At 37.7% G+C, this 288,358-nt stretch overlaps 2 protein-coding genes across 4 annotated transcripts; one reads left to right on the forward strand and one right to left on the reverse strand.

Moving 5' to 3' along the window:
- The first annotated feature begins 7,286 nt into the window (after positions 1–7,286).
- On the forward strand, positions 7,287–206,161 carry CAMK4 (calcium/calmodulin dependent protein kinase IV). The gene is made up of 11 exons (XM_090279021.1): positions 7,287–7,694; positions 98,426–98,504; positions 116,737–116,799; positions 118,734–118,816; positions 138,125–138,197; positions 173,356–173,446; positions 175,554–175,628; positions 195,177–195,252; positions 198,388–198,514; positions 204,188–204,340; positions 205,391–206,161. Exons 1-11 carry the CDS (start codon positions 7,534–7,536, stop codon positions 205,829–205,831), a joined length of 1,422 nt encoding a protein of 473 aa, XP_090135147.1. The 5' UTR covers positions 7,287–7,533; the 3' UTR covers positions 205,832–206,161.
- Positions 206,162–222,744: 16,583 nt separating this feature from the next.
- STARD4 (StAR related lipid transfer domain containing 4) lies at positions 222,745–243,586 on the reverse strand. Of its 3 annotated transcripts, XM_090276557.1 has the most exons (7): positions 243,485–243,564; positions 238,160–238,295; positions 236,770–236,887; positions 235,434–235,483; positions 225,113–225,239; positions 223,918–224,032; positions 222,745–223,104 (listed from the first exon to the last, which is right to left on the reverse strand). In XM_090276557.1, exons 3-7 carry the CDS (start codon positions 236,872–236,874, stop codon positions 222,875–222,877), a joined length of 627 nt encoding a protein of 208 aa, XP_090132683.1. In that variant the 5' UTR covers positions 236,875–236,887; positions 238,160–238,295; positions 243,485–243,564; the 3' UTR covers positions 222,745–222,874. The 3 variants fall into 3 exon arrangements, with proteins under 3 accessions (XP_090132683.1, XP_090132682.1, XP_090132681.1); XM_090276556.1 differs by lacking the exon at positions 238,160–238,295 and having other exon boundaries at positions 243,544–243,586; XM_090276555.1 differs by lacking the exon at positions 238,160–238,295 and having other exon boundaries at positions 243,485–243,568.
- Positions 243,587–288,358: the final 44,772 nt, after the last annotated feature.

Below are 288,358 nucleotides of genomic sequence, written 5' to 3' on the forward strand. Positions count from 1 at the left end.
TTTATATTCATTAATTCTTGTCTTTTAACTTCCTTTTGTTCTTTTTGTCAATCTTTTCTGGTTTCTTAAGTTATGCATGTGACAGCATGAGTAATTCAGATATTTGCTGTCTCAGTTTGGTCTGAAACCTGAAGGCTAAAAACAAAATAACAGATGACAGGGACATCTACCTTTCAGAATGAAGGGCTAGTTCATTTATGTGCAACTGGCAAAAGAGATTGCTGACCCAACGCCATACATCCAGGTTAAGGGGATAAAAAGATTGAGGTTGGAGAGCTGGGGAAGAGAAAACACCTTGAAGGGAGTGCTGTATTGTAGCTTGTGACATTTTCCATCCACACATCCCCTCCACACGTAAGGTGTGGGGTGAGTGGATGGGGGAATGTTCCTTGGACTTCAGGAAAAGTAAGAAGGCCTTTTAAGTAAATGGCCCTCTTGCAGAATTTCATAACCCTGCCTTCCCTCTGCTCCCAGTGTTTGATAGGGCAAAGGGACAGTTTTTGGTCTGCATTTTAGAAAATGAAAAGTGCAAAGTATGTGATTAGAGTTGTTGCCTGGAGAAGAGCAAAGAGAGTTGCCTACTTACACTGACACCTGAGCAGAAGCATGTGGTTCCCTGGGCAGATGTGAGTCATAAAAAGGGGAGCCATGTGGCTTGAATAGACCAAAGACAGGCTGGAGGTAATCATTAGATACTGAATCTGAGGGAAAAATCTGAAGTGGCCAGGTATGAGTGGGCACTAATAACCCTTCCAATAAAAGCTGCCAAGAAGGTCATATATTGTGCGTACATTGTGGTACCTACATTTGGATGTTCTTCGTGAAGCAATCTCTACAAAACCCACAAAAATACCTCATGAGGTCAGCCATGAAGATTCAACAGGAGTACTGTCACCACGTGACAACCCCCCCACCCTATCAAGTTAGAGCTTTCTTACCTCCTACCCCTCATCCCATCTCCAACTCTGCCTAACTGTAACCCTGGAGAATCCTATTGTGGCAGCTAAAGGTGGGGATCCAGGGGAGGAGGAGCTGACTAAGCAAGGATGGAAGTCTCCACACACCCTTGCCCTTCTGGAAATGAACCAGAGCCAGGAGGGGAGAAGTGAAACATTAAATAAAATCCCTGCTATTTCACTACAATGGATATTTAGTTATCTAAAGAAAACTATAATTGTTATTAGAAGTGACTGAAGGATTCTTTTTTAAAAAAACTTTGGGAGTAACTGAAAAAGCTATGCTCTTTTCTCAGCATTTTATCCAAGAAAAGAGGAAGAGAGACTATAGAATGAATTTTAAATGTTAGCAAAAGATAAATAAATTTTCATTATGTTTACATTTTACCAATATCTACTAGTTCAGTATATGTGTTATATAATCTTAACTCATTTATTTTCAATCTTTGTTGTTTCTAACATGAAACATTTAAAAGTATGAATATTTCTCTGATTACTACCTTGACTACATTCCATAGATTATTATAATTAGTTTTTCATTTTTTATAAGAGACATATATTATAATTTGTAATTTCAATTTTAATTTTATCTTAAGGATGTTTAAAAATTTCCAAGTGCATGACTTCTTTTGCTATTTTTTGTTGTTCATTTGTAATTTTATTGCAATTTGGTAAAAAAACTTGTCCCCTATGGTTTCTACTGTTGGATGAGGGAGATTTTCTTTGTGGCTTAAACACAGCTTTATATCCAGGGACTTAAATCCTTAAACTTAAAGGAGCAGTTCCCATACCCCCACAATCTCCCTTATGCAATTTTTGTTCTGACTTCCCTGATTTAGAAACCTTAGAATCCAAATTTGTGCCAGTACATGTTTGCTCGGTCCTGCAGCTTCTTTGAAGTATAGGCCCTTTTCTCATATGGAAGGTCCAGCACTTCTCTGATGTGTTACAGTTTGTTGTGACTTGACCCTAGTTATTGGCCTGGAGACCAGGAGGGATGGTGGGGGAACAGAGGCTGAGTGGGATGTGTACTGTTCTACAAAACAGAGGCCTTTGTATCGTCTGAAAACAAAGTAGATTTAACAGCCTTGAACGGAGAGAGGTGGTTCATTTCTACAGGCTCAGATGGTTCAGGGAAATCTGGGGTTTCCAGTTTCTCCAGTGCATCAACCAAGATGGTTTCATCCCAAGACTCTGGGTCCCAAACCTTCCAATAAAGGCCCTGACCTTGGTAGAGCACTTTCTAGGACTGAGAATTTTTTTTTTTTTTGCAACTTTATAATTAAGTCCTGTACCTGATTCACAACTCTTTGTGCTGTCCCACTGCAGGAAGTGCAGGTCTCTTCGAAAAACTGCCAAGGAGGCCATCTAGCTTTCTCACTTTGCCTTAAATTGGTGATTAACTGTCCTTGGCCTTTTACATTCTCTCTCCAAAGCCAGGTTGCACTCAACAAAATCTATAAATCTATCTCATTCCATTATCCTTATAATTATGACTTTCCCCCAACCTTTCAAAGATTTGAGACATTGTACCCATCAGTGCTTTTCCTTCCCATCTTAGTTCACCTCTAGTGAAACTTTAACAATTATGCTGTTCAGTAGCTAGACTCCTAAGATGGCCCCAAGTTCACCGCATCCTACTTGTGTAGGTCACACGTAGTATTTCCTCTCCCCTTGAATCTGGCCTATGCTTATGATCGCTTTGATAAATATAATACTTTGGTATAAGAGATGCTGTTCTCTGACTAGCCCTTAACTGATGCACTTTCTACATTCTCACCTTTGGAACTCTTGTTGGGATGTTCCCTTTTGGATCCCACATGTAGGCACTTGGTTGCCAGTCCAGGTGAGCTCACAGTTGGATCCAGTATCAGCTTCCAACTGTGTGAATGAGCCCAGTTAAGCTCCTAGATGACTGTTAACCTAAGCCTCATTGAAGCTGGAGAACTGCCCAACTGAGCCCACAAAATTATGAGCAATAATGGAATAGTTATTTTAAGCCACAGTGCTTTGGAATTATTTGTTAGGCAACAATATGTAATCAGAATATGGTGCCACAGTATGCTGTGAGCTACCATACTTCATTCACAAACAATAATGGGATCTTCATTGTTTGGCAGCTGGTGAGTGATTTGGCTCCAAAATTCCATCCTTAAAATCTGCTTCCTTGGACCACTTGGCACTAACTATCTGAAATCAGGTCCCCTTAGAAACATACATCAAGATAGAGAATATAGTCATGTGCATGCACAAAGTTTATTGGGAGACAACCAGGAGCATAGGGAGTAAGGAAAGGATTGGGCAAAAGGCAAGGTTGAACTGTGATGCATTTGTTACAGAGGTCTCAGGCAATCCCACAGAGAGCTCGAGATGTGGACTGAGCCTTCAAGTTGTTGGGAGCTGAGGCCAGGAGTCTGGGATGAGTAATTGCGTGCAAACAGCCACCAGGGAGGGGCTCACTTTGAGTGACACATTCTTGACAGTGCACTGCAGCATCCACTCTACAGCCATCTACAACACTTTACAATGTTTCTTTTTTTTCTTTTTCACCCCTTTGCCTTTTATCTTTCAAACTTTCTTTGTCCTGTTTTCTCTCCCCATCTTGCTGTTTGAAAGCTATAAACTTTCTATTCTTATCACTTTTATCCTTATGTTTTGAATGTATGTTAATTGTATAACTTTCTATCAATGCCCATATTTAAGCAGCTCACCTCTTCTTTGCTTGGAAGGAATGGGATTTGTCGTGTATGTTTATGTTTTCTGTCCCTAACCTTTTTCCTCTGCTGCCTCTCACACTTTTAGACTGATATGTTATACAAATCCACATTATTATATTGGGCACTAATAATCTTTCAAACTTTAGTGTTTTCCTTCATTTAGCACTCTTTCTTGTGTTGTCACACTTGATTTTATTACAGTTCATCCTATAGTGATATTTTTGAGAAGATAAATGGATGACCAATTTTCTGAGCCCTTGAATATTTAAAAATGTCTGTTATTTTGCTTCAATTGGAAGGCTAGTTAGCTTGGGCATAGGTTCAAAATCAGCTTCTCTTTTGAATTTTGAAGCGATTGCTCCAGAATTCAGTGTTACTAATGAGAAGTGTGATGAAATTCTGACTATTGTTTGCAGGTAACCTTGTTACTCTGTTCAGAAACTTTAGTGTTCTTAAATAGCATCAAGAGTTATCTCCACGTAGATTGTTTTACCCTCATTTTTTCCCCAGAATTTCAAACCAATGGAATCATTACATATTCTTTTTAGCTCTGACATTTTTCACAGAGCTTAATGATTTTGAGACTCACCCATATTTCTGTGTGTATTAGTAGTTTATTCTTTTTATTGCTGAATAGTAAAGTATAATTTTTTTCTTTTCTAGTTGTTTGTTGTTAAGTTCCAAAGTTATCTTAGCATTTGAGCACAGTTTATATGTAGATATTTGGATTCCTCCACTGTAGTCTCTTCTTTTTGCAATTTCCTCCTCTATTTCCAGCTTCTCTGCCAGCCCTGAATTATGTTTTCTGACACCTCAAGCAACTAAGAGTTAAAGTGCCTCAGAGCCCTCAAAAGAAAAGCCAAATAAATAAATGTACATTTTATTCAGAACAGTTCCCTTCTTTCATGAATTATATCATTTGCAGTTTTCTAATTTTTTGTGATTCTTATGCACATTTAAATAACTGTATTTATACTTAGTCCACCGATTATAATTGTTATATGTAGGCGGGTTAATCATACCAGCTACTCTGTGATACCAGACCGTAACCTTCTCCATTCATGTTTCAGTGAGACACAAAATAGCTCACTAGAAACTGGGTCCCTGAGCCTGTTCAATGATGGGCTTCACTGTAACATGTTGACAAAAATAAGAATGTTTTGTTCAGAGGTACATGTTCTAATAGCTAGTGTCCATAAGTCCTCCTCCTTTTGAGTTTCTTGGTTTTCTCAGTCATGAACCCTCCAATTTCCTGTATGGCTAGGGATGTATAGATAAAACATGACTTTTCAGCATTCAGGGAGCCTACTGGACTTGGAAGTCTTATGGTTTATTACATAGAGTTTCATGAATCCCCCTGTTTTCAATATGATCTCAGCTACACCTTGTGACCTAAGACATTTTTTTGTTGTTGTTGTTGTTCAACATTTCCAAAAATTAAAGCTCCTTTCTTTTCCAAGCATTTGGAAAGTGTGTTATTTGCTGTGAAGGGTAGAAGAAGAAATGTAGGGGCCTAAGAGCTTCTTATAAAAACGTTCAGCCAATGTCTTATTCTCTGCTCCATATTGAAAGGACTGGTACTCTAATTCCTGAGCATTTCTGGAATTCTGTGGTAAGAATTAGATTTTTCTTATTGTCTTTTCCCAGTCTTCTAAGTTAGTTACCATTTGTCTATCTGTTCCTAGAGTCAAAGATTTAGTTGATATTATTTCTCCCTTTCTCTTTTGTTCTTTTTTATGGTCAGTTTAGATGACATTTCATATGGAGCGATGATGACTTGCCGGACTTAATTACTGTCCCACCTGTTTTAAAATAAAATTTATTTCCCTCTTGTATTTTTAAAATAAATATAAACTGCATTTATTAAGCCAAATACTCTTTTGAAACTTCAGTTAATAGCACTTTTACAAAGCATAGGTGTCAAATGACTCAACTAATGTTGAAAGTAAATAACAACTCTACAATTACCCCTGTACCATGAAATGGTGTTTTTCTAACTATTGCTCCTTCAAACAAAGGAGAAAAAACAGCTTACCATATCTTTCAATGTAATATGCTTGCTTTCGACTTGCATTGTAAAAGAATTGCTAATAACAGACAAGTCTCTACATGTAGTGCTGCCACTTCAAGACAAGCCTCAGAGAGTTGTGAAAAAAAATGGCCTGGCCACACTTCATGCCCATCCCTCCACTGGTCAGTGCAAGCCAAGGGAAACTTGCTAAAAACTGGAATTTACTGTAGAATCCTTTATTAGCTTTCTTTGCTTATGAACTTGGTTTTCTAACATGACGATTAGTGAATTCTTCTCTGAAAAGTAACTTGTTATGTGAGCATTTTTAGTCCTTCACCAAATATTTCAGTATTTAACTGAATTTTTATGAATCTATGTATAGTTACTGTTTGTTAGGCCATTTGTAAATTGAGCATGTAATCATCATCATTAAATTACCTCTGTGGAACAGTTTCTGTATTTCTTTTTATTTCCAATCAACTAAGGATTATATTTCTATCACTAATTGGTTAAATTTTTGTTGTTTGTAGTTCACTTGTTATTAAGAATGGGGACACACTGAAAAAAGTTTAAGGCACGTTGAAGGAAAGTCAGGGGGAAAAATAGGACTAAAAGTTAACACCTGTGAAGTAAGATTAAAGGGCCTAGAGTTATTTTAGCCAGAAATGAGATGTGATGTAATAACTGTCTTTAAATATAAGGATTTTATTGAAGAATATAATGACTAACTGCTGTGCATCTCTGCTGAAATCTGAAAAGAAAAAGTTCAAGGGTAGAAATACAAATGATATATATTTAACCAATACTTGGACTAATAACTTGAAGTTTGATGGACAGTCATTAGAATGCTTGGGATGGGACACATCTCTTGGGAAGAGGACAGAGCTTTAAAATGTAGCAACCTTCTCTGACACGAATGATGACGGGTCTTGCCTTAAGGCACGAGGCTGGACCAGTTGGCTTCCACAGGACCCTTCCAGACCTGTGATTCTCTGTCTGGGTCACTTCTCTTGCCAGCCTTCAGAGCCTGGGAGTGAAGAAGACACAGCAAGTACCTGCCTTTCAAAGAGCTTCAACGGTGCCATAAGAGGCAGTGCCAGCAGTGGCACCACAGAATCTATTCCAACAGAAGACTTCACTCAAAGGCGAGTCAGGTCAGCGTGGACACAGGCCACCAATATAAGCTTTGATAGAGGGACGAACAAGAGATGGCTGGTTAGCTGGTGGTGGGTGGGAGGGGCTGGCCACCCAGACACGCTCAGGGAGGGCTGGGTTGCGACAACAGCCAGGTCCCTTTCTCATCATCCTGCTGGGCCACCCGGCACTCCCGGAGCGAGCGTCCCACTGCGCGTGGTCCTTTCCCGGCTCCCTGCTCCTGCAGAAGGGAGCGTGGGATGATGCTCTGGTCCTTGTGCTTCCCCAAGCTCCTGCATCCGGAGCCGCCCTAGCCGGCACCGCCGCAGCCACTGCTGGAGAGGGAGAAAGGCAAAAAGGGAGGGGGGCTGGAAAGGCTCGGCGGAGGGCGGAGGGGAGGTGGGGAGGTAAAGAGAGAAGGGGGAGGGAATCTCTCCCCTTTGCAGTGCCTCCGCCTTCTCTCTCTTCTGGAGCGGGGACTCGGTTCACGCTCCGCACCCTCTCCCAGGTCCTTGTCCCTTACTCCGCCTAGCCGCCCTCCCTCCCGCGCGAGCGTGCAGAAAGGAAGCCGCAGAGGGCTCCCGGCGTCGGCGGTGGGCGTGTGTGTGGGTGAAGGACACCACCTCTCGCTCCGGCGTTTGCAGGCGGCCGCGAGGGCGGCGGGGCTTCTCACTCGGGCGGCAGCAGCGGCGGCTTCCGGAGTCCCGCCGCGAAGATGCTCAAAGTCACGGTGCCCTCGTGCTCGGCCTCGTCCTGCTCTTCAGTCACCGCCAGCGTGGCCCCGGGCGCCGGGAGCCTCGTTCCGGATTACTGGATCGACGGCTCCAACAGGGATGCCCTGAGTGATTTCTTCGAGGTGGAGTCGGAGCTGGGACGGTAAGGCGGGGGGCGGCGGGCTGCGCGCGGGCTCAGGCTTGTGGGGAAGCCCGGGGCGCGCACTGGGGTTGTCTCTTTCTCAGTGACAGCTCCCGGGATTGCGGGAGCCGGCCTCCCTGCCCTTCGATTTCCCCCTGTCTAGTGTCTAGGAGAGAACTAAGCACCCTTAAAGTGGGAGTCGAGTGTTCGCCGGAGCGCTCAGGCCGGTGCAGCTGCGAGCAGCAGCCCTACTCTCCCCCACACTCCCTCCTCCTCGCCGGCTGCCACTTTCCTTGGGTGACAGCTCCCGCTGCACGTGGGCCCTGCTTCCCCAGTTGGTGTTTTTGCTCAGGATTATAGTTTACCAGAGGGTCCTGTTTATCTAATTATTTTTGGGGTGGCGGCAGAGGGTTCCCCTCCAAATCATGACAGAATTATTACATTAGATTCTTCCTTCTCCCTCTCAGCAAGCTCTCCAAAGCAAGTGGCACTAGAAATTAAACTCAAATACTAGCTTCCCTGCAAAGTCTGCTCCGATTGAAGCGGGGGATGAATTATTTAAAGGAGTTAATGGGAGAATAATGAACTACTGTGGTTTTAAAGAAAAAGTAGCACTTGGGGCCCAGGTAGTGGTAATGAGAAGAGTTCTGCTGCTTTTCTTTTATGTGCTGGAGAGATTTATTTAAACATGTATACAAAAGCCACCTCCCTGGGGTTGCAGAAATGTCCATCATTCCTCCTCTGAAGATCCAAACAGGTAGGAGTTCTGCCATGTGAATGATGCCATATGTTCTCATATTTCTATCCAATGAAAATTATTTTTCCCTTCCTTCTCTCTTCTTCATTTTCTGTTATCCATAGCTAAGTAGAGTTCTCAACACTCAGTTTAGATCCAGGCCCTTTATGATAGGGCATCTGAAGATGTAATTTCAACTGTCGACAAGTTGAAACTTCCATACTTAATGCTTCTTTGCAATTTCATTTTTCATTCTCTTTTGTGCTGTAAAGAGTTTAGTTAACAGCTAATTTCTTTCTTTCTTTCTTTCTTTCTTTCTTTCTTTCTTTCTTTCTTTCTTTCTTTCTTTCTTTCTTCCTTCCTTTCTTCCTTCCTTCCTTCCTTCCTTCCTTTCTTTCTTTCTTTCTTTCTTTATGCCATCAGAGACTACAGTGCAGAATTCCGGATGTTGGTACTTAGTGGGAAGGTGTAAGGGTCACCCTAACCCCCAATTTGTCACTACTAGTAATGATTCATGGAATAAATACAGAAGGTGTATAAGAAATGCAGAACTGGATGAAATTTTAGTAGATTATCTGTTTTAAAATGTTCCAAATACTTGAATACTGAATAATATTGCATAAACATCCTGATTTGATTAATTTTCCAATGTTCATCTGAAGATCTGCTGTTGTAGGCATTCACTAGTAAATTGAAAATGAAATGTCTCCTTCTTACTGTAATTGTATAATGAGCTACTAGTGGAGCAGTGTAAACTTCTGATTAAAGAAATAATCTACTTAAAATTATAGAGTTTGTGCTTTAGAAACTGCCACCTAGTAGAGGAAGTGCCTGATGGTTCTACAGGGACTGTCCCACCACCAAATCTGCTTTCTTAGTAACCTTTACCCCAAATGCCTCTAGTTGTCTCTGACTTATCAACAGCATGCTGATCTTTATGAATCAGCTTCGCCATCAGGAAAGTAAAAAAAAATTCACTTAATTTGAGGAATGGGAAGGTAGTTAGAAAAATAAATAAGTAAATTGCCAGGTGTACACATGTATGGGATGGTAGACTTCATAGGGAGACCTAAGGAATTTGAAGTTAATTTTAGAAAAAGCTTGGTGTTATATTGTGCAATACATTTTGGAGAACAGAGTAAATCAATTTTATATTGCTAAAACTCTAACTCTGCTACCTAGTTGTTTGAATACTCTGAAAATCACAATTATTTTTAGGAAAACTAAAGATTCTTAATTTTACTGTTTTTCAACAGTCCTTTGTATTAAGTAAGTTCTCTGTAGATGGCAGTATTGGTGAGGTGCATGCACACTCCATTTGGTTGGGACTTCGAGAAATATTATCACTTCACAGTCAACATTATTTTTTTCAAAAAAATAAATAAACCTAAAATATAAAGTAACTAGTATTACGGATACAATTACTAAGAATCTATAAAGCCAGAGAATGCAACACAATTAGAGGTATTGATGGAGTGACAAAAGTGCTCTTCCTGCACTAGTGATGAAGTTGAAACCTTCAAGTCTTTACACTCTTTACTCTGTCTTGGGCCAAATCTGCCTACTCTAAGGCTGAAACATTTAATTCATTAGTAACACAGTAATCATTAAGATGCTAATAGAACAGTGCTCCAGATGTCAGTGTGGTTAGTTCCAGGGTGTAGACAACTTCCTCTAGGTTAAGTGAATTTGTTATTCATCCTTCTTCTATTACAATTATCTGGTTGTAAGCCAGTAATACATGAATTCAAGATTGAACATGTAACAATTAGGGCCACACACCCTGAAAATGTGTTTGAAAACTTTAGGAAGCTAAATTCCCAAGACTATAACCACTTGAAGCTCCTGGGTGGTGATGGTAGCGAAGGTCTACATTTAGCCACTTAGACCAGGGCAGATATGATAGCTTTTTTTTTTTTTTCCAGGATCGGGGTGAGGGGTGGGGGTGGGGGTGAAGAGGATTATTTCAGAGTATGAGGTCAACTGATTAAATTTTTCAAAACTGATATTTGAAAATACTGCTCCATTTATAAAGTTTGTCAAAAAGTTTACAAAAAAAATTATGATACATCAACAAATTCAATTCTACTTAAAAATATGAGCTGGCCATGATCCTATGCAGGGCTCCATAATCCTAGAGAGCTGTTGGTCCTTTGCCCAGTGATTTGAGAAATAGGCGTTTCCATGACTTTGCCAAGAGAGAAGAGAGCCTCATCTGGTCCAGACGCTGTCCAGTGTTTTGGTACAGGGAGGGCAGAGTTTGGCCTGCCCTGCTCTGTGATGGGGATTTGGCCTTCTGCATCCAAACCCATGTCTTGTTTTCATTTTTTGCCCACCTTTTGTTCCTGTCTGTTGTATGGAATGAAAAAATTTTTTTAATAAAACTAGATATATTCACACACATAAACACAGACACACATTCAAGGAAACTAAATAAAAGATAATGAAGATAAAAGAAGTATTAAATTATTATGGAATCAATTTTTAAAGCAATTTCCATTCCACTTAACTTCAGTTTCCTTAGGCTAGTGACTTTAAACCCCTACCTCCCCCACACCCTGATCTGCAATTAAAAAAAAAATACAGTTATGGCAACCCAATTGAAGCATAATCATATAGGATCCCTTGCTATATATATTACTGCTTCAGAACCAAATAGATTTAGACAGTGAAACATAGGTGTGTATCAAATAGAAACAAGATTCATAAAATGATGTTTATTATTACCAACAATGTACTCTAATATTTCCTATTTTATGCTGTGTGATATTATTCTACATCATTAAAAAAAATCAGTCAAATCCATGTGATTTCAGATCCCACTAGTGGGTTGTGACTCATTTTGAAAGGTGCTGTTTTAGGCCTTAAGTCAGTGTATGCCAGATAAAGTACGAGGCAGCGTCCTTTGGAAAAAGGTCCTGCAGACCAGTTAGTAACATCGAGCAGTCTTCATTTCCACACATCTGTAGAGAAAAGTTCTCCTAGCTTTGCCTCCAAGTTATTATTGGGTTTCTCCTTTCAAACATTTTCAATAAACTCTGGTGCCTCCCCAAGAACTGTTGGGTACACAGTACTCTGAGTGGCCGAGGGACAGGGAGCTGGGCCGGGACCCCCTAGCTCAGCGGTTCTCAACCTGTGGGTTGCGACCCCTTTTGGGGTCGAACAACCCTTTCACAGGGGTCGCCTCGTCGGCAGCCGTCCGTCTCGAGAGACAATGGTGTAGCTTCTTAAGAGTCTATCTGCACCACCGAGAATGGCTGTGCAGTCCAACTCGGGAGTGACACGGTATCTGTCTCCTCCCGTGTTGAATCGACATCTTGCGATGACGCTGGAGTGTCCTCTCCAGTGAAGCTGAAGCTACAGAGCCTGGGCAGGGTGATATGGAGGGTCTGCTGTTGCCCATGCAGCAGACCCCCCCTCTCTTCGCAGCTGAAGGGTCCAAGGGAAAGACGGAGTCAATACAGCTTGGCTTCAGGTGCGCCGCAGGAGTTGCCGGTGTTGACTACAACGTCAAACCGCCTTAGGGACTCCGGCTCCGGATTTTCTGTCGGGGTTTACTCCCTTAGCCTTTCCCCTGAAGAGGTATGCCGCGAGGCAGCGGAGGTTTTTTGGAGTCAGAGTTTTCCTTCTCTGATGTGCCCTGACTGGAAGATCGAACCAGCGACACTTAGCTCGCAGGCCGACGCTCAATCCACTGAGCCAAACCAGCCACATATAATTACATATTGGTTTTGTGATTAATCACTATGCTTTAATTATGTTCAATTTGTAACAATGAAAATGCATCCTGCATATCAGATATTTACATTACGATTCATAACAGTAGCAAAATTGCAGTTATGAAGTAGCAACGAAAATAATTTTATGGTTGGGGGTCACCACAACATGAGGAACTGTATTGAAGGGTCGCGGCATTAGGAAGGTTGAGAACCACTGCCTTAGCTGCAGAGGGGAGGAACTCAGATGCCTGAGCAGCGTCGTGTTCCACCTGGCAACACAAAACTCTGGCCCCAGGTAATGGCCAGCAAATGCTTCCTGTGAGTTAGCATGAAAAGTGTGCATTTTCTAACAGAAGGGCTCCAACCAGTGCTCCCGGCTGGAGAGGAATCAGAGCCTCTCTTTTCCCTTTCCTTTTTCCCTTAGCCAGGACTCCTCATGCCCTTAGTTGCCCCCTCCCCCAACACTGTGTTTTAGGTCCTGACAGCCTGTCCTGGGTATGTGCTGCTGGCTACGGACCTCCTGCCACCCACACTGCACTTGACATCTAAGCACTTAGGTGCATGGTATGTTCTTCTGGTTCTCTCACTGGGAATTAAGCATATAAATGTTTGGTCCTGGCCTTGTTCACTGTGCACCCAATTCTTTTCTCAGGCTGTTGATTCAGGAGCAAGGTGGGATTGCAAGTGGGAGACTAGGTACTGGAGCTGTACTGGCTCTTTGCAGGAACACTGACTGGAAGCTCCCAGAAGGCAGTCTGTGGATTTGGCTCGTTGACTGTTGTGTGCTCCTCCCCTAGCACAGCGCTATACTCAGCAGGTGCTCAACAAATGTTTCAGAGAATGAATGAACAATAACGAAAGGGACCAAGCACAGTAGGCATGCTCCCTTCCTCTCCTTCAACGTGGTCTCTGTTGGTCCTGATGTGATGATCTCAGTCAGTCCTAGGGATCCCAGGAAAAGGGAAATCCTGTGGCCTGTTTATTCTGTCCCTAAAACTTGCAGGGCCGTGACCCTAATCTCATTCAGCAGTTGGTTTCCTTTCTTCACGGAGAGAGCATTGGTAACTGCCACCTCTGTAGCTTGCAGGTGTTGAAAACAATGCTGCCTTTCTGTGGGCAGAGTGCTTTATGTCTCTGAAATGAAAGGGATTTGGTTTCACCTCTGCTATCATTTTGCCACAGTTGTGCCAGAATTAGGAGTTAAATCAATTTGAACTTAAAGGCATGAAATGCCTCTTGGCTGTGTCAACAACTCAAGTTAATACACGTTAATTGCTAAATTTGGAAATACACTCATTGTGAAGAGCCTCAACATCAAGTGAAGACTATGATAGAATTATTACTTGAATAACACATCATTTTTTCATAGTTAAATACTGTTGCAAAGGTAAAAATAACTACTAATTAAAAAAAAAAAAAAAACTCAGATGCCATTTGCTTCTAAACAGTTATTAAGAACTTTACTTGGAAAAAAAAAAAAGAGAGAGAGAGAGAGAAAGAAAGCACTAACCACACAATAGCTTCAAAGAATTTCTTGTAAACAGTTTACCCTCAGAAATATGTGTGGATTATTTGCTTGCAGTAAGACATTTAAGAATAAAGTACTCAGTGATAGCTAAGTAAACTATTTCAACTACTACTTGTTTTTTCATGTTAATGATTTTATTTCCAGGGGGTGGGGGAGGTAGCTTAAAAAGTAGTTCTCTTTTAGACTCCTTTTTGGGAAAGCTAACATATCTAATAATAATTGAATTTTTAATATTTCAAGGTCAGGTTTATTATGTAAAATATTTTTAATCGACTCAATGAACCATATAATTAAGGGCTGACCAATAACTTTACATGAAATCAATTGCATCTAGAGTCAAAGTTTTGCTCAAAGTATATTGATCTTTAAATATTTTTTCCTACTTGAGAATGCAGGATTACCTGAAAATTTCATAACTACAATGGGTAATTAGGAAGTTAGATTTAAATACTGATAGCATAGTATTAGCTCATAAAGGACATGGACTCTTTAATGCAGTCCATTTAAAAAAAAATCTGATCCTAATGGAGGGCAGTGGTTGTGTGTCAAATAGTGAGTGTTTGGGTGAGTGGGTGGGGGTTTCCTCAGAAGTCTTATCAGTTTAATGATCCAATAAGGACCGGAGAAGAGTTGGCCAATGGGCAAAGAACACTTTGTGTAGTGCTTTCTCTTTTCTCTTAGAGAAGGATTTTTTAAGCATGGCACCATAGACATCTGGGCAGCTGCTTCTTTGCTGTGGGGCTGCCCTGTGCATGGTAGGATGCTTAGCGGTGTCTGGTGTCCTTGGCCTCCACCTACGATATCCAGGAGCAGTCCTCCTCCCTCACTCCCAAGCTATGACACCCAAAACTGTCTCTAGACATTGTCAGATGTCTCCCACTCCTCCTCCTTTTCCTGTTGAGAATCACTGTCTCAGAAATATGACGCTGGGCTTTTACATGACTTTCTTTTGGTTATGTAGATGGTTAACAACAGAGAGGTTGATGGATTTAAATTATTTGACTTTATTGAGTATCTGCTATGACCAGATGTTTTTCCCATTTCTATATAATACCACTAAGATTTCTGTTATATGTGCATACCACCTGTACTATAATTTACTTAATATTTTTGTTTAAAATACATTTTTATTTACCTAAATTTAATTACCAAGAATACTGATTTTTATTAAATTGAAAACTAGTATTCATGCCACAAATATTTATAGAAGCAAATTATAAAAATAAATTGCAATAAAAACAAAGCTGTTTGTTTGTTTGTTAAATTTTTGCTGGAAATATTTGCCTGTAAAAGGTTCTAAGCCTGAGGATCATTCTCTCTTTGTCAAAAAGAGATTAACAAAGATTAACAGGGTTAAAACCACAGTAGCACAAATTGAGGTTTTCTTCCTGATGTAATCAGAACCATTGAACATAATTGAAAAGAGAATAATCTCACTTTTTTTCATTCCTTGCTATTTAATTCCATGACTTTGTGCCATCAAAAAGCTCTGTTACAGGTCTGACATTTTGAAGAACTGTGGGCTAAGCAATATGTGTTGATAGTGTGTGTGTATCGTAGGGCGAGGGGCTAGAATATAAATGTATATGATGTATATAACATCATTCGACCTCCAAATGTATAATTTGTGTCAACAATAATTTCAATATGAGATAAATAAATAAATATTAATATGAGATAGAGAGAAAAGAACTACTTTATGACATTGTGATCATTCCAGTTGCGGGGGGGATTGAAGTGTCTTTATGGAAGGGGTGGACCTTGAAATTTGGCAGAATTTTAACAGATAGAATTTTGGTGAAGGGCATACCAGGTGAAAAGCACATTCTAAGAAAAGGCAAAAACTGGCAGAAAAAAATGCAGGTTATACATTTTATTTTTCAAAGTTTACAAAATATGAACATTATCATGGTAAATAATGTTGGGAGAATAAGTTGATGTCAGACTGAAGATAACATGTACAAAAAGAAGATTGTGTCTATATCAACTCAAAGCAAAACAACGAAACATTAGGAGAGCAAAAGGTGATTATATGAAGTATCTGCATCTGGGGCTTAAGTTGTGGGCCTCAGAACTTGCCAGTTACCCATCAACCAGGGGCATGGGTAAGAGACAACTTATCATGTTTGTTAAAAAAAGAGAGAAAGAAAGTAAGAAAGAAAGAAAGAAAGAGAAAAAGAAAGAAAGAAAGCCCTCCTACAGAAAAGGGAAGCGTGGGATTGAGGGGACTGACATCAATTACCCAGACCTGGTAAAGAGTCTGTGAAGTGACAGACAGCATGTCAGACTTTGGGGGCCATATGCTGTCTGTGACAGTCCTGTGAAACAGCCATAGATGACACAGAAGAAAATGCGCATGCTTGTGTTCCAATAAAACTTTATGACAGTGAAATTTGAATTTCATAGAATTTTTAGATCACAAAGTATTATATTTTTCTTTTTTCTATTCTTATTTTGAAAAAAATTGAAACTGTAAAAACTATCTTTAGTTTGCAGGCTATACAAAAACAAGCAACCCTTAACCATAGTTTGCCAAACACTGACCTAGGCTGATCAAGCTAAAATTCTACTCCTCTTCAGTTACATGAGAATTTCAGGCTAAAATGATATCAAGGCTTTATTCAAGGAACTACCTTGCATCTCCCTTATACTTTGAAAGTGTCAACCTGATATTAGTTTTTAAGGTGGGCACAATCTTTAAATGCCTGCTTACTCATCCTTTTTCTGTATCTATTGAAACTTTAACAGTTATAGCTCTTACGTATATAGCATGTTAGCTAGCTCCATTCATCAACATATTTTTTAAAAATAGAGATTTACAAGAAGTGTGTTTAAGCTAATTTTCCATACCATGATCAGCATTCACATCCAAAGACTATTTACTGAAAGGTAATTTATTTTGCATATAATAATTAAGTAGGTTTCAAGTTGATCATTCTCCTATTATATTTGAAGTGACAATTAATTACAAAATAATATGCTAAATAAATGATTGATAAAAGATTTGTCTCCATTGGTGTTTAATTTTTCCTTTACTAATGTATTATCTACATGTTGAGTAATGTTCCTATAAGCCATGCATATATTTTAGATGGATTAGTAACAATCCTTAAATTGGGACTATGTTTAAATAAGCAGTCTTTTGAAAAAAATACCATTATTCTTTTTATTTTAAATATACTTTAGTGCTAAACTGGTCACTTATGTTTTGACTAAAGAAGTCTCCAAGATGGGATGTCCACATACAGGGTGTGTGTAATAGAGTGGGATGCTACAAAAAGTATTAGAGAATCTTTTCTTCTTAATTTTTGCTAACTTTTGCTAATTTTTTCATGTTTGAAAAAGCACAGCACATATTGGTGCAGTAGTACATGTATAGCATTTATAGGTACATAAGTATATAACAGGAGGAGCATGTGCTCAAAACAACGTGTTGGATGATTATCACATGAAAGAGTGGTATTTATAAATAGATACTGAATAAGCTTCTCATATTTAAATAACATTCTATTTCATAAAAATAATTTAAATGCAGATATATAGATCAAAATGCAAACAAAAAAGAAATCATATCGCAAGGTGTGTCTTTGTTCAGAAAGGGGAAGTGGGTACGTATGTGCACTTGTTATGCATTTTAAGACTAGCTGATGAAAGGTTTTGATAAGAACTTACTGTCCTTGTGACTGAAAAAGTCACAAAACAGTAACAGAAAAGAGGAAAGGAATACAGATTGCTCATTAAGCAGAGGGTCAAATAAATTTTATTTTTCTTGTTGTTGAACCCAAATTTCATATTATTTTGCAATAACCTCAATTTTAATGTACCTTATTTACTTGTGGTAACTTTTTCCAACTGCTGTCTTAGCCAGATGAGTGCTTTTGTCTGAAGTGTTAGGTGGGCAGTGCTTGAAGAGTTGTGGGCATTAGTGCCAGGATGGTGAGTTTATCCCTGCTAACGAATGCATTGCCTTTACTTAGTTACTTCTTAAGTCATGCTTCAGGGTGATGTGGTTGAAAAATCAACCAGGTACAACAGTAGTTCTTACAACATAAAACAAGGCTAGACTTGAATAAGCCTCTGACTAGAATGATCTGCTAAAAAGGTAATGGACATGATGTGTTATTAAGTGTTTTCTCTCTTGGTTTGAGGTAGCTTTCCTTGTTGATAGTACACTTTCTGTCATTTACATCATGATTATAGACAGGGCTTGATGAATATTACAATCTGAAGGAAGTGTAAGGGATAACAAATCTGTAATAATGTTCACACATTTACTGTTACCTACTACATACTATTTGAATGATGTCTTCCTATTGTAAGTCCTTATGGACTGTTTAATAGAGATCTTTGCTTGTCTTTTACCCTCTACTATACTTTTTATCTTAACCTGACTGATTTGTTGTACTGCCTTGAAGAGACAGGTAGTTAGAGACTACTTTAATTTAGGAAGTCACAACTGTCCATTTGGGACTCTAACACATGTACAAGGTCATTCTTTAGTTGTGACAACTTGTCAGTCCAAGTAGGTATACTGCTCTCTATTCATTCAAGTGTATCATTCATATATATATGGCTTCCCATTAGGACAAAGTTATTATTAAATGTGACTAAATTCAAAATATATAATTTAATAAATCAGCCTGGTCTAGAGTAACATGAACACTTAAGCTAATAAAAATGTTTAATGAGGTAAACTCTTGAAAGGTTCTCCTGAGTGTAACCTGTAACTAGAAGCAAACTAAAAACAGAAGAAACAGAAATTTTTCTGTTTGTAATGACACATCAGTGAAATAGAGACCTGAGGAAATTATCAGGATAATCCATAGCAAACCTATACAGTTCTTTTATGTCTTAAGATACCGAGGAAATGGAATGTCAGGACTGCGCTGAGGCCCTGGGGAGCAGTTGAGGTTCTGACCCTGTCCAGGAGGGGGCAGCAGAGCACCAGTCCAGGCTTGAGCTGCCATGTAGTGGGGGTAGTAATTCTCAGGTAGCCCCAGCCCAAGGGGAGAGGCGGATGGGGTAGCTAACTACTCAGAACGGTTTCAAGGCAGGGGCAACAAGCAGGCCATTCTGGACAATTGAGTTAGCGGAGGTGAAGGAAGACTAATGAGTAAGGCAGGGACTAAGACAAGAACTGAGAGAGATGATAGAGGACACAGGCAGGAAAACAGGCAGGATAAAATTGCTACTGCATCACTGTGTCCCTTTGGGTGTAACACTGAACTTCCGTCAACCTCATTCGTATGTAAAATGAAGATTATGGTAGTATATCCTCCCCTGGTTCTATGACCATGAGCTGAGATCACTTATGTATGTGAAAACACTTAGCTGGCTCATGCGCTTAATATTCACCAGACTGGGTACAAGGTGGGTGGTAGGGGCTAACGATTTCAAATTGGTTATCTATAGGGAGAAAACTAAATCCAGTTTATATGACCCTTTTATCAGTCTGACCCCAATTTGCCTGCCAGACCTATTGCTCACCACTTCTAATTACCAGCTTGTTCACTAGGACCTTGTTGTAGTGGCTTTATGGTCATATGTGTATTGAAAATATTTCAATAATATAACAAGGTGACCATCACAAGTGCCATTTTTCAGAGGAGGAACTTGAGGGTCAGAATGGTCAAGCAGCTTGTCCAAGCTCAGGAAAGGGGAGCAGAGCTGGGACTCAAGTCCTGGTTTCTCAGGCTCTGGTGCTTCTTTTCTTTCCACTGTCCCTGCTGTGGCCTCAAGGACCCCCCGTAGATCCTCATATCTCTGTGATGCTGTGCAGGACACTCTCTTGGCCTGAAATGCCCTTGTCCTGATTCCTACAGGGCAGTCATCTTACACCCCAGGCAGAAGGTTTCTCCCACCTCCCTGCTCTCATACCATTTCACATTCATTGTCCTACAGGTAAATGCTTTATGTTCTTTGCCACCAGGGCATCGGCTCCTGGGGCAGAGGAATCCCATGTCTTATCCGTCTTTTATACTACTGAGTCTATTCTTCAGCCTCTTGTCTGCCCCCTCCCCCACTGTGAATGCTTAATAAATGTTTGTATACTAGTGAGGGAATGAATAAATATTGGCTGCAGGACAATGAGAAGGATTTAAATCTCTCTTTCTTCAGGGTGTTTTCCCTCTAAGCCCTCTGCTAAACCAACACACTGTGAAATTACCTGTTCAGTACCTGTTGCCCCCTGAAACATAAGCTGTCAGGGGCCAAGCCTCTGTCCCTCTGCTCACTGCCATGTCCCAGCAACTAGAGCAATGTCTGGTATGCAGTGAGCACTCAGTAAGCATTTGTTGTATAAGTGAGTCATTTGTACCAGCAGGGCTTCTGTGGTTCAAAGTCCTTTGGAACCCAAGGCATGTCTGCTCTCTCTTAAAGGGCCCCTGTATCTGAATGATTGGGAGCAATATGATCTTCTGTGATTAAATTGTTTACATCTAAGGTCCCTTCTAGCCACAAGCATCTGTGCATCTGTGTTTCCTTCCAGTTGATGTCTCTGGATGGTTACCTTAGTCCTTTACTGTGTGTTCAGGAGACAGAGCAGTTCTTCGAGTAAGTGGGAGCTCTAAGCTCTGATGACTTTGTAAGTGTGTGGAAAGATCCTTGAATGATTTTTATTCTTATATTGTGCTTCTTAAATGCCTCACCTTTTTTAAAAAAAAAACATATACTCACTGATATGTTTGCTCATTTCTACTTCCTTTAGTGGACCATACATATGGTGGCATATCTAAGACAGGATTTAGCAAGAAGGGTTGCTTCCTAGCTCTCCTTGTTCTTCTCGTTTTGTTTTTGAAAAGGATCATTCTTTTTAAAAAGGTTGACTTGTGACCTGTTTGTGACTATGTAATCGATAAGCAATGTTCTGTTACAAAGTCCTGTAACATATGTTTTGCTTGACACAGGAGGGGGAGGAGCTAAGGAAGAATCCTGGAGGAAGTCAAAACATACATGGTCTTTATTTGGGGATGTTATTTAAAAATAAATCATTGAGATGTCTAAGTCTTTGATCAAAGTTAATCAATTAATCAATCAATCACTCCTTCCTTGACTTAACTTCCAAGTGGGATCATTAAATTTATGTTCATAATTTTTATGCACTGTCAAAATATGTCTCCATCTCTATTTTGACAACAAAGCCTGGGGGGGGGGGTGTAGTGAAAGAAATCTGTAAGTAGGAACCAGAGGGGCAGAGACAGGGCTGAAGGGCAGAAGAAAAGCCATTCTCCACCTAGGTCTACTTCTTGTTTTCTGAATCCACTTATGCCTCAACCTACAAGCACCTCTGTGTCCCATCTTTATTTCTCCCTGTTCTTCTTGTCCTGCCAGAACCAAGATCTCTCCCATTTTCCTTACATCTCCCCTTGTTATGTCCTGAATGCTTGTGCCCCCCCTTCTTATTTTGTAGCCCTACTCCCACCCCCACCCCACCGCCAGTGTGATATTATTTGGAGATGGGCCTTTGGGGTGAACTAGGATTGGATGAGGTAACAAAGGAGTGCTCTTATGATGGGATCCATGCCCTTAGAAGCAGAGACAACAAAAAGCTTGTTTTCTCTTTCTGTCACTTGAGGAGAAGTGATAAGGTAGATAAATGTTTGCAAGCCAGAAAGAGAGCTCTCACTAGAACCCGGCCATGCTGGACCCTGATCTTGAACTTCCATTTTCCAGAACTGTGAGAAAATTAATTTCTGTTGTTTAAGCCACCCAGTCTTTGATATTTTGTTATGGCAGCCCCAGCTAAGATATCCTTTTGCCCTTCTTCCCCACTTTGATATCTGTCTGACATCAGTCATAACCTCGGAGTTTGCTTGCCATGTTTCAAAAGCTAACCTGAGTTAATCTATGCTAATGTGGCAAGCACAGTTTAAAGGAAGTGTTGTGCTTTTCATTTCGCAGATGCCTACTATTGTTCTACCAGATGTTGAGGAACATAGTCCAGGGACCCACTTCCTGGGCAGTACAACCCCTACATTGGCTTTATCCAGGATGGTTGGAGCTGACTCTGAGTTGCTCTTCTCTCTTTCTAATTAATTAACTACAAGAAGGTTCCCTAGCACAGAGCTGCCTTGCTGCACCCCAGGCTGGGACCGTTCTGTGGTCATGCTCCCCTCCCTCCCCTCTGCCTTTTAGGCACGAGCACCTTGGTCTCCACTGCGCATCCAAACCTGTCGGCTTTCCAAGCACCAGTGCCTGCCAGCTCCAGGCACTTTATTTCCTCAGCAGCTGGCACAGGGTTTTTCTATTGCCAACTGGAAGCTGAGATACTAAAAAATAAAACTTGGCCCATCTTGAGTGTCATATGTTTCCATCAGGATTTGGATCTGCCTTCTGGCAAAACTCGCACCTTTACTTGGGCACCTTCTCTGGACTAAGAACCCAGGATTCTTCTGAGTCTCTGGTCATATTTTCACCTGCTTATTTCAAATGCAGTTTCCAGCCATGAAAAACCTGTGATGCTTATGACTAGTTGAGAGCCAGTACTGACACTTTAATTGGTCTTATTGAATTTGTATATTAACCTATTCAGTGTTTGTTTAGCACTAGGTTGCCTTCCATGATAGTTGATGTCAGTTTCACATCTTAAATGGTAGACTCTCAAGAATAAGGCTCATGTCTTTCAGGTTAATGAGTAGCTAACACACAACACTGAGACATGGATGTTTCCTGCATGACTTCACATGAGCATGAGGTGGTCCAAGAAAAGAGATCTTAATATTTGTAAATATTTGACTACTGTTCTTCATATTTCACATTCTAAAAAGAATGTGTTGTATAACCTTAGGTTTTCCATATCTGCAGACAAAAAGACAGTTGGAGTAATTAAAATAACTGCTGTAGATGGGACTTTCTCTATAATTTTTACAGTTTGCTCTGCTTATAAGAAGGGTGTTAAAATTAGAAAATGTTAATCATTTTGTAGCTTTGAGATCTTATTTTATTCAGGATAATACATTCTTCACTCTAAAGTTAAGTAACTAGGCCCAGAATCACTGCAACTTGACTGTGATTCAGAAATAAAGAATAGAATTCTGGAAATCATTTAAAGATGAAAAAAAAAAACCAAACCAAAACCCTTCATATAGTAAGGAGTATTGTAAAGCAGTCTGTAGTCAGTATACACTGATAAAGGAAAACATATGACCTAGAAGAAACTTCTTATATTTAAATTATGTCATTATTAGTCATACCTAAAAAATATATTTTCCTAACCTCATTTTTCTGACTTAAATGGCAAAATAAAATTTTGTTTCAGGTTTTGTTATACATTTCATTAGTAGCTACTATTAATTATCTTAGTCTCTCTTCTGATGAAAGGATTTTTTTTCAGCACTCAAAAAACAAATTAATAAACTTTAAGGAAGCTGTTAATGAGATAGATATGGCTAGGAAAAAAGGGGGAAAGTATAGAGACCAGATGACTTAAGACATGCTTCTTCTGAGTGTCATTGAGGTAAGGGGTATTAATTCAGGAATAGCTTTGTGTTAAGGAGGAGATTGTAAGTGATTGGATATCACGGTCTTTCAAGATGTCTTCTGATTCCAAGATTCTGGAAATGTGTTGGCTGGAGTCTGATGCTGAGAATACCAAGCAGGGTTGCAGGCCACTTATAATGAACCAGTGACTGTCAGGGATATTAATAGAACCTCCAGTGATAACTGTGGTAGTGTAAAACTACCCTCTAACTCTGGTACCTATTAGCTGTCTTTTGTTAATGAATCTTTTAAACTGAAATGAGCTTCACTTTCCTCATCCATTAAATGAAAATGTTATTGCCTTTCCCACAGGATTATGGCAAAGATTTAAGAAAGATAAATTATGTGGCAGTACTAAACAAAAAAGCACATACTGCATTAGATTTTTTATTTGAGTAACAATGATGATTATTTTTATTTTTACTATTAACTCCAGAATTTATTTGGATTCCACCAGCTCTTCCATTAATGTCCTCTTTCTTTTCTGGGATCCAATCCAGGCAACCACACTGCATTAGCTGTCATGTTTTCCCTGCTTTCTTTGATATGTTACAGGTTTTCAGTCTTTTCTTGTTTTTCATGACCTTGACTGTCTTGAGGCATATTGGCCAGATATCCTGTAGAATGGGTTTGTCTGTTGTTTCTCACATGAGTAATGGGGGTTATGAGTTTTTAGAAAGAATACCACAGAGGTGAAGTGCCCTTCTTATCCCATCACATCATCAGAGCTACATAACGCATGCTCACTGGTGATATTAATATTCATCATTTGGTCACAGGAGGGTCTGCCAAGTCTCTCCCTATGCAGTTACTATGACCCTTTCCCCACTCTGTCTAGTTTTTAGAACTGGGTCATTAAGTCTAACCGCTCTTGGGATGGAAGGTGATTAAGCTTTAAGCTCTGCATCTACATACATTATAGTTCTTCTGTAAGCAAGATTTGTGAGGTATTGTTTAATCACTGATAAATTCTTATATGTATATACAATGATTGCAATCATTTTATTTTCCACAATGCTCCTAAAAATATACTGCCACCATAAACCATGCAACGGGGAATGTACTAGACAATGAAAAACTTTGAATCTGGTAGAAGCTGTTGCTGGAATCATGCGCTTAGACAATGGAGCGTGTTATAGATGAGAGGAGAGGTGCAGGTAATGGTTCTCGTCCTGTGCTCAAAGTGGGACGGTGCTGGTTGTACCTCAATCATCAAATTGTAAAAACACTGATTCTATATCATGGTTCACTTATCGCGGCCTCACTGTATGGCGGGATTTTAAAAAATATTATATTTAATTATTTATCACAGATTTTTCACTATATTGAGGGATTTTGTGGTACTGTATACGTATGTTGTTAAAGTTAAGTAGGTTTAAGAGTGTAGAATATGTTTAAGAACACAAGTAGTGTTTATAAAAGTGTGGAAAAGGTTAATAAGGAGTGGGAAAGGTTAATAAGGGTCTGGGAACGGTTTATAAGTGTGTGGGAAGGGTTTGTAAAGCCTTAAAATATATATAAATACTAAAATAAATGTAAGATTTTTACTTCACGGATTTTCACCTTTCGTGGGGGGTCTAGAATGTAATACCCACAATAAGTGAGGGAATACTATATTGTGATTGTGTCTTGTGCCAGTATCTATGTGACTGAAATGTGCATACAACTACACCATTCTTAAGATCCTGACATAGATTTCCTGGAATGTAGCACCTTAGAAATCAACCAGTCCAGTGTGTCATTGAACACCTGAAGGAACCGAAGTACAGAAAGGGCACGTGTCTTTCCCAGCATGACAAAACTCATTAGTAGTAGAAATGGGACTAGAACCATGTTCTTCTGCACTTTGACTCTGTGACACACTTTTTTCCCCTCCCAAGTGCTATTTGCAGAAACCTGGGCTTAAACCAGTTCTGGCTCATCTACTAAAGCTTTCTCAGGTTATTTCAGAATACAAAATTTCTTATCTCCAAGAAACTGCAAAAGATTGTGGTTTTTGAATTGGCACTATGTTCTACCTTGTATGTTGTGCTTCCTTATTTTATTTTTTTGCAGAGGATGCAGTCTTAAAAATTAAAATGCAGCAACAACTATTAAACATTGGATAATACTTTATACTTGACTTCTTTCATATTTTGGACATTGTTCCTTCACCTTGTAAAACACCTTTGACCCTAAATGTCTTAAAATCACATTTAAGAATCCTAGCATGCATGTTAGAGTGCACTCTGTTTTTGTTTGTGAGTAATTTGGGGGCTGAGATTCTCATTGAAGAAACTTGTCATATATGCAAGTGTCCCACCCACTTTAAAAAGGCTACCTCTATTAAAATATAACAGAACAAATTGCCTTTTCTTTGTTCTTGTAACACTAGTAAAATTGAATGCTTGAGCAAATGGATAAGTTCATATATTACTCCAATATTTAGCAGAACTCAGAACCTGGAAAATCACATGGAGATATTTTTATGGCACTGCAAACGTCATCAGACCAAGGCTGTTTTCTTATGGTTGGGAACACTATTGACTCCAAAAGTTATTAATAATAGAATATACAGGGTATTTATTTTTAATTTTATTTTTGAGTATCTTTTATTGATTATGCTATTACAGTTGTCCCAATGTTTCCCCATTGCCCCACTCTGCCCAGTACCTTCTTTCCCTCCAGCAAACCCTTAGTTCATGTCCATGTGTCATGACTGTAAGTTCTTTGGCTTCTCCATTTTCTGTACAATTCTTAACATCCCCCTGTCTGTTTTGTATCCTCCCATTATGCTTCTTAATCCCTGCACCTTTTCCTCATTTCTCCCTTTTCCCCTCCCAGCTTATCATCCTCCAAATGGTTTCCATATCTATGATTCTGTTCCTGTTTTAGTTCTTTGCTTAGTTTGTTTTGTTTTTGAGATTCGTTTGTTGATAGTTGTGTTTGTTGTCATTTTAATGTTCATAGTTTTGATCTTCTTTTCTTAAATAAGTCCCTTTAACATTTCATATAACAAGGGCTTGGTGATGCTGAACTCCTTTAGCTTTACCTTGTCTGGGAAGCACTTTATTTGCCCTTCCATCTAAATGATAGCTTTGCTGGATAGAGTAATCTTGGTTGTAGGTCCTTGCTTTTCATTACTTTGAATACTTCTTGCCAGCCCCTTCTTGCCTGCAGAGATTCTGTTGAGAAGTCAGCTGGTAGTTTTATGGGAACTCCTTTGTAGGTTATTCTTACTTTTAATGAGTGATAACAGCACCTGTTTGCATTAAATAATTATTTGTTTGTTTGTTTGTTTTTACACCAACAATTTTGCTGACTACAGTGATAGGCTGGCAACTTAGGCTTTAAACTCCTTTAACTGATAAAAGAAACTATTTTTATTTATTGTTGATAAAATGGCAGAAGTTTGCATTTTCAATAAAAGGGAAAATTGTAACAATGTCTATTTCTTTTGTTCACATGCTTACATCTAAACCTGTGTTGAAGAATGTATACATTAATGACAGGTCTCTTTTTTACTTTTTTGGTCTCCCTTATCTGATATGAGTCAGCACTGCCATTTATTTATTCCTCTCAAAAACCTCTCTTTTGGCCCCTTCATTCTGGTTTATAATTCCATTAAAAAGTGACAGTTAAGTTCCACTTGCCCTCCATCTCCAAGTTGATTCTCTGATTTCCCTTTTTAATCTCTTAACTCCCTGTGAATCAGTTGATAAAATATTTTTTCTTACCTTCTTTCAAGTGACAAGATGACCATGCTCTGTGTGCCATGAAATGGTGAGTATTTGTGGACAGTTTCCTGATATAAATAAAACTTACCACAAAACTCCACTGGGTGTGCACATCATAATCATGGAGCAAATTAATCCAGCCCACAAGTAAATGGTATCACAATAACTATAATTTGTATAATGTGTGTTCAGCTAAATCATGTTTTTAGTTTCATTCTTTTATATTTACTTATCGAAATTATCAATGTTAACAATTTTTCCTGCCACCATGTAGAGCAGGGACTCCTAACTTTGATCTGTAGACATCTGTGCCTATATTGCAGAACTACATTAAGCTCCTGAATCTAAAAGCTAAATTTTATGTATGTAAGCATTTTTTTGAGAAAAATGATAATAGTTTCATCAAATTTTCAAAGATGTTTAAGGAGCCCTGATATTTGAGGTTTGTCCACACACTCATAGTCTTACATGTGATCAGAACAGTTGAAGAGCATGAAGCTTGCATTAACCTAATCCTTCAGCAGACTTCTTATTCTCCTCTTCTGCCACCCTACCCAGTCCATCTAGCCACAGCAAGGCTTTCTGTATTCTTATGTTCCCTGTTTTTACCTTTTCTTTTCTTTTTCTTAAAAGATTTTATTTATTTATTTTTAGAGAGAGGAATGGGAGGGAGAAAGAGAGGAAGAGAATTGTCAATATATGAGAGATAACATCAATCTGCTGCCTCCTGCACGCCCCCAACTGGGGACATGGCCAGCAACCCAAGCATGTGCCCTCATAGGGACTCAAACTGATGACCTTTCAGTTCATAGGCCAGCATTCAATCCACTGAGCCAAACAAGCCAGGGCCCAGTTTTTACCTTTTCTATGTTCCATTTTATTAGTTAGGATGCTATTATGTGCCAGTGCAATTCAACAAATATACTGAAGCACCAAAAGAAACTCAACTCAGATTGCCTTAAACTATGAAGTGGATTTATTGGCTCAAGTGGCTACAGTCCACAGGTTGTTCTGGTGTTACATGTGGTTTTACTAGGACTATATACATATGACTCTGCATTTCTTTCAACTTTGCCCTCTTAGGTATTTTAACTTTATCCTCATGCCAGCTTCCCTCATGGTCACAAATATACAACAGTTTGAGTCCTGATGTTGGCAACCAACTGTCCTCATTCAGGACAGCAGGGATCTTCATTTTCATTTTATCATTTAATAAGGCAAAACCAATCAGTGTGGCCAGGAGCATGTCTTAGTATTAATTGACTTAGACTCATATTACCATATTACCAGCATTCCTGAACAAGTCATGGAGACAAAGGGAAAGAGATTGCAATGTTTTGTTTATGTCAGTTGGGGTCTACTTTTATGACTTGAGCAATTCCAATTTGTGTGTGGGTGTGGGTTGGGTGCTGGTAGGAAAGATGCTCAACAGCGACGATATTTATTATATCCCCAAATTAAGTGGGGTTTCGGCCTACAGCTCTTGGTATCTCATTATAGTTATGCTGTGGAAGATTGGATTTTACTGCTGTAGAGGGTGGAAATTTAATGTGTTCCCTAAAGAAAATTATGTGAAATGTTAGTTTCTTTGGATGTTTTGTCAGTCAGAGTTCTACCAGAAAAAGAATACACACACACATAAACACACACATATGTAATTCATTTATTTATTCCAAGGAATTGGCTTATGTGATTTGAAGGCTGGCCAGCCTGAAATCCATAGGGCAGGCAAGCTGGCTAAAAACTCTTGGGCAGGGCCTGATTCTTTAGTCTTGAGGCTGAATTTCTCCTTCCTCAAGGAAACCTGAGTTTGGTTCTTAAGACCTCTCAACTGACTGGATGAAACCCACCCACATTATTGAGGATCATTTCCTGTACTTAATATTATATAATTATAGATGTTCACAAGATTTACAAAATATATTCACAGCAAGTCAAGACTTGTGTTTAATTGAATAATGGGCTACTATAACCTAGCCAGATGACACATAAGACTCAGCATCACAGATGTGAAGTGTAAGGCCAAAGAAGGGTTCTGTGGTTAATTAAGTTGAGACTTTCAATTCTTTAATGTGCTCAAGTTTGTTCTGGTTTTTTACTATTTCTCAAGCTTATTTGATCAAGGACATTTTTTTGTTTCTTTCCCTTTGGGATCATACTTTGTGTCTTCACAATGTGGAAATTCAATAATATTGACTGAGAAATATTCCTAGATAAATGAATATCTATTAAGTCTTGGGTTAATGATCTTTATATTCTCTCAGAGCTATCACTTACCCTTTGCAGACTTTAAGTGTTAATAGCTTTTAAATGTTTGCTGCCCTTTGGAGATTTTAATGCTGTGGGAAACCAGCCAGTAAGATGGAGCAGATTCTATGTTCTCTACACTATAAACCTTATCTTATCACTTTTGCTTTTTAAGGTGACAGGCTATAACTTTGTTCCACTTAAGAGATTATTTAAAGCCATAGAAAATAAATAAAATAAAAGAACAGGACAGGTTAAGGCCCTGAAAATGAGTTTGTCTTTGTTTCATTTTACTATTCTTATAATATCTAGCACCTAGCTTTACCCTCAGCAGTGCTCTGTATATGCTGTGCCTGACTCTTAGAAGATAAAAATATTTTCTCTTAGCTCTTCTTAAATCCCTTTTTATTGTGATGACATATTATTAGGTCAAACAGAGATGTGATTTGTTCTTCTGTAACCTATCTGTAATGACATGTGGTTTAGAGTCTAGATGTGGCTTAAAGTCCCTGTTAAAGACTACAACCAGTAATTAAATCCTGTTGTGGGTTGACCCATTTTTCTGGAAGAGAGCTGAGCATGAAAGACAAGTTTGAATAGCATCTGCATGTCCTGAGCATATGAATTGTAATATAATATCCTCTGAGCTGCTTCCTATACAGGGGTCACCCTGACCTGTCTGAATGGATGTTATGGACAAATAAAAATATTTTTGAAAAGCAAATCAAAATGTAACGTCTAATTTAATTAGAAAGGCACTAGTTGAATCTGAAGAGATTATTGTTTTAAAATAACTAGCTTAATTGAATTCAGCCAGATTATTTAATAGCCAATTTGTGTAGGTGGGCATGAAAAACTGGGCATGTTGGTTTCCTATTCCTTTCCTCATTATACAAAAGAAAAAGAAGCTTTAAAGATGCCCAATTGGTCAAGGAATTGGGATAAAACTTAAAGGAAGTTGTAAAACTTAAAAAGTTTCTTCCTCCTAAGGACAGTGATGATCCTGCAATTACTTGCTCTGCTTGAGACAATAGCGTTAAAAATGAAAATGCAGAAATTTTGGAAATAATAAACAGGAGGCAGTCAATAAAAGTTATTTAATCTTATCACTCAGAAATGGTCACTTCATATTATCCTCAGTTCTTTTTTGTATTTGTATATATATATATATATATATATATATATATATATATGTAATTGTTCCCACCTATTTATCTTACCAATTATTTTATTAAGGCTAATGTTTTATAAATTTAAAAATATACTGTTGATTGATTTTTAATGTTTTTATATGATTTATATAAAATATAAAAACCTTTAATGTGTTTTTTCTTGAGTGTACAAAAATCACATATAATAACTGCAGTTAACCTTTAACAGGTGTGTACGGTGTGAACTATGAGCTTGACGTATTGTCCTCAACTCTCATACTAACCCACTAGGTAGACATTATTAACCCGAGGAAGCAGAGGCTTGGGTACAGCAATAACCTGTCTATGTCACACAGGTAGAAAGTGCCACCGCCCAGGCCTGTCTGGTTATCTGTTTAACTCCAAAGACCATACTCTTAAAATTATTATATTGTCTCTTCTGAAATGAATTCCATGACAAATTTACTAGGTCCTAGAGAAAATATCTAAGATATAACGGAATGGAATTTTGAGCAAATTTGCCATGCATACAAATTGGATATGTAGGACTTGACAGAGGCAATTCAGAGTGCTTTCCCATTCCAGAGGGACAATATGACTACGCATTGGGGAGAGAGTGCTTTTGCCCGGTGCTGCCTGACTGAGGCAGGATGTATTGTAATTCCTTAAAAAGGGAAGATTTTCTCCAGAGAGTTTTTCTCAAAATCAGGTTTTTTTTCGGATAATGGCCTCAAAATAGTATTAGCGGACCCGAATTGATGGCTCTGAGGCTAGCTGATAACACATTATATTTTGTCATCCATTATCAGTGCCTGTGGGCTCATTATGGGCTGACTTCGTTTCTAGAATGCTCACATACGGAAGGTTCAGTCAGTGGGGGGCACTTTTGTACCTTTAAGAAACAGAATGTGGGTAGCTGCATTTTATACCTTCCACTCCTGTTAGCTGCACTTCCATAAGGCTTTTGAGTTATGAATAACCTCATTCTGTTTTACTCATTAACAATCTGTTGTATTCTGTACAAAGGCTTTGGACTGAAAGAGTGACATCTACTTCATTCTTCATGGACCAAGCTACTTAATTCCAGAGGAACATGTGTCTTTTTTTTTAAATTATTTTTCACCAGGGTTTTTTAGTCTAGCAGAGGTTTTATCTGTATGGGTTCCAAATTGACCTTGGAAATATACACCAAGACTATATGAGAAGAGAATGACCTAACAAGATGCATTCAATGTGTTTGCCATGCCCTCTACATCACAACGCTGGAAAGAAGGCAGGGCTGGGTAATTGTAGCCTTATCTTCATGTAGCTTCTTTTTAAAATAAAATGTAACTATATGAATTTAGTTAGGGGATTTTATTTCTTTCTATGATCTTTCTGCTGTCTATAATTTTCTTTAAATGTCTCCATTTGCTATTTATTTTCTCCTTTCTGTCTAGTATTTCCCTCCCTTTAAATGGTTCTAATATCAAATGTAAATAAGTAAGAATGTGATATATGGCTGTGATAAAAGGGAAATTCAAATATATACTCACCAATGAAGGTTCTTGGTACCTAAGTATGTTGAGGAAGCTTGTATTTTATCAGTTCATGTTACGTGTTGTAAGTATGTGACTTTATGATATTGAGTTTAGGGTTCATTGACTTGCTCCTTACCAGCTCTTCAGTGTTGATGTCTCCTTGCCACTAATGAACTCAGATTTGAAGGGAGAGGGCCAGCAGTAATTATGAGTCCAAATTCATGCATCTTTGTACATTTTCTTTTTCTTTATGCTTGCATTACTTCTTGAGTCGTGTTAGCATAACAGAAGACATCTGGGCTAGGGCAGAGTTATAGGATGCCAAGTCATAGTTATAATTATGGAATGCCAAAGCACCATCGTATTTATGGCAGCTCTGGGAATTACTCTCCAAGTCTGTTGTCATACACTTTCCAAGAATGGATTTATTTGGAGATGTATTTTAAACCTTGTCAAAGTCATTTGTCTCAGCTTCTTCAGCTGATTTATGTGAAGACTCTGATCGTTGGCTGCTGAAGTGCAATCTGCACATGGAGATATAGGGCTCGTGCTGAAAATAGTATGACATATAAACAGTATGGAAGCCAGGAAAGAGTGAATGCCTTCTTATGTAGTTTTGTTTAGCGTAGAGAAGTGTGGGAGAACACAAATAAGACTGCTTTTTTATTTGGGCCTTCAAGACCAGCATTTTCTTATGTATTTTTTCTGTATCTCTCTATTTAACCAACATCACATTGAAAAACACTTTTGTGGAATTGGTGGTTACTGATGGAGTTAATATAATGAAATCCTATAAGCCTTACTTGTAGGTTTCAATTAGGATGTATACATAACATTTAATTTTAAGAATTTGTAATAACTTTTTTAGCCATTATTAACAACTAATGCAGTAACAATAATGTTGCAATAATAACTTAATTGTAATGTGATGTTGACCAAAGAACTTACTAGAAAAACTTTGACTAAATATTTTTGTGATTCACTACATATTTGTATTTTCTGGAGAAATTCTTTTATCTCTGATTCTACTAATTTTCAAAAATAAGGACTGGATAAGCAATCTGTTCCTAATGTAATGATAGCTATTGATGTAGGATTGCCAGTGTGACAATCACTTAGCATTAGCAAGTGGTGCTACTTGTACTGGTGACAGCTCCACATGATTTAGACATAAGAGATATAGGGCTCAGGCTGTAAATTGCTTAGGCTTTTGTATTAGCTTTCTTGTTTTTGTCAAGCCTGATTTCTTGTCTAAAGAGACTTAGTTCTTTTAGGTCATTTGGCCTCTGCTGATTAAATGACTAGTTTAGAGTAAGAGAGGCGCATGTGCACACACACATTCACATTCACATTGGCAAGGCATTAGTCCCTCCTGTGGTGGCGGATACTGATTTCTGCATGGGTACCTCAGTGTGCCTCTCCTGCCCACCATTCCTGCCTTTCTTTGTTCTCCAAATGCACTTTGGGTTCGGCAGCTACATATGGTGTAGCCTCGGAGCCATGTGCTGAAGCTACTCTTCTAAGCGGACCTCTCAAACCAACAGCAGGTGCAGGCTGCCCACTTGCCCCTGGGTCCTGGGAGGAGAGACAGTTTCAGTTCCGGACGGGGTTGGGCAGTTCTCCCTCAACAGATGGTCAACATTTGGTTTTCTCGGTCCTGTCACCTATGAACTCTAATACTGGTTTAAGTTCTTGTACTTTCTTTTCATTAAAAAGAAACAGAAAAGGGGAACACAATGCCATCTCAAAATAGCCAGCAGCTTTAATGCTGACAAGAGTGAAGCATGGTATTTAAAAAAAAGAAGAGAAACAGAAATGAGCATGACACATTTGTTAAACTGAAATCTATGATCTTCATTTCATTTATTTCATTTTATAGCAGATTAAAAAGATTTAGTTACTGTGAAACTATTGAGTAGATTTTTGATGTGTATTTCTTTTAATTTTTCAAAAATAAGCCTGCCATAAATTTCTGTTTTATTTTCTAATTTGATATTTATATATGCACACTGATATTTCTTCATATCAAACAAGACTTTTGTCATTATCAGCTCCATTTAGCTGCATAATGACAAAGCGATTTATTATTTAAATAACTTCCATATAAATTTCAGCTATTGAAATAAACATTGCTTGTTATGCTATATATAAGTCTTTTTCTTTTGCACTTAGAAAGCATTCCAGAAACCTTAGGGTACTCAGATATAAAACTCTGAAAAAACTATCATAGTTTAAGATCTGAACATTGAATCTGGCTTATTAAAAATGAATAAATATTCTTCCTCTAGATTATTGCTGCATGTGGGGGTACCAGTGACTCAAATTTTGTTCTCAGATGTAGCCAAGGTCTGTTTTGGAAGTTGAGGTCAAGAGCCTCAATTCTGCCTCCTGGGGTATAACTAGCTTTGTTGTTGCTTCATATTAACTCATGCTACAAAGACAGATGCTGAGAGGAACTGTGGTTAGGGTGGGGGGCATGTAAGGCCCAAAAGGACATCACTGCAGGCAGATCCTCCAGGAGACTGGCCAACGTTGCTGCAACATGGCTATTGCAGTGTGGGTTGTCAGATGACCCCAAGTCTCTGCTTAGAATGCTTTCCTAGATTGTGAGCAGGGTTGACAACCTTAATAAAACACAGGAGATAAACCTGTTAACTTTATTTAAATCCTTCCTACTCTGTGATGGTATGAACTGGCATCAATACCAAGATTTGAAGGCAGAGATTATGTTCATGTAAGATGTGAAGAGATTGACATGTTGAGAAAGAAACTGATGAGCCAAGAGGTCAGTTTCTCTCAAGATTCACAGAAATCCATTCACATAAATACATCTTCTCATCCCATCTGTCCTTAAGTGCATCAGTTTTTCACCTAAGATTGCCAGCGTCTACAACGCAAGGGGTTTATCTTTGCTATACCATGGCACTGCATCCAATATTGGGACCAGTGGCTCACAATTCCCATAGTTCTTTTCTGAGGGTTGTTGTGATTCTTGGGGGCTATTTTTATACCCCATGCAATTACTTGTGTTGAACTTGATGGACCCCATCAGGTGCTGGGGGGAAGCAGGAAGCACCTCGTGGCAATGGCATTGCAGTGAGTTCAGTGACTGTAAAATAATCCAACAAAATCCCAATGTTCATGATGCAAACTCTCCAACTGTTACCTAAAATTTAAAGAGTGATTTTAGGTATCTCAAACTGGGGATTATTACTGAAATTTGATTGAAGTACATTTTTGATTGGCTTTATTGAAAGTCTAGTATCAGAATGGAATATTATCTGCACTGCTATTATGGCCTGTATCCTATCAATAACTTCATCTTCCCACCATGTTGCCATTATCCCCACTGGATCTGCTCATTTTGGTGAGCTATACCTAGAAAACTTCTTTCTAAGTACTAAGCAATTACATTTCTCCTTACAAACAGAAAATGTGTGCAACAATCTATAAAATAATCTGAGTGGGTTTTCTTGAACTTGTGCCCAGAAAGTTTATTTTTGTGTTTAGTAGGCTGATTGTCTAATTTTCTGTATATTTCTTGGTAGAGTTTACCAAACTGTTTATCTTTGCTGACAACTTCAGCAAGGTCAGAATTTGAGTAAATTCCTTAAAAAGGCCATTACTTCAAGTTCCCTATGATCTTTATTGCTAACTTTTAGAGTGACAGTTTCTGTAGAATCTTAGTTCAGCCTGGTAATGGAACCAGGATCTGAGTTGTGTGTTTGCAACCCCATAACCCTATAACCTTTGTAGTCTCAGAAGCTCTGCTTTTATGGATTCATTGTATCATTGTCTAATGATAATCTGGAGTCTCTGATGGTGTTCTAATTAAATTCTAATTTCCTGATTAACACAACACTTTTATACTGCTTAAAATACCAATCTCATTCAGTGTATTTTTGAATATATGGGTAATAGGTTGGAATCAGCATCATTGCATAAAATAAATGATTTTAAAGCCAATATTGTAATGATTAAAAACATTTTTTTGACTTCCAGCCAAGATGGAAGCATAGGTATCATGCTTCGCCTCCTTACACGAAGAAGGATCACAACTAACCTCAAAACAAAAAAACAATGAGAGCTGCCAGAAAATAGAACTGTATGGAAATCTGACAAGCAGGGATTTAAAGAGGAAATATTCATCTGGGTGGATAGAAGGGGTGGAGATGGAAAGGCAGGGCAGGGAGATGCAGTGTTGCAGCAGCGAGATGGCAGCAGCTGGTGGAATGGGTGGTTGTATATTCACATGTGGCGGATAAAAGCTGGGAGGGACACCTGGGGAGCTATCCGAGCCCTGGGCCAGACCACACAACCCAGCATTCCAGCACTAGGAAAATAAAGCCTCATAGCTTTTGGCTATGAAAAAAGTTGGGGTTGGGGTGGAAAAAGAAACTTCCCATCTCCCAGAAGAGTTCATTTATGGGGTCCCCACAGTCCAAGAATGCACACAGAATCACCGACTCTGGGAACCACCACAAGGGCAACATCTAAAGGGGCACCTATCACATATGGGAAGTGGATGAAGTGATTGGAAACAGGGCGAGTGCTGAGCAAGCAGCATTGTTCCCTCTCTGAACCTTTCCCCACATACAGTGCCACAAAGCAGTGAAACAGGTTGCTTTGCCCTGGCAAATACCTAAGGCTCTACCCCTTACAATGTAACAGGTACACCAAGAGAGGGAGTCAGTCAAATCAGCTTTAATACACAGTAACAAATGCAAGGACATTGCCAAATTGAGGAGACAAAGAAATATGGCCCAATTGAAAGAACAGATCCAAACTCCAGAAAAATAACTAAGCAAAATGGAGATAACCAACCTATCAGGTGCAGAGTTCAAAACACTGGTGACAAGGAAGAGCATAAGGGAAGAAATGAAGGCTATACTAGGTGAAATAAAGAAAATTCCACAGGGGACCAACAGTGAAGGAGATGAAGCCAGGGCTCAAATCAATAAATTGGAATATAAGGAAGAAATAAACAGTCAACCAGTACAGAATTAAGAAACAAGAATTTTAAAAAAACTAGGAGAGACTAAGAAGACTCTGGGACATCTCCAAAAGTGGCAACATCTGAATCAAAAGGATGACAAAAGGAGAAGAAGAGCAAGAAATTGAAAACTTATTTGAAAAAATAATGAAAGAAAAATCCCCCAATTTGGTGAAGGAAATAGACATACAAGTCCGGGAAGCACAGAGAATTCCAAACAAGTTGGACCCAAAGAGGACCACAACAAGACATGTCATAATCAAAATGGCAAAGGCTAAAGATAAAGAGAGTCCTAAAAGCAGCAAGAGAAAAGCAGAGAGTTACCTTCCAAGGAGTTCTCATAAGACTATCAGCTGATTTCTCAAAAGAAACTTTGCAGGCAAGAAGGACTGGCAAGTATTCAAAATAACGAAAAGCAAGGACCTACAACCAAGATTACTCTAACCAGCAAAGCTATCATTTAGAATGGAAATGCTTCCCAGACAAGATAAAGCTAAAGGAGTTCATCATCACCAAACAAGTATTGTATGAAATGTTAAAGGACTTCTTTAAAAAAAAAAAAAGATCCAAACTATGAACAGTAAAACTATCAACAACTGAATTAAAAAACAAACAAACAAACTAAGCAAGCAATTAGAACAGGAACAAAATCATAGATATGGAGATCTTATGAAGAGTTATCAGATGGGGAGGAGGATGGGGGAGAATGGGGGAAAAGGTACAGGGATTAAGAAGCATAATTTGTAGGTACAAAATAGACAGGGGGATGTTGAGAATAGTACAGTAGTGGGTGTACTACTGGCGGGAAGGCGGGGGGCGCAAAGAGAAAAAATGGGACAACTGTAATAACTTAATAGATAAAATATACTTAAAAACATTTTTTCAAGATATGTATCCTCATCTTTAGAACACACACACCCCATATATAGCTGTGTATATTTTGATATTGACTAATTGATTACAAAGTCTACTTATATGTCTCACAAAAAAGAGCCAGTCTTATATCTACACACTGGCTACTACTCAGCAATAAAAATAACGAATTATTTATGCATGAAACTTCTGGAAGGACCTCAAGGGCCATATGCTAAGTGAAAAAAAGGTAATTTCAAGCGGTTTTATACTGTTCAATTCCATTTATATAACACTTTGAAATGACAAAATTACAGAGGAAGAGAAGAGATTAATGGTTGCCAGGGGGTTGGAATGGAGTTGGGAGGAGATGGGGTTGTTTGTGACTACAAAGGGGAACATGAGTGAAATCTTTGTGGTGATGGAATAATTTTTCATCTTGATCTTGGTGACTAGATGAATCGACACATGATGAAATGGCAAAGAGCCATACAACACACATTGTATCAATGTCAATTTCCTGAGTTTGATTTTGTAGTATAATTAGGTAAAATGTAACTGCTAGGGAAAGCTGGTTGAAGGGAATGCAGGATCTCTCTATAATATTTTTCTGACTTCCTGTGGACCTCTAATTTTTAAAAATATTTTTACAAAAAATGAGCCAGTAGTTACAAGGGTCCCTAAGGAAAGCAAGGCTTTCCTTGCTGTTGTTGGGAATAATTGCAGTAATTGACTCTCAGAGCTGGAAAAGGCTTTATAAAATATTCACACATAAATGTCAGAATAATGTGCCAATCCTAGCCTTTTGGTTGTAAAATTTTGTTAGTGTGGTGGAATTTGTTTACTTTCTGTTTAATGCTTTAAAAAAATCTAAAGATCCATATTAAGGCCTTCAAGCCAGCTAAGAAAAGAAAACATTTCAAGCTATGGCAAAGGGAACCTGGGAAACCCATAAGAAGTAAACCTCGACATATGGTATGAAATTTATGAAACACTGTCAGCTCCATATCTAGGGAAGAAAAGAGAAGGGATTTATACTTTAGTGCTTTTCCTAATTGGTTGTGTCAAGTCATTTTGTACCTTTTCCAATCTTTTCTTCCTTCCCCCAATGAAATAAAAAGAAAAAACAATCATAGAACAAGAAAGGGGCAAAAACTGTGTGTCTTCCTTGCCTCCCTTAGGTATACAGAGTATATACTTCTTGGAGGGTAAGGTAGTTTATATTAATCTGTCTCTCAATGCCACATCTCAGCATTTGCCATAGAGTATTTAACTACTGACACTTAGTTCTTAAATAAATGGGAACTGAATTGCTTTTTATAAATGAGTGTAGTTGAGGGAAAAGTTACAGCAATGATACAAAAACAATGGATTCTTTTAGTATAATTTCCTTTGAAGTATAATGAAAGAAAAAAGGTTTTAATCTAAAGGACTTTCCTTCTGAACTCATGATATCTGTGGGAACAATACTGAAGGAGATAATGGCAAGTTTTCATAATCCATTGTAAATGACAGGGCTCTGCTGATTCTGAAAAATTGGATGTGGGTAGTAAGTGTACAATGCTCTGAATTCTGTTCACCAGGTAGTAACTAACCCACATGTATTGATTGCTCCAAGTAATGAGAAGGTGTTCTAATATTTTTTAAAATGCCATAGTCATATATGTGATATCCTAATTGTTCTGGATTGCATTAAGAAAATGTGATTTGCAAAATGTCCACTGTACAAAACTCAACTGAATCTAAAAAACAAAAACAAAAACAAACTAAGCAAACAACCAGTAGAAGAACAGAATCATAGGTATGGGGATCATTTGGAGGGTTATCAGCAAGGAGGGGGAAGGGGGAGAAAGGTAGAAATGGTGCAGAGATCAAGAAGCGTAATTGGTAGGAACACAATAGAGAGAGGGATGTTAACAGTATAGGAAAGGGTGAAGCCAAAGAATTTACATGCACAACCCATGGACATGAACTAAGGGGGGAAGGATTGCTGGAGGGAAAGAGCCAGGCAGAGTGGGGCAAAGGGAAAAAAATTGGGATAACTGTAACAGCATAATCAATAAAATATACTTTAAAAAACCATTTCCAAAGGACTTCACATTAACAAAGGATTTCCTGTGAAATTTATTTGAGTGAAATTCTTCAGGGTGTGAAAGTGGATTTTTATAGATCATTAACAACTTGACAGATTCTGGGAGTAGAGAACTATAAAGCTGATGTGTTATATACACTTGTACACTGATTATAAAAAATTTTTATGTCATCATAAATAATAGCTGAAAAGACTTCTGAAAGACAAAATAAGTGTATCTCTTTTTCCTTTTGTGGCTAACATTCTTGAAGGAGAAGTCAAAAAAATTACATTCTCCTCATCTTTGTCTTTCATTCTCTTCTATATCCAAGTCATTCGTAATTTTGTCCTACTGGGTCACTAAAACTTAAACAGTGTATTTCTTTATTTGCCAGATTCAACAGAAGTTTTTAGTCCTTACGTTAGTTGACTTCTCTCTGATGTTTGATAGCTTCAATCAAACAAAAATTTGGAAAATTTTCCTTTGATTCCAGTAATACCTTATCTTCTGCTAAAATCCCCCTGATACCTCACTGCCCCCTCTCTGCTTTCTTCATTGGCTTTTATTTCTTGATCTATTCCTGAAGTATGGGTTTCCCCCACGGCTCCAATCTTTGACTCCTTGTCTTTCTCTAGCTAGGTGATCTTATAAGTGCCAACATTTTTGCTATAACAGTATTCTTGTCTCACATGTGTATCTATAGCACATAATTTTCTTCTGAATTGTAGACCTGATTTTCCAATCAGGATATTTTATCTTCTTCAGAAAACCCTGTGTCTCTCCTATATATGTGCTCTTGTGCTACCAAGCCCTCAAGTGTGTAGTTTTAATCTCTTCTTTAGTTCTGTTCACTCCTTATTTCCCAGTTCACTATCTCATATTCCAACCCTAAAGATCCCTCAAATCCAGAAACTTCTCTGCATCTCTACTGCGACTATTTTGTTCATGCCCTTAACCTTTCTCACTTGGATTATTTCAATGGTTCCCTAACATGTATCCTGATCCCTAATTTCTTCCCCTAATATTCTCCCTCTTCATAAAGTCAGAAATATATTTCTAATTAAAACCTAATTATCTCAATCATGATTCTTAAGACATTTTACAGTCTGATCCCTCCTTACATTTCTAGATATATAAATTGGCTGCCATTCCAATACTTGAATTAATTTTTGATACCTTATCTTAAAATCCATTGTTACTCTTCCTAGAATGCCCTTTGTCAGACCTTGTCCACCTAGTGAATTCCTGTTCATTCCCTGTGATAGAGTTTGGTTGTCATATATGGTGAAGGTTTTCCTGATTCTTCCAGTCTACAATTGTTTTTCACAAACAATCAAAATGGTAGTTTTCTTCATGTACTTCACCTCATCATCCTTGGGATTTCAGACTCTGCCTCTAACAGTTCCCTTTCATGTCACCAGAGTGAGGTCTTTTTTGTGCTTTCAACATTGTGAGGTAGTCACTCCTTCTATTTGGTACCCCATTTACCATGCAAAAATTGGGGGTTGCCCTCCATCTCCACTTGTATTACATTTTCTACCAATTTATGCACTGATGACAAGTAGAATTTGCCTCTTTTCCCTTCAGGAATAAGACCCTATTCCGTACTACTCTTCCTTACAGATTCTCCCTCTTAGGACTCCTTGGGACTGAAATATGTGCCAATTTAAGTGACTGGCACTGTTCTTTTCTTAAAAGTATTTATTTCCTTCATAATGTATTTTCTCCCTTTTTCCAGGTATACAGCCTGGAACATTAAAGAGAGGCCCCCATCCATGATAGTTGAACAGTTTAGGAGTCTTAGATCTGCAGACTCATCCTTAGTTTCATTCGTTAACACCTTCCGTAAATTCCCAAGGCCCTCACTCCACCAATATGTCTTCATGGCCTGTGGAGACCCAACTTAACTGTTCTGTTTGCAACTTTAATGTGTAAAAGAAAAATTACACCAAACCAGTAAAACAGGCAAGGAAGACTGTATTCAAGACAATTTCAGTAAAAAATGAGAGACTGTTGTAATCAGAGAGAGAACTTGAACTCAACTCTGCTGAAACAAAAGGCAGGGGGATCTTTAAATGCTGGGATGGGTTTAGTGGGAAAGTTGGTCAGTGTGATCAAGCCATCTGTGTTTGGTAACCAACCCTTATGGAAATTAGGCTCCTACCCCCTCAGAAAGACTAGGAGACAGGGATGCTGTCTTTCTTGATGGTTGCATTTCAAAGAAATAGCTCCATATCCTGTAGAAAGACATTCCTGGATTATATAAAATTTACATATCAAAGGGGCAGAGAAACAATTTATAATTGCAAGTTTTCTAAAGTAAATACTCTAAGAAAAGGGAGGTCAAGGGTGTATAGTCAGGAAGAAACCTGTTTAAAGTTTAGTCAAGCAATATTAAGTCCATCTTGGTCAGATGACTAAACATAAACTAAAAGGTTAATAATGACCCATTGTATTTGCTTTCATGTAGCTTTTCATATTTCATCAGTAACAATAAAATAGGTCATGCAATAGAGCAGGTGTCATTATGAATGAAATTTATGCATACTTTATTCTAATAATATGATATAATTGGGAATAATTTCCCTCTTATGTCCTTTCGAGGGGAAATGAAAGACACTTCAAAGTAAATGCTTTGCAATTACCACTATTTTCTTCCTTCTGACTCACTGTTTATTAGAGGTGAATGCATTTATCACCCAGGCAGATACTTGTGATTTGATTGATTTGTATTATTGCTTTCTTTTTACTATAGAAGTACCCATTAGGGTAAGTCTTTCTGTAACACAGAAAACAAAATTTAGTGCCCTACCTAGGCAGTTTCTAATATAAGGGAATCATACTAAGCCAGAAGGCAGGTAAGTTAAAGAGAAAGGGTAGCAGTGAGTAAGACAACACAAAGACATCGTAGTTCAACGTCATCCTCTTTCTAAAGGGTACACTTTCAAAGGTGAATCTTGATTATATTGGGCAATTTTTCTTTTTTTACTTGATGGAAGTGGTGTTTGACTTAGTTTCCCCAAGTCTATTACATGAAATAGATTTCATAAATACAGGCAGGGAGCCCAAGGCAGTACTGATTTTTAATTATGCTATTTTCATATAATTTTTATTGTGACCTGACCTTTTAGATAAAGTTGCATGAAATGGGGATGAAAAGAAAAGTTAGGAGTTGGGTTAGTGTACTGAATGAGTGATCAGTAGGCTCTTCAGGGACAATCAGTAACTCGTGTTCTGTAGGAAATACAGTACCATTATTTACTCCTCTTCATTTGTTCATGACTTCATTTCTTTCCTGCCACATGGCTCCCACACTAGTCTGCTTCTCCAAACCCCATGAGCATTGCCTTCTCCATTTCTATCTCCACCCTAATCCAAGTCAGCTCACTACATCTTAGCTGAGCTACTGCAGTAGTATCTTGATCAATACTCAAATTTTTATTGCCCCTCTGCAATCTATTTTTATTCAGTGTAAGCTTTAAAAAATGTGAACTGGACAAAATTGTTCTGCTTAATACATGTAAAATTCTCCCGTTGCTTCTCAGTGTACTGAAAACAAATTCCCAACTCCTAACCATGGTTCTCAAAACCCAACAGACTCTGGACTCTGCCTATTTCATTCACCCAACCTTTTACCACATTTTAATACTTAAAATTACCTATAACTTTCTTGTTTGTTTTGTTTCTCTCATTCACTGCTATGAGAATGTAAGTCCCGTGAAAACAAGGATCTTGCCTGTCATTTAAACTGCTGTAACCTAAGCACCCAAAATGCCCCTGAAACACTGATATGCTTAGTAAATATTTGAGTGAATAAATTAATACATTTACTAAGTAAATATTTATTAATGTCCTACTGTCTTCCAGGTCCAATGCAACATTCCCTTGGATATTAAAAATAAATATTGCATATTTCCATGCCTCATGCAGCTGACTGGCTGGCTATTATGTATCTGGGTACCCAGTTACCAAACTATGTTTTAGGGTTTACATTTAACTTTCGGGAATTAAGATGAATTGATAATATTCATGAGTAGTCAGATACTTTCTCTAAGTATACTCTATGTCCACTGCCCAGGAAATTCTAAAAATTTAGCTTCTCTTATTATATACACATTGTTTATTTACTTTAATAGGCTTTATCCAGCAGATATCAGACTTAAGGCTTTTTACTACTTATTATGAGGTATACACATGAAGATATGATCTTTACCTTGTCTTCCAAGAATATGAAATTCAGTAGGAAGAGATAAACTCCTTATTCCAAAAAAACATAAACCAAAGCTATATCTTGTAAATTCCATAAGAAGGCAGAACAAATGATAGAAGGTTCTAGAAAAGGGAGTTGTCACACAGGGAGGAGATGAACAGGAAATGCTTTAGTCATAGAGTAGCTTCCTGTTGGATTTTAATAACCATTAAAGTTTCGATAGATGGAGGAAATGCCACTAATAGAGGAAACAGGAAATGGCAACAGTAGAAGAGGAGTTTTCAGCTGAGCATGAGCATCAGCATCAGCGTGAAGTTGTGGACTGGACCTCTCCATGGAAGGCTTTGAAGTGTCTTTGATAGGTGATGGGAGATTTGTCAGCAGAACTGACAGTAGCACAGCAGTGCTTTGTGGGAGTAAATTAGACATTTCTTGGCAGAACGAATTGGAGTGAAGACAAGCAGAGTCAGGAAGACCAATCAATTATCAATCTTCTGTGATACGATCATCCAGAGATGACAAAATAAGGGTTTGATAGAAGGATAGTAGTTTTTCTGAAGAAATAGATTCAACACACACATGCACACAGATGGAGAGAGGGATAAAGGGGGAGAGAGAGAGAGAGAGAGAGAGAGAGAGAGAGAGAGAGAGAGAGAGAGACCTAATCATGCCCATACAGAAACTTTTCCTTTACTACATTTATCCTGAAGTGGAGTTACTCTGTTCTTCAAACCCAAGCTTTTTCACCTTATTACTCATGAACTACCTCTGACTGTGTGTGTTACATTTTTTGGAATAAACTTTTGGGTGTATTTTACTATTCTCAGATATTTAAAGCATGTTTAAGATCTCTAGAGTCCTCAAAATATTCCACATTTCTGGCATAACTGAAACATCCAGACTAGAGTTTGGCCAACATTGTTCTTTATTTTTATACATTATCATCTTGCTATGTGTTAGGGTTTTCTCAACAGATAATCATAGTTCACTTAATTTTCTCTGTAAGTCTTTCATACCCGCGCACACTCACAAACGTGCGCACGCGCACACTCACAAACACGCGCGCGCGCACACTCACACACGTACTCCAGACTGAATCATACTTGCTTCAGAGATGCCTCACCATACAAACCACATGTCTAGCCCTAGGAAATTTTGTTCACATATCTCATTGTTATATTTTGGCTGAGCCCTGTGCCACAGCTCCAGGTAATGGTGCCAAAGTGCTAAATCCCCTGCATTAGTGTCAGTCCTCACCTTATTTGAATTCTTAGAATATTTGATGCTGCTGACCATTCTATTGTTGAAACATTGTTTTCTATTGGTTTCCTTGATATACTATCCTCTGTTTTCTCCTTTCTCTTAGTAGTCTACTTTTTTACTACTGGAATATTCTCTATGTGGCCATTAAATATTGATATTTCCCAAAGGCTAGGTCCTCTTCTCTTCTAATTCTGCATGCTCTCCCAGCTGTTATCTTCATTCCCACATCACTGGCCAGTAGGCTTCTCTTCCAGTTGGCTCCTGAATTCTTTTCACATGATCCTGCTAGTCTCTGATAACTCTCTTGTTATATAATTTGTTAAAATATTTTAGGCTCTTCTTATACATTTCCTCCCATAGACCTGGGATCAGCAATTTCTGCAAGAAGTCCTAGTTTCATATAATGGGAAATGGTATTTTAGGACCATAATTTCGGGACTAGACATGCTTGTTGTGATAGGATTTGTCATTTTTTCTAGGATTTTTTATTATATATATAAATACTGATACTTATAATTCAAATTCAGGACTACATGGTTCTTATATTATCTCTTGTATATTATATCTGTGTTGCTTTCTTGCACATTGAGAATCTTGGTTCTGAAGGACATGGGGGATGATAGAATTAGAATATCCAACATTGCAAACCCAACAGCCTCAGAATAACAATTCTAACACTATCACCACCAGAATGATTTATATAGTGCTTTTGATTTAGGAAATGTCAGTGAGAATACTATTGATTAATGTGTTGCATGCATGTTCAAATCAATTTAGAAAGCCACAGACCTCTGTATTATTTATTTGTGTCTAGCAGATGGTACTGATTAGTAGGAATACCTTTTCCTCATTATTTCATTCTCTATACTTGAGATTGTCAGTGGTTTCCAAGAGAAGCCTAGTAGGAATCCCACACTCCACCAGCAGGTTAGTATAATTAGGCCCAGTGTATTTCACTGTGAGGAGGTGCCTGGTGGAGGAGTCTAGAAGTAGGCCCCCTAGCCCTCATTATTTTTACTTTTATTACAGTAAAAATAACTTCCAGACTCATGAAAATATTAAATTTATTTGTATCAGCAATACTTGTATATGCTTTACTTCCAATGACTAGATAGTACTGATTTCTTTTTTGCTATTTTATTTTTTAAGATTTTATTTATTTATTTTTAGAGAGAGGGGAAGGGAGGGAGAGAGATAGGTAGAGAAATATTGATTGGTTGCCTCTTGTAATTGCCCCACCTGGGGACTGAACACACAGCCCAGGCATGTGCCTGACCGGGAATCAAACCCACAACCTTTCACTTTGAGGGATGATGCCCAACCTACTGAGCTACATCAGTCAGGGCTCTACTAAGACATTTTAATGACTAATCCCTTGAAAGCTACTTTGGGAGTATCTTGATTAATTTTCAAAGAACGATGGATGTGTATTTGTGAGCTAGGATAATAAAAAAGTTTAGTGGATTCATTTTGGAGTAATACATATTAAGTATTCATCCTTTTGGAAGAAAAACAAAGGTGAAACAGAGTTCAGTGGGACTAGTGAGAAGGCCAGAGTTTTCACTCTGGCAGTGCCCCTTGAGTCTCCAGTCCACAAATAATCCACACGGAGTATTTTTTAAGATTTTATTTTTTAGATCAGCTTTAGGTTCAAAGCAAGATTGAGAGGACAATACAGATTTCCCATATATGCCCACTCATTTTTACTGTATATAAACTGTTATTTTGTACAGAGAAGTCTTAACATTTGCAAGAAATTAATGGGGAAAATATAATGTCTTTTGAAGTTCTGTGCAGCAGGTTTTGGGGCAGCTAAACTCAAATATAACCCTGAAGAGATTTGATAGTGGAAATTACATACAATTACAATTTGATTTAATAGCTGAGAAGGCTGATGAGTGATATGTGGCATGTCAAGAATAATTTCTGCTTCTGTTTATAACAAGGCTTTTCTTTCTAACTACTTCTAAACCTGAAAGGTATTAAAAATAAAGAAATTACATGTAGAGCAGGGGAAAAAGGAGTTAAGAAAACATGAGTATTCATTTAAAAGGCGATTAGAAGCTAAATACCTACCACTTGAATTACATCAGTTTAAGAAAGGATGTAAACTAAAAATAATGAAAAGCAGCAAAGAAACATATCTAAAATCAGGGAACATTTATATGGTGATGTAGGGTATATGACTAGAAGGAATAAAATGAGTATAAGGTATGGGAAATTTAGTTTAAAAGTATTTTAATACCAATAATGATAACTTGAATAATATTTTTTAGGTTTGTATACATTGAAATTGTAAATGTGCACTCTGCATGCATATATGCCAAGAAAACGGGGGTACCTATACAAGTCCTATAGGTGTGCTGATCTGCATTGAGCAGTGGGGTTTGTGAAGAGTTTGACTGGGGAGGATTGAGAAGGCAAACCTTGAACTTGGCAGTTCCGTTGTATCACATTATCTTCTGATTTAAGTAACCTATTTTGGATAGCTTATTAGCCTCTCAGTGAATATTTAATTTCAACCTTTTATAGCTCTTCCTCTTCCCTATTCCTCTCCACAGTGGCATCTGGTTGTGCGGCGGATGGGGATTACATGATCTTAGTGGGACAAATGGGGGTCCCACAACCAATCCACATCCTCTGGACCTTCCTGGGTCCTTGCTGTGCAGTGGCTGGTTTGCTTTGCTTTTGAAACTGATGGTTGCTGAAGTCTGACTGGCTGCAACTTGCAATTTGAGTACCGTGGAAGCACTTAGAGCTGATGTCCCTGCTCCCAGCTATTTGTGTTTGCTCACCAAGTCCCTGCATGCTGTCCTTGTTTTGTCCCACCTCCAGTCCTATTAGCACCTCTATATATTCTGCCCAGAGCATCTCTGGATTCCCCATATGGAAGGCTTGGAGCTCTAACTCAGCTCACCCATTGCACCATTTTCTTATATTTGTGCCTCTGCTGCATGTTGTCCAATGCTGGGCGTGGGCGTGTGAACCGCTTCCTCAGACAACATGCATGGAACTGCGCCACCAACCAGACTTCCCAGTGTGTTAGAGCTCCCCATCCCTGCCTGGATGTTTGCATAGTGCCCTGCCTCTCCCCGGAATGGGAAAGTGAAGGACCAGTGCATCTGACCTTTCAGTTCTGCCTGTTCTCTCCTCTGCGTCCACACTCCACCTGGCCACCCCTTTCCTTCCCCAATCTCACAGTGGCTTCCTGTGCATACTACTTTCTATCCCAGGGAAGAATTTGGACAGGACATAAACACCACATTTTAAACTGTAGGATCTTAGGCATATTAATAAACTTCTCTGTGTTTCTATTTCTTCACTATTAAGATAAAGATTATAATAGCGTCTCCCATACATGAGGATTCAAAGGCACAATGAAGATCACTCATGTGATGAGGGGCTGGCACATGGTGCCTTCAAAGTACATTAGCCAGTGTGTAGTTGTTGAAGCAGAATGGGCCAGTCACCTGCATTCACATCAGGGTTTATTTGCCCCCCTACCACATTGCTTCAGTAGTGCAAACATCTATGGGTGGACTGGCCAGAGGGAGGAGATGGGAGCGAGGTGCTGGAAGTTAGATGGTCGTGAGGTCACAGCAAGCAGTAGGTGGGCGGATCTCTCAGCAATTAATATAATGATCATAGTATTTCAGTGACAGCGTTTATTGCTCAGTGTCTATTTTTTTATATATGAATCCTTATTTTTACCATATGAGTACATTCCTACTAAGCAGAATCATCCTAATTTTTGACAAGATTACATCTTAGATTTATATTGGGCTTATACTTTGTCCTTGCTTCATTTTTCCCCCTCTCTTATTTCGTTTTCAAGTTTTCTTACCAGGACACTGGCTCTCTAAATGTGCTATAAACAAAATAGACATCATCATCTAAGTATCACTGGGGTTTCCTTACTGCTAATTTAATGGAACATCTCCTCTTATCCCAACTTCTTCAACAGTTTTGTTAAGTATCATGGGAAGACTTTTATGAGCATCTTCCAATCCACAAACCCATGAGAGGGTATGTATCTTTCTTGCCCTGTGGTACTAGACCCAATCATCTTGTGTGGCCCATAGACAGCCCTGGCTGTGTGTGTGTGTTGTTGTTGTCATTGTTCTTGTTGAATAAAAAGCTTAAAAGATGGATAATTTTCCATAAAGGCCAGATATCCGGAGACGTGTGATGAGAATTTTTGTTCCAACTTATGATTTCTGGGTTGCTTTGGCTTACTTCTGCCAAAGAGTTCACTAATCAAATTCTTCACTGAGTCTTTTAAAAATATTTTATGGACCAATGTTGCTTTTCTTCTTCCATTCCATCTATGTTACTATAGGGAAGAGAACCAACATAACATATAAATGCCAATGATGATGTTTAAGCATTTTATATTATTATATTATATTATATTACATTATCACTTAATGTGATTTCTACAAAAAAATTGTGATCCCCACAATAACCCAAGAGGTAGATTTTTTAATCTCCCCAATTTGTAGGTGAGAAAACTAAAGTGCAAAGAGGTTAAATAAATTTCCAAAGGACATACAGCTATTAAGTGGCAGGAACCTAGACTTGAACTGAGATTTGAACGATATATTCTGGGACCATAATTTTGAGAGACTACAGCTTTCATAAATTCACATAAAACTTACACTTGACTTAACATATTCCTATTATGTGCTATGCCAGTGATTGCAAATTAGACATTAGGTAATACTATATATTTGACTTTTTGTAATTAAGATAATTAATTACTTGGAAGTGTTGTAAACAAAATTACTCAAGTGTTTCAACAAAGCTGCAAAATGTCTGAGTGCCAGGTTGAAGAAATTAAAATAAATTCTTCTAATGGAACAGGTGGCTTTGTTAGAAAGGCATCACAGGTATTCCTACAGAGTCTATAGAAAACTATTAAAGAAGCCATGGTTTTTAAAAGGTTTTAAATCACTTTTCTGTACAATTCTTGTCCCTATACACAGTGTTTATGAAATACTTGGCAATAAAAAAATTAATTTGCTAGTGCCACCTATACTCACTCATAATATTATGTACATGACCCTTCCTCACTCTGATACACTAAGGTGTGACAGGGGGTACCAGTTAATCACCAATTTAAGCATCAGTATCCACCTAAAGGATTGCCTTTGCCATAAGGTACAAAGTGCTATGTCTATTTCTTACAGAGTTGTCCAGAAAAAGGCAGTCTTAAGTGTTGTATCAATCCTTTTTTTTTTTCTTGACTTATAAGCCAACTTGAGAAGAAAGTCCAGAACACTGTTGAGTAATAGAAGAGATAGAAATGTCCTTCTCTTATTCCTGGATTTAGTTTTCACCATAAATATGATGATTACTCTTGTGTACTTATAGCTTCCATATTGAATCAAGAATTTTGCTTAGTTTGCCATGAGTTTTGTTTTTGTTTTAATCAGATTTGGGCTTGGGGATTTCATTTTTTGAGGTCCTCCTGTGGCTTTTATTCCCTCCTTTTGTCTATACTGTAGTGAGTTGCATTGATATGCTGTTTTTACTATATTTAGTATAATTTGAAAGATGATTGCGCTCCTGGAATAAAGAATCTACTTGTTTGTGATGGAATTGATTTTGCTGTTATTTTTGTTTAGCATTTTTACTACATGTTTGTAAATAAGGTTGACTTTTGTTTTCATATCACCCTGTCTGGCTTTGGTATAGGAGTTATTTTAGCATTATAAATGATAAAAATAGCTTTTTTTATTTTCCATACTATAGAACAATTTCTATAAACTGGGGAATTATCACCTCCTTAAAAGAGTATAGAAATTTACTCATTAAACTATTTTAATAGCTAACTTGGGGAAGGGTAGATATTTTCCATCTCTTCTATTGCTTTTACTCTTTAATTTCCTGATTTACTTGTGATGATTTTGATACCGTGTAGGGCAAAGGTAGGTTTACAGTTGTTTATATGGAAAATAATGCAATAAGTAATAAATAATGATATAAGAATAAATTCTGTGTTTTCTGTACTCACAACTGCAAACCCACTTTTGCCCCATCCTGTATGTTTCCTAAAGAGATAATTTGCCTAAAATTTAAAATTTATTGTGTTAAGCTTCTCAGTAATCTATAATTTTTTATAAATCTCTTACTATTTTTAATGTTTCATTTTTTTATTCCTTGTTTCTCTTTTCCACATTAAAAAAAAAAATGGATTTGCCAAACCGTCTGGATTAAATGTAAGTAGTCCTATTTTTAAGTATTGGCAACTGATTTGATTTTAAAAAATACTGAATTGGCCAGGTAAAAGACTGGCAGTGGTCACACTTGGACTGATAATGATAGAAAATTACATCTCCTCTTTTATACTTCTAGTAGAGCATCTTCACTTTTTACAAACATTTAAACTCATATTTCCCTTCAATGACTTACTATCCAGTAGCTGTATTCTTCCCTGAACGAGACCAGAATCCGAGAGAACTTTCATTTCCTTCTCCATTTCTTTTCTTCTCATATCGATGGTATGTGGGATTTAAATTCCAAATTGTTACTGCAATTTTTAAAATTTACAATTTATACTTATTTGCACTCAACCATACATTTGACTGTTTCCTTTGCTCACCACTTCTTATGTGTTTAGTTTTCTTTTTATATTTATTTTTTATTTTACTTTAGTACCTCCTGTAGTTATTCCTTCAGATAGCATCTGGGAGTGATAAACTTTGATTATCACATACCTGAAAGTGTCTTTATTTTTCATTCATATATGAATGTTAACTTAGGTGTATAGAATTTTAAGTTCAAACTACTGTATCTCATAGCTTTCTAATAGAAAATAAAATTTTTAAAGATTTTATTTATTTACTTTAGAGAGAGGGGAAGGTAGGGAGAAAGAGAGGGAGAGAAATATCAATGTGTGAGAGAAACAGTGATTGATTGCCTCTTGCCCATAACTTTTACGATATAGTTTTACTTCTTCCTGTACCAAATATTATTGAGAATTCTGTTTAAACCTAATGTTAATCTCTTTTCCTTGAATGTTTATACTGGAAGCTTCGTATTTTTTCTTTATTCTTAATCAGACTGATTGTGGTCTGTATCTGCTTACCCTCCTCTGAAGTCTCTCATCCCTACAACTGTGAGAGTTAATGTCTTTATTTAGGTCTGAGAAATGTTCTGCTATACTTTATTGAAGGCTTTCCTCCAGTCAGCTGTATCTGTTCTCTGCTTCAGGAACTATTATGTTTAAAGATTTATATCTACCTAATAGCTTTCTGTGTTTTTCTTTCAAGCTTTCTTTTTTTTCCCCTTTTTTTTGTCAGTGCATTTTGTTATAGTTACTTTGCTCAGTTTTTCAGCTCACCTCCTCACTTCTTTTTAAATGGAGTTGTAATTTACATATTTTAAAATGCACAGAGCCCAAGTGGTTAACACTCTAATTAAAATATGAGCAGTTCCATGATTTCAGAAAGTCCTTTCGGAACCCTTTCAGGAGATTCCCACCCTCTACCAGAGAGGATCACTATTTTGATAGCGTTATCACCATAAGATAATTTTGTCCATTTTGAACTTAATGTAAATGAAATTATATAGCATATGTTCTTTTGTGTCTGGATTCTTGCACTCAATGTGTCTGAAGTTATTTTCCTGATAATGTCTGTCTCAATAGTCTGTTTCTTTCTGAGAAGTGTGTCATTATATGAATATATTGTGATTTCTTTAACTTTTTTTGTTGTTGTTCTTTTACAGTTGTCCCAAATTTTCCCCCATTACTCTCCTCTGCCCACCCACCCCACTTCCAGAGTCAATCCCCACCCTGTTGTCCAGGTCAATGGGTCATTTATACATGTTCCTTGACTAGACCCTTTCCCTTCTTCTCTACCTTACCATCCTCTCCCCTACCCTCTGGCCACTGTCAGTCTGTTCCTTGTTTCCATGCCTCTGGATTTATTTTACTCATTTGTTCATTTTGTTCATTAGGTTCCTGTATTGGATGAGATCATATGGTATTTTTCTTTCACCACCTGGCTTATTGCACTTTGCATAATGCTCTCTAATTCCATCTATGCTGTTGTGAAAGGTAGGAGTTCCTTCTTTCCTTCTGCTGTGTAGTACTCCATGTATAAATCTACCACAGTTTTTTGATTCACTCATCTACAGATGGGCACTTAGGTTGTTTCCAGCACTTGGCTATTGTAAATAATGCTGCTATAAACATCGAGGTGCGTAGGTTCTTTTGAATTGATGTTTCAGGGTTCTTCAGGTATAATTCTAGCAGTGGAATTGCTGGGTCAAAAAGCAGTTCCATTTTTAGTTTTTCGAGGAGATTCTATACTGTTTTCCACAGTGGCTGCACCAGTCTGCATTCCCACCAACAGTGCACTAGGGTTCTTTTTTCTCCACATCCTTGCCAGCACTTGTTGTTTATTGATTTGCAGCATCACTAACCATCAGAGAGGTGCAACTTATATTACGATTTCTTTATCCAGACTCTTGTTTGTGGACATTTGGATTATTATGAAAGAAGTTAACTATGAACATTCTTGCATACATGTATTATGGACATATGCCATTTCTTTCTCTTGAAACTAATTTATTCTTGGTTATATCTTCTTTTCTTAGCTTATCTATTCAACTTTTAATTTTTAAAATATATCCTTATTTTTTTATTTTTAATATCTCTTGTTGACTTTGTGTGTGGTATAGTATACTTCAAAATCACATTGAAGGTGACTCGTTGTATTAACTGTGTTCCTCCTTTTTGTTTTGTTTCTCTTCTCTGTGTTGAGTTACTTCTGTGTGTTCTATTGGGGCCTCTCTTTTATATGGTAATTTCATATCATTTTCAACTTTGTTTGTGAGTGTTTGACCTGTTTATAGCAACCACTGCTTTCCTATTTGTGCTTGTGAGAAAGTGACAGGAAGTACCTAGGGATGAGGCGTCCTCATTTCTGGGCTGCTGGAGGCCAGCTCTGGGGCCTCTGCCTGGCCATGCCCGCTCATGTCACCCTGCAGTCAGATAGCCGTGGTTCCTCCTCTTGGGCATAGGTGAGGCTTGAGGATTATGGAGAGTCAGGTTTGGTTATGCGGAGGTGCATGACCAGTGAGGTAGCCAACCCTTAGCCCCTGGGCCACCTCTACTATATTTGGCAGTGAACCTTCTACTGGCCCAAACTTGTACCTGTCTTAGAGCTTTAGAACTATCTTCCATCTTTTTTTCCCCCCCAATCTGAATTCTGTCACTTCAACATTTCTTGTTCACTTAGTTTATTCCTTTTTTCCTAGCAGCTTTGTGAGTTTTTTTGTTTTCCAGATAAGTGTCTGTCATTTATGTGGATTCAGAGTAGAATTGGAGGCTTTGATAAGTTATTCTGCTATCTTGATCCCACCCCTTCCTTAATGCATTAGAAATAATAGTAATTTCTCTGTCACAAATGTTGTTACACATTAGAGATGTTAAGACTGAATAGTCCTTACTGAAATCTCTAAAAAATATGATTCTTGGCTATCTTTCTCTTATTATTTTCTTCTCCTTCCCAATCATAAGAGTTTGGCTCCTTTTAACCTTCCAATGCTATAAGCAATTTGATCTTAAAACTAAGCGTGTATACTTCTGTTTCTTTGCCATAAACAATCTCTGTCAGATTGAAATTAGCTGTTTAAATGAAAATCTCCACTTGACTGAATTTTCATTTCCCAGGAGTTGTGTTCACATAGCCCAAAATATACTATTGGAAAGTTATCTCTGATCTACTTAATTTTCATTAAGATTTTAACACATCGATGATAAACTTGTAAACTAAATTTATAAGTACAACACATGAAGTTCTGTGAGTAATGAGGTGTTTAAATCCTAGAGATATTGTCTGTGGTTGTGGAGGCCACAGGCTTTCTACCACTTAGACTGAAATCTAGTAGAAGCTGGAATAAATTCTTGGCTTATTCTTGTAGCAGCTGGTTGAAAAATATCCATTGAGTTAAATAGCGGCAGGTGGGTATGCTATGTCATAAAGCATTAGGAGTACAATACATCACAAAGACTCCCTGCAACTGATTTTCTGAGATTAAATGTAACAAATGTTTCACTCAGCCAGTTGCTTGCTGGATTTTCAACACACTTGAAACCATTTTATTTTTATTTTCCCTTTATCTCCTTCTCAAAGTTTCCCATAATAAGGCTAACAGTGACTTCACTTTTGGTACAGTATCATAAATTTCAGCAGCTCCAGAAGAATCAGCATTGACTTGAAATCAATATACTTTTTGGACATTTAAGTAAAATCACAAATGAATTTTTAAACCCTGGTCATGAAACTGAGTCACCTTTTTCCTCTCTAAATTTGTTTATACAACTTTTTGTGTCTCTCAACTCTAGCTTTTATACTGCATGTACCATTTTATATACTTTGTAATGTTACTACTTTTATTGATGTTTATAGGACCAAATTATCATTAACTGCTACTTAGTGGTGAGAATTTAGAATGTATTATAATAATAAGTATATATATATATATATATATATATATATATATATATATGTGTGTGTGTGTGTGTGTGTGTGTGTGTGTGTGTGTGTATAAAACTATGAACCTGGAAAAAATTTAAATTCAGTACTTCCAAAGGTAATATTTGATCATTATAAATAATAATAACTGAATAATTTTAGGATGTGGTATAACTCAAAGAAAGAGGAAAAGCTAACTAGTGGTGAACCTCTGTGTCTTAGAGTTTAAAGAATCAACTTACTCTGTTGCTTTGTTTTTCAGTGGCTGTCTGCTTTATTTCTCTTGACTGAAATGGTAATGTCCGTGAGGGCAGGAGTTTTACTTTTGCTTTCCTTTTATATATATATGGTAATTATAGTGCTTAGCACTGTGTTGACTAAAGAGGATGCTTGGGAGTTTTAGAGTCACTTGCATATCCCTGGACGCTCAGAGCGGCAACCTTTGTGTGGGAGAGGATAGTGACTGAAACCCTTTCCTCATTGCATTTCACAAATTTATGGAAAGAGTTTCAGTATGAAATTTGGAGAACTGAATTTATTTTTTTTTGTTTTGTTTTGTTTGTTTTTTCACAGGGAAATGGAAGCAGTTCAGAAAAATTTGGGAAAGGCCATTCCCAATTAATAAAACCTTTACCTCAATGAAATGTTTAAAATGCTTTTGTAATATTCAGATACATATATGAAGGTCTGACCCTGGCTGGTTTGGCTCAGTGGATTGAGCGTCGGCCTGCGAGCTAAGTGTCGCTGGTTCGATCTTCCAGTCAGGGCACATCAGAGAAGGAAAACTCTGACTCCAAAAAACCTCCGCTGCCTTGCGGCATACCTCTTCAGGGGAAAGGCTAAGGGAGTAAACCCCGACAGAAAATCCGGAGCCGGAGTCCCTAAGGCGGTTTGACGTTGTAGTCAACACCGGCAACTCCTGCGGCGCACCTGAAGCCAAGCTGTATTGACTCCGTCTTTCCCTTGGACCCTTCAGCTGCGAAGAGAGGGGGGGTCTGCTGCATGGGCAACAGCAGACCCTCCATATCACCCTGCCCAGGCTCTGTAGCTTCAGCTTCACTGGAGAGGACACTCCAGCGTCATCGCAAGATGTCGATTCAACACGGGAGGAGACAGATACCGTGTCACTCCTGAGTCGGACTGCACAGCCATTCTCGGCGGTGCAGATAGACTCTTAAGAAGCTACACCATCGTCTCTCGAGACGGACGGCTGCCGACGACGATATGAAGGTCTGTCCAGAAAGTATCCATCCATGTAATATGAAAAATAGACACATTTGTTGAAAAAGATACAATATACAAGAAACATTGTACACAGGACAATGAAGCCTCAATCCCCTTCAAAGTAGGCACCTTGTGACCTCACACAGTTCTCCCAGTCACTATCAGCTACCCTGTCATGTTGCCTGAATCTCATCAATAGTCTGAAATCTCTTCCCTTTCATTTCAAAGGTGATTTTAGTTTTGGAAAAAGCCAGAAGGTGTACGGTGCCAAATCTGGGCTGTAGGGGGAATGAGTCACCTGGGTGACTTGATGTTTCACCAAAAAACTCTGCACAAGAAATGATGCGTAAGTGGGCATGTTGTTGTGATGAAGCTGCCCATCACCCACTGCGCATAGCTGTGGCCTCTGAATCATCTGAATAGTTTCCACGAAGAAATGTTCAAGATTAATGCAAAATTTGATGCAGATTCTTTGCTCTATTCACTCAGTCATTTTGAATGTGACAGCCACACAGTACACACGCTCACTCAATGGCGTCTACCACCCCCACTGACTAGTACAGTGAAGTCATCATTGTTCACACATGCGCATTCCAGTCCACTCTCCTTGGCTGCCAGGTTACATCAATGGCACGCAAACCATTCTCATTATATTAACAATGACTGGACTTTCTCCAGACAGATCTTGTACATATTAAATGTTAAATTATATTATAATATTATAAACAGAGATCCTGTTATGTCTATATAAATGAATAGCTAAGAAAACTAGTATACAAATATTTATTGTTTGTGCACTTATAATGGTTTATTTTCTTAGCAAGGCTTACCATGCATCTTAAACTGGGTCTCTGCCTCCTGCAAAAAAAACCACTCAGTTCTTTCCTTTCCAAAAAAAAGAGAGGAAGTGAAAAAAGGATAGTTTCAAAGTGATTACAGGAAATTTAAAAATTATATATATCAGATATTTTCTCATAGGAAAGAAATGACCTTAGAAAGTTCCAGAAAGGATTGTCAAATGCTTTAAGACACTAACTCAATGGCAGTAAGATATCTCAATACAGCCTCTGGGGACAGCCCTCAGAGAATATTATAGTGAATGGTGCCCTCTGGAGTACAACCTTAGTTTAGTGTGAATGGCACCCCTTGGAGATTTGCAATACAGGGGCCTGCTCAGAGTGATGAACTTGTGTCATTTACTTGAAATGAGTTTAGTCTGCACCCTAAATTCCCTTTGTCTGAAGCAAATTTGGTTGTAGGCTTGAAATCATTATGTTTATTGACCAGAGAAGTCAGGTAGAATAATGGATACTACTGGGAAAAAGTTGCAAGGCCAGGCTAAGATTCAGAGGGACCTGGGTTCTTGGCCCAGTGACTGCAGTTCAGTATGACACACCCTGACTGAACCACTTGGAAGCATGAGCTCTGTCACCATAGCAACACTGGGGACCACTTCTGCATCTTTGCTGTCTCTGCCAATCAGCTCCAGCCCAGGGCCATCAACTCTATTTACAATAAAGCCAGATGCTATGTATTGAAGGACACAAACACCAAATATAGATGAGTGAGAGGGAGGGAGGGAGTAAAATTCCCTCTGAAGGTGATTTTTTTCTTCGTCTGATAGAAATAATTAATAGTTATAGTATACAACTTTTTTACTTTGCATGAACGTTCAATTCCGAAAATCCTGACTCCCATTGATTGATTATTAACTACTTATCTTTAAGAGCTCCTGAAGAACTTTATTTTTTATCTTGTAAGAGTAGCACTCATTATTATTGTATTTTTGTTTGTAGTGCATATGTATCTGTTGTCTAATAGATTGTGAGTGTTCTAAGGATGAAAGTTATGTGGTGTTATCCTTGGGTCCTTTGTACCTACCACTATGTCTGGTACTTAATTAGGAACTCAGTAAATGCTATTTAAATTGTTGAACATAATTAGGAATGGCTAAGTTTACTGAACAATAGAGCCACTCCTGACTAAATTTAATTGGCACATGAATTGGAGGTGGTCATGCAGAAGAAGGGAAAGTTATAGAGCAAGTATTGGGAGAAGTACTGAGGGTCAGACAGTATTGAAAGAACATTGTCAGTTTTATCTGTGCAGCTTGTAAACAAAAACATTAAAAGGCAATTTTCATAAAGAACACAAGAATGTCTCTTAAAATCTGTGCTTTTGTATATCTGATTGTGGTTTACTAATGGAATGAGAATACTTCCCAGATATCACAGTAAGAGGGTCCATTTTAAAACAATAAGCTTTTAAGTGATTCTGCTGCTCATTTATCAGGTAATGGTGATAACCTCTTAGTCTTAAAACTAGACAAGGATTATTGTATCTTAAAAGGCAGGATAGAATTCAATAGTTCAATTCTTTTACTGTTTTTTTGAGACCCAAAATAAGTGCCAGTTAGTTGCATAACCTAGTTATTGACCAGGCTCCAAGGCACCTACCAAAGGTCCCGTCTTTAACACCCATGCTTCTTTCCCTTTATCATGTTGTCTTATTATCTTTAAAATGTATGCAAATGATCAAGAACTTAGCAAAGAAAATGAGCATTCCAAAATTCTGAACACAATTATTTCTATAGGAAAGCCAAATATTCTGTTAAAAATCCAAGCTAACTGACCTAGATCTTCAAACTCAAGGTTTGCTGAGACACGTGCAGCCATGTAAATTTCTGAGATGTGGGTTATTTAAACAGATGGTAAATGTGACACAGTGAGCTCTACATGCAAATTGGCAGAGACTAAAACCAGAAAGGAAGCAAGCTAAAGAGGAAACATTATCTCACTGTGGACCTCTGAGCATTTTAATTAAAACACAGAACAAAATTCAGAGTGCTTGGATCTACTTGTACAGAATAGCAATGGAGTATCAGTATTGGCTGTATGGTTGCTATGATACCAATAGTTGGGAGGGCTGGGGAATTGTTGAAATCTTCTTCAGAATTTACTAAGTTTCTGGATGTGATTTGGCCCTGCCTTTTATATGCATTAAAATAAGATCTAGGAGGAGAAAGTCAAGTGGGGGCAGTGTCTCTGCTGTGGTGTTAATGTTGGCAAGTAAGGTTGTAGAGACGTCTGTTGCTGTTGTTGTTCATCTATAACAGCATTTTACAGCCAAGGTGCTAGTTTGGCAAGTGTCAAGATACAATTAAGGCAGAGGCATCAGTGGCTTTCAGACCCACATATCTGGAAATCCAAAAATCCCTGAGGGTGACGTGGGGGACAGTTCTGTGGTCTTTTCTGGGACTCCAGTCCTGCCAATAATTTTGCAGACTCCTAATTTTCTGTATTAGCTTTTTAGTTTAAAAGAGCCAGAATTTTTTTTTTCCTGCAACCCCAACCTAACTGATACAGTATGTATATAACAAAATAAAGGCCTTTCCAGCTGTATTCCCCTCCCCCAAATCCCTGCTACCTTTTATACGCCTTGTTTCCACTGCTGACTTGTAAAGTACACATTCTTACCTCATTCATCTTTCTCAAGAAGAAAGCAGAGAATAACATTTCAGGAGAAAGGGGTTAAGCTTATTCATTAAATAACTCAGAAAAGTCATTTTGGAAAATGAGAAGATTATCAAGAGAGATAAAGATAAAGTACGTCTACTGAGAAGTCAGATTCACAAGGGTTTAAAGTCATGTTTACAAGCTACATGCATTAAGATGGAAGATGAAAGAATGGCTGCTTCTCACAAAGAGCTGTTATCTAAAATTGACAAGAAACTTCCTGGAATTAGGGCATTGAAGTCTCGGTGTATTGTATGTTTTCTCCATTGCACTTTTTTCTCCAAAGAGAGTCAAAGGACAAGGCAAATACAGGACCATTTGGTTCATACCACTAGATGGCTCGATAGACAGATGTATAATCAGGTTCATGCTTGATTATTTTACCTGGCATTTAAAATACAGGTGTGTTCTTCTACCATTATTTGTTTTGTTTTTTGAAATCACTTTTTACTTTTCAATTACAGTTGACATACAATATTATATTAGTTTCAGGTGTACATCCCAGTGATTAGACATTATATAGCTTAATAAGTGATCATTTGGATAAATCTCATACCCATCTGACACTGTACATAGCTATTACAATATTATTGACTACATTCCCTATGCTGTACTTCACATCCCCATGATTATTCTGTAACAACCAATTTGCACTTCTTAATCCCTGACGTTTTTTACCCAGCCCTCCAACCTACTCCCATCTTGCAACCATCAAAATGTTCTCTGTATTTATGAGTCTGTTTTTGTTTTGCTTGTTCTTTTATGATTGGTTTTTAGATTCAATTGTTGATAGATATGTATTTAATGTCATTTTATTGCTTATATTTTAATCTATTTTCCCCTTCTTCTTACGACTTTAACATTTCATGTAATCTTGGTTTGGTGGTGATGAACTCCTTTAGCTTTTTCTTGTCAGGGAGTCTCTTTATACATCCTTTGATTCTAAATGATAGCTTTGCTGGGTAGAGTAATATTGGTTGTAGGTCCTTGGTTTTTCTCACTGAAAATTTCTTGCCAATTCCTTCTGGCCTGCGAAGTTTTTATTGAGAACTCAGCTGACAGTCTTATGGGAGCTCCCTTATGGATAGCTGCTTTTTTCTTGCTGCTTTTAAAATTTTCTCTTTGTGTGTATCTTGATGTGGGCCTCTTTGAGTTCATCTTGTTTGGGACTCTACACTTCCTTGACTTGTGTGTCTTTTTCCTTCACCAGATTAGGGAACTATTCAGTCATTATTTCTTCAAATAGAGTCCCAATCCCTCGCTCTTTAATCCTTCCGGCACCCCTGTGATGTCAATGTTGGCATGCTTGAAGTTGTCCCAGAGGCTCTTTACACTGTCCTCATTTTCAATTCTTTTCCTCTTTTTGCTGTTCTGATTGCATGTTTTTTGTTTTCCTATATTCCAAATCACTAATTTAATTCTTAACCTCCTGTACTCTGTTGATTCCCTGTAAATTACTCTTCATTTTAGTTCATGTGTCCTTCATTTCTGACTAGTTATTTTTTATGGTTTCCATGTCTTTTGTTATGCTTTTGAAGTTCTAAGTTTATCTACTCTTCCCTAAGTTCAACGAGCACCCTTATACCCAGTATTTTGAACTCAACCTTTAGTAGATTGCTTGTCTCAATTTTACTTAGTTCTTTTTCTGGAGTTTTGTTCTGTTTTTTCATTTGGGACATGTTTCTTTGTCTCCTCGTTTTGGCAGGCTCAATATGTTTGTCTCTATGTATTAGGTAGAGCTATTACATCTCCTGAGCCTGGTAGAGTGGTCTAATATAATGTAATGTAGGGCCCAGGGGCACAGCCTCCCTGTGCACTTGAGCTGGGCACTCCAGGTATACCCCACTGTGTGGGCTATGTGCACCATCCTATTGTTGTTGAACTTTAATTGCTGTTGGCACATCATTGGAAGATATTTACCCCATTAGACTGATTGCAACCACCATAAAGGATCAACTATGCATGGGCCTACCCCACAGAGTAAAACTTACTTTAGCGGGGCTCTAGAACCTGGTAAGTCCACCCTTTTTTGTCACTTGTAGAGATGGTTGGGTGGTGCTTGGACTTGGTTTGAAGCTGTCATCTGAGTGTGCACACTCTGGGGCCTCTTGTGAGGTGCAGACCAAGGTAACCTAGGTTTAAGGTGGTTCTGAATGATGGTTGTTCTGTAGTTTAGTTGTAATTTTGATGTGGTTGTGGGAGGATGTGAGAAACATATTTACCTACACCACTATCTTGACTGGAAGCTCACTAGCATTTTTTTAAAAATAGGGGAAATCAGCTTGCTCTTTGTATTCAGGGCCATGCTTCTCCAAAAACACTCACATAGGCCTTTGCTAACAGTACAACTTGCTTTTCCCTTTCCCTCAATCTCCAAACCTTCAATCTTTCTCATGTGTTGCTTGTATCATGGTGAGCTGCAACCATATTGCTTATCACATTTATCACATGACAATGTTACCATTTCACAGAAGTCAATGATAATATTTTTGAATTTTTTTGGAATAGTATGAGAAAAATAGGTGGTAGTTATTCTTTGACTGTTAGGCAAAATTCACCTGTGAAGCCATCCAGTCCAGGACTTTCCATTTCATTAATTGTAATCAGTGTCTACATTTTCTGCTTTTTCCTGATTGAGTCTGGAAGATGATATGTTTCTAGGAATTTATCCATTTCATTCCAATGGTCAATGTATTGGCATATAGTTATTTGCAATGTTTTCTTACAATTCTTTGTATTATTTGTTCAATTAGTTGTTACTTCCTCCATGCTGGGTCTTCTGTTTCCTTTCCCTGTCCTGTCACTCACAGGTCTTTTTGGGGCCTGTGCTGTGGTCTGTGGTCTTCATGTTTCCTGCCTCTGGCCCATGTGCAGTGCCCACTGTCTGCACCTGAAGCACATTGCTCATGCTCTTCATCTGTCTCAGTTGTACCTGTGCTCTCAAAGCACATCTCAAATATCATTTTAAATGTCAAATTACAGAGTGAGCTTTAAAAAATATAAATCAGATCATGCCATTCTTGTACCTAAAAGCCTTAATGGTTATGATAGCACTTTCAACCCACCCAAAGGCCCTTTTATCTACCCACCCACCCACTCTGCCCTGCACCCCTGACATTCTGGCTGTCCCTGCTCTGGGGGCACTTGCTCTCCCTTTGGGGGAGGCTTACCCAGTTCTCCATGGAGCTAGCTGTGTCTCAGCTACCAAGTCTGACTTTAAATATGACAAGATCTTGAGGAACCCTTCCCTGACCCTGCTGGAAAGTCACTGCAGGGGTCCCAACCTGGTACTGTGGGATATTATGTGGCAACAGGTCACAGAGGTCAGACAGGTCACAATGATAAGACAGGTCATTGAGTTAACCTGGCAACCATCTCAAGTCAGCCAGGTGGGCCATGGTAACCAGTTGAGGCTGGATGAAGGGACCACAGGCCAAGGTTTTCAGGGGCCCTGGGAAGCTGGGAGTGGCTTTGGCAGGGACAGGGAAGGGAACTCTTCCATAAGGAGTGGGATCTGCCACCACCCCAGGAGCGGGGGATGGGGCCTCCAAAGCCTCTGGGAAGGAGTGCAGCCTGATGAACCCACCTCAGGTTTCTGACCCACAGCATCTGCAATCCCACACTTTGTGATGCAGGCCACTCCATTGGAGGTCAGTTGTTAGAGCAGTAATAGAAAAGCAATATAGTCCTTATCACTCCCTAGTCACATCACCTAAATCTGTTTCCTTCGTGAATCTTAGTATCTTCTGAAATAAAGTGTTGCTCTTGTTCACCTGTCTCCCAGCCCCTCTCAGCACCTGAAAGGTAACCTGTAAAGGCCTTGCTCCTGAGACTCAGGTCTCGTGAGTGCCACAGAGGAGCAGATAGCACCCACAGGTTGAGTGAGTTCAGGAGTGAAGGGCTCTTTTCTGATTTCATAAAATTTTATTTTTGTCATAAAACTGATTCATTAATATATAATCTTATTTTTTTCCAAATCTTTGTCTCAATTTTTGGTTCAGAAATGCAGTAATTGCTTTGTGAGCTGCCTCATGGAGGGAGAGGGTCCTAACTGCAGACCAGGTTCACACTAGGATCTGCCTCCCATCCCATTTTCCCGGTAGGCCAGCCCTTGAGTTCTGGTGGCCAGTTGACCCACAGTGATCCTGACACCTCATCACATGCTCACCTGCCTGGTGTTGCTTCCAATGGGGACAAGGGACTCTCATCCCAGGGCTATGGTGGCTCTGGTGATCTTAGTTCCTGGAGTTCACGTTCATTTCTTACTTGGAGACAAGGAATTGCAGCTGTTGGAAGTAGGGGAAGCTTGGATACTCTTGGTTGTGGCTGCAGGCCTGTGGGGGCAGGGGCATGCATTGTGGGGCAGCCCTTTCTGCAGCTCCCCCCACCCCCCTGTGTGGTTGCCCCTTCCTGGGAGGCAGGTCTCATGCCTGTTCCCTTTGAGGTTCCTGGGGACAGTTTCAGGGAGAGAGGGATGTCAGGTGTCTGGACGGTCTCACCGGGATTAAGAAAGAAGATGCTTTGTAATGACAAGAGGCAGACATGGCTTCCCAAAGAGGAGCTCTGCTTCTTCCTGGGAAATGCTTCCCAACAGGAAACACCAGCAGATCCGAAAGCACTTCTGCAGAGGGATGAGATTTGCCTTCCAAGGATGAAATTATGAAAACCAAGAATCAGCGTGCCCTCTGTTGAGAAAACGCAAATAAAACTGCTCTGCAGAATGTGTCTATATTATGAGTTCTGCACCATGTGAGTGTGTACAGGAAGCAGGAATGATGGGCACAGTGGCAGATGTCAGGCCCAAAAGTGTCCGTTTGGCTCACTGACGTTTCAGCTGCTGCTGCGAAGACACACAAAGAACAGCAGCTGTCGGTGGCCTCTGTGATGTTTGCAGGCGAGTCTCTCCCCTGACTATGGAAGAAAGACTGCGACTCCAGGGCCTGAAGGCTGTTGGCCCAGAAATGATGGGAGAGGATGCCCTGCCTGGGTGTTTGTTTCTTTTGGGTGGCTGGACCTGGCCGAGTGGAAGTCACCTGCCCTCAGCTGTCCCCATGTCACCAAGCAGCTCTTGGCGACTGCCATACTGAGCGCAGACCAGAGCAGTGCCCAGGGCCACCTTCAGACCCCGTCATCATCAACAAGTAAATATTTGTTTCAAATAAATCACTTCCCAGACAACAGCCCTGGGATTGGGCCCTCAATTTCTCCTTCAGGCTGATAACAGTAGACATTGATTTCCTGTCCAAAGCTAGGCACTCCAGCAAATTAACAGTCATATCTCTAGGAAAATAACATTGTAATCTCACTCAACCCCATCTCCAGCATGAATCAAGCATTTTATTTTTCTGGTTTTCTCGATACCCGGAGCAGCTTTTCATTTCCTTCCTCTCGGCCTGTCTCTGCTGCACCATGCCCATAATTCAGGGTGACTGTTACAAGCCCTGTGTGTGATCTGCACAGCCTTCTTCCCCTTTGAACTGCACACCCCCCTGTCTGACCTGTACCGCCTCCCTCGCTGACCCACACAACCTCCCTTTTATATGCACAACTTCTTTATTGAGAAGAGACGGCAGTAGCAATGTGGATAGGTGGACATTGACCCATTTTTACAGTTGAAGGGTTTCAATAAATTTATGTAATCTGGCCCAGCTGGGGTCTTTAGATGGCAGAGAAAGAGGTAGGAGAGAACCTCATTCTTTTTGTCCAGATCCTTTGACACCAGGACACATAACTGTCCCTTCCCCTCTCCCTCCTTCTGCCATACCCTAAAACTCACGCCACATTCAGCTGGAGTCTTGCCTATCTTGTGCCAAGGGACAGTGCTGGCCCTCCTTGTCCCAGGCCCTCTGTGGTCTTTTCTGAGAGGGTGGCATGAAGGAATAGATTTGTCATCCATCCACACGGCCTCAGTCCCAATGGTCCCTAATCTACAGAAAATAGGGCCCTCATGGAGGAGGGAGAGGAGTCATGTTTAAGGGACAAGTCCAGAGCATGGGTGCAGGTTGAGAGGCAGAAGGGAGAAGGTGGGGGGCGGGCCATGATGGTCATGGGCTCTGAAATTCCTGTTTGGGGTAGTGGGGGCTCCCACAGACAGATGGGAGTCTATCATCTTTTTATGGGGTCTCCCCATCCATCTTCTTTGAACTTTGCTTTTCTCCCACTCTTTCTCCCTACACCCCATCCTCATTTATAGGTGTCTTATCTAGCATTACAGACAATAGTAATTTTGGGGGGCCTATCTCAATCTCCTTATGTTGAAAATTTTTAGTTAGTAATTTTCTCTCTTATCCTTCCAGGCAATTGTAGAAATAAACTTCTTGAACATAGCTCTCTGTCAGCAGGGGAAGGAAGAAGAAAGGGAGGGAAGATATGGTTCTTCTTACTGGTACTAAAAATACTCTGGGTTGATAGCTATCAAAGATGATACTAAATAGTATTGAGTAATCAGTACCACATAGGGCCCGATTGTCCAGTTAGGATGGATGCACATAACAGGGCTGGATCAGAGTGATGGCCTCCTGCTGTGCCAAGTGCACCTCTTTGTTTACTGGACCAGGAGTAGGCAAGGTGTGGCTCCAGGCAGCAGATACTAGATAGACCAGTATTTCATTGATAGATATAGACATATTTATGAACATTGGCTGATTATCAGGTCTGTGCTTGGTGGTTCCATAATAGCTCCAAATTCATCCTTCCCCCACATCTGTAATCACTTCTAAGTCAAGGCAAATGACCCTTCTTTACTGGTGAAAGAAGAATGACAGATTTTATTAGGTGTTTTAAAATTTCATTATGTTGGCTTTGACATGCAGTTTTATAGTTTTATTGGCCATATAAACATTTTTCCTTTATGTTTTTGTTACATTGCTCTTATGCTATAATGACCTTCCTTGTATAGCTGTCAGCTAAATATTAAGCTATATTTTCTCTGAGTTTATTAAAGATGATATAATTTTCTAATTGAACTCTTTGCTACCTGTTTTTGATGTCATGTGCAGCTTTCATCTGCTCTTTATCCAAAGATCCAGTCTTCACATCATACATTAAAAAATGTGTAATTTTCCCTTTGGTTGGTATTATATTATTTAATCATGTTTTAGGTTTTTATATATATTATAGGATTATAAGAATTTAAGAGTTATCTATTGATATTTTATTCCATTTATTGGTCTTAATTACCATAGATTCACATGCATTACTATCTAGGAGCACAATAAATTCTCCCTAGAATTGTACAACATGGCAGACTTGTCTAGAAGAGATTAACTGTTTAATTTACTTGCACCTGTGCTCCTGGGAAAGAGTCAAAGAATTTGTCCACCCTTTGTGTTCCATAATGGTTTGCAGCAAAGAAGCAATTTTCCCTTATACCTTTGATAAGACTTAAGAATGCCTCCTTATTAATCTATAACAAGGCCACATGCAGACCTCCAATTCCCATTCATAAATGATTAACTGAAATGTTTTGTCCCACTGATCAATGGGAACAAATGCTTGTTAATCAAAGTTTAAGATTCTTTTCTTCCTCCAAGCCATTGAACCTTGACCCATCCCCAGCCTGAGCCAGCACACAACCCCCTTCTTAACAGCCCCTCCAGAGAACAGGCTGGTCTCAGGGTAAAAAATGCTCTAATTTCACTCTCTTACTTCACACCGGGCCCCTGACTGATTTGGCTCAGTTAAGTGTCGCTGGTTCGATCTTCCAGTCAGGGCACATCAGAGAAGGAAAACTCTGACTCCAAAGAACCTCCGCTGCCTTGTGGCATACCTCTTCAGGGGAAAGGCTAAGGGAGTAAACCCCGACAGAAAATCCGGAGCCGGAGTCCCTAAGGCGGTTTGACGTTGTAGTCAACACTGGCAACTCCTGCGGCGCACCTGAAGCCAAGCTGTATTGACTCCGTCTTTCCCTTGGACCCTTCAGCTGCGAAGAGAGGGGGGGGTCTGCTGCATGGGCAACAGCAGACCCTCCATATCACCCTGCCCAGGCTCTGTAGCTTCAGCTTCACTGGAGAGGACACTCCAGCATCATCGCAAGATGTCGATTCAACACAGGAGGAGACAGATACCATGTCACTCCCGAGTCGGACTGCACAACCATTTTCGGCGGTGCAGATAGACTCTTAAGAAGCTACACCACCGTCTCTCGAGACGGACGGCTGCCGACAACGACTTCACACCAGGTTCTTACTAGGCTTACTTTTTCCTTCTATAAAGGAGAAGCTTGCAGATCTTATGATGAGAGTTCTTGCATGGCAATAGACCTTTTCCCTCCTTGCACTAGTCATTTCAATAAATCTTACTCAGCCTAGACTTGTTTTTTATTTGACTAGACCCACTCATTACCTTTTATTACCAATTTTTTCTTACCTATTTTTATATATCCATAAGAAAAAATTATTTTACTGAATCCAACCCATACTCAGTTTAGGTTTGTAAAAAATTTTATTGAGGCATAATTTATATACTGTAACTGTATAGGTTTAAAGGACAATTTGATGAGATGTGACATTTCTATAACCTTGTGAAACTTCTATTGCCATCAATGCATGGGACATTTCTATCGCCCCTAAATGTTTCCTTGAGCCAATTTGCATTCAACCTTTTTTCTGCCCTTAGCCCTATGCAAACACTGGCCTGTTTTTTTTTTCACTATAGATTGGGTTGCATTTTCTAGAATTGTATTTATGTGGAAACATACAGTGTGTCTGGCTTTCCTCACTCAGCATAATGATTTTTAGATTCAATCACATCCTTGCATGTGTTAGTAGCTCATTCCTCTTTTGCTGTTGTTTCGTATTATTCCATTAGTATGAATATACCACATTTTGCATATCCACTGCTTTATTGATGAACATTCATGCTTTTGCCTTAGTTTTTGGATATTGCATATAAAGCTACTATGAACATTCAAATACAAATCTTTATGTGAACATATGTTTTTATTTCTTTTATGGAGGAAAACAAGGGCTAGGTCCAAAGGTAGGCATACATTTAACTTTTAAGAAGCTGCCATAGTAGTTCTTCCATTTTAGATTATTACAAGTAGTAAATAAGTCCTATTTAAGTTTGCACTAACATTGTATATTACACAGGGTGGGGCAAAAGTAGGTTTATAGTTATTTGTATGGAATATAATACAATAATTAATAAATAATAATAAAAGAATAAATTTTGTGTTTTGTGTATTCACAACTGCAAACCTACTTTTGCCATACCCTGTATATAAGATAGTGTTAGTACTTACTGTGGAACTTCTTTTAAAGTAGGATTTGGTTAGTTTCAAGCTGTGTAATTTAGAGGGGGAGTTAGTGACACAGTGACACTTTTTGGTGCTCTTGAAACTATGCATGAAGGCTCACCTTCACCATCTTTGTCCAAATACAGATAAGATTTGACCAATAGCACATCAAAATCCATATGACAGAAAGTCATGTTGATTATGGCTTTAACACTTCTGTAATCATGGATCTTCAAATCTACTTATTAGTAAATAGTATATAATAATCCAACTTTATAACAGTGAAACCTGTTAGTGATTTTAAAGTATTGCTGTACTTCAATGCAATTACAACAGTGAAAATTGCTTTATATTCTTCTGGTGAATATAAAGTATTGCTCATATGCCCCATAATACACAATTTACATTTTAAAAATTTGCTTTATTATTATCCAATAAATTTAATACTGCCTTTAATTCAGAAAAGTAACAAATGTCACATCATTTTTTTCAGAATATGTTTGTGTTTTAAGAAATTTCTCTTATCAATACTATAATTATATACTCTAATATAATTTTGTTTCATTTCTGTTCATAAATATTGAAAAACATTAAGATTATCAAATAAGTATCTTGATAATATGTTTAAATTACTCTTTCTATACTTATAATAAACAATACAAAAATGAGGAAAGTTGGCATTTCCTCATATGTGAGTTATTATTGTTTTTACAATGACCCCAAAACAAGTACATACCACTGAGGTTTCTCAATCTTGACATTTTGATGAAGTGATAATATCAATTTAGATGATAAAGTGTCATTTCTGAAATAGGTGGATCTGATATCAAAAAGGTGTTTGAACTTCTGGTCAAGATGGAGGCCTAGACTGACACACTCTGTCTCCCTCCACAACTAAGAATAAATACAACTACCGCAAAACCAGAAATAGCCAAAAGTTCCAGAAAATAAATGGAAGTCCAACGTATGAAGTTATAAAGAAGTGGTGCTTGTCCGGATGGGTAGGAGGAATGAAGCCAGGGTGGAGAGGTCAAGCTGTGCTGGCAATGGCAGCAGCAGCAGTGGTGGCGGCAGCAGCGACGGTGGCAGGATGGCAGTAAGCACAGACACCCATATTTAAGGGGAGGCGAGAAGCTCCTGGGGAGCACCTCTGGCTGCAGACTAGACCTGTCAGCTTGCAATTCTAGCACCAAGAAAGGCAGACCCCCATTGCCTTGGACTGTGAGGCCTGAAGGAGTGGGGATGGAGGAAGAGGCTCCCAGTCTCTCAGTGGAGAGTGAACGGCAGGAATCCATCTTGGACCCCCACCCCCACAGAATACGCCACAGTTATGATGAGTGCACAGGGCTCTGCCCCCTGTAGCGTAGGAGGTGTGACAGCCCCACCCAGGAAACAAAGGTGAACACAACACTGTCAGGATGGCACAGATCATGATAGAGATCCCAGTGATGAAGCTGACCAGACAGCAAATATCTAATCTAATGAAGCAGCAGATAGGAAATCTTTCTGAGGCTCAGTTCAGAGCTTTGTTTATAAGAATGCTTATAGACCTAACAGAAGATCTTAAACAAGATGAGGAAGGAATGAAGGTTAGTTCTGCTGAAATGAACAAAAACACATATGAAACTAGTGGTGAGGGAAAGAAAACCAGGGATCAAATCAACAAATCGGAACATAGGGAAGGAACAAACAGTCAATCAGTGCAGAAAGAGGAAACAGGAAGTGAGGAAAATGAGGAGAGGCTCAGAAACTTATCGGACAGCTATAAGCGGGCCCACATCCGAGTCATAGGGCTGCCAGAAGGTAAAGAAGAGGAACTAGGAATTGAAAAATTATGTGAAAAAATAATGAAGCAGAAATTCCCTAACTTGGGGAAGGAAATTGACTTACAGGTCCAGAAGCACAGAGAGTTCCAAAAAAAGTGGACCTAGGGAGAACCACACTAAGACATTATGATCAAAATCTCAAAAATTAAGGATAAAGAGAGAATCTTAAAAGCAGCAGGTGAGAAGAAGAGAATTACATACAAAGGGGTCCCAATAAGACTATCAGCTGATTTCTCAAAAGAAACTCTGCAGGCAAGAAGGGACTGGCAAGAAATATTCAAAGTAATGAAAAGCAAAAACTTACAACCACGATTAGTCTAACCAGCAAAGCTGTCATTCAGAATAGAAGGGCAGAGAAAGTGCTTCCAGGACAAAGTAAAACTGAAGGAGTTCATCAGATCCAAACCACTGTTATATGAAATGTTAAAGGGACTTGTTTATGAGAAAGAGGATCAAAACTATGAACATTATAATGAAAACTGTATCACAACAACCAACAACAGAAGCTAGGGAACTGAAACAAAGGCAAACTAAGTAGTCAGTGAGAATGGAAAAAGAATTATAGGTATGGGGAACACATTGGGGGGAGGTCAGCAGGGAAGGCGAAGGGGGGAAAGGAGGAAGATGATGCAGGAATTAAGAAGCATAGTAGGAGGGAGTGGAGTAGACAGGAAGAGGTTGAGAAGAACTATATGCACACCAATGGGCATGGACTAAGTGGTGGGTGGCACAACTGGAGGGAGGGGGTCACTTGGTAGAGGGGAACAAAGGGAAAAGAAGTTGGGACAACAGTAACAGCATAATCAATAAAATATATTTAAATTAATTAACTTTAAATAAATGAGTCAAGTTTTGCAAAAAAAGAAAAAAAAAGGTGTTTGTATCAAAGGTAAGAGGATACAATGGTGGAATGATATAACAAAATGGATAACATATATGGCCCCACACAGCAATTTTTTTTAAAGATTTTGTTTATTTATTTTTAGAGAGAAGGGAAAGAAGGGAGAAAGAGAGGGAGAGAAACATCAATGTGTGATGGCCTGTCACATGCCCCCAACTGGGGACCTGGCCCACAACCCAAGCATGTGCACTGATGGGGAATCAAACCCATGATCCTTTGGTTTGAAGGCCAATGCTCAATCCACTGGGCTACACCAGCCTGGACTGACAATTTCTGTTTAAAACACTTTGTTTCCTGATAAATGTTTTATCTTGTTTATTGCTGGGTCAGCTGGGAAATTCTTCCATACTCTATTTGAAATGAATATGCATTTGGGTAACATTTCAGCCAGAGTTCTTTAAGAAGAAAACTGTTAATTGAAAGGTTTCATTTCTTCCTTAAAATTGGTAGTCAAAGGGAAAGGTCACTGTTTGCACATATGATTAGAAACTTTTGCTAGCATTAGCTTTTCAATTGATTAGGAAGAGATATAGTGAGCTACTTTAACTTTATGTACTATTTGCCTCATGCAATTTAATGACTATTGATTTGTTCAGATTAATTTGAAATATTAACATTATAGGTGCTGAACAGAATACGAACTCTCATGTATTGAAGAGTTTGTGTCTATCTAACTAAGTTATTCTTCAGCTGGGATTCTGAAATTAGATACAGTAAGGAAAAAATAAAGAAATTAAAATTCATTAAGCTCTATGTATGTGCCTGGCATTATGCTAGGACCTTTCTCATTAAAGATCTAATTTAATCCTCATGACAGCCTCAGTTGTTGAGGATTATGATCTCTATTTTTGACATATAAAGAAACTTTAACCTTATTTTTATCTTTTTTCCTGTAATTCTCAAACTTACTAATCCTTTCCCCTGCAAGGTACACAGGAGGTCCTAAATAAATATTAACTTGGAAAAAACTAATTTTCTGTTTGGCGATTTTTTTTTTTTCCAGTCTGCAGACAGTGGCAGCTTCTCCTGCTAAATAATTTGGATCACCACCTAAGTGATTGCAAAGGGCTGCAATACCACAGCCAGAATCCTTTTTCTCTGCATAAGCTATACGTGCTTTACTGCTTTCTTCAGGGAGCAGATCCATGGTCTGGGATTAAAGTTAAAGAGAGCTCAAAAGAGCTTACCATTTTGCTTGGCTTATTAGGCAATAATTAGATGTTATTTCTAATTAATGTAGGAAGCAGAATAGACCACTACGTTTTAGCCATTAAAGATTGCATTTTAGGCCAACTCAAATTATTTCATGATCCCAAGCAAACATTACCAATAATAACGAGGAAATTTTCATTCTCCCAAGGGACTTCCAAACATTTCTAATCACATGAACATCCCAGTATGTGGCATAACACTCTGATCCTTTTCCCAACCGTCCCTTGGCCATTCCTACTTCATATGGAGATGTCACTAGTTTCCCTGGGGAAGGTAAAGCATCCACTCAGATCCTTTTCTGTGACCAGCCTTTTTCAGTTTCAGGTCGAGAGTCTTTGTGATTGCTACTGTCCTACTTAACTGTTCTCAACCATTTAATACCACCCCATAAACATTTTCACAGGAGGCCCAAACCAGCCTTTCCCTTCACTTTTTCTTTGAATATGAGGACACCAATTTGTCTTTTACTTTTAACTCTGAGTCTCTGCTAGAGGTTGAGTGATTGACCTCCAGCTCTCAGGGCTAGACCCTTAGCTCTACATGGATGCTGAGGTAGGAGCATGAAGATGCACAGAGCAGGCTCTTCTGCCATCATAGACAGCATCATGTTCAGCTTAAGAACTTGATTGTTGGTTTAAATTACTTGTTTTAAAAAATAGCTTCCTTAGATTACATTCTGGTTATATCATTACAAGACAAAAGGGTTCAGAGCCTGTAGTGTCTTGATCCTTTACTGGCATTGATAAATCATGGGAAAAAGGAATCTATAATAATTAATATTACATTTTCAGGATAGGAATAGTAACAGTCTAATCTGTTTCATAGCTATTTAAATGTTCTTCAGAAGGCTTAGTGAGAACAAAAAATGGAGACATGTTTTCTCCACAGTAAAAACTGAGTTGTTGTGATTGCATCCTGACATGTTTTGTGACTTAAGAATCAAGAACATACAGGAATATATTTTGAAACTTATAGCTGATTTAAGTTTGTGTCCTCTGCTTTTGACTCAAACACAAAATGTAAGAAAATTGCAGATGAGACATAAAAATAAATAAATAAATAAAACACTTACCACAGGACAGGAAATTCTGCCAAAATGACACAAGAGCTCAGAAGAGAGGGAACCTCAGGCTTCCCTCTTCATAAACTCTGATATCAGCAAAAAGAAATAAAAAGTGCTTGTTAGTGCATTTGATAAGATAATATGCTAGGGGAGTTTCTATCCAGAAACTAGGGAGGCTTGTGAAACTGGGGACAGGCTGACACAGGGACTTGGATGAAAAATGTAAGTTACATTGCAGTGATTTGAAGCAGTTTTGGTTAGTTTCAAGTCATCCATTTGTGCTTAGATAGATCTATTTAATGGACCCCCCCTTTTTTTACGTATATATTTTTTATTATATTGTCACAATAGTTCCATTTTTTCCCCTTTGCTCCCCCCCCGCCCAGCACTCCCCTCCCCCAGCAGTCCCACCCCTCCCCAGTCCATGCCCATGGGTCACGCATACAAGCTCTCCAGTTTCTCCATTTCCTATATTATTTTTTAATTAATTAATTAATTTTATAACAATAAAAAATAACAATACCCCCTTCTCAGACTTGAGACCCTTTATAATCTTTTAGAGGACAATGGGTGATGGTCTCATGCTCTTCTAGATGCTTCAAGCTGGGTGTGGTCATTGTCGTACCTACCCTTGGGTCCAGAATTCCCTAATAAGAGTGGGGGTGTGGAGGAGAGGGTGGCCTTCCCACATGGGGAAGGTTCTTGGGAGTCTTCCAGGTCAGTTGGCTGTCCCCAGACCATGGCGTGATTGGTTTAACAGGTTGGCATCCTTGTATTCTAGGGGCAAGAGATTTGGCAACAGGGTTAAAAGGCATCATTCAATCCATAACCACTAGATGACAAAAGGCAGGTATTAATTTTTCAATGTCCCCCTTTAGGGAAAAAAGAAAGGCTTCTTTGGAGGGAGGTGTGCCAGACATGTAATACCTGTCCAGAACCCTTTTGTTTAATGGACTCTTTTTAATGGGGTATGTTATTGCTACCTTCCCAAAGTTCACAATTGGTGTAAAATCATGGTAAAGTCTGTTATTTTAATAAAGAATTTGGATATTCATAGGAAAATAATCAATACTCACTTGTTTCAGCCTTGGTCTTTAGGAAGTGTTTTGTAATATTTGCTAAATAAATGAAAAAAATTATGTGCATCAACCAATAAGTTTATAACACAAACTTATATATATTTTAAGTGTTTTGGAGTCTACAAAGCATTTGAACTTCTGTGATCCTTACAAGGGCCCTGAGAGGATAAGGTAGATAAGGCAGGTGTGATTTGTTTACTTCTATAGATGAGCAATTTGAGGGTCAAGGAAGTCAAATTATTTTCCTCTGGTCAGGAGTGGCAAGTGACCTGTTGTCACACAGGTTCCTGTCCTCTGAACAGCTCAGTACTTGATTAAGGCTTTGTCATTTTGAAATCAGTAATAATTTTTTGCACAAAATGCTAGATATTATCTGAATGCAAAATTACATTAATTTACAAAATTATAAGTAAATCCAGAATTCTAAAATCAGTGGAGTAATATGTAAAAAAGCATAAAAAGGACTGAAGGTATATCTTATAGTAGAGTACATGAAGACAGGTTGCTAAGAAAGAAGAGCAGATTTGTAATTAGATGCAAAGAAAACTGAAGCACTTGATTCAAGTTATGCAAGTTACTTAATCCTTTCAAACCCCAGCTTTTCATTATGACAAGATGATAATTATGAATAGTAATGGTTGGTTTATATTACTCAATTTAGTAATTGCATTAGGAGGAAGTATGTTATTTATTTCTGATGTAAAATGACTGAATAAGTAATAGCCATAAAAAAAGCAATCACGCTTTCCATATTTGGATTTAAAGTTGACAAAGTATATGGCTAGCTGAATTCACAATTCCTATCACCCATATTGCAGGGCAGCATCCCTGTGCTAGGCTTAAAAAGTTGTCAGATAGTAAGACCCCAAATATGGTTCCTGCTTTCAAGGATGAGTGAGTAATATGGTTCCTGCTTTCAGGGATGAGTGAGTAAGACTCATTGGATACTGTGTATGGATCATAAGACTCTTGAAGGGTTGATTGCCTTACCATAACCATGAATTGCAGTTATTTTAGTCCCATCTGAACGTGGATTAACAAAGGGGAACACATTATTATGTTTGGTGGGGAGGACCAACAAACTGGAAATACAACTTCTGCTATTAGTCAGAAACAATTTAATTTAGATATCACTGTCCACAAGAACAGCGTCACTTCTAATGATATGATTGACCCTTAAATTGTAATAAAATGTCACTAATGGAGCAAATAATCTGGCATTAATTAAAGAAACACATGATATCATTTAAAAGAGGTGACTGTGACCTAATGGAAACAATACAAATATCTGAAAATAATTATGAATAATAAAGGTAATACTTGAAATTCTAAATGGATTAGAAATGAGATGAATTTATCAGTTTTATCATGACACATACTGTGATAAAGATAGGAGACAATAACTAAGTATAAGTGGCTGCATTTTAACTTTTCCCTTGTGTCACAATATTTCCCCTTTCTTCTTCCCCTCCTTCCTTCCTTCCTTTCCTCTTTCTCCATCCATTTTCTCCTTCCATTTTTTTCATACAAGATTTAGGCATTGTTATGATAGAAATAATAAAAAATAGACAGTTATTCATTAAATTCCTTTAAATTCTCCAAGTCAATATTGCAAGTCTATTATATGAAAGGCACTGGCTGGTCACAGGTTTTCATCAAGTTCACATTAAAAAGACACATACTGGGATGGCCAAAAAAGTTATTATTATTTTTTTTTTCGTAAAATGGCTCCAGTAGTGCTTAGTGGTCTTTAACTTCTTTTGATACAATTTTGTTAAGAGAGTATTGTGACAGCTGTCATATTAACGTGCATTAAAAAACACCAAAATTGATGAAGTTTGGTGTAGCCATTTTTAATATACAACATTTTTGGAATATTATGCTTTATTATTTCAAGAAAGGTCGTCGTCGGCAGCCGTCTGTCTTGAGAGACGATGGTGTAGCTTCTTAAGAGTCTATCTGCACCGCCGAGAATGGCTGTGCAGTCCAACTCGGGAGTGACACGGTATCTGTCTCCTCCCGTGTTGAATCGACATCTTGTGATGACGCTGGAGTGTCCTCTCCAGTGAAGCTGAAGCTACAGAGCCTGGGCAGGGTGATATGGAGGGTCTGCTGTTGCCCATGCAGCAGACCCCCCCTCTCTTCGCAGCTGAAGGGTCCAAGGGAAAGACGGAGTCAATACAGCTTGGCTTCAGGTAAAAATGCAACTAAAACACAAACAATGGTTTGTGCAGTGTATGGATAAGGTGCTGTAACTGATGGGATGTGTCAAAAGTGGCTTGCTAAGTTTGGTGCTAGAGATTTCTCACTGGATGATGCTTTGTAGTCAGTCAGATAGACCAGTTCAAGTTGATAGTGATCAAATGGAGACATTAATTGAGAACAACCAAGGTTATACACATAAGAGAGAGCCAACATACTCAAAATATCCAAATCAATAGATGCTGGTGAAAATGATAAATGTGCCTTAGTTTTAAGAAAATAACCATATCGACTTTTTGGCCAACCCAATACATGTAATAAACTAATATAAAGCAGTGTGTGGTAAGTTCTGTAATGGTGGGAATGTAAAAGATGTAGTGATTAATTATTGAATTGAAAAAGTATTAAGGTATCATAATTTTTCCAGATAGACAGACACAAAAGACTATGTATCTTAATGAGAAATCCTAAAACATGGAACAGAGATTTAGGTTCCATCTCAACTCTGCCTCTTAAGAACCATGTCTTTTTCTTTTCCTTCTTTTCTTTTCTTTTTTTAAAGTATATTTTATTGATTATGTTGTTACAGTTGTCCTCTCTTCCCAGTACTCCACTTCCCTCCAGCAATCCCACCTCCCTTAGTGCATGTCCATGGGTCATGCATATAAGTTCTTTGGCTTCACCCTTTCTTATATTATTCTTAACTTCCCCTTGTCTATTTTGTACCAACAAATTATGCTTCTTAGTCCCTGCACCCTTTTCCCATTTCTCCCCCTTCCTCCTCACAGCTGATAATTCTGCAAATGATCCCCACACCTATGATTCTGTTCCTGTTCTAGTTGTTTGCTTAGTTTTTTTTTATTTTTTTATTTTGCTGGATAGAGTAGTCTTGTTGTAGGTCCTTACTTTTCATCACCTTGAATACTTCTTGCCAGTCCCTTCTTGCCTGCAAAGTCTCTTTTGAAAAATCAGCTGATAGTCTTATAGGCACCCCTTTGTAGGTAACTCTCCCCTTTCCTCTTGCTGCTTTTAAGATTCTCTCTTTATCTTTCACCTTTGTCACTTTAATGATGATGTGTCTTGGTGTGGTCCACTTTGGGTCTAGCTTGTTTGGGACTCTTCGTGCTTCCTGGGCTTGTATGTCTACTTCCTTCACCAATTTTGGGAAGTTTTCCTTCATTATTTTTTCACATAAGCTTTCAATTTCTTTCTCTTCTTCTCCTCCTTCTGGTACCCCTATGATACAGATGTTGACACATTTAAAGTTGTCCCAGAGGTTTCTAAGCCCCTCCTTATTTTTTAAAAATTCTTGTTTCCTCATTTTGTACTGGTTGACTGTTTTTTTCTTTCTTATATTCCAAATCATTGATTTGAACCCTGGTTTCCTTCTCTTCACCATTGGTTTTGTGTGGATTTTCCTTCATTTCATTCAGCATAGACTTCACTTCTTCCCTTTTGCATTTGCCATACTTAAGCATATCTGTCAAGTCTCTGAGGATCTTTATCACCACTGTTTTGAATTCTTCATCTGTTAGGTTGGCTATCTCCTCATTTGTTAGGTTGGCTATATCCTCATCACTTAGTTCTCCCACTAGAACCTTGATCTCTTCCCTCTTTTGGGCCATACTTCTCTGTCTCCTCATCTTGACATCTCCTGTGTTTGTCCGCCTCTGTGTCTTAGGTAGAGCTGTCATACCTGTTACATTGTAAGGGGCAGAACCTTAGATATTTGTCAGTACAGGGCAACCTGCTTCACCAAATTTTGGCACTGTGTGTGTGGGATGAGTCTGAGAGGGAACAATGCCACTTGCTCAGCACTTGCCCCTTTTCCAGGCACTTCTCCCACTTCTGTATGGGCCTGGTGCCTCTCTAGCTGTTGCCCTGGCTGTTGTTCCCCGAGTGGGAAGGGGGGTGTTTGCAGACGTTCTAGGACCATGGGGGCTCTTTAAACAAGTGGACTCTGCTGAAATACTGCTGTTTTTTCCTCCACCCCAACCTCTACTGGTTTACATAGTCAGAAGCAATGAGGTTTGATTTTTCCTGATGCTGGGACCATGAGCTGTGGGGTCTGGTCTGGTTCTGGGAATTCCCCCCAGGTGCCCCTCCCAACTTTTTAAAATGTTTGACAGCACTTTCTGCCAGCCTGCTACTGCCACTGCTGCTGCCACCACCAACCGTGTCCTCTCCGTCCAAGCTCCACCCCATCTCTGCCCCTCCTACCTGTCTGGATGAGTATTTCTTCTTTATATCTTTGTTTGTTGGACTTCAATGCAGCTCGATTTTCTGGAACTTCTGGTTGTCCCTAGTTTTGAGGTAATTGTATTCCTTCTTAGTTGTGGAGGGAGATGCAGCATGTCTGTCTAGGCCTCCATCTTGACAGGAAGTCTCTTCTTTTTTTAAACTTAGCAATATGATGGCATGTAAAATATCACCAATTTATTATTAATTAGATTAAAAGTATATAAAAGCATTTAAAACTTTTTTATGCAAACATACACAAAAGTAGAGAGAATAGTATAAGTCCCCATGATCACCTCTCTCTAACAATTACCAGCTCATGGACAATGTTGTTTCATTTATTCCTATTCTTCCATCAGATTATTTGTATTAAATATTTCAAATAAAGTGAGTGGGTCAAAAAACTGTGGTACAGTTACACAATGGAGTACTATGCAGCAGAAAGAAAGAAGGAACTCCTACCATTTGTGTCAACATGGATGGAACTGGAGAGAAATAAGTGAAATAAGCTAGGCAACAAAAGACAAATACTGTTTGATATCACCTAACACAGGACACTAATGAACAACAGAAACAAATGAGCAAAACTGAACCAGAGGCATGTAAACAAGGAGCAGATTGACAATGACCTGGGGGGGGGGTGGTGAAGGAGGGGGAGAAGGGGAGTAAGAAGGGGGAGGGTCTAGTCAAGGAACTAGTATAAATAACTCATGGGGATTGACTATGGGAGAAGGGGTGGGCAGGGTATGGGGGAGCAATGGGGGGAAAAGTGGTACAACTGTAATAGAAAAACAATAAATAAAAATTTTAAAAATGTTACCTATAAGTAGGTTAGATGTATTTTAAATATTTTTGTCAATAAGTAGTTAAATGTCTACCTCTAAATGAAGACAATTTATATTGGAAATTGTTGTATTTTTTTAATATATTTTTTACTTATTGTATTTTTTCCATTGCCATAAAGCCTTATTATACCTCCATCCCCCACCATCCTACAATAACCACATTGTTGTCCATGTCCATAAACCTTTTACCTTTTTGCTTAATCTTTTTACCCACTAAATTACCCTGCCTCCTTGGGTGTCATTCTATGAGTCTGTCTCTATTTTGCTTGTTAGTTCAGCTTGTTCATTAGATTCAACATATAAGTGATATCATATGGTATTTGTTTTTCTCTGACTGGCTTATTTCACTTAGAATAATATTCTTAGGTCCATCCATGCTGTTGCAAAGAGCAAATTTTTTCATTTTATACAGCTGAGTAGTATTACCTTGTGGAAATGTCCCATAGTTGTGTTATCAACTCACCTGTTGATGGACACTTGGGCTTCTTCCATATCTTAGCAATTGTAAATAATGCTGCAATGAACATAGGGGTGCTTATGTTCTTTCAAATTAGTGTCTTAGATTTCTTCGGATAGATTCCCAGAAGTGGGATAGCTGGTTCAAAAGGCAGATAAATTTTTAATTTTTGGAGGTATCTCCATACTGCTTTTTATAGTGACTGCACCAGTCTGCATTCCCACCAACAGTGCACTAGGGTTCCCCTTTCTCCACGTCCTTGCCAGCACCTTTGTTTATTGATTTATTGATGATATCCATTCTGATAGGTGTGACATGATATCTCATTGTGGTTTTAATTTTCATTTCTCTGATGATTAGTGACATTGAGCATATTTTCATATGTCTATTGGCCATCTGTATATCCTCTTTGGAGAAGTATCTATTCAGGTCCTTTGCCCATTTTTAAATTGGATTGTTTTGGGTTTTTTGATGTTGAGTTTTGTGAGGTCATTATAAATTTTGGATATTAGTCTCTTAACAGATATATTGGTGAATATGTTCTCCCATTCAGTGTGTTGTCTTTTTATTTTGTCGATGGTTTCCTTTGCTGTGCAAAAACTTTTTGGTTCAATGTAGTCCAATTTGTTTATTTGTTTTCTTTTGCTTCCATTTCCTTATGAGATATATCATTAAAAATATTGCTACAGGCAATGTATGAGATTTTACTACCTACGTTTTCTTATAGGATTTTTATGGTTTCAGATCTAACATTTAAGTCTTTGATCCATTTTGAATTTTTCTTGTGTGTGGTGTAAGAAGACAGTCTAGTTTCATTTTTTGGCACATAGCTGTCCAATTCTTCCAACACCGTTAATTGAATAAACTATCTTTAGCTCATTATATGAGCTTGCTTCCTCTGTCAAATATAAATTGGCTATAAAAGTGTGGGTTTATTTCTAGGCTCTCTGTTCCATTTTATTGATCTATGTGTCTGTTTTTATGCCAATACCATGCTGTTTTGATTACTATGACTTTATAGTAAAGTTAAGTTTGATATTAGGTAGCATGATTCCTCTGACTTTGTTTTTCCTTCTCAGGTTCACTGTTGCTATGTGGGTCCTTTTGTGGTTTCTCATAAATTTTTAAAATATTTTTCTAGTTCTGTGAAATATGTTATTAGTACCTTGATAGGAATTGCATTGAACCTATAGCTTGCTTTTGGTATCATGGACATTTTAATGATGTTAATTCTTTCTATCCATGAACATAGTATGTGCTTCCAATTATTTGTATCTTCTTCAATTTCTTTCTATAGTGGCTTATAATTTTCCATGTACAGGTCTTTTATATCCTTGGTTAGATTTATTCCTAGGTACTTATTCTTTTGAGGCAATTATAAATGGAATTGATTTCTTAATTTCCGTTGCTATTAGTTTATTATTGGGATATAAAAATGCAACTGATTTCTGGATATTAATTTTGTATACTGCTACTTTGCTGAATCCATTTATCAATTCTAGTAGTTTCTTGGTGGAATCTTTGGGATTCTCTATGTATAGTATCATGTTATCAGCAAATAAAGATAGATTTACTTCTTCCTTTCCAATCTAGATGTCTTTTATTTCTTCTTCTTGTCCTATCATTGTGGCTAGGACTTCCAGTACTACATTAAATAAGAGAGATGAAAGCAGACATCCTTGTCTTGTTCCTGATCTTAAGGGGAAAGCTTGTAGATTTTACCTGTTGAGTATGATGCTGGCAGTGGATTTTACATATATCACCTTTATTATGTTTAGGTATGTTTCTTCTATTCCCACTTTTCTGGTAATTTTTATTATAAATGGGTGCTATATTTTATCAAATGCCTTTTCTGCATCTATTGATGTAATCATGTGGTTTTAATCCTTCCTTTTGTTTATGTAGTGTGTCACATTTATTGAATGTTATACAAACCTTGTGTTCCTGGGATAAGTCCCACTTGATCATGGTGTATGATCTTTTATTAAAATTTCTTTTTTAATTGTTGTTCTATTACAGTTGTCCCATTTTCCCCCTATTGCTCTCCCATACCCTGCCTATCCCTGACCCTCTCCCATAGTCAATCTCCACTGCTATGTTTGATTTGCTAACATCTTGTTGAGAATTTTAGCATCTATATTCATCAGGGATATTGGCCTATAATTTTCTGTTTGTGTAGTGTCTTTATTTGGAATTACGATACTGTTGACTTCATTAAATGAGCTTGGGAACCTTCTCTCCTCTTGAATTTTTTGTAATATTTTGAGGAGAAGTATTGGTTCTTCTCAGAATGTTTGGTAAAATTCACCTGTGAAGCTATCTGGCCAGGGCTTTTGTTTTTTGGGAATTTTTAAAATACTTCTTCAGTCTCACTCAATGTAATCTGTCTATTCAGATTCTCTGATTCTTACTGACTTAAGAGTAGCTTTTTCTTGTCTGGGAAGGTCCTTATTCTTTGCAGTGCATTATTTATTTCATATATTGCATTCTTTATTTCTGACTGGCTCTTTTTCATGGTGTTTGTCTTTTTTTTTTATGCTATTGAGTATCCTTATAATTATTATTCTAAACTCTCTATCTGATAAATTGCTTTCCTCTATTTCATCTAGTTTTTCTTTCTTTCTTTTGAGATCTGTTTCTTTGTGTTCCCATTTTGGCTGCTTCATATTTTCCACCTTATTTGTTCAACTAATGAGTCCTTAAACCAATCAGTTGTTAAACTAATCAAGCTGTAATCAGCAGCCAGACTTAAATCCACAGTGTATGGAAGAGTATATCCTGTGGGTAGGGCTATTGGTTCCCCTTAGGCTGATGCCATTAGAGAGGAGTGCTCTGCCTGAGAAAGAGGGCTTCTGTAGTATGGGGAATGACTTGGCAGAGGGATCCTAGTGGCTATTTTTTCAGTTGTCTCCCCAGAGCCACTAATCCCAGACTATCTTCAAGAATCTCTAGACCACTCTGCCCTCCTACTGACAGAGCCCACAGTAAGTGGCTGAAAATAAAATTTTGTGCATTGGCCCTTTAAGATGTTCTCTGTGTCTCCAGCCATCTCTCAATGGCAGACAAATCCCTCTGCTTTTCTAAGCCAGATGTTATTTGGGTTCCTTTCCCAGTTCTGGTGCTATGGGCTGGGGAGCCCAGCTTGGGGTTTAGACCCAACACTTCTCCGGGGGAACTCCATGGCCTCTAAAATATCCATCTGGATCTTCAGCTGCCACCCATGGAAGCCCAGCCAGCCCTCTCATGCCTCCTTCACACTCCCTACCAGTCACATTGTGGTGAAGTAATTTTTTTTCCTCATGTCTTTGGTTATAAGGCTTCTCTTCAGCTAGTGTTCAATTGGTTACTTAGGGTAATATTTCTTTAATTTAGTTGTGATTCCAGATTGGTCCTTCTACTTACTCCTCTGCCATCTCGTCTGCTTAAAGTCAGACCCATATCTTTTGAACAAGACTTTACCTTCCCAAACTGTAGATTCTTTATCAATGATGAATCATAATTTCCCCACTTGCCTCTTTGCTGGACTGTTGTAATTATCCCCTCAGATTATTCAGTTCAATACATAAAATATTTCTTGAACTCCACCAACATATGCCAGGCTCTGTGCTAGGCACCAGTGGACATCAATCAATAAAATCTTAATTCAAGGAGTTTGCAGTCTATTCTTATTCTTACAGAGGGCAGACCTGAATTGTAAATGAGTGAAAAAACATATTAAGAACCATAGGGACTGATGGGTTTCCTGACACATTGTATAAAATACATCTAATCTTGATGGGACAGCCTTTGCCATAGCTTTAGCTGGTGGTGGTTATCCAGGAGTGCTAGTTCCATGTTTCTAGGTTTAGTTTTCTTAAAATGTGAAATGTCTCTGCTTTTAATGTTGACATCTAATTATAAAAATTGTCTAAAAAATTTGTAGGCAAAATGTGTTTGTGAAGGGTGAAATCAACTTACAAGCTGCCATCATCTCAATGGCATTAGCTCTGGTCTAAACAGGCAAGTGTGCAAATAAACCATGAGTCAGACATTAAGTGCAGAGGTGAACCAAGCTAGTTTCAAATGGCTCCAGAATGGAATAAAAATGATGTGGTATGTGTGCCATGGGAGGTTTCCAATAAGAGGTGATGTTCATGCTGAATTGAAGAATGACTAAAATCTTGTTAACCAGAAAATTGGAGGATGTAATTCAAGCAAAAAACACTGGATGTTCAAAAACTGAGTACATTTGGTTGTGCTAGGTACAAGAGGGACGGCAAGAAGAGGTGAGACCAGAAAAGAAGGGCAAGATAGTAATGATCTTATATGACATGCCAAAGAACCTGATCCTTCTCACTGTAGTGAGGCTAGTGACCACAGAGGAGATACATGCCAGGTTTCTATTCAAAAAATATTGTTCTACTAGTAGAATACAGGAGGACTAAAGGGGTTGAGATTAGGCCTGGAGCCTATTTAAGAGGCTATAGCAGTGGGAATAGAAATTACAAAGAGATTGAAATTGATGTGTAATTGAGAAAGCATTCTATTAATGTGTGGTACTATTTATAGAAGATATTACCATTTTTAATTGATATTAAAATGCAAAATCTTGCACATCTTAATATATCTGCAATTAGGATACATCCTTCAGTCCATGGGGTGTTATTGTTAAATGATGGCAGGTTTCCTTTTTTTCAGTAAACATAGCATAATGATGCCTCTTCAGATTGTTGGTGTCTTAGATAGAGTGAAAGGGAATAATGATCATAGACTTTTAACCATTAAATTGATTTTGAAAGCAAAGAAGTGGAATAAGTTCTACAAATGATAATTCCACCTACAACTCTGGAAGGAAGCCTTTAGATATTTGTCTACCTTGGTTACCAGCTATCCCCACTTCCTAAGTATTCATTACATCAAGGAAGGCAACTGAGTATGCCCAGGAACTGGGAGGTGGTGTAAATGTGTTAAGCTGGCAGGGGAACCACAGGCTCTCTCTAAAACACAGTTGCTTCTCAGGTTGTCCCAACTGCTGCTGAACACATATGAAAAATTAGCTTTGCCAGATCTAAGAGAAGCTGGAAATCTGAATTTTTTTGAAATTTTGCAATATTTAAATGTTGGCAAGACATTCCACATTTTAAATAACCCCATTCAAGCCAAACAAAACATCTGTGTTTCAATAAGCTACAAGCTTTGCCTCTCTGCTAAGCCTCTTGTTAAAGGAATGATCATACTGATTTCTGTTCCTTTTGATTTTGTTACATTAAATGCTAAATGTCACTGAATGCCAGTGACAAGACTAAGTCACATCTGGGAGAGATGAAATCTCTTCCTTGTCTGTATCAACCATCTGGTACAGCTCTCATCCCCATGAATTCTTTAGAAGCAACTGTGGGGGTAATCTCAAGGCCTGTGATATACAATGGGTTAGTTATTTTGTCTTAAAATATGTCTGTTTGATCATATTTTCAACAGGAAAAATTATTGGTCACAATGTTTTGACATAATAAAATTATATCTCATGCCTCAAAATTTCTTTCTTTTAAAGAAACAATAGCAAAAGCTGTTGATGTTTAAAAAGCTGCCTAGAATGCCAAAGGGAAATTTCTTAATTCAGCTCTTACAGATTTATCATTTACTAATCTCCTGCAATCATCAACTTTGTCAACATTTTTATGTACTATTGATAAATACATAAAGAATAACCATGTTGTTTTTCTCTTTTGCACATTAATGTCTGATTCAGATTCAGTAAGATGATAGAAATTAAGACTCTAAGGGAGGAGTTCTGCTCTGGTAATAATGAAGTATCATGTACTGTACTTGACATTCTTCCGCAAATGACTTGGACATACTGCATGAGACAGTTGTCTTCAGTCATTGAACAATGGGCAGTATAGGCTGTGATCCCTGAGAGAAGGGAAACACAAGGTGAGTGCCACTTTCACCTTGGCTTTCTAACTGAGACAAGTATGGGATTTTATGAGGCTAAGCTGGAGTAGCTGGGTAGTCCTGTGAGCTAACAAATATATCAGAGGGAAGATAGGCAGGAACTGTTAGAAGACACTAGATCTCTTGTCATGAGTGGAGAGACTTCACTGAGTATCTCAGCTATTTGGTTGAAAGCTCAAAGAGGTCACACCTTAGTAGTAAAGATCATACCCTAGGGAAGAACCATGACATAGGACCAAGAACAAAATCCAAATAGATCTGCTTAAAACAACAAATAAAACCAAACTGGACAGGATCAAAAATATCTATCACTAGTTTAACTGCCTGCCACTAAAAGTCAACTCTCTTTAAAAAAAGAAGATAATATAATCCGGACTCCCTAGGGTGTATCATTTTAAAATGCTGATCACGCAATTAAAAAATAAAAAAGTACTAGACAGACATTCAAAGCAGCAGGTTATTGGACCCATAATCAAAGAAAAAGCAAAAAACAGTTAATAAAACAGACTTGGAGATAGCCCAGATGTTGAAATCAGCAGATGAAGAGTGTGCAACAAATATGGTAAATTCATTCAAGAACATGAAGCAAAATATGGGCATAATGTGTGAACATATGGGGTATCTCAGCACAGAAATAGGAACTAAAAAAAAGAGCCTAATGGAAATTTTAGAACTGAAAAATATATTAAATGAAATTAAAAATTCATAAGCTTAAGACTGGCTTGGAGGCTGAAGATGAAAAGATCAGTGAACTTTAAGACAAATCAATACAAACCATCTAACTTGAAGAATAGAAAGAACACAACTTATAAAAAGAAACAAAACCTCAAAAATTTGTGGGAAAATACCAAGAAGGCTATGTGTGTCCGAGAGGTAGAAGAGAGAAAGAATTAGACAAAAAACGTTTTACAAAATAATAGACAAACATTTTTGAAATTTAGTAAAGAGTATTGCAGACCAAAGAAGCTCATTGAGCAGCAATCATAAATGAAAAGAGAACATAAGTATATAGTCAAAAGTCAAAAACAGAAGATAAAACATCTTTAAAGCAACTAGAGAAGCTATTGGTATATACAGAATATAGTTATATAAATGATGGCTAATACCTCATCAGAAAGAAAATAGAGGCCAATATACAGTGGAAAATACCTTTAAAGTTGGGGGGAAAACTATCAGCCATAATTCTATATCTAGTGAAAATATGCCTCAAAAGTAAGAGTAAAATAAAGACATTTCAAAATAAATGCTACAATCCCAAGTAGGAGAACATGATATTGACATAGGGTGCTTGCCCTCCTCCACTACAGAATTTAACAAGTAAAAGAGCCAGAGAAGGGGAGGGTAGTTATGAACAGACTCTTCTAAACCCAAGCTTATTAAAACCTTGGACTTGAGCACTTCTTAAAATCTAGGGTTCAATACCATTCCTCAACATGACATTTTTGAGATTTACTTTAAGACTGTAATATTTAACTCACCTGGAAAACCTCCAGGTCTAATATCAGCTTTTTAAATTCTGAAAGTTAGCCATTCTTCAAGTTGTAGACTGAAAATGCCAAATCAATACTTAAGTCATTTCAGCAGTTTTTTTCTCCTGTTCTTTGTTAGTTTAAGGTTCCAATTTCTTTTGTCTTTGATGACCAAAAACATTTTGAAACACCCAGGTATTGAAGAGCATTGAGCAGTGGCAGGCAGGCAGAGATGGAGAACGACACAATGACAGACTTATTGGAATGGGGCAAAATGTGTGCTGACATTAAATTCTTAGAGACTTTGACTTTTCCAGACTCCTTTTCCTAAATGTAACTCCATGTTCACTCCCAAGAAGAATCAATTTTGAGATTATAGCCAGTCTTCTTTAATAATTCATCTATCATTTAAAAAATCAATGAAAAAGAATAGGCTTGTTAAATAATGGCAAGTCAATCATGTAGAAGCAATAAATGATCTGTAGAAATGCACACATTATGTTTTCAACAGATGATTGACAGTTTTTATAAATCACAGCTTTGCTTTTAAACCTTTTCATAATGAGCATTAGGAGGCTCTTTCCTACAAGCACATGCACACATTGAAAATAGAAAAAAATTAAAAATCAAATGCAAAAACAAACAGAACAAGTAATAAATACATTAAAATATTTTAAATGATTCATTTTCAATATAACCATACTCTTTAATCAAGCACCTTCAACATTAGAAAAAGATAACAAGATTCTTTGGTTCCATTTCAAGACTCCTCCCATTTAAAAGGAAAAAAATGAAACTCTTCAGTAACTTATACTGCCTGATACTCTTAGCAATGACAGTTTTACACAGCTATGAAGCATATCATTACAGAAACACAGAGGGAGCAAAGAAATAATAGCCAACAGTACTTCCAGACTTCTATCTTTTAAGAGATTATATTTAAAATAATTTTTATTATGTTTACTGGGGTGACATTGATTAATAGGATCATGTAGGTTGTAAGAGTACATTTCTGTGACAGTAGATCTGTATACTGCACTGTGTGACCACCACCTGAAGTCAAACATCTTCCATCACCATATATTTGGCCCCCTCACCTCCCACCACCCCCTACCCTCTTCCCTATGGCAACCACCACATTGTTGTCTGTGTCCATAAACTTCAGATTTTTATCTCACATATGAGAGAAATCATATTGTTCTTGGCTTTTTCTGACTGACTTATTTCACTTAGCATATTTTCAAGGTCCACTCGTGTTGTCACAAATGACAGTATTTTGTCTTTTTTTATGACTGAGTAAGAGATTCTGTATAAAATTCTCTTGCATTTCCAAGGAGCAAGTTGTAGATTAAATGACAAGGGAATCCAAGCTCTATTGCTTCAATCCAAACAATTACAAATGTCCCACTAGGTTGTCCTCCCCACCCCCCAGAAAACCAGTCTCTAATTTATAATCTCCCTTAATGAAAGAATGCCCACAATGCTCAATTGTTTTAGCATCATGCAATCCTAATTTCCTAAAACATTTATGTGAATTCAGACTTCTGACTTCTTCCGTTTTGAATTAGAATTGATCTCTACCTGGCCCTTTAAATGCATTCAGGTATCTATCTCTCACTGGTGGAAAGACAAATCAACATGCTTGAATTTCTTTTGGAGGAAAAAAAAAAATTGAACCAATCTCTCTTTCCTTAAAACAAGAAAAGAGAATAAAGGGGAGAATAAAGAAGTGAAAGTATTAAAAAAAAAGAAAAGAAAAAAAAAACCTGTTATAAAAGAGATGAAAAATTTGATAGTTCCTTAAATGTTGGGTGTGAAGAACATATAAACTGTAGGGTAAAAAGCCTCCCACCTTTTTTTTTAACTAAGTAGCCCTAAATGGGTTGCAAAGGACTCTATACTTGAAATGTCTCTAGGTAAATGTATATAAATGGAGTTTTTTCCACTCATTTGTAAGTTTGGCCAGGGACCAACATCAAGTGCTTCTTAATAGTTTAACAGGGGCTATCATGTGTGTGCATGTAATATACATATAAAATAGCCTATACATCATATTACAGTTATCATGTACACATGATTTTTCAAACACATACAGGCTTCACTGCTTTTTCTTCTTTCTCTGATATGAACCATGATAGTCTACACGTATAGCTTTTTGCTTTTAACTTGTTTTAAATAAGCAACCATATTAGACAAGGCTAGATCTAAAAAGTGATTTTTCCAAGATTTCTGTTACAGAAAACCAATGTGAAAGTAGAAGTCAGGCTCTGACTCTCAAGGAGTATTGATTTTCTTACTCATCAAATCATAGCAGAAAAAAGTTCTAATTTCTATATTCCTTGGCCTTTTTGTTAAATAATATATCATAAATGAATAGACATGAGCAGTGAAGCATTATTTTCTACTTGAATAACTCTATGAATATAATATCCTGTAATCTATAATCTCCTTTCTTCCTTGGGTTCTCAGGAAATTTTATGTTGATTCTCTCTTTATATAATCTATTTTTGAAATAAAAATACAGTACTGTAACAAAATGTTCTTTCTATATTAAAAATTAATTGTTGAGCCCTGGCTGCTGTGGCTCAGTGGATTGAGCATCGGCCTGTGAGTCAAGTGTCGCTGGTTCTATTCCCAGTCAGGGCACTTTACTAGGTCGCACGTCAGGTCCCCAGTTGGGGGCATGAGTAAGAGGCAACCACACAGTGATGCTTCTCTCCCTCTCTTTCTCCTTTCCCCTCTCTCTAAAAATAAATAAATAAACAAATAAATAAATTATAAAAATAAATTTTAAAAAATACAAAAAAATTAATTGTTAACATGCACAATAAATTTTATTTTTATATAAACATACTAAAATATGATTCTTAAGTTATATTAACACATTATGACAATCATTTAAGTTCAGCAAAGAATATAGATTATATTTTTGAAAACTTACTGAAATATTATTTTTATATATACTTATTTGGGTTATATTTTTTAAATCAATCTTTTCGTCCTTTAAAATATTACTTCTAAAATTTTATCTATGTGAGGTGATAGATAAGTTAACTAACATTATTATTATTGTGGTAATCATTTTGCAATATACACATATGAAGTCATTATGTTGTATACCTTAAACTTACATGATGTTCTATGTTAATTACATCTCAATAATTCTGGAAATAATTAAAAGGTCTATTAATATTAATAAGCCCATTACTTAGCAAAATAAAATTAGACTTTCTTAATAGATTTTTTATATACAAAAAATAAAAAGTTAATTCTAACATACTTGTGTCCTGGGGTTGATCAGTCAAGAGTGCATTTTGTTAAAAAAATTTTTTTTAACTTTTGCTAAGATGATGATTTATACATTGAAATTATTGATACATCAATGTGATGAGAAAATGATAAAGAATGGATGCAATTTAATATATTTTCCTTTACATAAATAATTGAATAATATTAAATTTTCAATTGATATAAAAATTAAAATTAGATAGTTTTTCACAGTGTTTCATATTTCTCTTCTTGTTTTCCTTTTTAAAAAATTCCAACAGTTTCCATAAAATAAAAATAGAATGAATTGAATGTAATATGCTACATTAGCAAATATAATTTTTAATCTTGCCTTTGAACACTATGGTTTTCTTGGAAAGTTGTTTTTTTACCATATTTTTATTAAGTTATAAATACAGTAAAATTTTTCTATTTTATTGTATAGTTCTACCTGTTTAAAGATGTGTAAAAATAACCACAATCAAGATATAGAACAATTTCATCATACTAAAAAATTTTATCATAATCATTTATAGTCAAACCTTTCCCTATCTCTGATCCCCCAGCAATGACTGATCTGTTTTCTCTGCCTATACTTTTGTACTTGCAAGAATATTATATAAATAGAGTCATACAGTTTATAGCCTTTTGAACCTAGCTCCTTCCACTGAGGATATTATATTAAAGAATCACTCAGATTGTTATGTGTACCCTAGTTCATTTCTTCTTATTTCTGGGTAGTTTTTCACTATATTGATGTGTCACAGATTGTCAATCTATTTCTCATTTGAGGGATATTGGAGTTCTTTGAAGTTTTTGGTAATTACTGAGAAGCTGATATAAAGATTCATGTTCACGTTTGTGAGTGAACATAGCTTTCATCTCAGTAAATACCTGGGAGTGAGATGGAGGGATCATACAGTATCCTCAATTTTGTAGAAACTACCAAGCTGTGTTCCAAAGTGGCTCTATCATTTTACATTCCCACCAGCCATGCATGAGAGTTTCATTGCTTTGCATCCTTGCCTGCCCATGGTATTGTCTCTCTCCTTTTAGATAAGGTACCAAATAAGTGTGTAGTTGTAGCTCACTATGTTTTTTTTCTCTCTCTCTTTTTAAATTGTATTCTTTCTATTACCATTTATCCCCCTTTTATCTCCCCTGCAATCACCACACTATTGTCCAGGTGCATGAGTCATATTTCCTTTTTGCTTGCTCCCTCCATCCCCTTACCCACTCCCCCATAGCTGTCATCCTGCTCTCTCTGAGTCTGTCCGTATTTTTCCTATAAGTTCAATTTGTTCATTAGATTCCACATATGAGTGAAATCATAAGGTATTTGTCTCTCTAACTAACTTACTTCACTTAGCATAATGTTCTCCAGATCTATCTATACTGTCGCAAAGGGTAAAATGTTCTTCCATTGCGTAAATGTCCCATAGTTGTTTTACTCATACTGATGGATACTTGGGCTTCTTCCATATCTTGTTGACTGTAAACAATATAGCAATAAACAGGGGTGCTTATGTTCTTTCAAATTAATATTTTGAATTTCTTCAGATATATTTGCAGAAGTGGAATTGCTGAGCAAAAAGCAGATCCATTTTTAATTTTTTAAAGGTTTTAATTTTCATTTACCCCATGACTAATGATATGGAGCATCTTTCCTTGTGCTTATTTTCCATTCATGTATTTTCTTTGGTGAAGTATATGTTTAAATCTTTCACCCATTAAAAATTTTATTTTTCTTTTACTTATTTATTTTTAAGAATTTTTAAGATTTTATTTATTTATTTTTAGAGAGAGGGGAAGGGTGAGAGTAAGAGAGAGAGAGAAACATCGATATGTGGTTGCCTCTCACACACCCCCAACTGGGGACCTGGCCTGCAACCCAGACAAGTGCCCTGACTGGGAATCAAACCAGTGACCCTTTGGTTTGCATACTGGTGCTCAATCCTCTTAGCAACACCATCCAGGGCTTTTGCCCATTTTTTAAATGCATTATTTGTTTCTTTGTTATTGGCTTCAAGGTTTTTTTATAATTCTAAATACAAGTCCTTTATGAGGTATGTGATTTGAATACATTTTCTTCTTGTCTGTGACTTTCAAAAGAATATTCTTAATTTAAATGAAATTCAATTTATTTGTTCTTTTATTCACTGTGCTTTTGGTTTTGTATATAGGAAATCACTGCCTAAATGAAGGTTACAAAATTTCCTCCTATGTTTTTAAAAAATGTTTTAGAGTTCTAGGTTTTCCATTTGTATTTATCATCTATTTTATGTAATTTTTTGCATAGTGTGAAGTGTATTTAAAGATTTTAGGGTTGCTTTTTGTTTTTCTTATGCATAGATATTTAGTTGTTCCAGCACAATTTACAGTTAAAAGGACTATCCTTTCTCCACTGAGTTGCCTTTTTACCTTGTCAGAAACCAGTTGGCCATATATGTGTAAGATGATTTCTGGATTTCTTTTTGTTTTTGTCATTCATTTGTTTCAATGTTTATTTTTTTCTTCAGTCCCACTCTCTTGATTACTGTAGCTTTATAGCAAATATGGAAATCAAGTATGTGATTCCTATAACTTTGAATAGAATGTATATTCTGCTGTTTTTATGTGGACTTTTCTCAAATTCTCAATTAGGTTAATTTAATAGAAAGTGCTGTTCATGTGTTCTATATTCTTAGTGAAAATTTTTCCACTTTTTAAAATAAACTGTCAACAGGGTGTCTTCAAGTCTCCAACTATATTTGTGGATTTGTCCATTTCTCCTTTCGAGTCCATCAGTTTTTGCTTCATGTATTTTGAAGTGCTATTGTTATATGCACACACAATTATATTTGTTATGTCATTTTGGGGAATTGACCCCTTCATAATTAAGTAATGTCTCTCTTTATCCTTGTTCTGAAGTTTAGGTAATATTAATATAGCTATTCCTGTTTTCTTTTGATTAGTGTTTGCATAGTATCTTTTTCCTAGCATTTCATTTTTAATCTATTATGCCTTTATATATAAAATGGGTTCCAGTATATAGTTTGTTTTTGATTTTTCAATCCAATCTAATCATCTTTATTTTTAATTGATAAGCTTATAGTTTTTTTTTCAGATTTAATGTGTTTTATTGATTAAAATATTACATTTGTGCCAATTTCCCTTCCCTCTGCTCCCCTCCACCCGGTGGCCCCCCTCCCTCCAGTTGTCCCCCCCTTTTAGATTATGTCCATTACTTGTGCATACAGTTCCTCCCAACCTCTCTCCGTCTATTCCATTCCCTCCTACCATGATCCCCAATTCCTATATCATCTCCCTCCCTCTCCCCACTCCCCCTCCCTGTTGACCTCCCCCCAATATGCTTCCCGTACCCACAGTTCCTTTTCCACTCTCGTTGCCTGTTTAGTTTGCCTTTGTTTCATCTCCCTAGCTTCTGTTTTTTAAACCAGTCCCTTTAACATCTCATATAACAGTGGTTTGGATCTAATGAACTCTTTCAGTTTTATTTTGTCCTGGAAACACTTTCTCTGTCCTTCTATTCTGAATGACAATTTCGCTGGATAGAGTATTTGTGGTTGTAGGTTTTGGATTTTCATTACTTTGAATATTTCTTGCCAGTCCCTTCTTGCCTGTAGGGTCTCCCTTGAGAAGTCAGCTGATAGTCTAATTGGGACCCCTTTGTACATAATTCTTTTCTTCTCTCTTGCTGCTTTTAAGATTCTCTCTTTATCTTTAATTTTTGACATTTTGATTATAATGTGTCTTGGAGTGGTTCTCCCTGGGTCCAGTCTCTTGGGAACTCTCCTTGCTTCCTGGACCTGCAAGTCTATTCCCTTCCCCAAGTCTGGGAAGTTCTCCTTTATTATATTTTCACTCAATTTTTCAAGTTCTAGTTCATCTTCCTCACTCTCTGGCAAACCAATGATTCTTATGTTGGGCCTTTTATAGCTGTCCCAGAGGTTTCTGATCCTCTGATTGTTGCTTCCCGTTTCCTCTCTCTGCATTGGTTGACTGCTTGTTCCTTCTCCATATTCCAGTTTGTTGAAATGAACTCTGGATTTTTTTTCCTCACCATCTGTCTCGTATGCGGTTTTGTTCCTTTCGTTATGAATGTTTTTCGCTTCTTTCTTATCTTTTTCCTGCTCTTTTGTGAATTCTGTAAGCCACCTGATAACAATGGCCCAGAACTGAGCCTCTGACAGGTTTCTTATCTGTTCATCTGTCAGGTTCTCTATCTGCTGCCTGGTGAGTTGTGTCACCGGGATTTCTATAGTTGTCTGCCTCATTTTGACAGATGCGTTTTGTTTTCTTGGGCCAGCTGTAGGGAGCAGTGCCTGTGTACGCGTCACAAGTCAGCGACCGGCGCCTGTCTGCGACCTATTTCGCAGCCCTGTGGTGCTTTCTTTGGGGGCGGGGGTCCAAGATGGATTCACACAGTTATTCAGCTAGGAGACCGGGATCCGTCCTCCCGCCCCCCTGGGCCTCACTGTTCAAGGCGATGCGGTGGCTGCTTTCCCCAGCGCTGGGGTCGCGCACTGCCAGGGGCTTTACTGCCGCAGGGATTTTTCGCTGCCGCTGTCCCAGGTGCGACCGCAAACAGCACTGCCCTCTTTAACTCTTACCTGCCCAAATGGCACTGCTGGTTTATAACTTCATATGTTGGGCTTCCGTGTAGTTTTATTTTCTGGAATTTCTAGTTATCCTTTGTTTTGAAGTAGTTGTATTCCTCTCTAGTTGTAGAGGGAGACCTAGCGTGTCCGTCTAAGCCTCCATCTTGGCCGGAAGTCCTACTTAGTGTATTTATTAATATGATTGGATGAAAATCCAACATATATTGTTACATGTTTTATTTTTAATCTCTTAATTTGTTTTTCTCTCATTGCATTTCATTTTTTATTTTTTATTTTAACTACATTCCTGATTTATTATTAATTAAAAAATAATTTCATTTATTGCTCTAGGTCAAAGAATATACATCTTTAACCAATCGGCCTACTTTTAAATACTATCATACTACTTAACACATAGTATAAGGGCTAACTAGTGTTTTCCCTATCCCCCCCCATTCTTTATTCTACAGTTATCATATATTTTACCATTACATATTCTACAAACACAATGCATTGTTATTATTTTGGCTTTAGATAGTTGTCTTTTAGAGCAATTAAAAATTAATAAAGATGAATTATGTATTTACCTCCATTTATTCCATTTCTAGAATACTTTATTTCTTTATGTATATTTTACATCCTACCAAAGTTTTTAAAAATATTTTGAAATTTTAAAATCTATTAGCATTTATAACATCAGTGGCTGACTCCTCCTGGCTGTGTTAAAGATGTGTTGTGCGTAGGTATCAGGGAATATGTTCAGCTTATATTATTCTTTTGTGCTTAAAATTTCAAAACCATGGACTGAATATATCATAAGAAGTCCTTTGGCTTAATCTTCAAAGTCTCAGATTTATTTCAACTGATCTTATTTTAAGATTTATCTCAAGTTCTTCTTCTGAAGTTGAGACTTAAGCCTGTTGGTCTGTGAGTCTCTCTTTGTGTCTTGTTATCTTGCCTTGTGTGTGAAGAGGGAGGATCAGGACCACACTGTCCTGCTTTTTAATATTCTCCTTTTAGTAACTTTGTACATGCATGAAGCTAAGCATTGAGTCACTTTTTACCATTCTCCTTTACAGGTTAAAAACCCTTCTGTGCTTCAAACTTTTTATAGAGAAATAGATATACTTTTCACCCATGTATCTTTAGCCATTTTTATCGTATTTTCTCCTGAACATTTTACATAATTCTTTTTGTTAAGACATGTGAAATAAGTGCTAGCAGCATTCACCAAGATGAAGGACTCAGAATCTCTATGGGGCCAACATTGGCTCTGAGAGAATGCCAGGACATCAAATGGGGTAAATTCTCAAGGGTTCCCAGCTCCCTTGCCAAGTAGTGGAAGCTTTCTTGACCCTTAGAGCTGAGTGATAAACTTAAACCCTCTCACTGAAGTGATTGTGCCTTATTTTACTCCAAACACATGCTTTTAGGAAAGCTCAGGGATTCTGAAGTTAGGTGGATGTGCTCCACAGGCTAGGCTCACCTGAGGGCCTGGATTATTCCAGAGGCAGTGACAGCCACAGCCGTAAGTATGTTGTCACTTGCATCAGAATGGGGCAAAGGAAGAGAGCCGCAGACTGAGAAACCTGGGATTTTTCTGAGCAAACTATATTCACTTGCCAGTTATGAGGATACTTATTCTTAAAGTCTCCCCTTTATTTCATGTCCAGAGCATAACATTTTCTTTTTGTCTTTTTCCCCCTCAAGGGGTGCTACATCCATTGTGTACAGATGCAAACAGAAGGGGACTCAGAAGCCTTATGCTCTCAAAGTGTTAAAGAAAACAGTAAGTTTTTAAATTATATATAATTGCATCTCTAAGGGATCTATTACCTGGAGAGACCAGAAGCCCTGATTCAAAGGACGAAGGAGGCAGAGAGCCACTATGTGCAATAAACTCATTTGAATCTTGATGATGAGAGTACAACCAGATGGGTTCTTTGTTGTCTGGTGGAAACTGTGTGACTCTGAAAGCAACTGGATTGGATGTGGTCATGGGTAGGAGAAGTGTGGAAAGGAGAAACATTTAGAGCTGGCAGGTGAACCCTGCTTTGTATATTAGTTATTATTTTAGACATATGTACATGCCTTGATTTCCAAATGCTGGATTTACTTCAGTAAAGTACAACTGGACAAATGCTAATGTTTCTGGGACTGACCTGGCTCATCCAGGAAGTTTATATTTGACCAATAAGGAACAATTTTGTTTTGGGTTGCTTCTTTTTGCTCTATACTTGTAGGAGAGCTGAGGAGGCAAAGGTGACTTAGGCTCATCTCCAATGAGTAAGAAATGCAGCAGGTGAAAGCACAAAATACAAATGCCAGTGGGATGTAATACTTTCTGTGCCCCACAGGGCATTTGTCATTATAATACCCTAACTTGCATTTTCTATCCTTAGGCAGTTTCTCATTATAAAGCCACAAAAACACAACATATTCTATTATTGCCCATTCTTCCTCTCTCAAATTGTATGTGAACAAATATGTGAAATAGATATACTTCTGGAAACCCAGTTATAAAGTATGATGAGACATTTCATAAATTTTAAAGTCAAATATTACCTCCTTCAGGCCAATTGACTTTTTGTTCTTCTAAAGGTAGCTTAATATCACCAGCTCTTTATGCATTATCTGGCGCAGGGAAATTTTAGAAACTCCTTTAATAAAGAAGAGAATAACAGCACAGGGTTTTCAATCAAGTAGAAATAGAAAGACATTGGGAAACAATGTTAGAATTTAAAGCCATAGGAAACAATGACAGTTTAATTGAAATAGGTAATAATTTAAATGGCAATTGCTACTAATCAACCCTGTAATCTGGATTTCCTGTTCGATGTAGGCAATGATTTAAGTTGAGAATATAGAGGAATCTTTTGATTAGTAAGGTTTGGAATTTTCTCTTAAAGCAATTTCTTATATTCATAAAATTTATTTGCATTGAGGATTATTAAAAACTTTATGAAATAGAATTTTCTGCTAAATACCTCCTTTTTTATGGAAGTAAACTGATATACTTTAGCAAGAATCACATGAGACATTTTTAGGCTTGGTTGTATCCTTTCCTGCTAGCTAAAATGTTGTCAGTAAAATTTGTGAAGGGTTGTTTTTTTCTTCCTATTTGAAGGAAATTTAAAAGGGAGTAGATATATGCAAGTATAGGAAAATAAACACTCTGAATGCTCAGAGTCCTGAAAGATGAAGAGCTGTCTTAGCAAGTGCTGATTAAAGTCAAAAATCTTTGGATGAGTTGGAGTAAGAGATAGGTGAAGATATTTGGTGGGTTCATGACTCATACTCATTGGAAAATAAAGCTTTGGTTTGCCCTCACTGTATTCTCTTCTCCCTCTGTTGTGGAAACATCTTTCTGAGAAGACAGGCAGGAAGAGAATGGGGATGGGAACCGAGAGTCAGATGCAGCTGCAGAGTGGTGCTATTAAGGCAGATGTTGTCAAACACAGTTACTACTGTGCCAAATGGAATGAGAGAAAATCCCCTGGAGAAACCTCAGCTTTGAACATGAATTACATAGAATCCTCAGCATTGGCTCCTAGAATAAACCATGCTTAGAGATGTGTAAATGAAAGAAGTAGCAGGCAAAACCTCAAAGAGCAATTGCCCCCAGGTTTAATTCCATATAGGTCCTGGAGACAGAAACTTCCTTCTCTAAGTGAAATGAATGAAGCTGAACAATCTATTTATAGAAGGAAAGCGATGCTAGGAAAACGAAGTATCTTCCCAGTGAATTCAGTCAAGGATCTGCTCTTGAGGAGAAAAGGAGGTTCCAGAAAACTTGAATTATTTGGGTAATCTATTTATATTGAGCCATATAAAATTACCTTTATTAAATCATTTTTTTCCTAAAAAAATGACACATTTTGTGGCTCATTGTAATAGATAAATATTGTTCAATTTAAAAACTTTGTGATCATTATACTATTTCACAGGATAGTTCGTTAGGTCCTCATTTTATGACTAAATCTAAACATAAGAGGTTTGAAAGATGGTTTATCTGTCTATCTACCTATCAATCACCCATCTGTGAGAGTTTCCTAGAGCTGCTATAATAAACTACCACAGACTGGCTTAAAACAACAGAAATTTATTCTTCTATAGTTCCAAAGGCTATAAGTCTGAAATGAAGGTGTCAGGATGGGTGATTTCTTGCAAGGGCTCTGAGGGAGGATCTGTTCCATGCCACCCCACTTGCTTCCGGTGACAGCCAGTAATTGCTTGGTGTCCCTTGTTGATGCATCACTCCACTTGCTACCTCCCTTGTTACATGGCCATCTTCCCCCTGCATGTCTGCTTGTCATCTTTTCTCTGTGCATGTCTGTGTCCAAATTTCCTTCTTCTTATAAGAACACTAGTCCTATTAGTTTAAGGGCCTAACCTACTCCAGTATGATCTTGTCTTAAATTGACTATATATATTTACAACAATCCAATTTCAAAATAAGATCACATTCTGAAGTACTGTGGATTAGAACCTCAATAAATCTTTCCTGGAAGGACATAATTCCACCCATAATACTATCTATAACAATTCAAATAAAGGTTTCCTGTCTCTTTTATATTTAATTATTTGATAACAATAATCCCATTTCCCAGGATTTATTTAAATACTTATTCAGCACAGTTAACCCAAATTTTATTTTATGGTAGTGTTAAGTATTCTTCTCGTAGTTTAGTATTTTAGGAACAATTCAGTTTACATTGGCAATAAGAGACTTATTTCCCCATAAAGCACCCTGATCATCATTGAGAATCCATTAGGAACTCCTATGTCTGAGTAATAGAGAAATACTCTAATTTGTCTGTTTACCATAGGGAGATAGACTAAAGCCCTAGCATTTATGGTAAAATCCATATTCCACTGTTGGTCAGGTACAGAGCAGAGTTAACACTAATAATGAACATGAATTGTCATGTTCTGACAATTGGGTATTTTAGCTAATAAAATATCCCTGTGGGAAATTAACATGTAATTGTAATACAAGTATTTTTATTACTATATATTTTATAAATGGATATAATACCATATACTTTTTTTTTAAGATTTTATTTATTTGTTTTTAGAGAGGGTGGAAGGGAGGGAGAGAGAGAGGGAGAGAAACATTGATGTGAGAAAACACTGATCGGCTGCCTCTCATATGCATCCCAACCAGGGACCAAACCTGCAACCCAAGCATGTGCCCTGACCAGGAATCAAACCAGTGACCTTTTGCTTTGTGGGACAATGCCCAACTAACTGAGCCACACTGGTCAGGGCAATACCATATTCTTTACTTATAAAACTATAATTCAGATAATTAGAATACATTAAAAACATATCAATCAAAAGAGAGAAGAGTATATGTGTATGTGTGTGTGTGTTTGCATGCAACAAAGAAAGAGACAGAGTACAGGGTGAGGGGGGAGAAAGAAAAAGAACAAAAATAGGAAAAAAACCAACAATTAATTGACTTTAGGACAGTATACTAGTGTCCATGATGGTATGTTAACATTTCAGTATATATGAAAATTCTCATAACACAAAGTTGGGGGAAAGACATAAGCATTGAGATTAGAGGCAGATTCAATGGTGGGCACACCGGGCGCGCGCCCTGGGCCCGGACTTATGAAGTGTCCTGCAAAACCCCAACTTTACACTTTTTTCTAATGACACCAAGTTTGGTTTCATTACTATGCTGCATAAAATATGGTTAACATGTATTTTTATTTTCCCTGCCTCTGTCTTTTTTTTTAAGGGTCCCAATATTTTCTTCTGCTCCCAGGGCCTCAACTGGCCTTATCGCCTCTGATTGAGAATCTATTCCTTATAACTTAACATTACTTTTGGCCATTTAGAAAGAATTTCAAGATCATGCAGTTTCTAAATGTTATAAGTATTGGTGATTCTCTATTATAGATATATTTTAGTGCCAGAAAATAGAAAATGACAGTGAAACCAACTTTTTACTGTACTGAAAAAAAAAACTGAATGTTTCCAGAAACAATATCCATTTGTCTGACTGCATCGTTAATGAAGATGAGGCTTTGGGTAGTAAGAGTAAACAAGAGAGAAATTGAATTGAAGGGCTATTTTAGTTTTTATTTATAAATTTTTTCCACTTTGTATTAGTGAGTCTTTTTTTTTACTTTATTTTTTTATTTTTTTATTCTATTAACAGTTGTCTTAACTTTTTTCCCTTTTGCCCCCCTCCACCGAGCCTAGCCCTCTCTCCCACAGTCAAATCCCTTTCCATTGTTCATGTCTGTGAGCCATTCATACATGTTATTTGACTAATACCTTCTCCTTCCTTCCACCATTTCCCCCCTTCCTCCTATAGCTAGCTATCAGTCTGTTCCACATATTAGTGATTCTTGTACTGAAGAAGTCAAATCACTAAGAGTTGCCTGCATATACTCTCCTCTTGGGAAAAGGTGGTCTATTTTGTAGCTTTTTATTCTGAAACTGTTACACAGGCAGTCCCATTTATCCCTAAATACCTCATTACTTTGTACATAAGCACTAATTGGTTTGCCGGCATAGTGAAGCTTTTGCTATGAACTTTGAAAAACAGGGATCAAGTGTGAAGGAAAGAAGGCTATTTTTTTCCTTTATGCATGAGCTCTTTGTCATCTCCATTTGATGTGATATTTAAAAGAAATTGAATTAGAGTAGAAACATTTACTAAGCTTCTTCCTCAGCTTAATGACTTTGGCCCACTAAAGGATTCTAACAGACACAGATAGTAGGACAAGCAGTGATTTACAAGATGAAACCTTTTTACTGATGTTACATGACTGAATAGGCTGATCTTAAAACTGCACAAAAGGGAAAAAAAGTATCAAAATTTGAACAGATTAAGCAGATGGAAGTTTCAACCTGGACTGAATTTCACTGAGTTAAAATGGAATCACAACTTTTGAAGACTGACATGGTGATAATGGATTCCCTATTTCAGGAACAATTGATGTAATTTACCTTCTTCCTTAGGAGTTCATACCTCAGGGTGTATTTAAGTAATCACACACTTTGGTTCTATCAATAAAACTCTTTTTCAAGAATTGATTAAGATATAAGAAAGTTATGCTCCTCAATAACTTATAATGTCCTGGAATTTTGGAGACAAATATTTGAATTCTAAAATTCAGATGAAATTTCTAGCTATATGGCTCAAGTCTTGGAAAAGGTTGCATACAGCTTACTGCAAAATCCCTGACCTTTCATGAAATAAATACTCAACATTGAGTCTAAGAATTCATCTCAGTGTATAAATTAAGAGCCAATCTCAGTATGTAAATTGAACATGTATTGGTAGTCTGACTTTCCTACGAATAGCTGCGCAGTTGTAGGGTGAGACCATGGGCTCTGGAGCCAGACACATTGAATTCTGGATCACTTCTGCCAGTTATTGCCTGTGTGAGTTTATAACAAATTATGTGCATCTATCAATCTCACTTACTTCATCTGTATAGTGGGTTTAAGAACATCTAGCTCAGGCAGTTCTAGCAAATATAAAATTGAGGTAATATATGTAAACTATTTCTCATCACCCAGGAAGCATGTAATAAATGATGAATATTATTCTTATTACTAATTGTAATGGTCCACACAGCTATTTTATATAATGTTTTATATTATATTATAATAATAATATAATATTTATATTAAAATATTTAAATTACAAATATTTTATATTATAATATTTTATATTATAATAGAGAAATTCTAATGCTCTCATTAGCTTGATTTAAAACTGCAGCTAGCAGCACCAGACATATTGTGGATTTCTGAATGAGTAAAATTAATTATATTGTTTTTGGAGTACCTTTATAATTTCTGCTAAAAATGGGATATATTTAACCATTGCATCAATAAATATAATGTGGGACTATAAATATTTATGATCACATGACTTGCTACTTAAATCTTGGATGCTTGTAATTCCTAGATTTGGAACATTTTCAACTGTATGGCTCTTTTGGTGCTCACCATTGGAGTAGGGTGGCTAGATCACAGTGTGAAAGCTGCTCCAGGCCTGAATTTTGTTGTATTTCATATATTGTAATATAAATTTACCTATAAATTTCTGGAAATATTTTTGAATTATTGAATGAGCAATCACCTAGTAAATGCCCATAATTTTTATGACATTTTTCACAGGTGCTAGTTTGACCTTTTATGCTCTTCTCAATTAGTTAAAGAACCACACACATTATGACTTGCTAATCATTCTATGAGTTAGTTTTTAACTTCTAGTCATTTTCCTTATACTCTTACGAGTTAACATATGAGTATATATAACTATGATGTTGCAGGAGAATTTTAAAAATTGCTCTAGATTAAATTACAGAATGTACACAAGCTTCTTCCCAAATTCTTGGAAGGTGAATCTCCAGGACATTTCTATTTGATGAGATTTTCAGGTTCCTCAATTCTAAAATAGAAATAATACTAGTTATACAACTAAGTAAACTGAGGATTACCTCCTTTTTTTCCTTTTTATCTAACCTGTGAGAATATAGAAAACTAACCATGGACCGTTCATTTTCCAGTTGCTATGATGTATGTAACAGAGATGGCTGTGTCAATTTGGGTTAAAGATCTGCCTCTATAGAACATTGTTGTAGCCACTTTTGACCATTAATGAGTATGCTCTAGAAGTGTAGGCAAGGTCACCTTTGGTGAGTGACTAAGAAGAGGATGATAAATCACTAGCCGAAATAGACTTTTTGGGTCCAATTGAGGTCTCAGAGCACATTAAGGAAAGTAGTTTGCAGATAACAAGCCACATCAAGTGAAGCAAAACTTCTCCAAGCATTCTGTCAGTTGGAACCTATTGATTTTCATAGGGACTATTAAGCCAGGTTTCCTAGAATAGGAACAGGGATATATCTATTTAGTTTGTGACAATTATATGTCTACAAGAGAAAAAACGGTGTAGAATGTTAACATCTTGGCCCAATTGGTATGCTTCACCATTCAGAGAGCTGCTTGGAAGTCTGAACATTCTTGTAGAGAATCAGTTGTTGCTGTTTGATCTGTTTTCTTTTTTGACAGAAATACTACTCAAATCTGACATAGTTCAGCTTGCTTATCTATCATGTCATTATATTAAATTCTCATAAGTATTTTGTTATATTTTTTAAATAAACACCATAATTCAGAGGCAAGCTGAAGCAAGAGGTGGAGGTAGGGAAGGATAGAGAGAGAAAATGGGAGAGAGAATGAATGAGAATACAGGCATATGCCTGTGTTTTGTTGCCCAAAACAAAACACACTTTGCAGTTGCACCATCCACAGAAGTTATACATTTAACCCTCTAGTGCGTTTATAAGTAGTGGGTGATTGGAGCTAAAGTGATCTTTGTCTTTTATATAGAATCCATGGATCAGTAAAAGGAGATTTATAACTAGCCAAAAACAAAGGAAATCTTAGAAGGATAGCTTATGTCACCGTACCCTAGTAAAAGAAAAAGACTAGAAATTTCTCAGAGAGCTGAGTGAGAATGGCCTTGAACTAAAGGAGAAGTGCTGGGCAGCCCAAAGGCTGAGAGCAGCCCAAGGTCAGAAGATCAGAGCTGGGGACTGGTACCCAGTGGACCACAACCAGAAGAGCTGAGAGAGCCAGAGGCACACAGCCTGTCAGCCTCACAGCAAACTTAGGACTCATATTTTAACAAGAAGGACAAAAGCTGTAGTCTTAGTGTTAACAGGGAAAACATTCTTAATCAATCTTTATTTTTACATTTCTTTATGATATGAAGTTGAATGGTGAATCCATCCATCTGAAGTAAGAACAGAGAAGAGAAACAAGGCTTTGAAAAGGTCTAGTCATGAAACTCCAAAAGAGAGAAAGCAAATGACTATCTGGAGAAGATATTAATTAAAAGAGATCCAAATAATTTTCAATTTTGAATTAGGTTTCAACTCTTTTTTTAAGTAAACACTTGAATTACCATATTCCACTTCAGTAGTTTCAAAAGTAAAGGAGCATAATGCTAATAAGAATGGAACCAGACCCAAGGGTAGGTAAGACAATGACTATGTCCAGCTTGAAGCAGCTAGAGGAGCATGAGACCTTTGCCCATTGACCTTTATAAGATGATAAAGGGTCTTAAGTCTGAAAGGGAGGATTGTTACAGGGCAGGGGTCCCCACCCCCAAAAAATAAATAAAGTAAAAAGAATTCAAAATGTAAAAGAAAAAAAATGGAACCCATATTTAATTATCAAATACTATGTGGTAGCCTCTGTTGCATATTAATGCAAAGTGCCCTGTGGGAGTGTATTCCTGATAAGAGTTATACAGAAGTGACATGTCCAAAGTACACAATAGTATATAGAACTTGAACCCAGGGCTTTTTTATCTTAGAAAAAAACATGTAAGAAGCCAAAGCTTCTAAAGGTGTCCAGGTTTTCCCCTATTCAAAGCTACCCTTAGTAAGAGACTCAACCCTAGATATAATTGATGAGGCTTAAGATGCTAATGTTTCAGGAGCATTTTTTGTATTTGTTAATTTACAAATTACAAAGTCATAAACTTCTTGAATATCTAATTACTCAGTTTTGTAACCAATAGATAACCACTTAGTTTTAAGACCAAAGAGGTATCTCAGTGTCTCTGAGCGTATACATTGTTCTGCCCCTCACTTCAGATGGTTTAGGAATTGTGCAACTAATTGCTGTTCAGTGAAAGAAATAAAAAATTCTTCTTTTGAATCGGTGTTTTGGGATTCTTAGGATATAGTCCCAGAAATAGAATTGCTGACACAAAAAGAAGTTCTTTTTTAATTTTTTGAGGAAAATCCATAGTGTTTTCTACAGTGGCTGCACCAGTCTGCATTCCTATGTTCATAGCAACGTTATTTACAATAGCCAAGGGCTGGAAACAGCCTAAGCGCCCATCAGTAAATAAATGGATAAAAACGCTGTGATACATTTACACAATGGAATATTCTGCAGCATTAAAATGAAGGAACCCTTACCTTTTATGGCAGCATGGATGGACCTGGATACTATTATGCTAAGTGAAATAACCCAGTCAGTAAAAGATAAATACAGTATGATCTTAACTATATGTGGAATTTAATGAACAAAATAAACTAATGAGTAAAATAAAATCAGAGGCATAGAAACAAGGAACAGATTGACAGCTGTAAGAGGAAAAGGGGGAAATGGGGACTGGTTGAAAGAAGGTGAAGGGATTAGTCAAAGAACATATACACATGACCCATGGATGTGGACAATGGTGTGAAGATTGACTGTGGGAGTGGGGATGTTGGGTGGAGGGGAGCAAAAGGGGAAAAATTGGGACAACTGTAATAGCATGAACAAAATATTTTTTAAAAAGAAAAAATATATAAAATTAAAAATAAATTTTCTTGTTTTCATTCCTTCTTGATTATTTAGAAAACATTTTGAAAATACTGTCTTAACTATGTAAAAATTACTAAAGGCACTGAAAAGAAATGGTGCTATTTGTCACAGTTTTATTTAACCTGAATGTCTGCAGGACATGGCTGATACCCAGGTCTGTAGAAGCTCAGGTATGACCTGGGTGGTCAACAGCAATTAATAAATGTAAGAAATGGTCTTATAACTTCCCTGAAGCATAACCCAGTCTTCAAAAAAGGTGGAGGAAGGTGTTTAAATTTAAATGCCAACAGGCATCAACTCCCTCTTTGATTACTACAAAGCAAGAAGATTACATTGGATAGAGTTTAAAATTTTGATGCAGTTGTCTTCTACTTTTGGAAAAAAATAAAAATAAAATCAAGTTTCATGTTTATTAGACATTGTTTTTCTCTAGAGCTAGAATGATCTCATGAATCCCAATACTTCTAGATTTAGTTTATTTTAATCGCAATAGGTTTTTTGGGAAGAATTAGAAAATTTCAAATAGACCAGAAAATGTTACCTTACTTTTACAAATTATATCAGAATAGGCACTAACGTGACTGAACATCTACCATGTGCAGGGAGATTTCTCATATATTCTGATTTAATCCTAACAACAATAATACTGTGGGGTAGCAATCATTATTTCCATTTTATGCATGATGAAATTGAAATAATTCTCAGAAAAAAATAAGTGACTTGATACAGGATGCTAAATGACAGAGCCAGGACTCAAACTGAATTTTTGAAAATAATGTACAATCAAGGGTGTTTATTACAGAATAATTTATATTAGTAACAAATTGTAAAAAATCATGAGTGTCTCACCAGAGGATAGCCACCAATGATACCAGGCCACAAGGAAGCTGTTTTACATTCTGTTTATGAACAATAAGTATCCTTAAGATTTTAGGGTATCTTTAGTGAACATTGTAAGAAACAAAATTCTGTTTCAGTATTAAAAATATGTTAATAAATATGCCCAATTTAAAAAACTGAAAGCAAATAAAACACAATGCCACTGATAAGTGTGTTATAATGGTGGATATAGTCCTCACTCTCACTTTTTATATTTTATATTTTTAAGAAAGGTGTGACTATGATACTTTTATAAAAATATTACTTTTCTTCCAAAGTATATTTTATAAAAAGTGTTTATTTTCCTCAAGCTTTGGCAACATGAGCATGACAAAAGAATTTAAGAGACTTCTTTTATATTCATTTTTTATCACAGGATATCAAAAAAATTTTTTTTTTCAAGAATCACCTCATTGGGGAATATAGAGTAGGGACCCAGCATAGCTTTTCTCTTGAATTGTCCCCCTAGCAATGAATTCACGATTGCAACCTTGGAATCCTCTGCTGACTAAGGGTCTCACAGCACCTTCTTTGGGAATGCATAGTACACTCCGGTTCTCACTGATATCATTGTTTAATGTTCATCATTTCATTCTCATTTTATCTCTTCTGCAGTTGTGTTTGATATAAAACTTGATTATACAAGTTAAAGGCAAGGTGTGGTCTCTTAAGCAAAATAGGACTCTTTTGGCCACTGTGAAAGCTCTACAGTGTATGATGGGGAGTGGAGCAGACATGTAATCAGCACCTGCTGCAGTGGAGCTTTTATTAATTACATTTCTTGGAACATTCTTCATTTATCTTAGGAGGATGCAATATTAAATAAGTGGTGCAGTAACACTTTGTGGCACAGTTTAGAAATCAGAAGCCATGATCTGTGCAGGCTCTAAAAGATCTGGGTATTTAGCTCGTCCTGTGAGACAGGCATTCTCCACTCCCCTGGCATGGATAACATGACAAAAAATGTCACATAGATCTGAATGACAGAAGGAAAACTGACCAACCAAATTCTAGTCTCATCTAACCAAAGCTGTTAAACCAGGGATTTTTTTCTTTGAACTACCAACCTTTTGTATTCAAACATTAGCTCCAACTCTCATTCATTCATTCATTCATTCAGCAGATTACTGTTTACCAGGTGTTGGTATATAATGCTGGGGATACTGCTGTGCACAAAAATGGACAAAACCCTAGCCATCATAGAGTTTATGTTCTGGTGGAGAAATCAAATAATCAACAAGTGATTAAATGATAACATAGATGTTTCTAAATGATTCATGGTGTGTGTCTGTGTATATGTGTAGGTAGCTGCTTTTGATGGTGTGACCAGGGAAGGCCTCTAGTTACTCTCTGAGTGAAGTGAGGTCTAGTGGAAGAGAAGGTAGCAAGGTAGCAAAGGCCTTGGAGCCAGGTCTGGGGGTTGAATCACCTGTCAGATCAAAAGGGTGAAGCCAAACCACCATGAGGTTTATGGCCCATGGTAAAGAGTTTGTGTTTATTCTAAGTACAGTGGGATGACAGCAATAGAATTCAAGTTGGAGAGTGACATGATCTGATTCACAGTTTAAAGATATCACCCTGACTGCTGTATGCAGACAGAACGATTAGAAAGGGTAAGAATCAAAACAGGAAGATTAGTTCAGAAGCCTGTAAAGTAGTGGAAACATCAGACCAGAATGATGACATAGAATAATCCATTTTGTTTTAAGAAGGGAGTGATCAAATATCATGTTAAATGTTGCTGACAGGATATGATGCAATCAGAAAAATAGCTAGTAGTTTGGTTCCAGGTGGCTCTTCCAAGGAGGCCGCTAGTTTCTTCTGTAAGAGCCATTTTGGATGAATCCTTGCATGAGGCCAGACTGGATCACATGGACAAATAATGGGCAGGAAAGGAAGTAGAGAAAGAACATGGAGGTAACTCTAGAAAGATTTTCTAGGAAGAGAAGCAGAGATTTGCTTTAGAAACAGGAAGAGGAGTGAGGGACTAAGGAATGAGATCTTTTTTAAGTATAAGAGATTTTAAATCAGGGTGAAAAATTTTTTTAAATAATTGTTGTTAAATTATTTTTACAGTTGTCTCAGTTTTCCCCCCTTTGCCCTCCTCTGCCCATTCTTAATCCCAGGGAGAGATACAGAGATGAAAGAACAGGTGTGTAAAGATATAAAGTCTTTTCTACTTTATATAGCACACTCTCCTCCCTTGTTCTCTCCTTCTGTTAAGCCAAACCTGTTTCTAGTGAGTCTGGCATTAGCCAACTCTTTTGCATAAACTTTGTCCAGCATGTTATCCCTTCCAGGAATATTTTAAGCCTGTTTTGTTCACTGTAAAATACAAGACTGTTCCTTGTGACAGAATTTCAGCCATCTGCCAGCAGGTAGGCTTATATTTTCAAATCTAAGGACAAAGGAGCAGAGTCCTTACCCCATTCAGTGTGGTTCTTCATGACCCAGCTTCTGGTCATGAGAAGCCTCTGTCCTCATCTACTACTTTCCTCCTTTGTCACTTTGCTCTGGCTAAACTGGCTTTCTTGCTTTCACTCAACTGTGTCAAACCCTCCTCATAGTTGACAACATTTGCTTCTCTGTCAGGAGCACTCTACCCTCAGATCCAAGTGGCTGTGTCTCGTTCCTTCACCAGCAAGACCTTTCTGACTCTCCATCTCAAATAGCACCCTCACCATCCTGTCTTCCTTACCATGAGTTTTTTTTTCCTTCTTCTTCTTCTTTAGTACTTATCAACTCTGGACCTTTATTTATTTGTTCATTTTCTGTCTTCACTAGAACATAAGCTTCTTGGAGCATACATTTTTAAGGAAATTTATCTATTTTGTTCACTGTTGTATCCTCATGCCCAGAATAGCATCTTTAAATAATGGATACTTAAAAAGTCTGTGAAATAAACAGATGAAGCTAATTTGATACAAATTGTATATAGATTGGTAGATTGGGTGGTGAAAAGATTATGTTCTCTTTGAATTGTTTATACCTTCTCAGTGACTTAGAAGCATGTCTGTGATAGGAGAGTGAAAGAAAAAGATAATATTGGAGGTTTGGGGGAGAAAGTGAAAAATGTTCTATTACAGAGAGAGCTGGAGATCTGTGGTCATAAATAAAAAATGGGACCAATCAATATGATTGTGTATTTTCTTCCAACCACTTCAGTTCAGACACAGGCATAGAATAAGAGAAGAGTGGAATTAACCACATTAAGGGTTATTTTCCCCCTGACAAATAGAACAGAAAGGAAAGAGCAAAGAAATTGGGGGAATGTGGAGATCATTGCTTATATTAATAAGCCATGGAATTTAAGCTAAGTAAGAGCTAAAAATATAGGAGGTAGAAAGCAGAGAGTGTGATGTTGGAAATCAATGTTTTGAAGTGGTACAATTAATGATAATGATAAAGCCTGGGATGTGACCATGGGAATGGGTGACTAAGGAGGAGTGGAAGAAGAGATTGTTGGAATTGAGGAAATGGTTAAAAAAAGAACCCTGAAAGACAGGGGTATAGAATGGATCTTCTACAGGGAAGTTAAAGTTGTTAAAATGATAGGATCAGTGGCTGAGATAAGTTCCTAAATATGCTAAAATTTTTAGTACTGAGTGAGTGATAGGAGATGAGAAGATGACTATAAGAAGTTGAAGGATGTATTGGTTGATGGTTCAAAGCAGCCATAATTTTGGAGAGACAAGGGAGGAGAAATGGTTTGAACCCAGCAATGAAGAGCTAGGACACTTCCCTCCAGGCCCTGTGGCATGTTGCCCACTGAGAGAGACTAAGACAAGTTACCACTCTGAGAAGTCTGTGAAAAACATAGTGGTGAGATGCTCACCTTTCTGTTAGTTCGAGTAGACATGAGAATAATCAAACTTGGCTAAAATTCTGTCGTCATTGGAGACACTGGCCTCATGTAGAAAATGCTAAATATTTTTTATGTGTCCCTCTTTTGATATTTGCATGTTATAACAGATTTTTGCATGTTGGAAGTTTTTAACTTTCAAATCCTTGTAGGCTAAAACAATCATTCTTCAATTTAACAAAGACCCAGTTGTCAAGTCTTTTCACCAAGCATGTTAGTGACACGTACTTGTTGATATACCAGAAAACAGGATGCTAAATTAAGCAGAAGCTCTACAGAAGAAAATGCTTGTGAAAATTTAAAGACATTTGTCTATTTATTTATCCATTAATGATTTATATATTTTGCATTTTTCTGAAAAATATTTGAGAAGCACAATTCTATACTTTGCAGCATGCTCTCTGGTCATTATGAAAACTAAAAACGAACCTAAGAAGCTAGAGAAAGAACAGAGGAACAAATCAAGACTTACAGTCTCAAAGCCTGCAGAGAAAATGAGATGAGGCCAAGCATTTTCATGGAAATACTGATGTATCTGACTGAATCACAGAAACAGAACAGTCATCTCTACTCATACAGGTCACCCCAACTTGCCAGGAGTATTTGAAGTTCCAGAGTCAGATCTAGGCCGCAGCTAAGAGAGCCAAGTGGCTCAAGTCTGACAGAAAGTTGCTGTTAGAGCCCCTCTTCGTTTTCTCCAGCTCATTCACCACCTGTCTCCAACCATTGTTCTCACAGTGGAGAAACGGGTTTTTCTTTTCTTTCCTGAAGTTCTCATTACTTTCTTCTCTACATATTTTTCAATCTTTCTTCCTTTCTTTTTCTCAACCTTCTCAGCCTCAACACAAAAATATGCATGTTTTTTAATTTTGGAAATTGTAGCTACTTGGGATTCTGAGAATCCCTTTTAAAGTCTAAAGGTTTGAGAACCAATACTCCAGAAAATTTAACAGCACATACACTTTTTTACAGGCATGAGAAACCAGCAAGTCCATGGAGACAACCTTGAGGTTAGATATGTACATCTGGATGAGAGTATCTTTCTTTTCTTCCCCTTTAAAAATATGAGAATGAAGAATATAGGTGTGGAGCTTCCAGTGGCCATGTTTTGTGGCATTTGGAGAGGTGGGGGGAGTGGGAAAGAGAGAGAGACACAGAGAGACAGAGAAAACACGACAGGGTTTGAATTAGAACCCCTAGATTTAGCTATGTTTGAAGATAGATTCACTATGACTTTCCCAGTTATATGTACCAAAAAACTACCTTTTTAGCTTTAGCAAATTTGAGCTGGGTGTTATTTATGACTAAAACTGTTTTGATTAATATGTGGTTTGAATTGTGCTATAGTTTAGTGTCTGGGACAGACTGGTGAATCAGTTTCCCGAGTTCTTGAGTCATAGAGCATTGTGTGTATCTTTCTTTATTCCTTCACTGTGAAAGTCCCAGAGCCTATCGATTCAACGTACAGTCACTTGGTTACTTCTTACTAACTTGTTTTATTTGTTCACAGTGAATCTCTCTTGTGTAACTTCTTCACACCGGTTTTTAGGTATTAAATGTACAGATCATATCTTTATTCACTCTTCTTAGTCCAAATTTATAATTGTTGCTGCATTTTTATGTGGGATATTTATGAATATTCTCAGAGGTATGCTGAACTGCACAGACTGGCACTTATGCCCAGTAGAAAATACTTTGCTTTACATTGTGAATTAATTTTAATAATTTAAATTTTCTTTGGCAAAAATATGTTAAAACACCCTGAACCTTCTAATCGACCATAGGAATTATCAAAACTTTTATTATAATTTAAGAAGCCTTAGTATGACCATAGGGCTATTTAGTGTTTTATTATGTACAGGGATGAAACAAGAGACTCTTGAAAAATCTCTTATTGGAGTGAGGATTCTTTAATAATTTCTTATACAGTATTCTTTCACTTATCGCAGGTATTATGTTCTAGACCACCCCACGAAGTAGAAACCTTACATTTATTCTATACTCTTAAACCTATGTAACTTTAACAACATACATATATAGTACCGCAAAATCCTGCAATATAGCAAAAATCCGCTATAAATAATTAAATATAATATTTTTAAAAATTCTGCGATACAGTGAGGCCACGATAAGTGAACCGCGATATAGAGAGGGACTACTAGTAAATATTTTTTTCTTCTCATAGACACTAAAGGCATTTATAAAAGATGATCACTCTCTTTAGGTAAGGCACTCTAGGCTCTGGCAAAATTGTATTTGCTATAAAAAATATATAATTCTTCCTGGCATGGCTCAGTGGGTTGGGCATCATCCTACAAACCAAAAGGTCACTGGTTCAATTCCCAGTTGGGGCACATTGCCTGGGTTGCAGGCCGGGTCCCTGGTTGGGGGCAACTGATTGATATTTCCCTCACACATCGATGTTTCTCTCCCACTCTTTCTCCTTGCTTCCCCTCTCTCTAAAAGTAAATAAATAAAATCTTTTATACCCCCCCCACACATATGTTGCAACCAAGCAAAAGAACATATAAAGTTTATAAAATTCCCTTGAATGGTCTTTCTTTATTTTCAAAGAATATATCCTTGTTGGTTAATGTTTTTATTAGAGAATAAAAGTTAAATGAATGAATGTCCATCATTATCTTGAAAGTATGTTTGGTTATTACCTTGAATCATGATTGGAATTTTTCTCAGGCCTGCCTTTGGTTCCTTAGGGGATATAACTTAAATGTTAGAATTCATTCTACATTTGAAGCCATCTGTCTTGGCTAAGCCCATGGAGCTTGGCTGTGAATTGCACATAGACCCTTACATGTTCATTTCTATAGCCATGTGAGCTCTGCCAGTAAAAGGGCTCTGGACAGCTTAGATGGCAGAGACCACAGTAAGAGTTCAGGTATCATCTATACATTGCTTTGGTGGATTTTCTTTCTAGTATATGACTTTTAGGATCTAAAACTTTAATTCACTATGATTAAAAGAATTAATCATTGGCCTAGAAAAGGGAAGCTCTCCTAATTTTTGAAAATCCTAAAGAAATGGCTACTATTTTAAACATAGAGATCAAGTGGCAAACCAGCTAGGGTTCCTAATGGCAAGCAACAGAAAATTAACTCTGGATAACTTAGGTAGGAAAGGAAATTTAGTGGTTCATATAATTAAAAAGTTCAAAGGTCAAACTAGCTTATGCATGACTGAATCCAGTGGATTATATTATGTCACCAGTACGCATTCTTCACATCTCAGAATTTTTTTTTTTTCTGTTTTGGCTTTGTTTTCAGTTAGGTGGTTTCCTTATGGTATCAAAATTGGTTACTGGTGGTGGCATATGCTATCCTTTTTCTGATCTCACAATTTCAGAGAAAAAGGAAATACCTATTTCTTGACTATTTGAGCAAAATATCTACGGAGGACCCTCACTGGGATGACTTGGGTCTGGTGGATATCCCTGACCCAATCGCTATGGCCAAGGAACAGAGTCCTCTGATTGATTAGGCTGGGTTATGTGCCCAGGCCTGTGTGAGAAAGGCAGGTGAAATGACTGACAACTCCAATGGGTTGGGGATAGGGATTCATAAAAGAAAGGAAGAGAAGGAGGAGGAATAAGTTGAGATGAACTTGTGCCTTAGTGGTGATAACAATGACTTTTGATAAGAAAAGGGCCATGTAAGTAGTCTGACAAGTTGGGACCTGTATTTGTAATTAGTTTGACTTTGTGCATGAAGCAGAGCGGAAAGACGTGGGGAAAAACAAGGGGGGTGGGGGAATGAAGAAGACACAAGGAACAAGCTTACAAGAGCCTCTGCCAATTACCTGATTCATGCAGGTGGTTATTGCTGTTTCTTATTCTTTGAGATAATGAAGATGTTTCTAAGGTGGGAATTCTTTCAGTTTTTCTCTTTCATTTGCCTTTTAGGTGGACAAAAAAATCGTAAGAACCGAGATAGGAGTTCTTCTTCGCCTCTCACATCCAAACATTGTAAGTGGTTTTTAACTACTACTTCAAATAATCTCCAAAGTTATAGAATGGGCTTTTGTTTGTTTGTTTTTCTTTTTGTTTTTTTACTGTCCATGCTGATAATGAGAGAGGGGTTCTTCTACCACCAGGAAGCAGCCACAGTCACCAGGCTCCTGTCCTCACCTGGTCACATTTTTCAATTCTTCAGCTGAATAAATCTTCAATATAGTACCTTTTGAAAGAGTTTTAAAAGTGGACAGATCAGCAATATATACCTTCTTTATTTTCATGCATAAAGGGATAGCTAAAATTCAGATCGCTTTGTTTCACTCTACTAAAACACTGGCTTTTTCCTTCTGCTGGAAAAGCCTCTGAAGAAAATGCATTGCTTTCCAAAGTCATTTCAGTCTCCTCTGAGAGAGTATCTGCTTCAGAAACAATGTGAAGTTTCAAATAAATGATGTCCTTCAATGGGGAAAATAAAATGTCTTCAGAAGCTCTGCTCTAGGCTATGTCCAGACAAAGGCACTGAGGGGGGAAGGTCTGGCGCAAGCTTTCTGGAGCCAGTGAAGTGAAAAGAATGGGCTATCACTTGATCTTATGAATTGAGCCAACTACTTAAAGAACACATTTTACTCATTTCTCTGAGAGAGTTGTGTCCAGGAGGGTGACCTGCAATGATTAGGCTCAAGGCAGAGTGCTTAAACTTTGGAGTTAGCAATGCATTTAGCTATAAATAACAGAATACTTGAATGTAGAGGTCTCAACAAATATTTTTCTTAGTTTGTTAGAAATCAGAAGGCAGGCAGACACTAGCATTGGTTCAGCTCCATGGTGACATCATCCAGAACCCAGTTGCAAGCTGGTTCTGCCTTTCTTGATGTTCACTGTCACCCTCATGCCTTTCCCTCGTGGTCCTAAGTGGCTGCTCCACACCCACCACAAACTTCAGGCCTATATTCAAGATAGAAAGAAGCAGAAAGACCCCATAAGCAGAGTCTGATGAGTAAAAGTTTTTTCAGAATTTCCAGATGCAGCAGAATTCTCTTCAGATTTTATTGCTCAGAGCTGGTCACAAGAGCAAGCTGAACTTCACAGAGACTGGGAAAATGGGAAACAGGGTTGTCATGAGTGGCTCACACCAATTATGATCCATAATTTGAGGCTAGTCACCTTTGTTCCCAAAAATATTCAGAATTCAGCTTGCAATGAAGTAGGGGCAGATGGCTTGGGGTAAGCAATGAATAAAATCTGCCACATACAATCATAACCTTTGCATTGTCCATCATTTTTCTTTCAAAGAGAAGTCAATGTAGAATTTTCCTCAAATGTAGATCAGTCCTGTAACTAGATTCTCAGAAGTATTGAGGAAATTATCCAAAATTGGATGGCTTATCTGAATGGGATGAAAACTCTATTATGTCAATCAAGTCATTGCCACTATTTGCTTTTCTGAGGATCCCTTCAACCACCAGTAACCTCTCAGCAGCTGAGGGACATATTTTCCATAAAGACATACTTTAACCTGGTCCTGTTTCATCTCAGATCCCAATTCCAAGTTCCTCCCGGGAGAAAGAGGCATTTACATTTTCATCAACCATAATGCTTTTAAATGGTTTAGGAACTTTTGTTTGTTTGCTTTTGTTTTTAAATTCTGCAGCAATTCAGAAATCAGAATATTTTGATAAAAATTAGAAAATGTTTCTAAGGCAGGTACCTTTCAAATATCAGAAGGAAAAAAATATAAAAACTCAACAGAACCCTTGAAGAAATGAGGTAACTGACAAAAATAGCCAGAGTGACAAGTGAGTCCCTGATACTTGCAGAAGGACCCTTTGTTGACAATGATCCACCATACTGTGATTGCAGAGTTTTGGTTTTGCCATAGCTTTAGTTATTTCTTAGAAAGGTGAAAGTAAGGAATTTTTGATTTTTCTTTTAATATCTTTCTCCAGATAAAACTTAAAGAGATATTTGAAACCCCTACAGAAATCAGTCTGGTCCTAGAACTCGTCACAGGAGGAGAGCTGTTTGACAGGTAAGTTGGTCCTTGAAATCCAACCACAGAAAGTCTTTGCTTCCAGTCACCAAAAAACAATCAAAGGGAAATTTCTCCTGAAATTTTTCATAATGACACATCATACCTGTTAATACATTCTACTAAAATAAATCTTAAGTGGAGTGTAGAATGGAAGGAGACTGATAGCTGATAAGATGTGAGTGGACAAAAAGTTGGGATGCTTAGTGAGCAAAAAGGGAAACACTACATCTATTTACTTTTGCAAAAATTATTTCCCCGATTAAAAAAAAAGAATTCCTAAAGTTGTACTAAGTCTAAACAGTAAGATTTATAAAAATATTTTGTTAGAAAGCATTGGATGAAAATTATAGAAAGTTAAATATGTTGCAATAGTAATCCCTGTTAAGATCCAAACACACTTAAAAATCAATGCTCTTCAAATGGTTATTTTGAAGCCTACTTTATCTCTGAGACTGTGTAAACAGCTCCAAGTTGCAGAGAAAAGCATGTTCGGCTCTATTCAGTAATAACCAATTTGAGTTGTCTGTTCATGTGTTCATCACTGGAGGTAGAGGATTGAGGATGGCGTGAGTGTGCCTAGGAAACTTGAGTGTAATATTGGAAAACTGCATAAGAGATACAAGTTTTAAGTCTCCATAGTTTTCTCACCTTCCTTGTCTTCTCAGGAGAATTCCCTGTTTACCCTGATGATCCTTTGGGACCCCTTTGCTGTGTTCATTGGGGTAATTAAAAAAAATAATAAAATTGTAAGAAGTCAAAGGACTAGATAAGCATATATTAGAAACAGTAAGCAGCTATGCACAGATGTAAAGGTCTCGTTAGTTTAAAAAAAATAGGTTAAGAAAGATGTGGACTGCAGACAGAATAGAGATTGAGGGAACTGCTGATATATCCTAACTTCCTGGAGCACAGTAAATTCTCAGTAAATATTTGCTGACTGACTGAATGAATGAATGAATGAATGAATGAGCAACCACTAAGATGAGTAGACTCAGACAAGGAAGACATATAAGGGTGATAGTTTTAGAATGTGTTGGGAAAGGAGCACGTCTCCCCTTCATTCCCACCCCAACTCCACCCAGTTAAATTCGCTACCTCTTCAAGAGCTTCAAAAAGTATTTATATTGGTTTTCAAAGGTTCTGTTTTTAATGTTACCCAGTGCAGATTTGGAGCTTCAGGTAAGAAGGAGCAAAATGGTAGAGCTTGATTGGAGCTACATATGTATCTTCAACAGTATATTCATTCACTGCAAATAAATGAATCAACTGAGGGAAGTGGGCATCAGTTTTTTAAAGTATACACACACTTCTTGTGGCAATCAGCTGATAATATACTCAAGGTTCCAGATGATAACGTAAGGGACAAATAACTAACCTAGAGTGATTTGCTTAACTTCTCTGAACCTCAGAACAAATTTAAAGCTCTATGATGCTAAGGAAACTGAGACACTCTTATCTACTTTATCTCTGATCTGAGACAGTCTGATCACTCTGATTATATAAGGATAGTCTTGTTCTAAAACCGTCATGTTCCCATGCTTAATGAAGACCCTTCTGGACTAGTTTATTTGAATGTTGCCAAAATTTGCCAATAGTGGCTCCTTTTCAACACCTCTTAGCTGATTCTTTCATGAACATATTCCTTCTTTAGGTACATTTAGAGCCAATTTTGTAGTTAGATCCTGCTGGCTTTGTAGCCATGAAGTCTCTCAAAGGAGAACTTATGTATTTCTCTGCTAACTACAGTCTATCAGAGCAAAATCTCATGTTTTTCCATTGTAAGTAATTGTAGGACCAGGATGTCACACTGAAGCTATTATCTACCAATAGCACTTGCTATGTAACTATCTACCTCTATTTGTTCAAAGTATTTTAGGATTAGGCCTCTCTTTCCTTTCCTTTTTCCCAATCTTTCCTTCATGAAAGAATTTTGGGTTTCTCATATTGCAGCTAGTTGATTTTGATGGGATAGTTAATCCAGGTTTAGGCAAAAATGAAAAACTAAATGCTGTTGATAAATTTCATCTACAGAGAAAATGGATGAGATATTTGGAATTAACAGAATATATCTAAAGAATGGCAGGCAGCCAGTAAAGCACTCAACCACTCTGTAAACTTAGTGATTTTAGACAAGAGACTGTTTTTCCCTGTGAATGTTGTCATCTGTGTATCTGTTGCCATAACTGAGATGAACTGGGCTTCTCCATTAAATTACTTAATTCTACAGTTATCTTTAAAATTATATCAAGCTGAAAATATATCCTGCATTATTATTCACGTATTGCTTCCTTTCTTGAGAGTTAAAATAATAATATACTTTCTTTTCCTTGTACTTAGGGCAAAAACCAAGTTTATTTAATTGTGATGATGAAAACTCATCCCTGGTCTAATGATGGCCTTAATGGTATTTAATGAATGAACTAATGGAGCAATTGATGAAAAGATAATCATGTTAGCACATTATAGTCAAAATGGTTGTATTTTATTAACATAAAAGATCTATTTTGTGGTGCTTTTAAAGAACTAAACATAGGAAAAATCCAAGTGGGATCTGCCATTTCATGTAGAATATAAATAGTAAATTGTTTAGGATAATTGATTATAAGTTTTGGAATAAAATTAATGATTTTTTTGTGTGTGTGTACAAGAAAATCCCCTCTACAAAAAAACCTCCTCTAGAAAAAAACCTCTACAAAGTTACGATGTCATATGAAAAAGAAAGCTCCAGCCCTGACCAAAGTGGCTCAGTTGGTTTGGCATTATTCCACAAAACAGAAGGTCGCTGGTTTGATTCCCGGTCAGGGCACACGCCTGGGTTGCAGGTTCCATCCCCAGTTGGGGTGTATAGGAGAGTGACTGGTTGATTTTACTCTTTCACATTGATGTCTCTCTCCTTCTCTTTCTCCCTCCCTTCCCCTCTCTCTAAAAATAAATAAGTAGCCCTGGCTGGTGTGGCTCAGTGAATTGAACACCGGACTATGAACTGAAAGGTCGCATTTTGATTCCCTGTCAGGGCACATGCCTGGATTTCAGGCCAGGTTCCCAGATGGGGGCGTGCGAGAGGCAACAGATTGATGATTCTCTCACATCGATGTTTCTCTCGCTCTTTCTCCCTCCCTTCCCACTCTCTAAAAATAAACAAACAAATAAATAAATAAATAAATAAAATCTTTAAAAGAAAGCTCCAGAGGTTTTTCTCTTCATCATGCTCTAGTCACAACTCTTAGATATTTATTGGACTTTTTAAGTGAACAAGGTGTGAGGTTGTTTGCTTTTTAAGAGTATGTTTTTGAGTTTTGTTTTGTTTTTAGAAAATGGTTGTTTTTTAAGGCAACTAATTTAGTAGCAACCTTATGATTTCCAATTAAAATTTTCAAACAGATACTATTGTCCCTGATTTTTGTCTAACTCCAGTATCAATTGTGGATTTTAAAATTGCCTCGTTTTTTCAATTTTCTCCTTATGTTTTTGCTTCCCTGATTATGCTGTTCAAAAGCCAAACATTATGTATAAAAGGTCTTAAAATTTATGGCTTTAGATGTTGTTACCTTCCAAAAGAGCAGAATTATTTTTGTTGTTCAAGCAGGGAGTTAAGGTGAGAAACATATCACTTTCATTCAATCATGTATTGGGCTGATTCAAAGCTGGGCTTTCCAAAGGCAGATCTATTTCTTGTCAATCTTATTCACAGGGTTTTTTGCTCTTTAAGGGTCCCAATTTAAGCCAGGGGATTTTGCCAGCACCCTACCCCCTTCCTTGATAGACCCTAAATGCCAACTTCTGTTCTCTCCACCCTATGAGGTGCCAGAAGCTTTGTTCAGCTACAGCCTGTCAGCTGCTGATTTAGAATCAGCAAATGTCTTTAAAGGGAAAGAAGAGGCATCAGACGTTAGCTTTGCTTAGTTTTTCTTCTCTCCTGGATCTTGGCTCCTGACAACTTGACTTCCTTGGTAACTCCGATATCTTCAAATATATTTTTAAGAATTATTGTACGTAGCTTGTTTTTACAGTTCTTTCCAGAAAATTGTCTCCCCCACCATTGCTGAGAGCAAAAATTCAATTGCCAATGTAAAAACTTATTAGAGTTTAATTGAACCAAACAAAGAACACACCTAAAAGTGAGATCTCAGCAGACTGAGAAAAATGCTTCTCAGAATGAGTTTGCAGTATATGTATTTGGAATTAAGGAGGGGATGTAAGGTAGATTACAAAATGGGAGAAAGCAAGGCAGGAAATCTCTGTGACTGGATTACAGCATAGTTAACAAGGTTTTGTGTTCTCTTGAGGGTGGTTATGCTTCCAAGGGGTCTGAAAAGGGGGCATTTCAAAGGTATGTTAATTTAGGTGCACAAAGACAATGTGTAGGAATTATTTAAGGTGAATATAAACATTATATAGCCCTGGGGTGTAAATGACCACCATAACCTGCCCAGTTAGAAATTTATGATCAGATCACTCTGTAAAGTTACTTCCATTAAGATTTATTAGAGAACACCTTTTTCATCCACAAATACATAGAGTTTTTAAAGTCCTTTTACAAACAATAGTGGATTTTCCTCTTTTACGTCAGCCCTTTGGGGCAAGAGGGGTGGAAAGTATTGTCCCCACTATACAGATGTGGAAACTGAGATTGAGTAAAGGTGAGTGATCTTTCCAAATTAGGCAACCAGACCGTCTTCTGGTCTCTTTCTCCTCATATGGCCTTACAATCTTTCTTATTAAATCCATTTTTTCCCTTTCAAATAATTTCCAAGAAAATGAACTATTATTTATTTATTTATTTATTTATTTATTTATTTATTTATTTATGGAGAATTCATGAGATAGTAGTTGGTCCTTTGCAAAGCTATATATGTATTTAATTGACTTAATCACCCTTCAATTTTCTTGAGGTATTATTTCCATATTGTTCAAGAGCATAAGCTGAAGGAATTGGTAAATTATAAAGTGAGGTTTGAAACTCATGTTATATGACTACAAACTGTTTTTTATTTCCCCAAATTGAAAGTATTTTTTAAAAATGACAACTCATCAATATGCAAGAAAAGTAGTGGTTATGTCTGGGGACTCTGCATTTAGCCTGTTAATTACCTGACAAAGTCCTAGTATATCAATCCTAATAGTTACCTATACTCCAACAATTCTGGGTTGAAATGAATAAATTTTGAGGACATTGTCATTAGAAAAAGATTTCAGAAACAGAATTTAGGGTAGGTTTTTCTTTTTTCTTTTTTTTGCCCCAGTCTTCCTAGAGTTATACCATGGTTGATATTCTGGATAACAAAACTCAGAACATATCTGAATTTGTGAAGACTGTTGTGTCAAAAATCAGTCATTGATGTAATTGTCTAAAGTGAGAATTTATAAAATATGATTTCTAAAAAGGATAATTAGTCACTATAATGAGAGCCATTTTTACATGCCTGCTGGGATACTGGCTGTGGCAAGGCATTGTGCTAAGCATGAATTTATTTAATCCTTACAACACATATAAAGGGCAGGCCTTGATACATACACGTTTTATACACCAGATAACTATGGATCAGAGGTCCAGTAACTACTATTAGGTCACTAAGTTTATATTGTATCTAACAACAACAAAAATAATTAAATGAGATTGGACTTAAGTTTGTCAGATTCCAAAGCATATGATTTTCCTGCCATCTCATGCTGCTGCTATGTAAGCAAATGCCAATACTTTTAATGTAACATTTTGTCCGCTTGGGCAATGTTCGCTTAACTTAAACATTAATTTTATATGGTTGTTTTTTTCAACGTGGATATTTTTAAAAAACATCTCTTTATGCAGTTTATTTGGCTATTTGTGAATAAAACATATACTTAGATTTGGACTAGAATTATAGTCTAGTTTTTCTAGAAGCTTGACTATAAAGAGAAAGATAAAAGTGAGGTGGAAAGGGACACAGCATGAATGGAGGCTTATTTATTATTTTAAGGTGACACATTGAGAACACATTAACTTGTTGATGAGAAGGAGCCCACCAGATGGAGAAGCAAGAGATATCTGTGTGAGAGGTACTTACATTTGGAGCAAAATTCCAGAAGACACACAGGAGATAAGATCTATAGTCAGATGAAAGGATTTGCTTAAGAGAAAAAGTTTCTCTCTTCCTCAGTCGCAGAGTCATGATGCAGAAGAATCAAAGGCCCTAGTAGTCATAAAATTTTGGAAAAATAATAAAGAACAAAGTTAGAGGACTCACTATCATGGTTGAGGAATATTCTTCCCTACGTGCAAACTAATAATTCATCCTATAACACTTCCATGGATGTTTGGATAATATAGGAGACTACTGAGTCAGAGACACCGGCCTTTCCTATGACATGGGCATCAGCAAATTTGTGTCATTTCCCCTTGTCTTTCAAATTTCACTGGGGCAGCACAGTAGCTTCTGATGGATACCTGGGAATGAAGTGGGGTGCGTTCCAGGAGAGGAAATAACCGAAGTGGCCATAAACTGGCAAATGAACAAACAAAATGTACCGTGGAATATCATTCACCAATGAGAAGAAATGTTCCTTTGATATACACTACAACATGGATAAACCTCAAAAACATTATGCTATGTGAAAAAAACAGACAGGAAAGACTATACATATCATATGATTCTATGTACATATAAGGAATTTCTGGTAGGTGCAAAGCTCTAGAGACAGAAAGCAAAGCAATGGTTTTCTAGGGATGAAAATGGGAGTATGTTGAAGTAGGAAAGAGTGTGAGTGGTTTGAATAGTTCATTCAAGCTTCTATTTTCCCAATGTTGTTGTGGAAGAGAAATTTATTTTCTAATGATGACTGGGAGAGAATGGAATAGGGTATTTGAAGAAATAAGTGGTGACGTTTGAAGGTGGGACTGTGAGAAGAGAAAAAGGCAAGTATAAGGTCTTCTGAGGAGCATTAAGATTTGCTGAGGCTGGAGGCTGTGTTTTGGTGCCTGGTCTGCAGAATTTTACACCATTGACTAAACCGCTCCATATCTCCTGTGCAGTTTTTGACAGCATCTCTTTTTTCCTCGGCTTGTATCCTCCTTCTTGGTTTTCTTCTTGATCTTTTTCCTCCATTCCTCTTCCTCTTCTAGCCTTTAAACATACATAGACAGAAGCAAGAAAAACTAAAGCTAGTTAGGAGTCTATTGAAATGAGAAAGAGAATGTGAAGGATCAAAAGGACAGGTGCAATGGGAAAGAGGAGAGGAAATGGATTGGAGAGCTGCTTAAAGAAGGAATTATGGTCAATGTGCAAGGAGAAGGGAGTGAAAGAGGGAAAAATCAATGCCAACTAGCTTAGTTGGTAAATCAGTTCAGAGAGGTCGGGAGGGGAAGCAAGACTGAACATTGAAAGGACCTTGAGTTCATCTGATGATATATTGATTTAGACATGCCTATGATACTTGTAGGTGAAAATGTCTAGCAGATTCTTGAAAATGCTGTTTTCACCTCTGCTGCAATAACAGTTACCAGTGTGGCTGAAGTCACAGGAGAGTGTCCAATTTACCTAAGGGGAATGCAGGAAAACTTTAGGAAAGGATGAATATCACAGACAAAATTGTGAAGAAGCCAGAAACATAAGAACATAATCAATATGATTCCTTTTAAAATAAGGTTAAAAATAAAAGACAAAACTAAACTTGTGGTATTTAAAAATGTAAAATCTAGGGTAAAAATATAAGGAAAACCAAGAAAATATTATTATAGAAAGTAGATTACATGAGAGGGAAGTGAAGGGGAAGTTATTTAGAAGAGGCCAAGGAGACTTCTGGCATTCTGGTAATATTTCATATCTTGGGCTGGGTGGCAGTTACACAGATATTAGCTTTGTGATTAACTGCAAATCTGTGTTTTCTGCACATTTCTGTTTTGACATAATTTAGCGTGGGAAAAAGATGTGAATAAGTGAGACCACAGGTCAGACATGGTAGCCAAAGAACTCTACATGCCCAGGTTCATAAGCATTTTGGAATAGAACTGTTTCTTTAAAGCACAGGTTTGATCAGGCCAGCCCAGAAAGCTACTCACTGCTTTTGGTTCAACTCAGTTCTTTTACACTTGACAGACAAAGCCACTTACAGTCTGGCCTCACCATACAATTTTAGCCTCACCACTTATTTTAGTCCTGTCTTACCACCATGTTAACCAGAATACATTGATTTCACCCTCAAAGAGCTTGTGGTCTGCAAGAGGGGAAGTAGAAATGCAATATGGACCCTAATATTATTTTGTAATACTACCACCACCTCCCTAAAAATATATTAGAGACAACCACAGGATTAAAAAAATAAATAAATGATGAAAAGGGACTAAAACAAATTATATAGATAAGAATCATTTCACGAAAGACATATCATAAGACACTTTGTATTTGCTAGAAGTCTGCCACGAATTTGGCTATGTACTTGGGGCATAAACACAGTACATGGGGCACACAATATGGGACTCTTCTAAGTCAGAAATAGCTTCAGGAAGAAACAGAATCTTTTGAGCTAAATCTTAAGTGACAAATCAAGAATTAGCAGGTAAAGGGTAGAGGGAGGGACAAAATGATGTCCAAAAGCTATGAGCATCTTGCGCTCCATTTTAGAAGCTGTTCGAGACAGGAAGCAAGCAATTGCTAGGTATTTGTCAAATAAGTGATTAAATAAATACTGTCTCTTGGGTGATTAATGTAACATCTCTGGGCCAGGATTTTAATTTAGAGTAGGTGAAAATTGAACTAGGAATCCCTAGTCCACACTCCCTGCTCTACAGTTTGGCCCAGCCTCCCCTTTCTCCTGCACTGTCAGCTCCCTGGCCAGCACCCATATCGATTCATAATTTCCTCAGTTTCTCCCTAGCTTTCCAATTTGACAGGTGGCAGAAGTGATTTTGAAGCTTTTTTTTTTAAGTGTATGAATTTCATACTCTTTGGTTAAGTTCTTAGAAAAAGTATCAATACAAAGCAAGAGAACACCAATGAATGAAATGAAAAAAAGCAGTGAGTGAAGCTTATAAAGGAGTGGTAGAGTTAAACAGAAACAAAGGAGTTCATTTTAGTGTAACTTTTTGTATACAGCATAATGAAGTATTAGCAGTCATTAAGACTTGATTCCTGAAACTCATATTATTTGGGGATTTTACCTTATGCTATTTAATCATTTAGTATATGTTTTCATAAGACTAATTTCTCACATAAACCTACAGCCATCTAATAACAATAGTATCTCCACTTGAGAAAAAGCTGCCGTGGTGGGGAGAGCAGTAGGCTCCTCACGTACATGCCAGGAAGCCTGAGGGCCTCGGGCTGTGATCTGATTAGAGCTCTTCAGCTGCATTGCCTGTGCTAACTGCCCGTCTGGAGGATAGGCTCAATTCAATTTGCAGCAATTAAGGTGACAGAAGCAAATGCACAAAAGTCATATTTTAAAGCAGATCCATAGAGAGAAATAGGCATTGCTTGTGTTTCCTCATCCTACAATTTTCCATTGATGAGAAGGAAAACAGCCCCAGCTGTGGGGAAGAGGAACATATGGGCCAACACAGCAAGCAGTGGGAGGAAAAGGCACAGTGTGAAGGAGAAGGCCTATTGGACCACAGAGGCACAGCCTGGGAGCCCAGGGAAATCCACCTTGTTGCACTGCCATCCCAGATCTCCAGATGTTGGCTAGATGGGTTAGCAACTGAGGGACCTGTAGGAACTGGGATCCCAGGGCAGCCTTTTGGGTCAGTGTCGTGATTAAAATCCTAGGAGTGATTTTGTTTTTAGGACTGAGTCTTCTAGCCCAGCCCATGTAGAACTGAGGGCAATTGTGTGCCATAGCAACAAACTACATGGTCCTGGGCCTTTGAAAGGGATCTTAAGATGCTGGTAGCATTGTAACTGCCTTCTTATTATTTTACAAAGCATGAAAAGGAAATTAGTTTCTTAAATCTGAAAAGAAATATAGCAATAAGTATGTTTAAAAAAACAAAACAAAATACAAATACCAACCAAAATTATCCTCTTATTTTTGCAGCTCTAAAAACACTATCATGATTAAACTTTCATTGCTTCTAAAAATTGAAGATTTAAACCCTTGAGTGTATATGCATGGTTCAATTTCATCAGCAATTTCTTTTGAAATTTTAGCTAAATTTTAGGTAGGAATTTGTGTTGCTTCATGGAACAAATACTACTCTAGTTTGATGAATTGAACCACTTTGATTTTGTTCAAAGTAAGTTTCTAAAAAGATTAATATTATTACAATGATATCTAGAAACTAGGTTATTGAGTTTCTTCCTAAGACCAGCAGTAACCCTTCCATTTATTGCATTTTGCCTTGGGAAGCATCTGTATAGCTGTTCTCCCACTGGACCCTTGGCCAATGTATGAGGGGGGACCCAAAGAAACCCGGAATTATCTTCTGGAGGGCAGGCTCCTGGTGGTACAGGCTTCCTCCGCTAGTTGAGTGTCCTAGAAACCCATCTGTATTAGTCAATGTACCAGCTGGCATTGTTGTGAGAGGTGGCATTTGGCCTCAGTGAATTTTTTATGAAGATCCTTTCAATGTATTTGCCCTCTTCATGATGGGTGATTTATAACACACCTGTCCACATTGTGCTGAGTGTTCATTTTTTACCAAAAATGGCATGACCCCCATGCCCACCCTCCCTATTTAGCTGATCTCACTTGGAGTCGCTTTTTTTTGTTTATTTCCCTGGATGAAAAAAATAATCCCCAAAGGGACATGGGAGAGGTGCAAAAAAAAAAAAAAAAAAAAAAATGGCAGAAGCACTAAACGATATAAAAATCAATGAGTTTAAAAATTGTTTCTGAGCAATGAAGAAAACACCCCAATATGTGTATTGCATCAAATGAAATGTACTTTAAAGGTGATTGAAGTTTAAAAGTTTAAGAATAAATACACAATTTTTATAAATAAATTCCATGTTTTGGGGGGACCGCTCTCATACTTGTGATGAGCATCACTTCCCTGTTCAATGCTTTTATTGCCTAGGATAAGGAACACAGGAAAAGGAGTTGTCCAAATGTCTGCAGTCTGAAATTTTTCTGGCATCATTTACTTGGAAACTAGTATTGATTTCACAAATATTTATTGACTCTCTACTATAAGCAAGGCTTAGAGCTATCCTCTGTGAGTGATCAAAGCTATAGTCGAGTGAGAAGCTAAGGATTTTGCCACCATATCCAGCAAAAAGCATTGACTCAACACATCTGCTGTAGTCATGCTACCTAAATGGAGAGAGAGAGATTGCTGAACTTCATTTTCCTTTGTTTGGTCACTATGTCTTCACTTATAATCTTAGATGTAAGTTATAAACTTACATTTGCAACTTGAGAAGTTCACTGCTATTGATCTTTCTAGTCAGTCACAGATGGCCTGGGTGGTAGCTCAACTTATAAAATATTTAAAATCAAGTGTCTGAGTTCCAGAAACCTAACTCTGTGACACTCACTGATGAACAAATCAACTAGGAACAAAACTTTTAGAAGAAGGGGCCTAGAAGAGAAACAATGGAATTCTGATTGTAGGGCTATGCTATGGTGTGCAGAGTTCACAGGAGATGAGACAGGGAAGGCACCTGCATTTTGCAATCCTACCCCTCATGTCTACTCTAGAGACATTTCTGCCAACAGAATTAATAACCCCCTTGGCTTTATAAATCTTAATATAACATGTGTTACATATATGATGATGTTTTTGTTACTAACTTCATTATCTGTGGTCTCATCTGGACAAGATCCAAATCTTATTTGTTATTTATCTAACAAGTATTGGCTCACATTAGACAGTTAGAAATACTGATTGAATATCATACCCCATCATCACACTCTAATTTGCACTATAATCTTGGTCCTTTATTTTTCCTTCTTTCTGTTTTAAATCCTCACTCAAGGATATGTGTATTGATTTTAGAGACAGAGGAAGGAAGGAGGAAGGAGAGGGAGAGAGGTAAACATCAATGTGAGAAACATAGATGTGAGAGAGAAATAGTGATCAATTGCTTCCCATATGTACCCAGACCAGAGATCAAACCCTCAACCTAGGTATGTGCCCTGACTGGGAATGGAACCCGCAACTTTTTGGTGTATGGGACAATGCTACCACCAACTCAGCCACCTGACCAGGGCCATCTTGGTCATTTTTCTTAGAATAGTCTTCCTCCTCTCCAATACAATGCTCCTCCCCTACACCTTTCCTACCCCCTAGCTCCTGCCCTGCCCACAGGTAACAAACTTTTCTATACTCTTCAGGTTGGAGCTGAAATATAGTTACCTCTGGAATCCTTTTACCACCCTGAATCGCCTCCAGAATAGATTACCTGCCCTTTCTAGGAGCTCTCAGGCCATTCCCTAATACCTCTGCCACAGCCTGTAGCACACTGTGTTTGATTATTGTCTGTGTACTTATACCAAGAGAAACCCCATGTGTGCAAAGGTCATGTCTGGCTCACTACTGAGTGCCCAGAACACCACAATCATTCCATTATATTTTTTGAATAAATGAATGGATGGATATACCTGTTAGAATGTATTCTCTTCATTAATTAGATGAAATATTTTGCTAATGTAACATATATTACGGAAAATAAGTGACACTTTCATTAACTATTCCTCTTACACCTACTACTCTTCCCTCCATCCTCCCTGAAAATAGCTTCCAAGAAAATTCAATTCTCCATCCAGGCAGTCCCTAGATAGTCATACTAGGACCTGTTCTGGACACGGGTGTTTAACCCTAAATTATACCCAAATGGATATGTATAAACATCATATTTAGGCCAAAGCTTGAAACTGCAAAAGAAACCAAAATATAGAAGGAAATTCTAGTGGGTGAAGCACTGCCTCTCCAAGGGGTGGGAATGCTCATAGGAACTCAAGTGTATTCGGCAGACAGGGAGGGTTTCCCATTAGGGAAGCCACACATGTTTGTACACATTGGCTCTGGACAACCCCAAGGAGTACTATTTGCATAGACTAGTCCATGAGTAGCAGCCCCTGGAAGGATATCACAAAGGAGCCATGGTAAATCTCTAGCCTTGGTAGGTGACTGCAGGGAAAATCCACTGTTTTTTGCAGGTCAAAAGATAATTGATTTTATCCTCTTCTGTAAAGAATGGAAGGGGGAAATAAAATTATGTTTATTATAGTGCCCCTCCTTTAACAGCACTAGAGATAGGCAATTGCTGAAGCTTATAGGTGCAGTGTGCAGAGGAGACATAATTCTATTTGTGTGGTTTAGTGGCTCTCCCACAAAATCCACATTTAGACCAAAGTGCAGTGGGTGGTGTGATGGTAGGCAAAATCTTCAACTTACTCTGACATAGAAGTTCTTTCCCCCTTTTCATGAACTTTATTTTATTTTTATACTTATTTTTTAAATGTTTGAAAAGTATCGTTCAAGAAATTATTTCCATTAAATTTTTAGTAAGTAGACTATATAACTTAATCACGAATTCAAGAAAATAATTGTGCTATTGTAAGGAAATATATGAAAATGTATTTTCAAAAATGAATTAATAATTCCCTGAATATTATAATCTATTTTTATGTGGGGCTTCCTGGACTCACAGTCCCCCAATCACAGATGAAGAAATTGACCCAGAGACAAATGACCTGGGGAGGAAGGAAGAGGACCCCTCAGAGGAGAATGCTGCTGATTCCTTTCTCAGTAGATCTTTTATTGAGTTAGCTACTTACAGAAATGCTTGGCTTGTGAAAGCAACTCTTTACCCAACCATAAAGAAGATTATCAAAGAGGGACATAGATCAATCGTCATCGTCGGCAGCCGTCTGTCTCAAGAGACGATGGTGTAGCTTCTTAAGAGTCTATCTGCTATCTGCACTGCCGAGAATGGCTGTGCAGTCCGACTCGGGAGTGACACGGTATCTGTCTCCTCCCGTGTTGAATCGACATCTTGCGATGACGCTGGAGTGTCCTCTCCAGTGAAGCTGAAGCTACAGAGCCTGGGCAGGGTGATATGGAGGGTCTGCTGTTGCCCATGCAGCAGACCCCCCCTCTCTTCGCAGCTGAAGGGTCCAAGGGAAAGACGGAGTCAATACAGCTTGGCTTCAGGTGCGCCGCAGGAGTTGCTGGTGTTGACTACAGCGTCAAACCGCCTTAGGGACTCCAGCTCTGGATTTTCTGTCGGGGTTTACTCCCTTAGCCTTTCCCCTGAAGAGGTATGCCGTAAGGCAGCGGAGGTTTTTTGGAGTCAGAGTTTTCCTTCTCTGATGTACCCTGACTGGAAGATCGAACCAGCGACACTTAGCTCGCAGGCCGACGCTCAATCCACTGAGCCAAACCAGCCAGGGCCAACATAGATCAACACATTGTAACAATTGGTTAGACTTTCTGGCATCAGAGCACATGGCAAAAGATTGGATTATACTCCTTGAGTTAAACATTCTGTTGATAGTTAAACATCCTACTATTAGAGATCTAAAGCTGGATAAAGCAGGACAGACCTCAAAAAATACATTGCATTCTTATTTCTTCCCCCTAGCACATGACCAGTGGTGTGATATTTGGAGCATGCCACCAGCTGCTTCCCATTTTTGGTCAAGTCTTACAGGCTCCTTTTCAGGCCTGGCTTGTGCAGCGGTTACAATTTCCTATACCGCACAAAACAATATCCTACATTTCTTAATTTTATTTGACTCTGTTGCATAACAGGTATCCAAGAAATAAAAAAGGGGGGCGGGAGAATACTCCATCTTTCATCTTTTAAAAAGATGAGTTTTGGACTTCCAGCCAAGACTAGGCCTAGACAGACATGCTACATCTCCCTCCACAACTAAGAAGGAATACAACTACCTCAAAACTAAAGACAACCAGAGTTCCAGAAAATCGAGCTGCGTGGAAGTCCAACAAACAAAGATAAAAAGAAGAAATACTCATCTAGACAGGTAGGAGGGGCAGAGCTGGGGTGGAGAGGATGCGGTGTGATGGCAACAGCAGTGGCAACAGCAGCAGGCCAGTGGAAAGTGCAGTCTCATGTTTTAAAAAGCTGAGAGAGACACCTGGAGAGCACTCCCAGCACCAGACCAGACCGTGCACCTCATGGTCCCGGTTCTGGGGAAAATCAAGCTTCATTGCTTCTGACTGTGCAAACCAGTGGGAGTTGGGGTGGAGGAAGAAACTGCCTGTCTCTCATTAGAGTCTGCTTGTTTGAAGGGCCCCCACAGTCCTAGAACATCCGCAGACAACATTCCCCTTCCACTCTGGCGATGATGGCTAGGGCAACATCTAGAGAGATGCCAGTCCCATACAGAAGTGGGAGAAGTGCCTGGAAAAGGAGTGAGTACTGAGCAAGTGGCAATGTTCCCCCTCAGACCCCTCCCCCACATACAGCACCACAATGTGGTGAAATGGGTCACCTGTACTGATGAATACCTAAGGCTCCACCCCTTACAACATGACAGGAGTGACAGCTCTACCTAAGACACAGAGGCAAACAAATACAAGAGCCTGTCAAGATGAGGAGACAGAAAAATATGGCTCAAAGGGGAGGACGTATTTAGGTTCCATTGGGAGAACTAAGCGATGAGAAGGTAGCCAATCTAACAAATGAGGAGATAGTCAACCTAAGAGACACAGAGTTCAAAACACTGGTGATAAAGATGCTCACAGGCTTGACAGGTATCCTTAAGTATGGCACACACATAAGGGAAGAAGAGAAGGCTATGCTAAATGAAACAAAGGAAAATCCACACAAAACTAGTGGTGAAGGGAAGGAAACCAGGATTCAAATCAATGATTTGGAACATAAGGAAGAAAAAAACAGTCAACCAGTACAGAATGAGGAAGCAAGAATTGAAAAAAATGAGGAGAGGCTTTGGAATCTCTGTGACAACTTTAAATGTGCCAATATACAAACCACAGAGGTGCCAGAAGGAGAAGAAGAAGAGCAAGAAATTGAAACCTTATGTGAGAAAACAATGAAGGAAAATTCCCCAAATTTGGTGAAGGAAATAGACATACAAGTCCAGGAGGCACAGAGAGTCCAAACAAGCTAGGCCCAAAAAGGACCACAATAAGACACATCATAATTAAAATGCCAAAGATTCAAAATAAAGAGAGAATCTTAAAAGCAGCAAGAGAAAAGCAGAGAGTTACCTACAAAGGGATGCCTATAAGACTATCAGCTGATTTCTCGAAAGACACTTTGCAGGCAGGAAGGGACTGGCAAGAAGTATTCAATGTGATGAAAAGCAAGGACTTATACAGCCAAGATTCCTCTATCCAGCAAGGCTATCATTTGGAATGGAAGGGCAGAAAAAGTGTTTCCCAGACAAGGTAAAGCTTAAGGAGCTCATCCTCACCAAACTCTTATTATATAAAATGTCAAAGGGACTTATTTAATAAAAATAAGATCAAAATTATGAACATTAAAATAACAACAAACTCGCAACTATCAACAACTGTATCTCAAAAATAAAAACAGAATCCAACTAGGTAAACCAGAATAGGAGCAGAATCATAGGTATGGGGATCATTTGGAGGGTTATCAGCTGGGAGGGGGAAGGGAGAGAAGTGGGGATATGGTGCAGGAATTAAGAAGCATAATTGGTTGGTACAATATATACAGGGGTAGGTTAAGAATAATATAGGAAAGGGTGAAGCCAAAGAACTTATATGCACGACCCATGGACATGAACTAAGGAGGTTTAGTTTGCTGGAGGCAAGGGGAGTACTGGGCAGAGGGGAGCAAAGGGGGGAAAATTGGGACAACTGTAACAATATAATCAATAGAATATACTTTTAAAAATGAGTTTGTGTTTTTTTGATAGTGTTCTAAATAATTAAATGGAGAAAATAAAATAATGGATTTTTTCATCAATATAGTTTTTCTGAATCTTGATAGTTATGATCATTGAGGTATCTTATTTCTGTTATTTCTGTTCTGTTCTGCATTCCTCACCCTTTATTTCCTATTGTGAAAACATTTAACAGATTTTCAATTCAACTTTTAACAGAAGCTACTTTGAGAACTTAAAACTTCTTGCTCAAATATTTTTTTTCAAAAAGGGAAGATATCTCCTGAAAAATAATTACTCTATTTGAGGAACTAACAGTTTAAGAAAAATTTCAAAGCAAAATTATGAAAGTTGTTGAACTTTTTTCTCTTTTACATTTTGAGTTGGCCTTTTTCACACATCTTTACCACGAACTTTTTATTATCTGAAAACACCTTATGCAAGTTGGTAACCTACAGTGCTATCTAAAACGTCTTTTCTCTTGAAATTCTGGTAAGATAGAAACAGCAAAAAGTAGTTTGTTTGTTTTTTTAAATTCTTCCCTTATATTCCCTTAAGAATAGACAGAGAAACTAAGACCAAAAAACCAAAAACTTACAGGCAGTATAACAAAACTAAGTGTCAAGGTATCCCCATGAAGCCTAAAATATAAGTGAATGAGGACAATCTAATGACAATTCCAAGAGCCACATGCTTGTTAACCTCTATGAAAGAGGAAGCAAAGGGAAGCAAGAGGGTGTGCAATAGACCTAAGAATCAAGAACACTCATCTCTAAAATCTCCAAATTATTAGGAGGCAAGATGGGCTAATACAAGAAAAAGAAATCATGAGGGTTTTTGCCATCCAAATTTCTGAGAAGTGCAAAGGCCAGTATAGTCTGAAGCAACTAATGCATTCAAGGCCCCGTGAACTCCTGAAATTAATACCTGAAGCCCCTTAGGGGAAAAGCCCCATATGTAGGAGAAACTGCTAGGAGTAGACTCCAATAATCAAAGTAGAAATGATAGAAGCAAGGGAATGAAGTTCCAGATAGGGGAAATCTCAGAAAGTAGGAGGTCATATTTTTAATACTTCATGAAACAAACAAACAAAACAAAAGTTCAAGGGCTATGAAACTAGAAAAGATAACCTGGCCCATCACTCTGTCAGAAGGATGAAGGTACAAACCTCTTGTTATAAAAAGTAAAATAAGTCGTGGAAATGTAATATACAGCATAGAGATAATAGTCAATATTGTCAAAATGACTTTGTACAATGACAAATGGTTATTAGACTTCATGTGGTGATCAATCGTAAGAAATATAAATGTCAAATCACTATGTTGTATACCTAAAACTAATATAATATTGTATGTCAATTATATTGTAATAAAAAAAAGAAAACCAATTTGGTTTAAAAATAAGCAGTAACAGAGAGATGTATCAGTTAAGTCCAACCTAAAATGATTATAGAGCACAGAAAATAAGAAACAGAATAACATTCCTTTAGGCAGTGAAAGCGTGCCAGGAGGATGTGCCCACAAATTGAAAAAACTATAACTTAATATTGCAAAATAAACTAAAATAAAGAAAATCACAGAAGAGAAGTATAAATCAAAAGTTGAAAACCCTTATATGTGTATAACTGCCTAACACAAATAAGAAACTAAAGCAATGGAAGAAAATAAATACAAAGCATTCTAATTTAGGAAAAAAATCCTGAAATTAAAAAAGAAAAAGACTTTAACTTAAAAGAAAAATTTCTTGTTCTCATCCATGCAAAAAGAGCAAGCCATTTACTTGGAAAAGAAAATCAGATGGAGGAGAGAGGGAGCAAAGGAAAAGGCAGGGAGGGAGAGTCCTTATCTGGATACTGATTCAAACGAAAAAACAAACAACAAATTTTAACGTGTCCAAGACAATTGGAAATTTGAAACACTACATTTTTAATAATATTAAAAATTATTATAATTTATAGGTATGATAATGACACTGTAGTTATGATTTTTAAAAGACCCTTTATTATTTAGCTATCTTAGATATTTATGAAAGAAGTTATATATTTGCTTCAAAATAATAAAGAACGGAAGTAATTAATTGGATAGATACAATAACATTGGTAATGAATTAATAACTTTTGAGGCTGTGTGGCAATTACATGGGATGGTTTATGGCATATTGTCTACTTGGTATATGCTTAAAATGATTTATAATACAAAGTTTGAGAAAAAAAATTTTAGTCCTAAGATAGAATAAACAGTTCAAGCCTAGGCAAAATAAATAATTTTATTAATTTAATTTATTTTTATTTTTTATGAGTAATTGAAGTTTATTCATTTTCACTTTTTTATATAATGTTAATAGAAAATAAAAGTTTTTAACTTTCCTAAATAAACCCAAAGATTTCTAGTGTGTCAGTTTATGGAAATCTTTTTTCTGGTGTTGTGCTAACCTGCTGCATCCTCTTTAACATTTATTTAATTAACTTCTTTGAGCATCTACTCAATTGAATGCAGGTGTCTGAAAAGCATTTCATGTTTTGTTTTGTGTTGTTTTGTTTTGTTTTGTTAGGATTGTAGAAAAGGGATATTACAGTGAACGAGATGCTGCAGATGCTGTTAAACAAATCCTGGAGGCCGTTGCTGTAAGTACGAAGTGACAGCTGTAGTGTAACTCCTGGTAGTTTCTTAATTCCTTCCTTTTATAGAATCTCATTTAAGAAGTATATATTAGTGACAAGTGATAAACTTTTACAGCAAAACTATAAAATATTTGCAAGAATGTATGTTCAATAAATTTATGTTTTTCTATTGCTTACTCATACTCTTAAAGATATAGTCCCTTCTATGTAATGCCAGAAGTTTGTTAAAATATTTTCATTCTATTATTATGAAATCAGATCAGACCTTGGTGCCTACAGTTCTCTCTCTCTCCCTCTCTCTTTCTTTCTCTCTCTCTCTCTCTTTTGAGTTTGTTCCTTTATTACTTCTATTGTTTGTTAGGAAAGTGTAGTAAGGTTGAATGTGATAAATATAGACCTTGAAGCATAGAGATTATTGATTTTTCTTTCAAGACAAAAAATGAGTGAGTTATAAGGAAAAATTCCAATGATTTAATTTTTTAAAGGAAGAAATATAATTAATATTTTAAAGTCAAATAAAGTTTTGTAAGTTAATGATGAAAACATGTACACACATTTATAAAAATATGCAATTTTGATAAGCTTGTTTGGATTGAATTAATAAGGAAATATTTGCCTAAAATAAAACAGACTCCACTGGTTAAAAAAAAAAAAAATCCCAGATATTAACTGGTGTCTAATACATACTGAGACACTTTGGTGACTCATTTATTGAATATAAAGCCAGAATAAATGATTCTCTGAACAGAGTTGCGGCTCAAGGGGAGATATATATCAGGGTCATTTAGAGACAAATCTATATAAAACATACCCCAAATTAAGATTTGTTCTATTTTTCAGAGTCAATTATATAACTAAAACCATTATTCAGTATCTTGAGAAATCAACCACAGTTGATATAAGCATATGTGCTATGAATTTTACCCACAGCGAAACTGGGAAGGAGGGAGGAGGGAAGGCACGGAGGAAGGACAAAGACCCTGTTGTCTTATCTAACTTATGTACCAAGTACAAAAAGGCAACAACAGCCTTCACAATCTTTGCATAGGGCTTCTAGAAATAGGAAATCTCTGGTTTAAAACAATCTATCGTAAAGCTGTCAACACCAAGTTCAATTACCTTCATAGCCCAGTCTTCCCAAGTTATGTTTTCCTATAAAAATGTTTTGATCTTTTGTTGTGGTGGGGAATAAAAAGTTTGGAGGTGGATAAAAGCTGGAGAGGATGCCATAGAATTTCACTCTAAATTCTCAGTGCAACTCCTGATTATATGAGTATTGAATATCAAATTCATGTTCTCGCCATACTCAAAGGAACCACTTCATTTCATTTTTTGTTTTTTATCAATCACTGTATATTTACCATCTTTGGAGTCCTAAGCTTGCCAACCAAAGAGTGATTTTTAACTCTTCCATTACCTTCTCTCCTCACATTCACCTTGTAGCTTTGGTTGACTCTTCCTTCAAATGTCCATGACCCTAATCCTGCTCTGTGTCATGCTATGACTGTTGCTGGCATGCCTTTTAGAAAACAAACAAACAAAAACACTTCCACTTGCTTCCAATTCCTATCTTTAATTCAATAAGTCTTCAATCCTCTTTTGCAATCATTCTTTTATTTCGTCACTTTTGAATTTAATATTGGCAGTCCTATGTCTTCATTAAATACCCATTTTAAAACTTTATTTTTCATTACTATATACCATAGATTATCTATTCAAGTAAACTTGCTGGCAGTGACCCACTATCACAAGCAGGCAGCTGGTACAGCAGTTAAGAGTACTTTGGGAATCAAACAGAGCTGGGTTCAGTTTCTAGATATGTGAGTTTGGGCCCATCACCAAACACCTGTGTGCCTCACTTCCCTCATGTAAAATAGGCATAACAACCAACTTAAAAGGATTGTGGTAAAGACTGATGAGATAGGTCTGGAAGCCATAGCAATGTTCAAAAGAGAGGGAAAAGAAGATAAGCAACTTTAGACTCAGTATATTCATTTAAAGGTGTATTAAGATGTTGTTAATCTATATATACATACCTCCTCCCCAGCTAAATAACTAAAACTAAAACAAATGACAATAAGTGCTCACTAAATATTTACTGAATAAATGAATAAAAACATATCAAAATTGTCAAAAGTAGGCACTATTCTAAATATATTTTTTCTCTCTAGAGTATAGTACATTTACTGAAACATCCTTACTATAATTTGTCAACTCATCTCACATGAAGCAAAGCTATATAACTTGCTTCCATTCATTAGATTCTTTTCTGGTCCCTTACTATCACTATATTTTTTTCCTGTCATTCTAAACTCACTTTTTTCAGTATGTTCTTTCTGGTTGCTTCCATCCATTTAGGTCAGCCCTTGGTTCTTTTGGCTTATCAGAGTGGGCGTGTTTCAATTTAGGATACCTTGGGTATCTGAGTGGGAGTACTCTGTTCTCATTCAATGAGTGAGAAATGGATGCTTTGAATATCAGAATTCTCCTCCTATTGTAGTTATACCAATTAAGGAAGAAAAGGTCCCCCAACTAGGCTGTTCCAGAGGGGTGCCCTGTATAGAACAGACAGACTGAAGTGCTTAGAACCTAGAACTAAAGTGTCTGCAAAGATGGATTGAGTAGTCTACTGTTACTTACAACTTTAAAACAAAAGAAATTATTATTTTACCTATTCACAAAGCTCTAGTTTAAGAAGTAGGTTGCCATATTCAATTAAAACATTCTTTGAAAGAAGTTTCATAAAAAATCAAATTTTCTGATTGCTGCAGCTAAGGATTAAAAAATTAAAGTCATTTCTCTAAGTGTTTCACAGGTATAAAGCAAGCAATTTAAAACTTGTGAGAGTGGCTGACATTTATAAAATAGCTTATTGTCAAATGTATAGCTATAGATAGCTGTAAAAAATAGGACAGTTGGGAACTCAAAGTAATCAGTGCTACATCTCACAGTTCCTCTGGATCACACACTTATGAGACAATATCTAGACTTGTTTTTGACAGCACAGTAGCAGAAATCTTGAAGATTGAAATGGTCTTGGGAAGTGGTTACAGATATAATTATACCCCTGAGGTAACAACTCTTGCAATCCTTCTCTTCCTCCTCATTTATCCCAATTCTTACTACAAATATTTCACAGAATTTTTCTGATTGTAATCTTGTTCCTTCTGCTTTTTAGCTTTAAATAACATTTTTGGAGGCTTTTAAAGTGAATTTTGAAGATGTTTCCCCTTTTGAACTTGAACTCATTCAGTTAATCTTTGAGGAAAGGTCCTTAAGCCATCTTGAGTGTTCTGTCTTCTTGAAATGAATCCCAGGTAGTCCCCAGTTAAAAGGTCTGGGTCAATCTAGACATTCTGGAAGGGTCATCGTGTCTTCATTTGTCATAAAGCACAATGTCAAACCATAAAGCCCTCCCTTTGAATCTACTTATAAAGATAACCAAAGGATATTTCAACTCTGCTGACATGTCATTGTTACCATCAGCTTCATTTCTTTCCTGTCACCACTGCTACCCTACTGTTTCTCTATATCCAAAAAAAAAAAAAAAAAAAAAATTCACTCTCCCCTCTTTTTTCCAACCTTGGTATCACTGTTTCTCTTTTTCTAGCTAAAGTTCCCTTGGATAAGCCTTCAAAACCATGACTTTGGAGCCTGGAGAAATGTATACACATGCAATATATACTGAATTTAATAAAACCCAAGGAAATGGTTGAAAACTGTTATATGTGTCAGCTATCCCAGCACAGAGATTTTGAGTTAAATTGTTTTAAAGGTTGTAATGATATGGGTGAAGGGTTACAATAAAAAAGCATCTAACTCTTTAAAATTATGGAAACCAGTATGGTATTAGAACAGTGAAGAAAAACGGTAAATGAACATGACTATAAGGATGCAGAAGATGAAATAGTACTGGCTCCTTTTGGTAAAATTTTAAAAATCTATAACACCCCCCCCCCCACACACACACAAAAGAACAGATTTAACCTATTGGAGAATCAATTGATAAAGAATTGATGACTAGATATTGAAGACCTGAAAAAGCAAAAGTGGAGCACTAAAGGAAAGTATTGTGGAGGTAGGAACTTCAGGAAGAAGCCTCCCTTCGGCCTGGGGAAACAGAAAAGAGGTTGAGATAATGAAAACCTGTAAGTTTAAAGGAAGTGCTCTACAGGCTCACAGTTTGGCTGGTGCTGGTATCTCAGTCTGAGCTCAAAGGAATTGCCCAGAAAGCTGGCTCCCACACCTTTGAGAATGCTGTCCTAGCCAGCTAGAGCTGAGGTCGCTGAGGAGGGGCCCTGGGTTGGTTCTATGAGCACGGGATAACTAAAATCTGGCATCAGTGCCTGCTCCTGGATCACCCGCTACTGCAGCATGAAAAAGTGCGTCTAAGGTGCGCAGAGAGAACAAGCACAGAGGCAGACTCAGAATGCAAGCAGGACGAAGCACCCCTTTGTGTTCTCCCAGCTTCCCACTCTCACCCCAGTCCCCTGTGGTGGCAGAGCCAAATAGGAAGCCAGCACGAAGTGTGGCTTGCAATTCAAGACCCAGCTTCACAACATGGATTATAGAAGGGTGGGTTTAAAGTTTAGAGACATTAGCTTAATAAATGGTACAGGAATTTATTTGAAACCAAAAATCTCAAAGTTTCTGGTTTTATTTATAAAGTTTTCTAAAATGTTCATAGTGTTTACTAATGTGCATGAAATGGTTCTAGAGGTCAATGAAATCAAAACAAGTGCAGTAGCACTCAAATAAATTACTATGTATATATAGTACCAAGTACTATTCTTGATAACTTTTATAGATTTAGTATGTATATGTACACATATATATGTGTATGTGTGTATATATGTGTGTGTATATATATACACACACACACTATTCAACTTTACATTATTTGACACATTTAAGTCATTTTCCACCTGACCTCTCATTCCTTATTGGCAGAACCAACCTATCTTTATCAGGATGGAAAATACCAGAACTTCTTTCCCTAGCCTCCCTTGCAGCTGAGCAAGGACATATGACCTGATCCTCACCCGTGAGTTTTAATGAGCAGGCTGCTTGTGAGTTCTGGGAAAAGATTCCTCCCCTTAATAAAAGAAGACCCAAGGGAGGAAAGGCCATTTCCGTTTTTCACTGGCATAGTTGAGTTTGCATATGATTGTGGGAGGTGCTTTTGCTGTCTTCTAATTATGAAGAGAAACATAACTGTGTTGAAGAAAGCATAGACAAAAATAGACATGGTTGGAATTATTCTCCTGCTTGATATCTCATGGAAGATAATACATTTCTCAATATTTCTGCCACTTTAAATTGTAAGTCCTGTTACTTGAAGCAATAAGATACTGACATATTCTTGAATAAATTTGAGTATATGCTAATAATGAATCTGTGGTCAGAGCATGTTGTGTAATTTCCTATTCATCGAATCATAACATTAAGGTCATGCTTCTGGATAAAAGATTCTGGTACCACAAATTTCTAAAAATTGAATTTTACTGGCTATGAAATGCACACCCACACACTGATAAATTAGATTTAAATATGATTTGAAAGCACAATGATGTTGAAGGTTATTAACAATAAGCTTGCTTCTGGCACTTGTTCGTTGTTTTTGTGAATATTGTTCTTGCTTAGGTCCACGTATTGTCAAAAAAAGATTGTGAGAGTTCAGTTAAGTAAGAAGAGGCTAGAACAGAAAATGTGGGATTCGTGCTGTTTGTTTTAGGTTTTTTTCAGTTACTGAGGTATTTGCATTTCTCTCTGGGAAGATTCTGTCTCTTGTTACTCACATTTGAACATGGATCTCTGGAAGATGGATATTAGCACAAGGCTCAAAGCGCTGAAACACTATAATTTTACCAGTAAAAAGTGGAAGTGGTTATCAATTCTTATTAAGAATCAGGAGCTCACAGTTATTAGGGAAGAGGTAACAAACAGTTCTATTAATGTCCTAATATTTTTATTTTTCAAGAGAAAAAGTAGATTAGTGGCTTAGTCAAAACAGATATTTTATCAGAAAAAAGTTTGGAAAAAATAAAATCTACATTCTGAAAATTATAACAATGTTACAAAACTGGAAATTAAAAATAATTCCTGAGAAAGGGTTATCTTTCTCATTAAGTGTTCCTGTAGATCATTATTGGCAATAATAATTATATCAAAAGCTTATCAAATTCTAAGTGGTGTTCTCTCATTTGAATTCCAGAAGAATTACAATAAATTCTTGTGGATATATCTAGGAATTTTTCAATTACTATACAAAAAATATCATGCCAATTATTATATTCAAAATTCCTTGGTTGCTTAAGGTTTTGTAACCCTTCAGTTTAGCCATTAACTGATTCTCTAGTATGTGCCAGAATCTGAATAACAGTGGTCCCTCTCTATATCATGGTTCACTTATCACAGCCTCACTGTATCATGGGATTTTTAAAAATATTATATTTAATTAGTTATCACGGATTTTTCATTCATCGCAGGATTTTGCAGTACTGTATATGTATGTTGTTAAAGTTACATAAGTTTAAGAGTATAGAATATGTTTAAGAACATAAGTAGTGATTATAAAAGTGTGGAGAAGGTTAATAAGGGAGTGGGAATGGTTAATAAGTGTGTGGGAAGGGTTTATAAAGCCTTAAAAATATATAAATACTAAAATAAATGTAAGGTTCCTACTTCACGGATTTTCACCTATCGCTGGGGGGTGGTCGGGGGGGTCTAGAACATAATACCCATGATAAGTGAGGGAATACTGTACAGAGATCAAGAAGCATACCAGATTACCAGATTATAGGGCAAACAGACACATATAAACACATGGTTTAAAGATTACATATGTGAACCAGTTGGTACATTTTGGTTCAAAGGCATTAGAAAGGGTGAAAGAGATTCAGTATGTCAGCAAAATCTTGCCAGAAGAAGTTATACTGAGTTGGATTTTAAAATAAAAATTATTTAATAGACAGACAAAAGTGAAAGAAAGGGAACCCCAGGAATACTCTTTTCTCCCACAAATTTTTAGGGAACATAATAAACTAACAGTATAAAGGCATTACTATCTATAGAAAGCAATACATCAGCTTTGGTGAGAACTGGGGATTGAGAAAGAGGCAGGAACCTGTCCTGAGGGCGCTTACATGACCGGTGAAAGAGGTTCATGTGATTCTGAAGATGTGGAGACACTGAGCGACTTCTGCTGCAGAACCATTATCCTGATGGCAGCATGAAGTCCAAAAGCAGTGAGGCCAGTGGAGAGGCCCGCAGGACTGGCAGGCATGGAGACATGCTCAGTGCCCTTCACAATCAGCCTCATTCAGGCACCATTCACACCCACCAGGATCATGAACTTAACATGCCTGACACATCTGGGAGAGGGTAGAGCAATGGGAACTCTGAACAGCCACTTGAACAACACCCTGCTATTATCCTGGAAGGTGAGGATGGACACATCTATTAACAAAGAAACCTGGGCAGGCATCCAGCATCGCAACCAGAGAGCAGGGGCTGGACATGACCCCAAGGACAGATTGGGGCAGAAGGTCCAGGAAGAAAGTGAAGTAGAAGGACCTGGGGGACGTCATTCCCCACTCACTTCCAAGGCCACCCATACTGACCCCAGGGCTCCTCTGTTGACCCTGACCTTAGGAACTATTACCCATCTGAGTGACCAGAGGTCACCCTGAGGCCCCCTGCAGCCTCCATCCTGAGTGGGACCTTAAAAGGGGGAGGTAGGGCAGACACCCAGGCCTTATTCAAAGTGAGAGGCCTATTCTAAAGAGAAAGTCTGTGGGGCAACATGGTCCTGTATTTAGGGAGCTCTAGTTGGAGAGGTAAGGGGTAAGGCAGAGCTCTGTGCTGGGGCTGAGAACCAGCAACCTCTAGCCAGGCCTTCCTTTTCAGAAAGGCCAACAAGCAACCTCACCTGCATTCTCCAGCATGGAGGTCCTAGCTGCCTCCATTTCCCAGCCTCCCTTGCAGCTAGACACAGTCATGTGACTAAGTTCTAGATCACAAAACATAAGTAGAAGTGCCCTGTGGGACTTCCAGGGAGTCTCTGGGATGTCCTTTGTGCTCTGCTAGTAACATAGAGGTGATGGCTGAACTCAAGCATCGACTGTGGGGCCATGAGACTGCTGGTCAACCCTCGGGGCCATCAGAGAGATGGAGGGACCTGGCTTCCATGGCTGTGGGTCAGCACCATCTCTAGATCACCAGACCTTTTACCTGGTTAGTGTGAAAGAGAAAGAAATAATCTTATTTTTCAAAAAAACAAAACAAAACAAAACAAAACATATATGAAAATGTCCAGTCAAAAGATGGAAAACATCTGAAAAGATATGGTTTGTGATTCTATGAATGAAAAATGCAAACCAACTAAGCCCAGACTTCCCCTGGATCTTCACTGTCAGTATTCATGACTGTTATATATACCAAGATGTAGATTATGAAAAATAATCTAGAGCAGGGAACATGCAGATAAGGTATTTACAGGACTGATAAGAATTCATCCAACTTTCTCATATTTATTAACACGATCTAAGACATTCTCTGCTCCTCGCCTCTCTGTCCACTTGCTCTCTGGGGTTTTAGTCCCTTCTCTTCCATTCAATCTCACGGTTCCTCAAATGTCGTCTTTTTCATCATTTTTTTCTCATACATTTTTTTTTCTTTCTATGCTCTCTTTTTCTCTCTCCTCTAGCTGAGAACTAATGCTGAATAAAACAACAACTGAAAAAATGTAAAATATTTTAAAAGACCAACCAAAGACTCCAGACCAGGATGGCTGTGTTCACTACTTACAGCATACATTGTAGGGTCTGAGGAGAGCTATAGAAAAAAATGTGGGACACAATCCCTACCAGCAGGGATTTAACAAGAAATAGAGGGCGGAAGGAAACACCTTGTCATTGTTTTTACTTTAGCAACAACCCACGGAAGTGTCATGGACATGAGGTTACTGAGTACATGTGACCTGATTCTTGTTTGATGTCCTTGGATTATGGTCTTCAGGAGTTTATCCACAGCTATTGTGTCAGGTTTCAGTTGATTGGGGAGTGAGATTCACAGAATCGTTGACTTGGAGCAGAAGAACTGGAAAACCTCAAGTAAGGGTTGGAAATACTGTCTAGTTAATGGAAGCAACATGAAGGAGAAGCACAAAAAAGGAAACAAAGTGTATCCATGGAGAAGTGCTCACAGGGTCCTTATAAGCGCAGGAAAGGCGTGCATTGTTTCTGTTTCTATAGATGAGCTACTAAGATTAATGTGAATAAAGAAGAAGAAAGATGGGGGTTTAATCTATAAGAAAATACAGTTTTAAATATTGCAACAAGTTTTAATTATGTTTAAAAAAATGCTTATCCCAAGCAGGTGTTTTAGGCCATGAAAGGAAGGATATGACCATATTATCAGAATACCTTTTTAAAATTTTAAGTGAATCATATTCTAATTGGTAATTTGGCCTTGTTTCCTAGTTTCCATTTCTCTGACACCATATTGCATGCAGTGTATATATATATACTGTCCCTCTAACATCAAATGCTCTGAAAAGCTAAAATTCAGAAAAAGCTGAGCAAATAATTTTACCACCTACAATGGGCTCTCCAGTTTCATACTGATACAGTTTTTGTGTGACAGCCTCTACCTATATGGCACAAGGGAAGGACTCCCAGCTGGAAAGATTCCTTTGACAATGACCCTCTTTTAAGAAAGAACGATTGTGTGTGAATTAGGAAAGTAATGTGATTATAAGATGAACAGTGATCCTTTCTTTGTACATGTGCTTCTCTCCAAAGATGATAAAGTGACTAAGGTTAGACTCTAGTTAACTATTTCTGTGTTGTTCATTCATTGATTATTTATTGGAGGATGGGGGTAAGACCAAAACATTCATTTCCTTGCTTTTTGGTAATAGTTGTCTGCTGAAAAGCTGACATATTTCCTGTTTTGAGAGAATGAAATCCTATTTTGTATTATTTGGAGCAACATGAACCTACTACTTATGATATCTTTAGCCCATTAAGAAAAGAATTTTTATTTTGGGACTGGATAATTAAGACATAGTGTTGAAAAAAATGACCAATTCTTTCAATAGTCTTGTCAAATATATATATTTCTCATTTCTGGATCAGAAGTAGAGCTTTCAGGCAATATTCTAATAATATTCTGTTAATTTCACTCCTCAAACATGGAATTTTTATTTTATTATTATTAAATAGTTCGGAAACAAATTCTGCAAAAAGTTTTACAAAATATTTTGCCTGTTTAATAAATGAGAAATATATACCATAATGAAGATGCCAAACTAATAAATAGGCATAGGCTCAGTCATAGCCTACTTACATTGTACCAGTCATGAAAACAGAAGGCAAACTCATTTTTCTTGTTCTAGTCACTGTTTTCAGTCCCACCTCAAGCTCCTGAATAAAGACTGCTCACAAAAGTCCAGTTTGGTCATTTTGACTAAGACAGTGTTTCTCAGTGAGGTCAATGGGAATGCTTGTTTCATTTGGGCAGGGTGGTTCTTTATAGGCACATAGCATCCCTGACTGGCAGGGCTGCTTTGACAGAATGACATGGACTGGTGGCTTAAACAATACACATTTATTTATTACAGTTCTAGAAGCTGGAAGGCCCAGATCAGGTGCCAGATTCTCACGAAGGGCTCTGTTTCTAGTTCACAGACTGCTGCTTTCTTGTTTCCTCACATGTGAGAGGTGGGGGTGGCAGTCACCTCTGACCCCTTTCTCTTCTTATATGGGACTAATCCCATCATGTGGGTGTCACCCTCATCGCCTCATATAAATCCATCCACGTCCAAAGACTTCACCTCCAAATAAATCACATTGAGGATTAGGACTTCAGCATATGAATTTTAGAGGGAAAAAAACATTCAGTCCTTAGCACTAACCCCAATGTACTTGATGTCAGCAGGAGGCCCTGATATTGTGACTACAAACAAACCACGACCAACAACAAAACAAACAAAAAACACTTTCACACAATTTCCAATGCATTTTAGTGGACTCTTCATCTTAATCTGTCTGTTTCTTCTCTCTCACACTCTCAACCTCTCTTCCTTACTCCTTTTTCTGTCCCCACCAATCTTTACCTTGTAAATTTCAAAGAACGATCACCATCCAAGGATCTAAAGTAATGTAAACACCATTGCAATGTATGCAGTGCTAGACATCCTAACAATTCTTGTTAACTGTTTTGCCTACTTTAAAGGAAGATTTCAGGAACCACTAGAGGTTTCAAAATGCTCTCTTGACCTAAGACAAGACTACCCTTTCTCATTCCAATGTCCTATTATTTACTTTATAATTCTGACTCTTGTAAGTATAATTGAAGGCACCTCTGTGCAATATCCTATTTATTTTTAGCCCATGAAAGAAGTATGGCATAATTCTAATGCATTTTACATGATATATATTTAATGTCAATGTTTCGTGATTTCTGACCTCCCTGTTTTCTCCATGCTATTTATTTTGCTTAAGGTTTACAGAGCCTGCTCTGATCATTTTTTAAGAAAATACCTTTCTAAAAATCATAAATCCATAAAACTTTGCTGGAATATCAGCAAAACTTGTACTATGTCTGCCCTTCAGAATGGTTCCCCATACATATCGGGCATTTCATAAATATTTGTTGGATGACTTGGCTGACTGGAGATGGTTCATTGCTGATTCACCTATTCATTCATGCATTCATTCGCCAAGCAAACGACAAATATTTACTGATTACATATTTAGTCCCTACCACTGTAGAGTTGCTAGAAAACACGTGACACTTGTATGCCAAGAGTTTATATTTATGTTCTTTAGCACACCACTTGATAACTGCAAAATACTGAGTATATCAGTTTTTCACTTCTGAATAACAAATTACCACAAAGTTAGCAACTTTAAAAGAACTCGTCTCACAGGTCTGGAGGTCTGAAGTTCAGTGAGCTCTACTGGGTTCTCTGTTTTACAACTGCACAAGGTGGAAACCAAGGTGCTGGTCAGCTGGGCTGCTAACTGGAGGTTCTGGAGAAGAATGTACTTCATAGCTCATTCAGGTTGTTGGACAAATTCATCTGCATGTGGTTGTATGACTAAGGTCCCTGTCTCCTGACTGATTCTTGGCCAGGGGCTGCTTTCAGCTCCTGAAGGCTGTCTGCATCCCCTGGCTCATGCCTTCCTCCATGTCAAAGTCAGCTTTCTGATTCCTGACTTCTTTTTCTGCTGCCAGTCAAAGAAAATGCTCTGCTTTCCAAGGGCACATGTTATTTGATTAAGTCTACCTGAATAATCTCCTTTTTGTCATTTTATACAGTCATAGGAATGTTACCTCATCATATTTATAGATACCATCCACACCAAAAGGGGAAGGCACTTAATATAAGGACAACTTTTATAGAGGAGTTACTCACAGGGCTCTGCTTAGTATACATTGGATGTGATGCATTTGTTTCCTAACATAATGTATTTAATCTAATCAATTCAAAGCACCCAGATACAAGGATAAACTTGAATGTCATTTGCTTTCAGGTTTTTCAGAGATTCATTCACTGACAAGAGTTTTGGCTTGTTTGCTTGTTTTTTAAAGTGTAGCAGTTATTCTGTGTTCTCATACTCTTTCTTTCCTATTATTTTCTCTTTTTCAATATATTGCAATATCAATTCTGTAACTTTAGAACATTAACCACAGTATTTTTAAACATTTTCAAAACTTCTCTGGCTAGTGTGGCTAATTTGGTTGGAGCATTGTCCCATAAACCAAGAGGTTGCAGGTTTGATTCCCAGTCAGGGCACATGACTGGGTTGCATGTTCGGGCCCCAGTTGGGGAGCATACTAGGGGCAACTGATTGATGTTTCTCTCTTGCATTGATGTTTCATCCTCTCTCTCTCTCCTTCCCTTCCCTTCTCCCTAAAATCAATGAATATGTCCTTAGGTGAGGATTAAATAAACAAACAAACAAATAAATAAATATTTTCAAAACTATTTGCCATATGTTAGATATGAAGCTCAAACACAGGTCATGAGCAAAAAGAAAGAATGATGCCTGGGCTGAGGCTATGTGTGGCATCTTGGCACATAAATATATAAATATGCAATACACTTACAAACATTTGTTTTTCCATGTTGCTTTCTGGCTTATTTTTTTCCCCTTAACAATATGCCTTGGTAATCTTTCCATTCATGTATTTAGTTTTTATTGCTGCTTAAAAGCTTTAAAAAGCACCCATTTATCATCCCACAGTTCTATAGGTCAAAAGCCAGGCATGGTGTGACTAACTGGATTCTCACAATTTCAAAATAAGGTGTCAGTAGGACTGCATTTCTTTCTGGAGGCTTTGGAGAAGAATCTGCTTTCAAACTCATGCAGTTTGTAGGCAGAATTCCAGTCCTTTTGGTTGCCTTGATGCTTTGGCCTACTCTATCTACAAACCTACATTGGTACATCAAATCCTTTTCATACTACGAGTCTCTTTGACTGACTCATTTGCCTTCCTCTTTGGCTTTTAAAGGCTCCTACATTTATATTGGGCCCATCTGTATAATCCAGAATAATCTCTATATTTTAAGGTCAAAGTGATTAGTAACTCTAACTACATCTGCAAGTCCCTTTGGCCATGTTATGTAGCATTTTCACAGTCAGCAGGATTGTACAAACAATGAAACCAAAGTTGTTAAAATTCCCAGTCCAGGCTTAACAATATTGCCAGGCATATTTCTTATTGGCTGTTGGGATTCTGGCTATTTTCCATTTCAGTCTGTGCAAAAATCCATTAATTTAAGCAGTCTTTTAGATTTTGATAATTTTCCTCACTACTTCTTTAAATCAAAGCAGGTGAAACATCTGGTTTATTTTGGTTTCTATGACTCCCTTGCCCATTTCTTAGAGAACTTCTGAAACCTAATCTCAGGTTCCACCTGCTCTTTCATTTTCCTGTAATAAATTCTGAAGCTAACTACATATGTTTGTTTTCATTTTTATATTTTCTATTCTTGAGAGATATAATTTCAGAATTTCAACCAATCTACTTTCTTCCCTTTACTTCCATAGCATTTTCTACCACTGGTGTGTTATAGTTAGTTGAACCCAGGCTTGTCTCCTGAAGTAGGCATGTTATCTCTAGACTAGGAATAATGACTTATTTATCTAAATCTGTCATTCTTTTCATCTGCTCTCTACTTCCTTGCACACACTCCATATACCTTTCTGTATTCATAACACCTAACAGGTACAATATATTTTCATTTACTTGTATCCGATTATTTACAAATTTTGTTTAGGATCCCAATATTTTAAAGGCTGAGAATATTTTAGAACTGGCATCTAAAAGACAATGGGATTTCAACTACATTAATAATTCAAGAAACTGTTAAATCACATTACTTTTAAATATCACATTACCTTAAAAAATGATAATGCTAATCCAACTCTGCAGGAGAGCACTTTTCAAGGAACACATGATTTTAAAATCTAAATAAATATGCAGGACATATTTATCTATGTTTGGGAAAAGATATCTAATTCCATAGAACTTCACATGATGATAGATATATGGAAAAAATCCACACTGAAAAATGGGATTTCTCACATATATACTTTGCATTCTAATCTGTTTCCACTTCTCAAAATTTAACCTTGAATCATTTAACTTCTATGAATAATATATTGAATATGTCATAGGTTCTGACCTTCTGTATGATTTATCCTTTGAGATGTGCCCTTGAATGTTGGAACTGATCCAAAACCACAGTAGCTAACTTTTAAATTATCTTCTTAACTTTTGCCTTTGAAATCATTGTTATAGAAATTGAGCCACACTGAAGGCTTATTGGCTTTGGATCCTGCAGAATTCTAGAAATGCCATCTTATTTTAAGTTCATAACACTGAAGAGCCTCATTACACACTGATTCACAATATTCTTTCCTTCTGCTTATTTATATAATGGGCCATTTAATAAAGGGGCTAAGTGCTTATGCTCTATTTTGCTAGAAAAATGAAGATACTGTCTTAAAAGGAACATACAATTTACATGTGATTAAAACCTAATAATTATCTCAATAATTATAAGAACACCAGCCATCACTACTGTGTGTTATTAAGCATTTACTGTGGCTCAAGCTTTAGCTAAAAGCTTTATGTGCATTATTTCACTTAATCTTCACACCTGTAAGGCTATGGATGTCATTACATTTGTTTCACAAATGAGGAAACTGAGACTCAGAAAGGTGAGGTAACTTTTTCAAGATCACACAGCGAGTCCATGGCAGAATCAGGATTAGAATGCAAAATAAAAAATAACTGCAGAGTTTATGCTCTTAATCCCTCTGCCATCTGCCTTCCCCCACTGTACCCTGCTGTAGACTATGTTGGGCTCAAAGCCATAGACAAAGGTGCACAGACCTAAGCACCAACTACAGGAAATCTGAGATCCAACACTGAAACCAGACAAATGAGATGCATCCATTTTAAAGATCACATGTAGCAGGCACAAAGTCACAGTATTTTTTAAAGACACAGGTGCATTGCAGCAAGTGTACCTTTTTGTTTCCCTCTGCTTTTCTACTCCTGGGCTCAGTTCTTGAAAACTACTTATGTGACAACAGAAGAGAATCACTTCACAGGCTAGATTTTAAAGTTCTTCTCATATAAATTAAGAATGTGTGCAGATGCATATTCCATTCCTTTTAGGATGAGAGTAGGTGGGAATAATAAAATTTCCATGATGTGTATCCCTTCCAGGTGCAATCAGCTCTGCAGCTTTGTCAATATCCAGAGTGATGGCAGCATTAAACATTGAACATGCCTAATATTATACAATAGTAAGAAACTGGGTAGAAGACTTACTCAATTCTGTGTAGCCAAATTCAACTTCCATTCAATTATTGTGTTTCTTCACAAGCAGTTGCCCTCTTATGCCAGTTTTAGGGCATCAAAAATATAGTGGAGCATTCAAAGGTTGATTATTCAGACTGATCTTCCCTGGCATGCATAGCACCAGAGTCTTCTGAGGACCAGGCCAACTCAATAAGCCGCTTCCTATGCTTTCATAATGCAAGTACCTACCAGCTCCTCCTTCAACATTTTGTAGAATAGATCTTTTCTTTTTTCCCTCAAAGTTAAGTCCAGCATCCTATAGAGAGAGGTAGAAAGTTCAGTGTGGAAGAATTCATGACTTTATTCATTCATCCAACGTTCTTTAAATATCAGAAATGGTGATAAATACAGGCTAATAGGAATGAACATGCTTTGTTATGACAGCATAACCATGAAAGGAATAACTGATAAACTGGACTTCATTAAAGTTTAAAACTTCTGCTTCATGAAAGACAATGTCAAGATAATTTTAATACAAGCCATAGACTGGGGAAAATATTTGCAAAAGACACATCTGATAAAGGCCTGTCATCTAAAATATACAAAGTCTCTTACAACTTAACATTAAGAAAACATACATCCAGACTTAAAAATGGACCAAAGATCTTAATAGATAGCTCACCAGAGAAGATGTACACATGGAAAATAAGCACATGAAAGGATGCTCCACATCATAGGTCACTGGGGAAAGGCAATTTAAAATAGCAATAAGGTATCACTACACAGCTATTAGAAGGGCCAAAATCCAGAACACCGCTTGTTAGGATGTAAAGCAACAAGGGCTCTCATGTATCGCAAAATGATTCAGCTACTTTAGAAGACAGTTTGGCAGTTTCTTACAAAACTAAATATACTCTTAACCATAAGATCCAGCAGGAGTTAACAACTTATGTTCACACAAAACCCTGCAAATAGCAGCTTTAAGTATTATTGCCAAAACTTGGAACTAATCAAGATGTCCTTCAACAGGTGAATGGATAAATAAACTGTGGTACATACAGACAGTGGAATATTGTTAACCACTAAAAAGAAATGAGCCATCAAGCCATGAAAAGACACGGAGGAACCCTAAATGCATTTTTCTAAGTGAAAGAAACCAATCTGGAAAGGTTATATACTGTATCATTCCAACTATATGATATTCTGGAAAAGGCAGAAGTATAGATAGAATAAAAGATCAGTGAATGCCAGAGGTTGGGGTGGGGCAGGAGGAATGAATAAATGCAGCACAGATTTTTAGGGCAGTGAAAATACTCTATATGATACCATAATGGTGGATACATGTCATTTACACATTGTCCCAAACCCATAGGATGTACAACGCCTAGAGTGAACTGTAATGTAAACTATGGACTTTGGGTGTTTATGATGTGTTGATATAGGTTTATCAATCATAATAAATGTACCATTCTGGTGGGGGATGTTGATAACGGGGTAGACTATGCATATGAGAGGGGGAAAGGAGTCTTTGGGAACTCTGTACCCTCCCATCAATTTTCCTGTGAACCTAAACGAAGCTTAAAAATAATAAAATTTTTTTTAAATATACTGTGAATTTTTTTTAAATCTATAATATTTTCTGTTCTGGCTTTATATAGTATATATAATTAATCTTATCATATAATTTACAATATTTAATATTTAGTATTAATATGTAAGGACAGATTGAAGCCAGATATCTACCCTACAATGTCCTTGTTTGCAGATGAGATTTTCTCATTTTAGGGACACAAGAGGGCATTAGTTAAGGGGTACAATGTAATTTTCAACATGTCAAAATGTTTTATGACAGTAACATCTGTGCCTTTGAGAATGATGCAATAGTTAATGAAAACCCCTACCTTATTTGATTTGGCTTACATTTGTCATTTTAGGGTGGTAATCCTACTCTCTCTTTATTGATAATGTTCTGGCCAGCAGTGAGAGAATACAGACATTCTACAGGCTGTGGGGTTATATGTTCCTGATTAAAAAGAAGGAGATTGTTCAGTTAATTATTACTGATTATATGCTGTGTTATAAATACACTTTTTCTAACTATGGCATTTTTACATGAATATTAACAAAAGAGATCTTTGGGGGTAAAAAGTGTAACTGTTAAATGACCTATTAAAATCATCCCTAGTCATGCCAGGCAGAAGTATTCTTTCTGAATCCCAGGAAGCAGGGTACTACAGCTCAAGGGAATTGGGCAGAAGCTCTGTTCCTTTCCTTTAATGGAAAAAGAGGCAGAATTAACAGGTGACTCTGGCACTTTCTCTTATATTATATTTCCTTTTTCTCAAAAGAGGCATCTCCAATATCAGTTTTTCTCCTATGTGGAAGAAGCCTGATAATATAGAGTTTCTGTTCAGAATGTTTTAAGCATGATTGCAGGATTTTCTTTCACTCTTAACATCAAACCTTGGAAAATAAATTGCTGAGCAACCAGTAATTAAAACCTGAGTTTGCTCAGATATTGTGAATAACTGTCTCTGATTACCATAAACTTTACCATTCTTCTTCAGTCTAGTGGTTAAGAGCACACACTCCGTTCTGAACTATGTGGATTCAAATCCTATCACTGCTACTAAATGTATGAACTTGAGCACATTATTTAACTTGGTTGTTCTTTTTTTGTAAAATAAAAATAATAGAATTATATGTATTGCTATAATATTGAGTCTATAGAATTAATATACATATAGGATAAAAGAGGATTAATATATTTGGTAAATCACTTAGACCAGTGCCTGTCACATAGTGAATGCTATAGAAAATTATTAAATATAAATACTTAAGCCAGTTTGATTCCCAGTCAGAACACATGCCTAGGTTGCAGGCCAAGTCCCCGGTTGGGGGCGTGTGAGAGGCAACCACACATTGATATTTCTCCCCCTCTCTTTCTCCCTTCCTTCTCCTCTCTCTAAAAACAAATAGGTAAAAATTTTTAAAAATATTTAAATATGAGTTTTGGCCACTTCACTCTTATGTTATCAGCCTGTCCTTTAGAGATATTTGGGTTTGGGGTTCCTACTCTAAATAATCTCTTAAAGTCTGGAGTAGTTCTAGGATCTCTAGTAATCTTTCAGAGAGGGCTTGAAAAGTTTTTGGCTATAGAGTATTTCATTATCTGTGTTTATTATAATACTCTAATATAGATCCTTGGTATTTTTAATACTCTAATATAGACAATTGGTATTCTTTAAACTATATATAAGTTGAGGCCATTTAAGGCTTAGAAGTTACTTTAACATATCAAAGCCTTCCAAGTTTTAATAAAATTGTATTTTATTTTCCTTAAATGAAACTCCATAGAACATAATAGATCACTTGATCATTTTTATCTGTAAGGACCAATAAATTTTATGGTTGTCATAGAGCAGTGATTTTCAACCTTTTTCATGTCATGGTACACAAGCTATTAAAATTATTCAGCACATCAAAAAATATAATTTTTACTGATCTGAGAAAAAAATAAGTGTAATTTTGATTGATTTACAAAAAAAAAAAAAAGAAGTAATTATCTACCCTTTTTGTTCCAAAGTGACTTTTTAAAAAATTAGGTGCCTTTCTATACTTGCATATAAGGATTTCTGGTACCAAGAATTATGCAGTCAGATGTAACCTTATTATGCGATATGACCAACAGGATGCAAGTCTGTTATATAACCTATGCAATTATGGTTCAGGACAGGGCATTCACACCAAGGGGATATTATTGTGATGGCTGTTGTCATTTTTAAAATTTGACAATCTAAGAAAAGAGTGGTCAATGCCGCTGCCTAAGAAGTCAGGTATTGCATGTTTTAAAGTTTCTTGTGGTGCACTGGTTGAAGATCACTGTCATAATAGTATAGAGAATTTCTAAATTTCACTCAAGTATTTTAATTACTAAATGAACTATTGCTACTGTATCTGAACATGAGTAATCTTCAATATAATTCCTCTTATAAATTCTTTAAACAGGTTGCTTTAGTGATACGTTTGTGTGATACCTATACCTTTTATATATTTAAAATTTTTAAATTTGTTTTCATTTTGCCTCAATAAATCTTAAAAGATTTACTTCATAAATTATGTAAATGTTATGTAACTAGTAGACTATAATCAATGAGTACTTCATCTTTACTCAGGAGGAAATATGGCCTTTAAATCTACTTTATAGATTTAAGAATTATCAAGAGGATTATCTCCAAGCCAGATACTATTAGCCAACTTACTTAAATTATTTTTATCCTTTATATCTCTACTTTGGACTCATTTCACATCTGGCACTACTCTCAAGCACTCCCATGGGTCCACAAAAAAGAAAGAAATTGTTTCTAAGCATGGAGCAAGCTGAAATTGTTTTTTTCTTTACTGTAGGAAACTTCAGAAACTTACAAGTAAATATAGTTGAAATTTTGATCAATATTGAATTAAGTGCAGAGTTTGATCAACATTGAACTAAGTTTAGGGTTTCTCTAATTGTCATTCTCTCCGTCTTTAGCAACCTAAATTGCATTTACTGGCACACCAGCAGCAGTAATAGGTTCGGAATGGTCTGAAATACTGAGGACAATTCCAATTTTAGGCATCAAGTAAAATATTATTTAGAAAACATTTAAAATATCTGGAGTAATATTTTCAGTGTTTCTAATTAAGATGGAATAAAAGAAAACTAATTTATACTTTTCCTTGAAACCAACAAAAACCAGACAAGAAATATCGAACATGGTTTATAGACACTGGACATCAGGCAGCCGAGGATGGTGATCCCTGACAAATGGACTGCAAACAAAATGAGCTCTAGAATTGCTTGACGAGAGTGTCAAGGCTGCATTATAGGAAGGGAAAAACCAAGAGGAAACCAGCAGTCTACCTGAGATGAAGACAGAATAGAAAGTCAGAGAGGCCAAGAAGGCCAGAGTTCATGGAGGAGTGTAGCAGAGAGGAAGAGCTGCGCTGAGCAAAATCTCTGGAAATTACAAATACCTTACCCCTCCTGCAGCTCCTGCCCATGGTCTTTAGCTGACTGCTAAACAGAAATGCATGTGATGGAGGGAAACATGTATGCAAGGCCTGGCAAAGAACCATCAATTAGAGGTAACAGTGTTTGCAGCTCACATAGAGATAAGTTTGTGTTTCCAGTAGACAAAGTGGACAAATTAGTAAAGTTTAAAAGCAAACCTCAAAAGGATCAAACTATTTTCAAGGAGTATAAGTTAACTGCATCCAGAATAAAGTTAAAGATGATCACAGATACATCTGTATTTGTACTCCATATGTTCAAGAGAGAAAAGATTAAAAAATTAAAATCAAATATCTAGAGATGAAAACTGCAGTATCTAAGATAAAAAATATACTGAGTAGAATTAACAGCAGATTAGATATTTCAGAATTTTTTTTAAAAAGTGAACTTGAAGACATGGCATCAAGAAACAAAAACTGTCCAAAGTGGCACACAGAGCAAAAAAGACTAAAAACAAAATGAAGAGAACATCAATAAGCTATGGATGTAAAAATATATATTTATACTTATATATTATATATATGTATAATTGGAGTCATTGAAAAATGATAGGAAGTAGTATTATATTTGAAGAAATAATATGCACAATTTTCCACATTTGATGAAACCTATAAAGCCACACAGTCAAGAATCTTAACAAATCTCAAGCACAGGGAACATGAAGAAAATGATACCAAGACATGTAATATTCAATCTCAACTGAAGATAAATAAAATAACATAAAAACAGGCAGAGGAAAAATACACTGTATCAGAAGAACAAAGGTAAGGATGATATTAATTTTTCATAAAAAATAATGTAAGTAAGAGACAGTGGGATAATATCATCAAAGTATTGTAAAAAGAAAAAAAAATGGAGCAAGCTGATATTCTAAACTCAGTGAAAATGGCTTTCAAAAATGAAGGCAAAATAAAGACTGTTAGTCATACACAACCTAATAGAATTTGTCACTAGCATACCTACAACATGAAAATAAATTTGACTTTGTACTGCAGAATGGAACTGATCAATTTATATTGTATTTTACTTCTGAGCCCATAGTCCAAGGGTAGCTATTGATATTACCTTAAACAAAGAGCAGGATGAGTTGAGTTCACTAAGTTTCTTGAACACAAAGCCACACAAGGTTATGAATTTGGATGGATATAGGACATGTGTTCTAATATAAAGATCTTGGAGCTGGTTCCTGTCCAAGCTCAGGTAGTTTCACCATTTTATTTACTTAGCTATCTTGACTCCCTAATGTCTGGAGTCTTTGCTGGTGGCTTAATGACTGGAGGCAGGAGTCCTTTAGAGGTGTCTTCACTCACATGTCTGGCAGTTGATGATTACTGTTACATTGGCCTTCAGCAGAGGCTGTCAACTGGAACAAGTATACTTAGCTCTTCTGTGTTGCCCAATTTGCTGACAAAATCATGACCTTAGAATAGTCAAACATTTTTCATGGCAGCTAAGGGATATAAAAATGAGTCCTAGCAAACAAGGTAGAAGCTACATTGACCAAAGATATAACCTCAAAAGTCACACTGTCACTTCCATTGCATTCTATTACTTACAACAAGTGACAGACCAGATTCAAAGGGAGAAGAATTAGAATCACTCTCTAGATGGGGAGTGGCAAGATTCTCTGGAAGAGCATTTGGAATGAGTAATATTGTTGCAAGAATCATTAGAAAATACAGTTTGGCACATGAAAGAGTCAAGTAGTAATGTGTATGGCATGACAGGGGAATAGTAGGTAAAGCTATGTGGCTAGTACATGGGAAGAATTGTCCCAGGATGATGTGTAGCCAGAAATTGGGGACAAATTTTGAAGGACTTTTAATTTTTATACTGAGGAGATTAGACTTTAATTGCTAGGCAATGAGGAGTCCTTAAAAATGAATTGTTTTTGTTTTTAAACTAGAGGATTGATATGAGTTAATCTGTGTTTTAGGAAGATTACCTTGGTGTTAGAATGTATGAGAATGGTTAGGAGACTATTGGTAATTGTGCCCATAAGATGTTGTGAAGGAGTGTACTAAGCCGTTACCATGTAAATGAAAAGAGTAGATATGATATTCATTTTGGAGGTGGAATTATGACTGGCCAAGCCTAGTGAGAGAAAGGAAGGCATCAAAATTAACTCTAAAATAATGAGAATGCCTAACAGGCTCCAGAACATGGCTGCTTTGCCTAATATGGATTTCTCCAGCCTTGGTATGCTCTACAGATCAAGGCTTACCACAAATCTCACAGCCAGGCAATCCTAGCCATGCCTGTTATTCTGTTCATGGGAGATAGTCATCTTTTGCTTTTCTCATATATTCTGTTGACAATTCTAAAGGCATCTTAGAGTTCAAAAGTAAAGACAAAAGTAGTGGCAGGTCTCCAAAGCAGATACAACCCAAAAGTAGAATGTTCACTATAAAGTTCTTACTTAAATTGATGTATATTTGTTCTAAATGCTATGAGGAGTAAGGAAGAGCTAATTCATGCAGTTTAACTTTTCTTCCCAATAGGAGAACTGTAGTTAGAACACTGCTTTCTCTTTTTTAATGACTGGTTCTTCTTGGCCCCGTTAGATTTTTTAAAGGTTTCAAACTTCCTTCTACTAACTCTTGGGATGTTATCAATTAACCACATCCAGCCCATCAAACACAGCACAGGGGTAATTAAACTAAGTTACTATGCAGTAGTTCATTACACAATGACACAGTTTTTGTTAGGACCATAGAGAGAGTTTAATTACATGTCTAGACACTCCTGAATTCAGAACATCAGTATTATCTTTGTTTAAAAAAGACTTTGAGCTTTGGGTGATTGCATATTTTTGAAAGACCAAATGATATGTTTAGATTGGGTTTTTTTTAATTGCACATTTTATTTTAATATATATTTGATTTAAGAACCATTTATACAACTGTGAATAAAAATGTTTTACAAGAAAAATGTACAGATTTTGCCTGTAATATTTTATATACTTTTCACTTGTATCCAAAAACTTTCTTTCTCTAATACATCCCAATTATCTACTCTTTTTTTTTTTTTTACAATGTGTATTTATTTATTTATTTATTTATTTATTTAAATTTCTGAATGAGTTTATTGATTTTTCTCCTTGGTATACTTTTTTTTAATGTGTTTTATTGATTATAATGTTACATTTGTCCCAATTTCCCTTCCCTCTTCTCCCCTCCACCTGGTGGCCCCCCTCCCTCCAGTTGTTCCCCCCTTTTAGACCATGTCCATTAGTTGTGCATATAGTTCTTCTCAACCTCTCTCTGTCTATTCTATTCCCTCCTACCATAATCCTTAATTCCTATATCATCTCCCTCCCTCTCCCTTTCCCCCTCCCTGCTGACCTTCCCCCAATATGCTCCCCATACCTATAGTTCTTTTTCCACTCTCGTTGCCTGTTTAGTTTGCCTTTGTTTCAATTCCCTAGCTTCTGTTGTTGTTTCTTGTGATGCAGTTTTCATTTTAGATTTCATAGGTTTGATCCTCCTTTTTCTAAACCAGTCCCTTTAACATCTCATATAACAGTGGTTTGGGTCTAATGAACTCTTTCAGTTTTGTTTTGTCCTGGAAACACTTTCTCTGCCCTTCTATTCTGAATGACAGTTTTGCTGGATAGAGTATTCGTGGTTGTAGGTTTTTGCTTTTCATTACTTTGAATATTTCTTGCCAGTCCCTTCTTGCCTGCAGGGTCTCCCTTGAGAAGTCAGCTATAAAAGGCCCAACATAAGAATCATTGGTTTGCCAGAGGGTGAAGAAGATGAACTAGAAATTGAAAAATTAAGTGAAAATATAATAAAGCAGAACTTCCCAAACTTGGGGAAGGAAATAGACTTACAGGTCCAGGAAGCACAGAGAGTTCCAAAAAAAACTGGACCCAGGGAGAACCACTCCAAGACACACTATAATCAAAATGTCAAAAGTTAAAGATAAAGAGAGAATCTTAAAAGCAGCAAGAGAGAAGAAAAGAATAATGTACAAAGGGGTCCCAATTATCTACTCTTAACTTATTAAAGTATAAAACATGAAGTGTAGTCTGAAGCATAGTCTGAAGTGACTCATCTCTCATAGTATTTCTTCCAGCTTCTTCGTCCCCATCTCTTTGGCTGAGGATGGAATGCTTCCTACATTTATTCTCAATTCTGCCCAATCAGCTTCTCCACACAGAACAGAGTTCAGCCTCTCAGTAGACTGCAGACTGCTGAACCAGAGCATGCAGATTCAGAAGCTCCCTTTGACTTTCTTGTGCTCCAACTTGATTTCTTCTTTTTCATTATAAAAATGTTTGCTGCTTTTTTCACTATAACTGCAGATCATTTTTGGACCTTATTTTAACTACACATTATCTCCTATATATAACCTCCATTTGATGGGTCAACATTTTTAAAAAATTTTTAAATAATCTTTATTGTATACTTTTCCCATATTCTCCCCTTGCTCCAGCAATCACCACACTGTTGTCCATGTCCATGAGTATTTTTCCTTTTTCCTCAATCCCTCCACCCCTAACCTCCCGCACCACTACCTGTCATTCTTCTCTCTATCTGTAAGTCTGTTCCATTTTCCTTGTTAGTTCAGTTTGTTCATTATATGCCACATATGAATGAAATCATATGGCACTTGTCTTTCTCTGACTGGCTTATTTCACGTAGCATAATGTTTTCCAGGTCCATCCATACTGTGGCAAAGGGTAAAATTTTCTTCTTTTTTACAACCAATTAGTAGTCCATTGTATAAATGTACCATAGCATTTTATCCACTCATCTACTGATGGATACTTGGGCTGCTTCCATATATTGGCGATTGCAAATAAGGCAGCAACGAACATAGGGGTGCTTATGTCCTTTCAAATTAGTGTCATGAGTTCTTTCAGATATATTTCCTGAAGTGAGATCACTGGGTCAAAAGGCATTTTTTAATTTCTTTTTTTATTGTTGTTCTATTGCAGTTGTCCCAGTTTTCCCCTGTTGCTCTCCACTGCCCCACCCTCACTCTCACAGTCAATCCCCACCCCATTGTCCATGTCTACAGGTCATTTATATTAATTCTTTGACTAGACCCTTCCCCTTCTTTCCCCCATTTTCCTCTTCCCCACTCCACTATGGTCACTGTCAGACGGTTCCTTGTTTCCATGCCTCTGGTTCCATTTTGCTCATTTGTTTTGTTCATTAGGTTCCTGTTACAGGTGAGATCATATGGTATTTGTCTTTCACTGCCTGGCTTATTTCACTAAGCATAATTAATACTCTCCAATTCCATCCATGCTGTCACAAAAGGTAGGAGTTCCTTCTTTCTTTCTGCTGCATAGTATTCCATTGTGTAAATGTACCAGTTTTTGATCCACTCATCTACTGATGGGTGCTTATTTAGGCTGTTTCCAGCACTTGGCTATTGTGAATAGCGCTGCTATGAACATGGGGGTGTATGGGCCCTTCTGAATTGGTGTTTCAGGATTCTTCGGGTATAATCCCAGCAGTGGAATTACTGGATCAACAGGCAGGTCCATTTTTAGATTTTTGAGGGAACTCCACACTGCTTTCCACAGTGGCTGCACCAGTCTGCATTCCCATCAACAGTGTAAAAGGGTTTCCCTTTCTCCACATCCTCGCCAGCACTTGTTGATTTATTGATGATAGCCATTCTACCCTGGTGGGCAGTGATATCTCATTGTGGTTTTAATTTGCATTTCTCTGATGATTAGTGATGTTGAGCATCTTTTCATATGTCTATTGGTCATCTGTATGTCCTCTTTGGATAAGTGTCTATTCTGGTCCTTTGCCCAATTTTTAATTGGACTGTTTGTCCTCTTGGTGTTGAGTTTTGTAAGTATAAGTTTTGGATATTAATGCCTTATCAGATATATCAGCAAATATATTCACCCATTCTGTGGGTTGTCTCTTATTATTGTTGATGGTTTCCTTTGCTGTGCAAAAAAGTTTGATGTAGTCCCGTTTGTTTATTTTTTCTTTTGTTTCCCTTGCCTGGGGAGATATATCTGATAAAAACTGCTATGAGCAATGTCTGAAATTTTTCTCCCTACTTTTTCTTCTAGGATTTTTATGGTTTGGGGTCTAATATTTAAGTCTTTGATCCATTTTGAATTATTCTTGTGTGTGGTGTAAGAAGGTGGTCTAGTCTCATTTTTCTGCATGTATCAGTCCAATTTTCTCAGCACCATTTATTGAATAAACTATATTTAGACTATTATAAGTGCTTGCTTCATCTGTCAAATATTAATTGTCTATAAAGATGTGGGTTTGTTTCTGGGCTCTACATTCTGATCATTTATCTATGTGTCTGTTTTTATGCTAGTACCGTGCTGTTTTGATTACTATGGTCTTATTGCATATAACTGGTTCCATATAAATTTTTGAAATATTTGTTCCAGTTCTGTGAAATATGTCATTGGAATCTTGATAGGAATTACATTGAATCTATAGATTGCTTAGGGTAGTATGGACATTTTAATGATTTTAATTCTTCCTATCCAAGAACATGGTATGGGCTTCCACTTATTTGTATCTTCTTCACTTTCTTTCTTCACTGTCTTATAATTTTCCCAGTACAAGTCTTTTACATCCTTGGTTAGGTTTATTCCTAAGTATTTTTTTCTTTTTGAAGCAATTGTGAATTGGATTTTCTTATTTTCCCTTTGTTAGTTCATTACTGACGTATAAAAATGCAACTGATTTCTGGATATTAATTTCGTTACCTGCTTCTTTGCTGAATTCATTAAATCAGTTCTAGTCGTTTCTTGATGGAATCTTTGGGATTCTCTATGTACAGTATCATGTCATCTGAAAATAAAGACAGTTTTACCACTTCTTTTCCAGTTTGGATGCCTTTTATTTCTTCTTCTTTTGTCTCATTGCTGTGGCTAGGATTTTCACTACTATGTTGAATAAGAAAGGTGAGAGTGGACATCTCTGTCTTGTTCCTTGTTTTAAGGGGAAGCTTTTGGGTTTTGCCCATTGATTTTGATGCTGGCTGTGGGCTTGTTATATATGGCCTTTATTATATTTTCTCTGTACTCCCATGTTGCTGAGAGTTTTTATCATAAATGGGTGCTGGATTTTATCAAATGCTTTTTCTGCAACTATTATGATCATGTGGTTCTATCCTTCATTTTGTTTATGTAGTGAATCACATTTATTGATTTGCGAATGTTGTACCAACCTTGCATTCCTGGAGTAAATCCTACTTGATCATGGTGTACAATATTTTTGATGCATTGCTGTACTGTTTGCTAATATTTTATTGAAGATTTTAGTATCTATGTTCATCAGAGATATTGGCATATAATTTTCTTTCTTGGTAGTGTCTTTACCTGGTTTTGGAATTAGGATAATGCTCGCCTTGTAAAGTGAGTTTGGGAGCCTTCACTCCTCTTGAATTTTATGTAATAGTTTGGGAAGGATAGGTGCTAGTTCTTCCCAGAATATTTGGTAAAATTCGCCTCTGAGGCTATCAGGTTCAGGGCTTTTGTTTGTTGGGAGGTTTTGATTATTGCTTCAGTTTCACTAGATATAATCTGTCTCTTCAGATTCTTTCATTGTTCCTGATTTAGTTTGGAAGATTGTATGTTTCTAGGAATGTATCCATTTTGTCCAGGTTGTCCAGTTTGTTGTATATAGTTGTTCAAAATATTTTCTTACAATCCTTTTTATTTCTTTCCTATCAGGTTTTATTTCTCCTCTTTCATTTCCGATTTTATTTATTTGGGTCCTCGCTCCTTTTTTCTCGATGAGTCTGGTTAATGGTTTATCAATATTGTTTTTTCTTTTTCCAAAGAACCAGCTCGTGGATTCATTTATCTTTTGTATCATTTTTTAAGATTCTATTTCATTTACTTCTGATCTTAATTATTTCCTTTCTTCTACTCACTTTGGGCTTTGTTTTTTGTTCTTTTTCATGTTCCTTTAAGTTTAAAGTTAGATTGTTTGAATATTTTGTTGTTGCTTTGTTTTTTGAAATAGGCCTGTAGGCTATGATTTTCCCTCTTTAGATTGCTTTCCCAGTGTTCTATAGATTTGAGATTGCTGTGTCTCATTTTCATTTGTTTCAAGGTATCTTTTTATCTCTTTCTTGATCTCATTGTTGGCTCATTCATTGTTTTATAACATGTCATTTAGCTTCCATGTCTTAGCATGATTTTCAGTGTTCTTGTGATCTAGTTTCATAGCATTGTGGTCAGAGAAGATGCTTCATGTGATTTCAGTCTTCTTAAATTTATTGAGACCTGTTTTGAGTCCTAACCTGTGGCCTGTCCTTGAAAACATTTCATGTGCACTTAAAAAGTATGTATATTCTGCTGCTTTGGGGTGAAATGCTCTGATGATATCAATTACTGTATTTTTTGCTCCATAAGATGCACTTTTTTTCCCCAAAAGTTGGGGGGAAAATGTTTGTGCATCTTATGGAGCAAATATTGCATCACAGACCATGATGTGTATTACCTGACCTGTGAGCAGTGGTGACAGCTGTCAGAAGAGGAAGCAGTGGGCCCACATGAAAACCCTGGGTACCCTTAAATGTCCCACTTTACTGCTCAATCTCAGGGCATCTAGTCAGTATGAAGAGAGCGAAGAAAGTGATATCCGTGATTGTGAGCAACTGAGCTTCATAAATTCTGACACTAGCAATGATGAGTTCTTGGGGTTCCCAGAAAACTAGAAGAGTACTTGAACCTTGAAATCTCTCCTCTTTTGTTAATGACAGTGATGATGGTTCTTAATACTGCTATTGACTGCTGTTCACTTTACATGGTTGAAATATTATTCTGTTATATTTTATTAAATATTTTAGCACATTATTTTGTTCAGAATTTTTTTTCCTTCTTTTCCTCCTCTAAACCTAGGTGCGTCTTATGGTCAGATGAGTCTTATAGTGCTGAAAATATGATAAATCCATTTGATCTAGTGTGTCGTTTACAGCTATTGTCTCATTGGTCATTTTGTTCCTGGAAGGTCTATCCATTGAAGTCAATTGGGTGTTAAAATCTCTGACTATGACTGTATTTCTGTGAATCTCTCTCTTTACATTCATCAAGATTTGCTTTACATATTTAGGTGCTCCTGTGTTGGATGCACAAATGTTTACTAGGGCTATATCCTCTTGTTGGATTGCTCCCTTTATCATTATATAGTTCCTTCTTTGCCTCTTATTATAGCCTTTGTTTTAAAGTATTTTGTCAGAATAAGTACTGCTATGCCAGCTTTTTTTTCATTATCATTTGCATGAAATATCTTTTTCCATCCCTTTACTTTTAGTCTGTGTGTATCTTTTGATCTGAGATGGAGCTCTTGAAGGCGGCATATATATGGGCCTTGTTTTCTTATCCATTTGGCTACCCTGTGTCTTTTTGTTGGAACATTTAAGCCATTTATATTTAAGATGGTTATTTATAGATACATATCTGGTACCATTTTGTTGACAATTTTCCTCTCTTTCCTTCTTCTTAAAGCAAGGCCTTTAATATTTGTTGTAGTACTTGTTTGATGTTAACAAACTCCTTTAGCTTTTTCTTGTCTGGGAAGCTCCTTATTTCTCCTTAGATTTTAAGTGATAGCCTTGCTGGGTAAAGTAGCCATAGTTGTAGGTCCTTGCTTTTTATCACCTTGACTATTTCACACCACTCCCTTCTGACCTGAAATGTTTCTGTTGAGAAATCAGATGACAGTCTAATTGATGGTCCCTAGTAGGTAACTATCTGCTTTTCTCTTGTGATTTTTAGGATTCTCTCCTTGTCTTTAAGCCTTGTCATTTTAATTATAATGTGTCTCAGTGTAGACTTCTTTGGGTCCAACTCGTTTGGGACCCACTGAGCTTCCAGGTCTTGTGTGTCATTTTCCGTCACCAGATTAGTGACATTTTTGGCCATTATTTCTTCAAATAGATTCTCAATCCCTTGCTCACTCTCTTCTCCTCCTGGTGTCACCATGGTGCAGATGTTGTTATGCTTCATGTTGTACAAAATGTTTCTAAACTCTCATTTTTTTTAAAGTCCTTTTCTTTTTGCTGCTCTGCCTAGGTGTTTTTTCCTACCTTGTTTTCCAAATCACTGATTCAATCCTCTGCTTCTTCTAATTTACTGTGCATTTCTTCCAGTGTATTATTTATTTCAGATACTTCATTTTTTATTTCTGACTGGCCCTTTTTCCATGGTTTCTGTTATTTTTTTTTTTCATGCTATTGAGTATCCTTATAATTATTACTCTAAACTAACTATCTGATAAATTGCTTGCCTCCATTTCATCTAGTTCTTCTTCTGGGGAAGTTTCTTGTTCTTTCCTTTGGGATATGTTTCTATGTCTTCCCATTTTGGCTGCTTTTTGTATTTTCCATCTCATTTGTTAGATTAATAAGCCATTAAACTGATCAGTTTTAAACTAATCAAGCTATAATCAGAAGCCAGGCTTAAACTCCACAGGGTGAGGCAGAGTAAATCCTGTGGGCAGGGCTATTGGTTGCCCTTAGGCTGATGCCATTCAGAGAAGAGTGCTGTGCCTGAAAAAGATGGCTTCTGCAGTTTGGGGAATGACTCAGCATTTGCTTAATAATGGCTATTGAAAGCAATGATAAGTTGAATGAATGTTTTATGTGTTGAGTTGCATCTAAGGAAAATAGTACAGGTAAATGGCATTTTCCACCCATGCTATATAGACCATTCTTGGAAACATGTACTTAATAGAATTTTCTGACATGCACATATATAGATAGGAAAATGAATTTCCAAATTGTTAGAACTATCCATATTCTCCCATTCTGATTTAGTATACCAGGAGACTCATACCAAAATCAGAAATAAGAATTGGAGTCTCTGTTCTTTGTGGCCTCTCCCCCAAAAACTACACTAGTATGACATCCCAGGTTTCCCCACCAAGAGGTATTCATAATTATTCTCTCTGTTAGAATCCTGCTCACTGCCCCCATGATATTGTTAATCTAATAAACATTTTTCCACAAAGCTTTACTTTAGCCAGACACTTCTAGGCCCCACCCTGAACCTAAAGGAGCAGTACACACCTGTGAACCTTCCCACAGGGCCAGTGGCAGGCCCAGTCACCTTCAAGCTCACCACTAGAGTAACCAAGGCACCTTCACTTACTAACAGAGGCCTTTTGGCTTACCCACTGTTCACTGATGTGTTATGATAGCTGGCCAAATCACTGCTCAGCTCCATGTTATTACACTGGCAAGTACAATTTACAGATGTTTCAGACAGAAAACTAACACATGAATTTTCAACTGTCATTACCCAAATGCCCTGAGGCATATGCTGCATTGGGTATTCAGATCAACTTCAAAGGCTGTGAAGAAATTAGTTCAGCTATAACTATCAACTTAATGCAACTACAGAAGAACCAAAACTGATTATGTAATTTTTCAAAATGCCATTTTGAAGATGAAACTCGTTTGCCTTATCTTTAGTTAAAATGTTCTTATTGGGTTTGGCTTTTCTCAAAATGATGCTATAAATCTAATTCATGTAACTGATACTGAGAGAGCATCTAATTCATCTAACTGATACTCAGTGAAGTGACTAAGTATTATTAAACAATAAGTATAGTATGCTTCATAAGTACATGGATGCTGAACCTTATTACAGCTAAATGTACCAAAGTCATGTTGCTTTGGAATTTAGTGCTACAATATAAGCACAAAACTTTTCATTTCTATTACAAATTAATAATTTCAAACAAATAAAAATGCAGATTACACCAATAGGAATTTCTGTTTCTCAGTAGGAAAATTGAGTTATTTCTTGATCATTCAAAAGTATTTATTGAGTGCATACTTAATGCCAGATACTAGGGATCTTGGAAACAAGATAAAAATTTCTTTGTCCTTATAGAGCTTTCAGTCTAGTGAGAGACATCCTGAACATAAAGCTTGCAAAGACAGAGACATGCTGTGAAGAAAAATAAGAGAAATCAATGAGATCATGTAAGAGTGGGCACATATGGTAGTTTGGAAGGACAGGTACAGCCTCCCTGAGAAACTGGCATTATAGTTGTGTCCTGAGATAAGGAGGGCTGGTCAAGTGAAAAGGGGTAAAAAAAAAAACATTCCTATAAGAGAGGGCAGCTGGACAAGGATGCTGACATGGGAAAGAAATTAGCGCTTTTGAAGAACTGAAAGGAAGTCAGTATAGGTAGAGCAGAGCAATAAAGGGGAACATGGCAGGCAGAATATGAGGCTGTGGGGTGAGGGGCAAATGGCCAAGGCCTTGAAAGCTCAAATAAGGTAATGAGAGAGCACTGAAGGTTTTCCCAAGGAAGAGAACTGTCCTGGTCCCCTGTACCGCACTGTGGGCACACTGGAAATTAAAGGTGTAGTTAAGGGACTGTTGTGGTGATCCAGCTGAGGTTTTGTGAATGACATAGCAAGAGGCAGGGCAGTTCAGGAGACATTTTGGAATCAGTATCAACAGCACTGTGTTGTGAATTGGATGGAGGAAGCAGGGAGGAGGAGAGAACCAATTTGTGACTTGAACGCTTGAATTGACTGAGACACTACATTTTGAGATGGGAGAAACTCGGCTGGGAGGAGGCCAAGGGTTCAGTGTTAGACACATAGAATTGAAGGTACCTGTGAGACAGCTGTCTGGAAATGAGACATAAGCAGGTGGATCAATTGTTCTAGAGCTTGAGGAACAGGTTTGAACTAGAACATGTTTTAGGATACTAATTGGAATAGCCTTTACTTTCTTAAACTGCTGGAAGTATAATTACATATTTTTAGTTAATTTGAAACCAAACATAGTTACCAACTAATGTATTTATTGATATTCAGAGTACATCATTTGTAGCAGATGGATAGTATTCAGGATAAGCAAATATGACGTGCCTGCCAGTTATATAAAATTTATTTTTTAATAAGTCACCCAAGTAATAACATATAATTTTTATAGTTAAATTTTATATAAGAAAATAACTTAATTACTTACAATCCCACCACTCAATTGTTTTGTACTTTGAGGGAGCTATAAAAAGTAGCTGAAGGGAAAGGAGTAGACAAACAGTCAAGGAGAGTTTACAGTAAAGGAGAAGGTTAGCAGCAGAACCACAATAAGGATTCAATTTAAGAAGCAGAGTCAGAAAAACATAGTATTCATGTACTTAATTTTTTATTGAGTATCTACTGAGTGCCAGGGACTGCTTTCAATTCCAATGGAAGAATCAGAGACTGCAGAGTGTTTTATCTGGCCTACATGGGGTTTAAAATTTCATTGCCAACATTTAAAATTTGGAATATGTTTCATAAAAAATGTGAACTTCTATCTTGCCTTAAAAAATCAGAGGTGCTAGGGCAACACGGGTCCCAAATTCCTGCCTGAAAACAACTGGCTGACCCTGAGTCACCTCTGCTTCTTCAGGGGTCATGTTCTCTCCAGGAACAGATGCAGTTCCTAGGACTCCCCAATGGCTCCTTCTTAATTTACACTCTTCCAACTTCCCTCATTCTTCTATGGTACCTTCCTGCCCCTGGAGAGTTTGTGATCCCTGCTCAGGATTAAAAACAAATGCTACATTGCTGCTGTCACTCATGCCAAAAGCAAAGGAAAGCAGGCAGTGATGTGACTAAATCTGCACTTAAAAAAAAAAAAATGACTCTCATGGCAATGTGGAGCATGGGCTGGAGGGGAGCGAGCAATTAAGCTAGTCATCAGAGTAATTAAGAGGGAGTACATGTATGTGGCCTGGCTGAAGGCAAGAGCAGTAGGGAGGGGTGGGGGTTGGGCAAGGGGTGGATACCTGAGGCCCTGAGGAGAGACCTGCACATGGTCATGGGCTAGATGTGTTCTCTATTAACAATTATTTGCATCTCAATGTCTGCTTAAACAATAATCTAATATCTTTGCCATGGTTGTGAATTATAAGATGACACATGCAATCATGCTTTTCAGATAATAAACTAGACAAATTTCAAAACACAACACCTTGATTTTATTATAATAATAATTCACCAATTTGAGCTGATATGCATAAAGAGAACTGCAGCTAATATTCTCTGAGAGGCAGATATTTTATTTCTAGCAATTGGTTCTATATAATTTAAATTGCATTTCCCTTTCAGGGAACCATAGGTAAACTATTCTAGAATGATGTATAGTTTAAAACATGTTTTTCTTTATGGAATTTATTTTTAAATTATAATATGTGTATGTTGTTGAATCACCTAACTTAATCAAGATTATTATAATTCTGAAAATAGTAAATATAAGTGTTGAAACCATGAATATGATTACATGAATGTTACCTCATTATATTCCCTGTTTAGTACTTACATGAAAATGGGATTGTCCACCGTGATCTCAAGCCAGAGAATCTTCTCTATGCAACTCCAGCCCCAGATGCACCACTCAAAATCGGTGAGGACATATCTTATGACCCCTTTTCCCAGAGCAGAAGAAATGTACCCCATAGAATTTTAAAATATGACTCCATCCAATTTCCTCTCCATTTAATTTCCTCGAATATTTGCTCTCTGCAAAGGAATAATGCACAGTTTGGAAGTCTGTACACTTTCCTGGGATATTAATCTGGAATTAGTGCCTAAAGTTAGTGCCATATTGCTGGACACACAAAAGAATAACAACTCTTGAAAAAAGCAGACACTTCAAGAGGTGACCTTATTTTGTAGATATGTTTGTATAAAAGAAAATCACAGATAACATTAACGCTTCTTTTTGGATTATTAACTTTTATTCCACAAACTAGATGGAGCTTAATTTTAGGTAATCAAGAACTTTGACACAAAATATTTAGTACCTATCGGTGAATTTATCTTTGAGTCACTTGTTCATATGAACAGAGATAAACTGAGATCTGTATTTCCTGAAGTGTGTTCCACAGAATGCTGGTTCCTCGGAAAAGTGAATAAGGGTGAATAATTTCCTTTTGGGGAAGGTGGAAGTAGTTTGTGGAGGTGCAAAGGATGGCCAAGTAAGTTAGAAATGCCAACATAAACAAGATTTGTATTTCTTTAGTATTTCCCCCAAACCTTAAAAATGCTAATGTGCTCACTGACATCTAATATAGTGGACTGTGAGGCTTTTCCCAAAAACCTTGTTTTCTTTCCTCAATAAGTATTTTGAAGAACTAAAAAGATGAACTTTGGGAAATTTTGATCTACCCAAAGAGATTTTTCAACCAGCATTTTAGAAAAATAATTTAAAAAAGAGTATATTAAACATCACTTCCCATTTGCCTTCCAAAGCAAATCTTTATTTGCCAAAAAAAAAAAAAAAAAAAGAATAAAAATAACATTTATTTTAGATAGATTCTCCTTAGTCGAATCTGTACTGCCCGGCCTGTACAGGGTTTAAATTTTTTTAAATTAAATCCTCTGAAGGACATTGGTCTCCTGGTGCTATCCTTTATAGTGCAAATCTGATGAGTTCACTGCATTCATAAGTGTTAACACCTTTGAAAATTAAGTTATACATATCATGGAAGAGCTCGAAAAACATAATGTGCTCTATGAATGCAAGAACCTAAGAAAAAGCGCCGCAGTCCTGCTGGGCAGCCAGCATGTTCTCATAATCACTCCTCAAAGGCAGCGGGCAGCAGGGAGGCTCCCATTTTCTCTGACATCGCTTTCAAAGATTTTATCCTTCAAGATATTTCTTTAAATGGATAGATAGATACTAACTTAGGCAGGAGAGCCTTTCTTTCTGAAGGACTTCCCGCTGTTTTCTCTGATAAGGATCGACACCTCTGTGGAAAAGTGGGTTTAACTTTGAAGTCTAAAATGGCATCCATTCTGCACCTGCCTCTCTTGAAGAATGGCCTTAAAAGGTTTCCTGGTGTTTCCTGAGTGGGACAGATGTAGCCCAGCAAGTAGATCATAATGATAGCAACTTTTGACAATGTTTTATCTAACTAATATTCTGAGGAATAAATAAAAAAAGATTTTTTCAAAATAAAAAGCCATATTCTTCATAGGAAATTCTTACTTGTCAAATATACCAATGAATGACATTATTTTGAAGTAGAATAAACCTTTTGATGTTTCTGTTAATTTCTTTGACATTTATGAAAGTCTAATTTTTTATTTTAATTTATTTCAATAGATTAAAAGTTCTGAATTATATCATTAATTCTATATTGTCCTTTATAGTTAGTTTCATAAATCTCCGAATTAATATTTAACAAAATAATATCTATTCTAACTGTTACTTCAAGAAGAAATAGCTTATTGCCAAAAGCTGGAAATTATAGAGAAAAATATAAAATGTAATTGGGCATCATGTTTTTCTCCAGTTTAAAGCAAGACTTAAATTATTATTATTATTATTATTATTTTTTTTTTTTTAGTTTTCTCTCCCTAGTGACAGGTCCCCTCTACATCCACCCATCATTAAATACAAAAGCAAACAAATAAATAAGTTAGTTTTATTTTGAATAAGAGAAGTATTCTGTCATCTTATAACAGCTGAGAAAAAAACTTGCTTAATTTTTTTCTTGTGTTGTTAGCTGATTTTGGACTCTCCAAAATTGTGGAACATCAAGTGCTCATGAAGACAGTGTGTGGAACCCCAGGGTATTGCGGTATGCTCTTTAGTACTGATATTGTACTTTTGTTGTTATCTGAAATCTATTTTTATTTAAAGTTCTGAATCTTTACACTCCTAATACCTCTATTTCAAATGCTTACAATTTGATGTGAGTCTCCACAACGAAACACATATAAATGATACTCAGACCGCCTCTTGCTCTTCATGAGGGGTTCTCTGATGTTGGTTTTAGGGTACCCCTGTTAGAACAGCAGGGGTGGAGGAGGCCCAGGACCAGGTGCTCTGTATCTGCCTTTTAGACAGTAGCTTTTCTTGGACCCACTCAAGAGTAGAAAGACCATCACCAAGGAAAGATCTTTATTTGTATTTGGAATTTAAGCCATGAGCTCTTCACCACTTTCCTTATTTACCTGGGAGAGTTTGTGAGGAGAGCGCGTGTCATTGATTCAGATGGTATATATGACAATGGAGAGAATGGGGTAGTCAACAGTTCTCCTCAATGACACTGGCCTAACCTCATTAACGTAAGGGCTTCAGGTGGGGTTTCCAGAGTTCCCCAGTCTCTGAAGATGGACAGAGCAACAGTCCTCACATCTTCTCACCCAGACTCCTAGGGTGGTCTGCCGGCACCCCATGTACAGCAGACAATTGAGAGACAGAATAATAGCTGTTAACCCATGCCAGTAAGAAACTCAGCCTTTTTTTTCTTGATGGCTAAATTAATCTGGCAACAACCTAAAGCTTGCAAAAACTATCAAAAATTTATAAAAATTTTGTGACTAATGAATATGTCACAAATCAATTAAAATCTTAACCCAGGAAAGAAATAAGAGTACAAATTATTAGTCACAGGATTATCCATAATTTTCTTTTAGGATCATATCTTTTTGCACAGATCTTCCTTCTCTCATCTCCTCAGCAAAATCACCTGCAGTGCTTGGCACCAGAGAGACACTTTTTCAGCTCCCAGCCCCATCTGAGGGGCTCACAGTCTATAAGGGAACAGACATGTAAACCAAAAAAGTAAAGCACCTTAAGAAATACCATGTTATGTGCATGGAAAAGCCCCTATGGAAACATAGGAAAAGGGTAGTGTTTGGAGTTATCTGTCTCATTCTTCTATGTCATCAGAAATAGACACATAAAAGCTACATAGCTAACTCATTTTAACAACTTCTGACTTCATAGAAATCAGATTGGAGAAGTGCAGTATGACAGCCACCAAAACAAATGTGTAATTAAGTCCACAAAATTTAAATGCTGGAAGAAACTTTTATGTTTATTTACTAACATTCTCATTTTACCAAGGTCCAATGAGTATGATTTACCCAAGATTCCACGTCTAGTAGTTAGTGGATTAGAGATGAGAATCCATGTATCTAAGGGCCTATGCACAGAATTGTAAGATATCTACTTTTTTTTTACAAAACAATATAGATAAATCAATATAGTTTTCCTTTAGAGAAATGTTTATCAGTTATTTCTCTTAGTTTAAAATATTTTCTATTTAATTTTTTTAATTTCAGAAGTATTACTAGGTTATTTACCAAGCAAAAGGGGGTTCTTTCACATGATGCCTTGGTGTTAAACCCAACAATTAGTGTTGAGGAAAACAGGTCTTTATTTACAATATTCCAACCTGGGGTGAGGGGCTGTTAGCACTCCTGCTCAGAGCCCTGTTCTCCCACAGGACCCAGCACTTCCCTCGCTCCCCAAAAGGCTATAAGACAAAAACATGCCCAGATGTTCCCTGTTCCTTCTCTATCAGCTCTCTCCTTCAGGACCTGTCATCAGCCTCCTTCTAATAGTTCAGGAAAGAATGTGCCATGTTGCACTGGATCATGGTGGTGTCTAGAAGAGTTCAGAAAGTCCAGGTCTACAAAGCAGAGTTCTTGGCATCTTGGGGTCTGCTGAAGTTGGCACAGTTAAAGCAGGAGCAGGCCGGCTTTCTTACTAACCCAGTCCACATGGCCCCCTTTCATTCTTTTGGGCAGCATGGCTCTGCCCCTTTCCCTTTCAAAACCACAGGGTTCTCCCTCTCTTTACAAATCACATGTGGTTTCCTTTCCCTTTCAACACCACATGATTTTCCCCTTCCATCTCCTTGCAAACCACACAGAGTACCCCTTTAATGGCTGCTGCTTTTATTTTTAAATGCCTGATTGTTGCCTGTGATGCAGTGGGCAGGGTGACCAATTGTGACCACCCATAAAAACTTGTACAGGCCTCATATGTTCTTTCCTTACCATTCTATGGTTAAAACCTCTACTATTTCCTTGGTGCCTTGGAAGGACCAAAGCCATTTGCATAACTAAGATACTAGCTACCAGCCATAGATATGCAAAGGCATCTCTCAGGAGAAATGGTTGTGCTCCACTGAGTTCCATCCCCCACTCCCCAAACCATGGGCTTCAGGGAATTTTGGAGACCCCACTCTACAACAGTAAGACATAAAAATCCAAATATCTATAATCAAGATTAGTAGCCTCATACATTCTTCATGTTCCATGTTCACATAAAATTTTTACAATCTTGTTATTAACTAGTTTCCCTGGTAAACCTAAAATATTATTCCCTTCCTTATCAATTATTCATAAATTTGATACACAGAATTAAATGTACTTATATTTCTAGTAGATCTTTCTATTGTGCCAAATATTCTTGTCTGGATCTTAAGCTCTTTGAGGACGAGAGCTGTTTATCATAAGGAGTAAATTCAGAAAAATCAAAGTAACTATGGCTTAAACAAGATAAAAGTTGATTTTTCTCATGTTAGAAATCTAGAGATAGGCAGTCCTGGTGAGTTCCACAGCTATGGCTCAGCAGGTATGATGGTTCTTAGTTCCAGGGACCTAGGCTTTTATCTGTCTTGCTCTACCATTTCTTAGTATGCTCCCTTATGGTCCAAAATGGCTGCCTGAAATCAGTCATTACATCTGCATTCTACATAACATGAAGGAAAAAATACTAAAAATGAGTGTACCTTTTTAGGATTAAATAGATTTACTGGAGCCCCACATGTCACTTCCACTTATATCTTGTTGACCAGTAGTTAGTTACAGCCTTCACATTGCCACAGGAGCTCCTGTGGCAATGTGTCCTATGACTGGACATGTTGCTACCCCAAGTGAATTCAAGGTTCTGTTACTAAAGGTGAGTATTGTTTTAGAGAACAGTTTATCTCTACCACAAACTTAGGAGTAAGATTCCCATTCCTAGAGGGGAAAAATGTGAAAACCATTGCACTATACCATGTTTCATATAGGAACATTTTTGCTTTGTTTTTATATCTTTTATTACCTGTAACAATATTAGCAGACAACCTTCTCTTCTCATGGTGCCATATTCACTTTCCCTTCCTCTAATCCTTGTGCCTTTATCTGTCCTCCTCCTGTATTTTTTTTATGCCTCAAGATCTCTAAGACTATTGGGGAAAAAAGAACTCTGAATTGAGTACCATGTGCCCAGTTGGGTTGCCCATTTATGGTCACTAATTCCTGACCACTTAATAGGATCATTGAAAGAGAACTGAGAAAAGAATGATAAAACAAATTAAGGATTTCACACAAGAAAGCTGATAAGTAATTTAGCAATTGTTATCTAATACCAAACTATTCTAAGGAGACAGGTAGGTTGGAGTGGTTCCCAGATAACTGAACAGCCCTGACTTGGGTTGCTTAGGAGATTACATTAGTGGTCTCTCCTCTGTGACTAAGAGAGATCAGCAGTCTTTCAAGGGCTTTAATAATAGTGACAAGAGCAGTTCTTTTTTTTTTTTTTTTTTTTTTGCAGCATTAAAGAATGGTCATTCTATAAATGCATGATTCCTTCATTGATAAGATGAACATTGGCTGTCTAACAGACTCCATTTTAGACACTGAGATTACAGGAGTAAATACAGTATGGTCTTGCCCCTCGAGTATTTCATGGGCTATAAAAGAAATACCTGTACACAACAAATCAAAGTTTCTTGTGGTACGCTTTTTATTTATCTGAGCCAAAGGCTCAAGGGTACTGGGGTGGGTAGACCAATTAATTCTGCTTCAAGAGGTCTTCACAGAGGAGGAGCATTTAAGCTGGACACTGAAGGATGAGTGGGAATTTAACAAGTGAAGAGTTGTCCACAAGGCATTCTTTGTCAGCAGGCACAGGAAAGGTCATAGAGGAGTGGTAGCATCTGGCAAGTTCAGGGACTGGTTGTTACTTCATCACACTACATGACTGGAACATAGACTCCTTGGTACAGAAGATATAAATGGATTTGGAAAGGTAGAATGGAACATATTTTCAAAGAATTTGTACATCAGTCTAAACAATTCAACTTGCTTTGTAGATAATAGTGATCTACCAAAGATTCTTAATCAGAGCCATCATATTTTTAAGTCAAACCTGTATTTTATAAATACCCTGACAATGACATTATGACAGAGGGATTTGAGGAGAAAAGAGGTCAAAAGAAGACAAATTTGAAAGCTATTGTAAATACTCTTCCTTGTCACTCAAAAACAGCTTCTAAGAATATAATGTATTTGATCTACTCATAAATCAATCATTTATTTTTTAGATATAAAGTGATTATGAAAGTACTATATCATATGCTCATCCTTGCCATAAGCAAGCCTATCTTATAGATAATGCCACTTTATAATGAAGGCTTATTTTCCATTTACTATTTTTTCCTCTGCAAATATCCTTATGACCCTAGGGGATGTGTAATGAGAAAAGAGGGAATTGAGTCATTGAATATTATCAAAACAATCCTTCTACTCTGCTATATAGGTAGATGCTCACCAGGAATGGGTCACTTGCTATATTATAAGAAAAGGAGGAGAAAGAAGCAAGAAAACTGGGTAAAAGGGGAGAATTGAAAAGGAAAATAAAAGTGCTTTGTGGACTCTGAAGTACTAAACATATGCATGGAATCACTTTATAGGTTCAGGCAGGCTTGGAAGTCAAAAACAAGTGAGTTCAATGTGATCTTTAATTACCAGAGCATGGTAAAAATTATATATAAATAGACACATTTATTCATATATTCTCTTGACTCAAAAGGAAATACACTAAACTATTCCCTCATACTGGGAATAAGTGAGGGGGCAGGATTTTAAAAATATACCCGTGTATAATAACACAGAAAAATTGGAAATGCTTAGTTAGGGAAAAACAAAAGTCACATTAATATCAGGGCAAAGGAAGTGAATTACCTAGAACAGAGGAAAGATTCAGAGTTCTGAATTCTTTTTAATTTAATATAATAATGACTATTTCTGTTTATCTGTCTTACACTGTATGGACAAGGCTAAAGTCCACTGTGAGGTTCACCCTCAGTTCTAGCCCTTTCTCCCCTCACCATATATAAGTACTATTATCAGTTTGGTGTGTGTCCTTCTAAGATACTTACATGGGGAGGAAACTGTCCATTTATATAATGAGTTGAGCAAGAGATCCAAGTACAAGACTGGTGAGAACCACTGTCACCTACACAAGACATGACTTTATACATGGACTTTATGTTTAACTTGAAGTGTCTGAAGCCCATATTATTGACAGAGAGGGAAGGCGTGAGCTTGTTTCCTTGCTTATAAGAGAGATTGTATCCTAGGTCAATTATCTTTATGTAAACTAGAAAATGGGTGTTTATGTCATTTGTCAAGAAATAAAGAAAGAAAAAGCTACCCATTCTGTATCATTCATTAAACCCTTTGCCCCAGGCTTTTAATACCAGAGGGTTCTCCTATAAGTAAACCTCAAAATAAAATAACAGCTTCTATATGTTTAAGCAAATATTATTTCCTGGGAAATTTGCACACTTGAAATGAAACTCCAAACCAGAAAATTAAAATTTGTGACTCAGCTAAATGAAATCAATGACTAGTTTTCTGAAATTGTCCATGTAGAATTCAGCATTATTCTCAACTTCCAGTCAAGGTGGTAGTGTAGGCAGACATGGCTCACCTCCTCCCACACCACATCAAAATTACAACTAAAATATAGAACAATCATGACTCAGAATTGTCATAAATTGAGTTGAATGAACTTCTGACAACTATGGAATTAAAGAAACAACATTCAACCGTACTGGTAGGAGGGGCAGAGATGTGGAATGGGCTGGTTCCGCATCCACATGTGGTGAATAAAAATCCGAGAGGGATATCTCGGGAGTGAAAAGTACCCAGACAGCCCCACACACACACACACACACACCAGCCTAGGGTTCCAGTGCCAGGAAGATAAGTCCTCACAACTTCTGATTGCAAAAAACAGTGGGGATTGAGTTGGTAGAAGAAACTTGTGGAGCCCCAAGCAGTTCCTCTTCAAGAACCCACACATGGACTCACCTACTCAGACTCACCCCTCTGAGTTCCAGCACCAGGGTAGCGGCTTGGAAGGCACCAGTGGCACATAGGGAGGAACTGAAGTGTCTGGCATCAAGGCAAGCAGAGGCCAATGTCCCTTTTCTCAACCCTCCCCCCCACCGAGCCACAAAACCAGCAAGTTGGTGCTGTATCTGAGACTCCATCAACCTAGCTAACACTGTCTGACCTACTCTGAAGATCCTGTAAGATTCCACCCCACCCAACTTATGGGACTACAGGAGCTGCTTTTCCATATGAATGGCTGGTGTTGGCTCATGTTTCACAACTTTCTAAATTCTATCAAACAAGCAACAGCAGGCATCAGTGAGCCACAGGCCTGGCACTAGCAGCAGCCAGCCTAAGCTCACAGCTTGGATTTGCTTGGGAATCTCCAAGCCCAGCACAAGTAGCAGCCATCTCTGATTGCTTTATAGCTCAGGCAGAGTGGCCCCAGGCAAAACACAGGTGGGGGCTGACCTTCACCTGCATCATTTGGAAAACCCCAGAGCCTGCACACCCCATGGGTAGCTACAGACCATATCAGAGCACCACCACACTGCCCCTGCACAGCTGATCCTCCATGGAGGGCAGAGGGTGGTGATCAGTGATCATAGCCATTTTTAAAACTGACTGGCTCAGGTAAATTTCTCTCATTGACCTGCCAACAACACTTAGGGCTCAACTACAAGAGCCAAATGAAGGGTGCACCTCAAGTACCCAGCTTGGGTGATAGGAGAAGCAGTGCCACTGGGCCCTACAGGACACCTATTACTTAGGTGACACTACCAAGATCCAAAGTCAAAGCAGTTCTACCTAGTACATAGAAACAAACACAGGGGGATTGCCAAAATGAGGAGACAAAGAAATATGGCTCAAATGAAAGAACAGATCAAAACTCCAGAAAAAGAGCTAGGCAAAATGGATATAAGCAATCTATCAGATACAGAGTTCAAAACACTGATTATAAGGATGCTCGAAGAGCTTAGGGAGGACCTCAGCAGCATGAAAAGATCCAGTCAGAAATGAAGGATACACTAATTTTAAAAAAGAACAATTTACAGAAAACAACAGTAGAGTAGATGAAGCCAAGAATCAAATCAATGATATGGAACATAAGGAAGCAAAAAATAACCAATCAGAACAGCAAGAAGAAAAAATAATCCAAAAAATGAGGGATAGTGTAAGTAGCCTCTGGGACAACTTCAAGAGATCCAATATTCACATCATAGGGGTGCCATAAGGAGAAGAGCAATAGCAAGAAATTGAAAATCTATTTGAAAAAATAGTGAAAGAAAACTTTCCTAATTTGGTGAAGGAAATATACATGGAAGTTCAGGAAGCACAGAGAGTCTCAAACAAGATGAATGCAAAGAGGCCCACTCCAAGACACATCATAATTCAAGTGCCAAAGGTTAAAGAGAAAGAGAGAATTTTAAAAGCAGCAAGAGGAAGACAATTTATTACCTACCCCTGTAAAGTCTCAAAAGAAATTGTGCTGGCTAGACAGGATTGGCAAGAAATATTAAGTCATGAAAAGCAAGGACCTACAGCCAAATTGCTCTACCCAGTAAAGTTACCATTTAGAATCAAAGAACAGATAAAGAGCACCCAAAACAAGAAAAAACTAAAGGAGTTCACCATCACCAAACCATTATTATATGAAACATTAAATGGACTTATTTAAGAAAAAAAAGATCAAAATTATGAACAATAAAGTGGCAATAAATACCTATCTCTCAACAATTGAATCTAAAAACAACCTAAGCAAACAGGAAGCAAAGAGACAGAATCACAGATGCAGAGAGTGTTTTAATGGTTGCCAGATGGAAGTGGGGTGTGGAGGAATGAGTGAAGAGGTGAGGGGATTAAGAAGTACAAATAGGAAGTCCCAGAATAGCCATGGGGATGTAAAGTACAGTACAGGAAATGGAGTAGCCAAAGAATTTATGGGCATGACCCATGGACACAAACAATGATGGGGGGACTGTGTGAGGGAGTGGAGGGTGCTGGGTGGAGGTGGGCAAAGGGGAAAAAATCAGGACAGCTGTAAAAGCATAATCCATAAAATATAATTTTAAAAATGAAAAAAATTCTCTATGTCTTATTGGAAAAAGGAATTGATTTTTTTTTAAATCCATTGGGCTGTGAGTCCTAATAAATGTGCTACAATGTAACCATGCAATATTACTACCGAAATGTCTTAACTGCCTTAGATATGTAAGGCTTAAAGTCAGTGGGTATTCAAATCTACCCATCCCAATTACAGAAAAGAAGTATAGTTGACCCTTGAACAACTTGGGGGTTAAGGGTGCCTACCCTCCATAATTAAAAATCTGTGTATAGCCCTGGCTGGTATGGCTTAGTGAATTGAGTGCCAATCTGTGAACCAAAGGGTTGCTGGTTTGATTTCCAGTCAGGGCATGTGCCTTGATTGCTGGCCAGGTCTCCTGTTGGGGGCGCATGAGAGTCAACCACACATTGATGTTTCTCTCTCTCTGTTTCTCCCACCCTTCTCCTCTCTAAAAATGAATAAATAAAATATTTTTTAAAAATCTGTGTATAACTTTTGACTCCCCCAAAACTTAACTATCAATAATCTACTGTTGATAGGAAGCCTTACCAATCATATAAACAGTTAATTAACCCATGTTTTATGGTTGTATTATGTACTATATTTTTACAATAAAGTAAACTAGAGATGAGAAAGAGTTATTAAGAAAAAATATATTTACAGTGCTATATGTATTTATTTTGTAAGAAATCTGCATAAGTGGGCCTGTGTAGTTCACATCAATGTTGTTCAAGGGCCTACTGTACAAGCTGTTAGAGTAGAAAAGAAACTAATATGGTGATGGGTTAGATTTAAAAATATTTTTAATACCAACTATTTAATTCATTCATAAGTTTAATTAATTAAACTGTGTGTGTTTAATTTCATATTTATATTTGTCTATTTATTCAAATTCTATTTTCAGGATCCAGAGCTGTTAAGAATTTATTATCGCTTGGCATTTGCCAGTCTCATTATTACAGTGATAATTCTATGTTGTTGCCACAGTGCAATGTTTTAAAGAAATAACCTATTATTTTCACTACACCAAAAATTAAAGACCATTTTCAACAACCTACAGCCAGGCAGAAGAGATTTCTGCCACAAGAACACACACTAATATGAAAAATGTAGAAAAATTTAAATGAAATAAAAGAAGTAAATACAAAATATAAGCCTTCAGAATAGTTTCATAAAAGATATGTTTTGTTCCTTTTTAGAGAACTAAATAGCTAAGGTAAAGTAAAAGTTATCAAATTACATTGGTAATCAAATCGCATAAGGAATGATATTATCTGAGAATTAACTAAACACCCCCAATAATGACTTTCTTTTTTCTATGAACTTTTTAAAAACTAGAAGAATTAAATAATAGTAAAATATCAACCGCGCTTTCTGTAACATTCCACTTAACAGGAGGTGTGTGTGTATGTGTGTGTCTATATATACACACACACATACACTGGGTTCCTGTGGGAATTGTTGACAATAGGAAAGAAGCAGGGAAGGTGAAAGGAAGAAAGAGAATGCGAAGCAGTTGGGTAAAGGGTGCCCAGATCCAGCTCCTGTTCCTGACCACAGCCCTTCTTTGTTTCTGAGGTAGGCTGTGTCCCCAAGCCATCATATGACTGTCCCAGAGGCCTGCTTGCAGTGCCTGATCCAAATGAATAAGTGCCAAGTAAAAGAAAAAAGTGGCGCTGGGGACAGATGGAGGATGGTGAGGAAAGGCCATAGCTCATTTGTTCTTGACCTTGCAGAGGACAGACTCTGCAGGTTGAATATGGGCTTATTTTAAGTTGTCTTGGGGGTTTTAAATCTAGAGGAAAATGAATGATCTGGGATCTTTGCATCAGTCTGGTACTGACCTAAACACTGTGTATTCTGTGAAAATTCAATTATATAGATGTTTGATCCTTTTTAACTTAATAAGTGTTTATTGAACTCCTGTTATTCACCAAGCAGTGTTCTAGATACTAGAGCTATAGCAGTGAAAAAAACAAAAACAAAGAAAGCAAGATTCTTCTAAGAGTACATTTTAGTGGAAGAAGACAAATAATAAACAAAATGCATGTGTAAATTAGATGGAAAGAGGTGATAATTTCAATGGAAGAATACAGAGTTGAGAAAGAACAGAAAGTGCTAGGAGCCTCAGTTGCAATTTAAACAGAGTGATCAGGGAAGGCTTCATTCAAGAGGGAACACAAGAACAAAAACTTGAATGAGCTGAGAGAGCAAGCCATGTGGATATCTAGGGAAAGAACATTCCAGGTAGAGGGGTCAGAGTACACCAACCCTGAAGCAGGAACATGTCTGGTGTCTTTAAGGTCCAGCAAGGAGGCTGGTTGATTTGAGTGCAGTGACAAGGCAGGAAACAGTAGTTAGGAGAGGGGATCAGAGATGACTGACTGGAAGGATATTAACATTTACTGAGATGGGGAAGACTTTTGGAGCAATAGGTTAGGATTCTGAGATACCTGTTAGATATCAGAGGAGAAGTGACAAGTGTGCAGACAGGTGTATATGTTTAAAGGCAGAAGCAAGGATGTGACTTTTTATATAAATGTGGGCAATATAATCAGTATAGGTGCTATTTAAAGTCATGAGACTACCCAGGCAAAAAAGGAAATGACCAGATTGATCCCTGGACAATACCATTAGGAGGCCAGAGAGAGGAAAAGAAACCACATTTATTATTTTTAGATATCCAATAGTAGAGGAAGCTCCAGGGACAGAATTAGGAATTGTGAATGAATATTGTGAGGCACAGACTTGAGGCTTAATATACAAACAATATTTTAACATCTGAAGCTGTCAGCAGTAGAAGAGGCTGCCTCCCTGGGTTGGAAGATGGCCACAAAAGTGGATTGACTCCTCTCTCAGGATTCAGGGCCACCAACAAGGGAAGAGAAGGAGAGTCCTGCTAATTTTTGTATCACTTGGCAGGTGTATGGTATGTTGTTTTTAAATATTACTACAAAATCTGTCTAAATATTCTATATATATAAACTAAGTTGAGGATTATGGCAACCACTTATTTAAATCAAAGCTTACCAAATACAATTTGGCCTGAGATGGCTGATAAAATTGAGTCTAAAGAGATTCTCACCAATATCATATCCTCACTTCTCCTGTTCTCTTTAGTTTGGAGACAGTCCTTTAAGGACCTGGTAATCCTTAACTTCTGGCTCTCCATGCCATAAATCCTATTCTGTGCTCACTTCTTTGTAACTATAAGTGACTACTTTAAGTGCAGAACCAGCCGTGCCAAAGAATTCACAGTGCTGGGAGGTTTGGCTCCGTTATTACATATGTGCGGGTGGAAGGATGTGAGGGGAAGAGGGCAAAAGGAAGCCGTGATTGATAGCCAGTGGGTAGAAGCCTTGCTTAAAATATATTATTTGGGCCCTGAACACCCCGCAAAATGTTCCATTTTAGAATGATGCTCCAAGAAACATATGCATAAAATAAAGTACAAAGTTTCAAAAGAATTATCACTGATAGTTACCAGTAAGATTCTTAGCCTTTTTAGAGAAAAGCAGTGTTTGTCATACTTAATACATGAGGCAGAGTTTGAATTTCAAACTAAGCCCCTTACTTTAATTCTTATCTCCATATATAAATGAGATTCTTTTTTCTATAAAGAATTCTATCTTTAAACCTTTTTTAAAATTTATTTATTTATTTGTTTGTTTGTTTGTTTGTTTTTAGAGAGAGGGGAAAGGAGAAAGAGAGGGAGAGAAACATCACTGTGTGGTTGCCTCTCATTTGTGCCCCCAACTGGGGACCTGACGTGCAACCTAGTCATGTGCCCTGACTGGGAATCGAACCAGCGACACTTGGCTCATAGGCTATAAATGAGATTCTTAATATTAGGATGGGTTGGGTTTATTTGTTTATTAAGTTTATTTGTTTATAATCCACCTCACCCCACAAAAATGGAAAGGCAACTTTTCAACAGTTAATACTCCTTTGCTGTCCTGAGATATCTTTCTTCACCCATTGATAAGCTTTGTAGAAAAAAAAAACACCCACACAGTTCATGTGGCACAGAAGACTTTTTAATAGGTTAAGTAAAAAATATTAAGTGAGAGGTGGATCAACTGATATTTACAGTGTAGAAGACCAAGAGAGACCAGGAAAATGGAAAGGATGAGTTAGAACATAAAGCATTATCATCTGTGTTTTAAAACACCCTTAAAACTTTTTTCTTCTTCCACACTAACAAGTCATAGATAACCAAAGTGACAGAGGCCACAATGCCTCCTCTGTCCTTCCCACCCTTTCAAGCATGGCGTAGAATTGATAGAATTCTGAGTCATTGCCTAAGCGAACAGACCAGGCAGCTCCTAGCCAGAGGCAACCCCCTCTGGAAACATCTCAACTGTATCCCAATCTGATCCACAACTTTGTTGTAATACTTTGCATACTGCACTGGCCATTGCCTCTCTTCTCTGCTGTCATAGCAAAAATTGCACTTGACAAAGTTGAAAAGGTTATGCCCTGTACTTGCCCAATGTATGCCAACACTGTAACATAATGTGCCCAGCTGTGGGCCCTCTGCTGCCTGCAGGAGGCTGCCTTGGTGCATTCTTCCCCTCAGAGTTCCTAGGCCAAGTTAGGAACAGAAAAGGAGCAGAGAATCACAAGCACTGCTTTTCTGCTTCTGCCAGATAAATCCCTCTCCCTGCTCTTTCAGACTACTCAGCCCCCAGAGGCCAAGTTTATTTTTTTAAATATTTTATTGTTTATGCCATTACAGTTATCCCAGTTTCTCCCCTTCTCCCCCACTGCACCCCCATAGCCAATGCTCCCTCATGCCATTGTCCATGTCCATGGGTTCTTCATATATGTTCTTTGACTAATCCCTTCACCTTATTTCAATCAGTCCCCTCCTCCTCCTTCCCCTCTTACAGCTGTCCAGCTGTTCCATGTTTCTATGCCCCAGAGGCCAAGTTTAGAGAGACTTCCTGATGCTGTGCTGAAGATGCGAGTGGATTTTTGTGGCCTCGAGAAATTCCGAATTCAAGACAAGCCTCTACAGTGAAACAAGTTCCACAGAGTTTTTTTCCTGTCTGTAGGAATAAAGACAGGTTTAAGCTTTAAGATGAGAATAGATTTGTTTCCCCATGTTTTGGATCTCTAAAATGAAAACACAGGAGAAAACTTAAAAACAAATGATGACCCTGACCTGCTGGAACCTGCAGCCTGACCTTGATCTTTCTGTCAGACGCTCGTCACACCTGAGTCTCACTGCACACATGGGTCAGGGGCCAGCCACACCACCTTCTCCCAGTTCTATGAGTGGCACTTGCTCCTTCCTGCCACAGGCTCTCTTCATACGTGCTTTGTCCACCTGGAACTTCTTCTCTCTCTTTCCCCAAACACTGCCCTCTCCCTCCTTGCCTAGTTAACTTCCCTAGGTCCTTTATATATCTCAGATTTAACCACTTTCTCATTCTGACCAGGTGAACCCTCTATCAGAGACACTCCCTACAAGCACTTCCAGTCACCACTTTGCATTTCTTCACATGCTTTTCTTGATCGACATCTACCTCCCCGACCAAACTGTAAGCTCTGGGATGGCAGAGATTTGTTCTCTTTAACTCCCCATTATCCTTCCCCCATCACCACCTAACACACTGCCTGTCCTACAGCAGGTGCCTAATAAGTCACTATATTTATTTAACAAGTAAATTAATGAACTTGTTGATTTCATTCACCTTAGTCTCTCTTGGATATGTCTTTCACAAAACAGTTAACAGTGGTTTGAAAAGTTCTCTGACAAAGAATACCATTCTGTAGTTTTAACTCAGTAGGTAGGAAGGGATCATAAAGTTTATCTGGGGCATTGACAAAATGAAGGTATAATCAGGGACCAAAGTCATTCTTTATTTTTCTGCTAGGGCTTCAGGAAAAGAGGGAAAACCTAGCACTGATCATCTTTCTGTGTCATAGGCCATGCCTGATTCTTTTTTTTAAGACTATTTCCAGAAATGGTTACAGTGGTTTTATTTAATAAATCAACATTCACTCCTATCTCTAGATGGACCCTCAATCTCTAAATATTTTTTTTGTACCATGGTCTTATAAAAATATGAGCATTGTAAGGTCTAACTGGTAGATTGCTAAATAAACATTATAATTAAAGTTAGAATTTTTATATAATTTTTATATTCAGTTAAAATTGATTTTTAAAAAGGTATGCTTAGTATCTTAGTAATCTCAAAGCCATCTACCAAAATTATTCTGAATTGGAGACTGGAGCATGTTTTATCCTAGGAGCTCTGTAGTATTTAGCATTCAATGAGCAATAGCATGAAAGATAAGGTAATTTTAGGAAGTGGCAAAAAATTTGGATCCACTTGGAAGATAGCCAGGAAGATCAGTAACCTATTATTGACCATTTCAGAAAAGATGACTCTAGGTCATTTTAAATTCATTCTAAAAGACTGTATTACACTTCAAAATGATTTTCTCCCTCCTCCATTTTGTTTGTTTGTTTTGGGAATGAGGTGAGCAGTGATATGAAGGATGGCCAGATGTGCTTATAACATTAAAAGGTGGACTAGTTCTTCTGGTCAAGATGGAGGCGTAGACAGACACGCTGTATCTCCCTCCACAACTAAAAAGGAATACAACTACCTCAAAACTAGAAACAACCAGAAGTTCCAGAAAATCAAACTGCATAGAAGTCCAGCAAACAAAGATATAAAGAAGAAATACTCATCCAGACAGGTAGGAGGGGCAGAGATGAGGTGGAGAGGATGAGGTGTGGTGGTGGCAGCAGCGGTGGCAGTGGCAGGTCAGCAGAAATCACAGTCACATGTTTTAAAAAGTAGGAGGGACACCTGGCGAGTGTTCCCTGCTCCTCACCAGACCTCGCAGCTCACGGTCCCAGCACCAGAGAAAATCAAGCCTCATTGCTTCTGACTGTGCAGACCACTGGGGATTGGGGTGGAGGAAGAAATTGCCAGTCTCAGCAGTCTGCTTGTTTAAAGGGCCCCTGCAATCCTAGAACATCCGCAGACTCACCCACTCTGGGAACAATGGCCAGGGCAGCAGCTAAAGAGGCACCAGTCTGGTGCAGAAAAGGGGCGAGTGTTGGGCAGGTGGCATTGTTTCCTATCAGACCCCTTCCCCACATATAGCACCATAACGTGGTGAAACAGGTAGCCCTGTACTGAAGAATCCCTAAGGCTCCGCCCCTTTCAATGTAACAGGTGCAAAAACTCTACCTAAGACACAGAGGCAAACAAATGCAGGAGCCTGTCAGAATGAGGAAACAGAGAAGTATGGCCCAAAAGGGGAAATGGATCAAGGTTCCAGTGGAAGAACTAAGTGACAAGGAGATAGCCAACCTCACAGATGAGGAAATAGACAACCTAACAGATGAAGAATTCAAAACACTGGTGATAAAGATGCTCACAGACTTGACAGATATGCTTGAGTATGGCAAATGCATGAGAAGAAGTGAAGGCTATGCTAAGTGAAACGAAGGAAAAGTCACACAAAACCAATGGTGAAGGGAAGGAAACCGGGGTTCAAATCAATGATTTGGAACATAAGGAAGAAAAAAACAGTCAACCACTGCAGAATAAGGAAGCAAGAATTGAAAAAATGAGAAAACTTCCCAAATTTTGTGAAGAAGATAGACATACAGGTCCGGGAAACACAGAGGGTCCCGGGCGAGCTGGACCCAGGGAGGACCACACCAGGATGCATCATGACTGAGATACCAAAGGTGAAAGATAAAGACAGAGTCCTGGGGACAGCAAGAGAGAGGCAGAGAGTCGCCTACAGAGGGGTGCCTATAGGACTATCAGCTGATTTCTCAGAGGACACTTTGCAGTCAGGAAGGGACTGGCAAGCAATATTCAACATGATGAAAAGCAACCTACAACCAAGATTATTCTATCCAGCAAAGCTATCATTTGGAATGGAAGGGCAGGTGAAGTGCTTCCTAGACAAGGTGAAACTAAAGGAGTTTGTCATCACCAAGCCGTTATTATATGAAATGTCAAAGGGACTTACTTAAGAAAAAGAAGATCAAAACTATGAACATTAAAATGACAACAAACTCACAACTATCAACAACTGAATCTAAAAAATAAAAACAAAATCCCACTAAGCAAACCAGAATAGGAACAGAATCATAGGTATAGGGATCATTTGGAGGCTTATCAGCTGGGAGGGGAGAGGGGGAGAAATGGGTAAATGGTGCATGGACCAAGAATCATAATCAGTTGGTACAAAATAGACAGGGAGGAGTTAAGAATAATATAGGAGACGGTGAAGCCAAAGAACTTACATGCACAACCCATGGACATGAACTAAGGTGGTCGGATTGCTGGAGGGAAGGGGGGCACTGGGAAGACCGGAGCAAAGGGGAAAAAACTTGGAACTACTATAACAACATAATCAATAAAATTTACTTAAAAAAAAAAAAAAAAGCGGACTAGTTGATCTCTTTTCTTGAATGAAATTGGAATTAGTCAACCATTTCTCACTGAGAAAATCACAAATTTGTAGAATCACCTGCAAGAACATTTGAAACTTAAGAGACTTAAAGTCCTAGTGTGCCAAAGCCTAAAATTTATTCTAGAAAAGCTTTTGACTTTTGGAAAAGGTTCAGATAAATTACAAGAGTATGTTCTTCTGGCTCTGAAGTCAAGTTCCCATCAACTAGTAGTTGAAAGTATTAAAAGGTAGTATGAATGGTATCTAATTGTGTCTAGATGTTTTAAGTTTGTTTCACCCAAATTTTATATTATGATTACTGAATATTATAAATTCCCTTTTAAAAATATTATTAAGGCAAATGTATTATGATCAAAAAAATTCTACATTTCTTTTGTCTCAGTTAGCCTCATGGTGGAAAGTTTAACTTTTCAAAACACAGTTGACTCACGTTGCAACATAATACCTCACAAGGAAAAAAATTGCTTCTGGAAAGTAAGGTCACACCCAGTGCTGTAACAGGAGATCAGGTATTACCAGGTCAAATAAGAAAACCAGATGCCCTTTAAAGTGGATTCAAAAAGAATTTTGTCTCATGGTATTCATTTTACTTGGGGCTGTTGGCCTGGGAGCTATGAAGAATGGCCAAAGAAACCACCTGGCCTTTGTGACTTCATGTGCTGACCCTTGACAGCACAGGACCGGAGGGTTGATCTCACTAGAGCCAACAGGAAAGGTGCCCACGGAGCAGCATACACAGAAGACGCTCTGGCAGGGGGGATGGCAGTGCAGCAGGTTCTGTGGGTACAGTGCTTGCCTCTACTCTTGCTCAAACTGAGCTCTCCCTTTACCAGTATCACAGTAGCTTGCAGGTGAAAACTCAAAGTAAACTTGGAAATAGCCAGCCCAATTCACTTAGATTTTACAGGTAAAAACCAAGACCCAGAAAATGAAAAAGACTCTCCCCAACATATGTCAGTATTTATGTTTAAGTGGCAGTGTGGGACTTGGTGGCTCTTCACTGCTGTGAAGACCTGAGCAGGGAAGCTACTTAATGTGCATGATGCATTTCAGCTCCCTGACTGGAACAGCTCTTGGAGACAAAGACAGGCAGCAGGAGCCCTTGCGAGAGTGGCAGTCTAATATGAGTGTCTTATGCACTATGCTGAGCAGAGCATGTGTGCGTGGGAGTTCAGTGTTGAGGCTGTTGGGGCCCAAAGGCACCATCTGTGGGACACAGATTGCTCTGGGAAATGAAAGCCAACCTGACAGAGTGAATGGTGTTGGCATTAAGCATGCATTTTTCTTAATTATGTTAATTAAATCTTATAAGGGAATTTTTCTAGGAAAAATTTGCTGATGGATGAGAAGAACTACTTGGCCCCAGATATGATTCCTTAAAGGGTGTATTTTGCTGGATTGCTGCTTAGAGTGCAATAATGCACTCTCCCATTCCACTTCACAGGCTCTTCATCTCATATTTTATGTAGCACAATTCCTACAGGAGTGAGAATATCCTGATTGGGAAAGAATGAGGAGAAGGGGTGGGGTGGAAATATGTCAGAGGAAAAATCCACTATGTACAGTGGATTTTCCTCTAAGTTAAATCCAGAGTCCCATGAGGACAGCTTCCTTCTGAAGCTCACTGTGATGATATGACATTTCCAGCCTACACGGACAGGGATGCAGGTCACTTGCTCTCCTGCCCCCAGCTGGAAGGAAGGGTGTGGTGCCCCTGTTTCCAAGGTCTCCCTCAAGGAGCCCTCAGCATTAATCAATCAGCTCCTTCAGGGACCCCACTGACACCAACAGCACTTCTGTTCAAAATAGAAAAGGACCATTCTGGGCCATAGTCTTGAGCCCCATTTCTGCATAGATGCTAGAGCTCTCTCATCTTTTCTTCCTTTGTTTGTAAGGTAAACCACCAACACCTGCAATCCTCAGGGCAAATGATTGGAGTCAGTTAACTCTCCATTTTCACAGCCCCAAGGTAAAACAAACATAAAAGAATACTTCACAATTCTATGCTGCAGGGCTGGTCTGTGGTTAAGAAGCCTTCCTCTTTCACAATGTGGGCAGGGCTAATAGGAGCATCCTCATTATACACAGACAAGTCCTCCTTTCTCAGCTCATAATCCCAAACTCACTGGGGACAGCTGCTCTCTGGGCACCTATGTGTACTTCTCAATACCATACAGGGGCATATGTCAGGGCCCCTCTGGCTACTGTTCTAACCTTTCAGCATTAGTGACTTTCCAGTCCTTCCAACCATCTGCCCTGGTACACATGCTCATGGACAGCTCATGCTCCAAGCAGATCTTGTTCCCACGGGAGCATAATTGTGCCTGTATTCCCTTACTCTGCTAAGCTTTCATTTCTTTCTTTTCTATGTACAAAGCTTCCTTTGAAGTAAGGGGTTTTTTTGTAGCAGAGATAGAGCTCCCTCTCTCTTATTTGAGCAGTATCATGATGTTCTGATGCAGAATATTCAAGTTAATAGTTTTACTTTTATGCATTCCAAATACAGAGAGACTGTAATCTCTCCCATTAAAATAGACATAAGAATCTGGAGCCTCGTTCTTTGGTTTGCGGAGAGAAGATTGGTTATAAAGGTGTTCTAAAGTTGATGTTGATAAATTCATTTCTTCCCCATTGCTTGTTATTAAAATGTAAATGTTGAGTTTAGACTCCAGTGTAACAATTTTTACTCTTCCTGCAGCACCTGAGATTCTTCGAGGCTGTGCCTATGGGCCTGAAGTGGACATGTGGTCTGTAGGAATAATCACCTACATCTTGTAAGTGAAGAAAAGCAATCTTTATGCAACTGTTTGGCTTTGCTCTGATATTTTTTAGGTAATCATAGTCTTCATAAAAAGTAAGAGTACTTTTTTATTTTTTGTGATTTGTCTATGATATACTAAATATAGATAGTGATAGAATTTTATGAAAATAAGCATTGCTTTCCATTTCGTAACTTGGGGGGTGGGAAGTGTGGCACAGAACTTCTGTCCAGGATGCTTCTGTGTCTCATTCTGTGATGCAATGCATCACAGATTTGGGGAACAATTCATATCTGGTGATAATAGTAAATGTAAGACTCATATTCACCTATTAAAAATGATCTTATTTTACTTATTTGTACCTCATCAAAATAATTAGGGTATTAGTCCTTTTTAAAAGGCAAATAGCTATTTAATCATTTAAGGAATCCCAAACTGGTACAGTTCTTATAAGAAATATTTTAAATGCATTTTGGTTATCAATTTCATTTCCTATCTCAAGGACCTCAAGTTTAATACCCTAAACTCAGAAAAACATTTTCTCTGATTGAAAAAAAATATGGCCTAAATCTCTCACCCTCTGGTATTCCCAATTCCATTCATGAGCTCCTGACTACCAATAAGCAAAGAATGATGGAATTGCAGATGAATACAAGGAAATAAGCAAGAATGATGTAAGAGTGTCTGGGGAGGAAGATGGCTGGAACAACTGAAAAAGCAAGATATCAATGAGTTCCAGAATTTAAACAAGTAGATTTTGTTGCCATTTAGAGGATACTGCAAGACTAATTGTTGGAACCTGTAATATTCAAATCTGTAAAGAGATTTCAGAGGGTAAAAGAAAGTGTAATAGTCAGTTCAGGCTGCCATAACAAAATACTACAGACTGGGTAGCTTGAAACACCAAAATTTATTTCTCATGGTTCTTGAGGCTGCATGTCCTAGGTTCGGTTGCCAGTAGGTTGAGTTTTGGTGAGAGTTTTCTTCCTGACTTGTAGAGAACCACCTTCTACTGTGTCCTCATGTTGCAGAGGTAGGAAGCTAGCTCTGTGGTGCCTCCTTTTAACAGGGTACTACTTTTATTTTGAGGTTCCACCCTCATGACCTCCTTTAACCCTAAATCCCTACCAAAACCTCATCTCCAAATCCCATCATGCTGGGGGGTTAAGGCTTTAACATATGAATTGGGAAGGGGACACAATTCAGTCCATGGAAGACAGAGGGCTTTGTTTTTTTAACTTAATAGTGATTCTAGAAATTGCAGTGTTTAGGTAATATGGCTAGGCATGGGATAACTGGGGTAGGACCCCCACCAAGTTAGTAAAGTCTGAGTACATAATTTGGTCACTAGCCAAGACAGATAGTTCAACAAGCAGCCATAAAATAGCCATCTGCTATTATGTAATGTCAAAAGATATTTTCAGTGATCAGTTCCTTGTGTTTTCTGAATGTATTAAAGCTTCAGAATATTTGGAAAGGTAGAAAACCATATTTTCCTCTTATGAAAGCACAAACTGTTAGGTAATTTTTGTGTGACACACTAAGTGCTTAATTGATTAAAATGGATTCCTAAGGCCACATCATAGAATTCCTTCAGTTTATATTGGAGATCACTTTCACACCGGTGAAAGTATGTAGGTGACACATCATACTTAGTGATGTTAAGTGAAAAACTGAACTACACAAATAATGATTCAGATTTGCCCCTAAAATGTAAACATGCCCACCTAATTACAATTTCATGTTGAAAAGTTATGGGAGGGGGTTAAAGCATTAAGCATATATAGGAACTCAGAAAGATAGAGGTAGGAAATTAGGTTACATTCACCCAGTAAAACTGAAATATGGAATGAATAAAACTCCAAGATATGGTCACTGACATGGGAAAATGAAATGAAAAATATGTGATCATTTGAGACACATTGTATTATAGCACTGAAAATTATTTAAAAGTCTATCAAGGTCTTTCCCCCTAGTTTACTTAAGGTCATTAATTAATAGGTGGTGGCTGAAAGTAAGCAGTAGAAACCCCCAGAATGAAAGTAAGAAGGCTACATATAACTAATACTCCTTAATAGTTCTGGTCTGTTCTAACCTCTGTCAGCCTGGGGACCTTTAGGGCTACATTAGGATGCCCTTAAACATTTCCTGCTCTGCACCAACCTGGCCAGCTTGAAGAAAGAATTTGGGAAAATGTTTTTTATTTTATTCACACATCCACACACACACCCATTCTTTGTCAAGTGCAACACTTGCCCTGGCAGGGACTTTGTTAAAAAATAGTTTCCTTGAGGTTCCTAGTGATTTCAGAACCTCGACCCATCTAGAAACAGTGAAGGTTTGGTGGTCCTAGAGCAGGAAGTCACTCTTCTCTCTCTTTAGGATGCCAGAGATGGTCATCCGTTTTCTTTTTTTCCCACCTTTCCTATTTATTTTTATGCCGACCCTGTTGTGGAATGTGAAGGGAAACATAGTGAAATGTCTGTATGATACACAAAAATGAGGGTCACATAGAAGGTGAAGGAAACTATAGGCTGCTCCATCTCTGTTGGTTGCATCTATCTGTTCATTGTATGATGTTTTAAAGGCCATTTTGGCAGTAGTTTTAGCTCCTTTTTTTGTTCACTCTGAAATCCAAATTGGAATAAAATGGAAATCTAATACTTTACTCATTTATATATAAGAATTCAATGAATAGAGCTTAATAAAAAAATGACTGAAAAACATTTCCTTTCCACCTTTTAATCTCTTTATTCTTTAAACCCTAAATCTTCTACTTTGTAATAAATTAGAACTCTAATCAATCTGTCTTCTCAATCCCTGGTGAAAAATTCATCAAAAGTCATTAACATAATGCCTATAATAATGTTAACTATTATTGTTTTTGTGATATAATTTTTAATGTTATTATAACAGTTTTTAGAAATCCTAAAATGGTTTTGTACCTATTCTTACTTCCTGAAGACATGATTGACTGTGTTCACACACTCAAAAATGAATTGTAATAAGGCAATTTCATACTTGTGCTGAATAGAGTTGCATTCATAATAAGAAGCTGTGAGAAAGGACAGTCTTGAATTTCTGCAAAAAATTGGTGAAATATACTTAGGCTTTTAAAGACATTTTATTCCCTATTTTTTGTTCCTCTAGACTTTGTGGATTTGAACCATTCTATGATGAAAGAGGTGATCAGTTCATGTTCAGGAGAATTCTGAATTGTGAATATTACTTTATCTCCCCCTGGTGGGATGAAGTATCTCTAAATGCCAAGGACTTGGTAAGTATGACAAAAACAAAATGAAACAAAATGAAATAAAATCCCTCATGTTCTTTTAGCAATTAATGGGCAGTGTCATTTTTAAAATTTGTCCCCCTTAATATCTTATTTCTTTATAATTTTATTTTTATAGAACAGTGAAAATTAATACATTAACTGAATTATCACAAATTAAAAATTACTGCAATATTAATTAATACCTTTTTTCCATCTAGTCATTGTAGAGCCTTGCTTATGAAGACAGATTGTCCTGGGTGAATCCAAACATAATTTACACAGAATAATTCTGTTTTAACATGGCTTGCCATTACCTAGATTTGGCTGTATTTCAAATAAAACATTTTTCTTGAAATGATTAAACTTATTAAAATATCTTGATATTAAAATGAGTTCCATCATGCACCATTGGCATTATAAACAAGTTACACTGTATTAACAGTGCATCTTGTTTGTTTTTTATTTTTGTTCATTTATTTTACTTGGCTTGTCACTTAGGCTAATATTGAAGTTTGTTTGCATTCAGGAAATGAATGGGGATGTGGCCCACCTGTTCTAAAATAAAGAGGATACCAGCATGGGATTAAAATATTCACCATCAATATGCAGAAATTACTAAAAGCTAACTTTTGAATCACAGAGATTAGATCTTCAAGGGAGTTTAGGAGTCATCTAAGATGAGTGTGCTGAAGTCCAGAAAAGTGAAATGACTATCCAATGTCACACTTCCCAGCAGAAAGTCATTGCTGGGAATCAATGATCCAGGTTTCCAGACCTTTCAGCCATAGCTTTTTTCCCTCCAAACATTTCCTCCTGACCATCCATGTTCTTCCATGAGACAGATACCCTGTAGGCCATGACTTCACTGTGGCTGGAAAGTGAGGAAGTATGCGTGACCTGTAGATGTGTCATCCCAATGTTGCCCTCAAGTCAGGCCCCACACTCCTTCTGGACTCCATCCGCTTCTCTCCACCGCCACCACCACTGTCCTATCCAAGCTCCAGCCTCTCCCACTGGACCACTGCCACAACCTCCTGTCTGGTCCTCCTTCTCTACACCTGGTCCAGAGGGATGGTCTTACAAATAAATCACATCATGTCGCTCTCCTGCTTTAAGGCTCTTAGGATAAAATCCAAGGTCTATTACAGGATCTACACAACACTGCCGGGTCTGGAGCCTGTCACCCTCTCCCATACCACTCATTTCACATCAGTCTCTTTTGGTGTTTTTGCACTTCAGTGCACCAGATTACCAGTCCCTCACCAGTGTAGCTCCAGTATGGGTCATTGTTCCTTCTTCTGCTTTGTAATGGTCTTTCCTCCATTTTTCCTCCCTCTTCCTCTTCACCATCACACACACACACACACACACACATACACACACCCATCTCTTGCAGGGGTAACTCTTATCTTCAAGCCTTAGCTGCCATTTGACATCCTCTGGGAGGCTTAGTCTGCCCTCCTTTAGCAATCCCTCCTCCTACAATTGATTCATTCCTTGGCCCCTGGACTTCCTCTTTCATGATAGTTATCACTTGTATTTACAATATAATTAAGGAAGGTTCAAAAGCCTTCCTTAATTATATTGTAAACTCTGGAAGAGGACAATGCATGTGTGTCCAGATCTTAGTGCCATTTGGGCATATAGTACAGACTCAGTGTTTATTGAATGAATGAAACAATGAGTCACAAAATAGACCATGGATTTTTAAGATCTGACACACCTGAATTCTAGTGCCCCCTTTCTCATAACCTAAAGGTGTAACCTTAGGCTTGTTATCTAACTTCTCTGTGCTTTAGTGTTCTTATCTGGGATGATGCTGGATTGCTGGGAGACTTAAGGGATATAATACATGTTAACTAAGGACTACTAACTTACTCAATAATGGTTCCTTTATTTGGCCCTCCTTCCATTTCTTTTTATTCTTAATAAAAATTAAATAAGAAGGTTAACAGTGATGTTTCTTCATTTAGTTAAATCCTGTTAGTCAATAAATTTATAAAACTTCAGTACTAAAGGAACCCTTGAGCCCACAAATGCATATTTATTAACAGAACCCACATCTGTTGTGTTATTGGTGAGGTGACAGTACCAATGAGTAGGGAAGTCAGGGTGTAAGGGGGGTGGGTAGGACACCTGTAATGCTTTGGGGTTTGAATCCTGACAAAGTCACTGGATCTCTGTGACCTCCAGCAAGTTTCTTAACAATTTAGTACTTTAGCATCTTCAAATGTAAAGATTAATGCTGCATATGCAAAATTTCAATACCTACTGGCTTTCAATAAAGCCTTTGTATTTTCATGAGGAGTAGGATGGTAATGATGAAGAAACATAAAAGAATGATTGGAAAATGGGAGTGGAATATCTAATTGTAAAAGATGTGCTTAAAGATTAGGCATCATTGACATAAAAGTACTAGTTCCTGTGTTCAACAGATGATAGCTATGACTACTATCATATTTTTATTTACTGCTGTGTATTCATTTTCTTATTCATCTGTACCTCCCCCCATCTCCTCTCAGAGTTTAAGCCTAAGCAGTCTCATGTGTCTGCCCTCTACAAATTCAGTGTCCATACCTCAAACACACATTTCTTTGCATATTTTACAGAAAATAAGTAAAAGGAGAATTAGATATCTATTGTTTTTTTAAAGTATATTTTATTGATTATGTTGTTGCAGTAATTGCAATTTTTTCCCCTTTGCTCCCCTCTGCCCAGTACTCCCCTTCCCTCCAGCAATCCCACCCCCCTTAGTTTATGTCCATGAGTTGTGCATATAAGTTCTTTGGCTTCACCCTTTCCTATATTATCCTTAACATCCCCCTGTCTATTTTGTACCAACTGATTATGCTTCTTAGTCCCTGCACCATTTCCCCATTTCTCCCCTCCTCCCTCCCAGCTGATAAGCCTCCAAATGATCCCTATACCTATGATTCTGTTCCTATTCTGGTTTGCTTAGGTGGATTTTGTTCTTATTTTTTAGATTAGGTTGTTGATACTTGTGAGTTTGTTGTCATTTTAGTGTTCATAGTTTTGATCTTCTTTTTCTTAAGTAAGTCCCTTTGACATTTCATATAATAACGGCTTGGTGATGATGAACTCCTTTAGTTTCACCTTGTCTGGGAAGCACTTCATCTGCCCTTCCATTCCAAATGATAGCTTTGCTGGATAGAGTAATCTTGGTTGTAGGTTGCTTTTCATCACATTGAATATGGCTTGCCAGTCCCTTCCTGCCTGCAAAGTGTCTTCTGAGAAATCAGCTGATAGTCCAATAGGCACCTCCCTGTAGGCAACCCTCTGCCTCTCTCTTGCTGTCCCCAGGACTCTGTCTTTATCTTTTACCTTTGGCATCTCAATCATGATGCATCCTGGTGTGGTCCCCTCTGGGTCCAGCTCACCCAGGACCCTCTGTGTTTCCCGGACCTTTATGTCCATCTCCTTTGCAAAATTTGGGACATTTTCCTCATTTTTTTTCAACTATTGCTTCCTCATTCTGCACTGGTTGACTATTTTTTTTTTTCATCCTTATGTTCCATATAATTGGTTTGAACCCCAGTTTCCTTCCCTTCACCATTGGTTTTGTGTGGATTTTTCTTCGTTTCACTTAGCATAGCCTCACTTCTTTTCTTATGAGTTTGCCATACTCAAGCATATCTGTCAAGCCTGTGAGCATCTTTATCATCAGTGTTTTGAATTCTGCATCTGTTAGGTCGTCTATCTCCTCATCTGTTAGGTTGGCTATCTCCTCGTTGCTTAGTTCTCCCACTGGAACCTGAATCCATTTCCCCTTTTGGGCCATGCTTCTCTGTCTCCTCATTCTGACAGGCTCCTGTGTTTGTTTGCCTCCACATCCCAGGTAGAGCTGTCACTCCTGTTACATTGTAAGGGGTGGAGCCTTAGGAATTCATCAGTACAGGGCAACCTGTTTTACCATGTTATGGCTCTGTATGTGGGGGAGGGGTTCGAGAGGGAACAATGCCGCCTGCCTAGCACTCGCCCCTTTTCCAGGCACTGCGCTCATTTCTGCACTGGACTGGCGCCCCTCTAGCTGCTGCCCTGGCCGTCATTCCCAGAGTGGGTGGGTCTGTGGACATTCTAGGGTCATTGAGGCCTTTTAAACAGGTGAACTCTGCTGAGACCAGCAGTTTCTGCTTCCACCCCAACCCCCACTGGTCTGCACAGTCAGAAGCAGTGAGGCTTGATTTTCCCTGGTGCTGGGACCGTGGGCTGCGAGGTCTGGTGAGGAGCTGGGAACACTCCCCAGGTGTCCGTCCTATTTTTTAAAACGTGTGACCGCACCTTCTGCCAGCCTGCCGCTGCTGCCACCACCACACCACGTCCTCTCCACTCTGGCTCCACCCCTCCTACCTGTCTGGATGAATATTTCTTCTTTATATCTTTGTTTGCTAGACTTCCATGTAGTTTGATTTTCTGGAACTTCTGGTTGATTCTAGCTTTGAGGTAGTTGTATTCCTTCTTAGTTGTGGAGGGAAATGCAGCGTGTCTGTCTAGGCCTCCATCTTGGCCAGAAGTGCCAGATATTTATTCTTTGACATGCTGCCTGATTTTGTTAGTCTGTAGTTAGTTCTTCTTAGGTTATTAGAGTAGAAAAGACTTTAGACTGTAAATCATTTACACACGAGCAGACAAAAGGCCAGAGCAGTACACTGCCTAGTGTAGATACCCCAGAGCACTGAGGAAGGACAGACCTGAGTTTGAATACAGGCTCAACCAATCACAAGTTGTCTGATCTTAGACAAGCCACTAAACCTTTCTGAGCTTCCTTCCATCCCTTCTTTATGAATTGAGAAGGTTATGGAAAGGATTATATGCATTTTAAAATGTTTTACAGGTATATAAGAATGGATTTACAAAGAAAATGAGATCATGTAACAAAAGGGCCCAGGGGACTGTCCATAGACACTCAATTCATATATGGGTCTTTGCCTAGGTTCACAAAAGTAGTTAGAGGCATTAAGTAGGGCTTAAACATGCCTCCTGACTTCAAACAGTCATTCCAGATCACCCCTTCTGAGTCCAGGGCCAGGAATTATTTGGCTTGTAGATCTTCCTGGCAATTTATTGTCTGCTCATCTTCACAGCAAGGGTAAACCTCCCAGAACAGGCTGCCTTTGGTTGAATTCAGTCCTTTAAACAAATCATGCCTCTAAGCCACTGATACCTTTACTTTGATTCTAAATAGGCTTTTTTACCCAATCATAAAGGATATGATACTATCCACCACCACCCTTTTTTTTCCATTTACTCCCCACTGAAAAGAATGCTGGATGAGTGAATTATTTCATCTCCATTGATATGCATTTGAAGTTCTGAATTCTAAGTGATGTGAATTGCAGCCTAGAATTGTTCACATGCTGGTTCTCCTTCAAAGTGTTTTCAGCCCACAGGCCAGCCAGCACCTGTTTCTTTGACCTGAGTTGGAAAGTCCTCTGACAGTCTGGGCTCTCAGGTGGCACACACCACTGCCTTCTTTGCCTCCCTCAGCTACTGCTGCCTGAAGCCATTTTTACCCACAGTGGCCTCTGAGAGGTTTTAAAAAATTTAAAATATATTCAGTGGTACTACTAGGGAAACAGAATAAGACCTAGAAGTTTACAAGCTGAGGGGCAAGCCCAAGTCACCATAAAAATCTCCCTATGGCTCTTATCACTTCAGGTCAGGAAATTAATTGTTTTGGATCCTAAGAAACGGCTGACTACCTTCCAAGCTCTCCAGCACCCATGGGTCACGGGTAAAGCAGCCAATTTTGTACACATGGATACGGCTCAAAAGAAACTCCAGGAATTCAATGCTCGACGCAAACTTAAGGTAAGACGGCATTTGTTTTGTTTTGTTTTGTTTTAGAAGATCTCTCTCCTATCTTCAACTATCAAAGATAATTCCACCATTCCTCATCTAATCCAATTATTTGTCTCCTGTAGTAACAGGCAGAATACTGCTTTGAAATCCCAACCATGCTGGTATAAAGCCACTTCCAGTCTTACGTTATCCTCTCAAAGGAATTCGTTGTTAATAAAAGGAGAAATGTGTTACATGTTGACATTTACTCACCAAATACATTATCACTGCTTCTCATATACTTAAGGCTGAACTGCTTAAGCAGCATTGTTCAGGAAACTATTCAGCAAGTTTTCTTCTTTCTGAATATGTGAACATTGGGATACAATCTTTCAAAACTGTATTTTGTAATATATTTATATATTACCATACTTGGTAAAAATTAAAATAATTCAAATGATATAGAAAATTATCCATAAGAATATCTCTTTTGATAAAATATATATAGAATAGAGATTAGGTGCTTTCCTCTTACATAATGGTGTTTAGAACTAGCTATATATACAGTGATATCAGAGAATAGTGGGGGGTCAAAAAGCGATATTTCACTCAGCCATCACTTACAAGCTGATACTAAATAAACCTGAAGGGTCTATGATTAAATTAATTTAAAATACCCTGTATTAAATAATCTTGACTTAACCCAGGATTACTCAAATAAATCTGAGTGTGGAACTTTCTTATCTCTATAATACCTATTAGACATCTATGGAAATAGTGTTTCATGAAACAAATATTTTGGGAAACACAGTCTAAAATTTTCTGGTAATCCATGGACAAATGCATTTACTCAAACTTTCAATTGTCCAGATGATTCAATACACAGATTGGTTTGAGGTTAAAGAGGTTTTTCTGTTTATTCTCAAAATGAGTTTTCATACAACAATCCTGGTACAGTAACACTTTGAAAGATCAAACACTAACATATACAGCAAACCCCCTGAATGCAAAGTTGAGACTGAGCTCCGATTTGAGATTCTAAGTGGAGGTGACACCTGACACTTTTCTGTTTTCCATTAGGCAGCAGTGAAGGCTGTGGTGGCCTCCTCCCGGTTGGGAAGCGCCAGCAGCAGCCATGGCAGCATCCAGGAGAGCCAGAAGGCCAGCCGAGAGCCATCTCCAATCCAAGATGGCAGCGAAGATGTTAAAGCTGGTCCAGGAGGAAAGAAAGTTCAAGGAGATGGGGCCCAAGTGGCAGCTGAGAAGGCAGAAGCTGAGCTGATGAAGGTGCAGGCCCTGGAGGAAGTTGAAGATGCTGCTATAAATGCTGCAGAGGCCACCAAGATGGTGCCCGAGGCACTAGGGGATGGGAGAAAGCTGGCTGGCCCACGAGCAGAGGAAGGCCCAGCAGAGGAGAAGCTGAAGACTGGGGAGGATGCTGCAGCCCCCAAAGAAGGGCAAGAAAACCCTGCTCTGGGATTTGAGGCTCAGCACAATGAAGTGATCCTACCAGAGTACTAGGTTGGCTTCCTTCTAATCTGGAAGCCAAATCCTCGTACTTGATGCATTTTGTCCTTCAGCAAGAAAGGTGTGGAAGCATGATATGCACTATAGTGATTCTGTTTTTTAAGGTACAAAAAAATGCATATATATCAGTTGGTAATCCTAACTTCAATGCATGTGACTGCTTTATGAAAAAATAGTGTCTTCTATGGTAAGTAATGGATATCTAATACTGATGAGTTATATTTGAAATCGCAAGAAAACACAACATAACATTTTAAAACATGAATTTTCAGGGACCAATAGCACAAATTTGAAGTAAATGTTAACTTTTGGTTTTTTTTTTTTTTTTTTTTGCTTTGGAAGCCTAATCATCTATACCCTTTGGATTTCTTCACAAGACAGTCAGTCATCTGTTTGGACCGCTCCTCAGCTAGTACTAGGTAGTGCTCTAACATGTGTCCCTATGACATTCACATTTTACTTATCATGTGTTCAAATTGTTTACAAGGAGATGGTTATACATTAAATATATGTACATATACATATTTGGTATGTGCAAAAAAAAAAAAAAAAAAGGCAATTGAAACATATTTTAAGGACCATGAAATCATATGCTCCAAAGCTTGTGTGGAGAATGCTTTTCTATTTTGTCCTTATTTATATAAACTATATTACTAATAAGATATCCTTCTGATGGACAACATTTAGGGAGGAATAAAGAATTTTAGGGAAGAAAAGGGGATAAGACCAGAATAAGGCCAGGACCTAAAAGAACAAGGATCGACTCCTTGTCATTTTTCATATAAAATTGAATTTATTAGTGAGTTTGTACAACTTTAAGGATAGGAGCTTTTTTTATGGGTGAAGTCTGTAATTACCGAGTTTCAAATATTTAGAAATTCTATGCCACATGCTGGTGCCAAAATGTCTGAATAGAGTGGAAATAGTGTTGCATTAAAAAATCATTCATTATTGTCTTTACTAGAATAAGGAAACATTTTTGTTTATAAAGTATTTTTTCACTTCAATTGATTATTATTTAGATATTTCTGAAAAGCTAGTATATACTTTTCTCACACTTGGAATGGAATGCCCGCATTTCACAATGTGGTTTAGAAAGTCTTCATGTCAATTTAGAACAGGGCAACTTTTTATTTCCCTTAAAAACAACAACAAGAGAAGCAAAGAAAAAACACTGATTTCAAGTCTGACTTGAGAAGCTGTAACATTAGACTTAATATTTTACTACAATTTTTATCCATATATATTTCTTTGATTTTCATAGGAACACTTTTCCCTTATAGAAATCACATTAAAATTCCAAGTACCTCAGACTTATTTCTAGTTTGAAATGAACAGTTTTATGAAATCATTATACATCACATTTTAATACATTTCCTTAATTTCAAAAAAGACTTACAAAGTACAAGATGATAGACAAGAAAAATGACTGTCATCTAATAATCCTCATCCAAAAAAGAGATCTTTAATTCTTTTGGCTCTTCCTTAAAACTAGTAAATTGGAAAATGAAGTGAAAACTCTGGTTTCTAGGGGCAATTGGACCTGGGTAGGCTTTCTGCTTTCCAAGGACAAATCTTCATTTACTGCTATTTTTCTGAGAAGAAAACAAGGTAGGATTTCTCATCTTTCATAGTTCAGGGGGAGCCTGACAGATCACTGACATGGAGAATAGAGCCCTTAATTAAGTCACATCTTCTGGGCTCAGAGGAAAATTATTTTTTATTTTATTTTATTTTACTTTATTAACTAGTAGAGAGTACTTATTCTCTTCTATGTTTCTGTCCTTTCTCTGTTCTCTCTCAAAATTTCCATTTTAGCTATTATAAAGGGCTCACTATTTTTAACCATTAAGAATGCCTTTTTAACTAAACATTAAGATTTCCATTTTAAAAGATCAGTTGGTCTATTTTTTCCAACGAGACTTAACAGGTATATACAGTACATGTCCTATACATTATGCACAGGAAGAAGAGAAGAAAAGAGCTCTTATTAGAGAGTGGTAATTAGTCAGAAACATCAGAACATATGGTCCCTCCCAACCTAATGCCCATGTTGTTCCAAGGGCAGGTCTAACATTCCGACACTTAGGGCTGACTTTGGTGGTTGGCCCTGGGGACGACAGGAATAGAGCTGTAAATGCCAGGGCCACTGTGTGTGTAAGAGTTTTACCCATTTCAATGAGTACACATACCTATTCCTTGGTGAGTACTTGAGAGTGTGAGGTTAATTTCCTTTGTTTTTTAATCTATAAATTGCACTCTTTAAGAAGATCAATGGGAGTTTTAAATTTTGACTTGTGTGTTAAAGATTAAGTCCTGATAATGCCTAAATAGTGGCTAATTTTGACATTTCAGTGGAAAACAAGTCTAACTTTCATAAAAATTGGTCATTTCAGCCAAGAGATTCAAAGATTTCATAGAAATATAATCTAGGGATAATTGGATGAATGTTTTGAAAGAATAGCCAGCATTTGTATATTATTTGTTGAAATGGGATATATTATGTTTCTCAAAGATTACTTAGATAAAAAAAAAAAAAAAAAAAACAGGTAAAGCTTAAATTTGACATACTACTTCATAACAGTACCCCTAATTGACAACAGTCAAGTTATATTTAAAGCAAAAGAATTAAGGGAATTTCAGCAAACAGTAACTTGGGATTTGCATTTTAGAACTGACAGTTATAATATTACATTATTAATTTTTGTTTTCAGATAAGTTCAGGTGCACAGTATAACCTAGACTATTTTACCATGACGAAGAACAATCTTCAACTCTCTTCTTTAAGAAGACTAATTGGAATCCCAATGATTTTTCTCAAACTATAAGAGCTCATTCATTCCATGAATACATAAATAAGGTGGATGTTAGAATAATATGGTTGTAAAATTTATCATCTAGAACAAGTGCTATCTAATATAAAATATGATGCAAGCCACATACGTAATTTTAAATTTTCTCTTAGCCACATTAAAAAGTAGATAAAATTAACTATATTTTAAGCTATTGTATCCAAACTATTATTCCAACATATCATTATACAAAATACTTTAAATTTTTATTTTTATACTGTTTTCAAAATCAGGGGTATATGTTACACCTTTAGTAAATCAAGTGCTCAATAGCCACATGTAGCTAGTGGCTACCATATTGGACCAGCACTGTTCTAGTATATTTTTTAAGTGGTGACACCTGCATTTCTATGCTTAGATTACAGCTGCCTCGGTATTCCACATGGATGCGCTGGTTGGAGGCCAAAAGGAAAATATTTCAGACTAAAATAAGTAAAAACTCTGCTGGCCACTTCTGCTTATTCGTGTGCTTCAGAGGAGTGTTTTTCAACATGAATTTTAGAGAAAAATACTTTTGTGGGCATTACTAAATTGTCTGTTGGCCACAGTCCCTCGAATCCTTTTGGGCCCTGGAATCTTGACTACAGGCTCGTCTCTCCTTCCTACTGCCATGAAGCCAGTAGTATTCCTGTGGTCCCATATTTACTGTGGGTGAACCATGGGTCCCCATTCAGGAAGGAATGCACACAGAATTTTAGCAAGATTTTGTAGGCCTGGACTAGGCTGGCAGCTTTTTTGTGTTGCAGGCAATAGTTCTTTTTATAGATCTACTAAGACATACAAAGTTGCATGAGGATAATTACACAATAAGAATAAACCCCCAAATGTGAATATGACCATCAGATGGCATTTTTAAGGTTTTCTTAGAAGGCTTTAATCAACACTGCCATTACAAATGGATTCAAAAGACTTTTGGATATTTCTTACACACTGCTGTTTTAGAATAATTCTCAAGGTTCTGTAGCCATTTTTAGTGGCTGACTTAAAAGGAAAGAACGGTTTGCCTTTTACTGTGACCTCAATTACATAGCATTTTAAACATATTTACAATGTCTAGCAATCCTTATTTCCAGTTTCACATGCAAGGTGGGTTGCCTACACACCAAAGATTTAGAGAGAGACATTTTGTTTCATAATTCAGTTTATATTCACAGAAGCATCTGGTTGCCTTTCAAATTGGAAAAAAGGAAAAATAAATGCCAGAAAAGGCAAAGAACAAAATCAGTAAACTATTTATTCTGTTTTAAGATTGCTCGTGCAAAAATATGCAAAAACAAAAAAGTCAACAAAGTGAATCAACACTAGGTTTTTCTTGATGAAGGTTAACTCCATATAATTGATATAAATATACTAAGCAGAGTCAATTACATAATTACAATGCTATTATGTAATTTACTTGCCATTACAGAGTATTCAGTACATGACTTTAGAAGGTGAAAAGTTTACAGACATTTACCTACATAATAGAATTTGTAATATCCTTGTAATTACTGCCTATTAGGTCATATTCTAATTTTCTTAGTGCTCATCACTGATATGTTTCTGATTGGGGTTATGGCTAACATCTATCTGCACACTTACTCGTTACATATTGCTTAATGGTTAGACTCAGTGTGTGTCTTCAGTGTTTTTTAAAAAACATTTATGCACACATAATCTCAATACTGGTAAAATATGCATAACCACATGATAAGCAGAAATGTACCCAATAATTTTCTATAATTTTTTTCAAAGTCCTCTTCTTCCCCTGAAACAACTTGGGAATTTTCTGATTCCTTGACAAATACAACAGGGGAAAAATAAAAAAACCACAGGAGAGATATCAGCTATCAAACCACAGTAAACAAATACAGCATTTTCTCCTTCTATATTCTGATAAAGCAAGGACGAGTTTTTGTCATTACTGCCCCTTTCAGATATCAACTGAGATCAGATAATCTCAGCTCACAAAGTCCAATCATTTATATACTTATCTTGGAGAACAATAACAAACTTGACTAATTTATGCCTTCCTTGTTTAAAATTCTAATTTTTCTAAATGCTTGTAATATACTTGAGAGGGCTGGATTGCTTGATTTTAACTTCCTTCAACTCTCAGCTTTTTCTCTGTCACCTGGCCCAGAGGTCCACTTAGGGCAAGATGCAAGTCTTCCCATGGCAGCAGACCATCACTCTAGAGGAGACTCCAGGCTTCTGACCTGGTTGAGCACAAATGAGCCAAATGGAAGGAAACCTCTTGCCATGTTCTGATTGAAAGCATGCTGTTGAATACTGGTATATTGCCATTATTCAGTAATGGAAAATGGAATTCCACTCATCATTTCTTCTTCCCAATATCTTTGTTTGCTACCACTTATACCAGATCTTTGTTTTGCTCCATCTCTCTGGCCGATCATCAAGCTGCCCTTGAGAACTGAGATCCTCTCTAAACCCTGAAAAGAGCATCTCGCACTGGCTACAGAAATGTGGGGTCCTTGGTAGCCCAGAATTTAGTTTGAAACTAAACAGCAATGATAAGACTATAAAATCACACCATTCTTTTTAGCACATTTGGACAAAATTTTAATGTGAACATCTTAACCTGGAAAACCCATGGATATGGAATACTTATATCCATGGAATCTTTGCTGTGGTTCATTGTAGTAAAGATTACAGGTATTTCATTTCAATCAGATTAAATAATAATCTTTATTGTTCATTGAAAAGATAATTTCAAGCTACTCAAGTGCAATGGGAGCATGTTAGAATTTTTGAAAGCTGTTGTTTCCCCTAAGTACTCTCACTGACAATCAGTTGTGGATGATAAAAATTTACTAGGTTTCTTCTTTCTTTGTCTTTTTCTTGATACGTGTATAGCAGTTAATCTGGTCTGTAGACAATACAAGTATGACTATAAGTTGAAAACTGTCGTCTCGTAACTGTCCCCTTTAACCTTTCCTATTAGCCTATCATGCAGTTAATATGCAGTAGCATTGGGTAAAGATAGTATATCATGAGTTACAATTTCATCTACATTTATATTGTCAAGGTTATTATTTATGTCAGAAGTTCCTAAACTGTTTCTATTCACACAATGTCTCAGTAATATTTTTATTTCCCTCTAACGCCACAAGAATTACCTAACATGTCCATTTATTAAGTAGTTATGTCCAAACAACGTAATAATAGGACTCCATGTCTGACAGATGTTGCTTATTTCTCTTGAAATTTTAAAATTTCTTGTGAGTTCACCAAGTGGGAACAGTAGACAGGGGTTTAAGTGATACCTTATGCCCAATGAACTCACACTATCAGGGAAAAGTGATGATTTAGTAAAGGAGTCAGGGCGTTGTTTATACTCTTTCTTATTTGAATGCCAATCATCCTTTTATCTATGGCTTTTGTGATATACATATAAAACATATGCATTTTCAAAAAGTAATTTTCACATAATTACCCGAGGAAGTAAATTTAAATCTCCAAACATCAGTTTTCAGGAGTTAGGCAAACTATGCTTCACAGACCAAATCCACCAGAGACCTGTTTGGTGTTTTTTTTAAATAAAGTTTTATTAACACATGACCATTCTTACTTATTTATACATTGTCTGTGTATTGAAGCTTTCATGATTCTAGTATGGAATAGTTTCAACAGTGACCATATGGCCCAGAAAAGCCTAAAATGTTTATCTGGCCCTTTATATAAAAAATTAATGAAAAAGAAACCCCTGCTTTTTTATGGCACCCCATGCCTTTTGGTCATATCCAGGAATATAGAATCCCATGCTCCAGATTTCTTCTCCTTAGCTTAAGGTTCTTATTTCCACTTGTTTCTTAGGAAGTTAGGGGAGTTTAATTTCTCTTGCAGATGGTCTCACCACAATAACTGTGCTGGAAGTAAAACTTAACAGAACTAAAAATTCAAAATTGCATCATTCCTGAAAAAAGGAACTAAGACTATGGACTGACTTGGGTGAGAGAGGAATTGAAAAGATTTCTAGCAATTTGATCCTTATATTTAAAACCATGTAAATGCTGTCTTACAGTGGTATTTGTTCACATTTAAGTCAACCTGGAGCTGTTACTTAGTAAGCTAAGAAATAAGAGAGCCTTTCGTTCTGAATCCTTTAGAATATTTTCAAATAATTTATATGAATTGGATTTTCATTTAATCATTTTTAGGAAATTATGTGCCATGTTATGTGACATTCTGTGACAACGACTTGCTCATCAACAGCTCAGGGAGCAGGCAAACAGCTAAGTCTTTTGTGTAAAAAAGCTACTTTCCAATCTCCATGTTTTTCTGAGTGTTATATATTTCCTTTTTTGAAAAGAGGGGCCTTGAACAAATGCTTTCCTTTACTGTTCTTACACGTTTAAAAATCCAAGAAGGGCCTTTCTCTTAGTCTATTTTTTGTCAGAGAAAGTATCTGCCTTAAGGGAAGCAGGGAACTAAGATATTGAGAGATATAGGCATGCATGACCTTTGTGTTTGACTTTGAACATCTGCAGCCAAAGGTTACAAATGAGATATTGAGTAGAAAAACCTATTATCAGCTTATTATTAGGAATACCTAAAATTATATCATGACTCTAATGAGATAATATTCTGTCTTCTCTAACCTGTTGCAGCAATTAATAATATGATGTAACCACTGGGACACACTGTAGAACTCAGGAACAAAGAGATGAAGCTCCTCTTGGTTGATGTGTGTAGGAGAGAGACCATTGGAATGGAAGAGGGAAAAGATAAAATGTGGATTAGGATTCCACATTCCTACTTGCTCGTTCTTCTTAATTGCTCAGTTTGAAGGCAGTTGTTAAGTTATTTAACATTTCTACATTATCTCAACATCCGGGTCACTTACCTCCCCTCAAAATGAGTGTCTATAGCTCATTTTCTCCTCAAACCATTTTAAACAGTGGAGTTTAGGGGATATTAGGCTTACATCAGAAGCACACTTTAAGAAAATGATTTGCTAATTTTGAAGGTTCCAGGAGTAGCCCACCCCAGGAGCCCATTTTCTCAGTAAACTTGCACTGAGAAACAGTTCTGTACAGTGAGGAAGTCAGAGAGGAATTCAGCTGCACTAGAAGGGGGCTTTGTAGTTGGCGACAAGTGTACTTATGTAGCCCGTGCTACATTTAGGTAGGCAGTACCCTCTCTAGGGATGGAAAGAAGAAAAAGCTCCCTTCTGCCTGGAATGATCAAAGAAAGCTTCATGGGAACACAGGCTGGATTTGAAGAATGGGGAGGGTCTTTGGAGGTAGGGAGGAAGAAGAGGACAAGTCTGGATGAGAAATCTTGAGTGAAGAAATGCAAGGCAAAATGGTGAAGGAACTACTTGGGTCTGAAAGACTGAAATCTAAGGGAAATACTGCTAAGTCTGCACAAGTCTCAGATCTTGTGCAAAGCTGAATTAGACCTCCTCTCTCCTTTCTTATTCTGGATAGACATATGTGCATTTCCTCTGAGTACCTAGCCTGCTGTGATCTCCTACATTCTTTACTATGGGATAATTTGGTGCATCCCTAAGCAGAATAAGAATCACTCAAGCACTGGCTGGTGTGGTTCAGAGGATTGAGTGCCGGCCTATGAATTGAAAGGTCATGGGTTTGATTCCCAGTCAGGGTATATGCCTGGGTTGCAGGCCAGGTCACCGGTTGCCTCTTACACATTGCTGTTTCTTTCCCTTTCTCCCTCCCTCCCCTCTCTCTAAAAGTAAATAAATAAAATCTTTAAATAAGAAAATATCAATCAAGACATCAAATAAATTTTTGCAAGGCACCAGAAGCAGACTACATTGACTTAGTTAGGTCTCCACTGACAAAGCAGAGTAATGACAGTGATTATCTAAGTAAGTTTTGCAAAACCCCAATATCTGAATACCTCTCAGTGACTCTAGAAATCACCTAATGACTTGCTAAAGCTTTGGCAAAGAACGCCCACATCAAGGTTACTTCTGCCGTAGTTATTTTAACCCTTCAAAAATGATCTGGTCTGCAAAGGCAATCCTTGCAGGAGCTGATATAGCATTATACCTGCAAGTTTACATGTCAGAAGACAACCTGTACAAAAAAAATCTAAGTCTCAGATGATGAAATTTAAAATGTTCACAACCACTTTCCTCAAACATCAAGTTGATCTTGTCAAGTCTTTTCTTCTTCATCCCTCTCTTGCCTTTCTACATACCCTTCTATAAATCCCTTTCTATGTCATTCATTGCAGGCAGTATTTCACATCCATCTTCAAAACTATTATTTTTTAAAATATTTACCAATTAGGATCAGGTTCCAGCACGTATACGTTTTGTTGTGCCACCTTGCTTGTTTTGGATCACATCTGTGACTGTGACTGGCTGCATTGCTCCTCAAGGCAAATGAAAGAAGGAACAAAGTTGACTGCCATCTGAGTGACAGATGAGAAGCTAAGACATAGAGCCTGGGAGGGTTCAGAAAATACAGCTTAGCAGGCATTGAGAAAGGAGCACTTTCTAGTAGGGTTTTTCAGGCTTATATGGCATTATCTGGTATGTCTTTTTGTACAGGAGAAATTTGTATTCCTGGATTGTCTCAGTAGTTCAGTGATGGCCTATGAACCAAAAGGCCATTGGTTCGATTCCCAGTCAGGGCACATGCCTGGGTTACAGGCCAGGTCCCCAATTTGGGGCATGCAAGAGGCAACCAATCCATCGACATCTCTCTCACACATTGATGTTTCTCACCCTCTCTATCTCCCTCACTTCCCCTCTCTCTAAAAGTAAATAAAATCTTTTTAAAAATTTAAAAAATAAAGGCAAAGACAAAAAAATTTACTGGACCAAAGGGACATAAGCATCTCAATAGCAGCATGGAGGATTAGATGAATGGGTTCCATTTTATACAGGACACCTACATCTCCAGTAGTTTAGATTGCAAGTCATTAGCCAAAAACAAGTGCATGTAGGGTTTGGAAGACAAAAAAAAAAGTATAAATATATGCATTTACACAGCCAAAATTAGAGGTTACCTTCCCAACTTCTGGTTGAAAGTATGGAAAAAGGAGCTGTAAACATTGCATTTTTAAAACTTGTCAAAATGGTGCTATTGACTCCTTAATACAAAGATACACTGAAAATTTTTTAGGTAAACATGTAAGTCTGACCTGGCCATAAATGTAAATACAGAAAATGTTTGTAGAGAACTCATCAAAATCATGCCCATTTGCTTTTCATTGAGCTACTATAGTCCCCACTGATGGGGGCTGCAGGAGTCCCAGCTTCCTCCACAGGGGACACAACAGACTCATTGTTCTCTCAGCTGCCCAAAGCATGGGGCAGACAGCATCGGAGCCACAGACACCATCAGAGCCACAGACAGCAGCGGCTTCTTCTTGGACTCAGGTTGAATAACCCAACTGAATGACTAAACAGGTTCATTTTTTGGTGTTTCCCAGGAAAGTAAAGGAAGAAGATGCAACATGAGGCAAAATGGATGTTGGTTAACTGTTGCAACTGACCTTAGTGAGGGCCTTAGTGTTACTTTGTGTAAGTCGCCCAGATATGTCAAAAGAACACACCAAAAGAAGCAGATACCTAGCTGCTGGGAATCTGTAAAGTGATCTGCATGTTCGGTATGATAATAAATTATCTAAGAGCCCACTGAAACTGCATTCTGTGCCTTGAAATGTTACCACAATTCATGAGTGACACAATGGACATTTTCCTTACATCCAAAATATGGAGTGGAATCATTCCTTGAGTGTTTTCCCATTCTGTTGGATAAAACTATACTTTAAGTTTCATAGCATTTTTAAACACTATACAGTGATGTCATAAATGTCATAACACCATTAAAGTTAAAAGAAGAACTTAGTAGCAATCATTTAACCCAACATGGTCGCTTTGTTAAAGAGAACTGACACCAAAAAGATCACAGTGAGTGGCTAAGAAGAGAATATATCTGGGTGGGCTATCTCCTAGCCCAGGGCTCTCACCACTGGAAAGTCAATTCACTGGGTCCAAGGTAAATGCAACAATTCACATAAAAACATTTTCCATTGTAAATATTTGAAAATACAGAAAATTATCACATCTTCCAAAGACAAGCATTGTCTTTTCCTAGCATTCGTTTACTTTTTCTTCTAGACTTGTAATTATATTATAACGTTTTTATATCAGCCTCGCACTAAAGCACAAGCATTTTTGCATCATCTTCCCACTTATGGCAGTTGTGTAATAACAGTCTCAATGGTCTTTTTCTCAGTAACACTACATAAAGCTCTTTGTGTGTTTGGGGAAATCAATCCTGAAGAAATAATACTACCGTGGAATTAGTTCAATCCTAAGGAAATAATACTACCGTGGAATTAGTTTAATTTCGACCAGATGATATTCAGTGGTCGCTTCATGATGGTGCTTTCAAATTGCCAGGACCTGAGAACGAGGGACTAAGCTGCACATTCACGCTGAAGAAGCTGACTGTTAGCCGCATGAGTTGTAAAGATCTGAAAGTTTCTTAAGCTTGACCACTCAAGCAATTAGCAAACATTTGTGTAAAATATTCGAGGAGAAGGGGATACTGTTACAGCAGAGCTTAACCTCAGAACTGCAGCTTGCTACTACCATTAGATCCCAAAACCTCACTTTGTTGAATAGATACACTTAGCCTAATAAGTGACTTCTCAACTGAGAGAAGTGCTTGAGAAAAACAAGCCCATTTTGACTATGTGAAACATTTTATTTCAACCTAGGTTTGCACAGTCTCTGGACTATTCCCTTTAATAAAAAATCACCTCTCACTTAAGGGATGTCATTAAAGCTCCTGAAAAAAAAAAGAGGGTTACCATCAAAATAATGAGTAAAAAGTCTATTTTAGTACTTGTACATTATGCTTCCTTCATTATTTTTATGAGAATACTACACCCCACTAAACCACCTGTATGGTTAATAACACAAGTAGTGTGGTTCTATCCTCTTTCTCCTGGGATAAGCTTGTAGCTCACACTTTCCATCAATTTTCTGTCATCTCTGGCTGTAGGAGCCTTCATCAATAGTGGACCCTTTGCTCCAGAGTAAGAGAAACATGGTGTAACATAAACATAGGTCATTCATGTTGGATACCGTGTGACACCACCCATTAATTAACCTACAGAGGAAGCTCCATCACATCACTACCTCAATTAAGGATGGCTATGTAAATGTTTTCTGTAGAAGTGAATGACTACACTGCTATTTTTATTTCTGTTTTGGGAGTCTATCACTCTCCTACTGACATCTGAAGGAATCTCACACACACTTCCCTGAGCTGATCTACTGAGAGATGGTATGGTTGGCTATCCAAAGGATCATTACCAACCCTCTCTCCAAAAGGCTGGAAATCCTTCAGCTTGCCTTTCCAGCTATCATTATAGCTAGGAATAGTCACATGACTCAGACTACTGGGAAGAAAAGCTATCAGAGGCTTCTGGGAAAGCTTTTGCTTTTCTGATAAAAGAGACAAATGAGTGTGTCATGCCTTCCCCTCCTTGTTGACTTGACTGCACATATAATTTCCATGGCTACAGGGAAGGATGAGAACTGTACAATCACTGGCTCCGAATTCTTGAGCTGATAAATACTAACAATTATCTTCACCCATATTTTTTCTGAGAAAAATACCCATTTGTTTAAACCATTTAATAGTCATGTTTGCTATTGCATATTTCCCTCAGTATCCATAATTGTTTTCTTGTAACAGACTACGCATTTCTTTGTTGTCACTTTCAGCTTTTTTCAACTCCAAACGAGATTATCACCATAATTCCTAATCAAGTTCACACGATTATTTAAACATGTACAATAAATATTACAGTACATGTGTCCATATGTTACTGTAATAAAGGCTGAATATATTCATCACCATCCTGGCTATAAAATAGCAAATCAAGATTCAGAGGTACTGTAGCTAATATTACATGAAATATTGGCAGGAGGTTAGCATGTGCATTATTAATCTTTATTTTCCAGTTTATATGCATAGTTTTGGAAGAGTTCAGGAAGTTAAATTGTATACTTTAAGTTCAGATATATGAAATTATTTGTCATTACTTAAGGTTAATGCAACTTATACAGACATTATCAATGATAAATTACAAGAATCTAGAATTTTATTCTGACATATTTCATAGCAATTAAAAAATATACATACATTTTATTTATATTAACACATGCTCTTAGTTTAATAAAGGTTCTAGTTTTACAGACAGGCTCACAAAAGAACTAGAAATATCTTAAAAATAAAATCTATATATAGTTTAGCTTTTACTGAATTGCAAGAGATGAATTTTTATTTAATTATACATGTAAAAATCTTTGGAAACAACAAAATAATGAAGAAATTTTAATGTCAATTTCCTGTGCTCTGGGATTAATCTAATGTTCCTGCTATGCTCAGATCCCACCATCCCCTACCTCTAGAAGTTAAATAAGGAAGGCATGGGAGATACATCAGACAAGTAATTATACACCACAAATTCTACTGGAAATCTGGTAAATTCTCTATCCTCTCTGGGCTCTGTTAATTTACCCACAGGGTTGGGCTTGCTACAGCAACCACTAAATTAAAAAACACTGGATTTTAATGACATATTTGAAGGATGCTAGTGTGTTCTTGAGTAGACAGGTAAAACTTTTATGCATATCAATAGGAATTACTCATAGTTAAAAGCTTTATTTACTGGAAGGTAATTTTATACATAGAAATCTACAATTTCAAATATATCCAACCTCAATAACAGTGAAATGCAGATTTTTAACATTCATAATCTCTTCAATACTCTAGAAATGTCTATTACACATAACTGCAGAAGACTAAATTCTCATAATTATTTTTGCTGATAATTGTGTCAAACTTCAAGAGTTAATTAAGAATTATCAATAGAATTAATATTTCATGCAAAAGTATCACTTAGGATAAATTACTTTTTCCTGTATAAAATTAAAATTTCCTTAAAAAAATAGGTACCATGTACTAAAAACAGTACTATGCCGAGTATTCCTGCATACACATTTTTAATACAAACTAGCTATCAGCCAGAGAAAATAATTAACCACATAACAACAAGGCAGATTACACCCTTTCATTAATGGCCTGTGAAACATTACCTTTAAAGGAAGTTTGGGGGGGGGGTTATAATTTTTAGTTTATGGACAACTACTAACTATTTCTAATGTTCAGAAGTCCCCATTTAGAGAGCTCTGAAGGTTCAGAAATCAGGGAAAAAAGGTATTTAAGAGTAATTCCATGAAATTCTCTACTACATATTATAGAGTAAGAAATTGATATACATACTTTAGAATGGCACTATTCAGTGCAGGACACTGGCCTCATATGGATAATGGACACTTCAAATGTGGCTCGTCCGAATTAGTAAAATACACACCAGATTTCAAAGAATTAGTACAGAAGAAGAATGTAAGGTACCTTAATGATTTTAAATAGTGATTAATGTTGAAATGATAATATTTTAGATCTACTGAGTTAAATGAACTTTGTTATTAAAATTAATTCCAGCTATTTCTTTTTATTTTTTTAATGTTGCTGCTAGAAAATTTTACATGACATATGGCTTCACATTATTTTTCTATTTGACAGCACTGCTCTAGAAACAGCAGACCCGTTAATCCCAAACCACACCATTAAATTTTTGTATCATTACAGTACTTGAGATAATACATTTTAATATATTAACACAGGTTCATGAGCTTAGATTCAAGTACACCTCTACTCTTAAAAATAAAACCCAACAAAACCTATTCTAATCTTTTTCCTCATCCCCTGTATACTGGCAACTATGTTAACCTTTAGTTAGGTATGAGTCTGCAAACAGGCAAAGGGATCTTTTGGGGAGATGAAAATGTTCTAAAACTGCATTGTGGTGATGGGTGCACAACTATAAAGGCATTCAAAAATCACTGGATTATGTACCGACAACTGTTAAGTTGTGTAGCATGTAATGTACACCGTTGTGAAGCTGCTCATTATACAGCTAGAGCGCAGCAGAGCTAAAGTGCGATCTAGAAGCTCGCATATAAATTTCAGGTAATTCAAATATAATTTTCCAATCCATATGACTCAATATTGCAATGAAAATTTTTCCATGAGTATTCTTTCACCTGCAAAAGGTCCACAGTACACAGTGGATTAATTAATAATCACTAATTGGAGGTACAGATTGAAAAGGACAAAAAGAACATTAGAGTAACCGAGAGTGGACAGTTCCTTTGTGTGCAGGGGCACCCAGATCAGGCAGTAATAGCCCTCATTGTGGCAAATCCCTTTACCCAATCTGGGCACCTTATAACTGATCACCTGTTTGTATTTCACCATCTTAGATAGAATACTGGAATATAAGAAACTTCCTACTCTACATCAATGAAACCCAATGGAAAAAAAAATACATGAAGTCAAAATTAACATTCAATAATTTCCATGGGAAACTGAAAACTAAACTGCTGAGTTTTCTTTTCCTATTACAAGGAGAAAAAAGTGGGAGAGAAATCCAGCAACTCAAAGTTACAGTCAACTGAGAAAAAAATGTTGATTAATAAATTTCAAGTTAAGAAAAAAGGAACATTTATGCATTGTTTCTATCAGACCTTGAAACAAATTATTTTCAATATAAAAACTGTGAGATTATTCACCATGGATATTATAGTGCAGCAACCTTTTGTTGATGTTGTTTTTTTAACATCACTGCTAATAGCAAAAAAATTAAAATGAAGACAAAAACCAGCTCTACTTTCTGCACTTTATCAAAATGGGTCTGAGGAAAATGATGTATGCTCTCTTTACACTCAGGAAAACACAGCAATGTAAAACACAGATCAAATGTACAAGCACTTGAACCACTATATGCTCAGGTACTTTTTGTGGCCTATCTGGCTTATATTTCCAGATTTCACTTTACCCCATATTAACCAAAAAGAAAAAAGAGATGAAACAGTAATAATAACACAGAAAGAACTCACATTAAACAACAAAATAGATTTCAAGATGTGTGCATGTACACAAACATAAATACACATAAAAATGTTCATGGACATATTGAGATGCCTCAAGTTCTCATTTTAGAAGTAAACTAGGTGAATAGTTCAAAAGCCAGAGTCATTAGGAATGCTAAAGTCATTTAGGAATGTCCATTTAAGGAATCCATAGAATCATGGGACCTATTACGGTTCACTCTAGTTATGAAATGACTCATCTTGGCATTTTGATAAACCTCTGAATGCATTGTTATAGTTCCAGACAAAAGTTATATCACAATTGTGAATGTTTATGAAGTAGTTAGTTAGTAATACTTTATGAGCTGAGTGATACTTTTAAAACAGAAACACATACAAAACATTAATTGAATTTGACCTTCTAGAGCGATGATTCCCTATTGCTAAATGCAGGATACCACCAGCCACTTCACACAATCCACACTACTGCCCAATTGATGTGGTATGCCCAGCACATATTTGGCATTTTTTTGTACTATTTTATTCATGCACAAATGTTTTAAGGATCCCAAAATAAATTCACATATACAACTATATTTTTAAAGATATCTACAAAATAATGCTATCTAGATATCAAAATTGAATTGCATTTGATTTGAACCTATAGTTACTATACCATTTATCCTTTTCTCATTTCTTATCTTTTTGATACTTAAAGTAGTGCAAGTCAATTGACAATGAAGTTCATTTTTATAAAATATAAAGAAGAGTTTTTTCTTCAGTCCAAAATATTGGCAAACTCATAGAGCATACCAAAAGTAAAACACTAATATTTAACTTTCAAAAAAAATTAAAACTTTTACAAAATGTTCATAAAGTTCTAAAATAGATTATTTTAACCTAACAGCACAAAGTTGTGCTTTCTCTAATTTCCAAGCAGCCAAAAAGTTCATACTGAGGCACTATTCAATTTAAGAGTTTGGATCAAAGAACTCTTATCTACTTCTTAGTGGATTTCTGTCATATTCTCCACTCCTAGACACACTGCTATGCCAAACAATGTGCAAATAATTATTAAGAAAACTAAAAGGCCCTCTTTTTGATAGTTATTTACTTTAACCCAAAAAGATCTCAAAATTTCCTACAGGCTATAAAGAAGAAAGGAAAGAGTGATGATTTACACAGGCCATGGAACTGAGAGAAAAAGTTGATTCAGGGGACTACGGTAATAAAAGATTAAACATATTATGCCTTTCGTAAGGCTTTCCGTAAATCACCATAGAAGTTGATTAAAGTGCTTGCCATGGCTGTATCTACTGCAGACTGAGGAATCATCCCACGCAGATCCGTCTGAATGTAGCCTGTCAAAAGACTCTGGTTTGCATTGTCTTTCAGTGGAACACAAAACCAACCACAGGGATGGTTATATCCACGAATAAATTCTGGTCTCCTCTCACTCCAGTCAAGACTTATCCCTATAAGGCAATTTTAAAATAATACTATTAATAATCATGACTGACATAAGTCTAAAACTTTCATTAAAAATATTATTAGATTTCTTGTTTACATTTTTTCTTGTTATCCCTGTAGATGAAAATTCAGCCCCAAGAGTAACCATGGAAGAATGAAAAAAATAATTACCAGGTAGAGTTCTGACAGAAAGCTACATAAGTAATGGGGAAAGTTCTAATCCCCTCAGAATGAATGACATCATGTCCTCTTGGTAACTACTTGGAAACTAAGAATCTTGGATGTAGCATCCACGCCTCAATGTGCCAATAATCAAACCTCTGGTACCACCACTATACCCCAAGGCACTACCATGTCCAACTTTGGTACTAGCTAATTAAGAATAAACAAACAGATGTTTAACTACAACTGCCTTAGAGAGCAGGAGCCTTCTAATAGCAGTATATTTATTTTTGAGAAGAAGAATATTGCATAACTCAAGGAAGGAAAAATATTCTAACACATACTAAGTCTATTTTTTCTATCTGTATGACTCAGAACCTGTTTTTCATCTACTGGATCCCTTTCTGAGAGGCAGTCGTGTGACCTGCATTTGCTAGTTGTGGCCTGGAAGATACTACATAACTGGAAATAAAAACTTAGAGAGATATTAGAACCATTCTTGAAATAGTTATTTTAATCCCTAGGGTTCAGCATTTTCAAGAAAAGCCTAGTGATTATAAATAATTATGAAAATATCTTATATAGAAACATCTAGCCTAGAAAACTCAAATATTTAAAACAAATTGGAAGAAAGTATAAGGTTTTGAGATCATTACCACAGGATAAAAGCCCCCCTTGATAGTCCACAGTGTAGGAGAAATCAACAAACTCTCTTGGGGAAATGATATTCCAAAGCTGACCAGCAGTAGTATAACGCATCACACAGCAATTCTGAAAGAGAAAAGGTAACAGAACACATACATAGACTCATGTACCATAAGTTCATCTTGAGTAAAAAACTAATGCTCACTTAAAATGTATTTTAACTAGTAGCAATAATTCTTAAAGTGTTTCTAACAGGTTTATATTCTATTCTAAATCTCACTACTGCTGTATGCACATGAAGAAGATATATAATCATAACGTAAAGGTAAGCTACCCCACATCCAAATCTCTAATTCAATATAGTCTCTTTGTATCCTGTATGATACTCAACAATAAGTGGGTATTATAGACTCTAGATGTTTAATATAAAATCCACAAATACTTTGACTAAAACACCACATGGTTCAATAAATAAATTCAAACATGGTGTCCTGACCAGTGTGGCTCAGTCTGTTGGGTGTTGTCTCGCAAAGCGAAAGGTCACCTGTTTGATTTCTGGCCAGGGCACATGGCTGGGTTGCAGGTTTGGTCCTGTCCCTGTCAGGGCGCATAAAAGAGGCAACTGATCTAGGTTTCTCTCCCTCTCTTTCTCCCTCCCTTCCCCTCTCTCTAAATAAATTTAAAGTAAAGAAACCCAAACATGACAAGAGCTTAATTAATAAAAGTAGAAAAAGAAAGCAAGCCACTTTGGTTACAAAATTCTTTCATGCCTAAGGTGGTATTTTAATATTTGGCGTTTGATTTTTGACTTAATATAGACAAAAAACTTACAAACAACTTACCAGGAAACCTAAATATACCAGTGGTATTTTCAGAATTTTATATTTCAGAATGTCAAGTTTTATAAATAAAGATGCTGATGATTTTCTTAAGCAGCAAGAGTAGAGCTACTATGGAAAATAAACTCAGTTCTGACAAACATTCATTAGGTAATATGAGAAAACTCAAGTTTTTTAAAAAGCAGCAAGGATTCCCCTGTGAAATCTTTGTCATGACTACTTATTTTTAGAGCAATGAATGCAAATGTGTACACAGATTCACATCCACATTCTCTCTCCTTCTCTCTCTCTCTCTCTCTCTCTCACACACACACACACACACACACACACACACACACAATCTGAAGTAATGTTTCTATACAAATACCTCTTCAAAGTGCTCCAAAATGTCCAATGAAGTCATTAAGCTGTCCCAATCCAAGCGACAGGGACCTGGGCGTATATGGTCCATTACACCATTGACAACATCATCTATAATACCTTGAGCTTTGAAACTGAAGAAAAAAAAAATTAAAGTCAAATACTATTAAAATGAAAAATTTCAGCATGTCCTTGTAGTTCAAAACTAATTTTAAAAAGAGTAAGAGTTAATGAAGATTTATTCAAGGAAGTAAATCCCAACAAGTTTTCTAATAAATTAAGTTATATCAATTATTTTATCAGAATGCACTTTCTGTCCTCAAATCTAATAAGAGACCTGAAGACTACATTATATGCTATCATGAACATAGTAAAGTACCATCAGGTTCTGCCCAAAACAGTCTGCAGAACACTGTTATACTTCCATTTATTTAGTATGCAATTCATTTCTCAGTTATGCCCTAACATGTTATTACACATATTTTTACCATGACTTTTAAAAAACATTAGGAACAAAAAAACAGATCACCTTGGAATAGAACATCTAGGACTGACTCATGAATAATACTGAAACTTGACATATTTGAAAGGTGGTATTATATGTGTCTATCGGTGGGGAAAGGATATATTATTCCATAAATGGTATTTGGGATTCAGTAATTATGATAATGAAGAAAATAAAAACTAAACCCTACTTCACACCATTCAAAACAATTAATTCCAGTAAAGACCAAACTTCGAAACTTTGATAAAAATATAGAAGTGACCATCTTTGTGACCTCAGGATAGAGAAGGATTTTTTAAACACATAAAGTACACAAAAACACAAATAATAAAGATAGTTAAAATTTAAAACTTGCATACCACAATTGACAAAATAAATAAATTCTTTACAAACTCATCACAGATTGGAAGAAAATATGTGCAACACATATAAACAGATGTATGATTATTATAAAGGATATGTAATTAATTCATATAAACCATTAAAAAAAACGGGGGGACAGACAATCCAAAGAAAAGATGGGCAAAGGACATATTAAGATTGACCTGGGGAGATCCAAGATGGCGGAGGAGTAAGTGGAAGCTACACTAACCTCCTCCCAGGACCAGTCTGGATTTACAACTTAATTTTGGAGAAATCATCTGGAATAACCAACCGAACACCAGCTGGGGAGAAGTCTTATAACCACGGAGAGACAGAAAAGGCCGCTACATCACAACGTGACCAGTAGGGAGTGCGGAGACGCGGAAGGGCTGGCTGGGCTCACACGGGTGGCAGCTGAAGGGACTGAGAAACAGCTCAGCAGCCGGGTGTTCCCCCTGAGAAGGGCAGGGTCTAAACCCCCAGTGGGGCTTCCCATCCTACAGCAACAGAATGGAAAGTAAAATTGTATCCAGCTGTGAAAAGCGAAAAGCCACAGGGTTTCTTGCTAGCCGGAGAGAAACAGCTAGAGAAAAAGAGCTCTTAAGCGGATCACATACAAAAGTATTTTGGCCCCCACTTACCCTGGGCTCAAGCAGAGGGAAGGCAGAAAGGACTAGAGATGCTCGGGGAGAGTTTGGTGTGGTGGCTTTGAGGGGAGAACTGGGGAAGCGGCCGGCTGGGTCCCAGTGCTGACTCATCCCCACACTGCAGGCAGACCATTCCCCTCTGGGTGGCATCAGCCTGAGGGGAAGCAAAAGCCCTGCCTACAGGAATTAAGCTGCCACACCCATGGTCCTTAAACTTGACAGCTAATCACAGATTGAATAGATTAACAACTAAAGGAGACAGACAAAGGCAGTAGATCCCTGGAAGTCTCCAAGAGGCTGCCTAGGGTCAGACTGGTACAGGATCTGACGCCACCAGGGGCAGATCCAGGAAGTGCAGATCATTCTAAGAAGCAGCAACAAACAAGAAGAGTCACAAAAATGGGGAGAGAGAGAAACAACCCCCCAATGAAAGGAAAGGTTGAATCCCCAGAAAGAGTGCTAAATGAAATGGGGTGGGGGTGGGGGCAAACTATCAGATATGGAATTCAAAACATAAATTATGGAGAAGCTCAATGAACTCAGCGGAAACTACAAAGAACTCCAGGGAAACTACAGGGAACTCCAGAAAAACTACAAGAAACTTACTGAGAATTAAACCAGCATGAAAAAAGACATAAAGGCTATCAATAAGAGCCAGTAGGAAATGAAGAATATAAACTCTGAATTGAAGAACAAAGGAGAAGAAATTAAAACCAGGCTAGAGGAAGCAGAAGATCGGATCAGCGAGCTGGAGGACAACATACACAAAAACTCCCAGACAGTGCAACAAAATGAAAAAAGACTGAACAAGACTGAAGAGGTTCTAAGACAGCTGCAGGACAACATGAAACATAATAATATCCATAGCACAGGAATTCCAGAAGGAGAAGAAGAAGAGCAAGGGATAAAAAACCTCTTTGAAAACCTAATAAAAGAAAACTTCCCTAAAATGAGGAGAGAAGGAGTCACGCAAGTCCAGGAAGCACAGAGGGTCCCAATGAAGATGAGCCCCAACAGGCCCACCTCAAGACACATCATAATTAAAATGGCAACATTTAAAGACAAAGAGAGGATCCTAAAAGCAGCAAGAGAGAAAAAACTAATAACATACAAGGGAGCTCCAATAAGGCTATCATCAGATTTCTCAGCAGAAACACTACAAGCCAGAAGGGAATGGCAAAAAATATTCCAAGCAATGAAAAACAAAGGCCTACAACCTAGAATACTATACCCAGAAAAGCTCTCATTCAAAATGGAGGGTGAAATAAGGAGCTTCCAAGACAAAAGAAGGCTAAAAGAATACATCTCCACCAAACTAGCATTGCAAGAGATGCTAAAGGGTCTCTTTTAAGAAGATGAAGAAACAGAGAGAAACAGAGAAGAACACAAGTACAAAGGGGGAAAATGACAATGAATAAGTACCTATCAGTAATAACCTTAAATGTAAGTGGATTAAATGCTCCACTCAAAAGACATAGGGTAGCTGAATGGATTAGAAAGCATGACTCACATATATGCTGTCTACAAGAGACCCACCTCAGAACAAAAGATCTACACAGACTGAAAGTGAAGGGATGGAAAAAAGTATTTTAAGCAAATGGACATGAAAAAAAAGCTGAGGTAGCAATACTTATATCAGACAAAACAGATTTCACAGCAAGGCCATAAACAGAGACAAAGAAGGCCATTTCATAATACTTAAGGGAAAAATCCATCAAGAAGATATAACCATTGTAAACATATATGCACCCAACTTAGGAGCACCCAAATATGTAAGGTAAATTTTGAAAGACTCCAGGAAAGATATAGACAGCAACACACTCATAGTAGGGGACTTTAACACCCCATTGTGAACAATGGACAGATCTTCAAAGCGAAGAAACACCAAAGATATTGAGGCATTGAACGACACTCTAGATAAAATGGACTTAGTCAATATATATAGAACTTTTCACCCCAAAGAAGCAAAATATATATTCTTCTCAAGTGCAAATGAAACATTTTCAAAGATAGACCACATGGTAGGACACAAAACAAGCCTCAACAAATTCAAGAGGACTGAAATTATATCAAGCATCTTCTCAGATCACAATGGCTTAAAACTGGAAATCAACCTCAAGGAAAAAACTCAAAAACATTCAAACTCATGGAGAATGATGAATAACATGCTATTAAATAATGAATGGGTTAACAATGACAAAAAGGAAGAAATCAAGAAGTCTCTGGAAACTAATGATAATGAACAGACAACAACTCAAAACCTATGGGATACAGCAAAAGCAGTCCTGAGAGGAAAGTTCATAGCGATACAGGCCTGCCTAAAAAGGATAGAAGAATCTCTAATAAAAAATCTAACCCTACAGCTACAACAACTAGAGGAACAACAATAAGCAAAGCCCAGAGCGAGTACAAGGAAGGAAATCATCAAGATCAGAGAAGAATTAATTCAAAAGATCAACAAAAGTAGGAGCTGATTCTTTGAAAAGATAAACAAAATTGACAAGCCTTTAACCAGGCTCATCAAGAAAAAAAGAGAGAGGACACAAATAAATAAAACCAGAAACAAAAGAGGAGAAATCACAACTGATACCACAGAAATACAAAGAATTGTAAGAAATTATTATGAACAACTGTATGGAAAGAAATTTGACAACCTAGAGGAAATGGACAAATTCCTGGAAACATATAGTCTTCCAAAACTGAATCAAGAAGAAGCAGAAAGCCTGAATACACCAATAACAACTAGTGAAATTGAAGCAGTAATCAAAAAACTCCCAGCACACAAAAGCCCTGGACCAGATGCCTTCACAGGTGAATTCTACCAAACATTTAGGAAAGAACTAACTCCTATTCTCCTCAGACTATTCCAAAAAACCCAAGAAGAGGGAAGACTCCCAAACTCATCCTATGAAGTCAGTATTACCCTAATTCCAAAACCAGGTCAAGACACAACAAAGAAAGAAAACTACAGGCCAATATCGCTGATGAACATAGATGCTAAAATCCTCAACAAAATATTAGCAAACAAAATCCAGCAACACATTAGAAAGATCATACACCACGATCAAGTGGGATTCATTTCAGGGATACAAGGATGGTTTAATATTTGCAAATCAATAAACGTAATACAATACATAAACAAAATGAAAGACAAAAATCACATAATCATATCAATAGATGCAGAAAAAGCATTTGATAAAATACAACACCCATTTATGATGAAAACTCTCAGCAAAATGGGAATAGAGGGAGCATACCTCAACATAATAAAAAAGAAGAATATCTGAAGCGGGAGAGCTTGTATGTATGACCCATGGACATGAATTTGGGCGGGGATTGCTGGCGGCGGGGTGGGTGCTGGGCGGAGGGGAGCAAGGGGGAAAAAATTGGAACTATTGTAACAATATAATCAATGAAATATACTTAAAAATTTTTTTTAAAAGATTGACCTGAAATATCAATAAATTTAGAAAAGATACTCAATCTCACTCATAATCAACTAAATACTAACAAGATACGATCTCATATCCCTCAGACTGGTATAAATTATAAACTTAACAAGTATTGAATGTAAGGGAATGAGAACTCTCAAATTGCTACCACCACTTTAGAAAGCAAATTGGCCATTTCTAGTAAAGTTGAATGGTCTATACTACTAAGATCCAGGTGCGTACCCAAAGAAAATCACACATGTAAAGGATACATGTACCAAGAAGCTTTCTAGACCACTGTACTTTATAGGGAGAAATTGACAACAACCTAAAAAGTTATCAGCAGGCATTTGCAAACAGATAAGTACATTGTGGTATATTCATATAGATGTGAAAGAATAGATCTAAATGGCTAAATCCTGAAAACATATTCAATGGAAAAAATTAAGAGCAGGTTACTAAAGGAAACACACACACATGGTCAAAGTATGAAACAGGAATAATACAAACAACTTGAAGATAGCAATTACCTCTGGGGAGGAAAGAAAAGAGAAGAAATGAAAGAGTGACTGGCTTTAACTCTATCAGCAACATTTGGCCGGGGGGTGGGGGGGGCAGGCAGCATCTTTGTTGTTTGTTTACTTTAAAGCATCTAAAGTTGTTTTACCATTTTATAAATATTTCAAGTTCTAACTTATATTATCTCCCCTGTTCTAAATCTGCTCTTTCTTCCAGTGTTCTCTAACTTGGGGTGCAGGATGGGGGATGGGGGCGACACAAATTAATTCAGTCACCTAAATTAGAAATCTGGAGTTCAACTTTGACTTTTTTTCTCTTAACCTTATTCCAATAGTCAGAATTAACAAGATCATTTCCTAAATACAAAGTGCTTAGAACAATATCTGGTTCTCAACATTGTCATCATGGTCATTAAATCTCTCATGCTCATTTGCCCTTTTCAACTCCCATGCTTTGTCTTTAGCTTGTGCACTCTCTGTCCAACTCCACACTGCATCAGTCTCGCGCTCTTTAAGAATCTTTAAGAATCTGAAAAAAGCCACAAATGTCTTCCCAGGAATGTACACATTGACACATGTGGTATACAATCTTAGGGGAACTTTAAGAAGCTAGCCATGGACTCCCAGGGTAAAACCTCTTCTCTGAACTCTCTATGCTCATTTCACAATGTTATTTCACAATATTATTAGAGTAAATTTAAAATCCTTTGAGAACCTGGGAGGTGGGTGTGGGGGTTGAGCAGAGGGTAAGTGCCATACTGAATTCTTTAGTTTAGCATTCGAAACTCAGGCAGACAATGTTCTCCCTACCCTCATAGTTTATGTTCCAGCTATGTGGACACCACTTCTACCTCCCCAAACAAACTTCTCGAAGTGTTTCCTGTCTGTTTATATATAGTAGATGTAATTCCCTCTACCTGGAATATGAATCCATCCTCTATTCTCTAAGAAATACCTATTCTTCCTTTTAGACTCAGCTCAGATATTAGCTCCTGTATGAAGTCCTTCCAAATCACCAAGCATAATGCTCCCTTAGCACTCCGTACACTTTTCAACCCCCAATGGGAATTACTGATCTAAAGGATTAACTTTCCACCCTTGCTTACAATGATTAATCCAACTCCAGTTTCCCTGTCCTCATCATAAATATTGTATAACTCATCTTTCTGGAAACTCTATCTCTGATATTACACTTCAGAATATTCTGTACATAGGAAGTAGTGCCAGACCCGTTTTATTTTAAAAAGGGCTGAGTCCCAAGGATGTGAACATTTCGCAAGGTAATTGTAGAGGAACGTTCACAAGGTTCACAATTACACAAGGTAATTGTCCCCACTGACTTTAAAAAGTAATTTTTTTTTTCTGTTTAAAGGGGACAATTCATGTTCAACTAAATGTAAATGCCAAAAAATGGAAATAAAAATAACTCATAAACTCACTATCTAGAGCAGTGGTTCTCAACCTTCCTAATGCCATGACCCTTTAATACAGTTCCTCATGTTGTGGTGACCCCCAACCATAACTAAAGCATAGTGATTAATCACAAAAACAATATGTAATTATATATGTGTTTTCCGATGGTCTTAGGTGACCCATGTGAAAGGGTCGTTCGACCCCCAAAGGGGTCATGACCCACAGGTTGAGAACTGGTGATCTAGAGGTATATATTTGGTATTAAATAAACACCAAAAAAAAAAAAAAAAAAAAAAAAAAAAAATATATATATATATATATATATATATATATATAATCAACTCACATTTGTGCTATACACCATTAAATACTCCCTTTATTCATTTTAAATTATATGGTAATTATTTTCTTATGTTTTTAAATAATGTTTGTTTTTTGGTCTTTCTTTTGTTAATCTCTTTTATTATAGGAGTAAAATATTCAGAAAGGTAAAGGGAAAATTATTCTTCTTCCTCTGTAACATCTATATAAATATAAATATATTAAAATATTAGACTAGACCATGGAAGAATTTTTTACAACCTCAAGATAGCTTAGGTTGACAACAAACTCATAACTATCAACAACTGAATCTAAAAAGTAAAAATAAAATCCAACTAAGCAAACCAGAATAGGAACAGAATCATAGGTCTGAGGATCATTTGGAGGGTTATCAGCTGGGGGGGGAGGGGGAGAAATGGGGATATGGTGCAGGGATTAAGAAGCATAATCAGTTGGTACAAAATAGACAGGGGGAAGTTAAGAATAATATAGGAAAGGGTGAAGCCAAAGAACTTATATGCACGACCCATGGACATGAACTAAGGGGGTGGGATTGCTGGAGGGAAAGGGGGAACCGGGCAGAGGGGATCAAAGGGGAAAGAAATTGGAACTACTGCAACAACATAATCAATAAAATATACTTTTAAAAAAAGGTAGATTAGGTCTATCTCACAAAGTTAGAAATGTACAAAGTCTAAAAACTTCAATTTCTTTTAAGAGCAATTTGGCAATTTTCATCTAAATTCCAAATATATATACCTCTGACCCTAGGAGCTTATCTTCCAGATATGCTTGCATACAGGAAATAACACATTGTACAAGGGATATTTCTGAGCATACAAGGGTTATTTACAAGGCATTGTCTGTAATAGCCAAAGATTGTAAGCCACCTAAATGTTTATCAAAAGGTAACTGATTTAATCAACTGTGGTAAATTCATGCAATGAAATACTCTTTAGCTGTAAAAAAAGAATGGAGTTCTTAATGAATCAATATGGAAAAATCATGCAGAAAAATACAAACACACACACCACACTTGTGTATAAAGCAGGCTATAATGTATGTTTAAAAAAAAGCAAAACAGTGAAGGTGAATAAAATGTGTCTATATGACTTACTTATGCCTAAAAAATATCCAGAAGGATAAACAAGAAAAAATAATAGTAGTTATTTGTTAGGAAGGATGGAAATTGAATGAAGAGGGGTAAGGTATGAGGGAATCTTATGTTTTATAGCTTTTTGTATATCTTGATGTTTGAACACTTGTGAATGCATTGCCTACTCAAAAAACAAATAAAATCTGCTGTGGGAGAGGGTGGGAAAGAGAATACCCAGATTATGCATGGAGTGTGGTTTCCTAGCAACCAAACCACACCCAGTCTTCCCTCCCCTCCTTCCAGAGCCTATTGGGTGATGCACTGAGAGGTGGGCATGAGATAGAGGAGGAGAGAAGTAGAATTGCCTGACCTCACATCCATGGTGTTCAGCTTTTGACATAGATGTCAAATGAAACTAGACATATACCACTGTGTTTGTATGTGTGCAAATGTTTTTCTGCTAAATGTAAACATTTGGCAACCTTTGTTTCATCATTTCATGTTTAAAATGATGTACATCAGCAGGCTAAAGGAAACTAGTGGCCTGGCCTCTTTTCACCCTGAGAAAGTTTGCTTGTCGAGCTTTTGTCCCATTTCCTGTTTTCTCTTCTTAAACTTCCCCCTGGGTATTCACACTAACCAAATTTCACTGGGCCATAAACATGAGATGGGGTGCTCTGGGATGATTCACCCTGAGCACTGCACTCTCCCAAGGCGGCCCCAGTCCCTCTGGTTCCATCTTAGGGAAGTAAATAGAGGCCAGATGGGCTATTTCAAGGTATACATGCTCCTTCTTAGTGATTCAATACTCAAAAGGTATTTAGTGACGCAGGGTAGGTTTCTTAACATAACAGGACTCTTACCCATAGGGTTTCTCAGGGCAAAGCCTCCATTTTGGTTTCAATTTTGGTCATTATTGAAAGGCAAGAGATGGGAATTTGTTGGCAAGAAAAAGAAATAGGGTGTTTAAAAACAAACAAACAAAAAACAGAGCATGAGGAGAGAATAACAAAGTCAGAATTGCCCTGGGATAATTCACTTTCACTGGCAATGTAAAATATGATTTAGAGTGTTACATAGCACAAAGATTATCCAGGAACTGACAGGAAATATTTAGTGTTCCAAAGGTGGGTGCTCCAGGGCTAATATGTGTTTCTATGAAGAACTGTTGGAGAAAGACTCATTCTGCTTTCCTTGGGTGAAGTCACTGGTCATGCATGTATCTTTGAAAGCCTGGAATAGAACTTCTCCTTTAAAGCCACTTGATTTGAGAAGAAGGAGCCACATCCAGGTACTGATTGGTTTGGGGAGGAGGACTCAGGCTAATGAAGAGGTGTCTAGCATGTCCTTTATTCTCAGGTGTCATGATCATCTATGTTGAAAATCCTAAGAGGATGATTTTCCTATACTTGATTTGCCTCAGAGGAATAGATTAATGAAAGGGCACACATAGTTAGGAGCTAGAATTGGAAATCCCATTGAGGCAGGCTGGTAAGCCAGGACAAGTGGAATAAGTTAAATAATGTTTGAAAATGTGTTTTTTAAAGACTGTAAAATATCACGTATGTTCCATAATTTAATCATTCTCCAACTGTTGATTATTCAAGTTGTTTATAATTTTTAATATTATAAGCAATGCTGTGATAGAAGAGATAAGTACTTAACTATTATCTTTCTGATGATTTCTTCAAGATAAACTCTTAGCATCAAGTATGCTACAGCACTGAGTAAATATAAAGGAATATTAGAAGGATCTTATAACTATGCTAAGAAATTAAGATCTTATCAGTCATTTGATATCATTATTTATGACCCTCTCACCACTAACTCAGTCCTCAAGGGATATGGAAATTGAATAGGCTTTGACTTCATAAAGGTGATATGCTTCTCAGAAAGTTTAAATCTCAAAAGCAAAGGCCCAATTTTATTGGCAATGATCATCCAGAGATCATTAATGTATGTGTATGTGGATGTGTGTATAAAACATTTAGCAATGTCTTAAGAGCTACAATAAAACTACTAGAATTTACTTACAGATATCCATTAAATTCTTCTGAAGGTTTTCTCCAAATTGTGACATCTCTCTAGAAGAATAAAAACAGTATACAGTGATAATTACATAATTGGAACCCTGGATATAAAACTGACAATTTCATAAGTTTAGAGTTTTATTCTTTGGATTAAAACTTAAGTAAATATTCAGAGATGCATAAAAGTTATTTATACTATCAAATGATCCACATTTGTTAATTGTTTTTTTTTTTTTTTTTTTTTTTTTTAAAGAATAATCCCTGGCTGCTGTGGCTCAGTGGATTGAGCATCAGCCTGCGAACCAAGTGTCGCTGGTTCGATTCCCAGTCAGGGCACATTATTAGGTTACACGTCAGGTCCCCAGTTGGGGGCGCGAGTGAGAGGCAACCACACAGTGATGTTTCCCTCCCTCTCTTTCTCCTTTCCCCTCTCTCTGAAAATAAAATAAACAAATAAATGCATTATTTAAAAAAAAAAGAATAATATAGGAAAGAGTGAAGTCATAGAACTTCTATGCATGACCCATGGGCATAGGGGTGGGATTGCTGAGGGAGGAGGGGTGCTGGGCAGAGGGGAACAAAGGGGAAAAAAGGAACTACTGTAACAATATAATCAATAAAATATACTTTTAAAAAAGATCAACATTTGAATTTCTTCTGTGTCCTAAAGTTCTTCATATTTTAATGAAATTACAACCTCCAGAAAAGATTTTTCAGTAGCTCCCTGTGACCCAAACACTAAAGATTCAGTGATGGCACTATTGCATTTGCCATTATTATTTGCCTTATTCCTATCTTACCTGCTGACACATTTAGACTAAGACATTAGAAATGTTAAATATTTCATTCTGAGCTTGTTCATATCTTTTTAAACATTAAAGCACTTAACCAGAAGTCTTGGGTTCTGGGGTTGGCTCTGTCAAAACTCAGCCATGTGATAGATTGGGCAAGTCATACCGGCAAAAAAAAAAAAAAAAAAAAACTTACTGGAGACCCTCACAGGCTTCTTGAAATATCTGAAACTATTCCAAACTACCAATCACCATACTTCCTTAAATTGACAATGATTCATTTTATTTGTTGACTTAAGACGCTATTCTTTAGCCTCTTGTTGCCATGAGTCTATTCTCATGTCCAATATCTAAAAAACTAATGAAAACATGCAGGATTACTTTTTCTTACTTTATAACATGCTAAAGCACATACTTTATTAGCAAAATTATCTATCCTACACATCCATCTGAAGTATAGTCCATATTTTTCAATACTATTCTGAAAGTCATTAACCAATTCATGAGACTGAAGATATACCCCAAATATAGGTAATTAAATTAATTTACCGTTTTCTTGGCAACTCGCCATCTATCATCTTCAATGCTATGGTACTGGATGAGAGTGTTTTTAAGTTTAGTTGCAAAAGCAGCAGCATCAGGCAGGCCTTCCATTGGCTTCTTCCCCCTGTTACAGAGACTAAGATTAGCACCAGCGAACACCACAGTTTGATGCAGTGGGGCAGTGGGTTTCAAATGTAGCTTCATAACAGAATCGCCTGGGGAACTACAAAAGCTACCTATACTTGGACCCCACCCCAAATCAACTAATCAGAATCTCTGAGAGTAGGAACTGAGCATAGGTTTTTTTCCCTAAATGCTCCCAAGGTGAGTAACAAATAGGAATGAGAAACATATATTTTCAGTTATTAAAATCACCCATATAAAAAATAAAATATAATCTTATTTTCCCATTCTAATAAAATCTAATAAAAAGAAAATAAATTACAAAATTCCAGGTCACTTAAAGAAAAAAAAATGCTTTCTAAAATACAAAAATAACACACAAGTCATAAGCTCTTTAAAAATTCAATAGACTTGAGCCACTGAAAATTTTTATTTTATATCCAACAGATTTAGGACTTATTCTAGCAAACAAATGACAACCAGAATTGGAAACCTCTTCTTATATCCTTTAAAGTTAGGGCTACAGAACTTCAGGCAATTTCAAATTTTTCAAGAGCTCCACTGTTTTCAATATTTTATTGCATTTGATGAAGTGTTACAGGATTCAGTTAGGTAACTGTATAAGGAAAAAGGTCCTATGAAGAATTTTAGAACCGCCAATACAGCAAAAATAAATGGTTCATAATTTTAAGGGAATAAGTTTAACTACATGAAGAAAAGTGCTATATCATTAATAATTCCAAACAAGGTACTATTCAACATTATTTTTAAAGGGAAATGATTTCTAACCTTCAAAGATAACAAACTTAATATAAGAGATTCTTTAATGTGATGACTTTAAAACACTGCTGCAAGTTGTTTGACACACTTCCCATCAAGAGGTAGAGTCTGACTCTTCACGACTTCCCGGGCAAGGTTAGAAAAGTCCATGCAGCTTCTGCAGCTTTCTTTTGGAGTGATTGCTTTGGGAGCTTCTGATCAACATGCACGCATGAAAAAAATCTGGCTATCCTGAAGCTACATGTGGAAAGACCCCAGGGAAAGAGGTAGAAAGAGGGAGGGAGATGTCACTCCAAGGTCCCAGATCCAGAACTCTACTCACGGCTTCATGCCTAATGGGCATCTCTTGCTTCTCTCAATTTGCCTCAGTCTTCCCATCTTAACAATTTGCTATTAAAAGGGTAATTGAGCCAGTTGCTCAAAGTCCAAAACCTCAAAATCACCCTTAACAGGAATTAAGAGATCCCTAAATACCACCTCTCATGCCATTTACCTGCAATGTTTTTGTGCTAGCAGTTTTTCTTCTATTCTTCAAACAGGCCAAGCTTGTCACCAACTTTGGGCCTTTGTGCTTGTTATTTCTCTTGCCTGGATCACTAGATCCAAATCTGAGCACAACTAGTAACAACCTGTAATGATAATTTTTCAGTTTGGACCTCCTGGACCTTATTACAGTCTTCTATTAAGTCACTATTACAGCCTTCTTCTATTTTCTTCATCATGCTTCTCACTATCTGAAATTAAATTGTTCACGTATTGGTATACTGTATTCTACTGTTTGACCATCATACCTCCAGAAATAGAACAAGGACCATTGTTTGCCTTATTCACCAGTCTATCCCCATCAACTAGAACATTACCTGAAACACATTAGGCCCTAATCTTTGTTGAGGTGTATTTGCTTTAAAACAAGAATTATTTGGTCTTAACTTTATCTCTTTTGGTGCCATGGTCCTCTCTAGTAAAAGCCTAAAGGAGAAAAGGCTTTGGGGGTAAGCTGACCATTTCTAGACCCATCAAGCTACTAAAAAGACCAAGAAAAGATTTAAGTGAAATATCAACCCTCTATGAAAATAAGGCTTCAATTCTCAAGTAGAGATGCATACATCAACACCACCTTTGTTTTGTTTTGCAGTAGTTGTTGCTGTTGACAAAGACTTCCTCCTTATTCTCCTCTGAGTCTTCTTTTTGACTAGGCCTAGCTCTTGGGCTTGTCCTTAGACACCTTAGCTCAGTTATAGCAAAATTTTTCTAAATAAGTTTAGCAAAAATCCTTCACCCTTAAAAATTCCTAATCTCATCTTTAATCTTACCACCCCCTGGCCTGCCTTCAGCAGGAATCCTATCAGTTTGACTTAGCCAGAATCCCCCTTATCCCTAATATGTTTCCCTTTTAGTAATTTTCCATCCAGTGACACCTACCCTGCTCCTTGGCTATAAATTTCAACTTGTCCTTGTTGTATTCAGAAGGAGGCCCAGTTCTATACTGTGGATTCTGTTCCTCGTTGCAATAGTTCTTGAATAAGATTTGCTTTTACCACTTTAATTTCTGTCTGTGTCAAATTTTCTTTAACGCTGTTTTTATGTGTTAGATTTCAGGGCCCACTGCTAAATAGTGAGATTCAGTTTGTCTGTTGTGAAATCTAGGTCCTTTAAAAAGCCTCACTGATCATCCTGTCATCCAGCCAAGCTGAAAACCATTGATTGAAAAACTAAAGGTGACAGAAATAAATTAATGCTGTAGTCAATATTTAAATAGCACAACACAGAACATACAAGCCATTAAAAAAGATAAACACTAAAATGATACAGAACTGTAGGGAAGGAAAAAACTTTTCTTCTACTCTCTTAAGGTTATGTCTCTAGAATGTGTGAATTAAACTGACAAAAGGTAGATTAATGGAAGAAAAGGTACACCAGTCTTATTTGATGTTAACATTTTAATTTTTGCCTGCGCAGAGGCCTTCATAAAAAAAGAAGTAGAGACGCAAAGGAATACTTAGACCCAGGGGCTTATACAGTCTTTTAATAAAGGGTGATAAATTGTGACGTGACAAGACCGAGAAAAAGGGGTTGAGCTTCTAGGGGTGCTAAATTATGGGTATTAAATATATGGAAGAAAATGGAAGATAGGGTTATTTTAGTAAAGTAAGTTTGTACAGACCATCTCAATGCCAACTTTCTGACTCCAGTGATAAGAGTTGTCCTTCTTCCTGGTATAGAAGGAACAGAGGAGACCTTCACAAAGGAAAGTTTATATCTTAATTTTAGGCAGATCATGGGAAGAAAAAGAGCTCTTTTTTCTTTTGCTGCTGCTAATTGCCTTCAGCTCAAAATAATCCTTATTCCAAGTAGCATATTTTGGAGTGGCATATCCCTTCAGGAACATGGGGAAGTATATATAGAAAATTCAATAATAGAAAATGTAGGATCTATGTAAGTGGTGCAAAATGTATAATAAGTACAGATCCTACCCACAGACTAAAAGTGAATGTGCTCATTCAAAAAGTCTGTCAATCAAGAATATATCCCATTTCCACTCAAGAGACTGTGAACTTGATAGCCAGTACAATGACCTTATTCAAGAATATGTTATAAACAAACAAATTCTTAGAGAAGACTTGCAAAAGAAATTTCATTTATCTATTATGGGGATCATATAATGAAACAATATTCTTTAAACCTAAAGGTTAGCTACCAGGTTCGTGTGGTTGGCAGATAACAGAACTTTTTCAAAAATATTTGATAGAAATCAAAGATGAAATATAAAGCTACTATTATCATAAACATTATCTCTGTGCAAATCCAGCACACAAAATGTAAGCAATAAAACGTACCTATAAAGATGAGAATGTGAATCTTTACAGTGCTTATCTTAGTAATCATTCACTCCTACTGATCAGTATAAAGTTCAAACTCCTTTATAAGGCTTATGGGCTCTTTTATGAATGGGCCAAGCTTCACTGCCTAATTTCTACTCTTCTTTCCTGGACTCCCCTAAAGATTATGTTAGCTCCTCCTCCAACGTTTTCTCACAGCCACTCAGTAATGTAATTATTCACTTGTCATCTCCCATTTAACTGCAAATCTTTTGGAATAGGATATGTGACTTGTTCAATGTTATGTCTACCATGCAGTAAGAACCCAGTAAATATTTAAAATAGAAAAAAAAAAGGGGGTGGACAGTTAAGTTACTTGTCTCACTTATGGAAGACCTCAAGATAGCTATAGCAGGCCCATTTATGCTAATCATCTTGGAACTTCTGAGACTAAAACTTCCATTACCATAATGAAACACAACAATTTCTCAGAGGTCTACTATTTTATTTTCCAAGTATCTAGTATATACCAGGTCCTAGAATTATAGAAATGGATATAATCCAGTTTTTGCTCTCACAGTTGACATAGTCAACCCCCTTCAAGTAAACTTTTAACTGCAACAACAAAAATTAAAACTCCCGCCAATTAGTTGAGTCACTTTAAAGGTGATAGAGTAGGAGGTAGGAAAGGAAGAGTGCAAAGTATAAACTTGTAAAGCTCTCTTTTAGCCAATAAAGTATTTAACCAGGCAGATGATTCATGCATGAATTTCTGCTCGAGATTAAATCCAAAGGAGAAAAGTGGTTACTGTCTATACTATCTGTGTGTGGGCAGGCATGTCAGAGGACCTCTAGAAATATATTCCAGAACCAAGAAGGGGCAGCACTGGGGTTATCAAGGCCTTGGCACTCTGCAAATAAAACAGCATATTCATGTTAATGGAAAGGAAAGCATACCATATGCCCTATTGTAATCTCGATCTGTGGAGAATGTAAGGAAAATATTTTAAATACCACTCTCTGAAGTCCCTCTTACTAATTCTCTTATTCCCTTTATTGACCTTATATCAGGAAATTCTCCAGATCTACCACTTACATTTCAGAGAGAACAGGTACCACTTAACCTTATCAGAATCTAACAGATTATATCTCTTGACAGTTTTATTACACAGTGCTGAGTAATGTCCCCCTCCATTCTTTCCTTACTTTAATCTTTTTGTTCATGTTTTCTATGTCCATGTTTTAGAAGTGATTACTAGTGCAGAGAGTGAGTGCGATCATAGAGTGGACAGCCTTCCCCAGTTAAAATTTTTCTATAAGCACCATAGTCCTTGATAAATACATCTCCAATTTTTATCAAATATATATCACAGTGATATGATCCTAGGTTGTTATTTTAAATATGTTATTTTAAATAATAAACATCTCAACTTCTAATAAAAAGTGAATGCCATAAAAATCTGTACTTAAGGAGTATAATTAAGTCAGAATTCACTTGTTAAAGCAGCTCACATCAGAATCAACCTTTCATTAACCAATACGAGTTTCATTTATGTGAAGAGCTTCAATTTAACATGCCCTAGATTTACCCCCCAAAAACTGTGCAAACCAAGGCCTTGTATAATTATATTTTCTACCTAACAAAAATTTCAGAATATGCATTATTTCCAATCAATCTTGAATTGACAATTTAGCTTTTCCTACTCAGTAAAGTATGGTAGTTCCTCGTTTTGACAATGGCTGTAGCAAGTATGCAATAGGAAGCCTACTTCTTCAATGTGACTAATGTTCCTCTGTTTTAGTGCTGACTTTGGCTTATTTTAGTACAAGCTTTACACTGAGACTTTTTACAACACATAAGGTAATATTAAATTCTAAGGATATCACAACTGTAAGTTTATGTTCCATTTAATGTTCATTCTTGTAATGCTCTAATTCTTTATTGAAAATAATAAGCTAATTTCTTTTTTTGGTCATTTACTAAGTTATCAGTCTTCTGGCCACTTTAAATTGTATTATTTCATTTAATCCTCATAAAAGTCCTTAAGAGCTGATCTATAATTATCCCTATTTTACATAAATGGAAATTAGGTCACTGGTCAAAGATCATACAGCTAGTAAATGATGGGCCAAAATTTCAACCCAAGGCTTCTGTCTTCAGAGGCTAAAGGTCTATTTTACAAAACACTGAAAGCCAGTCACTGGCTAGAAGAAACCTTTTATTAAAAATCTGATACACTGAATTTGTCATATTTTGTTCTGGCTTTTGAACCCAAAATAGCTCAAGTAATCTTTCTTAATGGTAAATTAAGGATAATAGTAACACTAATTTACTGAGGAACTACATGAGTTTACACACTTAGCATGGAACTTGTAAGATACAGGGAGGGGCAAAAGTCGGTTTACAGTTGCTCATATGGAAAATAATACACTAATTAATAAATAATAGTACAAAAATAAACTGTGTCTCGGTACTCACAACTGTAAATCTATCTTTGCCCCACCCTGTTTACTAAGCACTGGAAAAGCTGTCTCATCATCAATATCTTAGTAAATGCTTAATGTGAAAGGATGAACCCTATGCTGTCTGTGCATTTACTAAAAACAAGGAAGCATGATGCCCTTAACAGAACGCGACCTCGTGTAAAAGCAAGGTTATTACCGCTCCGTCCCCATTTAACAAATTTAGAAACTGAGTCCTAATCAGTGTCCAAATCCTTAAGCTGGTGAGCAGTGTAGAGCGACAAGGTGCAAGCCCTAGGTTACTTCCGGATCTCCCCCTTCCTCCCTGGGCCTCAGTTTTCTCTCACCCGTGAGGTCCACACCCGCCCGGACCCCGCGGCGCGCAATCCACGCCCTTCACGGCCGCCTCCCTCACCCCACTCCCCGCAACAGCTCTGGGAAAACGCACCGGGTTGGGCGCCCCGGACGCCCGCCTGTCGCCCTCCCTCCAAGCCGCCTCACTTACGCCGCCACCCCGTGCATCTACCCAAGGCTACCTGAGAAGAAGCGAGGAGTGGTACAGGGCACAGGAGCGTCCGGGCGGGACAAGACTCACCGCTCTCTGCAACTCTGACGCGTTAAAGCTCTGTAAGCATCTCCGCCCGTCGAGGCAGCGGAAGGCGGCAGCCAATGGGCGTCAAACCAATGAAGGTCTCAGCCAATTGGAAGGCACCAAGTTCTTCAGGGGAAGGCGGGCCGAACCCCCAGGCACGCCCCCCCCCCCTCCCCGGACTCTAACTCGGTGCCCCGGAGCGCTAGTAGCAGAAGTTGGACCGAGCAACGTGTGTTTGCTTCGATTGGCTGGCTCGGCAGCGAGCGGAGTGCTGATTGGTCTCCAGGAAATGGAATGATTCCGCGTGGGTGTGAGCTGGCGGGAGCTAGCCAGGCTTCCCCGAGGGTGTGGAGTTTAGGCTGTGGGTTTGCCTTGGGCGCGGTGTCCCATGGCCAGTTCCAGCTGTGAGAAACGCAAACGCAAGGAGGAAATGAATGGTGACAGTAAGGCATTCCTCTGGTCGGAACTCTCCGCAGCTATCAAGGTCCAGTACCACACACCTGCACTATTCGCCCCGAACCAAAAGTGAAATAAGAAAAGGCACCAGTGCCGAGGATGACGCGACCATCTGCCTCCCACTTCTGGCTTAGAGTTGAGAGCGCTATATGAAAACGTATATAAACAAAGTCACTACCACAGTGTGACTCTTCCTCCTGAGATAAGGGAGTTCAGAGGACAGGCAACTTTGAATGTAGAGAAGAGGAGAGGTGTGGCTGGTGGCTTTAGCAGCCTCACAAAGTGTTCTGGTCTTCATCTATTTGAAGGTAAACATTTTATCCAGTGACCATGAAGTTGCCCATCTGATAGGATATTTGGCAAAAATGAATTCTAAAAATCAGGAGTTTGCAAATTATATTTACTAGGATATGTAGTTTGAAAACCAGGAGTAGGGAGAAATGCAATGCTAGCTGCACTTAGTCATTATTGATAGACTTACAATGAGAATAAATAATACTTAATATATTTTAAAATTAGCATCACTGAAAGAATCACCACACACCACTTGCTAGTTTTTGTTGGTAGATTTTTAAAAAATCTTTCTCCAATGTTTATATATAAAAGGAATAATTTGGTGATTACTTTTCTATTATTATCTCACATGTAAAGTTTACTTATCTGGGGGGTGGGGCTGTTAAGTGGATTCAGTGAAATATAAAGTGTGTAAAACTTTATACAAAGCACTCTCCCACAGCTATCTCGAATTATTACCCATTTATATGAAAATAAGGACCACAATAATTGGCCAATGATAACTATCCAATAGAAGTTTCCAAGTAGCTGCGCGAGAATTTGGTCCAGTCTGCTGGACTCTAAAACTGGGGCTCTTAACCCCCACAAAACTCAATGCATTTTACGGCTCTCTGTTGGGCACGTGTGCACAGCAGTGGAGACCAGAAAAAAAAGGCTTAAGAACTGCCCAGAAGGTTTACACTGTTTAATGGCGGAAAGGAGGAGGATCTCATACTCTTGTCAAAGAAGTAGGAAATTAGTATCTCTTGTTATCAAGATTTGGATGTAGTTACTTTGCTCAGCAGTTCTGCATAGTCTCTCACAGAACCCAGTAGAACATGTTTAAAACAAAATTAATGGCTTTTCTTTTTGTGTAAGGTGGCGCTGCATAAGCTCATTACATCACACATGTCCATTAAGGTGGTTTTGTTTCTTTGCCTTTTGTTCTTCATCTGTTGCCATGTTTTTCTTGGTTACAAGTTGGGATATTTAAAAACCACCCTGTGTCTGTCAAACTGGAATGCTACTAAAAGCAAAACTGCAGGTTCAGGAAAAAAAATAAATAAATGTATCATCTGGAGTTTTAGTGACTGCTTACTACAGACCAGGAACAGTGCTGAGCATTTTACACATATTGACTCACTTAATCCTGATAACAACCCAATAGTGTATGCATGATTATTATGATATTCATGGAGTAACTATAGCATATAGAACAAGAGACAGATACCCCCTCCAAATAATTTGGATATGGGGAAATAAGCTTTTCATCTGGAGTTCAAGTTTAAAAGAGACATATAATATATTTGACCAGCTACATGGGAAGTCACCCTACAGAGACAAAACAGCTTCCCTGACAAGTTCTGACTGTAGTCAAATTGAATATATTAACAAATTTAAAGAAATAATTTCCAAGAGGAAAACAGAAAAAAAATTCAAAACACAGAAATAATATATCCACAATTTCTGACCAGGAGGTAATAAATATAGAAATAAAAACAAAATAAAAACACACAAATATCCCCAACTACTTGAAAACTAAAAAAAAAATAAAAAAATGTCACCCCAAACTCCTTGATCAAAAATAAAATCAGATATTACATACTGAAAATATTAATAAAAATTTTAAATATCAATAAATATTACTATTAATAAAAATAAATTTAAAATCAACCCCCTATATAACAGAACTAGGGAATATAAAAATTTTAATACTTAGAGAATTTGACTCAGGAAAATTCATAACCTTAATTCTATTCAGCAAGTATACATTAAATACCTACTGTAGGAAACCTGTTGAGTCTGGGACAATTTATAGAGTGACCCACAGCTAAATCCAGAGCTAAATTTAATTCTGAACTTTTTATTTCTATAACCCAATAAATTTCTTTAAAAGTCAATTTGAGTTGTTATTTCTCTCATTTAGAATGAAAAATCCTTTAGGGAATAGAGGACCCCTTTCCCCTTGCAACACTTTCTCCCTTTGTTTTATTCATCAGTGGGCCTGGAGCCAGGGAAAAGGTGGAGTGTTGGAACAATATGTCCTGGATAGATTCTACTCTAAGGAAGGAGGACCTGAACTTTTTAAGCTACTTTTTTAGCTTTGACTATAGGAGACAAGAGTAGTTCCTGCATTCCTGCTCAGCTTCTGCACCTAGCCTGAGCAATTCTAGGGTGGACCATTTATATGAGAGGGGACCCTCCAAAAACATTGAACTTATAAAAAATTGTGTACTTATTCTTACATTTTTAATCTTCAGCCACCTTCAAAGTACTCTCCATTTGATGCAATACACCTATTGAGATGTTTTTCCACGGCTCAAAATATTTTTTCCAGACTTTATTTATTTTACTTTTATTTTTATTTTTATTTTTTAAGTATGTTTTATTGATTATGTTGTTACAGTAGTTGCAAGTTTTTTCCCCTTTGCTCCCCTCTACCCAGTAATTCCCTTCCCTCCAGCAATCCCATCCCCCTTAGTTCATGTCCATGGGTCATACATATATGTTCTTTGGCTTCACCTTTTCCTATATTATTCTTAACTTCCTCCTGTCTATTTTGTACCAATTGATTATGCTTCTTAGTCCCTACACCATATCCTCATTTCTCTCCCTCTCCCCTCCCAGCTGATAACCATCCAAATGATCCCCATACCTATGATTCTATTCCTATTCTGTTTGCTTAGTTGGATTTTGTTTTTATTTTTTAGATTCAGTTGTTGATAGTTGTGAGTTTGTGGTCATTTTAGTGTTCATAGTTTTGATCTTTTTCTTAAGTAAGCTCCTTTGACATTTCATATATTAATGGCTTGGTGATGATGAACTCCTTTAACTTTGCCTTGTCTGGAAAGCACTTCATCTGTCCTTCCAATCCAAATGATAGCCTTGCTGGATAGAGTAGTCCTGGTGCAGGTTACCTTTCATCGCATTGAATACTGCTTGCCAGTCCCTTCCTGCCTGCAATGTGTCCTCTGAAAAATCAGCTGATAGTCCTATAGGCAACCCCCTGTAGGCAACTCTCCGCCTCTCTCTCCCTGCCCCCAGGACTCTGTCTTTATCTTTCACCTTTGACATCTCAATCATGATGCATCCTGCTGTGGTCCCCTCTGGGTCCAGCTTGCCCAGGACCCTCCGTGCTTCCCAGACCTGTATGTCCATCTCCTTCACAAAATTTGGGAACTTTCCCCTCCTTGTTTTTTTTTAATTCTTGCTTCCTCATTCTGCACTGATTGACTGTGTGTTTCTTCCTTATGTTCCAAATCATTGATTTGAACCCTAGTTTCCTTTCCTTCACCATTGGTTTTGTGTGGATTTTCCTTCATTTTACTTAGCATAGCCTTCACTTCTTCTCTTACGTGTTTGCCATACTCAAGCATATCTGTAAAGCCTATGAGCACCTTTGTCACCAGTGTTTTGGATTATGCGTCTGTTAGGTTGGCTATGTCCTCATCGCTTAGTTCTCCCACTGGTACCTTGATCCGTTCCCCCTTTGGGGCCATGCTTCTCTGTCTCCTCATTCTGACAGGCTCCCAAGTTTGTTTGCCTCCATGTCCCAGGTAGAGCTGTCACTCCTGTTACGTTGTAAGGGGCCGAGCCTTAGGGATTTGTCAGTACAGGGCGACCTGTTTCACTACATTGTGGCGCTATATGTGGGGGATGGGTCCGAGAGGGAACAATACCGCCTGCTCAGCACTCGTCCCTTTTCCAGGCACCTCGCCCACTTCTGCACTAGACTAGCACCCCTCTAGCTGCTGCCCTGGCCATCGTTCCAAGAGTGGGTGGGTCTGTGGACGTTCTAGGACTGTGGGGGCCCTTTAAACAAGGGGACTCTGCTGAGACCAGCAGTTTCTGCCTCTGTCCCAACCCCCACTGGTCTGCACAGTCAGAAACAATGAGGCTTGATTTTCCCTGGTGCTGGGACCGTGAGCTGCTAGGTCTGGTGAGGAGCTGGGAATGCTCCTCAGGTGTCTCTCCTGACTTTAAAACATGTGACTACACTTTGCTGGCCTGCCGCTGCCACCACTGCTGCTGCCACCACACCGCATTCTCTCTGCCTCGGCTCCACCCCTCCTACCTGTCTGGATGAGTATTTCTTCTTTATATTTTTGTTTGCTGGACTTCCATGCAGTCAGATTTTCTGGAATTTCTGATTGTTTCTAGTTTTGAGGTAGTTGTATTCCTTCTTCGTTGTGGAGGGAGATGTAGCGTGTCTGTCTATGCGTCCATCTTGGCCAGAAGTCTCAAAATAGTTTTTAAGCTTGTCGATTTTGATGCCTTTTAGTGCTTCTGACATTTTTTGTTTCATCCCTTCCACATTGGCAAAATGTTTCCCATTGAGGATTTTTTTCATCCAGGGAAACCAAAAAAACAGTTACTCTGGCAAGATCAGGTGAATAAGGAGGGTGGGGCATGGGGGTCAAGCCAATTTTGGTCAGAACTGCTCAACACTCAGTATGGTGTGGGCAGGTGCACCCATAATGAAGTAAGGAAAACCATTAAAAAAGTCTTTTAAAAAAATTCACTAAAGCCAAGTGCAGCCTCTCACAACAATGCCAGCTGGCACGCTGATATAGATGGGTTCCTAGAACACTCACCTAGTGGGAGAAACTTCTACTACAAGGGCTCTGCCCTCCAGAAGGTAATACCAGGTTTTTTTTTTTTGGTCCCCCTCATACATACATCAGGAGAATACATACATAAAAATTATATATTTCTTTTGTTATTACAAATATTGGAAACACCCCAGGCTGTGCTTAACTGAGTTTCTGTAAGACCAACTGTATTTTCTACATTGAGGTTTCATGAAATTCTCCTTCATTACTTCAGTAAACCTTCTTCATGCCTTGAATGGGTTTTTGTTCCTTGTAATCAATCCCTGACTCACAGAAGAACAATGCTTGGCCCATCCCTTCAAGATGTTTTTTACATGCTTAAACTAATGAACTGATATCAACTAAGGCATTCACTACATGCTCTGGTCAAGGAAAAAGGCAGAAGAGTTTGCACAACTTGTTAAACGTAACTGAGCCTTTGTTTCCTTGCCTGTAATATGTGATTAAGAATCTTCATAGCAGGGTTGTTATAATTGCTCAAGACAGTGGCTGCAGAAGCTGGCACAGTTTGAGCACTGCACGGGCACACAAACAATGCTGGTGGGGGTTAGTGAGGAGCACTGGTGTGAGAACAGGAGTGGGAGTGGGGAGTAGAGGTTCCTAAATCTCCCACCCATCTGCATTATGGGAGGCATTTTTTAAATAAAGATTTGAAACCTTATTCTAAAACTACTAAATCAGAATCTTTTGGGGGTGCGGGCCTTGCAATGTGACTTCTAACAAGCCTCCCTGGATTATGCCACCTAGCTCATCTAAGACCAGTCTGACTAGTATGTAAGAACTCCCAGAGAAGAAGAAAAGCAAGATTTCTGTGAGAAGAGAGCATGCCAGAGGAATAGGCAACCGTAAAGAATCAGTGGATACAACACTCGACTTATTTCTGTTACTGTTTCTTGTGCTCTACTTTTTTGTGCTATCTGCCCTGCTGTTTAAAGTTCATGCTCATTAGTTTAAAAAAATAAAAAGATTTAAGGCGTGCTTTAGTAACACATATTGTATCAATGTATAGAAAATACTCATATTAGAAGACCACAATTAAAACAAACAAGCAAACAGAACTCAACCTTTACCTATTGTTCATATATAAAAATATTCAGATGAAAACGGAGGCCAATTAACAAAATTATAATCATCATAAGTGATATAAATAGCTGATACCAAATTCTCCATTGTAGATAGCACCTACGGAATGTGTGAAGTAGTCCAGGCATTGTACTAAGGAGGTATTACCATGATTCCATTCTGCTTGTTAGAAAACTGAAGCATCGAAAGCTCAGGTAATTATCCTAAGGCCACATAGCTAATGAACGGCAGAGGTCAGATATGAACTCTGTGCTCTTGGTCACTATGCTTTGTTCCCTTTCAGTATGAAAGCTAATGCCCTGTCAGGGGCAACAGAATTTCTGTCTTGTGTGGGAGGCCATGCTGGTTTACAGGCACTCATGGCATGTAAAGGATATCAGAAACCTGTAGGTGAATCCAGCCCACAGTTCAAGCTGATAGAAGAACACATAGGTTGTTGCTTCAGGGGTGGCTGAGCACAATTGGTAGCAATTTGTTGTCTCCACTATGAAGATGGTTATTGAAGTTAAAGAAATTTCATGTTGTGTTTAGGTTCACAAATGTTCAGGAGAACATTGATGCATAACTGTAAAGTATCCAAAACACCAGAAGTTAGATTGAGTATAGTGTGTTAAAGAAAGGACTCTATACACACAAGGAAAAGAGAATGGGCCAGCTAGAGTCCACATCTTCAGTGACCAACAAGATACCTCTGATGAAGGTTTTTGTGTGTTTTTTTTAATTTATTTCATGCAATTATCTTAAACAAGGGTTGCAAATGACAGCTCACATTACAAATTAGGTCACCCACCTTTTTTGTAAATAAAGTTTTCTGGGAACACAGGCACACATTAATCTATGTACCATCTATGACTGTTATCACACTATAATTTCATTATTGAGAAACTACAACAGACACTGGATGACCCACAAAGCTGACCTCTGCTCTACAAAATACAAGTTTACGCCTAAGACTGAAATGCTTAATGAGATAAAATTAGACTTGATATACATCTAAAAGTCCTTATTTCTTTGGATCATGGGTATCAAAGAACATGGAGAGGTAAAACCACTTGAAAAAGAACAAAGTATAAGAGAATTCGGTTGGATCAGGACCTTTGATGTTTAAGGTCAGTTACCCCTCAAGAAAATGAACTTTGTTAACCAGAACTTGAATAAGCAAAAGTGCAAAGTGATTGTGACATAGTTTGCCTTTTACAAACCTGAACTTGTATTTCTGATATCACATTTTCTCTCTTAAAGGGGCAACTTGTATTATGTTTGCATAAATGTGTAAGTTATTAAGGGCCTGCTCTATGTCAGAAAGAAGTCTTATATTTACCTTCACAAGCTAACTACTTGTTGTTCTTTATCTCTTTCCCCCTTTTTCTCTCACAGACATAGACCCCTGATTCTCAGCTGGGCACATCATAGTTCAGAGCAGCAGACATTTCCCACACACTGACAGCTAGAACTCTGAACTGACTTGCACCCTGCTAATCAGAGGTACTCGTAAGACATTTGCAAGGTAGAAGTCATGCTTTTGCTGCTTCTGTAATTCTACCACAGTCTCTATTCCCCAATCCCCTGCCCAGTTCAAGATTACTTTATGATCTTGGTTGTTTCCCCACAGCTATCAGGGTCTCAGCATTGGTGGCCCCACTCTGTTGAACTGTTCTCAAAAGATTCCTTGATTATTTCTTCAGTCCTTCAATTGATTCTCTAAGCCATAACAAAATCTTCCTAAATCCCTTTCTGATTAAACTAGCTAAAATGCATTCTGTTCTCTGCAAGTGATCTCTGACCTATATAAAATTTAGGAGTGGGGTATTGTCCTAGATATTTATGTGTGTTTCATTGATTGGTGGTCCAAACTGCAGATGATGACACCTATAGCAGTGTGGAAAACTGGAGACCCTTGTTATTTAGTGACAGAACATTTGATAAATGGTTGCCAAAAATAACTTGAAAGAGAGATTATACACCCTGATGAAGCCTGTAGCTATAGGTTAAATCATTGGAAAAGTTCATAATGGTGTAGATTGGTTGTTTCTTCCACTTTCAGCAAAGCTTTACAAGAAGAAGATGAACTAAGTCTAGATATAGCCCGTATGGAAAGAGAAATGAAGGGAATATACCTCTGCTAAGGAAAGGACAGAAAATCTAAAATAATAGCGGAGAATTTCAACCTGTGGCAGAAAATCTAAAATATTTGTGAGCCTAATAATTTGGTGCCTCCCAGTGCTGAACAATTCAATGTGTCTTTGTACTAACCTCTCGTCGTCGGCAGCCGTCCGTCTCGAGAGACGATTGTGGAGCTTCTTAAGAGTCTATCTGCACCGCCGAGAATGGCTGTGCAGTCCGACTCGGGAGTGACACGGTATCTGTCTCCTCCCGTGTTGAATCGACATCTTATGATGATGCTGGAGTGTCCTCTCCAGTGAAGCTGAAGCTACAGAGCCTGGGCAGGGTGATATGGAGGGTCTGCTGTTGCCCATGCAGCAGACCCCCCCCCTCTCTTCGCAGCTGAAGGGTCCAAGGGAAAGACGGAGTCAATACAGCTTGGCTTCAGGTGCGCCGCAGGAGTTGCCGGTGTTGACTACAACGTCAAACCGCCTTAGGGACTCCGGCTCCGGATTTTCTGTCGGGGTTTACTCCCTTAGCCTTTCCCCTGAAGAGGTATGCCGCAAGGCAGCGGAGGTTTTTTGGAGTCAGAGTTTTCCTTCTCTGATGTACCCTGACTGGAAGATCGAACCAGCGACACTTAGCTCGCAGGCCGACGCTCAATCCACTGAGCCAAACCAGCCCCCTATGTATATGTATTACCTGTTCAAAAAGCTTTTTAATCATCTGGGGAATCTGTTAAAATACATACATTTCATATTTCGAGATAAAATAATATATCCAGGGTTTGCTTCAAAATAACAGAAGAGAAAATGGATAGGGATATCGATTAAATAAGGTTAGCAATAAATTTTTTCTTTACAGTAGCTTGATTATAAAAAGGAGCTCATTATATTATACTATCCTACCTACTTTTGAATATGTTGGCACTTTTCATTAATAAAAAGTTAAATAAACAAATATATATTTAAAACTCCATGCAGAGATATTCTGATCCAGTAGGTCTGTGGTGAGTTCCAGGTATCTGTATGTGTACAAGCTCCCAAAGCCATTTAGAATGACACTAACATCTGAGAACCAGTGATCTAGTCTGTACAAAAACTCTAGGCAAATTCAAGTTCTACCAATTCAGAGCGCTCAAGTCTGAATAGTCAACACGAAGTCCTAGGGAAGAGAATGCATACCACTCCAGGCCAATCTTTGCCATGTTAAATCAAGGTGTTACGTGGACAACAGCTGAGAACAAGGTAAATGCCTAGAGATATTAAAGCAGCTATGACAATTTCTGAATCTTGCTGTTCCTACCTTTCCTTTCTCAACACGCCAAGCTAGAAGGCAACCAGTGAAACCAAAGGCTCCAACAAAGGCCAACTAAAGGAAGCTTAGAAAAAGCAATTACCCCTCACCAACCAATAACTAACCATTGCTCTGTGGGACCGATCTCAAAGGAGACTTCAGAAAATAAACAGATAGGAATGTCTCATAATATACATAGCACAAAAGAAGGGCGTGCGAGGTGGTGCTAGAGATAGTTGTTATAACAGACCCCCCCCCCAAAACAATTCTAAATTACTGATTAAGTTGACCACTGGGACTCCCTGACATATCCAGGAATTGAGTTGTTCCCTTTTCCCACCCTCCATCAGATAAACTCATGACCTGATAAGAGTTTCTGATAATGCATATTTTTTTAAAGATTGTATTTATTTATTTTTAGTGAGAGAGGAAAGGAGAGAGAAGGAGAGGGAGAGAAACATCAATGCACAGGAGAGATATCTATCAGTTGCCCCTTACATGCCCCTCAACTGGGGACATGGCCTGCAATCCAGGCACGTGCCCTGACCTGGAATCAAGCTGGCAACCTTTCCATTTGTGGGCTGATGCCCAATCCAAATGTACTAACCTCTATATTGAAGTTAATATGAAGAGTTTGCTCTGAAGGAGCTTGGTGGCCCAAGTGTTTACAATTACCTCTCCAAAGCATTCTAAGCTAGGCAATGAGAATCAAGCCAGCAGCATACATTAGATAAAGGATGTTGCCCTACTGTTCAAGACCCTTATTTTAGGGCATGATAGAGTGCTAAAACAAAATACCACAAACTGAGTGGTTTAAACAACAGAAATTTATTGTCTTATGGTTGTAGAGCTAGAAGTTGAAGATCAAGGTGTTGGCAGGGTTGGTTTCTTCTGAGAGCCGTAAGGGAGAATCTAGTGGTTTATTGGCAACCTTTGCATTCCTTGGGTTGTGGATGCATCACCTTAATCTCTGCCTTCATCTGCACATGGCATTCTCCACATGTGCATGCCTATGTTCTAATCTCCCCTCTTTTAAGGACACTAGTTGTATTGGATTAGAGTTTACCCCAATGACCTCATTTTAACTTGATTACCTCTATAAAGATCCTGTCTGCAAGGGAGGTCACATTCTGGGGTACTGGGGCTTAAGAATCAGACATATTTGGGGAGCAGGAAGGCACAATTCAACTCATAAACACCACCATTGGATTGAAAAGAGTTGTGCAGAGCATGGCAGCTAATAATTGAAACCAAATCTTCATGTTTAAATGAAATCTTTGGATACAGTTCTCACAGTGAAACCCACCAGACAGGGTACTGGAAGCCTATTAAGTTTATGAGGAAATTCTTTACCAGAGAAACCATAAACCTGGCCTGCCAAAACCTTACTGAGCACAATGCAAACTTAAGTACACAAACCTGCACCAGCAAAAAAAAGGATGTGAAAGTTTTATAGCTCCAAGAAGGGCAGACTCTCCAATGCCCAATTCAGATGTGGTCAAGGAGGCTAATGGATAAGGAAGGACTTCCAAGAAAAGAAAGCCAGTAGCCATGGAGAATAAAGAGAAACCAGAGGCTGTTGGATGGACTTACCCAGAAAATTATAGCAGTCTTTGCCTGGGCAGAAGTGTCTGAAATTTCTGCCCAGCATAATATTATTTCTAAAGAAAACTTTTCATTATAGTTACCTTGTTCCTAAGAATGGACATGGGTGATCTATATGACAGACTGCTAGATATGTCATCCATTTTTTAATCTACGACAATGGAATTCCCGGTGTTTTATCTGGATACGAGACCACTCCAAGTGAAGACTATATTTCAGAGCCTCTTGTGCAGCTACAGTGCTGGTGATAATTAGTTTCTGCCAATTAGATACTTTTTTGAAATATGCAGAAGGCAAGAAGCAAGTAGAGGCAGTGTGGAGGTCTCTTGTTTGCCTTAGTGGCTTCTTAATTAGGAAGGCTTTCCTGATCACAGTCTTCCCAAGTGGAAAGATAGCTTCCTGAACATAGAAGAGACAGTGGGTGCTTTGGTGGCCCAGTTTTGTCCCTCAGATTTGTTTATGAGAGCTCTAACTATAACCTATTTTTATCAGTCTCCCCTACAATTCTGTAGGGCATTTAAGACAGTCTAGCAAATTCCTCTTCCATTTAAACTAGCAGAGAGATTCTGTTTACTGAAACTAATATGTTCAATACAAGTTGGAATTATTTTTCTCACTTTATGGATGAAGAAACTGAGGCTTAGAGATAGTAGCAAGCTGGTAAACCAGTTCTGCCTGAGGAAAAAAAGTGCACCTATTTGTAACATTTATTGTCATCTGTGGTAAATGCTCCTACCATGACTGAATTAAGTCTCCAACGGTTTAACGACCTATAGGCAGAACTGAAAATTTGACAATCGGCTATCACAAGCTGGCTTCTACTTCAACACACCACTGCTTAGAGAATTTCAGTAACTTTCCCAAGATACTAAGTCAGTAGGTATTTAATTAAAAGGTTGAAAATAGAATATTTATTTTGCCTGAAAAACCATTTTGCTTTATCAGGAGGATTTTTGACTGCCAACACAATACTGAACAGAAATTTATAACACACAGTCTAAATGCCTTCAATGTCTTTACTTCAGAGACTTGGTTAATGAGTGTTAAGATAGTAGTGAAGTTATAGTATATTTAAAAATTTAGGTTGAATTTGGATGGGTAGTCATGACCAATATTTTATACACAGACATAAAAGTGTTTAAATGGCTTAAGACCATCAAAGTTGCAGATTTAGAGTAAGAAAAATAACTCATAAATTGATAAATGTAAAGTTGGTGCTTCTTGAGGGGAGGAGGGTATAAGGGGACTAAATGGTAATGGGCAAAAAACACAGTAAAGATTAAATTTTAATGAAGTAAACTAAAAAGAGTAAAATAAAGTTGGCGAGTCTTGCCTCCTTCCTGTGCGAGTTTGTGGCTAAGGTAGTTATACAATTTTCTTATTATACTAGAAAATTCCTGGAGACCACAAAGTAAATGGAAACTGGACTTTCTTCAAGCATGTTTAGATTATCATAGTATTGGTTTCTGTTTTCTGTTTTTTGTTTTCGTAGTATTGCTTTTTGACATTAAGTGAGAAATAGAGAAACTGATAGTGTACTTCTCATTTCTCTAGATCAAGTGATTAAATAGGTTTTGCTTTTAGACATTGCAAGATAATAATAAATGTGTAATAACATTAGAAATAGTTCTCAAATTTGCTGTTTCTTTATATGGTAAGTGTAAATTCAAAAGGTTAAAACATTTTAAAGCTAACCAAATTTCTTATAAAGTAATATAGTTATATGAATCCAGTTCTTCCTTAATTATAAATGCTTAAAAAAAAATTCCCTGTTTTTTTCCCATCATCTATGAAGCAACACTTATTGAGTAATTAGAGAACATTGCTGCTTGATAAGTGAGAACAAATGCTAAGACAACAGATATTTTAAAGATAAATATGAAGACATAGTTTTGTCTAAAACTGCCAACACTTTGAAGATAGAAATTCATTTTAATTGCCACTAACTCAATCATTAAGTATGATAGATTCTTTTTGTATTAAAAATTTCCCACTCATCCTGACATCTCTATTCTTCTGTCGCCACCATGGCCTCATGTTTATAGTATCACATTAAAATCCTACTAGTAGGGAACTGATTTCCTACTTTCAATCTTTCTCAGCCTAAATCTATCCTCTACACTACTTCCTAATTTTCATAAACCACTGCTTTATAAGGCCAATCCTCTTCCACATATTAATGGTCCACAATATGACTTATTAAAGCATTATGGAAATTCATCCCAAATTATAAAGAGCCTAAATTCCCCAAAACAGAGAATTTTAAAGTGTAATCTGGTGTATTAATAAAGTATGATGCAGTCATTAAGAGCATGTGATAAAAAATATTGATCTGAAGGAAATATTTGTACATTATTGAATATCTTTAAAAATCATGTAACAAGCCACCTATAGAAATATGTACAAATTCTATAAAAGGAAGTAAATACTCTTTGACTTAAACTTTTTGCTTCTGGGAATTTATTTAAGAAAATACCAAGGAATGAATACAAAGATTCCAAGTTCATCTTCATCCAAGAATTATTTTCATTACACAAAAATTATAAACAAGGTACAAGTTCAAAATATGGGATTGAATTTCTGTTTGTAATCAAGATAGAGTAACAAACGACATACAAAGTATGTTCTCTGACCACAATCCAATTACATTAGGAATCAATAACAGGAAGTTGTCTGGACATACCTCAAATATTTGGAAATTAAATTACTTATGTTTATGTAACCCTGGATCAAAAAAGAAGTCAAAGCAAAATCAGGAAAAAATTTCACTGAATTACAATAAAAATACAGCATATGAAAATTTATGGATATAGCTGAAGCAGTAATTACAAGGAGTATTTTTGCTATGAATATCTGTATTTAAAAAAGAAAAGAATATCTTGAGTCAATGACATCAACTTCCACCTTAAGAAACAAGAAAATTTTCAAATTCCTTAAAAGAATCAGAACTACCACACTTGTTCAAGAAGAAATAGATAACCTGAAGAGCTCTATATCTATTAAAGACATTTAATTTGGAGTTTTAAGCCTTCCCACAAAGAAAATTCTACTTGCGGATTCCATCATTGGTGGATCGTAACAAACACTTAAGAAGCAATAACATCGTTTCAGCCAAATCTTTCAGAAAATTAAAGACTTCCAGCTCATTCTACAAGGCCATCATTACTATGATACTAAACCCAGAAAAAGATACTAAAAGAAACGTATGGAATGATATCCTTCATGAACATAAGGACAATTCGTACCAAACTTTAACAAATCAAATCTAACACTATATTAAAAGGACAATACATCATTGTGACAGGTCAGACCAGAAATCACTGAAGAATGAGGGAGACCCCAGTCCAGGGGAGCCCCAACCTGGAAAACGATGTTACTCCCATCCCACCAAGAGAAGGCAGGGGGCAGGAAGAGCTGCTGAGGCAGCAGAATGAAGCAGCCTGTCTTCTCCAACAAAGGCCCGCCAGAGAGCAACTATCAACTGTAACAAGCCAGCATACATTGCCCCAGGCAGCTGAGCAACCCGTGATTCAGCAGAAGCGAGCTTGTACAGAGAAGAGGGGACTGGAGACTTTGCCCCCTCGCTAAACATGGCATCCAGAAGGTGGAGGAAGGCAAATATGGCAAACACTGGCCCTCATTGGTGGAAAAGCTGGACACTCTCACTGGCTTCTGAAGCACATGGGATTCTGGGAGAGGACTTTTAAACAGAAGGCAGGCAGACGCGCTCTCTCTCTTGGTTCTTGCTCTCATGGTTTCTTGGGCTCTTGCTTTGCCCCAGCACTGGTGGGAGTGCTTGTGGGACATGCAGCTATCAGGCCCACCTGGACCTTAGGCCCCACATGGACGAAGCCCTGGAGGCAGGGTTCCACACTGGGATGCATACCTCCCCAGGATCCAGCCTTAGGGATGCTAGACCCAGTGCTTCACAGCACATGGGTCCTGGACTGCTTCCACTCTCTTGCCCTGAGAGCAGCATATGGAGGCATGGGCTGGGAAGTTTCTTGCAGATGAAGCTTCCCCTGCATGCCCATCTGGAGTGATCTGGCAGTGTACTGGAGACCCTGAGAGGGAGAGAGAGAGAGCAGCTGCAAGATGAAGGCGACTCTGAAACCCGCAAGTGCATACCCCTGAGAGGATGGAGATCTGTTTTCATTGATAATTTAAGCTCCAAAAGGACATACGGAAAACTTCTGGGCATGGCTTTGGTTTGCAATCTCTTTGGGAGCAAGAGACGATCCGTGTCTTATGGAAGAGAAGTGTTCAGAGCAGGAATGCTCCCATCCCCTCCAAATTGGAAACCTTGTTAATAAAAACCTATTTCCTAACACACAAGCTTTTGTGTTACATGTATACACAGCAGCAAGCATCTGGACCTGATACTGCTCAGTTACAGCATGCCCAAGTAAGGTTTATCCCAGGGATGCAAAGTTAGTTTAACATTCAAAATGTAACTCACCATGTTAACAGACTAAAAATGAAAATACTGTAATCCTCTTAGTAGATGAAGAAAAAGTATTTGACAAATACCTAACATCTGATCCTGATGTTAAAAAAACACTCAGCAAACTAGGACTAGAAGGAATATCCTCAACCTGGTAAAGGGTCACTATGAAAACTGTACTGCTAACATCATAGTTAATGATTAAAGACAAAATTTTTTCCCCCATGATGAAGAAACAGACAAGGATGTGTACTTCCACCATTTCTAGTCAACATTATACTAGAGGTATTAGCCAGGTCAGAAAAAGAAATAAAAGACATCTAGATTAGATATGGAGAAGTAAAATAGTCTTTATTCACAGATTAAATGATTATCTATATAGAAAATCCTACGGATTCTACATATCTATATAGTTATTAAAGTTAATAACTAAGTTTAACAAGATTGAAAGATGTAAGATCAATATTCTAGCAACAAACTATTAGAAATTGAAATAACGCCCATATTTGACTTTCTCATATTTAGTCTCTTAAGTCAATTTAATATTTCTCATTTACTGTATTATCTGACTCTAAGAATATATTAGACAGCAAATAAGGTTAGAGCTAATATTTAAGAGAAAATTAAATTTCCAATTGCAAAGCCCAATTTAGACCACTAGGTGGCCATAAAACACTAGCTATGATTTTATCAGCTCCGAGAAACAATTTTAAGCAATGCTCCAAATTTCACATTTACTTGCATAATTTTTAATTTCTCCATTCTCAAATGGGGAGGAAGGAGAGAAAGGGAACTGAAGTTAGATCTCTGCCTCTTAGAGTCCAGGGTCCCTTGATCAGAGGTGATAGTATTTGAGGGATCTCCTTAGTGTGGCTGCACACCCAAAAAACTGGCAAAGGCTGTGCTCTGTAAGGGATACTACTTTCCTAACCTGTGCACTCTGCACTCTGGATGTGGGGAATTATTATTTTTTCACCCCATTGCTACCTAACAATAGGGGACAGATTCTTTGACTCAAACCTCCCTCTGGCTAACTGTTCTATGGGTAACAGCAATGCTGTGGTCTGACATGATAGGACATGGAGATCAGACTCATTTGAGCAGCCTGTGCAAGTTCAAGGGAAAACCTACACAGCTAGGGGCCAGTGCTCTACTTTGCAAATATAAAATATTTTTAGTCTCTGTGTCTGAAGGTCTTAAATATTCAGAAGTAAAATACAGAGTCATCTACTGTATTTAAAGTTCTTGAATACTATCTCCCCAAGATAACTGCCACTTGTCATTTGTGTAATTGGCCAGCTTCGTGCATTTAGGTCTGTGCTTACAGTTCTCTAGGAGTTAGTTTTCTTCTCTAAAATGGCAGACACACTCTAGAAGACCTCAGGATTTTCCATCAAGAAGATCAAAAAGACCTTAGTGGACACTGGAGAGTTCTAATCACAGATCTGAAGAGGAAAGAGAGAATTCTGTACTTTTGGACTCAATGTGAGAGTGCCCTAGAAAAGAGGCTTTGGGATTACAGAAGTGAGGCTTCAAACTCCGCTTGGGATTTAAGGACAGCATACAGAGATTAGACTTGGCCTGCTAAACTTTGTTGAGTTGTTAATTCATTTTTCTGCCTAATTTTTCTATTTTCCTTATACCCATTTAAGACAGCCAACTCCACCTCCTTGCCCCAGGGTAGCACTGTGGCAGGGTGGTTTGTATTTAAACCTACTCACTTAGGAGAGTATATGGAGGAAACAGAGGGAAATAGTGTTACAGAGTGGGGGTCTCCAAAAATCCCCAGAGCCTGTGGGTTGGGGTATGGGGAAAAGGTAACAGCTTTTAAGATGCCTTTGTATGACAATGGCTAGTAACTAGTTTCTTAGTTATGCCAAAGGGCTTTGGTTCTTACAAAGCCCCAAGGAGATGGGAGGGGTATTGACCATGGAATGGTGCAGAAAGAGCATACAGAGCCTGTGCATGGTTCTCTGAATGATCAGAACTGGTTACCATGCCCACTGCATCACAGGCCATGGTCAGGGATTTAAAAATAGATGGCAACCATTTTAGGAAGAAGAGAGGAGATCCACCCAGTTTGCAAGAAGGGCTGAGGAGATCTCCATGCGACTTTGAGAGGAAGAGAGGAGATCCGCACAGTTTGCAGGAAAGGGAGAACTCCATGCAGTTTGGAAAGGAAAGGGAGAACTCCCTGTGGCCTGGAAAGGAAAAGGGGAAATCCATGCAGCTTTGAAAGGGAGAGGATACCAAGTGGCTTTGAAAGGGCAAAGCACATGTTTTCCTGGACTGTTATGCCGAGGCTGATGACATCATACCCCAGATCCTGAAGGAGACAGCTAACAGATAAGGGATGGGGAACTTCTGGACATGTTTTTGGCTTCTAGCCTTTTGGGGAGCAAGGGAAGTACTGGGTCCCGTGGGAGAACAGGGCTCTGAGCTAAAGTGCTCACTGTCCTCCCCAGGTTGGAATACTGTAAATAAAGGCCTGTTTGCCTCAACACTAGTTGTTGGGTTTTACACCAAGGCGACACGTGAAAAAAAAACCCTTTCTCTCTGTAACAATAGTAGTGATGTTATGGATGGGGAACTCAAATGCTAGGAAAATTTTAGTTTCAGGTAACAGCTGACTAGCTTAGTAATCAATGTATGTAACAAGCTATTGTTTCAGGAACTGGAGGTATGACTCACCTTGATTCCAAGAAACCATAAGCAGTTCCACCTGTGTGCCTCAGGAGGCCTGCAAGCGATCGAGATGGTATCTGAGCCGTGTGCTCCAGGGTGAGATGACCACCACCCAGGACACAGAAGAAAGAATGCTGCAGCTTTTATCTGATTACCTTTTTCCCTGAATTCCAAACTCCTTACCTACAGTTTTCTTCTCCTTATAAAAAGGGTCCATTTATAATGAAATTTAAGATGGTCTGTTAGGGTACAAACCCACTGTCTTCTAAGATCGCTGACCATCTGAATAAAGCACCTATAAAGATTCAATCCCTGTCTCTGCTTATTGTGTCTGGTAGATGACAGGCAGCACAGACACCAGCTTTCCCAATTTCATTACCAAGCAAAACGGGGTTCTTTCATGTGGCGCCTTGGTGTAAAACCTAACAATTAGTGTTGAGGAAAACAGGTCTTTATTTACAATATTCCAACCGGGGGAGGGCAGTGAGCACTTCAGCTCAGAGCCCTGTTCTCCCACGGAACCCAGCACTTCCCTTGTTCCCCAAAAGGCTATAAGCCAAAACCAAGCCAATAGTTCCCCATCCCTTATCTGTCAGCTCTCTCCTTCAGGATCTGAGGTATGATGTCATCAGCCTCCGTATAACAGTCCAGCAAAACATGTCCTGTGTTGCACTGGATCACGCATGGTTTCACACCCTTTCAAAGCCACAGAGTTCTCCCTCTGCCCTTTCAAAGCCACATGGATCTCTATTTCCTTCTAAAACCATGGTTCTCTCTGCAAATGGGTGCCACCTTACTTTTAAATCCCTGACTGTGGCCTGTGAGGCAGTGGGCAGGGTAACCGGTTCTAACCATTCACAGAATCTTGTGCAGGACCCCTATGCTTTTTCTTCAGCATTCTGTGGTCAAAACCCCTCCCATCTCGTTGGGGCCTGGAAGAACCAAACTATTTGCCTAACTAAGACACTCACTACCAGCCATAGATATGCAAAGGCATCTTGAAAACTGTCCCCTTCCCCCATTCCCTAACCATAAGCTCTGAGGAATTTGGGGGACCCTGCTCTGTAACAGTAAGAGGAGTTTGAGGATGTAGGTCTTGGATAATATTCCTTCATGCTGTGAGGAAGAGCGTGGAAGACAATGGGTGGGATCCTTGGAAGTGCACTTAAGTGCGATTTGGCATTGCTGGTGGGGTGGAGATATAAAGTTCTCTGACACAAAGGCACACAAGGTGTAGCGTAGTCAGAGAGGATTGTAGCCTCACAGATGTAGCAAATATAGGTAAATATCCCTCAATATATAGTAGAATATGATGCTTCCAGGTCTTCATCAGTACTGTGTTGTCTGCCTGGAAAGGTCTTCCCTTCTGTCAGCTTCTTAACTTTCTATTGTTGGAGCAAAATTGCACCTGAAAAAATTAAACAGACAAGGAGGACTTTATTCAAGGCTATTGCAATAGGGAAGAGAAACCAGAACTAAATCTAAACTTAACTCCACTGAGACAAAGGGATTTTAAAACTTAGATGAAAAAGTACTGAAGAGTATTAGAATGAGGTTAATCTATGGTTTGTGTCCAGCACATTGAGTTATTCCTGAGTTTGTAAAAGTTTTTCTCTGTTATTAGGCCATCTGTGATTGCTAAGTGGCTCAGGGAAGTAAGATTCTACAATACCATCCTACAGAGACTGGGAGATATGGGCATTATTTTCCTAGATGATTACATTTCAAAAGGATGGCTCCTAGGTCGTTGAGAAAGATAGTCTTGGGTTGTAAAACTGGTGATGGTCTTTTAAGAAGATTTACATTTCAAAGAGGCAGAGAAAGAATTTACAATGGCAAGTTTTCTAACATAAATTCTTTAAGAAAAGGGAGGCCAGGGGCCTAGAGTCAGAAGTAAGAGTTTCTAAAGTTTAGTTCAAGCTGAGGAGAACCTTAAGGCCTTCTTAGTTACTGTTAGAAACAAGGTCATAGTGACTCCCAAACCAGTAGCAAAGTCATTGGTAACAAAAGGCAAATGTAATTAAAGGATCTCTGAGAAGGGAGTGGATAACATTAGCATATTCACAAATCACAATAGGGGCATTTAGATGAACGTGTTAGATTGTACCTCCGGAGTATCCAGTCATGGAGAAACGGGGAAGGAGGAGAGGGGAGGGGAAACTAGTTGCGCTAGGGTGGGGAAGCTAAGACTATAAAACCAGGTTCCTTTGTCTACTTGGGGCACACATTCTCCTGGCTATGAGAGTGCGCCTGGCTCTGCAGACTCGTGAATAAAGGCCTCGTTTTACTGCTCAAGTCCTGTGTCCCAGTTTTTATTGTGAGCGTTTCTCACAGTTACTATTTATCTTTAAATTCCACTTTTTGTCACTGATAACGTACACATTTCCTGATTTTATTTCCTCCATTCTTATTATTTTTCACTCAAACATCTATAGAAATTCTGATTCTTGTTCATACAACCATTACCAGTACATGGAACTGAACTGAGAATATTGATTTTGATGTCTGAGATATTTGAGCAGGGAAAATACAGACATACCTCTTTTTATTGCACTTTGCTTGATTGCACTTCACAGACATTATGGGTTTTTTTTTTTTGTTTTTTTTTTTACAAATTAAAGGTTTGTGACAACCCTGTGCCAAACAAGTCTATCAGCACCATTTTCCCAACATCATTTGCTCACTTCATGTCTCTGTGTCACATTTTGGTAATTTTTGCAATATTTCAGACTTTTTCATTATTATTATATTTGTTACGGTGATTTGTGATCAGTCAGTAGCTATGAACATTGAGACAGTGATACCAAGCAAAGAGGGGCTCGTTCACATGGGGCCTTGGTGTAAAACCCAACAATTAGAGTTTAGAAAAACAGGTCTTTATTTACAATATCCCAGCCTGGGGGGGTGGGGGGCTGGGAGTACTCTTGCTCAGAGCCTTTTCTCACACTAGACCCAGCACTTCCCTTGCTCCACAAAAGGCTGCAAGCCAACCCCAAACCCAATAGTTCCCCACTCCTTATCTGTCAGCTCTCTCTCCTTCAGGATCTAGGGTGTAATGTTATCAGCTTCCATGTAATAGTCCAGAAAAGCATGTGCCGTGTTACACTGGATCATGGTGGAGTCCAGGATAGGCACAAGTCCTAATATTACAGGGTGGAAAAAGGGAGCCCCAAAATTTGGGGGCTCGGACTCAGTGGAACACAGCCACTTTTTCCGAAAGATGCCTTTGCATATCTATGGTGGATAGCTAGTGTCTTAGTTATGCAAATAGCCATGGCCTTCCACAGTGCCAAGAAGATGGGAGGGGTTTTGACCATAGAATGGTGACAAAAGAGCTTTTACAAGGTTCTGCAAATGGTCAGCATCTGTTACCACAACCACACCCACTGCATCACAGGTCATGGTCAGGAATTTAAAAATAAGGTGTCAGCCATTTGCAGGGAGGAACCATGTGGTTTTGAAAGGGGAAGAACACCATGCGGTTTGTAAGGACATAGAAAAAAAGCCACGCAGTTTGCAAGAAAAAGTGAGGGGAGAAGAGGTTTCTCTAAGGGTGAAGTCCTTGTCTTCCCAGTTTTGCCCCTGCCAGGATGTCTACCCTGGTGACCATCTGTTCCTGGCTGTAAATTGCTCAGTTGTTGTATTCAGCTGTCTCAGTTTCTCTATTCTACTCACCAAGGAATTTTCCTAGCTTCTTACTCTCCTGTTGCAGTTTGGAATGCAGAATAAATATTTGTTAAACTGAACTAAATCTTACCAACTCATGCAAGCTATTCTGCCTATTTTCACTGATTTGACCTTTCTATCAAACTGGCTATCAATCAATGCATTTATTTTTGCTCCATTCATTCACCCCATATAACTTGTTTTGTTTGTTTGTTTGTTAATTTGAATATTTTGCATAGGTCTTTAGGTTAAGTGACTAGAATTCTAATGTGACACACTACCAGTCAATTTGAGCCCAGTTTAAAGACTGGATAATTTTTAGCCAAATTCTAAATTTGGACACCCAGTTTTCCACTTTCTCTATTAGCAACACACATGAGTGGTAAAACCAAGGAAGAAGCTTTATGGGTGCTTTGATGGTGGCTCCTGGAAAAGGTATTTGAGTAACAAAATGTTTTCCAGTTTCCCATCAGCTAAAAATAATGCCCCTCAAATAGTTTTATCAGTGATTCTATGTGAGCTGAGGCTTTGTCTTTATACAATAAAGGGAAGCTTTGAAGACATGGTTTACAGTGAGTTTAAATTCCCTCTTCAAATGACTCTCTAGTAAGAGGAAACATCTTTTTTTTTTTTTTTTTTTGGTCTGAATTATGCAGAATTAGTGTCTGGTTTGATTAAATCCACCAGACACTTTCTAGTCAGCTCTGAGCAGTAATCCTATTTAGCCATCCAGATGACTGAAAATGCTATGCCAATGTCCTTTTTTCTTACTGTGTTGTTGACCAGACCCAGCCTAACTATTATTACCTTGGGTTTCAATTGGCTCACACACAAAAAAAACATGGAATGTTATATGTTTGTTGTCTTTACGTCAGCCAAGGGCTTTATTCTCCTCCTGAAACTTGATTTAAGCAACTGTGGACTGACAGCTCCTGTTCATCAATAGAGTAGCATTTTGTGCACAGTACCAGTATGTTACTGAATGGATGCCATTCACGTGAAAGAGTTAATGTGTTCTAAAAATTCTTAGTTGCCAATTCTCAGAAAATTGATTATGTCCAGACCACCAGATGACAATGAAATAATATAATGTACAAGTTTAATAATAATGTGCATCCAAATGTATTGTTCTCTGTTTAAAACATAAGGATAATTTCTAAGTGCAAAGAGGATAGATGGAGTCTTTTGGAATACCCCATATCTCTTAAAATATGGGTTACTGTTTTGTAAATATCTATCCCTTACATCTCTCCATTACTCCACAGCCTCATTTCTCTCAATTACAGTGTATTTTTAATGTAATTATCTGATTTATTCACATGAAGATTGATGTAATATATATGGTAGGCTGAAAATCAGTTGTATGAGAAATATATATATTAGAAGATGGATGGTTTCTCATGCTGTTTGAGATGGTTTTTCAGTACTTTTTAAGTCTGTGACTCTGGCGGCATGTTTGTGAACGGCTTGCTGTTTATACTGATTTTAAACTATTTTTTCCTATATATCTGTGGTATGAGGAAGAGAAAACAGGGTACACATTTAGATGCTAAAAACTCCTCTGTTCTTTTGCAGCTGACATATGATTACTTTGGTGTGGCATTGGGCTCTGATACCAGTCAAGCATTGCCTCAAATCCATTCTACTAAGTCTGGTTCATGGTGTTTCATATCTTTGGATGTCCTTTATGTGTAATATTTTTATTTATACACATAGAGGTTTGAAATGAAGATATTAATAAGTTGTATTTCTAGTTCTTTCATGAGAAAGGTCAGTCTCTATAAGGCCATTGAATTGATTGATTGAATTAGCTTTACATTAAATTCAATTCAGTTAAGATAGTTCAAACTGCCACTATTAACCATTTCTCAACTTGTGTATCTGCTGCAAAGGAAAACATAATAATCTTACAAAGATAATCTAACAAAACTGAATACATGTAGTATCAGTCATAAAATAATTGTCTTATAGTAAAAACATCTTCCAGGTAAATAAAGTCCCTACACACAGATAAGAGCTAGGTTGGCTAGGAGGTGTCATTTTTCTTTAAATCTGATTCTAGAGAGATATATGAGCAAATTATTCTTCCTTCTAGGTGTGCAAGTTTGTAAAGTTATTTCAGGTCATTTGATCGATATCCATTAGTTCCCTCATCTGTAAAATGGGAATAAGACCATTTGTTTCTTAAGGTTGTGTGAGAATTAAATAAGACATTATATGAAACACTAAAGAAAAATGATTGGTGCATATTAAATTCTTAGTAAATACTAACTAGTATTAATTTTGTTATAAATTAGAAAATAAAAAAGCATGGAAAGATCAGTGAAATATTATTGTCCAATGCCTACTGAAGAACTATGAGAACCAGGAAGTCAAGAAGGATTCATGGTTCCCTTAATTCTCAAGTTGGCTGTGAGTAATGGCATTTCCTCTTTCTTCCCAGGCGTTTCCCTTGACCTTCCTCTTCCTGGAGAAGTTCACAAAGGTATTCAAACTTCCAAACCCCACTCTTATTTCCTTATTAACTGCAGATCTCTAGGCCTTGGCCTGCTATCCTCTTCTCTAAGTAACATCCATATTGTCCTGGATGTCTTGTTCCTTCTATATCTGCTAGAGCAGGGGTATGGACTCCTCACATCCTTCCTTCATTTCTGACCTGAAACTATGAGACATCTGCAATGGCATATAAATATAACAAACAGTATAATGAGGGGAGGGAGGAGTTAATATGGCTTGCACTGAAGCATAGGGGCAAGGGAAGAATCTAGAGGAGGGAGAAAGGATCAGATCATGGAAGGCCTGTAAGGTTCTGCTGAGAAGCTGAAGCTTATCTCGAGGTCAAGAGGGTCTCTATGATGTACAATTTAAGTCAGGAGGGACCTGATCATATTTTCATATTATAATGACTCAGGCTATAGCATTGAGAATGCCTTGGGGAGGCCATATCATTTAAGAGAAATTATAGGAATCTCTATAGAAGCTGTGTAAAGGGGATGGAGAAAAGAAAACAATATAAAGAAATATTGAGGAGGCAGATTCACCAGGACATGTTGGCTCAAAGGAGGCGGGAAATGAAGGGCAGCGGAAGTCAAAGACTCTAGGGTTTCTGACTTGGAAGACTAAATGAATAGTACATATAATAAGAGGATCCAGTTAAAAAGAAAGAGAATAAATTTCAGTTTAAGATGTTGGTGTAATATTCAAGTGAAAATGTGAAGCTATCCAATAGGCAGCTAGATATGTAGATCTAGAACTCAAAACTTATAAGCTGCATATGTAAATCTAGGAATTATTAGTATATGAAGATACCTGGGGATAATGTACCTGGGAAACAGAAGGAAATAAAAGAGAAGGTCCTGTGAAACACCAACATTAAAGGGAAAGCCAAAGCAAAAGAGAGAGCTGGAAACCAGGATAAACTATTCCCAAGCCATGGGATGAGATGATTTTAGGAAAGAAAGAAAGGTCATCCAAATTGAAAGTAATGGCTTTCATGTTGTTAAAAAACTTCAACAACTACAGAAAATTACCAAAGGTTATAGAGTAGTATATTGTGAAATCTCACCTGTTTAATGTTTTATTCAACTAAATACACATTTATTAGACCACTCTTCTGTTCCTTATGTTGGAGAAAAATACAATCTAGATATAGATTCAGTGCTCAAGAAGCTTAAAGTCAAAAAGCAGACCTTGAAGTCAAATATAAAAAGGACTAGAAAGATTTATGTAAAAAAAAATCAGATATATTGGGCTGAATTCTTTCAATTTTTATTTGAGTACTTATGCTTTTTGTATGGTTTTTTTAGATAGAGGGCTTACCTCTGCTATGTCAAAAACATTACCAAAAAATTGAGAAATTAATTAAATAATTGACTCTACAATACAAAGCAAAAATAAAATCAGGTTTTTTTTAGAGTCATATAGATACAGTCACGATATATAACTATTTGGGATTATGCCACAGTTTGATTTGTCATTTTATTATATAGTAGCAGAACTTGTGAACATTTAAATGCATCCTAATTATGTTTATTATAAAATTAAATATCATTGTTCTAATTTTTAAAGGGTCCTTATAAAATTCTATAAATCAATCTGTTTCTGCAGGGCCTAATATATCTATCACATTTTACATTGAAGAGCATTCAAATAGAAATCAAAGAACCCCATTATGTACTCAATTACCCCTTGAATAAGCTGCTGAGAACATTTATCGATTATTAATGTATTGGAAAAGTAAGGTAGAATCAGGAAATGGAAAACTGGGCTTTCAATCTCAACTCACTATTTGGGTAATTTGGGGCAAGCCACTCAACTTCTTTGAACCTGTGTTCTTATCTGTAAATTGGCAGTGACAGCAGGACTGTTGTGAGGCTATAATAAGATATAAAAAGCACTGTATCCAATAAATATGTGAAATTTCTTTGAAAACTATAAAGTCTGTACAAATATTTATCATGTTATTGTTTCCTTGAGAGAAAGGTTAATGTGAAAAATATTTCAAATATGAACTCCCACTTGAGATTTATAACTGTATATTTTCTTCAGTTTCAATGGTGTATAGAATTATTGCCAAGTTGTAGATTGAATCACCATATAACTAATCCCTGTCAGTAGTATGAAATAGAATTAGCCAATTAGGGCATTTTGCTGATCTTAATTATTAGACATTATTCCTTGGCACTTGGCTATGAATTTCATGATAAAGGAAAGAAATTAATTAATACCCAAATAAATCAATTACATAAACAAGGTCTTGGGATTTTAAAAATTATTTCATATATAGAAATATATGAATATATGTTCTCTGTATATGACTATATGATGTCTTAGCTTGGATATATATTTCTATATAGATATATTCATATAGCATAGTTATATCAATTTCATTACTTTTTACCAAATATTTTGATTTAACAAAAACAAAAATTTAAGAAAGAAAAATATAAATAAGAGAATAACACTGAATAATTTTAAATATGGGACAACATATTTATCACAGAATCATTGAACGTTAGAGTAAGACAGAATCTTAAATGTATACACGGTGGGGCAAAAGTTAGATTTACAGTTGTGAGTACTCAAAAATTTATTCTTGTATTATTATTTATTAATTACACCTACCCTTGCCCCATCTTTATTTATGCCCTCCACTACATTCCTTAGTAGTGATTTTTCTGGCCCTTCCTGGAACACAGAATAGGAGAAAAACCCATTTAAAAACATTTTTTCTCTTCCATTTAAAACAACATTAATTTGAGAAAATACTTCATCTTATTTATATGAAATATCATCTCAATATTTCTTTAAATTTTTGTAGACACAGACAACATTTTATGGGGCAGGAGTATCATTTATTCATTCATTGAACATTTATTGCCAGTTTCAGGCTTCACACAAGCAGACCCCACTCATAAGCCAAGTACAGTCAAGTTTAAGATATGCACAACTCAGTCATAATTGTTGTCTTTCAACATCAAACCCCCAGACTCACAGGAAAACCTCTTTTCCTACAGCAAATCTAATTGGCTCTCCTGAAATGCTTCCCTGAGTGAATTTTGCAGTTGAGTAATTATCCTATTTTTTTGTTCCTTCCCCAAACCAAATATTGAGGTAATATAGGCATATATAGAGGGTAGCAGTCAACAAAGCAATTCCTGTCCATTCTCTAAGAGATTTTCTTTAGCTCTAAATATGCATAATAGAGAAAAATGGACAAACCTGTGATAATTTCACATGTCCCCTAAAACACAGTGCTCCAAAAATTTAACAAGCATATGTTCTGTTTGCTTTCAGGCAATGTTACCAGAAGACTGTCTGGTGGATCCCATGTTCCCCCCAACAGTTAGGAAAAGTCTCTTCAGGAGGCTGGTGCAGAGAACCACTCAAGGGCAGAGGGAAGAGAAGGGAGACACTGACTTCCAAGCAGACACCAGTTCTGCACAAACCAGCTGTGGGATTCCTTCCACCTCAATGTCCTCATGTGTTATAAGGGATCTTTACAGTTCCTTACAGCTTTTAAAATCTATAATCTCAACTCTTATTTGAGTAAAATCAAATAAACTTGGGGAAAAACACCATTTTAATATTCCAAGGTTTGACAAAGCTTATTTTAGAACTTTTTAGACTGAGCTGTAAACATCTTAGAAGAGATTTTGGACATAAATTCAAACTAACTATTGTTGAAGGAGCTCATCAAGGGGATGTGATGGCTACTTGGCTCTGGAGCTGGACTCAGGCTCATTCCCTCTTCCTCTGTCCTTGGAATGGCCACTTTGTCTGCCAGTCCCACACCCTGAGCCATTTTCAAGGACTCAGTCTTAAGAGAGCAATGTGTTGTTGCGACCATCTGGTTGGCATACATGATGGAACCCAGTAAAGGCCTCTGTTAACTTTAAGATCCTGACAGGCAGGTGCAGAGATCTCATCTTGCCAAAGTCAAGCCTTCTAAGTCTCTTGCTTATTAAACCTGCCACCCACCAATCTGGAGTGGTTTGCCTCTTTCTTCGGTCTTTCCTTGTTCTTGGTGTACAGAGGCCAGTTTACAAACTAACAAATATATATTATTTTTTCTTATTAAGATTTCAATTATTTCAATATATATGATCCATTAGTACAATAAACAAGAGCCTGGCAGTATATTTACAATTTTATTTTCAGTCAACGTAGAATCATGTGTACCTATGCTGTTTAATTACCCTGAGGTTTGGAATGACTTGTAGACTCTAAGAAAAGCTTCAGGAAATATGGAAAAATGAGACAAATATTTGTGAATACACATGATAGCTGAATTAAAACTTTCCATCATCTTTTATGATTATTTACATCCTAAAAAATGAGAAAAGTATATTAAACATTCTCTTCAGTCTTGAATGGAACATTTAACAATCATAAAATAGCACATCCATGGGTTAAAAAAAAGAAAAAAATTTCCTTTAAGAATCTCCACATTTAAATGCATAAATTTTCATATAACCAATAATCATTCACTGGTATGAAGGACTGAATTGCTCTGTCATCTTCATTTGGGGGAATGATCGATATAATTCTCTGAGATTTTCAGTTTCTTACCCTTTTGTTACAATTTGTTAGCTTTTCCTCTAACAAAAAAAGTTTGGGGCTTTCATCTGTCAATCAAGGACCAGCAGAGTTATGGCTGTTTGCTCACTCATCAGTAGAACACATGGTCACAGACTAATTAAAACAAGATTTTTCTGCAGAATGGGGCTAATTTCCCACAATGCAGTGACACACTTCTCTGTTCCTTATCCCGACCATACCCTGCATGAACTGAATTCATGAGAAGAACACTACTCCCTAACTCTGTACACAGCACATTTTTCAATTGAAGAGACTTGGGCACTTATGGGAACAGCACTGAAGCAGGTGGTATAACCTTGCCTTCTTATCCCAGTGACCTTAGGAAATTCTCATTTCATCTTAGTTTCCACAAGGTTGAGCTGAACAGTTGATGATGCAACTCATGGCTCTTTCATCATATAATTGATGGTTTACCCCATTTACTCAACTTTTGATGTGGGTCTCCCTAAATAATAACTCTATTATAAAATTTAACTCCATTTCAAAAAACGATCAAACAGTAAATCTGACTTCTTTCATGTAAAATAGAATTCTATGAGATTTAACACGTGTGGATTCTTGTTACCACTACATTCAATAAACTATACTAGTCCATTACCCCCAAAACTCTCTTGAACTATCCCTTTATAGTCATACCTCCTTCCCCTGACAACCACTGATCTGGTTTCTATCACAATTTTTTTCTTTTTGAGAATGTCAAATAATATAATATATAACCTTTTGAGACTGGCTTTTCTTACCCAGTATGCTTTTAAAATTTATCCAAGTTGTTTAGTATATCACTAGTTTGTTCCTTTTTACCACTTAGTAGTATTCCATTGTATGATGCACCATAGTTTATGTCTTTGCTCGTTAAAGGACACTGGATAATTTGCAATCATTAGCTATTACAAACAAATGTACGTGTACAGGCTATTTGTGGGAGCGTAAGTTTTCATTTCTCTAGGGTAAATACCCAGGAGAAGCCCTGCTGAATCAGTGGTAAAACTATGTTCAACTTCACACAAAACTGTTTTCCAGAGTGGTTGTACCATTTTGCATTCCTACCAGCAATATATGAGAGTTTCACTTCCTTGTCAGCACTTGGTATGGTCAGTATTTTTTAATTTTAGCCATGCTGATAGATGTGTAGTTATATCTGATTGTGGTTTTGTATTTACATTTATCTAATGGCTAATGATGTTGAGCATTTTTTTATGTGTTTATTTGCCATCCTTGTATCCTCTTTGGTAAAAATTTTGTTCAAGTTCTTTGTCCATTTTTAGTTGGGTTGCTTGGTTTTTTATTGTTCAGTTTCGATAGTTTTTAAAACATGATCTGGATACATGGCCTTTGTCAGATACATAGTCTGCAAATACATTCTCCAAGTTTGTAGCTTATCCCTTTATCTTTTTTGGTAATTTCTTAAGAAAAGGTTTTTAATTTGATGAGATCCAAATTATCTTTTTTGTCTTTATAAAACATAGACCTATTTTGGTGTCACTTTAAAAAACTTGTGCCTAACCCAAGGTTGTAAAATTTTTCTTTAAGAAAATAATTTTAAAGAAAGAAAATGCTATATGCATAAGGACAGTCTTCATGGCACTACTGGTAAATGGTGAAAATTTGGTATAATATCATGTTGCCACATATAACAATGGTTACATAAATTATGACCCTGTCATCCTATGGTCATTAAAAATATTTATGAAGAGTATATAATAACATCACAGGGAAACAATTATGCCTTAAGTTAAAATAAAATACAAATGATATGTGCTATATGCCCATAATTACAGGAGAAACAAAACAAAACAAAACAAAACACTGCTTAGAAAAAGATGGGAAGGTAATGCACTAAATTTTTTTTAATGATAGGCTACAGTGATTCTGGGTAACTTTTATACTTTATACTTTTCCTTAATTTTCTGTAAACAGATTTATGAAATAAATTTTATTTATAAAAATAATCCACTTGACATTAGAGACCAAGGGCTGTTCTATATTGAATCTGACTGCTCTGTCCTGAAGGGCTGGCCAGCTGACCAGGGGGATAGAGGTTTGAAGAGAAAGGTTGTGCTGCCCTGGCTGGGGGGAAGTGGCCCCAGAATTGGAGCAGGAGAATATGGGGGGAGTATGAGAGCAGAAGTGCATTTCATAACACATGGGGACAGTGGCCATAGCCTACACACCAGCAAACTCTATTCTTGTTTTTTTCTCATGCTACTGACTCAATTTACTACAAGCCAAGAACTCTGGAAACAGTCTAAAATTTTGTATGGATCATATTCATTCAGTCACTGTTGAGGTCATTCTATGTGTCACAACCTGTGTCCTGTAACACTAAGGATACTAAGTCACAGCCTCTATCCTGAAGACCCTCACAGGCCAATGATTTCATCAGCCCTCTGACACAGGCAAGGCACTGGTTACTACTGCAGCTAAAGAAACGCTTCTCTGAAGGAGATGTGCTTGCTGTTTTCAAAATTATCTTTCACTTAATATCTCCCCAAGTAGCCACATGACTTGCCTTTCTTGGCCTCTTGCCCTGAGCTATAAAATTGTGTTGTGCTTTGTTTCTTAAATATAGTTGCCCTGTTGCACACCAGGGCACCGATGGCTCCAGAGGAGACAGGTAATCACCATATTGTCCTCCTGGAGGACAGGTGAACTCTTCCTCCTGGGTAAGGAGCAGAACCTACGGGTTTTACGGACCTATTAATCCCAATTTCCCCCGCTTATACGCGGCAGTGTAAGGACCCTGTAAAGCCTCTATCCACCATGCCTGACAAAGTTAATTCACTCTGAGTTCGTCTTTAAATCCTTGGGATTCACTTGAATATTTCTGTAAGAAATGCGGGCGTCACCGCAGTGTCTGGGAGAGGGAACAAAGCACAAAGGCACAGAATCACGGTTCAGAGCCACCAGGTAAACAAGGCTCTCAGGGTGGATTACAAAGGGACAGACAGACCTCCCACCAGAAGAAGGCGCTCTTGGACATGACCCGCTGCTGCCTCGGTCCCATTGACCTCAAAGTGGGGCTGTGCTAATAAAAAAGGGAGAGGCTCATTAGCGTTCTTTTCCATTCATTCTTATTTTGAAAACATGACATGCATTTCGGATTACATGATAATTATACTTAAGGGCTGCCAAGACTTTAGGAATAATTATCGTATGATTTACAGGTTTTAGAGCTAGTGGTAACAACTCTTTAAGGCTAGGAGACTTCAGTTATTCACAGCAATTACTTTCTCCGAAGTGCACTCTTACAATTTCAGATTGTTTCTTGAGCCCAGTGAGAAGCCAAAGATGCTAAATGAGACGTGTTCAAAGAGGCAGGGAGATTTGGGGGATGTGACGCTCCACACGAAGGCTAAGATTTAATAACACTAACAACTGCTTTGGGACGTTTCTTTCAATGGACATAAAAGTGCCTACTCCTTCCTTACTCTTCGTGGAAACCTTGAAATGTGATTAAAGTAGCGTTGCAAGCCAGTCATTTTCACCACTTCACTGGAATTGCTCATGAGAATGTTTCTCACCATGACCACCCAAATTGTAAAGCTTTGGAGAGCTTTGCTGTCAGCGAGTTAAGCTTTATCTGATCAGTCCCTCCCAAGTGAAGCTCTCTCCTTTTGGCATTAAAGACACCATTCTTTACTGCTTATCACCCTCCTTCTCTTTAATTTCTCCAACAGTTCTTTCTACACTGTCCTGAGTTCCGTGTTTGACACAATCTTGATCCTGGGTAACTTTAACTCTATTAATACATTGGTGGTAATCCAATACGGCCTAGGAATTGAACGAAGTGTATATACATTAGTGGCTAACTAGTGTTGTGTGATGTCAGAATAGTGTCTGGTTATGCGCCACTCACTCATTTATTTATCACCCAATGCCTATTAAACACCTGTTAGGTGACAGACAACAGGCTGGGCACTGGCATCACAACCAGGAAATAAAGCAGGTAGAAACACAGAATCTCTGCCTTCAGGGATTAAAACAGAGCCCATTAAGATCTGAAACAGGAGCATCTGAGACGCGCACCAACTCTGTGTTTGCAGGCGAGCAGCCTTCCCCTGACTTTGAGCTGCAACCTGAGGCTTAACTCAAAGGTGGAGAGGTACAGATAAGGAAGAGTCTGTGAGAGTACCTGGAGGCAAAAGGGAGTGAAGAGACTTTGAGGGAATGAAGAGTAAAGGCAAGGAAAGCGGCAAGTAAGGGACAGATGAATTCTGTGCATCTGGGAGAATTCAGAATGTTCATAGGGTGCAAGCAGTTTGTGCGCAGGCAACTCCCTTTGCTTGACAGGGAACTAATCTAACAGAACTGAGAAATACACCGTTCGCACACAGTGAGAAGAGAGAGGACAGATCGTTTCTGGATGAGACCTGATGGTTAAGGCTTTATAGGAAACCTTGTGAATCATCACAATTGTTCCTGTGTAAGGCAACAGGGTGGGTACAGTTGTCCCCCCCCTTATCCACAGCTTCGTTTTCTGTGGTTTCAGTTACCCACAGATTACAATGTTCCCAAACTATTAAATGCAAAATCCCAGAAATAACTATTTATGTGTTTTAAATTGCACAGTGTTCTGAGTAGCATGATGAAATCTCCAGTGTACTCATGCTCTATATGCTACCTACACATTAGTCGTGTGTAGTAGTCATTGTATTAGCTCACGTCATCACAAGAAGGGTGAGCACAGTACAATAAGATATTCTGAGAGAGAGACCACATTTACAACTTTTATTATAGTATTGTTATTCTAGTTTATTAGTTATTGATGTTAATCTCTTACTGTGCCTAATATGTAAATTAAACTTTATCACAGGTATGTATGTATAGCAAAAAAACAAAAACAAAAAACAAAAATAAAATAAACAAACAAAAAAAACAGTATATACAGGGTTTGGTACTATCCACAGCTTCAGACATCCACTAGGGGTCTTGGAATGTATCACTCCTATTCCATAAGAGGGGAATATTATATATAGCCCCTTTCCTTGCAAGCTAATTAATGAGATTCCCACAAGAGGGTGCCCTTGCAGAAGAAAGTCCTTGTTCATCCATTTACATCCTTTGTGCCTGACACCAGAGGAAAGTAAGGCCCTCAGGGGAGCCCTGAGAGATAAACACCCCATGATGATAGCAGTAAGGACACTGGCCCACTTAAATTTTTGTGGAGCTTAATTACAGGTGTTTCTGTGATTCCAAAACAAAAAATTCCTATTGTAACCTTAGTGCTCCATTTTCTAAGTCACATCATTCTTAGGAGCCCCACACTATCTATAATAGTTATGATTTAATTAGTACTTATCACGTAAGCAATGAGCTGCCTATTTTGGGCACCTGGAAAGATTCAAGAAGAAGCTTTTGACTTCTTTCATTTTTAAACCACATGCATCACCATCAGATCTGCTGCAAGACCAGGAGATTGTGCCTTGTTTTAGGTGAAATAGTATAGACATTTGTCCCTAGAAATATGCCCCTCTCATTTGGTTTTTTAGTGATATTATCTTGACATTTCAGCCCATTTCCTTAGGAAGTGCTAATAGCAGCACAGGATGCAGAATTTAGTCTAATGAGCAGACAACAATATGGGTGTTTTAAGCCCAAGCTATGTTCTGGATGACTGTTTAAATAAAGAATAAATAGACCTTATTTTCCCTTGCCTAAGGACCCCTATTGGAAAGGCACTCCCCTGCGCCCTACAGATGTTGACACGGTAATAGATGGTAGATAATGACTGTTATTTGACATGGGCTCTCACTTGCCCAGGCCCTTTCCAAGGCTCTGGGAGGAGCCTAATCATTCTGTACTGTATTATCATTTTCTATTTTTTTCTTAAATAGGGCTCCCCAAATTATATAAACTTCAGCCTGTCCCCATAATACCTTGATTCCACAGCTGTTATTTATAAGAAGCCATATCTAGGTCCATGCTTTCAGCAACAGAACACCTATGAGTCTCTGCGAGATTGAACACGTCTAGAACAATAGCAATTGTTTCCAATCATGCGCATTTCCACCAGCTTTTCTCCCCTGGTTTTTCTTTAAGGGACTATTGTAAAAGAGAAGGAAGGAAGTGACTAAGAAAAGGAAGTTATGCTTAAGTCATTTTAAAAGTCTATTTTTCCCAAAGAAAGGGTTTCAGGCCAGGCAGAGGACAGTGTGAGTTAAAAAATAAATCTTTCAGCGGTTGGATTCCTTCTTTGCTTTGCTCCTGCTCTTCAGCATACAAATTATTCTTTGAGCTTTCACAAATTTTCCCAGTTTCCTCTCTCCATTCCCAGACTCACTTAATTCATGATCTCTCTGACTCTGTTTCCTTTTTCCTCAGCCTCCAAAAATATGCGTGCCAGCTTTCTGCATTGCTGACTTCATTTTCATCTTTGGCCTGGGAACGCCTTTGTGCTGGCTGCAGATATATTACCTCTGTTTCCCTGGAGCCATTCCCCATCACTGCCTGTCTCAGACAGCGCCCTTCCACATTATTTTATTCTATGTCATTCTGCTCAGCCACACTAGTTAGCCAGGCTAATGGAGACAGTGAAGTTAGCATGCTTTTTGTTCAGCCCCGCCATGAGAAATTATTTCCAATGGTATATACTTTTTGCAATGGAAAAGAAAACAGGAAAGAATCTTGTTCTGTCTGGTCTCAAGCCCACAGTGGCAGAGGCTGACTTACAATGAAACTTCCAGCTTCAGGCAAAGAGGCGAAAGAGTGCAGAGCACCCCTAAAATACAGGAACTCATACATGTACACACACATTTAAACATGTAGTAGCTTCGCCCAGTAATTGATATGCACTGGGGTACAAGTCCCAGTTTCATCCTCTTTCTACATGTTGTATATGTGCTCATGGGGGAGCCCATTTTTTACTTTGACATTCAGTTAAGCTAAAAGCAAAAACAGCCATCTGTACTGCCTTTGATATAGTAGACTGCTAAAAGCTGTTCCCTGTCAGACCTCTTCATTCAGCCTTGATGAGGAGACACACGCACATATGACACTTTTGTCATCCACATATGAAACACACAGATTTCAGCAGACTCATAGGTCCTCTATAAAACCATCAGGCTATATACTAAGCTTTTCCCAGTGGCTGGCTTTCCTTCTAGTGCCACAGCAGAACGAATGGCATTAATTTCACTCTCAGGTTTTGGGTTGTGTGTGTGTGTTTTTGTTTTTACTGCTGAGGGCACCAAGCATTCTCTCTGAACCTCAATTGTGCTCCACATTTTTCATTAACACTTGCATTAAAGCAGCTCATTCTAATTCTTTCCCTTGTTCCTGTTCTGCCAGAACTATCTGCTGGCAGTTGCCATGCCAACCCCAAATCCTGGGGTCCTGCTGCTAGATCACAAGCTGCTATTAGCATATTTTTAATGGCACCTGATTGCCCTCCAAAGACTTCCTAGTAGCTGAACTCCATTAGCTCAGAGTGTCATGAGATTTGACTGCAGATTTAAAGAGCAGAGCAGGGGGAGAATATGCTGAGCCTAACAGCCAGTCTCCAGACTGTTTCTGTGAGTGCCAGATTGGTTCCTTGGGCCCAATTCTAAGGGAATATCATGACAATTGTATGGTCTCAGTAGGTATCAATTCTTGTTTTTAGAGCTGACTTACTATAATGTGGAATGCTAGTATGACTGTCAAATTTGTGAAAGACGTCTCTTATTTTTAATTGAAAAATAAGCCATTCTACTAGGGACATGGACAGGGGTGATACTATCATCTTGCTCTTTCTAACTAATGGCAAACCAAATGGAGTATGTGATATTGATCAGAAATCAGTTTCTCTTCAATAAAAAGGGTAAAGAGAGAACAGTGTATTAGAAGTGTTTCAACAGTTAAGAGTTAGAAACACAGATTACTTCAAAATACATAGTTAAGATCTTTGGAATTAAGTTTCTGAAGACTCTCAGTAGCCAATGAACTAAGTAAAAGAATTTTGACACCTAAAGCAAAGACAAGAGGAAGGTTAAAAATTGCCACTAAAATTTGAACACAGAAAAAAGGTTAAACTGCGGTCAAAAGCAATTTGGTGGAGAGGGATCTTGCAAACTCAGGTGCTTATGGAGGCAAGGCAGACATGGCAAATGAGTGAAGGGAAATGATTGGAAGATGATGGAAGGCAAGGAGCACGAAGTTCTATAGAAACATGAGTGGCATAAAGACTAGAGCAACCCAGGCGCAGACCCTATCCAAAGTGAGCACCTTCTCCTACAAGTGATCAGGAGGGCCAGTACTGCCAAATATTCAGAGAGCTGAAGAAAAGGTAGAGATATATATTTTCAGTGAAACCTCCCAATTTTCAAATATTGAGTATATAATAATTTGACTTTAAAACATTGGGCAATCCAGTACTCTGGAGGGCATAAAATAAAATAAAACAAAGCAAAAAACAAAAAATCACTTCTTATGTCGACCATGGCCCAAGAGGTGCCAGTTTGCAATTCATTTTAAAAGGAAGCCATTTTAAATCCGAGAACTAAGATATTATTCAAATAACAAATCTAAATGACCAACTAAGCACCTATATTTTGATAGAAAGAGATACTCAATGAGGTTATATGTTAATCTGTATCCCTCGGTAAATTTTTGTGAATCTTTGTATTTGGTTCAAATAATTAAACAATGCTAAAAGAATGGGAAGGACAATGAGCAATGTAAAAGTTCAAAGATAAAACAGAACAAAATAAAGTATAGTTGGCTGGTAGTCATAGCAAGCTTCAAGGAAGGGGTAGAACCTAATTTGTCCTTCAAAGGGTGATTGGATTTGGAAAAACAGATGAAAGGGGAAATGTTTCTGGGCCAAAGGCACCGTGGAACCACAAGTCCAAAGGCAGGAAATTATAAAATGCTTTATTCTCCACAGAGAGACTGAAACATCACAGAGGTAATGCTGGGCAAATAAATAAATAATACATAAACAAAACAAAACAAATAAAAACATTACTACTTTCATATAGTCCTTAACTTCCAGTGTTAGGGCTTGAGTCATGAACAATTGAATTTATCTTGAGAATACAGACTCAAGCATTTTAATAAAACTGCCCCCAAAAGCAGATAATCTGAAAGACCTTGCATTAGGGCTCAGAGCGTTTACTTAAATTATGCTCATGTGGATACACTTCCCTGATTTTCTTCAAAATACTTGTATTTCTTCATTTTTATTACTTCTACATGCTGCTCCTGTGTTCGTAGATCACCAGTTTAATTTTGAATTTCATTTGTAAGCCTGCGATCTCAAGCATGGATTTTTTTTTTTTTTTTTAAGGATTTAAAAGTGTACTTGTTCATCAAGGTCAATTGCTGGTACCTTCATTGACACTTGCCACCTCTGCACCTTAAAGCACTTGGTGGTTTCAACATTAATATGACTAATAGACTCAAATGATGACACTCTAACTATTGATGGAAAATTTGGATCTTTTAGGTATTAAGACTCTGGCTTTCTAATATAACTTGACTACACATCTGTTTTGCAGAGCTGCTTTCTACAGCCTGCTAGGCAAAGTCATGTGGAGGGCGGGACTGTGGAGTTAGTCCATCCCAGTCAGAGCTGCCCTGGAGAAGAGTCTGCAAGTGAGGAAGGGGATCCTGGAAGGGAACTAATGGGGGCCTGTATGGAACTATCAGAGGAAGAGGGTTAATTGAAAGTCCAGTTAAGTCAACCCAAAAAATTAATAAATCAAAAAGTTCATCAGGCTGGAGGAGCGGAGTTGAACAGGAGCCAAAGGATCAAAATGAGGGTCAGAAACAGGATAATTGGATACAAAACCTACTCAGGAATCTGTCCTGGGAACGCTGAGACAATGCTCTGGCAACATCTCATGCACAGGTCAGTGAGCCCAGCTGGACAGCGCCCTTGTTCTGACAAATCAGAGCCTGGATTGAGCCTCATAATTTGATTGGAAGAGAACAGAATTGAGAGATAATTTTGCCGGCACTGGTTTTGGAGGATTGTTTTCCTAGTATGTCGAATGAGAGGTTTGTGTTGAGCACAGCTCGTGTCTGTGTGACAGAGAACGTTCTCTGACACCACCTGGATGAGGCACCTAAAGCACTAAGTCAAGCCTCTCCTACCCCAGCCAGCCCTCCCTCCCTCTGTGGTGCATGTGCTGACCATCAGCACTGACCTGCCCCCGGGTAATAGCTGAGAAGAGCAAACAGCAGGTACCTCAGCACCTTCTGTAGGAAGGAAGCACCTGTGGAGAGTTCCTTTCCATACATCCCAAGATCAGTCCCTGGAATCTGGGAAAATGCTTGCAATGGGAATGTGCTGCCCTTTAAACTCAAGTATAACGATCAGGCTGAAAGAAAGCAAGTAAAGTGCATGCCAAGTTTGCTTGTGGTCTCATAAGCCAGCCTTAGCTGTTTCCTGAAGATAGGAACTGGAATTCTCCTGGGGAAAGCTGACTGAGTTCACACATGTCACCCTTGGCCTACTTTGTTTATCTTGAGACCACTGAAGAATTCAGTCTAGACTGTACAGTATTTCCAGTATTGCCTGTTACTTCTTTCCCAAGCATCTGATTTTTTCTCAGGGCCCACATACCTCACACTACATGGCCTTGTGCTGGGCTCCAGGAACTCCTATGGAATGTCAATGGTAAGAGATTGAAGTTTGAGGCCAGTCCTCTAACCTGTCAAACAGTGCAAACTTGGGTTTTTCTTTCTTGACAGTGAATGTGGGACATTGGAATATACCCTACATCCTGGGAACTTCTTGTGGCGAAAGCACTGAAGCTCTTTGAAAGACCTCAGTTAGCATACAAATTAGTTTTCACACCATTTATGTCCATTGCATTAAATGTAAGGTGTTCATTATTTTTGTTTTTCTTCACTTTTATAATGTTTAAAACCCACCAATCAACAAATATTTATTGAGTACCTGCAATGTAACTGTGCTAAGCTAACTGCTTCAGTGAAGGCTTCTGATTTCAAGAAGATTATCCCTGAGATGAGATGATACAACTAATTTGTATAAAGGAACACTGAGTAACACAAGGAAGTGTGTCATGAGGGCCTCTATTGAGAGTGGCAGGCAAGTTTTGTGAAAGCGAAATCTTAACGGGAGAGCAATGGATGCTTGAGAGCAGAAATTTTATGGTAGGCTTTGTAGGATGGGTAGAAACTGAATGCTGGATGGATAATGAAGAAGTTTTATGTAAGAAAAGTTATGTGAATTTATTTAGGTAGGTAGAAATAGTAAACTAAGTTCAGATTAGGTTTGTTTATCGTGTGTTATCATCTTATTTATTACCTTTTTATATGGTGTGAGATAAGGAATTTGATTCCTGCTTGATACAAATTCAGATAATCTGTAATTACCTATTTACCTCTGCCCTTTGGGCCTAAGGGTGACACCCCTGGTTCTCATAAACCTTGGCCAGAACACTATATGCTCCTACAATCTCATGCTACTTTCTTTCAGCCAACAATTTGATGTTACTGCTCTAGTTTTGTACATTTGTAATTGGATCCATTTCCACCCCTGGATTTTCCTGGTGCCTGATACACATCTTCTTCTCCTGCTTTATGTATGGTCAAATCAAAAGAGAATCAATACATAAACATGTATATACCAGTGGTTCCAGAAAGTCTTGGTGTCCCTTTATTAATTATTCTCTTTCAAAATAAGCAGCCAATAATTGACATCCAAAAGAGGTAAGCAGCAGCCTCAGGAGATACTGAGGCCAGAAACAGTCTGGTTCTGTTGATTCCCTCAGGGATCTGCCAAGGGGTCAATATCACCTCATTGTTGAAGACAAGTACCAGGAATCGTGTGAACATTCATAACCAGAGAACGCTTCATGCGGCTAGTGATGTGCTTAATATGAACTCTAGGGGACAATCTACTTGGTCCCAAAGAAATTGAGAGCCTGCAGAGAGTACACCTGAACTTTTGCACTTCGACAGCCTACTTTTAAATCAAGTCCTGGGCTGTACCTGGTGGCTCCCAGTTATGATTAAGCCATCATTTCACACAATTTTGGGATAAATCCACTAGAGGACAGATACTTGGGCATGGCAATGGGGAAAGAAAGAGGGATTAAGTCAATGAAGAAATTCTAGCTTCAACATGCTCAGTGGAGCTGTTTCCCAAACCAGAGGAGTGTTTATGGGAAGGTATTTGGAAGTCCTTGGTAGAGAGCAGTGAGTGTGTGCAGCACAAGCTGGAGTTTTTCCAAAAGCCAGATATGCTGGCCAGAAAGTGTCACAAGCATGACATGTCCCATTGTGTGTCATTTGTCTGTCAGATACATTAGAACATACTCCTAAAAGTGACAGCACCTCAATTAGTGAGATGTTTCTGGTACACTTACTTTCACAGAGGAGGAAGCATGTTACTCTGTGTGATAAATGAACACAAAATTCATTGGGCAAAACTTTAAAATTCTGGACCTGATTCTAGGAGGGGTGAGATATAAACATCCTTTCAGTGTGTATTCTGTTCTGTTGCATTAGATGTAAGGCTGAAAACATGTGCAGCTGTAAAGTGAGACATGTGTACCCCTAAAGTGAACTTCTTTTTGAGATGTGGCCCAGAGGTAAGAGGACCTCGGGGGAATGCTCCAGGGTAGTGTTCTGCCTGGAGGGTGTTGCTGCCTCCATTCATTTGACTGCCAAGGACAACATGGAATGAGTAATGAAGAACATAAGAAGGAAAGTGTACTTGATTAACCGCATCAACAAATTTGTTTTTAGTCCTCCTACATAGTAGGCAGTGTGATGGGTATCAAAGATATGCATATAAAAGTTCCTCTCTCTCAAGAGCTTATGGATTAATGAAGGGGAAAAACAACAATTCGGGAAAGCAGTTGTTTTGATAGATATACACATGGGATGAAATGAAAACACTTAGGAGGGAACTATCCAGGATCTGTATGAGTAGTGTGTAAGGTGCTTGAATTACATTATAGGAGACTTCTCCTACCTTGGGAATTACAGGTTCATTAAGAATTAGTTTAGGGTATTAAGCTATAGGCTAAGCTGCTCTCCAGTGCCTCAAAAAGTTAGATTAATTTGTTTTTATCCAACGTAGAAAGGTATTAACAGGATGTAGAAAGCTCTACCCCATTCGATCATTTGGGGTTCCTGTGTCAAGGACCATGAGGGAGCTAAGATTTTATCTTACTCGTAAAGTATCAATTTAGCATGCCAGTTTCCTCGATGAAAACAGACATGAGACTCCTGGGTCAGAGACAAAGAACTGTATTACTCATGGTAATGGCAGCAGCCAGTTTCAGCATTTACTCCAGTTGCCTGAGTCCAAAATCTTACAAAGCACATTGAGAGGGGCAGGAGATACCTGCACTGACATTAGGTTACTTTACAAGACAGGAACCCCATACTTAGGAAAAGAAATCTTTCATAATTGGGAGTAAGTCAGCCTGACTTTTGTCCCAGAGGAAGACATTATCTTTATTACCCTGGATAGTTAGCAAACTTGCCCTTTGGAGGGAAACTATCTCTATCTTCCAAGACTGTTTGCTACACAAACACCTTGAAAAGAAAAGCATCTGGAACACAGGTAGTTGATGTCTCTGCTCACCAGATGAGCAGAAAAGTTAAATCCAAGAAGAATTGTCTCTCAACTCCATTTTACCTCTGTCCTCTAGGACAGGGATTAGCAAACTATGACCCTCAGGCAAAATGTAGCCCACCTCCTCTTTTTTTAAATAAAGTTTTATTGACACACAGCTATGCACACTTATGTATGTATTGTCTATAGCTGCTTTGGTGCTACAATGGCAGAGATGAGTATTTTCAACAGAGAATATATAGCCTCTTTACAAAAAAAAAAAATCTGCCAATCTCTACTCCTGGGTATGGTCCTCCTCCACCTGACTGAAGCTGGCTGACAAGTACCACATTCATAATCCAGTGTACAGGAAGAGGGAAAAGAGGAAGAAGAACCAAACAATTGTTCAAAGAATGCAATCCAGTAGTTGACTTCTGTTTACTTCTCACTGTCCAGAACTTAGTTACATGTTTTGTCTGGAGTCTCCAGACTTGTCCCAGTTTTATTGATTCACTAGAAGTACTCACAGGACTCAACATATATTTGTATTTTGTCTGAGATTTATTGTTATAAGAAAAAGAGGATACAAAGAAAAACCATCAAAGGGCAGAGGCACATGGGGCAAAATCCAGAGGAAAACAGCTGCAAGCTTCCAAGAGTGCTTTCCCAGTTGAGTCACACAGGATGTACTTAATTTTTCCAGCAACAAGTTGTGACAACATGTATGACATGCTGTTTGCCAAGAAGCTCATCAGACTCTGTACCTAATGTTTTTGTTGGGACTGATCATGTCGTCCTTTTCTGCATTAGAACATATCAAAATTCTAGACTCCCAGAAAAAAAGCAGATGTTCATCATAAACTTTGTATTTTTGTATAGTTTGGGCACGGTGACCTAAACTTACCCTGAAATCTGAGTTCCAGATGCCAGCCAAGGGTCAACCTTGCAAGCAGACCTTTCTAAGGACATCAGTCTCAAACCTGATATGTTAACTCTGCACTGCACACATGCCTCCACTTGGCTGCAATAGAAGCTGGAGAATACAGTCCAGCTAAGTGTGCCCACCTAAATCTTGGGAGGTTTGATTAGTAAAAGAAAGATGAAGAATGAATACTGTGTATAACCAGTAGGCTCTGCCACATGAGGGAAGACGAGGGACCAGGGTAGGGTTTCTGAACCCTAGAACTATTGACATTTGGGGCTGAAAAATTCTCTGTTGTGAGAGGCTGTCCTGTGCCTGTCAGTAGCAGCCCTCTCAGTCCTGATGATTGAAATGTCTCCAGGTATTGCCATTCTAGTGAGGGTCACAGATTTCCTGGATGGAATCCAAGCCAGTGTGTGAAGGCTAGAAAAACCAGGCCTTTCTGAGGCAACTACAAATAGTTTGTTCCAGTTTGAGTATAAATAAGAGATGGAAAGTGGCAAGAAATAAGGCTGAAGCACAGGCTGCATGTTATTACACAGCAGTTTCTGTGCCATAATAAGGGGTTTAAATTTTTTTTTAATCACTTGAAGATATGAGGAGCTACTAAAAGATATTTAAGTTAAGGATCATATTTGTATTTTCAGAAAACCAGTTAGACCTACATATGAAGAATGAATTGAAAGTCAAATAGTCTGGAGTAAGAGAAACTAATTAGAAAGATATTTCACTTATTCAGGTAAGAGCTTTTGAGGAACAAAGTGGAAACTTTGGCAGTAGAGACTAAAAAGGGAAAAAATGATAAATATCATAGAAATAGGAAAAAAAGAGGATGTGGTGATTGGTTAGAGATATGAATGTTATTAGAGTTTTGCTTTGGGCATCTGGGTAAACAAGTTACCATTCATTGTGATAACAAAGTCAAGAGAAGAAGAACACTATGGGGAAGAGTGATCAGATCAGTTTTTGACCTGCTGAGTTTGACATGACCACAGAATTTCCACCAGGGGATTGATGATGTGTGATGCATGATATGATGCACACTTGGTGAAATT

This window comes from Furipterus horrens, unplaced genomic scaffold (genome assembly GCF_987537825.1).
Source record: "Furipterus horrens unplaced genomic scaffold, mFurHor1.1.pri manual_scaffold_5, whole genome shotgun sequence".
NCBI classification, from domain to species: Eukaryota; Metazoa; Chordata; class Mammalia; order Chiroptera; family Furipteridae; genus Furipterus; species Furipterus horrens.

Coding starts and splice junctions, on each gene's coding strand:
- CAMK4 (XM_090279021.1), top strand. CDS start 7,534: ATGCTCAAAGTCACGGTGCCCTCGTGCTCGGCCTCGTCCTGCTCTTCA. Junction 175,629..195,176: donor TGGAACCCCAGGGTATTGCG/GTATGCTCTTTA, acceptor CTCTTCCTGCAG/CACCTGAGATTCTTCGAGGC. Junction 198,515..204,187: donor CTCTAAATGCCAAGGACTTG/GTAAGTATGACA, acceptor TTATCACTTCAG/GTCAGGAAATTAATTGTTTT.
- STARD4 (XM_090276556.1), bottom strand. CDS start 236,874: ATGGAAGGCCTGCCTGATGCTGCTGCTTTTGCAACTAAACTTAAAAAC. Junction 235,484..236,769: donor GGCGAGTTGCCAAGAAAACG/GTAAATTAATTT, acceptor TTATTCTTCTAG/AGAGATGTCACAATTTGGAG. Junction 225,240..235,433: donor GAAGAATTTAATGGATATCT/GTAAGTAAATTC, acceptor TTTTTTCTTCAG/TTTCAAAGCTCAAGGTATTA.